Consider the following 255,642-nt stretch of genomic DNA (forward strand, 5'->3'; position numbering starts at 1 on the left):
GGTCTCTCAAGTCCCGTTGCACTTCCGATTTCTGAACTGGCTCACCAAGGTGCATAACCACACACTTCCTCACACTTTCTTTGCCCATTCTCTTAATCCGTCCAAGCCTTCTGCAGACCCCCTGCTTCCTCAACACAACCTGTCCCTCCACCTATCTTTGTATCATCCGCAGTCTTGGCCACACAGCCATCAATTCCATCATCAAGATAATTAACATATAACATTATATCTCATAGACAGGGACATGACTGTGCAGGGAATGGAGGGATTTGGACCATGTGCATGCAGAAGTGATTAATATAATCAAGCATCATTAGCTTAATTTGTTTGGCACAACATTGTGAGTCGAAAACCTGTTCCTGTGTTGTGTACTGTTCTGTGTTCTATGATGCATGTTCCATTCACCTTCACCCAAAATTCTTGGACAGTAATTCTGATGAAACTAGTCTTTCTCCAGTTGGATATCTTCCCTCCTATTTTTATCCTGCCCTGTTCCATGCTTATTTACTTAGGCAAAGGCTACGAGAGTAAACCCAGAGGGCAAACTGAGAGTGGAGCCCCCTAAGGAGGTTGGACGTCATTGAACATCCTTCTGGAAGCTCCTGTAGCCAAGCTGGTGCCAAACGTATTGTTTCATAAGCCTGGCTTTGGACTACACTGGTGAGGCTGAGAGGGGGACCTTGACGACTGGGTATCTCAGGATGTCCATACCTTTTGCCCAGGCTTGTGATGGTGATCGTCATCACCCATTGACCTTCGAGACCTACGGATGCCAACCACAATCATTCCTTATTGTAACTTATATTATTTTTTTTTGTATTGCACTGTCATGTTGTGGCAAAACAACAAATTTCCTGACATATGTCAATGATAACAAACCTGATTCTGAGGTTGGTAATTTAATTGGCCACTGTACATTGCCCTTCGAATCCGATCAGAATCAGGTTTAATATCACTGGCATATGTTGAGAAATTTGTTGTCTTTGCGGCAGCAGTACAATGCAATACATAGTAATAGAGGAAAAACTGTGAATTACAGTAAATATATTTTTATTAAATTGTTAAATTAAATAAGTGGCGCAAAAATAGAAATAAGAAGTAATGAAAGTGATGTAGTATTCCTGGGTTCAATATCAATTGGGAATCGGATAACAGAGGGGAAGAAGCTGTTCCTGAACCATTGAGTGTGTATCTTCAGGCTTCTGTACCTCCTTCCTGATGGTAGCAATGAGAAAGACGGGAGGAGAAGATGGTGGCGTGCCTGCGCCTGTGCAGCCCTCCGGTGAAAAATGATATCGTATCTGTTAAATAGGGGCCGTGGACAATTCTGATTTGATGGAGAATGGACGTGAAAGCACAGAGGAACATCTGGAGAAAGTTCTGAAACGCTCGTACGCTGCTGTCGTTACTGTGTGGTCGGGAATCTTTTGGAGGGTAGGCCTCAAAATCCCCGGCCTTGCCCGCTTTTGGCGACAGAGAAGGAGGTCAAATCGTTTGGACAGAGATGGCACTCAGTACTCAGTGTCAGAGAGCTGATCAGAGCTCGAAGTTTTCGGATGACTCAGAGTTGGATTGTGGTCGGCATGGCAGGGAGAGTTTTTCTTCCCTCTCCCGTCTGCGTGAGATGTGGGACATTTGAGAGACTTTGAACTTTATTGTGCTCATGGACTTCTTCATCAAGTTATGGTATTGTTACACTGTTTGTAACTATATGTTATAATTATGTGGTTTTGTCAGTTTTTTCAGTCTTGGTCTGTCCTGTGTTTTGTGATATCACACCAGAGGAAATAATGTATCATTTCTTAATGCATGCATTACTAAATGACAATAAAAGAGGGCTACGTGTCTTCATAATCTAAAAAAAAATGGCATGTCCTGAATGATGGGGGTCTGTAATGATGGATGCCACCTTAGTACGTGAATGGTAATATCCACCATGAAGAGGGAAGCTAGTGGGAATGTGGGGAACATGGGGTCACTATTGGATGCTTGATGGTTAGCACAGACTTAGCTGGCTGAAGTGCCTGTTCCTATGTTCCATGACTCATGGCAATCAATAAACCAATACAAGACTGCAGGTATCATACACTCTCCCTACTAATGTGTGCAAATTATTTTCCTAAATAAAAGTCGTGACGATGCTTCAAAATCACATAATTGTCTGTAAAGTGTTTTGGGATAACATGGAACTGTTAATGCTGTTACCTTCGCTCATTAATTTTATTTTGCACTGCCAAGTGCATAGGAAGCATGGAAATAAGTTTCAGGCAGATTCCTTACAGCCCAGGACTTTCAGTTAGCTGTGAAAATGCCTCTCCGTCAGGACTTCTGCCCAGTTTTTGTTGCCTGATCACTAAGCTGACATTGAATATGTTGTTAACAAGACCCAGTTGTTCCTTACCTCTGGTTAAGGTCAAGAAAGAGAAGGAGGGAGGAAGGGGATGTGGAGGAGGATAACCATATTAGTTGAACTACAGTTAGTAATTTGCGTTGGAAGCATGCAAATTCACTTTGAACATTTAATACCTGATACACTAATTTAAGCATCACATGCTGTGTTACAAAATTTTACAATGCTATCAGAACCATCTAGTGAGCCATTGCAGTCACGGTTTTGGAATCACAGAATGGTTCCAGTGCAGCAGGAGGCCGTTCGGCCCACTGATGCCACTCCCCCATCCTCTCCTTATATCGCTACAAGCATTTTACATTTAAAATACTTCTCTGATTGAACCTACCTGCAGTATCTTCCCTGGCAGGTGCATTCCAGACCCTTACCACACACAGCATTAAAAAAAATCTTTCACATTGTTTCTGGTTCCCATCCATTCTGTACCTAACTCTGTCTCACTGTCTCCCTCTCAGGTTGCAGGATAGTCACCGCTTGAAACTCTGCCTCACAGGTGGACTTCAGTTCGCTGGCAATGAAGCGACTTTCCCCTTTTCTGCCTCGATCTCTTTCCCCTTCGTCAAGAGCTATGTAAAATATTTGTACACTACCATGGTGTCAAGGTGGTTGTTGTAACACATCTCGTGTGGCAGTGTAGTGGGTGGTGCTTGTCACTCTCACTTTCAGCTTCCACCACTGACTAGCAGTCTTGTGAAAAGGAGAGCTGAATGTGTCAGTCTCTCCCTGCCAGTACACAGCCTCTCCAACAGCAAGCCTCATGTAGCTCCTCCTCGCTGGCGACACACGGAAATTGAAGTCCTTTCGGACTCAGGCTGAACTACAGGGGACGGGGAGGAGGTCTCGCCCCTGCACACGTAGCATGCAGGCCCACCGGTGTGTGGACACGCCCTGGTGCTCGTGACTCAGATCCCCAGCTATGGGTAAATAGCCCCACTGCCTGTGGGCAGCCTCTGGAGAGACGAAGGCTACGGGAGAAAACCCAGACAGCAAATCCAGAGTGGCGCCCCTAAGGCGGCTGGACGTCATTGAACATCCTTCCAGCAGCTCCTGCAGCCAAGCTGGTGCCAAACGTATTGCTTCATAAGCCTTGCTTCGGACTACACTGGTGAGGCCAAGAGGGGGAGCTTGACAAATGGGCATCTCAGGATCTCCGTACCTTCCACCCAGACTTATGCTGATCATCATCATGACCCATTGTCCTTTGGGACAGAGGGATGACAACCACCACGACCTTCATGAGAAGATTTCCCTTTTGGTCTATGATTTCCCTTTTGGGGCGGCATGGTAGTGTAGTGGTTAGCATGACGCCTTACAGTACGGGCAACCTGGCTTCATTTCCTGCCACTACCTGTAAGGAGCTTGTACGTTCTTCCTGTGACTGCGTGGGTTTCCTCCCGGGGCTCCAGTTTCCTCCGCAGTCCGAAGACGTACTGTTGGTAGGTTATTGTAAATTGTCTTGTGATTAGGCTGCAGTAAGCTGGGACACTGCTGGGCGGTGTGGCTTGGAAGCCTGGAAGGGCCTGTTCTGCACTGTATCTCAATAAGTAAATACATAAACAATCAGCCTTGTCACTCCTCATACCAATTAGTTACTGTTTATATGTCTTTCATATTTTCTACCAGTTTAATCATAACTTTCTCCTGGCCTCTTATTTTCTTTTCACTTCCCCTCTGAACGTTCTATGAAAACCCTCGGTCTCATGTATGTTACCAACATGACAAGTCATGTGCCCATTTATCAGCTATGTTTTATCCCATATCTACAGTATCATGTCATTCAGAGAGCCCTGACTTTAGTTGCTGCACCCTTTTCCCCTTTTGGGAATGTACCAAACTGTACCCAAACCATTGTGTTCTTAAAGGCCACACACTGTATGAATACAATATCTATCATTCATTGGACCCATTTACCCAACCAGTTCTGTTCTTGTCCCATTGAAGTTACTCGGTCTTCAGTTAACTATTTCTACATTAGAGTGGTCCATATGAGATTTTTTTTCATAGTGACTTCTAAACCTTATGATGCTTTGAATGTTGCTCCCTGAAAGTTCCACCACTAATAACTTATGGAAGTATAATTATTGTTTCCACATATTCTCATACTCCCATTGATACTAGCCCACCTCACCCCCCCAGAACCAAATTAGACTAGAACCATACTGATCATAATCTAATCTCTCCCTCTCACTTTGCCCAGTATTACAAGCAACATTTGGAGAAGTAAAGACTTCCATTATCACTACTCAATGGTGATTGGCCATTTTGGTAACTTCTCTGCAAATTCTCTTCCCTATACCTTCCCACTAATTGGCAGTCTGCAAAATACACCAGGTAATATAATGACACTGCTGTTCTAACATCTAACCAAACAGACTATGTCTAAGACGGTTCCAGTATATCGTTTATCTCTCTTAACTACCATATGAGGTCATTCTTACCCTTGGCCATCAGGCTCCATAATGAGTCAACCTATAGTCAGGGAAGTGATGGCCCCCTTCTGTTAGATTGTTTGAGGTAACTTATTTTTATTCTTTCTTACATCTCTTCTAATATTTGTGTATTTGTATATCTGTGCACTTGTAATGCTACTGTGACACGGTAATTTCCTTTGGGATCAATTAAGTATCTATGTTCTCCTTAACCAATACTGCCATCATACACTCACCACTGCCCAATCTCTGTATTTCCTAAGCACTTTGATCCATGAAGTGTGAATTCCTGCACTTTCTTTAGAACCATAGTCATAGGAAAGTACAACACAGAAACAGGCTCTTTGGCCCATCTAGTCCATGATGAACCATTTAAACTGTCTACACCCAATGCCCCGCACCAGGACCATAGCCCTCCATACCACTACCGTTTGCGCATCTATCCACATTTCCCTTGAACGTTGGAATCGAGCTCACAAGCACCACTTGTGTTAGCAGCTCATTCCACACTCCTATGACCCTCTGAGTGAAAAAGATCCCCTCATGTTCCCCTTAAAGTTTTCACCTTTCACACTTAGCCCATGACTTCTATTTGTAGTCTCGCTCAACCTCAGTGGAAAAAGCTTGCTTGCATTTACCTTTCCTATACTCCTCATAATTTTGTATACTCTATCAAATCTCCCCTCAATCTTCAACATTACAAGGAATAAAGCCCTAATCTATTCACTCTTTCCTCATAACTCAGGTCTTCCAGACGCAGATCAGGTTCCTTTATTGCCACAACATCAGAAACTTATAATTGTGCCTCTCCAGCTTAGTTTTAGTCTGCTGTTTATGTAAACCACACTTTTCCAATTCCATTAGCCTAGCAACACCTGAATCCGTACTGTTTCTTGCTCCCCCTGCTACACGTTGCTCACATTCCTTTGCGCACCACTGTTATTCAGGTCCTGGGACCTTCCTCCTGTCGACTTAGGTCAAACCCTTCCACCTCCGTAGCTCTGTGAACTTGCCATTACAGCTTCCTGTAAGTGCCAGATTCATTGTGGTGGAACCCATTCTTAGCTCCCCTTGGCTCCAATGCCCCAAGAGTTGAGGAACGTTCCGCCCTTCCCCACTGCCCACGCTCACCTCCCTCTTGCACCATCTCTCCAACCACACATTCACTCCATTCCTAGTTGTATACCAACCCCATGCAGTATTTGTTTCCCAGCTTTGAAATCTTGCTTCTTAGGCTCTTTACTAATTTCTTAAAAATTGCCTGCATTGGTGGTACCTCTTCCCTCCAGAATGCTGTGAGATACAGTAAGCTGAGTGATACCCTTATCTCTGGCATCATGAAGGTAACATACCAAGCTTAAATATCACCTGCCTTCTCCCTTACATATATATATTCCTTCATTATTATACCACTCTTGACCACCCTCTTCCCTTCTCAACAGCTTAGGTACCCCATGGTTATATTCTTAGCTCTGCTTTCATCCTCTAAGGAAGGTCTTTCCACTAGTTCTCTGAACAAATACCTGTTAGGAAGGTGTCCTGAAATTCCGATTGTTTTGTTACACGTCTCTCCGTCTCTCTGTCTCCCTCTCAGGTGGTAGGGTAGCTAGCACTTCAAACACTCCACCTCACAGGTGGACTTCAGTGATGCCAGCTGCCACTGAGCTCTGTTACATGAAGTGACTTCAATATCTGTGGTTGTCCAGGACCTGGGAATTGCCCCGAGCAGTTCTGTTCCACTTTGCTGTCCTGCCTTCTTCTGGTCTCATACCTTGATCTTTCTCAAACACTTGAAAAAGTCAAGAGATTATGTTGCAACTTTATAGAACTCTGGTTAGGCCACATCTAGGGTACTGCACACAAGGACGTTGAGGCTTTGAAGAAACTGCAGAAGAGGTTTATCAGGATGCTGCCTGGATTAGAGGGCAGGTGCTATCATTAGAGGCTGGATAAACTTGGATAGTTTTCTCTGGAGCAATGGAGGCTGAGTGGAGATCTGATAGAGGTTTATAAGATTATGAGAGGCAGGGAGTCAAACAGACGGGGAGAATCTGTTTCCCAGGGTTGAAATGTCTGGATAGGTAGATAGATTCTTCATTGATCCCAAAGGAAATTACAGTGTCACAGTGGCATTACAAGTGCACAGGTATACAAATATACAAATATTAGAAGAGAAGTAAGAAAGAATGAAAAATAAGTAACCTCAAACATTCTAACAGGAGGGGGTCATCACTTCCCCGTCGATAGGTTGACTTATTATAGAGCCTAATAGCCGATGGTAACAATAACCTCATATAATGTGCTTTGGAGCAGTGCAGTTGTCTTAGTCTATTACTAAAAGTGCTCCTCTGTTCAGCCAAGGTGGCATGCAGAGGGTGAGAAATATTGTCTAGAATTGCCAGGATTTTCCATAGGGTCCTTTGTTGTACCACAGCCTCCAGTGTGTCAAGTTTGACTCCTATAACAGAGCCAGCCTTTCTAACCAATTTATTGAGCCATTTGGCATCACTCGTGTTGATGCCATTGCCCCAGCACACCACCGCATGAAAGATTGTACTGACAACAACAGACTGGTAGAACATGTGAAGGAGAGGCCTGCATTCTCCAAATGACCTCTGTCTCTTCAGGAAGTAGAGGTGACTCTGGCCCTTGTACACAGCCTCTGTGTTGGTGCTTCATTCAAATCTGTCATCCAGGAACTTGTAGGTCCTCACCACATCCACATCCTCACCATCAATAGTAACAGGGAGAAGGCAGGCTGAAAGCACATCACGGCCTCCTTTGTCTTACTGATGTTGAGCTGCAAATGATACAGCTTACACCATTTGAGAAATGGGCCCTGTATTCATCCTCCTGTCCTCCATTTATACACCCAACTATTGCTGAATCATCAGAGAATTTCTGCAGATGACATTACTCAGTGTTGTATCTAAAGTCCAAGGCATACAGAAGGGAGCCAAGTACAGTCCCCTATGGAGGCCCAGTGCCACTTATAGCCATGTCTAACACACAGCTCTGAAGCCACACAAGCTGTGATCTGCCAGTCAGGTAGTCCATTGTCCAGAATGCAATGGAAGTGCCAGCCTGCAATGAATGGAGCTTTTCCCCCAGCAATGAGGGCTGTAAGGTATTGAAGGCACTTGAGAAATCAAAAAACAGCAATAAAAAAAATCATCAATCAAAAAAAACATGATCCTCACAGTGCTGCCCTGCTTATTCAAATGGGAGTAGGTTCTGTTCAGCAGGTAGTTGACAGCATTGTCGACTCCAATGTGCTCCTGGTAGACAAACTGCAGGAGATTGAGTGCTGATCTGTCCAGGGGTCAGAGGTGAGCTAGGACCAGCCCCTCTAAGGTCTTCATGATGTGCGAGGTCAGGGCCATTCGACAATAGTCATTCAAGACTTCTGGTTGGCCCTTCTTGGGTGCTGAGACCACACATGATGTTTTCCACACAGTCGGGCTGAGGCTCAGACTGAAAATGCACTGGAGAGCTCGACACAGCTGCTCTGCACACTCTGGTCTGCATTGATGGTGAGAGGGGGATGTGAGGAGTAAGTTTTTTACTCAGAGAGGGGTGGATGCCTGGAATGTGCTGGCTGGTATGTTGGTAGGGGAAAACACATTAGAGGCTTTTAAGAGACTTTTAGATAGGCACACGGATGTGAGGCAGATGTAGGGATATGGACATTGTGTAACTAGGAATGATTAGTTGTTGGGGTTTTTGATTTACTTTTTGGCTGGTTCGGCACAACACTGTGGGCTGGAGGGCCTCTTCCTGTGCTGTACTCTTCTATGGCCTATGTTCGATAAAACTTCTACCGCCATTGCTCTTGAACCTGAGTCTCAGTTTATCCTCTTCCTGTTGATAACATTTCCTCACAGACTGTCTCCTACCTCCAGTCCTTGGAACTGAAAAAAGAAGTTATTGAAGCCTCTCTATTTGATATTGTGAACATTTGGAATTTCTGCCTTCTGCACTGGCTTTGAACTTTTTGAGCCTCTCTATGGCAATGATTTTTAAACTAGGGGGAAAAAAATCAATTTCTGCTGACATATGTAAAAAGAAAAATTATCTTAATAATGTAATTGAAGCAACATGGGCCAGGGATAATTGCCTGCGCCACATCCACTGCTCAAAAAACATGATCCTTAAATTGAAGATACACATTTGTACAGTAAAGGAATTGCAGTAGTTTTAAGATGTTTCCTTTCCTTCTGTTAGCTCACCTTTGCTGAACTTTTTATTGAAATGGTATAACATGCCTTCCGGCAGATTGACCTGAGACAGACTGAGGACTGCAACCCACCACTCACACTTTAATTTCTCCATGTGTGTTGTCTGGAATTGTAAATGCTCCACAAAGACGGAGAGATTTTGCTGGATGCTGATCTTTAAAGATAACGCTTTGATATTAAGACTAATAGAAAGGGAGGAAGAGAGAAAGAGCGTGCCCATAAGAAATATTCACCCCCACCCCAGAAGCTTTCATGTTTTACTGTTTTACAACATTGAATCACAATGGGTTTAATTTTACTTTTTTGACACTGATCAGCAGAAAATGACTAAAAGTGAAAATAATGATCTAAATTAATTACAAATATAAAACACAAAGTAATTGATTGCATAAGTATTCACTCCCTTCAAGACCGTATTTAGTAGATGTACCTTTGGCAGCAATTACAGCCTTGAGTCCATGTGGATAGGTCTATATCAGCTTTGCCCATCTGGGCACTGCAATTTTTCCCCGTTCTTCTTTACAAAACTGCTCAAGCTCTGTCCGATTGCATGGAGATGATGAGTGAACAGCCCTTTTCAAGTCCAGCCTCACATTCTCAATTGGATTGAGGTCTGGACTCTGATTCGGCCACTCCAAGAAATTAACTTGGTTGTTTTTAAGTCATTCCTGCGTAGCTTTGGCTTTGTACTTGGGGTCATAGTCTTGCTGGAAAACAATCTTCTCCCAAGTCACAGTTCTCTTGCAGACTGCATCAGGTTTTCCTCCTGGATTTTGCTCCATTCATTTTACCTTCTACCTTCAGAAGCCTTCCAGAGCCTGCTGCAGTGAAGCATCCCCACAGCATGATGGAGCCGCCATCATGCTCTATAGTGTGTGTTTTTGATGATGTGCAATGTTTGGCTTACTCCAAAAATTGCATTTAGTCTGATGGCCAAAAAGCTCAATTTTGGTTTCATCAGACAATAAAAACTCCTTCCAGCTGACTTCAGAGTCTCCCACATGCCTTCTGGCAAACTCTAGCTGGGATTTCATGTGAGTTTTTTCAACAGTGGCTTTCTCTTTGCCACTCTCTCATAAAGCTGTGACTGGTGAAGCACCCGACCAGCTGTTGTACATTCAGTCTCTCCCATCTCAGCCACCGAAGCTTGTAACTCCTCCAGAGCCGACATGGGTTTCTTGGTGGCCTCCCTCACTAGTCCACTTCTTGCACAGTCACTCAGTTTTTGAGGATGGTCTGCTCCAAGTAGATTTACAGCTGGGCCATATTCTTTCCATTTCTTGATGATTGACATAACTGTACTCCAAGGGATATTCAGTGACTTGGTAATTTTCTTGTATCCATCTCCTGACTTGTGTTTTTCAATAACCTTTTCACGGAGTTGCTTGGAGTATTCTTTTGTCTTCGTGGTGTAGTTGTTGCCAGGATACTGACTCACCAGCAGTTGGACCTCCCCGATACAGGTGTATTTGTACTACAATCAATTGAAACACCTGGACTGCACACAGGTCTCCAAAAACAGATCTCCGTTTAACTAACTATGTGACTTCTAAAACCAACTGGCTGCATCAGTGATGATTTGGTGTGTCATATTAAAGGGGGTGAATACTTATGCAATCAATTATTTTGTGATTTATATTTCTAATTAATTTAGATCACTTTGTAGAGATCTGTTCTCACTTTAATATGAAAGAGTCTTTTTCTGTTAATCAGTGTCAAAAAAGCCAAATGGAATCCACTGTGATTCAATGGTGTAAAACAGTAAAATATGAAAACTTCCAAGGGGTGTGAATACTTTTTATAGGCACTGTAAACAGGGAGTAAGGATAGTAGTCAGGGGAGTGGATCTGACGATTCCCAGTAGCACATTTGACAGAAGCACTGTGCCTCGACCACAGTGTAATCCCATCCCCTTCTCGCAATTCCTCCGTCTCCGCCGCATCTGCTCTCAGGATGAGGCTTTTCATTCCAGGACGAAGGAGATGTCCTCCTTTTTTAAAGGGGCTTCCCTTCCTCCACCATCAACTCCACTCTCAAACACATCTCTCCCATTTCATGCTCATCTGCTCTCACTCCATCCTCCCACCACCCCACTAGGAATAGGGTTCGCTTGCCCTCACCTACCACCCCACCAGCCTCCAAGTCCAACATATAATTCTCCGTAACTTCTGCACCTCCAACGGGATCCCACCACTAAGCACATCTTTCCCTCCCCCGCCTCTGCTTTCCGCAGGGATCGCTCCCTACGCGACTCCCTTGTCCATTCGTCCCCCCCATCCCTTCCCACCGATCTCCCTCCCAGCACTTACCCTTGTAAAAAGAACAAGTGCTACACATGCCTTTACACTTCCTATCTCACCACCAATCAGGGCCCCAGACAGTCCTTCCAGGTGAGGCGACACTTCACCTGTGAGTCGGCTGGGGTGATATACTGCGTCCAGTGCTCCCAATGAGGCCTTCTATATATTGGCGAGACCCGACGCAGGCTGGGAGACCGTTTTGCTGAACACCTACGCTCTGTCCGCCAGAGAAAGCAGGATCTCCCAGTGGCCACACATTTTAATTCCACGTCCCATTCCCATTCAGATATGTCTACCCACGGCCTCCTCTACTGTCAAGATGAAGCCACAATCAGGTTGGGGAAACAACACCTTATATTCCGTCTGGGTAGCCTCCAACCTGATGGCATGAACATTGTCTTCTCTAACTTCCGCTAATGCCCCACCGCCCCCTCATACCCCATCCATTATTTATTTGTTATTATTATTACAATATATATTTTTTTCCCTCTTTTTCTCCCTCTGTCCCTCTCACTATACTCCTTGCCCATCCTTTGGGTTCCCTCCTCCTCATTTCTTTCCCCCTGGGCCTCCTGTCCCATGATCCTCTCATATTCCTTTTGCCAATCACCTGTCCAGCTCTTGGCTCCAACCCTCCCCCTCCTGTCTTCTCCTATCATTTCGGATCTCCCCCTCCCCCTTTCAAATCTCTTACTAGCTCTGCTTTCAGTTAGTCCTGACGAAGGGTCTCGGCCCAAAACGTTGACTGTACCTCTTCCTGGAGATCCTGCCTGGCCTGCTGCGTTCACCAGAAATTTTTATGTGTGTTATCTACTGGCTTCCTGGCTATTTATTTAAGCAGTCAACGATGACCATATTAACCTCCACCATCTAAAGGCACAGTGAAGCATGAAACCCAATGGAGAATGCACAACATGGGGGAAAGAGCAACACATACAAACTGCTGAAGGTATAAAAAGACAATTCAGCCCATTGAGTCTAATCCCAGCTCTCACATGTTCCCATTTAATTTCCCTGTAACCTATTCACAATCGCATTTCCATTACCTCCAGTCTGATTCTCCTGCACTCTGGATAACTTAGAGTAGCTGATTAATCCACCAGCCTCCTTGCCTTTGGGACGTGGGAGGAAGCCCATGTGGTCACAGGGAGAACAGCGTCAGAAGCCACGATCGAACCCAGGTTACTGGAGCTTCGTGGTAGCCAGTCTACCCGCTGCACCACTCTGCCAACCCAGTCTTTCTTTCTTACACAGCAGAACAATATTAGCAGTCATTTGGTCTCTCTAGCATCACCTATATTGACCAGGAGGGCTGGATAAATACAGTGATATCCTCTTCTTTTTAGATATCTTAATCTCAGCAGTTTAGGATACATATTAGTCTGGACCTGATAACTTACCAATTTTTAAAGACATTGGTCCTCTGAAATATGGCAAATATGATAAAATCTGCAGATGCTGGAAATCCAAAGTAACACACATACAAAATGCTGGAGGAACTCAGCAGGCCAGGCGGCATCTATGGAAAAGAGTAAACAGTTGAAGTTTTGGTCTGATACCCTTTGGGCTGAGATGAAGGGGTCTCGGGCCAAAATGTTGACTGTTTACTCTTTTCCACAGGTGCAGCCTTGCCTTGAGTTCCTCTAGCATTTTGTGTGTGTTGCTCTTAAATATGGCCTCTCTTTATCTCACTCACTCTACGTTAACTGTTTCCAATATGTCCCATTTCATCGTCACCGTTAATATTTCCATCATCATCCTTAGGTTACTGTTTTGGTATCTACTTCTTCCTTTGTTTTTACCCATTTCCCTTTTTGTGATTATAAAACTTACATTAATGCTAAGGATACTTGCTGCAAAGACCTTTGTTGGGTCAACATCTGGAACAATATTGATTTTCAGCCCCTTGACTAATGGAGAATCAACTTTATTGGTACGATTTCAACGGATTCTTATTGGCTTAATTCTTTTAATGAGTTACCTGTCCTTGGAGGGGAAGTTCAGTTGAATTTCTCATATTCCATGGCATTTTGAATGAGAGGCAATCTCTTTGAAATGTATCATAGTAATAGTGAGTTTGACAAGGTATAATTTATCCCTTGTGTGGATAGCCTAAAATGAGGGGATCATTACTTTGGAACAGAATGTTACTTACATCACTGAACTGACAAGAAGTGTGTCACGGTGCACGCTTGCAGTTCTGGACCCAACTGCAGAGGCTCTCTCCATCACAGCGATTGCCGGCACCGACTCGACCAGGAGCGGAGGAACGGGGAACGGCAGACTCCCCAAGAAGAGACGGAAACAAGAGGTTAGACACAGGAACGCCACCAGATCATTGGTGGGGGGGGGGGGGGCCGAGCAACATCCCAAGAGATATCACTCATCACAATCGCAGTAGGGCTCCACTTACAGAGCCCAACAAGCCTCCTCTTTGAATAATCATGGAACTCAGGAAACACATGCCAGTCACGATCAACCCAACAAGACCAAACTGAAAGCACCTGGGCTTAACGGCTCTAACAGTTAGTAAATACAGGTGCTTGAGAAACCCAGAAGCCCAGGCTCTATGGCAAACTGTAGTGGGTTCATGACAAGCTGAGTTGATGGCAGTGTGATTCAGTCGTGCACACTTGCCAATTAACTGCTGTTTGGGTTTTGTTGGAACCACTGAACTCAGGACATTCTTGTTATGGAGGGAGTGCAGCGTAGGTTCACTGGGTTAATTCCAGGGATGGCAGGTCTGTCATATATTGAAAGATTGGAGCGACTGGGCTTGTATACACTGGAATTTAGAAGGATGAGAGGGAATCCGATTGAAACATATAAGATTATTAAGGGATTGGACACGCAAGAGGCAGAAAACATGTTCCCGATATTGGGGGAGTCCAGAACCAGAGGCCACAGTTTAAGAATAAGGGGTAGACCATTTAGAATGGAGTTGAGGAAAAACTTTTTCACACAGAGGGTTGTGGATTTGTGGAATGCTCTGCCTCAGAAGGCAGTGAAGGCCAATTCTCCGGATTCTTTCAAGAAAGAGTTAGATAGAGCTCTTAAAGATAGCGGAGTCAAGGGATATGGGGAGAAGGCAGGAAGAGGGTACTGATTGTGAATGATCAGCCATGATCACAGTGAATGGCGGTGCTGGCTCAAAGGGCCGAATGGCCTACTCCTGCACCTATTGTCTATTATTACATTTTGGACTGAAGTGCTGTCTGTCCTGCTAAGGCCCTCCCTTAGTCTGGGTCGACCACATACATTGCGTTCTAGCTGCTTGTGTTTGATACACAAGCCAGTACACAAGCAAGTCAGGGCAGTATGATATGGAGAGGAACTTGTTGCCCCTGCTGCAGGTTCCCCCTCTCCAAACAGCTGGTCCAAAGGGCAAAGAACAAAACAGGGGGTGACAACCACCATTGAACTCAGTGTAGGTCTGCCACAGGGACTCCAGTTCCGGATTTTCCCTCAGGATTCATTCCCGAAGCCTTCCCCATGTGTGGATATAGCGGCGATGCACTGGAGGCTTGAGATCGGAGTTTTCCTTCTCCTAGGAGAGCTGCCAACCATGGCTAACAAGCCCCATCTGCCCTTGATATCAAGGGAAGATTTTGCTCCGTGTGAGATCAAAGAACTCTGGCAAAGCTGAAGTCAATGGATATCAAGTCAAAATAATTCAATAGAGCAATACTTCATACAAAGGCAGATAGTTGTAGTTGTTAGAGGTCAATCTGCTTTAGAGGACAACACCACGGGTAGAGTCCCTAAGCCCTGTCATCACCTGCCTCACCAGTGATCATCCTCCTATCATATGGTGAGAAATGGTGGTGTTTACTGACAATCACACAATGTTCAGTTCTATTTGAAACTCCCTGGAAAATAAAGCAATCCAAATCTCACAGAGAAAAACCTCGACAACATTCAGCAACGGGTTGATAATTAGCTAGTATCATTCATGCCTCACAAGTGTCAGTCAATGATTAATTGGTAAATGGTTTAGTATTGTCACATGTACCGAGATAGAGTGGAAAGCTTTGTTTTTAGACAGAACAGAAGTATATCGAGGTAGTACAAAAGGATGCAGAATAGAGTGCAACACTTAAAGAGTGCATTACAGGTAGACAATTAATTGGATGGACCATGATGAGGCAGAATGAGAGATTAAGAGTTCATCTTTATTGTAACTCACCCAGCATCCTCTTCGACTTTCTATCATCAGGCAGGAGACTCCGATACATAAAGCCAAGAATGGCCAGGATGGGAAACAGCTTCTTCCCTCAGGCCATTAGGCTTCTGATCTCGCTGCAGCATCGTATTCTAGGTGTCACCAGATAATTTATACTGTACCCTACATTTACATTATGAACTTTATTTTCTTCTTATCTATGCGTAGTTCATTTGTAGATTTAATTCTTACTTTACTAAGTTACTGTGTGTTGTATGTGTGTTGTGTGTACCACTGTGCTTTACACCCTAGTCTGGAGAAATGTTGTCTCTTTTGATGGTATACATGTATATAGTTAAATGACAATAAACTTGACTTGACTTCAGGTCCATTCAAGAGTCTTATAAAATCAGGAAAGAAACATTCCTTAAGCCTATTGGTATGTGTTCTCAAGTTTCTGTAACTTCTGTCCAATGGGATGGGGGAGAAGACAGAATGACTGGGATGGAATGGATCTTTGATTATGTTGGCTACTTTCTGAACGCAGTGGTAAGTGTAGACAATTTTAATGGAGGGGAGGTTGATCTTCTAGTAGACAGCTCATGTGTTCTCATCTCTGCAATCTCTTACCATCTTGGGAAGAGCAGTTGCATACCATTAAGGGTAAAGAAAGGGGCTTCCCTTCCTCCACCATCAACTCTGCCCTCAAACGCATCTCCCTCATTTCACGCACATCTACTCTCACCCCATCCTCCCGCCACCCCACTAGGAATAGGGTTCCCCCTGGTCCTCACCTACCACCCCACCAGCCTCCGGGTCCAACATATTATTCTCCGTAACTTCCGCCACCTCCAACGGGATCCCACCACTAAGCACATCTTTCCGTCCCCCTCTCTCTGCATTCCGCAGGGATCGCTCCCTACGCGACTCCCTTGTCCATTCGTCCCCCCCATCCCTCCCCACTGATCTCCCTCCTGGCACTTATCCTTGTAGGCGGAATAAGTGCTACACATGCCCTTACACTTTCTCCCTTACCACCATTCAGGGCCCCAGACAGTCCTTCCAGGTGAGGCGACACTTCACCTGTGAGTCGGCTGGGGTGATATACTGAGTCCGGTGCTCCCGATGTGGCCTTCTATATATTGGCGAGACCCGACCCAGATGAGAGATCGTTTTGCTGAACACCTACACACTGTCCGCCAGAGAAAGCAGGAATCTCCCAGTGGCCACATATTTTAATTCCACATCCCATTTCCATTCTGATATGTCTATCCACAGCCTCCTCTACTGTCAAGATGAAGCCACACTCAGGTTGGAGGAACAACACCTTATATTCCATCTGGGTAGCCTCCAACCTGATGGCATGAACATTGACTTCCCTAACTTCTGCTAATGCCCCACCTCCCCCTGATACCTCGTCCGTTATTTATTTATATACACACATTCTTTCTCTCTCTCTCCTTTTTCTTCCTCTGTCACTCTGAGTATACCCCTTGCCCATCCTCTGGGTTTCCCCCCCCTTTTCCTTCTCCCTGGGCCTCCTGTCCCATGATCCTCTCATATCCCTTTTGCCAATCACCTGTCCAGCTCTTGGCTCCATCCCTCCCCCTCCTGTCTTCTCCTATCATTTTGGATCTCCCCCTGCCCTTCCCACATTCAAATCTTACTAGCTCTTCCTTCAGTTAGTCCTGATGAAGGGTCTCGGCCCGAAACGTTGACTGTACCTCTTCCTAGAGATGCTGCCTGGCCTGTTGCGTTCACCAGAAACTTTGATGTGTGTTGCTTACCATAAAGGATGCTTTCTGTGGTGCTTCTGCAAAAATTGGTGAGGGTTTCTGCAGAGTGTGGTGCAGACAGCCCAGTGCATCTGTAGATGTGAACTTCTCACTATTCACGACATTTCTCCTTGGAGCGACGGAGGTCGAGAGGTGACCTAATAGAGGTGTATAAGATGATGAGAGGAATTGATCGTGTGGATAGTCAGAGGCTTTTTCCCAGGGCTGAAATGGCTGCCATAAGAGGGCACAGGTTTAAGGCGCTTGGGAGTAGGTACAGAGGCGATGTCAGGGGTAAATTTCTTACGCAGAGATTGATGAGTGCATGGAATGGGCTACCGGCAACGGTGGTGGAGGCGGATACGATAGGGTCTTTTAAGAGACTTTTGGATAGTTACATGGAGCTTAGAAAAATAGAGGGCTATGGGCAACCCTAGTAATTTCTAAGGTAGGGACATGTTCGGCACAACTTTGTGGGCCAAAGGGCCTGTATTGTGCTGTAGGTTTTTCTATGTTTCTTTTCTGTTTCTATTTACAAAGACTGGTGTGTAAAAAGGGCCCGAAGGATCATTGGAGACCTGAGTCACCCCAACCACAAACTGCTCCAGCCGCTACTATCCAGAAAACAGTACCGCAGCATAAAAGACAGGACCAACAGACTCCGGGACAGCTTCTTCCACCAGGCCATCAGACTGATTAATTCATGCTAACACAACTGTATTTCTATATTATATTGACTGTCCTGTTGTACATACTAATTATTAAAAATTACTGTAGATTGCACATTTAGATGGAGACGTAACATAAAGATTTTTACTCCTCATGTATATGAAGGCTGTAAGTAATTAAAATCAATTCAATTCAGTTCAATTCTTTGGGGCATGCTAATTTGCTTAGCCTTCCCCAGAAAGAGAGGAACTGCTGTGTTTTCTTGGCAGATCAGATCAAGTTATCATTGGTATTCACACCTAGGAATCTGAAGCTCTCAACTACCTCCACCTCAGCACTGTTGATAAATAAAAGAGGGTGTACTCCACCCCTCTTCCAGAAGTAAATGAACAGCCCTTTTGTTTTGCTGACATTGAGGGAATAGTTGTCGTCATGATGCCATTTTACTAGGTTCTCCTCTGTTCTTTCTTGACATCTGGCCCACTACGTTGATGTCATCAGCAAACATTCAGATCCAGCCAGAGCAGAGTCTGACCACACATTGGTGAGTGCATACGGAGCAGAGTAGGGAGCTGAGGTCGCATCATTGTGGGATGAGTTTGCTTGAAGTTATGATACTGAAGGTGGAGCTGTAGTTAATGAATACGAGTCCGGCATAGACATCTTTCTTATCCACCTGCTCCAGAGATGACCGTGGGTCCATGGAGATGGGATCTGATGTAAACCTGTTTCAGCAACAGGCAAATTATACTGGGTCAGGGTTGTCTGAGAGGTTGTCATTGATGCCTCTTAAAGCACGTCTTAATAGTGGATATCAGGGGTCAAGGCATGTTACCTTATTTTTATTTGGTATCAGGATGATAGTGGCATCATTAAAGCTGGTAGGAACCTCAGATTGGAGTAGGAAGAGGTTAAGTATGTTTGTGAATAATCCAGCCACTGATCTGTGCGGGACACAGTCAGGGATATGGTCCGGGCCTGATGCTTTCCATGGGTTTACACTCAGCAAGGTTGGTCTGACACCTGCAATACTGACAGTGGCTACAGGAGTCTGGTGTCACTGTATAGAAATGCATTGGCCTTGTTGAACTGAATTGATTTTATTTCTTACATCCTTCACATACATGAGGAGTAAAAATCTTTACGTTATGTCTGTAAATGTGCAATGTCCAATCATAGTAATTAATAATAATGTATAATAAATAGAACAGTGTAATATAGAGTACACTCAGTGTGAGTTCATCAGTCTGATGGCCTGGCGTTAGAAGCTGTCCCGGAGCCTGTTGGTCCTGGCTTTTACGCTGCGGTACTGTTTCTCAGATGGTAGCAGCTGGAATAGATTGTAGTTGGGGTGACTGGGGTCCCCAGTGATTGTTCGGGCCCTTTTTACACACCTGTCTTTGTAAGTGTCCTGAATCATGGGAAGTTCCCAACTACAGATGTGCTGGGCTGTGTGCACCACTCTCTGCAGAGTCCTGCGATTGAGGGAGGTACAGTTCCCATACCAGGCAGTGATGCAGCCAGTCAGGATGCTCTCAATTGTGCCAGCCAGTGATATCGCTCACCTTTCCTTTGCAAACCGCCCCCCCCATCACGTGCAAGGCTTACCACAGCTGAAGGCTGGTCTGTGACTCTGGTTTGGTCAGGTATATCTCAAACGTTTAACGTTTTTCCATCACAGAGTACCTCAGACATTCTTGGGGGGGGGGGTGTCGTCAATGACCAGAAACTGGAATACCGTGGCTATAAGGGCGGAATATGCCCTGTGCTGAGCAACTTGCCCCCTGACACACCAAACCTTGTCACCATCTATAATGCACAAACCATCAGCAATGTGATGGAACACTCTCCGCCGGCCTGGATGCATGCAAACCTCAACCCTATCCAGGACCGTGCAGGACAGTGCAGCTCAGTTGATTGTCACCACGTCAATGACTTCTCCTCCTGTGCACAGCGGCTGCAATCCGGACCATCGACAGAACACAGAGCAGTGACCCATCTGGGCGGCTCTGTCCAGTATATGCACCGCCACGAAGGGCAAGAGAACCAAGGACACCACCGTCTGCAGGTTCCCCTCCCAGATGTACACGGCTCAGGCTTTGAAAATGGTGTTGCGTTTCCTTTCACAGTTACAGCGGCCACATCCAAGGACTTCCTCCCTGCCACTCTGTGGGAGTTCCTTCACCAAAAGGATTTGCAGTGGTTGTTGACTGTGGCTCACCACCAACTTCTCAAGGGCAATTAGGGATAAGCAATAAATACTCGATTTACCAGGGACGCCCACATACCAGAAATGAATACATAAAGTCTTTGCTCAGCGGGAAGGGAATCTTTGGAATTTTTTACTGTAGAGGATGGGGGTGGCTGGGTTTTGTCCACCAGTTTGTTAAAAATTTAGATTAATAGATTTTTTCTCAGCGTTAAGAAATCAAGGAATGGATGGCTTAGATTAGAAACCGATATCATTGAAGGATCACTACTGTTCCTCTTGAGTAGTGGAACAGATCAGAGAGGCATGACTGAAACTACTATTTATGTTTTGAAGGAAGCATTCTTGTAACTGTGTACAATATAAACCTCTGGGATTAAATGAAAAATCTTCAAGCGCATTGTGACTGAGCTCAAGCAAGTGGCCCGACACAGCATTCAAAGAGTTAACAGAATGGCTACCAATTGAAGATGTGAGGTGAGTTCAATTTACTTGTCAGCTGTCCGCAGAACTGAGCCGCCGCCGCGCTGCAAAAGTTAACTCCTGGATTTGTTTTTTTTAAAGACGTATTATATATTGTTAGCAGAGGAGCGCGTTATCTGCCGACGATTCGGGACTTCCGCTGAATGTGCACATTATGCTTTGCAGAAGGTTTGCTCGCTTTCCTTACGGTCTCGACGGGATGGCGAACTGCGGACTCAGGGTAACAGTGCAGTCGGCCATTTGATGTGAGCGTATCTCTCTCTCTTTCCATGGGCCCCGTGGGAAGATCACATGGTCTCGCTCTCTCTCTCTGTAATCTACACCCAGAGAAGAGCACAGGAAAAACCCTGCAGCGCCTGTACATTTTGCAGATTAACCAACGTGGTTATTTGATGCATCCTTTTCATAAACGCAAATTAATATGGTTCTTTATTAGAATTTAAAAAAAAGTAAATGCCCCCAAAATCTAACACTCCCTATTTGAGGAGTAGTTTATCCCTGCGCACCCCCTCCCTGTATATTTCCGATTGTTTTTTTTCTTTGTGGGGTGGATGGGGCTGTTTTAATGGAAGAAAATGACGCGCGCGGTTTCACGCGCTCTTTCTTGTCAATTTCTCGTCTCCCCGCCCCCTTTTTCTCTCTTCTTGTCAATTTCAAGGTGCCGTAATTTGGCGAAAGAATGGGACATGTGTGTGCCTTAATCCGTATGTAAATTACAGCCAATGAAGGAGTGTGTAGGACTGGAGCTGGGATTAGCAGGGGCGAATGAGTTTCTGGTTTACTGGGATTAGAGAACAAAGGCTAGTCTGAGCAGAGCCAGCAAAAAAAATCTGCCAAACCGTGCCTACTCTGCAATCAGGACAAAAAGATACACCTTCAGGAAAAGACCTCGGATTGTAATTCTCAAAAAATCCAGAAAATCAAAAAAAAAAATCCGGATTGCTCTTAAGGAAAAAAAAACTAGGACGTTGGGAAGTTTTTTTAAAATTTTTTTTTAAACCCAAGGAACTCCTGTATGTTTGTATGTGTGTGTGTTTTTGGGAAAGAAGAGATCAGCGCTGTGGTGGGTCGTCTAAATTTAAAGGTGTAAGTAACAATAACAGAAACAAACCAGAACAAGTTGTCACAATGTTTCATATTTTAAAGATACATATTGTATCCTGCGGTGACACGTGACTTGCTTGGGGTGCAACATGCAGTCAGTCAGGATTTCAACCGAGTTCTAATCGGGGGGGGGATTTTATGGAAGTCGCTGGTTTATTTAATCTGACATTTTATGCGCGGCACCCCTTCCCCCACTGGCGACTCTTGGCACTTCCAACTCCGATCTGTGTTGTGCAGCAGTCTGCTATGTGTCTCAGAGAGGGGGGGGGGGGATGAGAGCACGCAGGCCGGGACACAGTACTGTACCCGGTCATTCACCAGAGTCCGTCAGTTTTCAAATTTAATCGCAGTCGGTTTCCGCAGTTGGTGAGCAATCCCGAGTGATAAACAAGACCATCGCTCCCACCCGCACCGCCTCCAAGAACTACGCGGTGTTTATTCCCGATTCTTAACATCTCTGCAGGAGCGCCCGATTACACGAATTTATTGATTCTTTAATTGCCTGAAATGTGCTTTTGCTTTCCTTTTTATACGTCACGCTTTTGATTTTACTGACCATGATTGAATTTGTTCTCTCTCCCTTTGACTGGCCTTAATCTCGTGTTATAGTTCAGCGTTGCCGTCCTTTCAAAAGCAACCAATTTAAGGGGTTCCTTAAGGTCACAAGCTCTTCCGTGTCTTGTATTTGCTGACTTGGATGTTATCTGTAAAACAGTGTCTAAGAAAGCAGCAGTTTCTGCGGTTTTCACTGGGATGACTGATGCTATCAGCATTTAGGAAGGGAGGTGGGAGTTATCCAGGTTTTGGGAGATTGTTGGGGGACTTTCTAGGTAGTGAGGCAATTTCCACATCGAAAAATTGTTTTAGGAAAATGTCACTATTTGCAGTGATCCTCGGGATGATACTGGTGTCAATTTTTCTCCAAAGAGAATAGTGGGGTCACTGGCCTGTTCGACCTCTCCTCTGGGTGGTCTCTTAGAAGTTTCCTGAGCCAGTGCAGAGAGCTATTCCATGGTCACCTCTGACATGAAAATTTGGCATGGAGCGAAACTTGCTCTGCACAGGATGTGGCCATCGATAGCAATACCGGCAAAATTTACCTATTTATAATTGCTCCTGAGAAGGTGATGGAGAGGTACCTTACTGAGCTGCTGCAGTCCGCGTGGTGAAGGCTTGCCACAGTGTTGTTTCCTCTGTCTACTGTCACATCCCCCCCCCCAACTACTTCACAGCGAGCAAGCACCCGTGAACTCCAGTAACTTCTGTGGGAAGTGCGAAAGTGGATTTGTGGAGAGAGTCCCCACCAGACAGTAATGTGATCAAACAGTCTGTATTTAATTGTGTTAGTTGAGTGATAAATATTTAGCAGGAAGCTCTGGAAGACTCCCTACTTGGATAATGCTGTCTCCTCGTTCAAAGGATGTTACCTTGGACAGGGCAAAGACCCTTTTGAAACTGTGAGGAATGAGCCAATGTTTTCATGTTCAGACCCTCCGAGCCATGGCCTTCCGAGGGATACAGGAAGAGAGACGGGAGGTGCTGCCACAGAGATGCAGTTGCTACCTGATATGTAAGATGATGCAGTGTTATTGTTACATCTTGTCAAAGCTTCCAACACAGTTGGCTGCACTTGTGCTTAGGAGTGGGTTGTAAGTTCACTTTCTCTCTCCTTGGGCAGATGGTACCAATGCAAGGTGACGGGAGTTAAGAATTTGAGCAGAGCTACAGTTTTCTCTCTCACATAGGTGTAAAAGAATTGCCTGGGACTATTTCTTAAAAAAAACACTTCTCTTGCTTTTGGCTAAACTGATACATCACTCGAGACCAGCAGCATTAAACGTTTTTGTATATTTATTCACAGGATGTGGCCATCAATAGCAATACCAGCAAAAATTGCCCATTTATAATTGCTCCTGAGAAGGTGATGGTGAGGTACCCTACTGAGCTGCTGCAGTCCACGTGGTGAAGGCTCTCCACAGTGTTGTTGGGTAAGGAGTTTTGGCTGTCTGCCCGTGATCATGTTGTGCACGATAAACCTGCATTATTTCCTATCTCATAAAAGTAGCTGTAATTCAAGCTTGCCCTTATTGGCCGTAAAGTACTTTCGGTCATCGAGGTTGTGAATGTACGCTTGTCGTCTTTTTATTTATTTGTAACGACTAGGAGAACCTCAAGGATCTTCTTGGTATCATGACCTTGCATTCTGTGGTGCTCTGCAGGATATGATTTAGATGTTATCTTTACAATGAATTTTTAAAAATTTATACTGACTATATTACTGTAGCACAAAGATTTCTTCGTTTCTCCCTCCAGTTTCTCATGAAGCCTATTGGAGGCGCTTTGTTTGTCACGTGTATGTCGAAACATGCCGTGAAATGCATCGTTTTGCATTAAATCAAAACTCAGCAAGGATTGTGCTAGGTAACCCACAAGTCTTGCCGTGCTTCCAGCACCAATGTAGCGTGCCCATAACTTACCATCCACTGTGGCGTGTAGCGTGCCCACCAACCGTGGGAGGAAACGGGAGCACCTGGAGGAAACCTACGCTGTCATGGGGAGAACGTACAAAGTCCTTCCAGACTGCGGCAGGAACTGAACCCGGGTCGTTCAGCTGTAAAGCGTTGCGCTAACTGTGGCTACGGGCTGCGCCGCAACAAAATTATGATTGCTAAACCAGCAACTTCTATTTCTACATCACCGTCAACAAGCTAAGTAGCCTGAGATGCTTCTCACGGCGGGGGCGGGGGGGGGGGAATGTTGCAAACTTGCAGGTTGTCGAAGAAACCTATTTTAAGACTGAATGAGAGGGAAAGGAGAGGCTTAGAGAAGGAGCTCCACAGCATAAGACCTGGACAATTGAAGGCAGATATACTTGCAGATGCTGCAGTTCAGAGAGCCATAGATATCTTAAAGGGTTAGAAGGCTAAATGAGGTATCTAAATTTGGGGGTGAAACCATAGAGGACACTTAAGTAAGGATGGTGAACGAACATAAGTTGGTTGAATAAAGGTAGCAGAGTTGAGACAGCTGCTTCCCTTCACCCATTCGATTCATGAACCAACCTGTACAACCCTAATTACGACCTCATTTTCCCAGCACCGTGACCACTTTACACCACAATGGAACGCGCATCAAAGTTGCTGGTGAACGCAGCAGGCCAGGCAGCATCTCTAGGAAGAGGTACAGTCGACGAAGGGTCTCGGCCCAAAACGTCGACTGTACCTCTTCCTAGAGATGCTGCCTGGCCTGCTGCGTTCACCGGCAACTTTTATGTGTGTTTGTTTGAAATTCCAGCATCTGCAGATTTCCTCGTGTTTACACCACAATGGACTTAGTTTCTTTTTGTTCTTATTGTGTTCATTTTCATATAATTTTGCATAATTTCTGTTTTTCTTGTGAATGTTGTACATCAGATGATATGTGCTGCCACAAAGAAATTTTTCGTTGCACCTGTATAGACATGCACTTGTGCACCTGACAATAATTTGACTTTGAGCTCAAGTTAATGGAGGTAGAACACGGGTGGCCAGTCAGGAGCATATTGGAATCATCTAGATTTAGATGTAGCAAAAATATGGGTAAGGGTTTCATCTGCACATGAGCTGTGCCAGAAGTGGACTTGGAGAAAGGCAGCCCCAGTATTGGTGGATATGTAGGCAGATGCTCATAATTGGGTCATCAAGGCAACAGGTAACTCCACTCTCATATAGTTGACAGGATGAGAAATGATGTGGTGAATGTGGAAAATAGTGAGAGGAGCTGATGACAAGTGACTGGTTTGCCTAATACAGTGGGGGCAGCGGGAATTTCTAAGGGAGTGATAAAGATAAAGGAGGTGGTGAGGGGTTCACAGTTTGGGAAGGGGAGCTGAGGGATTACAGACTTATAATGAGTAATTAATTTCTTAAATTAAGCATTTGATCCCCTGCCTCATAGTTGATCACAATGATCACATAATCATCTCATCTCTTGCTGAGCCACCATTCTCTTAGACTTTGGTAAAAGCATGTTACAGTTGTTGAAAAGCAATGTGACACTTGTGTAATTGGCATATCAAGGGAAATCTGGACTGAAGAAATTATGTTATTTCTCAGCCTGGCTCGCACATTATTGCCGCTCACTACTGTAGCACAGTGTTAGTACGATTCCCATACTCTGATCACGCAGTGACGCAATTCCTGTTAATTAGGATAGGGGCATTTAATGGGGCAAAGTTTAGAATCTTGATTGTGTTTCTGCAGTGCACAGCCCAACCGGGATATCACTGCCCCACTTTATGTACCTTCAGGCAGAGAGGCGGGTTTTGCCTGAGCTATGATCACAGTGCTTGAGGTTGGACTTAAACAACAGACGACTGACCGTGATAGTTAATCCATAACGAAAATGGCAGAAATGAAGAAGTGTAGATAGTGTAGTGTGGAGTATCTGAAATATGGATTTATACCAGCTCCAAGCAACCAACCACAGCCAATGAGTCTGTTGTGTAAAAAAGTTTTTATTCAATGAGGCAATGAAACTGGTCAGGCTTCTTGAAGAGAATACACTCTGATAAAGCAAACAAGACTTGGCTTGTGTTCAGTCACTTCGTGAAAACTTTCAGAAATGGAAAAGACTTCAAAACAGGTTTGCCATCACTTCTCAACAGAACAGTGATGGTTTGTGTGCTTCACACAGCATTTCAAGTTTATTGCCGTCTGATTATGTATGACTGAACGAAACAACATTCCTCCAGACCATGGTGCACCCACACAGCTCATGAAGCTGAAATATTGTACTATAAATAAGTTAATAAAATATTCAAAATGCCTGTAGTAAAGTGCAGCACAGATAAACAGTAAACAGTACAGTAAACAGCTCACTGTCTTAGTGACGAGGCCTCGGTGGTGTCAGGGTATTCATTAGTCTCACAGCCTGAGGGAAGAAGCTGTAACCCAGTCTGGCAGTCCGAGTCCTGATGCTCCTGTACCTCCTTCCTGATGATAGTGGTTCAAAGAGATTGTGCGATGGGTAGGGATCCTCAACAATGCTTTGTGTCCTCAATAGAAAACGCTTTTGGTAAGTGTCACAAACAGAGGTGAGGAAGGCATCGATGATCTGCTCAACAGTTTTTACTATCCTCTGTAGTGTCTTGTAGTCTGCTGCTTTGCGGCTTCTGTACCACAGGGTGATGCAGTCAGACAGGATACTCTCGATGGTGCTCCTGTAGAAAGTTGTTAAAGTGGGGGCGGGAGCCTTGCGCGCCTCAGTCCCTTCAGAAAGTATAGACACTGCTGTGCCTTCTTGATTAGTGAGGAGGTGTTGCGGGACCAGGTTAGACTGTCTGTTATGTGCATACCAAAGAATTTTGTTGCTCCTCACGCTCTCCGTGTGCAATGGGGAGTGGTCAGTCTGTCCACAATCATCTCTCTTTGTCTTGTCCACGTTGAAACTCGAGTTGTTTTCGCACCAACCGACAAGCCTGTCTACCTCCTCCCTGTATGCGAACGTCACTGTTACTGACGAGGCCAGCCACTGTACCATCGTCAGCGAACTCGGTGATGTGGTTTGAGCTGAATCTGTCTGTGCAGTTGTGAGTCAGGAGAGGCTTGAGCACACAACCCTGGGGAGTGGGGGGGCACCGGTGCTCAGCGAGGTTGAGTTTGAGATGTTGCTGCAAACTCAGGCTGGCTGGGGTCTTTCTGTCAAGAAGTCCAAGATCCAGTTACAGAGAGGGGTGTTGAGTCCCAAGGAGGAGAATTTACCCACCAGCCTCTGAGGGATGATCATGTCAAGTGCTGAGCTGAAATAAATAAACAACATCATGGCGTGTAAGGTATTATTTGCTTGCTGGGACAGGACGGAGTGGAGGGCTGAGGCTATGGTATCGTCAGTGGACTGGTCTGAGCAGTAGGCAAACTGAAAAGGACCCAATGTAGCTGTAAGGTGGGATTTTATACGATCCATTACCAGCTGCTCAGAGCACTTCATGATTGTTGAAGTCAGTGCCACTGGGCGGTAATCATTTAGGCCAGATACCATTGCTCTCTCGGACAATGATGGTGGCTGCCTTAAAGCCTTCAGGCACAGGGTGCTGTTTCAGAGAGATATTAAAGATATCTGTGAAGACCGCTGTTAGCTGGACCGCACAGTCCCTCAGAACCTGACCTGGTATGTTGTTTAACTCTGCAGATTTCCGTGGGTTTACACTGGCTAGGGTCCTCTCCACCTCAGCTGTGGACAGATAGGCTGCCTGTTCCTCAGGGAGAGAGGGGGCTTTCCCTGATGTCACGTTTGGTCAAATCGTGCATAGAGAGCATTCAGCCCATCTGGAAGGAAGACATCATTGTTGGTGAGGCTCAGGGTGGACCTGTAATTGGTTATGGTGTGTATACCTTTCTACATAACCCACGTGACCCTGGTGTCACAAAGATGTCTGTGGATTTTCTGTGCATACTCGGACTTTGCCGTCCTCATGGCGCGGGGGAGCAGGAATGTTGCAGAGCTTGGGTTTGTCCTGCCCCCCCGATCTGAAGGCAGCACGCTGATCCCTAACCTGTGCATGAGCTTGGGTTTGTCCTGCCCCCCGATCTGAAGGCAGCACGCTGATCCCTAACCTGTGCATGAGCTTGGGTTTGTCCTGCCCCCCCGATCTGAAGGCAGCACGCTGATCCCTAACCTGTGCATGAGCTTGGGTTTGTCCTGCCCCCCGATCTGAAGGCAGCACGCTGATCCCTAACCTGTGCATGAGCTTGGGTTTGTCCTGCCCCCCGATCTGAAGGCAGCACGCTGATCCCTAACCTGTGCATGAGCTTGGGTTTGTCCTGCCCCCCGATCTGAAGGCAGCACGCTGATCCCTAACCTGTGCATGAGCTTGGGTTTGTCCTGCCCCCCCCCCCCCCGATCTGAAGGCAGCACGCTGATCCCTAACCTGTGCATCAGCTTGGGTTTGTCCTGCCCCCCCCCCCCGATCTGAAGGCAGCACGCTGATCCCTAACCTGTGCATCAGCTTCTGATCATCCATGGTTCCTGGTTTGCCCTGGCAGTGTAGTGTTTAATCACGATAACGTCCTCAAATGCAGCCAGACACTGATCCCACATGTTGATGAATGTTGATGTGATGTTGGTAGATAGCCGTCTCCCTGAATGTGCTTTCAAAGCAGACCTGTGACACTGAGCTGGCATCTTCAGGCTAGGCCCTGATCTCCCTGTGAGCTGGTTTGACTTGTTTTACCAGTGGCCTCTATTCAGGGATTAGCAAATGGCTACATTAGATTAGATTATGAGGACATGCAGTCCTCTTTTATTGTCATTTAGTAATGCATGCATTAAGAGATGATGCAATGATACATGGTCTGAGTATCTGTGGTGGGGGTCGGGGGGAGGGGGTGGCCTTCTAGGCTCTACAAATATTGGCATAAACCAGATCTAATATATTCTCTCCTCTGGTTGCAAAGTTGACGTGCTGGTAGAAGTTTGGCAGGATTGTTTTTAAGTTGGCATAATTGAAGTCACCAACCACAGTGAAGACTCCATTGGGGTGAGTGGCTTCGAGGTTGCAGATTGTGCAATAGAGCTTCTGCAACACTTCCCCAGCACTCGCACCGGGGGCGGGGGGAAACGTAAACACCATTAATCACAATGGCAGCGAACTCCCTCTGTAATAGAAGGGACTGCACTTCACCATTTAAAAACTCTATCTGCAGTGAGGAGATACATCTGTGGAGATACTATATTGGAGAACATGGTGCAGATAGAGTACGGCAGGAGACATTACTTTTGCCATGCTCACTTGGGATATACTGTAATTTGTACCTGTAGCACACCTTTTGAAACTGGACCATGCGCTTAAAACAGGGCATGAAATTTAATTGGAGGAAATTGAAGATTTGGTGGGGGCACGTTGTCAAACAAGAGGAAAGTAGGGTTGGAGGCAAAGTGGCGGTTTGGGTATTGAGGTAGTACTGACTGATTCGAAGAAGGCAGAAGTAGTATTCGAGGGGCAATGTGTCAATGTTAGTCAAACTGGAAGACTGGTTAATGATTTACTGGAAGCATCTGGCAGTTGGGACCAGTTTAGAGAGGGTACAAGGGAAGGGACTAGAGGAAGATGTGATTTTAGTATTGGACCTGCAGAGAACTCCAGGGAAAGTTTGGTCTAGTTTTAGAGGCAGCTGGTCATAGTTGAAGTTGGCAAAATGGTGAGCCAGTTTGAAAAGACAACAAGCATAGAACTTGCACTAGGCAGTGTAATGGAACAGGGACTTTGGAATACATAGTGCACAGGCCCTTTTAAGGGGATGTCACGTACAGACAAGATGCCAGCAAGCTGCAACCTGAGTACAGGGACTGGGGCATTGTATTGCAGTTTGTGAGACTGCACTTGGAATATTGTATACAGTTTTGGTCACCCTGTTACAGGAAAAATGTGAGTAAACTGGAAAGGGTGCATAAGAATGTATGAGGTTGTTGTGAGTCTGGCCGGACTAGGTCTTTATTCCTTGGAATGTAGGAAAACCTTGTATATTTTTTAAAAATTTGTGAGAGGGATAGATAAAGTGGATGCTGTAGTGTTTTCCCCAAGGTAGGGGAGTCCAAAATGAGGGAGCATAGATTTAGATTGAGATAGGAAAGATTTACAAGGGACCTTGCGGGCAACTTTTTCACATGGAGGTTGGTGAGTACTTGGAGTAAGCTGCCAGAAGTGGTTGAGGCAAGTACAGTAGGAAACGTTTAAGAAGCACTTGGATTTGTACGAGGAGGGCAGGCCTTGGAGGAATATTGGCCAAGTGTAGGAAATTAGGACCAGTTGGGTGGTTGCTCCACGATGCAGTGTTTCTAAAACCTTGAGCCTCTTGGAGGTAAGGCTGCAGGGGAGTGAGTTTGGATGATGATAATTGCAAGAGGAAAGGGAAGGTGAATCAGGTTTAGTATCACCAGCGTATGTTGTGAAATTTGTTAACTTTACAGCAGCAGAAAAATGCAATACTTGATCATAAAGAAAAAAGCTGAATTGCTCTGTGTGTGTGTGTGTACACGTACAAAAATGTAAATATGTATATTAACTAAGTAGTACAAAAATAGAAATAAAAACATAGTGAGGTAGTGTTCATGGGTTCAATGTCCATTCGGAAATCAGATGGCAGAGGGGAAGAAGCTGTTCCTGAATCACTGGGTGTGTACCTTCAGGATTCTGTACCTCCTACCTGATGGTAACAGTGAGTAGAGGGCGATAGGGGTCCTTATTGATGGACACCGCCTTTTTGAGGCATGACTCCTTGAAGATGTCTTGGATACTACGGAGGTTAGCGCCCAAGATAGAGCTGACTAATCTTACAACTCTCTGTAGCTTACTTCGATCTGATGCAGTAGCCCACCATACCAGAATGTGATGCAGCCAGTGAGAATGCTCACCATGGTACATCCGTAGAAATTTGCAAGTGTTTTCGGTGACAAACCAAATCTCTTCAAGCTCCTAAAACTGCATTCCAAGACATAGTAAAGTGCTCTTCATTTCTCTTTCGATAACATTTAAGTGCAATGTATGACCTGTCACAGTACAGCTGGTTCCCTTCTGTGGACTTGGCACAAAACATCGCTCCCAATGCTTGCACTTGCTAAAATACACATTTCACAATTCTCAACTTTTTTTTGTCTCGTATCACTTTAATTCCCCTTCCCCACGCCCAGCAGTATTTTTTTCTCAGAATGCTGTCTACCAACTCCTCAATGCTCCTTGCACTAGCCAGTGCACCTCCTCCATGAAATTCTCTGTGAGTCTGTAGCAGCCTAGTTATCAAACCATTTCTCCTGGTTTGTTCGATCTGGTTACCCTGCACAGCATGGTTGCTGGGTCACACCGTCCTTCCTTCATGTGACTTTCACCAGGACTATACCAGATCCAGAAGAAGTAAACTGTCTCTGGAAGATTTTGGGAGGAACTTGTTTCATTTTGTTTAGTGCCACGTCACAGTGCTGGTGAACACTTGACAAGTCATTGGTGAGTGTGAAAGGATGGGAAGAGGCCTGCCTACCATCTTCAAAGGACCATGCTTAGCTGCTTAAACCTGTTCAAACTCACTTTAATGGATAAGCCCTCCCATTAGTATGCTGAGAGAGAATATACTGAAAATGTACTCCTTTCGGCACAGGAAGTAATTGATGAAGATAATATTTTTCCCTTTCCTGCTCCTTAGAGAAAATCTGGGTAAGGCTGAAGGGAAGGGAAGACTCGATCCTCATTTTTTTTTAAACATGTGACTTGCAGGAATTGGGCTCGCTTGGGAGGGATTCTTATTGTAATCCCAATGTCGTGAATCATCAGCCTTACAAAACCACCTGATTGTATCTGGTGGCAAAGTGAGGTTGGGGATTGGGAAAGGTGAGATTGTGGAGAAAATATACTAAGATGAATTTGGTCTTTCTTTTTGATTAACTCCTTGGGAATGTTACATTTTCCCAAAGTGGATTAGCAATCATTCTTGTTGCTTCCTCTGCCCTCTTGGTTATATCTTATCTCGGTGAATTCAGTGTAGAGCATGTGAACAATATGCTCTGTTCATTGGAGCTGATGGACTGTGAGTGAGCCCTGACGCTGGGTCTCTTGGCCTCAGGAGGATGCTGATCTTAACTATCCTTTCAGTGGATGTGGAAGATTTTGCTGCCTTGTGTTGGAGAGGTATCCTTCCAGTGTCTTTAAGGTCCCTCTTGTATCAAAAGTATACAGAAATGTTGGGGGTGGGGGAGGTGGTAAACCACGAGTATAGTCCTAGATTTTGATCTTCAAGCACAACCAAAGCCTGTGCTGGCGTTTTGACAGTAATGGTGAATCAAGGTCGACCTTCAATGAGGGTCGGCCCCTGTGATATGTAGGTGGTCCGCAATTTTCTGAGGTGGATCTTTACTGTTGGAAGGCGAAGTGCACAGTGGGGGCAGGTTGGTAGACAGCCTTTGTGGATGTCAGGTGTGAGCCTAACCTTGTCATTTAGTTGCTGACTTTACCATTATGTGCATGTGCAAGCATCGTCTGCATACTGCAGTTTGATGGCTGAAGTTGGAGTGATCTTCATTCCAGAGCGTGTGAGATGTAGGTTAAACAATCTCCTCTTAGAACTTGGAACAGAAAACAGTACAGCACAGGAACAGGCCGTTCGGCCCACAGTGTTGTTCTGGACCGGCTAAAGAGCAAATCAAAAACACCCTCCTACCTACACAATGTCAACATCCCTCCATCTTCTTTACATCCAAGCATTTCTTAAGAGCCTGTAATGCATTTGCCTCTTACCACCGTACTAGGCAGCACATTCTAGGCTTGGATAACTCTCTGAGTAAAAAAAAATTTACCCCTCACACCCCCCCCCGAGTCTACTTCCTCTCACCTTCAATGCATGTCCTCTGGTGTTAGACATTTCATCCCTGGGGAAACAGGTACTCCCTGTCTATCTATCTATGCCGCTCGTAATCTTGTAAACCTCTATCAGATCTCCCTCAGCCTCCACCGCTGCAGAAAAAACAACACAAGTTTATCCAGCCTCATGATTGTATGTGCCCTCTAAACCAGGCAGCATCCTGGTAAACCCCTTCTGCAGCCTCCAAAACCTCAACATCCTTCCTATAGTGGGACTTGATCCCTTGATTAGCTCCACTTCCTTACTTGGTCCCCTTGGCTCCCAGTGGAGCAGAAACTGTTGATGACCTCCCGTCTCCATTGTCCTCTGAAGTCGATGGTATGGTTGGAGTCCACCAACGCTTCTGCAATCCTTTGCATCCACTGTTCAGGGGATTGGTTTATACAGCTTCGCCAGAGCCCTGCTGGCTGGCCTTACCCGTTTCCACCTCTCACGACGGGGACCTAGGGCTGGACTTTGAGAGGCATCTCCACTCCCACAGGAAGTTTATTGGAAGTGAAATGCAATGTTGCAGGAAGAACACTTGAGAAATGCTTTGGCATTGATGATGCACCCAGTCAGTTCTGGGACTGGTTGAGGTTAAGCCTTGCATACTATAATATAGCAGGTGTATGGTACTGGACAGCCGCATTTGAATAAGGATGCTCCAAAGGCCTCTGGAATGATGGAATCAAAAGGTTTTCATGAAATGTCCCACGTACAGCGCCTGGGGATGTGACCAAGTGGTGATTTGAAATGAAACTTCCGGCCTCTCCTTCACAACTGTCTGAGACAGCAAGTCCTACCGGTAATGCAGTTGGCTCTGCTCCACATATTTTCTCCCTGACCTCTGATAAACCAACCTCACTTGCTCCCACACTGCTAGATAGCATTTAGTTGCCAAGGAGATGCAGGAAAGGTTGTTTAATACCCCGCAAGGACGGACCAGGCTAGTGGTGCAGCTGGTCTTTTCCAATCTGGTAGTTCTGTACCTTAGTATATAACGTAGGATATCCTGGTGGAGACACATCTCGACTATATTTACAGCTGGCGGGTCTCCCTTCTGTTCGCAGGCACTTCATTTATTTGTGTTTGTTTATGAATCAACAGCACGCTTGTGCTTTGCCGTTCTGGGACGTGTAATCATGGAATAAACTGTGCAGATAAAAAGATCAGACTCCGAGAGATTAAACACCACAGTTACATTGTTCAAATACCACAAGATTAGTTTCCTAGGAGATGGATCACAGTCACCATGGACACAAGGGTCCTGGAATTAGGATTGTGAATTTTCTACCCTGGTCACATAAATATAGAGGGACCTGAGGCATTGAGATAAAAGGACCCAGTATGAAGCCTACAGCTTGTCTCAGACCCACTGTGCTCCGCAACTACAAGAGCAGCACTCTGCAGGCTGTAGGTGCGGTGTCTTCTCCCTTCCACCCCCCTACCCCACCTTCATAATATCCTTCGCACATACTTCTTCAGCACAAAGAGCATGCACCGGAAACAACAGCAGCCTCTTGGTCCTACCCGTGCTATTGATTTCTTGAGTGAGGAATTTTGAAAGTTCAAAGTAAGTTTTATTATCAAAGTACTTATAGTACATGTAACTATATACAACCCTGAGATTCACTTTCTTGTAAGCATACTCAATTAATCCTCAGAATGGTAACTATAACAACATCAGTGAAAGGTCAACCAGGCTGCAGAAGGCAGCAAACTCTGCAAATGCAGACATTAATTGGGTGGCAGAGTAGTGCAGCGGTCAGCACGGCGCTCTACAGTACAGGCGACCCCGGTTCAATTCCCGCTGCTGCCTGTAAGGAGTTTGTACCTTCTCCCCGTGACCGGGTGGGGTTTCCTCCGGGTGCTCCAGTTTCCTCCCTCAGGGAGGTTAACTGGTCATTGTAAGTTATCCCCTGAATAGTCAAAGCGTTACATCGAGGATTGCTGGCCAATGGGGCTCAAAGGGCCTGTATCTCAGTAAAATAAATAAATAAGATAACGAACCCCTGAAATGAGTTCATTGATTGTGGGAACAAGTGAAGTTGAGTGTAGTTATCCCCTTTTGTTCAAGAGCTTGATGGCTGAGGGGGTAATAACTGTTCTTGAACCTGATGGTGTAAGTCCTGAGGCTCTGATGGCAGTAGCAAGAAAAGAGAAAGGCCTGGGTGGTGGGGATTTCTGATGATGGATGCTGCTTTCCAACAACATCATTGATGTAGATGTGCTCAATGGTTGGGAGGGCTTTACCGGTGATGTACTGGCCTGTATCCACTACTTTCCGTGGGATTTTCAGTTCAAAGGCATTGGTGCTTCCACCCCAGGCTGTAATGCAGCCAATATACTCTCCACCACACGTCTACAGAAGGGTTTTTGCTGCAAACGATGAATAGATCCTCTTTCATCCCAAGCTGGTTCTTTTAAAATGCTATCTTTTTTTTTAAGGCTTGTTCACTTTATGGGGTGAGGGTCAGGTCTGGTGCCACTGGCAAAGCCAGCTTTTGTTGCTCTTCCCTGAAAGACTTTGAGAAGATTTAGTGAGCTGTTGCCATCAGTTGCTGTGCTCCTTCGGGTGAAGGTACCCTCAGAGTACTGTTGAGAGAGTTCTGGGATAGAGACCCATTGACAATGGAAAATCTGGCAGTAAGACTGGTGTACAGCTTGGAGAGGAATCTACAGGCATTGCTGTTTTTTTTTGCTGCCTTGTCCTTGTCCTCTTCGTTGGTACAGATGTGATGTCAGAATAGCTGAGATAAGTATCTGAAATGCAAAGTTCAAAGTAAACTTGTTATCAAAGTGCATGTCACCATATACAAACTGAGATTCGTTTTCTTACAGCCATACCCAACACATCCAATAACCATAATAGAATCAATGAAAGACCGCACCCAGCGGGGTGGACAATCTGTGTGCAAAAGGCATCAAACTGTGCAAATACACAAGAAAAAAAGAGAAATAATTATAATAAATAAGCAATAAATATTGAGAATGTGAGATGATGTGCCCATAGGTTGTGGGGACAGTTCAGCGATGGGGTGAGTGAAGTTATCCCCTTTGGTTCTGGAACCTAATGGTTGAGGGGTAATAACTGTTCCTGAACCTGCTGGTGTGGGTCCTGAGGCTCCTGTACTACCTTCCTGATGGCAGCAGCGAGAAGAGAGCATGGCCTGGGTGGCAGGGGTCCCTGATCATGGATACTGGTTTCCTGTGTAGATGTGCTCAGTGGTGTGGAGGGCATTACTTGCAATGGACTAACCCATAACTACTACTTTTTGCAGAATTTTCCATTCAAGGATGTTGGTGTTTCTATACCAGGCTGTATTGATAAACTTGTATATGCCAACCAATCAGTAAGCTCTCCACCACCACACATCTATAGAAGTTTGCCAAAGTTTTAGATGACATGCAGAATCTTCACAAACTTCTTTTTTAAAAAATGTAGAGGCGGCGTGACACATTCTTTGCAATGGCACTGACAAAGCGGGAGTGAACACGTGCTGTTTAACTCCCATGTTGTTTCGTGCTGCAGTTTCGTTAGGCCAGCACCTTAATTTTGTGTGTCTGAAGCAGTTTTCCATGCCCTTCAGGATTTGTCCTTCAAGGTGGATAATCCGTGCTGGATAATGAAACTCGAGTGGGGCATATGCTAGGCCACGGAGTTCAGATTGGAGTAGTAGATGTCAATGCCTCACAGTTGTCAACTGCCAGATCAGTTCAAAGACCGTTCCATGTAGCGTACGATATAGTGGAGGGTATCCTCTCATATCATTTGATCTGCTGGTGTTTGTTTATTTATTTATAGTAAAACAGTCCCTTCCGGCCCTTGGAGCCCTGCAGCCCAGAAATCCCTCAATTAAATCCTAGCCTGATCACGGGACAATTTACGATAACCAATTAACCTACCAGCCGGTACGTCTTTGGACTGTGGGGGGAGACCGGAGTAAGCTCGCACGGTGCACGGGGAGAGGGTTCAAACTCCCTACAGGCAGAGGCAGGAATTGAACCTGGGTCGCTGGTACTGTAAAGTGCTGTGTTAACTATTACACTGTGTTGAGGTCTCCCTATCTGCTTCTCTGACATACTCCCACTGGTTTTGCTCATCTGTCCAGTTTTATTCTTTCTCTCCTTCACTCTAGCAGGAACGGTGCATCCGGTCATTTCAGGGGGCACTTAATAGTCGCTACAACACAGAACACACCCCCTTCGACCCACTGTTATCACTCTCCCATCTTTAATGATGCGACATTCATCCTATTTTTAATTTGCCTAACATTTTCGCCAACTACACTAGAGGCAATTTACAGCAGTTAATTAATCCACCAATCTGCATGTCTTCTTGACTTGAGATGAAACAACAGTCCTTGGTGGAAACTCCACACAGATGGGACCTGAGGTCAGCATTGAACCCACATCTCTGGAGATGTGAGGCAGTAGCTCTACCATGTGCACCACAGTCCCACATTGGTAGTTTCAATAGGCCAGACTTTCCTCTTTTGAGGGACATTAGGAAACCAGTTGTGTTTTCACAGATCCTAAAGGGATTGGACAGGCTAGATGCAGGAAGATTGTTCCCGATGTTGGGGAAGTCCAGAACGAGGGGCCACAGTTTGAGGATAGAGGGGAAGCCTTTTAGGACCGAGATTAGGAAAAACTTCTTCACACAGAGAGTGGTGAATCTGTGGAATTCTCTGCCACAGGAAACAGTTGAGGCCAGTTCATTGGCTATATTTAAGAGGGAGTTAGATATGGCCCTTGTGGCTACGGGGGTCAGGGGGTATGGAGGGAAGGCTTGGGCGGGGTTCTGAGTTGGATGATCAGCCATGATCATAATAAATGGCGGTGCAGGCTCGAAGGGCCGAATGGCCTACTCCTGCACCTATTTTCTATGTTTCTATGTTTCTAATAACTTGGTGGTTCTGTGGTCATTATTGTTGATGGCTAGTTATTTTAAAACACTGCATTATCAACTGGATTTAAATTTTGGGAGCTGGTGATGGGTGTTTTGAACTCTGGTATAACACAGCACAGAAATAGGCCCTTCAGCCCAATTCATCATGCATCCTCCCTGCTAGTCCCAATTGCCTGCACTCAGCTCATAGCCTTTCAATCCTCTCTGCTCTCTGTACCTATCTACGTGTCTCGTAAAAGTTGCATTTGTACTACCTCAACTACTTCCAAAGAAAACTTGCCAGGCATCTGGGAGAGAAAAACTTGCAGACTATAGAGATTTGGGACTGAAGTGATTCTTCTACAAGGGGCCATCATGGATTCAATGTGCTGTATAGCCTGTAGCAATTTGGATTCTACACGCTGCCCTTTAAAAGAACATTTCTGCTGTGTTTAGGGACTCAGACTACGCATTAAATTAGCTAAGATATCAAGGGATCATTTTCTGGATGAGTTGGTGTTAATGGTGTACACATTGGAAATACTCATCTGATCAGGTGACATCTGTGGAGAGAGAAGCAGAATGAATTTTTTGGGTTATTATAGTCCAACTGCAATGAAGGGTCATGAATATGAACCATAACTGCTATTCCTCTCTCCGCAGTTGAGGAGAATGTTTCTAATGTTAACAGAATCTTGTTTATTATCTCTGACAGTTGTCTGATTTGATAGTTAAGGCCTGCCAGATGATTGGTGTGCCTCATAAATTACTATTCCTTCGTCGTCCCCCACCCCACCCCACCTCACTGCTTTCTAAGCTTTCCAGTATCTACTCCCTGTGTTGATTTTACCATGAACTTCTGTCGGAGTGGATTACTCCACTAGGATCATTGGGAATAACGCAGCGAGTGAACAGAATAGTTCAGTCACGTTACTATTAAAGGGAATGAACTCAAAACTTTATCAGTCAGAAACATGAAGTCTGCAGGCACTGGCCATCCAAAGCAACACACACTAAATGCTGGAGGAATTCAGCAGGTCAGGCAGCATCTATGGAAATGAATAAACAGTCAACGTTTTGGGCTGAGACCCTTCTTCAAAAATAACAGTGACTTAAAAGTTTTAGATACAAGTCAGGTTCAACAGGTGCCTTTCATAACATTTTATTTATTGATTGATTTGATGTACAGTGTGGAATAGGCCCTTCTGGAAGTTTGAGCCTCACTGCCCAATTTAATCCTATTCTAATCACGGGGCAATTTACAATGACCAATTAACCTACCGATCGGTGCGTCTTTGGACTGTGGGAGGAAACCGGAGCACCCGGAGGAAGCGCATGCAGTCACGGGGAGAATGTACAGACTCCTTACAGGCAGTGGAGGGAATTGAACCTGGGTCGTTGGTACTGTAAGGTGTTGTAGGCTTTTAGACGGGCATGTGAAAAGGTGGGGAAATGGGGGAGGGGGACATATAGACAAGGTGCACCCAGATGGAATTAGTTTAAATTGATACCATGACCGTTCCTGTGCCGTTTTGTTCTGTTGTGATGAGTGCTGAGCCTGCAGGACACCAGGGGTACTCTTGCCAAGTATTAGCATTGCTAGTTAATGATATATCTTCATCTCTTGCTTTATGCCAGCTGATTTTTATACACAGTGACATAAAGGCAATAGACTTGTCCTTTCCTATTTCCTCATCACACCATTGCTGGCTGTGGCATCAGCTGATCTAAACTCAGTCCCCCTCGTTTTAGGAAGTTATTAGAATCTCTGTGACTTTCTGGCTAGCTGTCAATCTTTTCTGATTTTTATTTCTGTGTAGTAATGTTTGCGATTTCTTCATGTTAGAGCAGTTGTGTAAATGCAGGCTGTTTTTACCCTTTTGGTCTAGGAGTGAGAATCTATCCTGCTCCCTCGTATGTCCCATTTATCATGCTGGATAGGTGGGTTGGATTATAGGTGCTGGACACTGAGACAGCAGTTGATGGTAAAATCATCATGGGAGAAGGTGGGCGGGGGGCAGAGACAAAAGAATATCAACTCGGGTATTATGTGATTCTTTTCAAAGTCTCGTACTTGGACTTGTTCAAAGACTGGGCCTTTTGAGAAAGATAGTGAAGGATAATTAAGGTCAGTGGCCCCGGCGAACAGTTGATGCAAGGTGGTGAGCGTTCTGACTGGAAGCATCTCTGCCTGGTACGGAGGCGTCAATGCACAGGATTGAATGAGACAGCAGAGCATTGTAGGCTCAGCAAACTCCATCACGGGCACTACTTTCCTCGACATCAGGGACATCTTCAAAAGATGAAGCCTGCATCCATCATTAGTGCTCTCACCACCTTGGACATGCCCTCCTCTTGTTACTGTCGTTGGGGAGGAGGAATGGGAGCCTGAAGACCACTTTCAACATTCCAGGGCCAGCTTCGTCAGATCTTCAAACGGTCCATGAACATCACCTCTCTAGTTCCTCTATAGCACTATTTATTTTGTATTGTCACTTCCAATATTTTTTAAGCCTTCCACCGTACTGCAACAACACAACAAATTTCAGGGAATGTGTTGGTGGCAATAAATCTGATTCTGATTATTTCTAAGTGGCAATGTTGACCCCGGGAGAAAAGTGGAAGGAGAATAGAAAGTATTACTCCAATTAATGCCACGATCTAGGCTGATAACCTGATTTTCATCTCAAATCCTAATCATAATTCAACAGAAAAGATCTTTAGTTAGCTCTCATTTAATGCTGCTGATTAGAATGGGTTGTACAAGTTCAAAGGCACTCCTATGATTTACTTTGCAATATTTTTGTTATATAATTTATCAGGTGCTCCAGTTTTCCGGGCTGAGCTCGTTGATCTCACTCCTTAATTGCAGCTGGGATCCTTTCCATCCCTGTGCTCTGCATTCCTTCCTGCTGATCAGTTGATGTCCTGGGCAGAGATCAGCCTAAAACCATTTACTTTCTTTTTGTATATCAATGCGCAAATGTGATGTTGTACCCCCGTTCTCTGTGGCAGGGGTCCCCAACCTTTAGCACACCGTGGACCAGTTTAATATTGACGATATTCTTGCAGACTGGCCGACGGGGGGAGGGGGTGTTCAAGTTCAACAGTTCGTGACAGGGAATGAGGAAAGGTGCAGCTGACTCGTATCGTTTCCGCGTGGCCCGGTAGCACATGCTGGTTGGGGACCACTGCTCTATGGAAATAACTTTTAAAATCCAGAATGGAAAAATAGTGTTCCTTTTGTACGCAAAGCAGTTTGCAAGATGTTACCAATTATAAATGTAAGTGGGCATTCATAGTGAGAAGCTGTTATTTACAGCAACATCGCAGGTAGGAGGCTGTCCTCTGGGTGGAGGAGCAACACCTTGTATTCCATATCGGTACCCTCCAACCCAATGGTATGAATATTGATTTGTTCTGGTGAACAAAATTTCTGCCCCCCCCCACCTTCCTCTATTCCTCACTTCTTCTCACCTGCCTATTATTTTCCCCTGGGTCCCTTCCTCCTTCCCTTTCTCCTATTGTCCACTCTCCTCTCCTATCAGATTCTTTCTTCTCCAGCCCTTGATATTTCTCACGTACCTGGCTTCACCTATCACCTTCCAGCTAGCTTCTTTCCGCTCTTCCCCCCATATTTTTATTCTAGCATCTTCTCCCACCACAACCGCCCCCCCCCCCATTCCCCCTCAGTCCTGATGAAGGGTCTCGGCCCGAACTGTCGATTATTAACCCTTTGCTACAGATGCTGCCTGAACTGCTGAGTTCCTCCAGCATCTTGCATGTGTTGGGAAGGCCTTGTTAGGTGGTTGTATTTTCAAATGATAAACAAACTCAGCCAGGCAAACAGGAGTAACTCGTAAATCATATAACAAAAAAATTGCAGAGTAAATTGTAGGGTGCCTTTTAGAACTTGCACAACCCATTCTGAGCAGCAGCATTAAATTTCATGGGCTTCAAAACAAGAGTATGTTGTATGATGGACTCGAGTTAGGGTGATCATTTGTATTATCTGAACTACCTGGAGAGGAAAATGTTTTTCAACATTATCAATCTTTACCTGACCAAACAGGAGCTGTGGTAAGAAGCCTGTATTAATAATAGGTATATGGCAATGCATTTTGCGTTTAATTTAGAACAAGGCATAACAGGTTTTTTTTTACATAATTAAGAGGAATGTAGCTGGACTATATTGCCCTGTGGTAAACTATAAAAGTTTCTATCAATCATTCTTATAAAAGCGCAAATGATAGTTCCATTTTCAGAGTAGTGCCTAGCTGGTATTGATCACTGATCTGACTTAAATGCAGCCATCAGCAGTGTAATGGTAATGGGTGTTCGATGAACAAGTTAACCATGTGCCCATTTTGAACATCTGGTTCCATTTTAACTGGTGAAGGTGTGTGTGATAGCAAGCTCCCTACCGTTGAAGCATTGCGGCTGTGAGAACTCTAATCCGTTCCAGCGTATTTGTCTGGGTAACATTATATTTTTGATTGAATTAAGTTCTCTGGTATTTCTTGAAAAGAATTGCGGGGTTAAAACTGGTCTCTCAAGCAGTGCTGCAATCCATGCTTCCTCTGCTGTTAAAATTGATTCTTTCAATTGATCCAACACTCAGCCTGAGGGTACATTATTTGATGGAATATGTTTTGCCAATATTGAAAGTGATACAAGAAGACAAACGTAATAACCTCACTATTAACCAAAAAGGCTATTGTATTTCTTCCAAAGTAGTTCTATGAAGTGTTGTTGACCAATTGCAGACGTCTTGTATGTGCCAAATCTTTATATTCCATATTAACTTACCACACAGAAGGAGGTCGCCTGACACATTGAATTTGTGCTGCCTCACAGAGCAATTCCATTCATCCTGTAATCTGTTCTCCCCTCGCCCTCGTCCATTTTACCAACCAAGGACTCCAGGGGCAATCTACAGTGGACAATTGCCAGCCAGTTTGCACAGATTTGGAATGCGGAAGAACTTTGCGGAGACCCACGCAGTCACAGAGAGAAGTGCAAACCCTATGCAGACAACACAAGAGTTCAGGATTGAATCCAGATCACGAGAGCTGTCAGTCGGCACCTCCATCAGTTGTGCTGATGTGACTCCTGATAGATGTATTTATTTAGAAAATATGATCAGGTTTATACGTGTCTCTCTGAAGTAAACTGGTGGAGCATGCAAAATTGTATATGATCTGATAAACTGATTATTACAAGAAGCATCATTTTAGTCCTTGGATTGCATAATTCCAGAAGGAACAGCGGAATTTCTGGACTTGTAGGAGACACAATACACTAAGAAAACAATCTTCAAGCATGAGGACAAAAGAGTGGATTTCTAAATTGCTGGAAACTTTATTGATGTTTCGCTGCCCAAGATCATGTTTTGAAGTCGGTTTATGGCCTTTTTGATTTCTTGTTAGTCTTGGAGGCTGGGCCACATCGTGGGAGTTAGAGTTGAGAGTGATGTCACAGTTGAGTTCTTTGCCTCCATTCTTTTCTCCTGGGAAGCATCTTTCATTGTTTGGGCTACAAATGGCTTTAAGGGTACTGAGGAATTCAGTTATCTCATGGTTAACCGTGAATTGCTTCATTCCTTCAGTATCTCTACTTTAGGTTATGAGTATTTCGTTAGTCATTGGCCTTTGGGTCCCTGTCAAGTTGTTTCTTTTCCCTTGAGGGGTAGTGGTGTTTCCAACCCAAAAATTTGCATTTGTGGTTAATTACACTGGTTTCTTGTCTTCATGCTCGTCGTGCTGGTATATTCCTGTAGAGCAGCCTGGAATGTCTTCACACATGCAAATTGTGGTGGCTAGCAGGGTCCTCTGTAGACGTTGTGTGGCTTCTTTTGGATGAGGATCATCAGATTGTCTGTACAGCACTACTTGAGGAAGAACTTTCTTTTCAGAGGAAGAGAGACAGGCTAGCCCCTATTGACATCAATGGATCTGGGGTTGAGGGGGTGAACAGCTTGAAGTTCCTCGGTATACACATTACTGAGGATCTCACGTGGTCTTTACGCACCGGCTATGTGGTGAAGAACAGCACCTCTTTCACCTCAGACGGTTGAAGAAGTTTGGTATGGGCCCCCAAATCCTAAGAACTGTCTATAGGGGCACAATTGAGAGTATCCTGACTGGCTGCATCACTGCCTGGTGTGGGAACTGAATTGATCAGTCTGATGGCCTGGTGGAAGAAGCTGCCCCAGAGCCTGTTGGTCCTGGCTTTCATGGTATGGTACTATTTCCTGGATGGTAGCAGCTGGAACAGTTTGTGGTTGGGGTGACTGGGGTTCCCAATGATACCTCGGGCCCTTTTTACACACCTGTCTTTGTAAGTGTCCTGAATAGTAGGAAGTTCACATCTACAGATGCGTGGGACTGTCCGCACCACTCTCTGCAGAGTCCTGCAATTGGGGGAAGAACAGTTCCCATACCAGGCAGTGATGCACTCAATCATGCCCCTGTAGAAAGTTCCTAGAATCTGGGGGGCTATAGAAAACTTCTTCAACCGTCTGAGGATTGGGTGAATGGGATTTGATGCAAGATGGGAAATAGATGGCATAGGACTAGTTGAACTTGGAGTTGTGTAGGTGTCAGCTGAGAGTTATCCATTAGACTGTAATGTGGTTAGGACTAGAAATAACATGAGTATGGATGGACCTTGACTGCAGATGAACTGAAGTAAGGTTGAAGAATGACAATTAGGGATGAGAGAGGGTAATCAAAAGTAATTTGTGCTTGGAAGGCAACATTGAGAATATCGTGTATAGTTCTGGATCTAGTTTCTGTAAATGGGAATGAAATAATTGAGGTTTCAGAGACTAGAAGCAAAACTGACTGATCTATAAAAAGAAACTTGTAACAATGAATTTGCTCTAATTGAAAGGGAACATGATCTGGATTTTTAAATGCTGTAAAGAATACTAACGTAGTTAAAAGTAATTGCTTAACTCTGTACCAGAAGACTGCCTGAGTTGGCAAGCAAAAGGATAAAAACATTTTCAACAAGGATTCCCAGTAAAGGTATTCCTTTTAGGGAAGGAATTTTGTGAATAGTGGTTTGAATGGATAAAGGATTGCAGTGAGATGCAATGGAGCTATTATTGTGAACTCTCATAGTGTAAACTTGAGTACTGGCAAATTGTATACCTTTTCATTTTATTTGTTCCCAGCTTTGACTTGGAGCATTCTTGGGTAGATAGAAATGGTCCTTGCCTCAGCCTCTGTCTCACTCCGCCCCCCCCCACCCCCTGCACCAATATTCTGGCTACCTTTCCTCTTCATTCCTGGTCCAGAGGTGGGGAGTCAACCCAAATCATTGTTCGACCCTTTGTTTGTGCTAGACCCACTGAATTCCTCCAGCAATTTGTTGTTTCAGATCACAGGGATCTGCAGGAATGTATTTTGGTGGAAATAAATGAGGGTTTATTTTGGAGATCATGCACAAGGAATTAAAATAAACACCATTCGATGGGGGTTGTATAAAGGGGAGTGGAGAACTGTTGTTTGTAAAGCTGCCTTTTTAACTTCACACTGATTATTGTTTGCCATTTACATTATGAACTGAAGACTGGCTCCTGTTTACAACAAGAAGCTAAACAAAAAATATTGGTTGGAAGTTTTACTTAAAAACATCTCTTGGATCTCTGAAAGCTCACAGCTGCTATGTTAGAAAGCTGAGCTTGGCAAAAAAAAAAGGCCCCTTGGCCCTGGACGGTGAATATCCATTACACCACAGTATGGCCAACCTTTGTGTCATTTGCAAATGCATTGTGCCCCAGCCAGATTTGTTTTGAAGGAATACAAAGGCTTCCATCTTAGGTGGGTGTATAGTTTAAAAAGAAAATCACACAATGGTTGCTGACCTGTCACATGTCTGCAGCTTTCACTGTTGGTTTCCATAATTAACTTACAAAATAACAATTAGTTAATGAATTTGAACCTACAACATTGCTGCTAAATAAGGCCTCAAAAGGCAAAAAACTATATTTTTTCCCTACTTGTGAAGTGTCCTACCAGCCTTCTAAATAAATTGAAGGCTAGCTCAACTAATAAGTGAGGATGATTCAGAATCAGGTTTATTATGGCTGACGTAAGTTGTGAGATTTATTGTTCTGTGGCTGCAGTCTAGTACAAGATGTAACAATTACTATGTTGCAAAAATAAGTAATGTGAAAGAGGAATAGTGATGAACCATTCATGGGTTCGTGTTGTTTAGAAATCTGATCGTGACAAGGAAGAAGCTGTTCCTAACGCGTTGAGTGTATGTCTTCAGGTTCTGGTTCCCCCTTCCTAATGAGAAGAGAGCATGTCCCAGTTGGTGAGGGTCTGTAATGATGGATGCCACCTTGTGACTGTGACGGAGAATGTGACTCCTGCCGAAGGGTCTCGGCCTGAAGCGTCGACTGTACTCTTTTCCATAGATGCTGCCTGGCCTGCTGAGTTCCTTCAGCATTTTGTGTGTGTGTTGCCTGACTATATCAGTATATAGGAGGGAGACTGAATGGTGTCTCAACAACAACCTATTATCTTGTGTTTCTATCTCCCCTCCCCACACCTTTTAAATCTACTCCTCAGCATTTTTTCTCCAGTCCTGCTGAAGGGTCTCGGCCTGAATCGTCGACTGTACTCTTTTCCTAGATGCTGCCTGGCCTGCTGAGTTCCTCCAATATTTTGTGTGTATTGCTTTGGATTTCCAGCATCTGCAGATTTTCAAATGCAAACGGAATTCTGCAGATGCTGGGAATTCAAGCAACACACATCAAAGTTGCTGGTGAACGCAGCAGGCCAGGCAGTATCTGTAGGAAGAGGTACAGTCGACGTTTCAGGCCGAGACCCTTCATCAGGACTAACTGAAGGAAGAGTTAGTAAGAGATTTAGTAAGAGTTAACTGTACAGAGGTCGACTGTACCTCTTCCTAGAGATACTGCCTGGCCTGCTGCGTTCACCAGCAACTTTGATGTGTGTTGTCTGCAGATTTTCTCTTGTTTGCAATTGTGGCTCCACTGCTTTTAAGGAGCGTAATGTGTACTGTGCCAGTTAGTAACATAGTTTTTAACTACCTGAAAGGAGAAACGTCAGATATCGGAGAGAATTAATGAAGCTCAAGCATCATAGGAAGGTAGAGATGAAGTTATCTTTTTAGCTTTTCAGAAATGCGCTTTATGTTTGCATGTGGACATTTTGTTGTTTCCTCTCCAAAGGAGGCCTCTTTAGAAAATGAAAGTGCTCTTATTTAAATGGCTTTTCCAGTGGCGAAAGGACCGAATTCTGATCATGATCTTCTGGCTTTGCTAATCCTTGGGTTCATTTCTGTATCCTGTCAGATAGGAAAGTTTTGATGAAGCAGTCCTAAAGGTTCTGTGGCTGACGGAGGGCATTGCTTTGCACTGTGACCTAAGCAGACTCGGTGGGATTGCTACACCTCACTAGTTCAGGCTGGGAGTTGGTGCTAATCAGAGCAGCCTGCAGTTCAAGGAGAGGCTGCGTGTGTGGCCAGCAGTTATAGCTGTTCTGCAGCACTTGGCATTGCTAAAGGGGCTTTGTTAGTATTACAAAAACCACAGCAGATTGCGTTTGTATTTCACAACAACGTCATTCAATTTAATCTTACCTAGTTCACTCAGAGTTTTACGACCGGTGACAATTGTTTCCAGCTTGTCTTTGGATCACTGAGGATTTTGTTTGCTTTCCATTTGAGAGCAAGAATTCAGAAGGGGCAGGAGGAGAGAAAATGTTCCGGGGGAGATTAGTTTCTGATGAGAATGCAGCACCTCAGATAAAGGAGGATGGTGAAGGAAGTAGTTCTGGGGAAGACGGAGCTTCTCCCTGAAATTCAGGGGGAAGAGTGGGGAGGAGCAATGTGATGCACGAGTGGTCAATTGCTTCAGAAAGAGTTGATTTGGGTACCCTTACCACCAATGAAGCAACACTACCTTGCTTCATTATAGCTTCAAAAAGAAACTTGAGAACTCCGAAGAACATTATCAAAGTTGGGTGCAAAATTACATAAAGAGATATTAAGGCAGATGAGCAAAAGTTGTTGAGATATGTTTAAAAGGATGGGTTTATGAGTCAAAGAAGAAGTTAAAGAACTTGGAGCCTTTTCAACTAGAAGAGCCACCAAAGGACTGCTTTTCCTGATGGTGGAAGAAATTGCAGAGGGTTGTGAATGCAGCCAAGTCCATCACACAAACCAAATCTCCCCTTCTGTTAGCAACACACATCAAAGTTGCTGGTGAACGCAGCAGGCCAGGCAGCATCTCTAGGAAGAGGTACAGTCGACGTTTCGGGCTGAGACCCTTTGTCAGGACTGGATAGGATAGGAAGACAGCAGAATATAAAGGTGGAGGTGGGGGGAACAGGCTAACTGGAAAGTGATAGGTGAAGCCAGGTGGGAAGGAAAGTGTAACGTATGGACCTATTTCTTTTACACCATTGGCTCCCTCCCACCTTAGCACTCTCTTTTGATCTGTTATCTACCCATGCACTGTTGTCTATGCATGTGCATTGTGTTTTCTCTCTCACCCCCTCTCTCACCCCCCCTCTCTCACCCCCCCTCTCTCACCCCCCCTCTCTCACCCCCCCTCTCTCACCCCCCCTCTCTCACCCCCCCTCTCATCCCCCCTCTCACCCCCCCTCTCACCCCCCCTCTCACCCCCCCTCTCACCCCCCCTCTCACCCCCCCTCTCACCCCCCCTCTCACCCCCCCTCTCTCACCCCCCCTCTCTCACCCCCCCTCTCTCACACCCCCTCTCTCACACCCCCTCTCTCACACCCCCTCTCTCACACCCCCCTCTCTCACACCCCCCTCTCTCACACCCCCCTCTCTCACACCCCCCTCTCTCTCACCCCCCCTCTCTCACCCCCCCTCTCTCACCCCCCCTCTCTCACCCCCCCCTCTCACCCCCCCTCTCTCACCCCCCCCTCTCACCCCCCCCTCTCTCACCCCCCCCTCTCTCACACCCCCTCTCTCACACCCCCCTCTCTCACACCCCCCCTCTCTCACCCCCCCCCTCTCTCACCCCCCCCTCTCTCTCCCCCCTCCCCCCCTCTCTCCCCTCTCTCCCCCCCTCTCTCTCCCCCCCTCTCTCTCCCCCCCTCTCTCTCCCCCCCCTCTCTCTCCCCCCCTCGTGTGAATACACCTGTTAAAGTCATCTCCCGCGTGTGTGCTTTTATTTAATCGATATGTAGTTGTGCACAGACACAACAGAAAGGTTAAGGGCTGGAGAAGAAAGAATCTGATGGGTGAGGCGAAAAGGAAGGTGGAGGGAACCTGGGGGAAAGTAATAGTCAGGTGAGAAGAAGGAAAAGTTCAGAGTGGGCAATAGAAAGTGGGGGTGGGGGATTTGTTTATCAGAAGGAGAAGTTGAAGGGTACGCAGATGTGTTGCTCTTCCACTCTGATGGTGGCTGCATTTTGGTACAACAGGAGACCATGGATCAACATATCAGAACAGGAATGGGAATCGAAATTAAAATATTTGACCACAAGGAAGTCCTACTTGTGGCAGATGGTGCGGAGGTTCTCCATGAAGCAGTTCCCCAATTACGATGGGATGCCTGGGTGAGAAGCATATCTTATAAGGATAGGTTGAGTCAGCTATGGCTTTGGAGGAGAAGAGGTGTTTTGATAGAGGTGTACGAGATGAGAAGAGGCATGGATCGCATGTATACCTCCCCTTCTGTTAAGTCTGTCTACACTTCCCACTGCCTCAGGAAAGCAACAAACATAATCAAGGACCTGTCCCACCTTGCTTATTCTCTCTTTTCCCCTCTTCCATTGAGTAGAAGATGTGAAAGTGTGTAATATCACACTCGGACACGTTTTATCCCGCTGACATCAGACTCTTGGACAGACCTCTTCTACTCTAAAGGAGAGTCCTTGATCTCCCACTCAACCCTTTCATATCTCTTGTACTTTATTTGTCTATCTTCCCTGCACTTTCTCTGAAACTGGAACACCATCTTTCTTTGTTTTTTACTACTTTCATGTACTTAAGGCTGATTTATACTTGTGCGTCAAATCGACATCGTAGGTACGGCGTAGCCACGTACCCTACACCATACCATACGCCGTAGCCTGACGCGCACCTTCCCAAAAATGTAACTACGCGTCACAGCGACGCAGACCGCAACAACTGTGATTGGTCCGCTTGGTAGCATCACATTTCCTCCTATGCTGCAATAGCTTCCCACTGGGCGACTGAAGGGCAGGGAAGGAACTCTGGCTGCAATGCTTTCCATAAAGCTTTACAGACCTCCGAAATTATGGAGGACCCTGTGCTTAACGCCAGTTTGTAGCTAGCTGCTACAGCCTGTTGACTTCCACCTGAAGCTAAAACTCAAATGGTGATTGTCTCTGAGTATATTGTGCGTACACTGATGTGAAATAAATGGTTGGAGACGATGAACCAAATCGTCAAACCTACCCGCCGACATCCGAAAATATTTGAAATGCATTTCCTTTTCCATGTCTCTCAGTGACCGGACAAGCACAGAAAATTCACCCTCCTTCACTTTCAGTCGCCATTGTTTGAAGTTTGAATTTCTTTGTGTTGAGTTTCAACATAAAGAAACTCAACACAGTGGCATAGAAACCCCACCGCCAACTAGCGTTTTGGCAGTGAATTGCAGAGCGACGCAGGCACACCAATGCACAAGTATAAATGCTCACAATGGCGTAGGCCACTTGCATAGGCTACAGCGTAAGCTAGTACACACAAGTATAAATCAGCCTTTACTTGTGCGGTGATCATGCAAATGAAGTTTTTAGCCATGTTGTGGTGCAGGTGACAATAAACCAATACCAATTTAGCCATTGACTCAAAAACTTCTGGGAGTAAATGAGTGTAAGGGGGTGGGGGGGTGTGGAAACGGGTACTAAGGTGGAAATGCAAATTGAAGACTATGTCATTGAAAGTTGTTTTCCAGAGAGGATGATCAGGTTGTTGGGAAGGGTGATTGAGATTTAAGGAAATGACTAGACGCTGCAGTGGTTTGTGAGATAGGTACATGGAGCTTGGAAAAATAGAGGGCTATGTGGTAGGGAAGTTCTAGGCAGTTTTTAGAGTAGGTTATGTGGTCAGCTCAAGATTGTTGGCCGAATAGCCTGTAATATGCTATGTTCTGTGAGGCATCTTGAGATGGAGTAATTTGAGGCTGTGATGGGCATGGGACCGAGCAGACTTCAGCCCAATCAATTTTTAAAAAGATTTATTTAAATTTATTTATTAATCACATGTATGTTGAAACTTGCAATGAAATGTGTTCTTTTGCATTAACAACTAACACAATCTGTGGATGTGCCGGGTTCAACGCAGAAGTGTTACCCTACCTTCTGGCAACATCATGGCATGCCCACAATGTTTAGGAGAAAAATACGTCCCTCTGGCACTCTCACACTTCCTCAGAGCTCCGTCTTCCAGGATCACTGGCCGGCAACTTCAGAGTGCTCCTTCCCCTAACTCCCTCCCCATTTACTGCCCCCGTTCTCTCACTCACCTCCTCCCTGTCCCTACCTTTAATTTTTCCTTACACTCTGTCCCCAGAAAACAACGCTAAGAAGCTATGAAAGTAAGCCTGAGTCACAAGCCCGATGTTCATCACAGCTCTGCGCCATCTTGGAAATATAACACGCAACCTTTGATGTCACTGTGTGTTTGTAGGTGCCGTCTGGTAGGAGCAGCATGCTACTCATGTCGGAGACGCAAGAGACTGCAGATGCCAGAATCCGGAACCACAAGCAACCCGCTGGAGGAACTCAATGGGTCAGGAGGTGCCCATGGAAGGAAAGGAATTGTTGATGTTGCTGATGCAGGGTTTCAATGGAAACGTGACAGTTCTTTTCCTCCCACAGATGCAGCTCGGCCTACTGAGTTCCTCCGGCAGGTTGTCTGCAGCTATCTTAGTGTTGCTCAGATTGCCCAAATTATAGCTTGTAGTAGGTAACTTGGTGCTCAGTTCGTCCAGAGCAAATGCTTGTCGCAAATCGTTTTAGTTTACCCATCTACCTTGGCCAAGAAAGCATTTCTTCTTTGTTTTTGTTTTCTGTGCTGTAGCAGATAATCAGGCTTGTGTAACGGAGTGGTGTTGAGCCCTTTTTGCTTCACCGATCCTCTCTATGGCACACAAAGCTGTGGCCCACAAATGGTGCCTCGTACCTCTTGAAAATTCATCCACCCTGGCTCAGTTGGACTGGCAGAAAACTATAAACAGCAACATTACCCTCATCGTCTCCTGTGCCACGCTGGCAAGATCTTGCAAGGTCAAATATTAAACGTTACCTGATACTGAATCTGGAAATTACATATGCTCACAGTTTATGACATTTATAGTTTTCCTGGTACAAACGAAAGTAATCCTTTCTGCATTCCTGATTTTGACACAGCAATGCCTCTTCCTGATGAGGAAGACCTGGCTGATTCCCAGTCCAACAAGCTAAATCTATCCCAGCCAGAGACAGTCAGCTGAAGTTGGTTTATTTTTGGTACGGATTAACATGTTTCTGGACTCAGTCATATGGGACTTGAAGGGAATGGGGTTATGTCAATCAAATGATCTTACTTTCTCAGTAAGACCTTTGACCTCTTTCGAGCATGTGTCCAGAATTGGTCTGAATGCATCAATTGAAACACAATATATTTTAAGGTTTGGGATAACTTCCATATTATGCTTTATAAATCTAATAATTGGGGCAGGTGAGTTAAAGTTGAAAGGAACAGGAAGATTTCAGATGAGTATTCCAGAGGTTTGGATCAAGTTTGAAAAGGTAAAGAATTTAAATACATTGTAGTGTTGTTGCACATGTATGGATTTTATTGTGTTGCTAAATTGTCTCCAAGGTATTTTATCATCTCAAGAAGTTAGCTCAGTTCTCTGCAGAATTTGCAATTAATCAGCTTCCTGTTGCCCCCAAGCCTGTGGCCAGGAAGTGGTGAATATTGAGAGAAAGCTCCTTTCAAATTAAGGGCAAATGTGCTGTGTATCCCTGGGATAATGACCGGCTTCACACAGTTACTAAACGAGGAATTTAATGTACATCTTTGGTTTTGATTGAACCCCTGTTCACGGCAACTTGCTGCCCTCACACTCTGGTTGAGTTGGTCTTTAGCAAAAGAAAAAAATTGAATGTTTGTCAGAATGGCATAACATTTTGATGAGGAGGATTTGTTATCTGAAAAAGCCGTGTTTACTGAATGCTATAAGCTTAATGTGCCCTTTGTACATCCATTATGAGATGTTGAAGTGGACCGCTGCATAATCTGCTTCCCTGGGAAAATGCAATTCCTCTGTGTTTAACCATGGCAGCAAATATTTCAATTATCCATGAAAAATGCAAAAGCATTTACTGATATTAATCTAGGGAAGTTTAGCAAAATAGTGCTCTAACTGACAGCATTGGACAACGCTACTAAAGGGCCAAGCAGTATTAGTAACCACACATTGACAAGTTAAGACTAGATTGCCTATTTAAAATACAACTAGATATTCTGTGTCCTCTTCTGCCACAATGAGGCTACCCTCAGGGTGGAGGAGCAACACCTATTATTCCGCCTAGGTAGCTTCCAAATTGCTGGCACGAGCATCAGTTTCTCTTTCCAGTAATTATTTCTCTCTTTTTATTTGCTTTTCCCCTCCCCCTTCCCTCTTTTTTTATATTCCCTGCTCTGGCTGCTTACTTCTTCTCACCTGCCTATCACCTCCCCCTGGTGATCCTCCTCCTTCTCTTTCTTCCATCGTCCACTCTTCTCTTCTATCTGGTTCCTTCTTCTCCAGCCCTTTAACTTTCCCACCTACCTGGCTTCACCTATCACCTTCAAGCTTGTCCTTCTTCCCCTGTCCCCACCTTTTTATCCTCAGGAAAGGTCTGGGTCTGAGACGTCAATTGTTTATTAATTTCCATAAATGCTGCCTGGCCTGCTGAGTTCCTCTAGCATTTTGTGTGTGTTGCTCTGGAATTCCAGCATCTGCAGAATCTCTTGTGTTTATTGTGTAAGACTATTGGTTAATCTGGAGTTCACTAAAACTAGAGTGCTGTGTGTATTCAATGCACGTGAAGAATTCATTGGGAAATGTTGTCAGCACAAGCAGAATAGTTATGCATATTGCAATTGTTCTATTGCCATTGTACATTGTTCCATGGATAAAGGCATTAAGTGAGATAAGAATGGAGGCAGCAGACCTTATTGTCTGACTGTGACAAAGGAGAAATTAAACTAAATTGGTAGACCCATGATTTGCAGAGATGGTGCTGGAGGAAGAAGAAAGATAATCTGGTTATGTACTTTAATGGGTACAGATCGAAGGATCCTTCTGGAAATGCAACCCAAAAAATTTGTGTCCCATCCAGAAATGGGCAGAACTTGTACCTTGAGAAGGACTGGTTTATCTTGCACTGGGCACACCATGTTTTGCCATTTATTTCATCAGAGTATTTCTCTGTTTCCTATTTCTGCCGTTGTCACCTACCAACCAAGTACTTTAACCCAAGTCTGAGGAGCATCTTTTATCCTGTCTCCATCTATGTTATTATTAGCTTAAACCCATCAAGGCTATAGTGACTTGGGGGAAATGAGATTATCTAATCTGTATTTGTCTTGGGAAATCACTGTTTCAAATTCAAACTTGTACAGTACCATAATTCTTCTAGTTTTTCTACATCAAGACTTTTCAAAGGGGTGATTAAACTTCTGGAGTTTTGCTGTGTTTTGTATCAATCCAAAGTTTTGTGCGGACACCACTTGACTGTGGGACTAAGCTTTTTAAACTCACTGTTCTACGCGATCAGGCCATCTGCAAGCACTTTCTATCTTGGGGAAAAATATTTATTGTTATTTAGCAGATTGGAGTGAATTTGTAGTCCACCCTGGCTCAAATCCCATTGGACCAGCTGGTTTTCTTCCTCTCCTAGCGTGCAAACTGTGATGGAAAGTATTTCCAGTAGGTGTTGTCTTCCTTGGGTCTGCAGAGATTCAAATATATCCCAGATTAGCTTTCATCAAGCTTTCACTGGATCAGAGTCCCAGACCAGCTGCCAGTTGTGGCAAAGCTTGGATGCTATAAGAGGCTACAAAATGAAGCTGGTCAGTATCACTGACCACAGTGCATCTCTTCCCGATGAGCTAAATGCATCAGATCAGCCATTTCTGAGAGTGAACCCCATGGAAAGCAGACGACCTGGATGGGATCCCCAGCCCTGTCTTTAGATCCTGTGTGGATCAGCTGGCAGGAGTATTCACAGATGTTGTTAACCACTCCCTACTCCAATCTGAGGTTCCTACCTGCTTCAGGAAGATTGCTATCATCCCTGTTCAGAGAAAAACAAGGTAACATGCCTTAATGACTGTCTCCCAATGGCAGTGATATCCATTATCGTGAAGTGCTTTGGGAGGCTGATCATGGCACACATCAGCTCTCAGCATACCAGACAACTCTGACCCATTGCAATTTGCCTGTTGCTGAAACAGGTCCATGGTAGATCCCATTTTCTTGGCCCTACACTCATCTCTGGAACACCTGGATACAAAAGGCACCCATGTTGGGCTCCTATTTATTGACAATAGCTTTGCCTTTAATACTATAATTTTAAACAAAAACCGTGTCCAAACTTGTCGGTCTAGGACTCAACATATCCCTCTGCAACTAGACCCTTGGCTTCCTAACCAACTGGCTGATGAGTAAGGATAGGCCACAACACCTCAAATGTGATTATTCTCAATAGTGCCTTGCAAGTCTGCTTCCTTAGTTTCTTATTTTACTCCCTATTCAATCATGACCATGTGGTCAAATAATGTTCTAACTCTATGTACAAGTTTGTAGTTGACACTATTGCAGTGGGCTGGATCTGAAATAATGATGAGTCGGAGTACAGAAAGGAGATAGTCTAATGGCAAAATGCTATCTTTCCTTCAATGTCAGCTTCACAAAGCAGGATGGAGTACACCCCCTATATATTATCGGCCCCTGAATGTGGATATGGTTGAGAGCTTCAAGTTCCTAGGTGTAAATATCACCAATGGCTTGTCCAGGACCAACTACATGGCTGCTATGGCCAAGAAAGCTCAGCAGGGCATCTACTTCCTCAGAAGGATGAGAAAAGATGAGAATTATTCTAAGTCTATAATTTAAAAGCAAGGATGTAATGTTCAGGCTTTATAAGGCACTGGTGAGGCCTGTCTTGAAGTACTATGAGCAGTTTTGGTACCCTTATCTAAGAAAGGATGTGCTGACTTGGAGAAGGTTCAAAGGAGCTTCACAAAAATGATTCTGAGATTGAAAGGCTTATCATATGAGGAACATTTGATGGTTCTGGGCCTGTACTCACTGGAATTCAGAAGAATGAAGGGTGACCTCATTGAAATTTATCAAGTGTTGAAAGGCCGTGAAACAGTGGATATGAAGAGGATGTTTCTTGTGGTGCGAGAGTCTAAGACCAGAGGACACAGCCTCAAAATAGAAGGACGTCCATTTAGAACGGAGATGAAGAGGAATTTCTTTAGCCAGAGAATGAATCTGTGGAATTCGTTGCCACAGGCAGCTGTGGAGGTCAAGTCATTGGGTATATTTAAGGCAAATTTTGATAGATTCCTGATTACTCAGTGCATGAAGGGATATGGGGAGAAGGCTGAGAGAGAAATGGATCAGCCATGATGAAATGATGTTGCAGACTTGATGGGCCAAATGGCCGAGTTCTGCTCCTATATCTTATGGTCTTATGGTCTAAAATTGACGTTTCCTCATTGACTCTTACCTATTTTTATAAATGCAACTTAGAAAGCATCCTGTTAGACGTGTCATGGGTTAGATGTGTATGGCAGTTGGTCTGCCCAAGACGGCAAGAAGTTGGAGAGAGCTGCGGACACAACATTGACTCTGTCTACACTTTCTGCAGCCTTGGGAAAGCAGCCAACATAATCAAAGACCCCTTCACCGCACTCCCAAATCAAAGGTTGAGAACACTTTCCTCCAGATTCAAGGACAATTTCCTGCTGTTATAAGACTCTTGAATGGACCTCGTGCAATAAAGATGGTGTCATAGAATCATAGAGTTGTACAGCACAGAAGCAGGCCCTTCAGCCCAACTGATCCCTGCCAACCAAAGTGTCCCACCAAAGCTAGTTCCATCTGCCAGCATCTGGCCCATAGCCTTCTAAGCCTTTTCAATCCATCAGCTGTCCAGTTATCCTTTAAAAGTTGCTACTGGAGCTGCCTCAACCAATTCCTTTGGCAGTACATTCTACATAGATACCCCCATGTTGTGTAAATAAAACAAGTTGCTTCGCAAGTTCCTTTTCTGTAAAAGTCCTGCTTGGATTTCACTTTCCAAAACTTGCTGCTACTCATTATTATTTGTTTCATTTTTGTATTTGCAAAATTTGTCGTCTTTTGCACAATTTGTCGTCTTTTGCTCATTGACTGTCAGTCTTTGAATCAGGTTTAATATCACTGGCATATGTTGTGAAATCTGTTAGCTCTGTGACAGCAGTAGAATGCAACACATAATAATAGAGAAAAAACCTAAGTAGTGCAGAAAAAAAAATAAAATAATGAGGTCATGTTCATGGGTTCAATGTCTATTCAGAAATGGGATGGCAGAGGGGAAGAAACTGTTCTGAATCATTGAGTGTGTGTCTTCAGGCTTCTGTACCTCCACCCTGATGGTGGCAATGAGGCGAGGGCACGCCCTGGGTGATGGGGTCCTTAATGAAGGGCACCACCTGAGGTTTTCCATTGATTCTGTTGTATTTCATTGTCTTACTGTGAATGCCTGCAAGAAAAAGAATCTCGAGGTTGGAAATGGTGACACGTATATCTACTTTGATAATAAATTCACATTGAACTTTGAAAATGCAACAGCTCACACTTAACCAAATTAAGCTCCATTTGCCAATCCTCAGCCCACTTACTCAGCTGATCAAGATCCTCCTATAATTCTTTGTGGTCCTCTCCACCACCTATTGTGGTGAACTCTAGGTCTCTCATTCTTCCTCGTCGTGGCCTTTCTCGGCCGCTGTAATATTATATTCTGCATTCTGTTAGTGTGTTTCCCATTTTACCACCCCAATATACTTATGTTCGCAATGATCTGTATGGGTGGCATGCAAATACTCAGTGCATGTGATAACAATAAACCATCTAACAATCTTCCTCTTACTCAATGCTGTAGAATCTGTCCGAGGCAGTTAACCTAGGCAAATAACCAGAGGGAATTAGCATTTTCTCCTTGACAGTTGCACTAAATCCCTGGAATACTGGATTATTTTAAAACTGGCTGAGTCCTGCCCATTTCCAAGAGGAATTTATCTGAAAGTAGCTCCGTCCTTTAACAGCATTATGTTACCTACTAAAACCTGCTGAAATGCACCTGGAAGAAGATGGGGCCAGTAAACGATGTGACCAAGTTTGACAGCCTCCAGATGGTTCACAAAGCTATGTCTTTCACTTCTTTTACGTCTTTTTCTTTCAAATGTGTTCTGCTCCTGTTGGAACTTGTGAGCTACATTTTGGCGGTGTGATTTCGGACCGATTGAGTGAGCCAGCGCTTTGCTGTCTCTGAGGGTGTTCGATGAGGTTTCAACTGAAGTATGTGGCCTCGAAGTCAAGCAGCCTGAACAACATAATAGACTCCATTTCTCGCCAATCTCGCCCATTAAAGCGTCGAAGATTGAAATAATTGACGCATGAGCAGGTGTTAAGTGCCAACTTCCAGCCTCTTGCTGCTCCTGGAGGGAGGTCCCTGCGTTCGAATAGTCTCTCTCCCTCTTGCTCAATGCTACTGGAGGATTGTGCTGGAGTCCTGGGTCTCGGGCAAAGTTTAATCGACGTAGTTTGTGAATTAGACTCTGCGGTACACGTTGTGATGTATTTCTGATTTCTTGTTGTGCCTTTATTTTTGCTATTTTGGGCAATTTTGATCTGGGCAGCCTGCTGATAACGGATGACAAAGCGCTAGATTGAACTGAATTGAATATGTCTGGACTCCCTCGATTTTGTATTTTATATTTTGTTTCTTGTTTGTTTTTCTTTTTGCCGTTTGTGTGATTTTTTTACACACATGGGTTGAGGGTTTGATGTCTTTCTTTGAACGGGTTCCAGTGTTTTCTTTGTTTTGTAGCTGTCTGTAGGAAGATGAATCTTTTGGTTGTATACGGCACACATACTTTGATACTGTACTTTGAATCTTCAAACTGGACAATTTTCATCAGTTTAATAATTGCAATCGCAATGAAAAACATTGCAGGGTCCGTTTGTCAATGACTCAATTTATCACAATCCAAATCAATCCTGAAAGACTCAATTTAGAAACCTCAGACCTTCAGCATATCTTGATGTTTAAATCACAGTGAGACTGATTAGTCACAGCTATATTATCAATTAATCAGACTTTGTTAGTATGTGTTGAACTGACTTTAAAATCGAATGTTTAAATTTATGTGTTGTACTTTTCTGGTATCCTACTGGCAGGAGGATAAGTGGTAGCACCTCGGGGGAGAGAATGCTGTTCAGTATGGCAAGCACATGTTAAACTTTCCAACTGTGGTAAGACTGCTGAACAGATACTGACCCGGATCTGGGCCGTACCCTCCAAATAGCTGGACCTGCCTCTCGGTTTTTTTGCACTACCTTACTTTCCATTTTTCTACTTTCTATTTATGATTTATAATTTAAATTTTTAATATTTACCAATTTTTACTATTTTTAATATTTGTAATCCAGGGAGTGGGAAGCGCAGAATCAAATATCGCTGTGATTGTACGTTCTAGTATCAATTGTTTGGCGACAATAAAGTGTAAAGTATAAACTGTGATCCTGAGATTCAGAGGAGTGTATGTTTAGAGACCATCTTGTACAAAGATCAGCAATTGGCTGTTTTTAACTTTTAATCTTTATAGAAATTCATGTCTGGCGAACATAAATGCAAGTTGATGGCTATTTGGATTGTTTGGCATTTTTAGGAGACATTTTCACTGTCAAGACTGCATTATTTATTGCTAAGTTGTCAATAAGTTTTATTTTATCTGTTTTACATGGTTGGAGCAGATTTCCATTGAATCCATCGAAATCAGCAGGCACGAGAGATTGCTCATTCATCTTTTAATCTTAGTTAAAATGAGGGGAGAGAAACTTTCCACAATGAGGGGAGCTCCCCTATTAAATTAATCTTTTTTTTTACTTACTTTACTGCTGTTATGCCACTGGCATTTTGGGCTGTAATGAAGGCCCTCCATCTTTGGCAGTGTTCAGGTCTTCCTTCATCGTATCTGTCGGTAGCTTCAAATGCATCTTTACTATTGCGATTTTGAAGCACATGACATGACCTATAAGTCATGAAATGCTTGTCATTAACTTCTCCAGAGATAAAATGGATGGTGTAAAATTCAGACTCCAATGTGTTCAATTCCTCAATGACCGTCTAGATCTTGGCTGGCAGTAGAAAAGTACATCATCAAACATCAGATTGAATAGAGTTCTTGATAGTTACAGATACATCCTTCATCTGATAGATTATTCCTACCTTCTCCACTTCCCCCTACTGAAAGGGTTGATTCATAATGGGGCGTGGTTTATGGGTCCTTAATCCAACTGTGTTTGGGCTTCCATTGCATTTTGTCGATCACAAGCAAATGTGGTATTAAGATCCACCCTTCAATAGAAGGTTGACTGATTCACAGTGTTCAGCATTATAACTTGGTTGTGAAAGCTCAGATTGTCCAGCATCTGCAACAGTTATGAGGTTGCTGATAAAGTGAAGCTCCTATTGAGAAGGAAATACTGTACAGGGAAGAAGAATGGCTGTATTTGTTGGTACTGCAGAAAGAGGTACATTTTTGGAAGCTGATTGGATCAGTGTATGGAAGAAAAAGAAAATGTTATCTTGCCTGTGCTCTGGTACAGTACAAGTCAGGAATAAGCTTTGGTTTATCTGCAGTGAATTTAACCATACTTTGCTGCACAATTTTGCAATCCTTCCTTGTAATGAACCTGAACACAACTTCACTGTCGATTTAGGAGATTATCACAGAACACACAAAGAGAGCAGAAAGCATTTTGGCAATTGTTGTTCATGCACTTTCAAATCTGCAGAGGTGTACCTGTGTTGTAGCAGGGTACTCCTTGTACTACGTGGTGTTTGCTGTTTAAATGGTCATTGAAAGTGACCGATGCTTTGGGTCAATGCATTGGTCATCTGAGTACTGAAACCTCATTCTGATATGTCTCATTTCTAGCTGCTTGCAAAAGGTAGCTCACAAAATGTGGCCTTGTATGCAGACTGGCGGCTAGACTGCTTGTCTGAGGGTGGGAGAAATTGTGTCAGTAGTAATTCTATCCCTAAAGGAACCAACATTAAAGAGAGGAGGTTTAATCTAAGTGCCTCCCTGCCCCAGCCTCATCAATATTTGTTAGTAATTCATGGTTTTGATTAGCATACACATGCACTAGCACAGTGCTATAAGATACAGTGCCTTTCTTGTGAGCTGTGTCACAGAATGATGTGCTGCTCGTGTTGCTACCATTCCAAGTAGTACTTTTCTGGTCTTTTCTTGCATGTCCCATCTCCTGCTACAACTCTCCGTGTAGATATGATGCCGAAACTTTGCAAACTTTTAGGGAGTATAGGTGCTGCTGTGCTTTCTTCGTAATCGCCCTCGGAACTCTGGGTCCAGGACAGTCCTCTGAAATGATAACACCGAGGAATTTAAAGTTGCTGACCCATTTTGCATAATTTTCATTTTAATAATTGAAGCATAATAGATTTTGCATAACTTAAGCATATTAGCTTGGAAATTCCTGCACAGAATGTTACCAAGTGAATGTGGAATGCTTTCTTTTTTTTAAAAAAAAAGTCTTTTCTTTACTAAACTACTTAAGTAAATAAGTTAAAAAGAGAATTAATTTGTCGGTTATTCAATAACAGTAATTTCCAGACTTGTATACTCTAAATCAAAATAATTTATAAACAAACTATTTATAGTCCAAGTCAATTCCTTCATAGGTATATTTTCTTATAGCATTTTTAAAAAAAATTTCCTAGGCTATAGTTGTTTCTATCTTTGTGTAGAATGGCGAGAAAAAAATTTACTATTGGTGATGCACCATCAATAACTCCAAAAGACTGGAAGTAGAATAAATACTGAAAGGCTTTTATTAGCAGTAAAATGTGACCTCCACCATTCTGAGTGCCTGCCCCTGGACTGAGAGGAGGAGCCATGGCCCAATCGCCTTTATTCAGGGGTCTGTGGGAGGAGCCACAGGGGCAGTCAGCAGAGGGGCGTGTCCAGACAGGTAACCCAGTTACAACATATATATGGTTTACCACAATTGGCCATGGAAGATATGTGCATTATAGCTTTTCTGGAGATAAAATCAACACCCACTGTTGCCTGTAAGAAGTTTGTACGTTCTTCACGTGAACCTGTGGGTTTCCTCCGGGTGCTCCGGTTTCCGCCCACAGTCCAAAGACATACTGTTGGCAGGTTAACTGGTCGTTGTAAATTGTCTCGTGATTAGTCTAGGATTAAATCTGGGGATTGCTGGGTCGCGTGGCTAGAAGGACCAGAAGGGCCTATTCTGTGTTGTATCCCAATAAATAAATATCTTACAGCCCTCCTTAGTCCACTATTCACCTCGGACTCCTTTCTCACCACTCCCCTTCTCTGCCTGACACCGGCCATCTCACCTTTCACCTCTCAGTGCTGAAGCGGTTTCGACCCAAAACACCGACAATTTCTCTCTTCTCCCCCCACCCCCCCCCACGGATCCTGCTCAAGCAGTGAGTTCCTCCAGCAAATCGTTTGTTGCTCCAGATTCCAGTATCTTCAGACCCTCGTGTTTCCATAGATACTGCCAATTCATAGCATCAAAGTGAGGTGGCATATCAAGTAGCCACGCATAGGAAATGCATCACCACAATGTTAATCAGAATTTACATTAGTATAATGGTCTATGGTGTATGATGTGTAATGATAAAATATCCATCTGAATCTGTGGTTCTTATAGTTTACATAGGCCATTTCAACTGTTTATATAGATGTGAAGATTTATGACAGAAAAGCTGACAGGAAATACAAAGAGATACTTTTTACTGCCGCCTTCCACCAAAATGTCAAATTATTTTTTTAATAAACAAAGCTGCCATTTTTCTGCACCTGAAGATTTCTCTTCAATGGTACTGGGCCCGAGGCCAACCTGCAAATGCATTTGGCTTCTAATTAACTTCAGGATATGGACATCTATAGCAATATGACCTTTAAAGGGGTGAACAGGTTATGTCCATAATGATGTCATGTTCCTGCCTTTGTAAAACTGTGTGCTGACCAACGTGCTATGAATGAGAAGAGGGAGCTAGTCACTTGTTTTTTTTAAAAAAAAGGACTGAAAACAACTATCAATTTCCCTGCCACTGCTACTACAAAATATGATTTTTATTTAGAAGAGCTTAAGAAATTGTCTTGACACACTTGGACCCTACCATTAACTTGGACATCTTTATTTCTGGCTCTGTAGCTCATAGAAAAAAAATAAGGCTAGAGAGAAATGTTTTCAACTTAAGCTATTTTTATTCACTTCAGTGTAGGTAGTTTAAAATTAGTGGTGATGTTCCCACATTGCTGCTTTGTTTAAAACGCTATTTGTGTTTTCAATAGTTGGCATTTGAAGCAAAGAAGCTCCAGTCTCGCACCAGATGTGCACCCTATTGAACCTGTTACATTACTGGGTGTGCTTGTGGTTATATGGGGTGGGAGTGGGATGTGGTAATGGTAGAAAATTAAATTCGGCTTTGTGTTTGGCTAGCAAATTTAAGTTGCCTCTCTTTGAGGTGGGGAGTGTCGCATGTCTATGCCTGAAAAATTAACCATTCTCCTTCAGCATTGGTTAAAGTTCCCTTACTTCAGGTTAAAGTTATCTTACTAAATCCAAACCCTTGTCGCAAACAGGTTTGGCTTGAGCTATGATACCTCAATAAAATCCACTGCTCTTAGCTACTCCAGCCGCCATAGCGGCACTTTGGCACCTTGCCACCCTGCAGCCTGTACCGCCAAGGTCAAGGGTAGCAAGTGCTTGGCCGCTCTGCCAGTTGCAGGTTCCCCACTAAATCACGTACCATCCTGACCTGGACATATGTCCAGCAACTCGGTGGAAGTGCCTTCACTCCAAGGAATGTAACTCCGCTTCACTGCTTTCTGAGGAGAATTAAGTATGCTGACCCTGCATGGTCGTGGTACCAAAAATGAGAAAAGAACAAATAACTTGCCAATTTACTTGGAGAGATACTGCAATAAAGAGCAGCAACTCGGGAGTGCTCTTTGGGGCAGAAAAAAATGACCTTGCATTAAAAAAACAGCCTTCTATTGATATGTCTCCTCTTTTGTAATGAACAAATACTCCTTATCAGCCTGAGCTGGCTGTCCAAAGACAGAAGGCTAGAATCCTAGGAATGGATAGGATATTGCAAACATCCAAAGAAGGTTGTCTATTTTGAAGTCTGGGCATCTTTGCTTTGTAATGGGCCTTTCTGCTTCGCACTCCAGCTGGGGAGAGAGCTGGGGCCTTGATAATTAAGTAAGGAGAAATAGATGCTTTTACTGTATTAAACTATGCATCGTTTTATCTGCTTTATATAAATAAACCATTTATTGGTTCAAGACTTCTGTTGTCTTTGTTGCTTATTCTGTATGTCTTCTGAAAAGGGAGGAGAATTCCCATTGGGATCTTCCTGAAACATAAACTGTTTATTCCTCCCCATAGATGCTGCCTGACCTACTGAGTTCCTTCAGCTGTGTGTGTGTGTGTGTGTTCGTTCCCATGGGGATGTTACATTCCAGTAAAAAGTGTGCAAAGTAATGGTTTATGTTATGTTTTGTAACTTTGACACATTAAAACTAATTGAAAGCAAGGCAAGGCGCCGGGAGTTAAGTATATGTACTTTGTCGTTACCTTAAGCAAGATGCATACGGATGACATGGTTGCGTGATGACGTATGCCATTTACGTACTTTTACAGATAACCGACAATACCTTATGTAAGTGACAAAGAATGCTTAGTCAAACAATGTGTTTACAATATTACTCATATTACTGAAATATTAAATACACAACGCCTTCCCATTATGATTTTATGATGAGATCCTCAGGTATTCTAGACAAGCAAAGTTGCACTTGGTGTTGTTAGGATGTAATGTCCTCTGACAAAATTGGCTCATTGCTAAATTTAAAGAAAATGTAGATCATGACTTGTGGCACATTACCAGCATTCATGGTTAGTTTCATGAAACTGTGTACTACATCAGCATAACATTAGCCCTATTGTCTTTGTATTGGCTCTTTGGTAGATTAACGAATTAATGTTTCCCTTCTGTTTACTCTTTTATCCTCTGTAATTCTTTTTCTTCAAGTATCTTGTTTGTTTTTCAACATTATTAATGAATCTACTTCCACCTTCTTTTCAGGCATTGCGTTTCAAACTCCTGATAGTATACGCAGTTTGAAGGCGTTCGTTCTCCTTAGTTTCTGGGATTATAGTAACCCAGTCTTGAAATATTGGGTGCATTACTTTGATCTTTCTTATTCTCCAGCCACTGTCCTCCAATACTTAAAAATCTGAACTCCAGGCTTCGCACGGTATTTCCCCTTCAATTTCTTTCCTGTGAATCTGATGCTGGCAGGAATCTGGGTCATGTGTCTTTCTCAGGGTTGTGTGTGTGTGTGTGTGTGTGTGTGTGTGTATATACACACACACACACATACAGCAATGAATGGACTTTTTCACCCTTGTTATGAGAATCAGGTTTAATATCACTGGCATACAACATGAAATTTGTCCGTTCAGAAACCTAATGGTTGAGGGGAAGAAGCTGTTCCTAAAACATTTGGTGTTTGTCTTCAGGCTCCTGTACCACCACCTTGATGGTAGCAATGAGAAGAGGGCATGTTCTGTGGGATGGGGGTCCTGAATGATGGATACTGCCTTTTTTGAGGGCATCACCTTTTGAGGATGTCCTCAGTGCTGAGGAGGCTAGTGCTCACGATGGAGCTGGCTGAGTTTATAACGTTCACCAGCAACTTTTATGTGTGTTGCCTGAATTTCCAGCATATGCAGAATTCCTGTTGTTTGCGTTTAAATTCACTACTGCGAAGCCTCTTCTGGTGATGCCTACACCGAAGAAGTTTAGATCCTCTCTTCGACGGGAGTTCAGTGAAACCATCTCTCACTGCTCCCCATCCTTCAGTTAGTCCTGACGAAGGGTCTCGGCCTGAAACGTCAACTGCACCTCTTCCTAGAGATGCTGCCTGGCCTGCTGCGTTCACCAGCAACTTTTATGTGTGTTGCTTGAATTTCCAGCATCTGCAGAATTCCTGTTGTTTGCGTTTATAACTTTCTGCAGCTTCTTTCGATCCTGTGCAGTTGCCCCTTCATACCAGATGGCAATGTAATCATCAGGGTGCTCTCAACGGTACATTGTAGAAATTTGCTAGAGTCCTTCCTTGGTGGCGTAGCAAATCTCATCAAACTCCTAATGAAATATAGATGCTGTTGTGCCGTCTATGTAATTGCATCAATATGTTGGGCCCAGGATAGATCTTCAGAGCTATTGACACACTGGAGCTTAATTGCTCAACCTTTCCACCTCTGATCCCTCAATGAGGACAGGTGTGTATTCCCTTGACTTCCCCTTCCTGAAATCCACTATCAATTCCTTGGTCTTACTGGTGTTGAGTACAAGGTTGTTGTTGCAACACCACTCAACCAGATCTGTCTCACTCCTGTACACCGCCTCATCGCCAGTGAGCCACACTTGATGGAATGTTGCGTAAAAATATTGTGGCAAAATTGTCACCCTTACAAGTCTGACTTCCAATGGGAGTCGGTGTTTTAGAGTCACCGAATGATGCGTGACAGAGAAAGGTTCTTTGTTCCAGCCTCCTATTCACACTAATCCGATGTTATTCCAACATTTTCACCAACTCTCCTCAGATCCTACCACTCATTTGCATGCAGGAGGTGTTTACAGTGGATAATTAACCTACCCAAACCATACGTCGTTGAGATGAAACCAGAGCACTCACAGAGAGAGAGTGCAGGATGGAACCTGGGTTGCTGGCACTGTGAGGCAGTAGTTCTACTATATGACCCACAGTACAGGTTAGGTCAGGATGATGCCATCAGATCCAGCAGGCCATGAACTTAAACCTCCAATCACTGTTTGTACAATGCCCTCCTTAACCTTGCAGCCTCTAAAATCTCTCTTCTTTTGCAGTCTGAACAAAAGAATCATGCCTTCAGCTGCCCAGCTAATTGGAATCCCTTCACTAAACCTTCTTGCTTGCTCTGTGCTCCTTTAAGATCTTCTTCCGTACTTTTGCCCAGTGTTGGAGCATGTTACTATGTTAAATATATACTGACTTAATTTATATTTTAGTGTAATGTTCATAGCTGCTATTATTTGGTTAAGAGAACTTTGTCACATTCATTGTGGACAGGAGGATGAATTACTAGATGGAATGTATGTAGTACAATAGATGTGATTTCATTTTGAGGAGTGATCTGTACAAGAGGGACAGGTTGCACCTGAACTGGAAGGAAACCAATATCCTGGCCGCGGGGTTTGCTGATACTACTCGAGAGTTTAAGCTAGTTATTTACTATTGATTTGTGGTGGGGAGGGAAACAAAAGCTGTCCCTCCTGAAAGAGGTGGGGAAGATGATGGATCGGGGAGAGCACTATGTACAATGAAGCAACACACATCAAAGTTGCTGGTGAACGCAACAGGCCAGGCAGCATCTCTAGGAAGAGGTATAGTCAACATTTTGGGCCGAGACCCTTCGTCAGGACTAACTGAAGGAAGAGCTGTACTTTTCAGCAATTTTCCTTTTGTAGTGCGGCTCTCAGTGGGATGATGATGCTGAAGGGGGTGATGCTAGTCCCGTGTATTTGGATAAATTTGGCCAACACACGTCTGTGGAAGGGTGGGAAATCCTGCTCACCATTCCGGAACTCCGTTGGGGAAATATGAATGAATGGAGGCAGAAGGAAGGCGGGATCGCGTTGAGCTGTGATTTCTGTCAGGGTCACTGATGAATTTTGGGCGTTCGGAAAAATTCACAAGAGGCTGTTGGAATAGTACCAAGCGACAAGGCTTTTCCTTAAAAAAAAGGGAGGTATGAATTAGCAAGAATTAAATGACTGCATTTAAATAAGTATTTGTATGACTTGCCTTTAGACAGCTTCACAGCCAGCAATGTCATTAACATGTCTGGATTTCAACAATGGGGAGTCGTCAGTTCAGTCCTCATGTTTGCAGTTCAAATTTAAGAATAGATGGCCACTTGTTTTTTTAGATGTCAACATGTTTGTCACTATGGTCCACATCGATTCAAAGATTCCAAGTACATTTATTAACAAAGTATGCATGCAGTATACAACCCTGAGATTCATTTTCTCTTCATATAGGTACAAAAGGAAGAAAAGTAACCATGGAACCAACCTGTGCAAAGGAAAACAACTCCCCCATGTGCAAAACAAGAACAAATTGCGCAAATGGCAGCAATAAATAATAAGCAAAAACACAGAATATATAACACAAAATCGAAAGAGTCCAGGCATATTTCAGTTCAGCTTAGTGCTTGTTATCTGTCGGCCAGCCGGATTCAAAATAGCAACAAAAAAAAAAGGAGCGACCAGAAATACATCATATCGTGAACTAAACAGTTCAATCTACAAAATGCATTGATTAAACCTTGCTTCGGTACCATCCTCCGACTGTGTGTGTGTATATGTGTGTATGTGTGTGTGTATATGTATGTATGTGTATATATATATATATATATATATATATATATATATATATACACACACACACACATGTATATGTATGTGTATGTATGTATATATGTGTGTGTGTATATATATTAAAAATTTGAACGCAAGCACCTTCCTCCGGCAGATGCAAGTGAGAGGCTGTAGACAGCCCTGCGTGGGACAGTGCAATGATAAATGGGGAAGGCACCTGGTTTCAGTAAGAGATGACATTTGTTGCTTTTTGCCTTCACAGGTAAGCATGGCACAAAGAGGAAATCTGGAAGAAGGAGCCAGGAGTAATAACTGTCATGAACAGCTACTGACGCGTGGAGTTCAGAGCCTCTCGGACAAGAAGGACATTATCACCTGCTTGGTCTCTGCCTTGGACTCAATGGTCAGTGGCGTCTGTTCTGTCACAGTAGTCACTCATGATCAGCATAACCTCTCAGTTCATGTTTCATCCTTGTGAATAGCTAAACACCTCTTTCCAGTCCCTTGATTCCTTGATGATAATGTGAGCAAAACTTTCACACTACTCCAGGAGAAGTTTAGTCAAAGTTCAATAGGTTTAGCATGTTTCTGCTTTCAATTCTTGGTTACATTTTGTTATAAGAACATAAGCCTGTGCCACAATTTTAGCAATGAATACACTCAGACCCCAACGGTGTGCAACAATAACTGCTTCAATAATGCATAAATGACTACTTGTGCCACTAAATGATTTAATTTGCCTGTTAACTTGGGTAACACGGAAGGTAGTGGTTAGCACAATGTTTCATGGTACCAACCAGCCAGGTTCAGTTCCTGCCGCGACTTGTCAGGAGTTTGTGCATTCCCCCTGTAACCGTGTGGATTTCCTCCCAGCATCCAAAGATGTACCGGTTGGTAGGTTAATTGGTTTTTAGATTAGATTATGAGGACACGCAGCACCTGGTCCATCCTCTGTCTCTCTCTCCCACCTTCTCCCCCAAAACACTGCACATACAATATCTTACAGATATAACAACTATCCCAATTGGTTCATAACATCTTCTTATCAGTAACGTGATTCACACAAACTGCTAGCGGGAAGGACTTTCTCAGCAGTTAACATAACAAAGAAGCCCTTTCAATTATAACATAACAAAGAAGCCACTTTAATTAGACTACGCAGTGACAAAAAAAAAAGAAACCCCTTACATTTACTTGTAGACATTCAGAGTAGAACGGAGAAATACAACAGAATCAATGAAAGACTGCACACGAAGACTGACAAACATAAGACGACAAGCTGGACTTGTATAAATAAATAAATAAATAAATTAAATAGATAAATAAAAAATGAGAACATAAGTTCTGGAGTCAGGTGCTAAGGTCCAGGATGTCTCAAAGTGGCTGCAAAAGAGAGGGTGAGCAGCCAGAGGTGGGCATCAGTGGCATAGGTAGAAACGGGGAAGAGGTCCTGTGCAGTGAGTATAGGGAGTTAAGGAAGTGGCTGAAAAAGCAGGAACCTTTCTAGGATACTCCCAGTACCACGTGCTAGTCAGAGCAAAAATAGGATGATAGTATACCGTAGATGAATGAGTGGCCTGAAGAAGTAGTGTGGGGGTAGGGATTCAAAGTTCAGGGTCATTGGGATTTCTTCTGGAGAAGGTATGACCTTTACAAAAAGGATGGGTTGCATCTGAACCTGAGGTGTCCAATATCCTTGCGTGCAGCTTTGCTCGAGCTGTTGGGGAGCGTTTAGACTAATTTGGCAGGGGGACGAGAACCAGCGTGATGGAGCAGTTGAAAGAAAGTTTGTGTGTTGTATAGTGAGACTGTGAGGAAAGACAGGCAGATGATAGGGCAAAATTACAGTCAGTGGGATGAGCTGAACTGTAGCTTGTGGGCTAAATTGAGAAGGGTGATGAATACAGGGCTGAAGGTGTTATATTTGAACGCACACGGTACATGGAATAAGGTAGATAATATTGTAGTACAGTTAGAGATTGGCAGGTATGACGTTATGTGCATCACTGAGTCATGGCTGATAAAAGACCATAGTTAGGAGCTTAACATCCAAGGACAGGCATGTAGGCAGAGAGGTAGTTCTGTTGGTAAATTTGAAGTAATTCAGTAAGCCAAAACAATTGATCGTAGGAAAGCAGCAGAAGTAGAGGTCAGTGTAGAAGAATTTGCAAATGACAGCTGATATGAGCAAGTACACTGTACCCACTGTGGAAATCAGACATCAAGGTGTAAATGCTCACTGTGATAGTACTATGCGACTACTTACAGATCAAAGTAAATTTATTATGAAGGTACATGAGGATTAAAAAGAGGATTTTCATAGCAGTCATAGAGTCCATTCTCACGTACGGATGCGAGACGTGGACACTCACCAAGACGATGCGAAAGTCTTTAAGTGGTTCCTATACACGAATGCTCCAGATGGCTCTTGATGTGAGTTGGCTACAGCACATGACGAGCGTCGAGCTCTAAACAACCTACCGATGCTCACCACTAAAATCGAGGCGAGAAGACTGCAACTAGCGGGGTACTGTCTACACCACCCCGAGCTACCTGCCAGCCTAGTCATCATATGGGAGCCCAAGCACGGGAGGATGAACCCTGGGCGCCCTCCCAAGACTTATGGTCAACACGCTCCTAGAAGACAGGGGCATGGCTAATGTAGATGAACTGAACACACTGATGAGGGAGAGGGAGAAGTGGAGAGTCCGTCATCGTGCCCGACGCCGGCCCCCTAGGCCTGAGTTGACGTAGCAGTAGAAGGTACATGCATGCCATCATGTACAACCCGTGAGATTTGTTTTCGTGCAGGCATACACAGTAACTCCATGAAACACAACAGAATCAATGAAAAACTGCACCCAACAGGATGAGAAAAGGACCAATATGCAAAAGACAACAAACTGTGCAAATGTGGAAAAAATATATAAATGAATAAGCAATAAATATCAAGAACCTGAGATGAAAAGTCCTTGAAAGTGAGTCCATTGGTTGTGGTAACAGTTCAGTGATGGGACAACTGAGGTTATCTCCTCTGGTTCAAGAGCCTGATGGTTGAGGGGTAATAACTGTTCCTGAACCTGGTGGTATGAGGCTCTTGTACCACCTTCCTGATGGTGACAATGAGAGAGCGTGGCCAGGGCTGGGGGTCTTCATTGATGGATGCTGGTTTTCTGTGATAGCGCTCCATATAAATGTGTTCAATGGTGGGAACACAACAGGAGTAGACTGATTCATTCTTTCATTCTATTCTGTTATTCATTAAATTATGGAGCATCTTAATTTCATCGTCTGGCACTAGTTCTGTAACCATTAACACTCCTTTGTGACAAAGAACTTATCCATTACAATTTGAAATGTGAACCCCACACTCAGTAATAATTCTTGGAGAGAGTTCCAGTGGTCAGAGAGTGGGAGTTCCCCCTTGCATTAATTACCTTGAGCTTTGGACGACAGAAGTGAATTTCCTTTCATTTGTTTAAATAGCTAATGTTCTGGTTCTGCCCAGAGATATTACCTCTGTGATCTTTTGTTGTCTGCAGTGCACGGCGCTCTCGAAGCTAAATGCTGAAGTTGCCTGCATTGCCGTTCATGACGAAAGCACGTTTGTCCTGGGAACGGAGAAAGGAAAAGTGTTTCTGAATGCCCGGAGAGAGCTACAAAAAGAATTTGTCAAGTACTGTGGTAAGTTTTCACAACACTGTGCTGCTTAGCTGGGCCAAATCAAGATGGTGTTTGAGCTTCCAGCATTGTGCTGTAGGCTGAAAGATGCCTTTCTTTCCATAACGTCTCACCTTGGGTAAGGATATGTCGTTGTGGCTGAGCTGTCAGTGTAGAGATAAAACAATGCTGCATTGTTGAAAATACACAGTTTTGTGGCAAGGACCCCAATGCCCCTCCCTCCTCTGCAAAGATGGAAATAATGATGGTTGTCCAGACATCATCTCTGGTTGAAGGACTTTGCTGTACTATATAATCACATCAGCATATTGTGCTCTACCATTTGACTTCATAGCAACTGCAATTAGTTTAGCAGACTCGATGGGCCAAATGGCCTAATTCTGTTCATGTATTTTATGGTCTTTCGTGACACTGGCGTGGGATGAATTTCAAGGCGAGTGAGGAGCAGAGGTGGTCTCAAGGTATTCTAAGACATGTCTGTCTCTTTTCGAATGTCATCAACAATAGATGAGCTGGTGTTCATCTCCTTTCTGCTTGTGGGATCTTGACGTGCATAAATTCACAGCCTTTGATGTCTATGTAACAAAAATGACTGCACTTCAAAAGCACCTAACCAGTGGTGATGTGCTTTAGAATATCCTGAAGTGCTCCTTGTGTGCAGTCTTTTAAAGGAAAACATACAAGCTTTTACATTAACTATGAGTCTGTCAAAGACTGACGAAGATAAGTTGGTGCTTCATCTAATCAATATGAAGGATTTTGATTAAACTTTCGCTTTGTAAAATGACCTCAGGCATATATTGTTTAGTGGAGCCTGACTCTTCGTGACCTCAAGAACCACAGGGTCCGTAGGGTTTTCATGGCAAGATACGGAAGCAGATTACCAGCCCTTTCTTCCCCACAGATACTGCTGCTGCCCAGGTTGGGACCCAGCTGGGTTTGAACTCAGGACCATCTCCCTTGAAGTCCAGTGCTGACGGCACTACACCACCAGCCAGGCATACATGCAATCTCTAAATCGTTGCAGAGCTTTTGATCAAAAGCTTGGACAGGATCCAAGTTCTGATCCAAAAAAAATACAGGCAAGGCCATCAAAACACAAGCAAGTTTGCAGATACTAGAACTCCAAAGCCATCTACGGAAATAAAAGAACAGTTGACGTTTTGGGCTGAGACTCTTCTTCAAAGCTGATAAGGAATTGGGAGGACATCAGAATAAAAAGGTAGGGGAAGGGGAAGGAGGCTAGCTTGGAAGGTGATGGGTGAAGCCAGTTCGTGGGAAGGGTCAAGGTCTGGAGAAGGAGGAATCTGACAGAAGAGAGTGGACCATAGAAGAAAAAGAAAGAGGAGGGGACCCAGGGGGAGGTGGAAAGAAATAAAAGCTCGGAGTGAGGAAGAGTGGAGGCCATCAGAAGCCCAGAAGACACCCGGCTCGACTGCTGGTCTCTAAGAGTAAAAGTGAAAGTTAGTCTCCAGGTGGCCAACTTACTAATTTGAAATAGGCTGGGTCTGAATTGGCTGTGGCCCTTTCTAGTGAACTGGAGGAAGTCAAATGCATATTATTGTGTGGAATGAGAGAGAATAAGGAACCAAGTAAGCATGCTGTTAGTTACAGTGTTTTGGACCTTATTTTAATAATGCCATTGAGGGGAAATTGCTGCAGCATTTTTTTTAGTGGAAGATGATTACCTGCCGTTCGTCACAGGCCTTTGAATGGGAGCAGTGGAAGCAGAAGCCTGGATAGAGATCATCTTCCTCTGACAGTGGGAAGGGAGCCAGCATGAGCATTCCTTCCTCTGGTGAAACATCACACAAGGGAATGCATCACTCAGCCAAGTGGTTGTGTTTGCTCTGACTTAGGAATCATTTTCAACACACTTTGGATGAGGCGACTCCATCACTGCCGCCGACCCTGAAATATTATTGTAAAAGTCTCGCCTCGACTTGTCAAATGCTGCAGTGAGTTTGCTCTGGTAAATCAAACTTGTGCTTACACTTCCAGCGCTGGTTCACCAGGCTGAGAGAGATGTAGGGACTTCCTCCTTTCAGAAGGGCTTTGACGAGGTGCTGTACATAAGGCTGCTTAGCAAGATAAGAGCCCATGGAATTACTGGGAAGTTACTAGGATGGGTGGAGCATTGGCTGAATGGCAGAAAACAGAGAGTGGGAATAAAGGGATCCTATTCTGGCTGGCTGCCGGTTACCAGTGGGGTTCAGCAGGGGTCGGTGTTGGGACCGCTGCTTTTTACAATGTATGTCAATGATTTGGACTCAATCATTTTGTGCAGTTTTGTGGCTAAATTTGCTGATGATACAAAGATAGGTGGAGGAGTGGGTAGTGTTGAGGAAACAGAGAGCCTTAGATAGTTTAGGGGAATGGGCAAAGAAGTGGCAAGTGAAATACAATATTGGAAAGTGCATGGTCCTGCACTTTGGTGGAAGAAATAAACAGGCAGACTATTATTTCAATGGGGAGAAAATTCAAAATGCAGAGATGCAAAGAGACTTGGGAGTCCTTGTGCAGGATATCCTAAAGGTTAACCTCCAGGTTGAATCGATTGTGAAGAAGGCAAATGCAATGTTGGCATTCATTTCTAGAGGTATAGAACATAAGAGCAGGGATGTGATGTTGAGGCTCTATAAGGCACTTGTGAGACCACACTTGGAGTATTGGGTGCAGTTTTGGGCTCCTTATTTTAGAAGTGATATACTGACATTGGAGAGGGTTCAGAGAAGATTCACGAGAATGATTCCAGGAATGAAAGGGTTACCATATGAGGAATGTCTGGCAGCTCTGGGCTGTATTCCCTGGAGTTCAGGAGAATGAGGGGGGGATCTCAAAGAAACATTCCAAATGTTAAAAGGTCTGAACAGATTAGATATGACAAAGTTATTTCCTATTGTAGGGGAGTCTAGGACAAGAGGGCACGACTTCAGGATTGAAGGACGTCCATTTAGAACAGAGATGCGGAGAAATTACTTTAGTCAGAGGGTGGTAAATCTATGGAATTTGTTGCCATGAGCAGCTGTGGAAGCCAAGTCATTGGGTGCATTTAAGGCAGAGATAAATAGGTTCTTGATTAGCCAGGGCATCAAAGGGAATGGGGTCAAGGCAGGGGGGTGGGGATGACTGAAAAAATTGGATGAGCCCATGATGAGCAGACTTGATGATCCGAATGGCTGATTTCTCCTACATCTTATGGTCTTGTGGTAATGTGTCACTCTAGGAGAAACATGTAATTGCACTGATTTAGCGGTATGGAAACTAAGGCAAGGCTGCATTGTTTAAAAAACTTAATTTAAAGGACATCCTAATGAGTGCATGTTTATTAATGATATCCTTTATGTTAATGAGAGAAGCAGGGTGAAATATTGTGGCTTCAGGGTTGTCATAACCCTATGTATATATGAACTAACTCTCTGTCTTTATCCTGCAGCAAGCTGGAACGCACAATTACGCGGCATGGAGATGTTGAAAATGGTGGCAGAGAACGGCCGGAACATGCAGAGGGACTCGCTGGATCCCATGAGTGATGTTTACGTGCTGCGGAAAATGGTGGAGGAAGTATTTGCTGTGCTTTACAGTGAGTGTCTGCTGTACTCTGGGTTGATGGGGTGCTCTGTTTTTGATGGAGGATTGGTGCGCCCGACACCGACAGCTTTGAAGTTACCATTCAACTGGTCCAGCTGGGAGAGTGATACCAGAGCTGCTGGTTCAGCGGGCAGGCAGCAACACAAGACTTTTCTGGGCTACAGTGGCAGAAGTTTTGTCAGTTTACAGAGGGGGGAGATCCAGCTGCACGTGTGCTGCTCGTTCTGCTGGACTTCAGAGGCCTTCTGTTCTACTGGGAATACCAGACATCCCACCTCTCCCAGAAGTTCTGGGAGTCTCCGGCATATTAATAGTGGCTCCCTGATGCCTGCAAATTATATACAATATCACAGAAATCAATTTTTTCGAGAGCGAGCGAGAGAAAGCAAGAGAGAGCATGAGAGTGACCACGAGAGAGAGAGAGAGAGAGAGAGCGCGAGAGAGAAAGTGAGAGCACGAGAGAGCGCGAGAGTGACCACGAGAGAGAGAGAGAGAGAGCAAGCGAGAGCGCGCCATGGCAGAGTGTTCCAAAAAAAAATATAAAACGTACGTCACCCCAGACTACACTAAAGTGTACCCCTGCCTAATAGGGGTCAAAAATAATGACAGTGTTGCTCGCTGCACTGTTTGCAACAGTGACTTTTCTATTGCCCATGGTGGGTTAAGACTGTAAAAGACATGTTGAGGTGAGTTTACCGGCTGTTATATTTGTTCATTAGCATAGCTAACGTAATTTAAACTAGCTGGCTCGCTGCTAAGGAGCTACTCTATTGCAAACATCCCACCTCTCCCGGAAGTTCCGGAAGTCTCCCGCAAATTGATGGCGCTACCTCCCTGAAATGAGGTTTTTGCTGGGTGGGATGTCTGGAATACCACTGTTAAGGTACTGGAATATTCTGCTGGAGCATTGGCTGTACAAGTCCTTTCCTATTCTGCTGGCTGATGTGCCAGCTGTTACAGGAGTTAAATGCACAGTTGCTCCCTGTTCTGCGGTGGTACAGCAGCATGGTTGCTGCCTGTTTCCCTGAGGGTACAGAGCTCAGGTGCTGGCCCCACTCAGACGGGACCCACCCACAGGCTGATCTTGTTAAGATCCAACTGCACATAACCCTCCCTTTTGTTCTGCTGGGTAAACGATTCCACAAGTGACATTGCGTTCCAGTAGGGATTGATTCCATCTGTCTGTGATGGAGAAGCGATTTCTTTCATAGTCACAGCATGAAGTTCTGGAATATAGGCTGCCAACATTGACTGATGAAGGGAATTTACAGATGGAAAATACTTGTGGATAATTTATATGTCATCCTCTTGTTTATAAAACTGAATTATTTGTTTAATAATATCACTGCAAGATTGGAGTTTTAAAGTAATGGGAAAATGCTTTTGAAAATTACGAAGTTATTGTATGGAGTTTTAATATTAACGAGTGATAAATTCCCACAGGTGAAGCCCTGGAAAAGTCCACCATTGTTCCTGTGCCTTACGAGAAGATCCTGAAGGACCCGCCTTCTATAATTGTACACGGGTTGCCCGATGGCATCTGCTTCAAGCGACCTTCAGAGTACGAAGCTCACACGCTGAAAAGGATTTTGGAGCGAAGTAACAGGATTCGGTTTACTGTGAAAAGGTATTCACTCACAAAAGATTGCAGTAGAAAAGGCAGGAGGACTGACAAACATTTGGAGGACTGAATTATGAAACGGCTTGACGTCCTGCCCAGCATCTGGACAGGCATAACAAAGTATTTTATTTATGAAATGAAGGAAAGGGAAACTTTTGCAGGACTGGAGCCAGGATGTTCCGAAAGACTTCCCAGCCACTGATGTACCTTTGAAGGCTGGTTGCTGTCGTAGTGGGCAAAATGCAGCATCAGTCCGTGGACAATAAGCTCCCATGGTCAGCAATGTGATTGTGACCAGATTATGTCTGCTTTGAATATCAGTTAATAGATGAATATTGGACAATGTTAATTGAGTAGCATTGTGCTATTTATCTGGTTTCTTGGTTTAAAGTTTCAGTGAAATACGATACCTCCAATTGTTCAACACTTCCTCCTGTGTCAGCCTGGATTGCTGTGTCTTTAAAAGAAATGAGACTGAGATTGTTGTTGAATTCAGTCAACTGTCTGGATCATTTCCCTCAAGCAGAGATGCTGCACCCATTAATTCCCAGTCAGTCTCCCAGCTAAGTGCTGACCAGGCCCAGGTCTAGGTCTGCTTAGCTTAAGAGCATGATGAGAAGGCTGATAACAAAACTTCCCAGTTGTGTTCAAATTCCAGGAGTCAGGCTTGAAGCAACAACTCTGATTTGGAGGGGAAAGCCTTACTACTGCAGAGAGGCTGATCTCAAGTCATGCTATCTTAATTGTTTGTGTTTTTTTTAATGAAGTCCCACCTGCCCCCACCGCATCCTCACCACATTCTACAGAGGTTGTATTGAGAGCATCCTGAGCAGCTGCATCACTGCCTGGTTCGGGAATTGCACCATCTCAGATTGCAAGACCCTGCAGCGGATAGTGAGGTCACCTGAGAAGATCAGCGGGGTCTCTCTTCCCGCCATTACAGACATTTACACCACACGCTGCACCCGCAAAGCCAACAGCATTGTGAAGGACCCCACACACCCCCCATACAAACTCTTCTCCCTCCTGCCATCTGGCAAAAGGTACCGAAGCATCCGGGCTCTCATGACCAGACTGTGTAACAGTTTCTTCCCCCAAGCCATCAGACTCCTCAATACTCAGAGTCTAGACTGACATCTACATCATTTATTATTATATTGTAATTTGTCCTCTACTGTGCCTATTGTCTTGTTTATTAATTATTGTACTGCCCTGCACTGTTTTATGCACTTGATGTAGTCCTGTGCAGGTCTGTAGTCTAGTGTAGTTTTTATGTTGTTTTACATAGTCTAGTGTAGCCTTGTGCTGTCTCACACAGTCTAGTGTAGTTTTGTGTTTCATGTAGTACCAGGGTCCTGGAGGAACATTGTTTCATCTTTACTGTGTGCTGTACCAGCAGTTTATGGTAGAAATGACAATGACTTGACTTGAGAGCTGGAAAGTTGCGGTATGTGATAATTATGAGATTACCATGGGCTTCATTGCTTATCCATGAAACCCACTTATCTCAGTGTGAATGCTTCTAAACTATAATTTATAATGCAAAGCAGATCAAAAGTGGACTGATGGTCAGTAATATTCCCATTTATTTTTCTGCCCCTCTACCTCTCATCATATGCTTCCAGATCTTTGGACGAGGACATCCAAGAGCTGAGGAATTGTGTGGAGCTGAATCGGGAAATCCAGCCTGGAAAAAGCGTCTCTGATTTTAATCGGGAGAGTCCCATGGCTAAGCTTTCCAATCATGACACGAGCAATGTACGGACGCCACCACAATTTCTTTATGAACTCCCAGGATCCAGGATCCCACTGGATTTAAACCAGGAACTTCTCACTGCGAGACCCACTACGAACTTTAACCATGAGCTTTCACCCACTGGAGCCTCAGTCGTGATGGATTCGAAGAAGTTGCCTCCTGCGCGTGACTGTGCTGATGATACTGGTAATGGGCTTTTCTGTTTGGGGGGGGGAGGGTGACGGGGACGCCAATAAGCAAAGTTTAGCTGAAAGCAAAGACAGCAAACATTCTGATGGTTTCCAACTGACAGATCAGGTTTAGAAAGTGAGAGAGAGTATAGAGTACTTCAGAGTGAGCCTTCTTCCTCAATCCACCTCACCCTCCATCTCTACCAGTGCCGTCCTTGCACCAGTGTACCAGTTCCCCAGGTGGCCTCTCTGAGCTGGAATCAAGGGCTGAATTCACTGAATATGGAAAATCCTGGCCTACTAGCTGGAAGGATAATTTGATTCCAGCTGAAGGCTCTTGACTCCAAGTATCGACTGTCCATTTCCCACCATCCTCCATTCCTACCAGGCCCACTGACCTCCTCAGGTACCTGATGTGTTTGACCAGCTTTCTTTCCTGCAGGCATCCCAGGTCACTACACCTTTGTGTCAAAACCAAGGAAGTTTGTGCTTCAGGGACTAGCTTAAAACTGGCTAAATTCCAGTGTCTGAACTGTATTTGAAGAAGTGAAAGGTTAACAGCTGCTCCATTGCACCTCTCTGCCCCATTTCTGCAGACATTTCCCCCACCCTGCTCCCCCTGAATTCCCAACATGGCTTGCTCACTGTGGCCCAGTTAGTAGGCCTGTTGTATTTTGTCAGGCTCGTAGAACGCAACTGGGGCGGCGCAGAGGGTAAAATGTGCAGTAATTATTTGAATTCTGCTTTACTGATGCTGAATCCCTTCTTGTCTCAACTAATGTTTAAAAAAAACAGAGTTTATTTCACACAAAATGCTGGTGGAACACAGCAGGCCAGGCAGTATCTATAGGAAGAAGTACAGTCAACGTTTTGGGCCGAGGCCCTTCATCAGGACTAACTGAAAGAAGAGATAGTAAGAGATTTGAAAGTGGGAGGGGGAGGGGGAGATCTGAAATGATAGGAGAGGAGGCTGTGGATAGACATATCAGAATGGGAATGGGACATGGAATTAAAATTTGTGGCCACTGGGAGATCCTGCTTTCTCTGGCGGACAGAGCGTAGGTGTTCAGCGAAACGGTCTCCCAGCCTGTGTCAGGTCTCGCCAATATATAGGAGGCCGCACCAGGAGCACCGGGCGCAGTATATCACCCCAGCCGACTCACAGGTGAAGTATTGCCTCACCTGGAAGGACTGTCCGGGGCCGTGAATGATGGTGAATGAGGAAGTGTAAGGGCATTCTGATATGTCTATCCATGGCCTCCTCTACTGTCAAGATGAAACCACACTCAGGTTGGAGGAACAACACCTTATATTCCCTCTGGGTAGCCTCCAACCTGATGGCATGAACAATGATTCCTCTAACTTCTGTTAATGCCCCTCCTCCCCTTCTTACCCCATCTCTTATTTATTTTTATTCCCCCCCTTTTTTTTTCCTTCTCTCTCACTATCATTCCTTGCCTGCTCTGCATCTTCCTCTGGGCTCCCCTCCCCCTTTCTTTCTCCTTCGGCCTCCCGTCCCATGATCCTCTCCCTTCTCCAGCCTTGTATCCCTTTTGCCAATCAACTTTCCAGCTCTTATCTCCATCCCTCCCCCTCCTGTCTTCTATCATTTCAGATCTCCCCCTCCCCTTCCCACTTTCAAATCTCTAACTATCTCTTCTTTCAGTTAGTCCCGACAAAGGGTCTCGACCCAAAACGTCGACTGTACTTCTTCTTATAGATGCTGCCTGGCCTGCTGTGTTCCACCAGCATTTTGTGTGTGTGTGTGTGGCTTGAATTTCCAGCATCTGCAGATTTCCTTGTGTTAGAGTTTATTTCATGTGCAATGCGCTTGATATCTCGAGCTTGAAAATGGCCACTCAGAAACCACGGTGGTCCAGTCTGAGTCAACGGTTGGAAACACAGCATTCATCCTGTCCAAGTGGTACGCTGGTTAATCCTTCGAACGAAACAGCAAGAAAAGAGATGTGAAGGTTACAAAATAGGCAATAATAGTGAGGTTAATATCATAAGTAATCTGTGAATGTCTAAGTTGGAAAACAGTCCCTGGTGAATGGCCAATCTTGCAATTTATTTGTCTTGATTGTTTTACCAGTAACATAGTCCAGGGCTGGACCCCTGCCCTGTTCAGTCCAATCCTCCTCTAGCAACTTGCACCAGGGGTGATTGATAAGTTTGTGGTCTAAGCTAGAAGGAGATGAGTTAATAACTTCAAACTTTCCACATAATCACTTAAGAGTTGAACTGCACGTGCATGTAACGAGAGATGTACAACTCATCCTCTACCTTAGGCCACGAACTTATCAATCACCACTTGTGTTTGCTAAGCCTACAAAGGCATGGTCCTCTTTTCGATATCAATTGCCTACAATAGCGATGAATGACTGCCTGTCAGTCCAGGGACCGGGCTGAATATCAGATTAAATGGGTGGCCTGTGCAGAGTACCCCTGTCGCCGTCCCTCGCAATAATGAGTATACCGCTTTGGATTCTGTAATTGAGGGGGTGGGTGACCTACTGGGGGTGGGGGGGGGAAGAAGAGGACTGAAGGAGTGATGAGGGATTCATTCCGTAGTTGGAGGAGTAGACACGAGACTCTGTGGACACAATAGAGAGACCCGGATGGTTTGCTCCCTGCCAGGAGCCAGGGTCAGGTCAGGTACAAGACATTCTAAAGGATCATCAGCCAGACATCTTGGTACATATTGGCACCAATGACACAGGTAGGAAAAGCGAGGAGGTCCTGAATAGAGAATTTAGGGAGCCAGGTTGAAAACTAAAATGCAGGACCTCCAGGGTAGTAATCTCTAGGTTGCTGCCTATGCCTTGCACCAGTGAGGGTAAGAATAGGATTATTTGGCAGATGAATGCGTGGCTGAGGAATTGGTGTGGTGGGGCAACATTTCCGATTTCTGGATCATGGGGATCACTTCTGGGGAAGGTATGACCTGTACAAAAGGGACGGGTTACGCCTGAATCAGAGAGGGGACCAATATCCTTGTGGGCAGGTTTGCTAGAGCTGTTGGGGAGGGTTTTAACCAATATAGCAGGGGGATGGGAAACTGATGGGGCAGTTGGCACATAAGCTGAGGCAGTGTGTGCGTGAAACTGTCAGGAAAGACAGGCAGATGATAGGACAAAATATCAGTCAGTGGGTTGAGTTGCAGTGTTAAAATTGAAAAGGGTGATGAATACAGAATTGAAAGTGTTGTATTTGAATGCACGCAGTATTCTGAATAAAGTAGATTATCTTGTAGCACAGTTAGAGATTGGCAGGTATGATGTGGACCTGACTAATTTGTGGCTGAAAGAAGATCCTAGTTGGGAGGTTAACCTCCAAGGAAACACATTGTATTGAAAGGACAGGCAGATAGGGAGAGGGGGTGGGGTGACTCTGCTGGTTTAAAAAAAATTGAAATAAAATCCTTAGGAAGAGGTGACATGGGATAGGAAGATGTAGAATTCTTGAGAAGAGTTAAGGAACTGAAACGATAAAAAGACCCTCGTAGGAGTTATATACAGGCCTCCAAACAGTAGGTAGGATGGGGGCTACAAATTACAATGGGAACTAGAAAATGCATGTAATAAGGGCAATGTTACAATAGTCACGATTATTTCATGGGAAAATCAGATTGGTGTACATTTTGGATACCAAGAAAGAGAATTTGTAGAATGCCTATGAGATGGATTTTTAGAGCAGCTTGTGGTCGAACCCTCTAGGAGTCAACTATTCTGCAATGGGTCTTGTGTAATGAGCCAGATTTCATTAGGGAGTTTAAGATAAATGAACTCTTGGAAGACAGTGATCATAATATGATAGAATTTACCCTGCAATTTGAGAAAGAGAGAAGCAAAAGTCAAAAGTATCAGTGCTACAGCAGAGTAAAGTGAATTACAGAGGCATGGGAGAGGAGCTGGCCAAAATTGTTTGGAAGGAGACGCTGGTGTGGATGTCAGCTAGGAACAATTCGGAAGGTACAGGATAGATACATCCCAAAGAAAAAAAATATCCTAAAGGCAGAATGACACAACTGTGGCTGACAAGATAAGTCAAAGTCAACATAAAAGCAAAAGAGAGGGCATACAATAGAGCAAAAATTAGAGGAAAAGCAAAGGATTGGGAAGCTTTTAAAACAAACAGAAGGCAACTAAAAAGCCATAAAGAGGAAAAAGATTAAATAAGAAGGTAAGCTGGCCAATAATACCAAAGAGGATACCAAATGTTTTTCAGGTAAGAGGATACCAAATGTTTTTCAGGTATATAAAGAGTTAAAGACAGGTGAGAGCAGGTATTGGACCACTGGAAAATGACACTGGAGAGTTAGAAATAAGGGACAAGGAAATGGCACAGTTTGCACCAGTCTTCACTGTGCAAGACTCCAGCAATATGCCAAAAGTTCAAGAATGGCAGGGGGCAGAAATGAGTGCAGTTGCTATTTCTAGGGAGAAGGTGCTTGGGAAGCTGAAAGGTCTGGTTAAATAAGTCCCTTGGGCCGGATGGACAATACCCCAGGGTTCTGAAAGAGGTAGCTGAAGAGGTTGTGGAGGCATTAGAACTGATCATTTCAGAATCACTATATTCTGGCTTGTTTCTGGAAGATCGGAAAATTGCATGTCTTTCCACTCTCTAAGAAGGGAGGGAGGCAGAAGAAAAATTTTAAGCCAAATTAGACTTCAGTGAAGATGTTGGAATCAATTGTTAAGGATGAGGTTTCAGGGTACTTGGAGGCCCATGATAAAATAGGCCAAAGTCATCATGGGCATGGTTTCCTTAAGGGAAAATCTTGCCTGGCAAATCTGTTGGAATTCCTGAGTAAGTAACAAACAGGATAGACAAAGGAGAATTGGTTGCTGTTGTGTACTTTGATTTTCTGGTTGCCTTTGCCAAGGTGCTGCACATCAGGCTGCTTAGCAAGATAAGAAACTGGAAAGATACTAGCATGGATAGAGCATTGGTTTTCTGGCTGGCTGCCGGTGACTACTGGTGTTCTGCTGGGTCGATGTTGGGTCTGCTTTCTTTTACATTATATGTCAATGACTTGGAAGACAGAGTAGATGGCTTTGTGGCTAAGTTTGCGGACAATATGAAGATAGGTGGAAGGGCAGGAAGTGTTGAGGAAGCAAAGAGGTTGCAGAAGGATTTAGATAGATTGGAAGAATGGGTAAAGTGCCAGATGGAGTATAGTATAGGGAAGAGCATGGTCATACATTTTAGTAGAAGGAATAAAAGTGTATACTATTTTCTAAATGGGGAGGAAAATCAAAAATCTGAAGTGCAAAGAGACTTGGGAGTCTTCTTTCAGGGTTCCTTGAAGGTTAACTTGCAGTTTGAGTCAGTGGTAAGGAAAGCAAATGCAATGTTAGCATTATTTCTAAGATTAGAATATATAAAAAAAGTATGTAATGCTAAGGCTTTGTAAGGCGCTGGAAAGACCTCACTTGGAGTATTATGAGCAGTTTTGGGCCCCTTATCTCAGAAAAGATGTGCTGACATTGGAGACGGTTCAAAGGAAGCCCATGAAGATAATTCTTGGAATGAAAGGCTTATGATATGAGGAGCATTTGATGGCTCTGGGCCTGTACTTGCTGGAATTTAGAAGGATGAGGGGGGATCTCATTGAACTCTTATCAAATTCTGAAAAGCCTAGATAGAGTGGATGTGGAGAGGATATAGTGGAGGAGTCTAGGACCAGAGGGCACAATGTCCATTTAGATAAGGAGGAATTTCTTTAGCTAGAAGGAGGTGAATCTGTAGAGTTCTTTTCTACAGTTGGCTATGGAGGCCAGGTCATTGGGTGTATTTAAGGTAGAGGTTGATAGATTCTTACTGTCAGGGCATGAAAGGTTACGGGGAGATGGCAGGAGAATGGAGTTGAGAGGGAAATGGATCAGCCATAATCAAATGGCGGAGCAGACTCGATGGGCTGAATGGCCTAATTCAGCTCCTGTGCCACATGATCTTATGAACAGTTTGTCAAATATCATTGAGTCATGATACAATTTGAAGTGCAATACCTAAAATTATGCAGGTCATAGATAGGATAGTTAGTCTTTTTTCGAGGCCAGGGAGATCCAGTTCTCGAGCCACAGGTTTAAGGTGAGTGGGGAGATATTTAAACAAGATCTGAGGGGTAGGTTTTTACAGAAAGTAGTTGGTGGTTATCTGGAACAGGATGTCAGGAGGCAGTGAGGGCAGATGGAATTACAGAGTTCGAAAGGCACAGGGGGGATATGGGCTTAAGGTAGACAAATATAGTTAGTGTGGTCGGCGTGGTGGCTGACCCGGATGAGTTCAGTTAAAAAGGCCCATTTCTGTGTTACCTGATTCTATGATGTGTTCCCCTATTTGTCGCAATAATATTTTGCAAGCTGTTATTTGAGTTGGCTTTGCTGCCTTGCATTCAATAGCTAGTGGGAATGGTGCTAAGGTTTTGGATCTAGAAAGCTGCAGGCTCAGTTGCCACTGTGTCACGTATCGAGATGATCTGAGGTTATAAATAAGACACTGGAGGTCCAGGATGATCTTGAGAAGAGGTTAATATGGCCTTCATCTGTTGCAAGGTACATGGCACTCTGCACATTGTATAAAATCCTCCTCCCCCCGCCGGCCACCCCAGCAGTGAAGAAGGACTGAGTCCTATTTATTGAATTTAAGGGGAAGAAGGGCCCCTAAGTCAGGAAAGAATGACTTTAACTGAAATTACTTCCTTGTTCCTCAGAATATTGCAAAGCATTTCACAATAAGTAGCTTATGCTCTTTAGAGTTCAGTGGGCTGTCTTTATGTAGATGATCATGGCTCTGTTCAATGGTTGCACAAAGATTTATAGAGGTACACTTTAATATATTTTGATACAACTACTTGGTAGAAGAATGCTGGACAGGATATTCCATCATGTTCTTTTCTGGAAACTACTGTGGGATCTTTAATATCCTTGTGACTCAGCAGACCATTTGTCTAGACAATGCGACATTACCACAGCAGAGCAATGAAATTTTAACCCAGATTAGGACTAGAAACTCCTCCAGGCTCTGCCGCTGCAATTTAGTTTTTGGGTGTTCAGTAGTTACTATTTTAGCATTTGGATGAGATCTCCACTCATCTGCTGAAGTCTGGTAGGAGGGCAGGAGAAGCCTATGGAAAATTCCCAGGTCCGTCACTGATCCAGTAGAGTTAGCAGCTGAGTCAAACTGGCTGAAACGTTGGTCAGGCCACTTGTTACATTGTTTGTTGTAAAACATCTGTGTGATATTGCTGCTGGAAACCAAGTGAAGGGGCAGGATCGCCTCGGTGTCCATTTATAGAAAAACAATATGTACTCATCAGTTTGGATGGTTCTTCAACTCTTTTTTTTTCCCTAAATATAATGTGTATTTTGGTTAGTGGGGTGGAGGTGCGTCTCTACCAGAGGAGGTGTAAGCCATTCCTTCCCTGTTCTAGCCTGCAGGCCACCCTTGGGCAAGGTGTAGCACCTACTTAGACTCTGATCAGGGTCACGTGAATTCACGGGAGCAGGTGCTGGATGGTTGTGTGAGCAGCCGGTGCATATCACAGGCCTTGGTTGTGTGAGCAATAACGCCAGGCAGACAGTCTCTGAAAAGTATTGATAATGGCTGGGGTCACCCATCTTGTAAAGGCACTGCCCAGAAGATGGCAAAGACAAGACACTCCTGTAGAAAATTTTGCCAAGAGCAATCATGGTCATGTGACCATGACTGCCCACATCATATGACATGGCACATGACGCCGATGTGTATTTAACATTCTTTATTGTGTAGTATGCGAAATGTTATCCTAGGATTGATAATAGTGTACTTGCTGTGGACACTAAGCAACAGTTAAGTTTTAGTTTTAATGCATTAGTCCAAGGGCAAAGTGAATTATCTGGGGAAATGCTTGTTGTCTTTGAAGTAATCCTCAGATATTTTACTAACTAACCACAAAATTTGTAGGACATTCCTTGCAATTTGAATAAAACAGTTGAAAATCCTGTTGGACTGATTTTAAGTTCAGTCCTCAGGGTTTTCAAGGGAGAGGCTGCTTGGGTGCATCCAGCGATAATCTTAACTTGAAAAGTTTCTGACCTCCAATAACAAGTCAGGAAGTCATTTTTATGAACAGCTCGCTTCAGATTTAATATTTTGGTAAATGAATGCAGTTAGTCCTAGCGCTAAAGATTCTTGTGCAAGGAAGGACTGACTGACAACTGTTGCTTTAATCAGGGGCTGTTTTGCCCACGCGCGCACAAGGTTTTCTTTGACTCTTGGTGACGATGGGTGGCAGTCGGTGGAGAGAAAGGGAGGGGGAGAGTTGTAGCTGAATTTACGAAATTTGGTGAAATGAGTGGATTTTTGTTCTGATTGGATTTCTGTTTGAATTTCGTTCAGCTGGGGAGATAAAACAGTTGGGCCTTGAGATATCAGATTTAGATTCAGTGAAATGTGCCATTTTCATTAACAGTGGACACAACCAAAGGACGTGCTGGGGGGTAGCCCTCAAGTGTCTCCACACATTCCAGCGCCAACAGAGCATGCCCACGATGCTCAGGAGAGCAAGACAGGGTACAGCAAAACAGAACACAACAAGCACCAAAGCAACAACAACCAAAACAGAGCGGAGGCCAGACCTCAAATTCTCCCACGTCCCTGTCCCTAACTTCTAACCTGACCCCACTCAGTTTTCAAAACCTTCCCTACAAATTAATGAAAAAGTCTGAGCCATGAACTTGACAGACACCATAGCTCAGCAACGTCACTGAACTATGTGTCTCAAAGCTCCTAAAGATAAAACATGCATCTGAAAATTAGATGAACTAGACTAAAGCAATACTGTGCTTATTTGCATTTGCCTTAATACCCATTGGGAAACTCAATTCCTTGCCAACCAGCGAGAATTCTGTTGGTCCTAACGCTTGTATTCCAGCTTTAAAAAGCCTCTCAATGGAAAATCAATAGTAGTGCAACATGCAGCATTCACAGGGGTGAGTCTTTTTCCAACCAAACTGGTTTGAAAATGGTTGTTATTAACTCACAGAGCAGCCAGCTTTTATGAATCCAATTTCCCTGATTATGTACAGGGCCAATTATCATGCTGGATGTTTTTCCTTTTTCCTTTTCAAATCTTTTTATTGTTATATACAGGAAAAATAACATGAGTACATCGAAGTAACAACACTTACAATGCCTCAAAAAAAAATTATCTTAAAGATTGAAAAAAAAATTATGTGATAACAAAAAAAACCTACTAAGCAGAAAAGTGAGGGAAAAAAAGAACCCATTAGGTGTACAACCCCGGAGCCATGCGTCATACAAAAAGCTTCTAAAAATAAACATCAAACTGCCAGCAAGAAAAGAAAATATACTAAAAAAATTTACAATTAGATCATGGAAAAATTATATCAATTAATTCAAATGATAATAACGAGCAAATGAGCCCCATCTTTTCTCAAAATCAAAGGATGTTTTGTCTTCACTGAGATCTGTGATCACTTGGTTCTAGATGTACTTGAAGGTCAGGGTCAGGGTCACTCTCAGCATCCTAGTCTGTGAGACAACCAACTTTTCCTTAAAGAGCGGGCGCAGAGTTTCACCTGCACTGTGGGCCTTCCCTTCAGGTAGGCATTTGTGTGCATGACTTCTCACAGAATCTCCTCCTGACACCACCTTCCTCAGGCCAGAAGACTGTAGCTCAAGAGGGTCACAGCGAGCCCTGGCACGAGGATCCCGCTGTGTGCCAGTACAAGCCTGACAGGCTGTGCCTAATCTCCTGTGAGCCTTCTACAGCTTCTTTCTCCCACATCGCCTTCCCCATTGCAGGATCCGTTCATTAATTAGCAATGCTGTCTGTTGCCTGGAAGTGTGCACCTTGTACTGTGGTGGCTGCCAAAGTCGCAGCTGCAGGCCCAAAGCTGGTAGCTCCAAGAACTTGCAACAGATCAGTAGAGACGGGCACCGCGAAGTTACACATGGAAGCCCAGTGAGACTGTTCTGCGAGCCTGAGAATTGAAGATTGTGAATTTTGAGGCTCTAGGGTGATTCACAACACTTGTAACGTCCAGAAACAATTTTTACGCCTGCACCTATCAGCTGTGATTAAAAGTAGAAAGTGTTGGAAGCACTGACAGATCAGTCAGTAACTGTAAGGAAAGAATATTCCGACGAAAGGAGATTGTCATGAACCGTTAGCTGTTGTTTCTCTATGCAGATGCTGCCTGACCCACTGAGTATCTCAGCATCTGTAGTATTTTCCTTTTCCATTGTTTTCCTGTTGTCACTGCGTTTTGATGATGTGGGATAGACCAGAAATGTCTCAATTTTCAAATTCTCAGCTGTGTTTTAAGTTAGGAGTCATAGAAATGTACAGCAGAGAAACAGGCCCTTTGGCCCTTCTAGTCCAGGCCAATCCTTTTAAACTGCCTACTTCCATCGACCATAGACCTCCGTATCCCTACCATCCATGTGCCTATCCAATCTTCTCTTAAACCTTGAAATTGAGCTTGTATGCATCACTTGTGCTGGCAGCTCGTTCCCCACTCTCACAACCCTCTGAGTGAAGAAGTTTCCCCTCATGTTCCCCTTAAACTTTTCACCTTTCACGCTTAACCCATGACCTCTGGTTGTCATCCCATCCATCTTATTTCTTCTGTTGTTTCTCCCCCCACCCTCCCGTATTATTGCATGTACTGAGATACAGTGAAAAGCTTGTCTTGCATACTGTTCGTACAGATCAGATCATTACACAGTGCATTCTTCTAACTACACAGTTACCTTCTAATTCCCTTCTTCCTCTTCTTCAGCACATCTGTACAACTGGCCTCAACCACTTAAACGAAAGTTAAGTTTATTGTCAAATGCACAGGTACTTGCGCAAGTGGCAATGAAAATCTTGCAGCAACATAACAGGCTTGCAGCATCATAGCGAATGCAATGTTGGCATTCATTTCTAGAGGAATAGAGTATAGGAGCAAGGATGTGATGTTGAGGCTCTATAATGTGCTGGTGAGACCTCACTTGGAGTACTGTGGGCAGTTTTGGTCTCCTTATTTAAGAAAGGATGTGCTGACATTGGAGAGGGTACAGAGAAGATTCACTAGAATGATTCCGGGAGTGAGAGGGTTAACATATGAGGAACGTTTGTCCGCTCTTGGACTGTATTCCTTGGAGTTTAGAAGAATGAGGGGAGACCTCATCGAAACATTTCGAATATTGAAAGGCATGGACAGAGTGGATGTGGCAAAGTTGTTTCCCATGATGGGAGAGTCTGGTACAAGAAGGCATGACTTAAGGATTGAAGGGCGCCCATTCAGAACAGAAATGCGAAGGAATTTTTTTAGTCAGAGGGTGGTGAATCTATGGAATTTGTTGCCACGAGCAGCAGTGGAAGCCAAGTCATTGGGTGTATTTAAGTCAGAGATTGATAGGTATCTGAGTAGCCAGGGCATCAAAGGTTATGGTGAGAAGGTGGGGGAGTGGTACTAAATGGGAGAATGGATCAGCTCATGATAAAATGGCAGAGCAGACTCGATGGGCCGAATGGCCGACTTCTGCTCCTTTGTCTTACGGTCTTATATAAACAGCACTCACATGAAAAACAAAATTACCTATAAATTATACACAATTTTTACAAGAAAACACAATTGGAAACCAAAAAAAACATAAGTGCAAGGTGGTCAAATTGGCTATAATGCAGTGATTAGGGTTTCAGTGTTTGGTTCAGGAACTAAATGATTGAAGGGAAGTAGCTCTTCCTGAACCTAATGCATGGGAATAGAGGCTTTTGTAGCTTCCGCCATATGGTATCTGCGAGAAGATGGTGGGGACCTTTGACGCATGTTGCCTTCATGAAGCTGCAGTTCCTGTAGATACTACGAATGGTGGGGAAGGATGTATTGGGCTGAGTTCTCTACTCTCTGCAGCTTCTTATGTTCCTGGTCGTTCAGTTTGTTGTACCAGTGCATCTATAGAGGTTCGTTAGAACGTTTGACAATAAGCTGAACCTCCTTAATCAACTGAGGCAACGTCCACACTAGACCGGATAATTTTGAAAACATCGGTTTCGAGTAAAAACAACAGGCATCCACACTAGGCGTTTTTCAAAATATCTCTGTCCACACCAAAATGGATATTTGGGCAAACCTCCTCCTACTGGGCATGTGCAGACACATCTACAGAAAACAAGCGAAGAGGTAACAGTATAATATTTACGTTTCTGCGGCGACGTTGTGCTATTTCCATAGGTCAAAAACTAGAGTACCAACAACAGCAAAAGAAAGTTTTCAACAATGTCTTTGATGAATACAAAGAAAACCTCTGCTGGGAAAATCAGACCGGACTTCTTCGTTTAGGCAAACAATGAAGTCGAGCTGTTTCTGCGAGTTACAAATGACTACAAAGTCAGCAAAGCAGTGGAGATGTTTAACTCCAAGCAAGCTATTAACGTAGACAATAAAGTAAACAACACATGCATGAAGCTGTCCTCTACCCAAGATCAACAAGATTAACAATTACAAAATGTTAAGTGGTCAACTCAACATAGACTACCAATCCCACATCAAACCCGAACCGATTAGGAGCAGAAGAGGGCACTCAACTCAATTTGAAATACTAACTACCAAGTCAGATGTGTACAGCAATTCATTTTTCCCCCGCACAATTAAAGCATGGAATAATCTTAATCCTAACACAGTCATACAACCACACCCAATTAAATTTAAGGCAGCTTTTCTTCTTCAAAAATCTCCTTCTTAAGCCCACCCTCCGCCACCTCCAGTTTAAATTCCATGCGGAATATTTTGGAGGATCAAGAACCAAGAGTGGAATATTCTGCCGCCAGACCTGCGCAGTATTTCTGATATTAATATTTTGTTAAATATAGACTCAATCAAATCAATTTAGGGGATCTAGTCAAAAAAGCTCACTTTACATTTTAGCTCTCACGCCGTTCACACTGACTGCGTGTTATAACAGCTACAGTGCCAGCTTGGGGACCCCGGGGTACAGGTGATCGAGGGTATGACCACTGCAGACTGGGAGACCAGAGGGTACGGGCAGAAGAACAGAGGATGCAAACAGAGAAACTGAGAGGACCAGCTTGAAAGCCACCTCCAGTTTAAATTCCATGTGGAATACTTTGGAGGATCAAGAACCAAGAACAGCCGTCCGGCAGTGCTTGCGCAGTACCAAGCAGAAACAGAAAAAGCATTGTTGTGGTGTTGTCATGGCAACATTTTTAAATCTCTCTGTTTACCCCGTCCGCACTACAACGCGAAACAATCGTTTTCAAGTTTACACACTCTGGAGAGTGTTTTCGAAAATCTCCGTTTTCGGGGGGTGAAAACGCCGTTTCAGTGTGGACGGAAGGACAAAACGAAGAGAAAAGGCTTCGTTTTCAAAATTATCTGGCGTAGTGTGGACATAGCCTTAGAAAGTAAAGAGATTGTCGTGCTTTCTTTGTGATTGCATCTATGTACTGTGCCCAGGACAGGTCATTGTAATGTTAATGCCCAGGAATGTAAAGCTGCTGACTCTCTCCACTGCCCCCAATGTAGACTTGCACATTTTAAATTTATTTATTGAGAATAGGCCCCTCCGGGCCACACCACCCAGCAATCCCCTGATTTAATCCTAGCCTGATTATGTGGCAATTTACAATGCCTAATTAACCTACCAATCAGTACGATTTTGGACTGCGGGAGGAAATGAGTACCCGGAGGAAGCCCATGCAGTCACGAGGAGAATGTGCAAACTGCCTACAGACCGCGGCAGGCTGTTCGCCCTCCTTCCTTTTGCTGAAGCCAACAATCAGCTCTTGGGTTTTGCTGACATTGCCACTTAGCGAGGTGACCTGTTTAGCTCCAGTAAGTTAACTTATTGTCAGCTGTGATTTCTCCAACAACAGTGGTGTTGTCAGCAGATTAGGAGGTGGCTGTGAAGCTGTGCTTAACCACACAATCATTTGTATATAGGGAGTAGAGCATGCAGCTTTGAGGTGCACCTGTGTTGATGGTAGCAGGTCCCTCATTTTATGACCTTAACAATGTGTGGGACAATCTTTAGTACTTTGTGTATACTAAATAACTTCTCGCTCTTCTTACCTAATGTAAAATCTTGCACATATCTCTGTCGAATTTCAATCTCAATTTTTTTTTTGCATTTATTATTATCCCTGCATAATTTGTTATGGTCTTCCTTAATAGTAATAACAGTTTAAACTTGGCACAGTTTGAACTGTTCTGAAAGATTTGTTTTTAATTGAGAAACACCAAGACTGACTAGTATCCTGCCACTGTAACCTGAGGAAAAAAATGAATAAGTTTTTGTAATAACTTAAATTTGTGTTTTTCAAGTGATTTAAGATAATTATTTTTGTGACATTTACTGTCTGCTACATTTGCAATGGAATTATTGTTGGCTGTGGAGAAAGCTCCTGGCAAGGGGTTTTTAGTAAATTATTGAAAATAAAGCAGAATCCCTTAGTCTGTAGTGAAATTCTTTTACTTGGGATAGAGATTACAGATGTTTATCAGTTGGCAGTGACAGTGGGCATACTCTGCCCTTTCTCTCTATCTGTTTATGGGAAGAAACCTTGTGACCATCCCTGGAATCAATCTGCCAATCTGATGAAGCACCTGCTTCTGCTGTTTGGATAGTCCACTTTTCTTAACTTTAAGGTAAAACCAAGCTTGCCATAAACAGTATTTGCAGCTTTCCCTTGTAAAAGTCTCTCCCTTTCCCTCCAAATCCCTTCCTCCCAAATCCTTCCGATTCCACCTTAAAGGAAGTTAACTGACTCAGCAATTTTTGGCAATTGACACTTCTCAAGTTTCTAGGACAGAGCTCAACACTTGGAACCTTTATATTATGGTAAAGCTTGTGATTATCATTATTTTATGGAATGAAGAAGCCGCAGTTTGTCAGATATATAAGAACTGGGAGTATATCTAAGCCATCTGTCTCTTCAAACTGCACAATCGTACATCAAACTCGTGGCTTGATGAATGATCATGGCAAGTCCCAGATGGGAGTCTGGTCAAGAAGGCTGAGTCTCTTGGTGTTCAGGATGAGATTGTAAATTGGATTCAACATTGGCTTCACAGGGAGAAGCCAGAGAGTGGTAGTAGATGGTTGCCTCTTCATCTGTAGGCCTGTAACTAGTGTGCCATGGGGGTCAGTGTAAGGTTCATTGTTGTTTGTCATCTATATCAATGATCTGGATCATAAAGTTGGTAAACTGGATCAGCAGATATGCAGATGACACCAAGATTGGGAGCATAGTGGACAGCAAGGAAGACTCTCAAGGCTTGCAGTGTGATCTGGACTAGCTGAAAAATATCAGATGGAATTTAATGCAGACATGTATGAGATGTTGGGAGGATAAACCAGGGTAGAACTCGCGCTGTGAACAGTAGGGCACTGAAGAATACAGTAGAACAGGAGGATCTGGGAGTACAGATCCCTAATTCCTTGAAAGTGTTATCACAGGTGGATAAGGTTGAAAGAAATGCATTTGTCACATTGGCCGACATAAATCAAATATTGACTACAGGAACTGAGATGTTATGTTGAAGTTGTATAAGATGTTGGTGAGACCAAATTTGGAGTATTTTGTACAGTTCTGGTCATTTACTGATATGAAAGATAGCACTAAGATTGAAGGAGTATTGAGAAAGTTTACCGAGATGTTGCCAGGACTTGAGCATCTGAGTTGTAGACAAAGGTTGATTAGGTTAGGACTTTCTTTCCTGGAGCTTAGGAGAATGAGAGGAGATTTGGTAGAGATATTCAAAATGCTGGGGTTGTAGATAAAGTTAATGCAGGCAGGCTTTTTCCGCTGAGGTTGGGTGAAACTGGAAGTGGAGGTCATAGGTTTAGGGTGAAAGGTGTGAGTGTGGGATGATTTGCCAGAGGAAGTGATGGATACAGGTTTGATTTCAAAATTTTAAAAGTTTGGGTAAATACGTGAATGGGGAGGGGTATCCACTCTGCCACTTTTTCCTTAATATCCAGAAATCTATCTATTTCCAGTGGCTGTAGAGGTTTAGTCATTAAGCTCCGAAGTTTCACCACACGTCTTTATTCTGAGACCAAGACTTACAGCTCACGACTCTTCAGCCAACGGAAATATTTCTCTGCATTCGCCTGTCAAACTTTATACAAATTTTGGTATGCTACAATATGATCACCTTCTTTCTTCCAAATGCAAGAGAGTACAGATCCTACCTACTCAATCTCTTCGCCTCTCAACTGGTGAATCCCACCACTGCAAGAATAAAATATTGTGTGAGGAAACCAGAATGGTACGCATTAATTCTGATACAATATGACCAAGATTTTTTATAACTACAGAAAATCCTACTTGTAATAAAAAAAAATTAAGGAACAGTTTTCAAAGAGAGATTAGTGTTTTAAACATAATACAATGCATTGATTTATGCAGATATTGTGTTTGGTAATGCGCAGTCAAGTTATTTAAACAATTGCAGTTGCAAAACTGAAAAATATACTCTTCAAATTGTTGCAGTTTAAGGTGAAGTTTGTATCAGAGTTGCTAACTGTGCTCTAAGTTAAAAATCCAGTCCCTTGATGTGTTGAGTTGCCTGTGGATTTGAGTTCAGTGGACTGGGATTTGAATCATATATATACAACTTTGATGGTTTTTTTCATATGTTGTGTAAGTATGAAGGTTCTCTGCAAGTTTCACGTCTTGAAATGTTTATGAGGATGTAAGTAACATCACATGTGTAACATTTAGGGCATTGCATGTGTATGAAGTGATGTCATTCATCATGCAGTATTCGCCTGGAGTATTTTTGGGCACTAACTGAGACCCTCAAATTCAGTGCTGTATTTTTATAGGCACCGGCAGTTGCCCATGCTGCAAGTCTCCCCTCTCCACGCCACCGATATTGTCCAAGGGAAGGGCACTAGGGCCGATACAGCTTGGCACTGGTGTCATTGCAGAGTAATGTGTGGTTAAGTGCCTTGCTCAAGGACACAACACGCTGCCTCAGCCAAGGCTCGAACTAGCGACCTTCAAATCACTAGACGAACGCCTTAACACTTGGCCACGCGCCAACACTCATTGCTGTATAGAGTCAGAGAAAAGCACAGTGCAGAAACAGGCCCTTCAGCCCAACTAGTCTTTGCCAAACCATTTAAGCTGCCTACTCGCATCGCCATATTTGAAAGACTACCCTGACACATCTTTCTCACTGAACCCTAGAGATACCAGGGCACTTGCTGCATAGGCACCTGTCTTTGTGATGCCTGGTCAGGTGGAGGCCATTTCTCTGGTCATTACCTCTTTGCCATGAGTACTGAACTACTGTAGCGCTGTAACTGGGCGCACTGCACGAGCTGGGCAGCCATCAGAGGAAGGAAAGATATTCATAGGAAACCCTAGAGGAGAGGTGGAAGAAAAGGTCTTGGGTCTGTGGTTCTGAGAAGAGACTGCAAGACAAAGTGGACTAAGCTCTCATTCTTCTAAAACACAATGAGTTCAGCCCAGTACCATCAAACGCTCCTCATACATTAACCCTTTCGTTCCCGGAACCATTCTTGTGAACCTCTTCTGGATCCTCTCTAATGCTGGCACATCTGTTTCTTAGAGAAGGGGGCCCAAAACTTGCTTACAATACTCCAAATGCGGTCTGACCAATGCTTTATAAGCCTCGGCATTACATCCTTGCTTTTATATTCTAGTCCTCTCAAACTTAATGCTAACATTGCATTTGCTTTTCTTATCACTAATTTAACCTGTAAATTAACCTTTAGGATGCATGACGATTCCCAAGCCCCTTTGCACTGCTGATTTTTGAATTTTCTCCTGTTTAGAAAAGCCTACTCCTTTATTCCTTCTACCAAAGTGCATGACCTTACACCTCCCTGGCCTACATTTCATCTGTCACTTCTTTGGCCATTCTCCTAATCTCTCTAAATCCTTCTGCAGACTCCCTGCTTCCTATCTTCATATTATCCGCAAACTTGGCCACAAAGCTGTCAATTCTGTCATCCAAATCATTGACAAGTAGCGAAAAGAAGCAGTCCTAGCACCGATCCCTGCGGAACGCAACTAGTCACAGCAGCCAACCAGAAAGGGCGACCTTTACTCTCACTTGTTGCCTTCTACCAGTCAGCCAATCTTCTATCTATGTTACTATCTTTTCTGTACTAGGTCACAAAGCAAGAGAGGGGAATTTCATTGTTTTCTAACCAAAATAATGCAAGTTGTTTTGTGGCACACAATGAGCGATCCCAAACTGATCCTTTTAACCCCATAATGTTAATGTAAAAAGTTGTAAATTTGTTTATAGAGCATTACTTCAAACTTGGTGTGCAAGCTGACTGGGACAATTAAAGACCCAAAGAGTATCTTTTTTTTTATTTATTGAGATACAGCGCGGAACAGGCCCTTACAGTCCTTTGAACCTCACTGCCCAATAATCCCCCCATTTAACCCCAGTTTAATCACAGGGAAATTTACAATGACCAGTTACATTTTTGGGCTCTGGGAGGAAACCAGAGCACCCGGAGGAAATCCTTGCGGTCACGGGAAGAACGTACAAACTCCTTTGAACCCCTGCTGTAAAGCGTTGTACTAATCATGACGATACCAAGCCATCCTTATTCTTTCATGAATAATGAAATATTGCAATTTACCAGACACTGGCATTTCACAATATTATTTATAATATTAGCACAATATTATTTTTGTAAGGAGGTAGCTCATCTATGCACTGAGATGCTGCCAGACTAAGACAGTGTCACTCCTCTCCACTGTCTGATACCTATTAGTCCTGTCCAGAACGTAGTGGCTAGGCTGGTGAACAAAGTTTAGGACACTCACAGCTGTTGTCTTTAAATGCACAACAATAAACGGCTCCCAGAGATTACTGACACCCCGGCTGTCTTTTCTTGTCTATTATTCCTCTATCCCTTGAAATAGTGTACTTTTAAGTAAGGGCAATCCAGCTCGCGGATACCTCAAAGCCAGGCTGCCTTGATTATACCAACATTTTATGCAATTCACAAACCCCTTTCTTTCCAGTCTCAATGAAGGGTCTTCACCCGAAACATCGACTCTTTATTCCTTTTTGTAGATGCTGCCTAGCCTGCCAAGTTCCTCTAGGATTTTGTGTGTTACTCTGTTTGATGCAATTCATAGTGTTCTGGATGCAGTATTCCAGAAATCTGTGGGTCGTGACTCGTACCTATCCCCTGTCAGTGCTGGAGATGTTGCCCAAGTCTTGCTCAGTCAGTAATGTCCTTTCAGTTCATCCTGTATCTCACCATTTACATCCTCTGCACTTTACACGTTGGAATGGCTGGTTACCAAGTCCATAATCATCACTGTGTTTCACAGCATAGAAACGGGCTCTTCAGCACATCAAGTCCATGCTAAGCAATCATTTACACTAATACTTCACTAGTCCTCCCATTCCCCTGAACTGCATACACCTACACACCGGGGACAGTTTACAATATCCAATTAACCTACCATCCCGTGTGACTGAGGGAGGTGGGAGGAAACCTGGAGGAAACTCGTGCAGTCACAGGTAGAGTGTGATAACTCTACACAGGAGGTACTGGAGGTCAGAATTTATCCCGGAGTTGTGAGGCAGCAGTTCTACTAGCTGTGGCTCCCATGTATTTAGCAATATCACTTGCATACGATACAAGTCTAAATCTGATTAATAATTGGATTAATAAAGAGTCCTTAAAACAGAACTGTGAATGGCACCTTTATTTCAAAAAAACCCGTACAGTTAATATGAACTTCTGTACTTTCCCCAGATGGGCGCACTTCATGACAGGTGTAAATCCCTCATTGTGGCTGCGATTGAATCTTCTGAGCCGCTGACCCAGAGAGACTGGGTTAGTGAAGGAAGGGAATTGCCAGTCAATAGAGGGAATCAAACCCTTCAGGGGTCAGTTGTGTGTCGCATCTTGCCGGTGAACTGGAAATGGGACGATCAGTGTGCTGATCACCTCACTAGTCTCTGGACAGTGTTCTCTGGCTGTCTCCATCTCCATGCTAATTGTGTTCTCCTCATTTCCAGGTAAAAATACAACAGGGTTTATTGGTGAACTCAGCAACATCTCTCAACATTCACACGTTTCAAAGCGGCTTCTTTTTTCTATAGTACACGATAAAGCAGGTAACACGTTTTGCATGTTCTCTCGGGAGCATAGATGGGAGGTGGTCATGGCACAGAACTTAGAATGGCGAGGGTCTTATTGGCCCCTTTGCTGTTCCTTCCTGTGAAGGATAATACCAGATGGTCCAGCCATCCTTTACTGGAATGGATAACTGTCTGGTTGGCAGGCTTCCTGAATGGTAGTATGTCAGATAGTTTGGTGTTTCTGCTTTCTTAAAAATTCCTGAATCAGTGCAGGCAACGTGTGTTATCACTGCAATTAATCACAGCCACCTTCAGATAGCTGATACATTTTGTCCTCTTCATGTATCCCATCCAAGCGAGAGGGAATTTCCTCACAATCACTCACTTTGGAACATCCCGAAGGATTCCTTTACTTCTGCTCTTTCATTTTACTGTAAAGGAATAGCTTTTTTTTCTTCGTAAAACTTCAGCCTTCCACACTGGAAGCTGTTGCACCAGTCTTTTTAGAATTTGCAAGGAAGTCTGGTGTGCACACAGCATCAGTGAGTTCATCAGCGACAACAGCGCGTATTTATTTAATGTTTCATAGTGCTGCAAGTTTTATCAAACAAACATTGACATTGATCCTCAAAAGGAGATAGAAAACACATAACCAAGCTTGACCGAAGTTGTATAAAATCTAAGGAAACCTAAATGATGGAAAGAAAAATGGAGAGGTGGTGTGGTGTCAGTATGTGAGTTTGACACTTACTTAAGGTTATGACACCAGTGGTAGAGGAGTTAAATAAGGGGGTGATAAGATGCCGGAATTTTAAAAGCCCTGCTAACATTTTTAGAATTGGGGGATTTGTTAATTTGGGATGTGTGTAAATCAGTGAGATGACGGATGAATGGATGTCAATGCTGAAGCAGCACCGGCCTTGAACTCACTAGTGATTACCGCATTTATCTTGTATTCCTGAGATTCCTTTGGACCTACTGAAACACTTGCCTTGTGTGAAGCTAATGGTATCTGCTACAAACCTTGTGTGGTTTCTTGTGATTTATTCATACAATTACAATACCCACTGGCTGCTCCAAGTCAGGGAAGTTGGTGAGCTCAGTCCAGACACTGTCCAAAAGATTTTTCATCTTAGTGAATTATGTAACTGTAGCAAGAGTTCTGCAAATATTTAGTGAGTATAGTGACTAACTTAAACCACTGTTGTTTATTGAGAGTAGCTATGTGAGTATAATCCTTGGAATGACTAAAGATGTCTGCTCTGCCTGAGTGGTTTCTTGTCACTTATTCATGCGATTATAGTGCTTACTGGTTATTCCAAGTCAGGACCTTGTTAAAACCACTTATTGATTTTTGCATTTGTTAATGATGAGGCTGGTTAGTTACAAATCTTCTGCATATTTCATTGGTAGCTGGTAAATAATCTATAATGATTATATTCAATGTTATGCATACGGTTCCGCAAAGTCATGAAGTTATGGGTCTACAGTGTAGAGTCAGGTCCTGCATCTTATTACGTCCATGCTACCCATCTTTCCTATCTACTAATCCCACATGCGCTGATTCCACATCTCTTCATGCCCTGCTTATTCAAATACCAGTCCAGATACATCTTCAATGTTATTACTGCTTCTACCTCCGCCACCTTTTCTGACAGCTCGTTACAGATACCACCCACTCATTGTGCTCTTCAGAATCAGAATCGGGGTTTAATATCACCGGCCAAGGTTGTGAAAGTTATCTTTGCGGCAGCAGTGCAATGTGGTACAGGCTTCAGTAGCTCCTTCCTGATGGTAGCAATGAGAAGAGGGCATGACCAAGGTGATGGGGGTCCTAAATGATGGATGCCGCCTTTTTGAGGCATTGCTTCTTGGAGGTGTCCTGGATGCTACGTAGGCTAGTGCCCATGACGGAGCTGATTGGGTTTACAACTCTCTGCAGCTTATTTCGATCCTGTGCAGTAGCGCCCCAGCCATACCATACCAGACGGTGATGCAGTCAGTTAGAATGCTCTCTGCGGTGCATCTGCAGAAATTTGGAAGTGTCTTTGGTGACATACCAAATCTCTAAATGAAATATAACTGCTGTCGTGCCTTCTCTGCAGCTGCATTGATATGGTGGGTCGAAAATAGATCCTCAAAGATGTTAACACCAAGGATCTTGTAATTGCTCACTTGTTCCACATCTGATCCCTGTGTGAGGACTGGTGCATGTTCCCTCGCCTTGCCCTTTCTGAATTCCATAATCGGTTCTTTGGCCTTACTGAAGTTGAGAGGCCCCCTTTAAACCTCCTTCCACCATGCTTTATAATTTACAAGATCTCTACTATGGGAAACACACTGGCTACCTCACATGATTTTATAACCTCTGTCATATCTCTTCTCGGCCTCTTTTACTCCAGGGAAAATAAGACCAGCCTATTCAGTCTCCCCTGATAACTCAAGCACTCCAACCCAGGGAACATCCTTGAATTTTTTCTGCATTTTGACGCGAACCTCAATATCCCTTGTTAACTAAAGTTCCCTAATTTACTGACCTTACTCTTCACTCTAAGAGAAATGTACAGGCCCCAAACTTTTCCCAACTAAATTTTGAAAGCCTCTCATTTGCCTAATGTTCCTTTACCTGCAAGCAGCCTCTCCAAGTCAACTTTTATCAGTTCCTGTTTGATCCACCAAAATTAGCCCTCCACCCCCAAATTTACAATTTAAACTTATCCATAACTATCATGAAAAAAGTAAAATTTTGGTGACTACTCCCAATAAGCATCCCTCCCCCCAGACAGATAAAGCACCTCCTCAGCCTCATTTCCCAGGAGGAAAGTGAGTGCTGCCCTTTCTCTAGTACAGCCATCCACATACTGCTTCAGAAAGCTTTCCTGGACACATGTAACAAATTCTGCCACATCTAATCTTTAGCCTAAGCAGTTGCAGTCAATATTAGGAAAGTTAAAATCACATATTATTACAGATCTATTCCTAACTTATCTGTGATTTTTTTTTCTACATATTTGTTTCTCCAATTCCTGCTGACTATTGGTGGCTTATATTATAATCCAGTTAAAGTGAACATCTCATTCTTATTCCCCATATTATTCACTGGATGTTTCACCCCAGGATATCCTCTTTAAGTTGTTCCTTTTTGCGCCTTGTGGCAAATCGGGCAGCCGTTTCTGCAGCATTTTGACTTTTTTAAAAATGAGGCCGAGTTGCTAGCTTGATGCTCAACCCAGCATGGACAGAAAGCGTGCAAGGAGCTGGCCAGATTTGAACTCGGGACTATTCTCCTCAATGCCACTACACCCCCGGCTGACTATTCTCTTTAAGTACTGCTGTGATTTTCTTTTTTTCCCCCCTAAATCAATGTACAACTCCACCTCCTCGCTTTCCTTCTCCTCTGCCACACGGGATGCATCGGTACACTGAAACATTGAGCTTCCAATCCTGCCCATCTCGCAATCATGTTTCTGGTATAATATTACGATGCCATCTGCCGATCCATGCTATGAGTTCATCTCCATTACTTGTGAGGCCCCTTGCATTAAAGTTTAGCCTCTCAGACCTCCCATGCTCCTTGCCCTGCCCTTTACTTGTCCTGCCTACTGGAGGAGAGTTAGAATTATCTTCGAGTAGGTTAAAAGGGTGGCATAACGTTGTGAGCTGAAGGGCTTGTAATATGTTCTATGTTCTTAAATTGTTTCTCCTGAGGTGAAAGCCTGCCTTTGTTATTGTTTGTTGAGCCAAGGTTTTGACCCAGCAGTCACACATTAGTAATATATTTGCAGTTAAATGTTTTATGTACCTTTAGAGTTGCACAGGACAGGGAAAGGCTGTTTGGCCCACATTTGTCCATGCCAACCAGCAAGGAACTTGGAGGAGAGCGTTCAGCTGGGGAGAGTTCTCGTGTGCCTGTTGCCCTTGACTTTATTGCTGGTGGCTCGGGGGATTCAGTGGAGTTATCCTAACAATGGTGTAACCATAATGACATTACCCTGATCTGATGATCAGTTGTGTAGGATCACACTGTTTTTCAAAAAGTGTGCGTATGTGTGCACACGTTATCACCAGCATGTGTCGTGAAATTTGTTAACTTAGCAGCAGCAGTTCAATGCAATACACAATATAGTGTCTTAGAAAGGTACTTCACAGAAACAGACCTTTTGGCCCACCCCAGTCTGTGCCAAACTGTTTAAGCAAAGGAATAATAATAAAAAAGTAAATCAATTACAGTATATGTATATTGAATAGATTAAAAACTGTGTAAAAAAAAAACCAGAAATAATACATATTTTAAAAGTGTTCACAGGTCCAATGTCCATTTAGGATGGCAGAGGGAAGAAGCTGTTTCTGAATCGCTGAGTGTGTGCCTTCAGGCTTCTGTATCTCCTACCTGATGGTAACAGTGAGAAAAGGGCATGCCCTGGGTGCTGAAGGTCCTTAGTAATGGACGCCGCCTTTCCGAGACACTGCTCCTTGAAGATATCCTGGGTACTTTGTAGGCTAGTACCCAAAATGGAGCTGACTAAATTTACAACCCTCTGCAGCTTCTTTTGGTCCTGTGCAGTAGCCCCTCCATACCAGACAGTGAATGCTCTCCACAGTACATATATAGAAGGTTTTGAGTTTAACACATTAAACACTGAGTCAATCAAAGGACAGGTGACATTGCGCAAAGCTGATATCAAGGGCCCCCTCCATTCAGGCCATGCTCTCTTTTCACTGCTGACGTCAGGAGGAAAGTACAGGAGCCTCAGGACCCACACCACCAGGTACAGCAACAGTTATTACTCCTCAGCCATCAGGAAGGAGGTACAGGAGACTCAGGGCCCGCACCACCAGGTTCAGCAACAGTTATTACCCCTCAACCATCAGGAAGGAGGTACAGGAGCCTCAGGACCCACACCACGAGGTTCAGGAACGGTTATTACTCTTCATCCTTCAGCTCTTGAACCTGAAGGGATAACTTCACTCATCCCATCACTGAACTGTTCACACAACCTATAGACTCACTTTCAAGGCTTCTTCATCTTATATTCTCAATACTTATTGCTCATTTATTGATTACTATCTTTGTTTTTTTTTGTATTTGCACAGTTTGTTGTCTTTTGCACATTGGTTGTTTGTCCGTCCTGTTGGGTGCGGTTTTTCATTGATTTTATTGTGTTCTTGGATTTATTGAGTACTCCCACATAAAAATGAACCTCGGGCGGTGTATATGGTGACACATATGTAGTTTGGTAATAAATTTACTTTAAACTTTGAACTATGAAGCCAGTTACTGGTTGTCAGGGGTGGAAGTGGATTCGAGGTGGCAGCTCCTTGGACCAGATTGTGGTATTGAAATGGTCGCAGAGAGGAAAGATTGGGTACTTTAAATTGGATAATGCAAATGAAATGTTGTGTGTGGAAGTGAGCACAAGACCACGAGCCAAGGAAAGCTTCAAGTGTAGCAGATCATCAGAATGGGATAAATAACAAAGTGGCAGACTCTGCGAAGATGTGCTAAAAAGACTGTGAGGTAAATTCTGAAGACTGATTAAATCACCCCAACCTAAATAAACAGACATAATGGAAACTAGCTGGTGCAAAAGAACCGTATGTCTAACTATCAGAAATTCTAACTAGTGCTAATGACAGCAGGATTAATGAAGGTGGTATTTATAATCCACATGCAAACAGCAGATGACTCAGTGGCATGCTGAAAGGCGTCTTTTGATTGTTACCCTTGTGGGCACATTTGTGGAAATTGCACCTTTTCAAATGGCATGATCACTGAATAAAAACTACTTATTGTGTACAGAGCTATTCACCGCACTGTGTCATCTTCTAACCCAGGAAACAAAAATTAAAAATAAACTTGCTATTAAATCAAAGTTTAATCTCTGCTGAAGGAGAAGTTGAGATTTGTAGTTCAGCAGCAATGGTGGCGACTGCATTTCATTTTACAGCATTGAATGTGGTTGAGATGGTTTGTTGCTAAATCGGCCCATTTTTGGCACGGGACTCTTAGCATGGATGAGAGAGTTTAGACTTGGAGGAACTTTCAGCAATGTCAGAATCAGTATCAACTTTCATATCACCAGCATATGTCGTGAAATTGGTGAACCTTGCAGCCGCAGTACATTGTAATACGTGATAATATAGGTTTCCCCCTGCCATCCGAAGGTAGAGCGTTCCTGTGAAACGGTTCGTAAGCCGGAATGTCGTAAAGCGAAGAAGCAATTACCATTTATTTATATGGGAAAAATTTGTGAGCGTTCGCAGACCCAAAAAATAACATACCAAATCATGCCAAATAACACATAAAACCTAAAATAACACTAACATATAGTAAAAGCAGGAATGATATGATAAATACACAGCCTAAGTAAAGTAGAAATACTTATCTACAATCATTGCAGCACTGTTCTCCGTAGCGAAAATCTCGCGCAAGCACTCTCGGCAAAAACACTCTCTCCAGTAACCTTTAAGCTATGAAGCTGCCAAATCATACCAAGTAACACATTAAAAATACACAGCCTATATAAAGTAGAAATAATATATGTACAGTGTAGTATCACTTACCAGAATCGGGAAGACAGTGCTGAGCACACTGATGATGGTGTGTTAGGCTGAGTCGTCGAAGGTTGGGGTGGTGCAGTGGTCCCCAACCTCCGGGCCGCTGACTGATACCGATCTGTGAAGCATGCAGTGGTACAGCGGTCGGCAATCGCTTCTGATCTGGGCTGACATTTACATGCCGGGCTGCACCTAATTAATTAGCTTGTTTATTTCGGCTTTTTTCTTAAAGATGTGTTGGGAGCATCCTGGGTACCGCTGCATTCTCTGCGACAATGTATCGGTCTGCGGCCCAGGGGTTGGGGTGGTGGGACACTGGGGTGTCATCTCATCGTTGACTGTTTCCATCAGGGCAGGCAAATCATTTTCTTCTATGTCTGCCTGCCTCGATGTCGAAAATCGAGGTTCGTCATCTGCTGTGCCTGATGTGGAAGGCTTGAAAAACGACAGTATGCTTGACTGCTTAGCCTCGCACATTTTTCTATCATACAGTTCTTTGTAAGCACTCAAACCATCCTGCAAATATGCCCTAAAGCTACGTACCCTTTCAAAATTAAAATCGTACTTTTCTGCAATCATTGTAGGGAAAATCTCACGCAGTTGCTTCACATTCAGTTCCAGGACAACTTCACTTTTGGTCCGTTCACTACGCATTCGGTTTCGATTATTATCCTTTCCTCTTCCAATTGCATCAGCTCTTCATCTATCAGTTCTTGGTTGTGGGATGTCAAAACCTCTTCAACATCATCTTCGTCAACTTCCACAAGCCAAACTCACTTTGTCCTTACTTCGTTCACTACGATCGAAACGCTTAATTATGTTTAGTTTTACGCTAAGTGTAACACCCTTACGAGCTCTTTTAGGCTTTTCTGATACCTTAGAGCTCATCTTGCTAACGGCTGCTCACAGGCACGTGTTTAAGCAATGCCGGCTAGAATGCAGCTCCAGGGGAGGAGCTTGGCTGCTTGGGGCGCGCGCTGCCTTTTTTCGTAACAGTGAAAACGCCTTCTGTTAGCGAAAACAGGTAACTAATGTAAGTCTTTCGTAACAGCGAGGTTTCATAAAGCGAGCATTCAAAAAACAGGCGACACCTGAATAGGAAAAACTGAATTACAGTAAATATATGTATATATTTAAATTAAATAAGTAGCGCAAAAATAAAAAAAAACAAGTAGTGAGGTAGTGTTCATGGGTTCAATGTCCATTCAGAAATCAGCTGGCAGAGGGGAAGAAGCTGTTCCTGAATCATTCAGTGTGTGTCTTCAGGCTCCCTCCTGTACGTCCTTGGTAGCAATGAGAAGAGGGCATGTCCTGGGTGCTGGACGCTGCCTTTCTGAGGCACTGCTGCTCGAAGATGACCCTGGATTCTAAGGAGGCTAGTGCCCATGATGGAGCTGGCTAATTTTACAACCCCCTGCAGCTTATTTCGATCCTGTGTGGTAGTACATCATCACCCCGCCACTCTCCAGCTGTAGCAGACAGTGATGCAGCCAGTTAGAATCCTCTCCACGGTACCTCTGCAGACAGTGATGCAGCCAGTTAGAATCCTCTCCACGGTACCTCTGCAGAAATATGCAAGTGTTTTAGGTGACTTGACAGCTTTTGTGCTCTCGTCCTTCAAATCTGTATACTTCAGGAGCTCTTCATAACAATATCCCATCATTTGATGTTCTTGTCATGTGCTTTTACCGGCTTGACTGGTGTCCTCATGAGCAGGGTACATCCAGTTCACATCCTGCAGCATTTCTGAACTGGCATTTTGCCTTGCTTCCTCAGTTCCATTAGTCTTGTGTGACAGCTGGATACAAATGGTTTTCTCCTTTCTTTTCCACTTTGTTGCTACATGTTCTCCATGGCTTACATACAATGAGTAGGTATTAGCTCTGTAGATGTTTGTGTTCACTTTTTAATTTAATACTTCCATCACAGAATCATTCGCTGGCTTGCCCTAAGCCTGTACTCATGTTACCAGTCCTATTTGCGATTGTCAGTGCCAACTTTTAACAGAGAAATGGCAAATATCCAAACTGTATTTAGTTTTTAAATGCAACATGATTTAGTCTGAAGTGCTCAACTAACTCTACTTGACTTGTGGGAATTGTTCTGGGATAGGATTAGCCCATTACGGTTTAAGATTTATTTCCAGTTTTCTTTCTACTTTTTAGAATGACATCAATTTGTCCTCAAGAAATGGCTATTTTAGTTGTTCATATGTGCTTGTTTATGCCTGGCTCTTCAGCTTTCTAAATCCAGACGTATTTTATTCTTCAGCATTTATAAAGCTTTGAAGGGAGTAATCTCTTTGTTATTAAGGAAGGGATCTATAACAAACCTCGCAAACACTCTTGCTATTTTTTTGCTTTTTACAGCAGTGGCGGGCATACGGAATTTTCCTGTTGAATCTGAAGTGGTGATGGTGCAGGAGCTTGAGATCTATATCATGAAACAATGTGTGGGTCTGAGTTCCCCCTCTCCACTGTTGGAGCAAGAACACTGGCTCGTTTAAAATGGGTTTAATGTTTGCTAAGTAGCTAATGGAGCAATTTAGTGTGGATGTGGGAGTAAATCTAGTCCAGGATGATACAAAGAGTTCTGTTTTACTTGAGCGATTATGTAATATTGAACATTAAATAAGCCTCAGTGGCTCGCTGGCTTGGGTATCGAACTGCTCAGAGTGGTTGTTCTCATTCAGCACTCTCACATGGCAGATGCTCTGGGAGGATGTTAAATGGTAGCCATGTAGAGACTCAGCAGGATGTGCTTCATACTGGTTGTTAATCTTGTTTAAGGAGATCTTGTCTCTGCTCCCCAAATACACCTCTCAGCTCTGCGAAGGTTGTGAAACTGGTCTCACTGATCAAAATAACAGCATATGTCCTCGCATGATGCTGAGATGCATCTTGGGATGCACTGGGACACATCATCTGGGGTCATCGGGTGTTCCGGGTCTTCCAACATCGGACATTCTTGCCCAGACAGTTCAGCCAGGGTTGATCAGGACCTGGCTTGTGTCCCAGCAGCATTGGTCCACAGGTCACACCTCCTGTTCCACAGCTATCTGCAGGCTCGTTCCGCAGCCTCTGTAATGGTCCTGATGGCTCTTTTTGAAGCCCTCATAGTGCCAAGGAGAGAGTAGGTTCTGCACAGCGACCAGACCAGCAAAGCCTCTACACGTCACCTCTGTAGGCTGGCATCGTGCCCTCCGCCCCGTCTCTGTCACTGCTCTACCAGCTCCTGGTATCTGGCTTCCTTACATTCAAACGCATCCTCAATCTGGTCTTCCTGAGGAACTGCCAGTTCTATCATGACCGCCTGCTTCAAGGTTTCTAACAAAATCACCACGTCAGGTCTCGGGGGGGGTGGGGGGGTGGGGGGGTGTGATAATGCGATGAAGTCAGTTGCTCGCCAAAATTGTCTGTCAGTTAGCAGTCGGGCGTCACGGCGAGCATGCCTGCTGGTGATCTGAGCTGAGGCTGTGGTTGGTCTCCTGCCTTGACAAAGGCTATGGGCCTGCCGGGCTGACGGACGTGCCATAGCTGATTTTTACACCAAGTTCCAAATATCCTGCGCGATTGCCACAAAACGTGCAATAAAAACAGAGCAATTTTGAATGAAACCTTGTACTTTCGTATCACTTTTATAGTATAAACAGAATGAGTAATGAGGCAGTGCTAATGAAATGGGCCCCGCACGCTATTAAACCTCACTCAGGGACTCTGTACTTCTAGCTGCGACTCCACAGTGGGGGTGCTGTACTGTTTGGTGGTAATTAATCTCCTGCTCCCTCTCAGCCTAAGCAAAAAAATCCACACTGCTCTTCTGAAGAGCAGGTGTATTCTCCTGATGTACCGGGCAATGCAATATTTCACCCACAGTGGCCATCCTTGGAGCAGATTATGTGGTTATCACATCATTATGCGTGGAACCTGCTGTTTACAAATTGGCTGCCACATTCCCTAGATTAAATAACCACACAACAAAGTAACCTAATTAGTTTTGAAGCACTGTGCCCTGGGGACAAGAAGCATGTTATAGGGAAGTAAATTCATATCATGTAGGGCGTTGCCGTTGGCATAAATACTGTATCCAGTAACCTATGCAAGCACGGTAAATGTTTCTTTTAATCTCGCTTCATTAGAGGAAGATTTATAGAGTAGGCAGAAGGGATTTACTGGGATGCCCCTGGACCAGAGAGCATGTCTAGTTACGGAGAGGTTGAGTGCTTTAGGGCTTTTCTCTTTGGAGAGGAGGAGGTTGAGAGGTGACTTTGTAGATGTGTACGAGATGGTAGAAGGTATAATTCTAGTGGACAGCCGAAGATCTTTCTCCCCAAGCTGGAAATAGCTAGTACCAGGAGGCGTCATTTAAAAGTGTTTGGAGGAAGGGGGGTTGGGGGGAGATGTCAGAGATAAGTTTTTTTTTGCACAGAGGGTGGTGGGTGTGAGGACGCCCTGCCAGGGGTGGTGTAGAGGCAGAGATATTAGGAGCATTTAAGAAACTTTTAAATAGGCATATGGATAATTAGAAAAATGTAGAGCTATGTAGAAGGCAAGGGTTAGACTGGTCTTGGAGTAGGTTAAAAAGTAGGCACAACATTATGGGCTGAATGGCCTGTACTGTGCTATTGTTTTCTATGTTCCAATATACTTTATTTATTGAGATACAGTGCAAAATAGGCCCTTCACCCACCCAGCAATCCCCTGATTGAATCCTAGCCTAATTACGGGATAATGTACAATGACCGATTAATCTACTAACCGGTGTGTCTTTGGACTGTGGGAGGAAACTGGAGCACCCAGAGGAAACCCACATCATCACAGGGAGATTGTGCAAACAGCTCCTTCCACAGCGATGGGAAATGAACCTGGGTCGCTGGTACTGTAAAGCGTTACGCTAACCACCATGCCGTCATGCTGCCCTATCTTTGTCTTGCTGTAAGCCGTGGCAGTTCACTGCCCTTGTTGTCCAGGGTCACAATAATAATTAAAAAACAAAGAATAAAAGTTAGCTTTGAGCGGTGCTGCAACGTGCAGTGGGATTGTGCCTACTGTAATGTGTAGGTTTTTAATTCCTCACTGCCATCCTGTGAGCAGGAGTAATAGATCTGTGGACAACTGGCTAAGTCAACTGGAGTGTAAGGGACAGCAAACATTCAGGGGCAGCCATTCCAGTAAAGCATTAGTTCCTCCCTATTTAATAAGAGCCCTTTGACCTGGAGTGGAGCTCTGCTGTAAAACATCCTTCATTTTGAAGCAGAACCATCTGTGCCAGGTGCAAGTGCTCTCAAATATCCTGAGACACGGGTGGGCAACATGTGAATTAGGGGGACATGGGACAAAGTGAACTCTGTGAACCATGAGATGGTAAATGGGTTGAGATCGAGAAAGAAGCCTACTTTCCGTCACAAATCTGTAAAGGGAAGATGGTGGAGGCGTGACTCATTATTGAGAGAAAGGGAAGGCCTGACATACTTAAACCATTTCTCAAAGGTCTTCCCAAGCGGGACAATCTGTTAGAATATTTGTCAGAGGGAATGTTGGAGGTGGGTACGATTACAATGTTTAAAAGACAAGTTCAAGGATAGGAAAGGAGGGATGTGGGCCAAGTACAGGCAAATGAGACTACCTGAGGAAGACACCTTGATCATCACAGATGACAGATGAATTGGAGCTGAAGAACCTGTTTTTGTGCTGCAGAGTTCTATGTCTATCTCTAATTCTGTTTTGCAGAAAAATGGAACTTGTACATAAAAGAGACAGAAGACATCAATATCCTGAGGGAGTGTGTGCAGATCCTCTTCAACAGCAGATACGGTGAGTCATTGCATCCAGCTTCTGTCATACTTGCTCTAACTCGACGTGCACGAGTACTTTTAACTTAATGCAAACTGAAAGCAATGTCAATGGAATACACACACTGCACTCAAAATGCTGGAGAGCACGTCAGGCAGCACCTATGGCAAGGGTACCCTTGCTTAATGGTGTTGGTCCATGGCCATAAAAAAGGTTAGGAACCCCTGATCTATGGAGAGAAATGAACAGTCGACATCTGACCCTTCATCAATTCCCCAATATTTTGTGTGTGTCTGTGTGTTGCTTGAGGTTACCAGCATCTACAGATCTTGTGTCTCTGCAATGCCAATGGAATTGGTGACGTTGTCAGTGAAAGTTGATTTGGGCATCTTTTTTATATTTTGTAACTTCAAAACATGAAATTATTTCAAATGAAACTCATGGGAGTCCAAAAATATGGGCGTAGTTTGAGTTTACTTTAAGTGAGGTATCACGTGGCTGCATGATAATTTATGCAATTAATTTATTTCAACATATAGCCCATAATGAATTATTTAAACAAATAGGAAAGCTTAATCAATATATTATATAACTAACACACACACACACACACACACACACACACACACACACACACACAAGGTTACTCAAATATTATTGAAATGTCAAGTATAAAACACTGTTGACAAATCATAAACATGAGAAAGTCTGCAGATGCTGGAAATCCAAAGCAACACCCTCCAGCATTTTGTCCGTGTTCCTTCAGGCAAATGCTGCCCTAAAGAGCACAGACCCCAGCAATTCTGGGTCCTTCTCTCTTTTACTTTTTAAAATTTCACATTGTTTTCCCATATCAGCTCCAAGAATGTTTGTCCTGCAGCTGACTGATTATAAGTTGGAATTTCTTTCTGACAAGCCAGCTGCTGCATGTTCAAAGCTGCCTATAGTTTTGTCAGGCCATTGCTACTAAACAGAATAGAAATTGTGCTTAAAGTGAATAATACGCTCTGGAAATGGACGATGGAAAATGAGTTGCACTGCATTTTCTACCTGGTAAACATTTAACAAAAGGCTCTAAGTGGCTAGAATTCACTCTATGAAATATGGTAACAATCCCTGTGTGTAAATATGCAAAATTAGTGACATAAAAGAATATGACTTTTTATAAAAGATATTTGTCCCATTGACGTAAGGAAGGACCATGTTAATCACTGTATAATGATGGAGCAGGTGGATGCATTAGCGAAATATGCTGGATAAGTCATAGGTTTATTATTGACTGTTTCCCCTAAGCTACACAGAACCATGGCCGCACAGTAACTGAAATGCTCCCACGCACTTAGCCTTTGTTGCCCTGCAGCTGAAACTTTCTTTTATTTAATGTTAAGGTGCCACTCTGTTTTCAAGCCATGTAAAAATTTGGTCCGTACAGCTGTAACAAAGATTAGAGGGAACGTTGGTACCGAGATACAGTGAAAAAACTTTGTTTTGCCTGCCATCCATAGAGATAATTTCACATCAGTACATCAAGGTAGTAAAAGTGAAAAACAATAACAATGCAGAATATACCTGTACTTAGAGAAAGTGCAGTGCATGCAGACAGTAAGGTTCAAGGCAATGACAAGGAAATCTAAGAGGTCTAGAATCCATCTCGTCATACACGAGCTCCAATCGAGAGTGTTATAGTAGCAGGATAGAAGCTGTCTTTGATCCTGTGGTATGTGCTTTCAGGCATTTGTATTTTCTGCCCACTGTGAGGGGGGAGGAGAGAGAATGTCTGGGGTGAGTAGGGTCATTGATTATGCTCGCTGCGTTACTGAGGTGGCGTGAAGTGTAGACAGAGTCCATGGAGGGGAGACTGGTTTTCATGATGTGCTGAGCTGTGTCCACAACTCTCTGCAGTTTCTTGCAAACACGGGAAGAACAGGAAGTTGCCATATCACGTTACATCCAGCTAGGATTATATCTCAGGTATATCAGTAAGAATTGTTGAGAGTCTACAGAATCAGGCAGTATCCATGGAGGAAGTGAACAGGAGTCAATACGCTGGGTCTTTTTCCCACAGGGTGCGAGATGTCACAGGGCCAGATTGACCTTGCGCTTTGGAACTGAGTAGCATTCTGGGAGGAAACAGTGCAGTTTATTCTAATTCACTGACCTCTTTCAAATGAATGTGATTGTTCAACTTGGGCCAACCAGTGGTGGTTGTGTACAGAGTGTATCCTGGCCCACAGAAGGTCAATTTGAGTTTATTGTCATGTGCATAAGCACCTTGAGGTACAACACAGAACTTGCAGCGGCAGTATCAGCATCACAGGTGCATACAGTGCCTTGAAAAAGTATTCATCCCCCACAACTAGTTCCACGTTTTACTGCCTTGTTTTCTAAATTCAACATATATTGAAGTAGAATTTTTTGGAGCCATCTGCACAACATTGTGCATCATGTCAAGTCAAAAGAGAAACACCAAATCCTGTGAACAATTTACTAAAAATTAAAAAAAAACACAAAATTGTAGAGTTGAAAAAGTATTTATCCCTAACTTTCCTCAGGTTCAATATAATACCTTACCAACTCACCCAATTTTTTGATGTAGAAAATTGGAGGATCACCTGTTTTCAATGAATTCATGAGAATGAATACGCCCTCTCTCTGTAAGGTCCAACAATATGGTAGATTTTCAACAGACCAAACCAAAATGAAGACAAAAGAACATTCAAGACAAGTCAGGGAAATGATTTGAGAGAAACACAAATCTGGTGATGGGTACAAGACCATCTCAAAGGCACTGAATGTACCTTAGAACTTAATACAGTCCATCATGGGAAAAAAAATGAAACCATAGCCACCCTGCCTACGTCAGGCTGCCCCTCTAATGTAGTCACTAGAGAAGAATGACTCTTGTAAGAAAGACCATAAGACATAGGATCAGAATTAGGCCATTCAGCCCATCAATTCTGCTCCGCCATTCCATCATGGCTGATTCCAGATCCCACTCAACCCCATACACCTCCCTTCTCGCCATATCCTTTAATGTCCTGACGATCAACTTCTACCTAAAATATACACAAGAAATTTCACCCTCCTTCTGCCTCAATCCGTTCAATGATCGTACACACCATCTCCTCCAATGTCTTCTCTCTTTTCTGCAGTAATTTCAATAAAAGTAACTCTTGTTCAACATTTATTAGCTCCAACTCCAACATGATGCGCTCAGTTTCAGTCGCCATTGTTTGAAGTACACAAGAAACTCAACACAGTGGCATAGAAACCCCACCACCAACTAGCATTTTGGCAGTGAATTGCAGAGCGACGCAGACACACCAACGCACAAGTATAAATGCCCACAATGGCATGGCCCACTTGCGTAGGCTACGGCGTAGAGCCTACGCAGAAGTATAAATCAGCCTTAATACTGCACATCAGCCAGCTAACACTTTCCCTACTGTAAAGTATGGTGGAGGTAGCATCATGATATGGGGATGCTTTTCAACAGCAGGGACTGGAAATCTGGTCAGGTATGATGGGAAGATGAACGCTGCTACATATAGAGATTCTGGATGAAAACCTCTGCTAGGACACTTAAACTGGGGAAGAAGTTCATCTTTCAACAGGACAATGACCTAAAGCATATTGCCAGAGCATCCATGAAGTGGCTTCGAATGAAGAAAATCAATGTCCTTGAGTCCTGATCTTAACCTAATCAAACGGCAAGACCTCAACATTGCTGTCCACCTTCGTTCCCCAACTAATCTGGCACAGCTTGAGCAATTTTGCCAGGAGGAATGGGCAAATCTTGGTCCATCGCATTGTGCAAAGCTAATAGAGACTTATTCAAAAAGAGTACTGGCTGTAATAGCTGTGAAAGGTGTTTCACCTAAATGCTGAGCAAAGGCGGGGAGGAATACTTTTGAACTGCTGACATCTCAATTTTTGAATTTTTAGTTTTTCATGCTTTATAATTTTACCTGCTTTTTCGGGTTCTACTGTGAAAAAGGGAACATGTGATTCTCAAATAAAAATTCTCAGTTAAGTTGATCAAAATCCCTGGTTGATACTCATTTATGTGAACAAAGGGTTGGGGGATGAATGCTTTTACAAGGTACTATAGATGCAAATACACAGAATAGAAATTCTATATCAACCGTACATACTCTCCCACAGTTTTCTGTCCATTAACCAAGCTTCAAACTATGCCAGCATATTGCCTCCAATCCTAAGTGCTTGAACGGTGATTGTGTGAAGGGCTATTAAAGGCTTTTATAAACTCTGTGCGTCATATCCGCTGGTTCACCCTCATTTAATCTACTAATTACAACTCAAATAAATGCTTAACAGCTTTGTCAGACATTTCTATTTCATAAATCTATGTTAACTCCACCTAGTTTTTTTAATTACCCAAGTATATTGCTACCAATTCTGTGGCATTTTCTGCAGCATTTTCCCTACTCGTGACGTCAGGTTAGCTGATCTACCATTCCATATAGCTTCTTTCTGTTATCTTTGGATCATCCAAATGATGGGGCTCATTCTACAATCCACCAAATTATAGAAAATAGCAACCAATTACCTCCACGTGCACTTCCTCCAAAGCCTTAGGTTGGTAGACCTGTTGTTCTCCACCATTTTAGGAGATGTTTCTGTGTCCGCTTTCATGAAGACAGGTGCAAAGTATTTGTGTAACTTACATATTTCCTGATACAACTTCTCCTGTCTGCCTGTAAAGACTCAAATTTACATTTCTGATCATTTTCTTATCATCATTTCCACATTTCTGAAGAATAAATTGCAGTCTATTTTGTTTCATAAGTAATTACTCCCATAGTTCTACCTTTCCTTATTGTCGTTATTTTGTTTATATTTAAAATTGTGTTTGCTTAATTTTGAACTGGTTGCAAAGTTCTAAATATTTTCTTTTATCTAGTTCTACTCGTGCTTTATATGGTATATATGTTAGCCATATATGGTAGAGTCTTCTAGTTTGATTTTCACGTACTTGGGCATCATCCCTGAAGAAGATAGCAGAGCTTGTCATTGAAATGTCAGTTATAATCGATACCTGTACCTGTCTGAAAGCCCGAAAAGAGTGTATTTATAATACATAACTTTCAAAAACTATATACTAATTCTTTTAATGTTGATCTCTATCTACAATAGTCAACTCATAGTTCGTATCTTTGTTGTTTTGTTTCATATTTAGTACCTTGACTTCAGAGTTAACTGAGTCACATTCAGTCATACAATAAACTTGTATCATATGTTATGGTTAATCCACTGTGAAAGCTCTCAGATTCTAGATTATTAATCATTTGTCATTGCACAAAGCTAGGTGTGAAATAATTTCCATATTTGATACTGATATAGAAAATATTCTTGTATTGACTTCTTGAATTCATCCTCTGCACTATTTCTACTAATTTGGCTCGCCCAGTCTAAATTAAATGAAGTTTAAACCCACTCATAATTATTGTTTTTTTTTCCTCACATACACTCCAAATTTCTGAATGTACCACAGATGTTTGGGAACATTTGGTCAATTTCCAATGTTTACTGTTTCTTGTAGTTTCTTAACTCCACACAAAATAATTCCACTTACTGATTTCTGCAGCTTAGTTTGCTTCTTTTTCCATCTTTTTAAAAATTCTTTGTTGTCCTTTGGAAGGTCTTGGCTGTCCTTTCTCCTTTTTCATTTTGCCCATCTTTTAATATTTAATTATCCCATTTACTATCAAATTAATATTGAATTATATATTTAATTCTCAAACTTGCTAAACGTTGTGGTACTACACTAGGTGTTAGATTATGTCCATTTAATTCAAAGGACATTTATTGTCAATGTATATGCAATGTATGGATCTACTTCTTTTACAGCAATGACACCCCCCCCCAAGCACTACATGATAATCTGTTGTCTGCGCATGCATTGTTCTCTCTTGCTCTCATTGCAATGTGAATACCCCAGTTAAAGCCATCTCCTGCGTGTGCTTTTATTATAGTACATGTGTAGTTGTGCACAGACACAACAAATTGGCGACAAGTACGAACCTGAATGTCACCAACTGCTGATAGTTATGGGATGAAACGGCGAGAGTTAAACAGTATGAGAAGGCCGTCACAGACACCAACAAAGGAATGCATGATTAACAGTGAAAGATGCACTGAATTTAAAATTAAAATAACGTAGCAAGTCGGGGAGGGTGACAAATTTGATAGCGCTAATGAAGGCTGGGAGTTGTATATCAAGAGGGTTGATCTGTATTGTAACAGGAACAGCATGGAGGAACAAAAGAAAGCCCCTACACTTCTTAGCTTAATGGGCCCATGAACGTTCAGTCCCTTACGCAACTTAATAGTTCCTGCAAAGACAGTCAACAATTTTACAAAAATCACTTGAGCCCTGAACCACTGGTAATAGCTGAGAGATTTAGATTTTGTAAAAGGAACCAGTCAAAAGATGAAAAGCTTTCTGATTACTTTGCTGAACTATGCAAACTATCCCAGTACTGTGATTTTAGAGATGGACTTTCTGAAGCATTGAGGGACGGGCTTGTATGTGACATGCATGGTCAAAGCACTCAAAAGAGGCTATTATCTGAAAGATACCTAATCTTAGAATGGACATTGACCATTGCAATATTGTTAGAGACTGCAGCAAAGGTTGCAGCAGAACAAAAGAAAAGGAGGTTAGAATGTGATGTGTACAAAAGTCCCTGAATGGTGCAAAAAGCCAAAGATGGTATTGATGTGGCAAATGCTCCCATGATGCAACTGTCTATTTTCAAAGAAAAAGACTGCAGAAAGTGTCACAGACAAGGTTACATAGAGAGAGTGCGCAAGGCAGACAAAAAAGCACAACCGAGTGAAAAGCCTCAAGCACAAAACTAAGCAAATGCATAAAGTTACCGAATGTAAAACAGAATTAGACAACATAGAGTCTGAAAAGGTTGAACTGTCATACCTAGAACTGCATAATACAACTGAAGCAGATCACAAAATCTTCTGGATCACAATATATATGTCTGGTGTAAAACTGAAAATGGAGCTGGATACAGGGCCAGCTTTGTCCATAATTTCAGAGGCTGACTACAATAGACTGTTTTCTAAGATACCATTAGAGAAGACCTCAGTGATGCTAAAGACACACAGGCGAGATAAGTGTCTTCCAAAGGCAAACTGAAAGTAAATGTGACGTACGGAGGCCAAACATAACAGTTGGAGCTTTAAGTATAGAAAAGTGGGGCCCAGCAGTTTTCGGATGTGAATGGTTGAGAAAAATCCAACTAGACTGGCAATCAATCAAAGCTCTCAGTGTGACATTAACAGGCAACTGCAGTCCAAGTGGTAGCACTAACCAGAGGCTGTCACAGCTCCTTAATGCTAATCAGAAGATGTTTGAGAAGGGAATAGATAAACAGATCGAAGACTTGGCCAAAAGCTGTTCAGGATGCCAAAAGGTTCAAAATGCACCCTCAAAGGCACCATCACTCCCATGGGAGTGGCCGTCTTCACCATGGCAAAGCGTACATATAAACTTTGCTGATCCATTTACGTGTTCCATGTTTCTAATTGCTGTGGACGCTCATTCGAAGTGGCCGGAGGTTATACTAATGAACTCAACCACCACAACAAATACGGTCTCCGCCCAGAGGACTACCTTCGCTGAAAGCGCTTGCCCAAACCTTCAGGAAGTCAACAAGTTGGAAAACTTCCTTTTCGTGTATCGGAACTCTGTTCATGTGATGACATATCAATCACCTCAATGCTGTTCATGAACAGGAATCTGAGATCTCACATAGACCTCCTGAAACTAGATCTACAAAGGAAGTACAGCATAAACTGTTCAGCCAGTTGCCATGCAAAGCAGCAAGGAGCTTCAGGATTGGACAGGAAGTCCAAGCTTGTGATTACCAAGAAGACAAGTGGACACTCGGTGGGATAGCTACAAGAAGTGGACCAGATACTGGATGCTCAATTGAAGAATACGTCTGAGTTGACTGCATCCAACAAAACAGACACATTACTGTCACTGGACTGACCTTTCAGTGATGATGTCACTGACAGTAACGTGACCCCAGAAACCGAGAATGTTGTCTTAGACAAGACACTCACCAAATCTGATGCCACAGGTCCAGAGGCGTGATGAGAACGTTATTGTTGACAAGGCACCCACCAAACCTGATGCCACTCCACAGGTCCAGAGGCGCTGTCCTGAAAGAAACGGAGCGATGCACAAGACTGAGCCTTTAGAACTGTGAAGTTAGTTATGGACTTATTATGAAAGCATGTTTATTTGGAATATGGCATTATGAAAGGAAGAATGAATGTTTTGTACATATACAGTTTTATTTTGCATTAATCTAAAGGGAGGAATTGTAATGTATGGATCTATTTCTTTTCGACCACCCCCCACCTCTTAGCACTACATATTGATCTGTTGTCTGCGCATGCACATTGTTCTCGCTCTCACTACAATGTGAATACACCAGTTAAAGCCATCTCCTGTGTGTGGGCTTTTATTTAATATGTATATCGTTGTGCACAGACACAACAGTATGTATGCAGTAAAGAGCCCTGAGATTTGTCTTCCCAGAGACAGCCACAAAACAAAGAAACCGTGGAACCTGTTCAAAGAAAAAAAACACCGAACACCCAATGTGCAAAAAAAAGAACAAATCGTGCAAACAGCAAAACAAAAAGAGTGGAAAAACACAGAATGTAAAACATCAAACCAGTAAGATCATCAAAGCAGTCTAGGACTGTACAGTTCAATTCAATCTAGTGTCGTTCATTGACTGTAGGCCACGGAGCTAGTCCACCCTGATCAAAATTGCACAAAATAGTAACGAGAAAGGAGGAACCAGAAATACATCATAACATGAACTACAGAGTCCAGTCCATAAACTGCATCCACTAAACCTTGCCCAAGACCCAGTAGTCTGGCACTACCCTTGTAATTTAATGATCATCTAGAATGGTGTCTCTATCCCGATGAAGAGTCTTCAGTTTTTTTATTTAGAGTTGCAGACTTTTCAGCCCCAACAAGCCCACACCACCCATTGACACCAATGTGACCAATTAACCTACTAGCCCGGGCATGTTTGGACTGTGGGGGTGTATAAGCTCCTTACAGACTGTGGCAGAATTGAACCTGGGTTGCTGGCTCTGCAAGAACATTGTACTAACGGCTAAGCTTGTCTTAAACTATTGTGCCAACTGACACTCATTGCAGGCTCCCTCCCTTCCCGAAAGAGTCTGGCTATCATTACTAATTTTACTTATGTACGGATGAACTTATTTATTTCGAACATACAGTGGGGAACAGGCCTTTCTGACCCAAAGAGCCACGCCGCTCACCAATCCATCTATTTAACCCTAGCCTAAATCACAGGATATTTTTCAATGACCAAGTAACCTACTAATCTGTACATCTTTGGACTGTGGGAGGAAACCAGAGTACCCAGAGGAAACCCACACATTCACGGGGAGGACACAAGAACTCCTATCAGAAAGCATTGGAAATTAAGCTCTGACGTGCCAAGCTGTAATAGTGTTGCGCTAACTTCCACACTACCATGATGCCCTATTTTCTGCCTTGCATGGTCACCTTATAATCCTTATAATTTCTAAATTTCACCGTCCCTTATCCTTGGTTTATCTTTCCCCCACCTCACCTCCACCAACTACTTAGTTTAAAGCCTTACGAGTCCGTGAGACTTGGAAAAATAGAGGGCTATGCACTAGGGAAATTCTAGGCAGTTTCTAGAGTCGGTTACAAGGTCGGCACCGCATTGTGGGCTGAAGGGCCTGTAACTTGCTGTGAATTTCTATGTTCTAAGATGTGAGAGCAGAGTTAGTCATTTGGCCCATTGAGTCTGCTCTGCCATTCTATCATGGTGATTTATTTTCCCTCAAACCCTATTTTCCTACAATCTCCCCATAACTTCTGATGCCTTACTAATTAAGTACCTCTCGACCTTGGTTTCAAATGCACCAAATGAATTGGCTCCCACAGCCATCTGTGGCAATGAATTCCACAGATTCACCACCCTCTGGCTAAAGAAACTCCTCCTCTTCTCTGTTCTAATTAGATGTCCTTCTCTTCAGAGGCTGTGCCCTCTGAACCTGGACTCTCACACTGTCTAGGACTTTCAAAATTTGGTATGTTTCACTGAGATCTCCCCATCATTCTACTAAGCTCCAGTGAGTACAGGCCCAGCTCCATCAAACGCTCCTCCTACATTAACCATTTCATTCCCAGGATCATTCTTGTGAAATTCATCCCTTTTGAATGGCAGCACATTATTTTTTAGATGTAGAGCCGAAAACTGCTCTCAATACTCCAAGTACAGTCTGATCAGTGCCTGATAAAGCTTCAGCATTACGTCCTTTCTGTTGTATTCTAGTCCTCTTGAAATGAATGCTAACATTGTATTGGCCTTCCTTACTGTGGACTCGACCTGGAGAATAACCATTGAAGAATCCTGCACTAGGACTCCCAAGTCTTTATTGTTTTTACCAGAGTTCATGACCATACACTTCCCTATACTGTATTCCATTTGCCACTTCTTTGCCCATTCTCCAAACCTATCCAAGTCCTTCCACAGACTCCCTGCTTCCTCACTAATACCTGTCCCTTGCCCTATCTCTGTATCGTCTGCAAACTTGGTCACAAAGCCACCAATTCCGTCCTCCTAATCATATAATGTGAAAAGTAGCAGACCCTATCTTAATCTCCCTAATCTTATCCGGTGCTTTACACAACACACAACCCAGAATTGTCTTGTTCCTAGTGGGCTCGACCACAAGCTACTCTAAAAAGCCATCTCGTAGGCATTCTTCAAATTCCTTCTCTTGGGATCCAGCACCAACCTGATTTTCACAAGCTACTTGCAGATTGAAATTCCCCATGACCATCTCTTTTTATATGCCTTTTCTATTTTCCATTATAAATTGCATCCCACATCCTGGCTACTGATTGGGGGCCTATATATAACTCCCATCACTTTTTTTTTACCCTTGCAATTTCTTAACTCTTCCCATAAGGATTCTACATCTTCTGATCCTATGTTACTTCTTTAAAGAGGATAATTTTTTGTTTATTTTTACCAACAAAGCTTCTCCATCCCTCTGCCCGTCTGCCTGCCCTTTCGATGTGACGTGTATCCTTTGACGTTAAGCTCCAAACTGTGATTCTCTTTCAGCCACGACTCATTGATGCCCACAACATCATATCTGCCAATTTCCAACTGCTCTACAAGATTATCTACCTTATTGTGTGTGCTTATATATAACAGTTTCAGTCCTGCAGTGACCACTTTTTTTTTTAAAGTTTTGTCTCCATGTTGCCTGAAGTTGAATTCTTATCCCTTTTTAAAAGTTTTTTTTCCCCTTTCTGGAGACCCCAGTAACCTCTGCTGCATTCTCCTTCTACTTTACTTTATGCATGTTTTTCAAAGCCGTTGAAGCCACACCCTACTATTTAGCTAAAAGCCATTTCAACAGCCCTACTTCGCCAGGACCCTGCATGGTTCAGGTGGAGCTCGACTCATCAGATCAGCTCCCTCCTTCCCCGATACTTGTGCCAACGCCCCACAAATTCAAACCCACTTCTCCCACATCAATCTTTTGCCACACATTTTACTCTCTGGTCTTATCAACCTTGTGCCAAATTGAACGTGGCTAGGATAACAATCTACAATTGAAACCCACTCCTCCAACATCAGTCTTTGCATCATGCCTTCTTATTGATCTTATTCACTCTTTGCCAGTTTGCATGTGGCTCAGGTGATAATCCAGTAGCTCTGTGGTTCTGCATGTTCACTTGGACGCCAGCTGTTTGTACTACTTTGGCAAAGCGTCCTTTGTACTTGCTGGGCAACAGGGTACCATAGCGGTTAGCGTGACGCTATTACAGTCGGGGCATTCTGGTGTTCGGAGTTCAATTCTGTAAGGAATCTCTGTACTTCTTCCCTGTGGAATGTGTGGGTTTCATCCCACTGTCCAAAGACATACTGGGTAGGTTAATTGATCAATGTAAATTGTCCTGTGATAGGGTTAATCGGGTTTGAGGGAGGTTGCTGGGGCTGTGTAACTCAAAGGGACGGAAGGACCTACACTGCCATGTATCACTAAATGAATAAAGAAATGTCATTGTTTCCCTCATGGACCTTGCCAAATGGATCTTGTCCTTCCAACACCAAATACTTCTCTGGTTGCAAGGGAAATGTTCTCAACTGTGGTACTTCAACACATACTTTGGGACTTGTACTTGTGGCTGCAGAGGCTACTATCTATGTTCCAAAATATACTGTCCCATGTTACCAGTACATTGTTTTTCTACTCACCCAACTGGAACACTCTGGTGTTATCATCATTTGACTCCCCCTCCCTACAAGAGCTGAGGCTCCTCCAGTGCTACCATCTGAATCCTTGGGCCTGTCATTAAACTCAGCTGTCCTTTTCGACTAGTTAGTTCTGTGAGGGTGTGACTGCTTCTTGGAGCTGAGTATCCAAGTAACTTTCCTGCTCTTTGAGGGAATTCCAGACTCTAGCTCATCAGCTTTGAGCTACAGTTCCTCAAAATGCAAACCGTTATCGGGGACATTAGGAACTAGAGGGTGCAGGTTTAAACTGAGAGGGAGAGAGTTGGTAGAAATCCGAGGGGTAACTTTTTCACCCAGGGAGTGGTCCGCCTGTGGAATGGAATACCAGAGGGAGTGGTTGAGACAGGTACGATAACAATTTGGACAGGTTCATGGCAGGAAAGGTTGAGAGAGAGATATGGGCCAAAAGTGGGCAAATGGGACCTGATCAGATCAGCATTCTTGATCAACATGGACCAAACTGGCCAAAGGGTCTTTTCTGTTCTGGAATACTTGATCAGATGAAAATACCAAGAATCTGGTCTTCCCATCAGCTTCAATGTGCTGCAGCATACCACCTGTCCTTGTGTGGCTCTAGTCATAGTCATAGTCATACTTTATTGATCCTGGGGGAAATTGGTTTTCGTTACAGTTGCACCATAAATAATTAAATAGTAATAAAACCATAAATAGTTAAATAGTAATATGTAAATTATGCCAGTAAATTATGAAATAAGTCCAGGACCAGCCTATTGGCTCAGGGTGTCTGACCCTCCAAGGGAGGAGTTGTAAAGTTTGATGGCCACAGGCAGGAATGACTTCCTATGACGCTCTGTGCTGCATCTTGGAGGAATGAGTCTCTGGCTGAATATACTCCTGTGCCCAACCAGTACATTATGTAGTGGATGGGAGACATTGTCCAAGATGGCATGCAACTTGGACAGCATCCTCTTTTCAGACACCACCATGAGAGAGTCCAGTTCCATCCCCACAACATCACTGGCCTTACGAATGAGTTTGTTGATTCTGTTGGTGTCTGCTACCCTCAGCCTGCTGCCCCAGCACACAACAGCAAACATGATCGCACTGGCACCACAGACTTGTAGAACATCCTCAGCATCATCCGTCAGATGTTAAAGGACCTCAGTCTCCTCAGGAAATAGAGACATAACATAATTATTTATTTTTATTATTGAATTACAGCTCGGAATAGACCCTTCCTGCCCTTCGAGCAACGTGGCCCAGCAATCCACCTATTTAATCCTAGCCTAATCACAGGACAATTTACAATGACCCATTAACCTGCCAACTAGTATGCCTTTGGAATGTGGGAGGAAACCAGAGTGCCCAGAGGAAACCCACAGGGTCATGGAGAGAGCATACAAACTCCTTATTGGCAACATCAAGAATTGAACCCAGGTCCCCTGGACCATAAAGCGTTGTGCTAACCACTATGCTACTATGCCGCCCTAATCAGCTGGCTCTGCCATAGTTGGATGCATGAGCAAGGGAGATGAGGCTGAGTACAGTGCTACGGTAGGAAACTTTGTCACATGGTGTGAGCAGAATTATCTGCAGCTTAATGTGAAAAAGACTAAGGAGCTGGTGGTAGACCTGAGGAGTGCTAAGGTACCGGTGACCCCTGTTTCCATCCAGGGGGTCAGTGTGGACATGGTGGAGGATTACACATACCTGGGGATACAAATTGACAATGAACTGGACTGGTCTAAGAACACTGAGGCTGTCTACAAGAAGGGTCAGAGCCGTCTCTATTTCCTGAGGAGTCTGAGGTCCTTTAACATCTGCCAGACGATGCTGAGGATGTTCTACGAGTTTGTGGTGGCCAGTGCTATCATGTTTGCTGTTGTGTGCTGGGGCAGCAGGCTGAGGGTAGCAGACACCAACAGAATCAACAAACTCATTCGTAAGGCCAGTGATGTTGTGGGGATGGAACTGGACTCTCTCACGGTGGTGTCTGAAAAGAGGATGCTGTCTAAGTTGCATGCCATCTTGGTCAATGTCTCCCATCCACTACATAATGTACTGGGTGGGCACAGGAGTACATTCAGCCAGAGACTCATTCCTCCAAGATGCAGCACAGAGCGTCATAGGAAGTCATTCCTGCCTGTGGCCATCAAACTTTACAACTCCTCCCTTGGAGGGTCAGACACCCTGAGCCGATAGGCTGGTCCTGGATTTATTTCATAATTTACTGGCATAATTTACATATTACTATTTAACTATTTATGGTTTTATTACTATTTATTATTTATGGTGCAACTGTAACGAAAACCAATTTCCCCCGGGATCAATAAAGTATGACTATGACTATGCTACTTGTATGTATAATAACTTTGTCTAGCCCCTGATTGTTTGAAGACACTGGGGATTTTAATTCAATATATGCAGTCAGTTGTATAATTGAAAGTAAACAATTTCACCAGATACACCATCAGATTAACTCGCTGATCCAAAAATAAACACAGTATTTTTAATCCACTAATGTTTACTTTAATACAGAGCTTCACCTTTGCCCTGGCCTCAAATGTCTGCATTCCTTTGGATTGGCACCTGAATGGCACTGTACATCGTGGTACTGTGCAGGACCGATAGATTCATACTCCACAGCACTACAAGTTCCAAGCTCAGCTGGCAATAACTTCAGTTAACCAGTTCTAATTATGCACAAATAACCAGAGCTGTAAGGTTTTACTACTTGCCCGCTACTGCATTTGAAAGCCACAATATTAAGAAATGAAACAATAAATGAGTGTAAAAAAGAATTGAAGAACCATGTCTCCCTCCTTGCTATCTCTGTATCACAGTGACACTCCAATAACACCATAAATTGACTGCCAGTCAGTGTTTGATGTCTCCAGTTTAAAGATCATGCAATGAGCAACAAAATACTCTTTGCTAAATTGAAGAAAATCCAAGGAAATAGTTAATTTGCCTGGATTAGTGTTAATTCTCTGCCTGTTTAGCAAAACCCTAGCCTGGTGCCTAAGCTTTATTTCAGAAGTTCATTACAGGCTACATCCGGTTTTGAGGTTGCTGTTTGTTGGAATGGGAGAAAATAACAGTTTTTTTTACATAATCTTCAAACTAATTAAATCATTTCTTTCTGATAGGTCATTAGATTCATTCATATGTTAACAGTTTCATTGGTTTGATTATGCAAAAAAAAACATTCTTTTGTCTTTTCCACTTTTCCATGATATTTTGAAACAGCTGTATCAGGTGAGCTCATTGTGCAGAAATAGCCAGAAAGTTTATTAAAATAACAGCCCAAGATGTAAAAGGCTGCCAATATGGCATTAGCAAAGTTATTTTCAGAGATGACTCTTGTATAACTTTTGGATATTTTAGTAACTCCGGCCAAGAATGGAATAATGTTTCTTAGCATTTAAAGGATTGTGTCTGGAGAGTACAATCATTTGAGTATATTTAACAGAAATTATGTTTGATCAGCCTGCCACTCCTCAGGCATTTATTTCATTTCCTTCAGTAAATTATTTTCAATAAAATAACGAGTCATCTCCTAGGGGAATATTATGGTGGTGTCGTGGTTAGCACAACACTTTACAGAACTAGCGGCCCAGGTTCAATTCCCGCCTGTGCCTGTAAGGAGTTTGTACGTTCTTCCTGTGACCGTGTGGGTTTCCTCCAGGTGCTCTGGTTTCCTCCCATAGTCCAAAGACGTACCAGTTGGTAGGTTAATTGGTCGTTGTAAATTGTCCCCTGATTAGGCTGGGGTTAGATAGGTGGGTTGCTGGGCGGCATGGTATGAAGAGCTGGAAGGGACTATTGCGCGTTCTATCTCAGTAAATAAATTAATGAGTTAAAATAAGATCGATTAGAGGCCGTCCTAATCTGCATTCTGAGTCAATTAGAATCCTATATTGTTCTGCTTTTAGCAAGACTGAAAGGATCGAATACTTAGGGAACACACATAAAAGTTGCTGGTGAACGCAGCAGGCCAGGCAGCATCTCTAGGAAGAGGTACAGTCGACATTTTGGGCCGAGACCCTTCGTCAGGACTAACTGAAAGAAGAGCTAGTAAGAGGTTTGAAAGTGGGAGGGGGAGGAGGAGATCCAAAATGATAGGAGAAGACAGGAGGGGGAGGGATGGAGCCAAGAGCTGGACAGTTGATTGGCAAAAGGGATATGAGAGGATCATGGGACAGGAGGCCCAGGGGGAAAGAAAGGGGGAGGGGGGAAGCCCAAAGGATGGGCAATAACGGATGGGGTACGAGGGGGAGTGGGGCATTAACAGAAGTTAGAGAAATACTTAGGGATGGCTCTTTACGAGATGCAGAAATGATTTGCGCTACTGACACAAATACGTGAAACTGCCTAAATTAGGATCTGGTCTCCGAGCAGAAACAATGGCAGGGCAGATCCAGCTAAAGCTGATTAAACATTCTCTTGTGCATAACCTTCATCCTTTTTAATTGCTATTACACCAACAGTTCTCTGCACCTCCCACATTCGTTAAAAGCTTCAAAGTACCTTTATTATCAAAGTATGACTTTAAACTGTATGGGTGAAGAGGAGGGGTCTGTTGAGGGGAGTGGGGTTGCTGCTTAAAGGTATATTTACTTTTACTCATATTTACAGAAGTTGTTAGCCCATTCAGCACTGAAGCACAGTTTCGACACTATGTGGTCTCTGTTGGTTTCTTTGGTGTTGCTATAAGATGAAACGAACAATGGAATATATTGATTGAAGGCAAACATTGACACAGTAACATTGAGAATCCGGTAAAGCAACGTAGCAAGTTGGCACCACACCACTCTCTCACATTTGTACCACTGTCAGGGAAAGACGAAAGTCGGCCGCTGCATCAGATGAGGTGATCAGATAATGCAGACTAATTGACTAGGCCACACAGTTTGCTTTAATGGTATCCTTCAACATAAATAATCAAAAAAGATTCTTGATCACAGCAGAGAGAATTGGAATCAGAATCAGGTTTGATATCACCAGCATATGTCATGAAATTTGTTAACTTTGTGGCAGCAACACAATGCAATACATAATAATAAATATCATGTATGCAATACATGGCTATATATAAATGGTTTTTTTATTTTTTTATTTTTTAAAAAAATTTTTGCTCAGCATAACAAAACTTTCAATTTACAGATAGATTTACATTTCTTCCCCTCACAGATATCAGTTATCAGAACACTTCCATCAAAATATAGACATCACCCCAACATCCTATACAAACGCCCTTGTTAGTATAGCGGACAGGTTTACATCTACATACTGCGGAAAAGGTTGCCATGTTTTATGAAAACTGTTTGTTTTAGAGTGTACCATACATGTCAAAAAGTCCGAAGGAATGCATTCCATGATTAATTTACGCCAACCAAAAAGTCCAGTGGCCTTATCGGATATCCAACAAAGTAAAATGTTCTTCCTCTCACAGAAAGTCAGGATGTTAAGAAGTTTTTACTGCTGTGCATTAATAATACAACTGCTGGGTAAGCCTAAGAGAAAAGGCACTGGGTCCAGTTCAAGCTCCATCTTCAGAATCTTTTCCATTTCACCCAGAATATCACTCCAGTATGCCTGAAGTTTGGGATGAGTCCAAAAACAGTGGGTGAAAGTTACAGTATTTACTTTACATTTAGAACACGTCAGAGAAACCCCCGTCTTAAATTTCAAGAGACGATCTGGAGTCAGATGGGCTCTATGCAGAATTTTGAGTTGCAGTGCTTTAGTTCTATTACAAACTGAAATTTTCGTTTCTTTCGGATAAGGGATTATATACAGAAAAAAACATCACTGCTAACTGATTTCTATAAATGGTTAAATTAAATAAGTAGTGCAAAGATAAAAATTAAAAAAGTAGTAAGGTTGTGTTCACAGGTTCAATGTCCATTTAGAAGCAGAGGGGAAGCTGTTCCTGAATCATTGTGTGGGTGCCTTTAGGCTCCTGTATCTCCTTCCTGATAGTAGCAATGAGAAGAGGGCATGTCCTGGGTGGAGGGGTACTTAATGATGGATGCCACCTTAGAATAAAAGGACATTCCAGTTCAGAGGAAGGGAAAAGCTAGATGATTAATACAAGAAGCAGTAATCTATCTTCTGGAGGAACTCACTGGATTGAACAGCAACTGTGAGAGGAAAGAAATCGGTGTCAAACCCTGATGCAAGTTTTTGAGCCAAGATGTTGACAATTCCTTTCCTTCTACAGATGTTACCTGAATTCCTCCAGCAGATCGTTTGTTACGCCAGATTTCAGTGTCTGCAGCCTCTTATCCCTCCTGATGAATACAAAGTGGTCGCCAAGCAATTAGATAGGGAATTCAGAAGGAATTTCTTTATCCAGTGAGTGGTGAGAATGTGGAACATTCCTCCACATGAAGTGGATTTGGCAAATTGTACGGATACATGGAAGGGATTAATCACAAATGGGAGAAGGGAATGGAGGGTTATTCTGAGAGTTAAATGAGGAAGGATGGGAGATCTTCAAAGGAGAAGATCTATGTTTCTATGCTGTAGTTCAAAGTAAAGATGCCTGTGGGCTGCTGAAAACAAAACTACGAATGCTAATGTATCTTAAAGTGGTGTCATCTGTGTTCTTTCATAGCGGAGGCCTTGGGCTTGGATCATATGGTTCCTGTCCCCTACAGGAAGATTGCATGTGACCCTGATGCAGTGGAAATAATAGGGATTCCAGAAGGAATTCCCTTCAAGCGACCTTGTACCTATGGAGTTCCCAAGTTGAAACGGATCTTGGAAGCTAGACATAAAGTTCGCTTTGTTATTAAGAGGTAAGCTGACTCCCTAATGTGTTGTAGGCCTAAGAACCTCTCTGGAATTTGGACTGAAAGGTATTTCACTAGTGGGTGGGTCTTCATAACCCCTTGCCCCTCTTTTTTTTTAATACTGGCTATTTCCCCTCAAGCTGGTCTTGAGCCTGGTGGTACATCTTGACCCGAAACAGTGACTGTCCACTTCCCTTCATAGAAGCTGCCTGACCCACTAAGTTCCTCCAGTACCTTTGTGTGTTGCTCTGTTCCCAGTCCATTCACAGTTTTTCCTGCAAATCTGGGTTAAATAATAGATCCATTTGGAATTGTGTTTGTTTAGCGCCCAATGGAGAGTATTTTGCTCTGATATCAATCCGTTGACACCAACATCATGATGATGGTCATCTTTCATGGATTAACTCAAATGGAAAGTGTTGGTTAGCAGACTGTTCAGTTGCAGGTGTTATTGCATCCAAGTTTAATCCACTGTCATATATTGTTCTGAAGATCTCACTACCTGTTCTGTGCTGTGTACCCTTGAAAACCCTCAAAAGAAGGAAGTGGTTTGCCACCAAGTTTCAATATCCTCACTGGAGAAGCAGCAAAGACCCGCATTTTATACTCACATCGGCACAGCTCAGGATGTGAATTTAATCAAGTGAAATTCGAGAGTTTTTTTAATCCTACGTTTATGCTGGTTGCAGAGGAATCTGTGCTCACAGAGTTCCCTCCAAATGTCCGAACTTAAATTATTGGATTATATTGAAAGAGAAAGTTCTGCAACTGATTTGGTTTAGTTCCTTGTGTATATATGCAATAGAAGATTTAATAGACGGAATAGAAATCAGACATTTGGAGTACTGTACACAGTTTTTAAGGTGTTTCTTTTGCACTCTTTCCAACTCTGCTGTGCTAATTAACCCAATCTAATCACTATTTTCAGTGATAGACTTCGGAATTGAGCTGGCTTATTATTGCCACGTGTACCAAAATAAAGTTGTCTTGCATACTGTTCATACAGATCGCATCATTACTTTGAGGTAGATGAAAGTAAAGCTATAATTGCGGAATGAAGTGTAACAGCTACAGAGGAAGTGCAGTGCAAGTAAAAAATAAGGTGCAAGATAACAATGAGGTAGATTGTCAGAATCAGAATCAGGTTTATTATCACCAGCATGTGTCATGAAATGTTAACTTACCAGCAGCAGTTCAATGCAATATATAATATAGAAGAAGAAAATAATAATAATTAATAAATAAATTTTAGTGTAATTATTGAATAGATTAAAAATCGTGCAAAAACAGAAATAATACATATTTTAAAAGTGTGCACAGGTTCAATGCCCATTTAGGAATCGAATGGCAGAGGGGAAGAGGCTGTTCCTGAATTGCTGAGTGTGTGCCTTCAAGCTTCTGTACCTCCTACCTGATGCTAACAGTGAGAAAAGGGCACTGTTCTTAATCATGGACGCTGCCTTTCTGAGACACCACTCCCTAAAGATGTCCTGGGTACTACTAAGTTACAACCCTCTGCAGCTTCTTTTGGTCCTGTGCAGTAGCCCCCCACCCTCATACCAGACAGTGATGCAGCCTGTCAGAATGCTCTCCACGGTACATCTATAGAAGTTTTTGAGTGTATTTGTTGACATACCAAATCTCTTCAAACTCCTAATGAAGTATAGTCGCTGTCTTGCCTTTATAGCTGTATCGATATATTGGGACCAGGTTAGGTCCTCTGTGAGGTCAAGAGTCCAAATTATCACACTAGGAAACTATTTAATAGTCTAAACAGGGTAGAAGCTGACCTTGAGCCTGGTGATACATACACTCAGGCTTTTGTATCTTCTGCCCTTTCACCTCACAGGAATAATTTACATTAATTCAATACATTTGGCAAAGCTCAGGTCAGAACTTTCATTTAATCTGCTGTATACATTTACACAATTTAAAGAGATAAATACCAAATAAAATTAGATCAGAGAGCAGAAGCATTCAAGAGTTCTTGGAATATTTGACTGTGAAAGGAAAGGTCAATGACCGATACCAAAGACTGCAGCACGTTAGCAAGTTCTCCCTCGCCACCTGCTTTTCACTTTCTTACCGTGCGACTGATTGCTCAGCACCAAACTTCGAAAAGTTTTAGTCACTAAATCTGCAGATATGTGTAATTGAAGTTCTTACGTTTATTATAAAAGCTCATACTGTTTTATTTTTTTCCCCATTTCCTCTAGGATGTTTGATGAACGAGTTTTGACGGGTAAGCTGGAGCAACATTATCACCCGGTAGTAAATTCAGGCAGAACCTGGTGGGTGTTGAGTTCTCTGTTAAGATCCTAAAACATGTTGTTAAAATACATCTGATCAGTGGGAAAATATAGAGATTATTCTCTTCACAGTGACCTTAGCTTGCTGAATTTGGTGGGGCTCTTATATCAGTTAAGGTCACCAGTTAAGTTCCCTCTAAATGTATTGCGGGTGTGAATGCATGTGCTATTCTTGGATGTCTCTCGCAGTTAAGAAGTCATGACCTTTGGTTGGGCAAAATGGTTGTAAATTTCTTTTGAAGCTCGGATTTTTGTAAAACATAGATACAATCTTCTCTTGTGGTGTGAAGCAGAACCGACCAAATTGTACACCCATGAGGCAGAACTGTCAAGATGCTCTGATGCTTGGGTCGATGGCTGATGCACTTGGATTTCAACATCAGTTAGTGTATAGGATTGTTTGGAAGGAAGAATGCAGCCACATACTCCTTAGATAATTGCAGTTTTAGTACATACAAATGCATAATTCTTTAGAATGGTAATAAAGGTTAACAAGGCTCTGAATTAAGCCTTGGCACTGGAATGTGCAGAGTTCTGTTTAACCACGTTCGAACAAGGAAACTGGAGCACTCAGATAGCTTCACAAGGATGGACACAGAATCGAGAGACATAAGACGTAGGAGCAGAATTAGGCCATTTGGCCCATCAAGTTTGCTTCACCATTTCATCACGGCTGATCTATTTTGCTCTCAATCCCATTCTCCTGTCTTCACCCCATAACCTTTCCAGCCCTGACTAATCAAGAACCTATCAACCTCCACCATAAATACACCCTATGACTTGGCCTCCACAGCCCTCTGTGGCAATAAATTCCACAGATTCGCCACTCTCTGGCTAAAGAAATACCTCCTCATTCCATTCTAAATGGACATCTCTCTTTTCTGAACTTATGTTCTCTGATCCTAGACTCCCCCACTATAGGAACCATCATCTCCACATCCACTGTAGCTAGGCCTTCCAACATTCGATAGATTTCAATGAGATTACCCATCATTCTTATAAATTCTAGTGAGTACAGACCCAGAGCCTTCAAACTCTCCTCATATGACAAGGCTTTTCCTGCAATCATTTCCGTGAACCGACTTGGAACCCTCTCCAAAGTCAGCACATCCTTTCTTAGATAGGGAGGGAGGGAACGTCGACTCAGACCATGAGAGGCCTGCGTCGGGCATTTTTATGCCTTACAAGGCGCAGATTGGAAGTCTGTGTGGGGCGCCACTCCTTGCACAGACTAGAGCAATGTGTGGTTAAGTGCCTTGCTCAAGGACACAAACATGCTGCCACAGCTGAGGCTTGAACTAGCAACCTTCAGATCACTAGACGAACGCCTTAACCACTTGGCCACGTGCCCAACACAATTTCTTAGATAAGGGGTCCAAAACTGATTACAATACTCTAGGTCTGGCCTCCCCAGTGCCTTATAATCATCGGGAAGGCTGCTCCACTGCTCTTTACTTTGGGAAATCAGAAGCTGATGGGCATGCTGCTGGAGAGCTTTACAAATTATGGTGGTGTTTTCTAAAGTAGAAGCAGAGAAGTTGTTTGCATTTGTGGAAGGAACCAAAACCATCTGGAATTAGTTAGTTTTAATTAACTAATTATGTTAATTAGGAAGTAACAGAACAAAAAACTTGAATTCCTGAGAAATAGCTTTGCTCAGCAAGCAGCAAGATGTGAAACAGGGATAAAGTTGAAGCCGATCTTAAGGAGGAAGATTAAGTGCAGTGGAAGCATAAAATGTGTGGGGAAATGGCCAATGTCTGTGCATGTGTAGATCAGACAGAAGCCCTTCATATTCATCTCATGGTATTTAAAATGATTCTAGCTAGCGGATCAGACCGGCCCTGTATATGCAATTGTTTATAATTTAAATGAAGTCAGCAACGCCCATTTCGCCGCGAGGTCTTTCCAAACAGCCGTCCGGTGCAGTTGTCACAGGTAGGCACTGAGGATGAAACAGCAGTGTACCACGATTGCTTGCAAAGTAACTCCTCAGCATTTCATTGTTCTTGGGTAGTGCTGCACCCTGAGTGGGGAAGATACAGCAATGTAAAACTGCAGCTCTCCTGTACACTGAGGGGAGGTGGCATTATGTGTGTGTGTGTTACACATCCTTTTTTTTTGTTTTCTTCCAGTTTTCACCCTCCACCCCATTCACATCCCTTAATTCTTTTGTTCAATTATAAGCCAACAAATCAAGCTCTTCCTGAGGAAGAAGGTTAAGGTAAATAACCCTTCTCTTCGTTGTAGGGACAAAATACATACGGGAAGGTTCCAAGCAAGAAGGTCACTCCCCTTTGGACGAGGAGTCCCACAGAGTGATGGCAATAGACATGAACCCCACCAACCATGTCTGCCGGTAGGAAATACCTTCATCTGCCATTAATGTATTCAGCAATTAAAAGCAAAAGGCCTGGCTTTTATATTGTGTGCTATTCACAGCCTCAGAATATCACAAGGCTTTTCATCGCCTTTGTGTAATGTGGGAAATGTGGTAAACAGTTTCAACATGGCACGTCCCCGTAGACAGAAATGTAATTGTGTCTCTTCAGAGAGGATAGGAAAATAGTAGGAAATCTGTTTACATATTATGACTCAGAATCTGGCCATTCAGTCCTTTATGCCAATTCTAGTTCCTAGCAGAGCAGTTGCCACTGTCCCATTCTCCCTGTGACCCAGCAATTTACTGCACATGTCTATCATCTCTTTTTGATTCCTTAAGGGGTATTTAAAATTTTCGTTACTCCAGTGCACTGTGCACAGGACAATAAACTTGACTCTGACTCGTAGTGGCCGATTCATCTGGCAGTATGTCTTTGGGATTCAGGAGCGAATTGGAGCACCCAAGGTGATGAAGATAACAGTGCATAAACTCCATTAACTGAGGTCAGAATCGAACTCAGATTGCTGGAAGCAACAATTGAGACCCCTGACTTTAAATAGTGTTGTGGAATTTACCCTGGGTGTGGAGAACTTTTACACATAAGTTACAATCATTTGGTTGCAATTTTAACAACCACGTCCAGTCACAAATCAAATCCATGACAATACTTGCCCCTGAAGGGTCTCGGCCCGAACATCGACTGTACCCTTGTCCAAAGATGCTGCCTGACCTGCTGAGTTCTTCCAGCACTTTGTGTGTGTGTGTGTGTTGCGTGGGTTTCCAGCATCTGCAGGTTTTCTCTTGTTTGTGAATAGTTTTTAGAACCGTATTCAAAGGACTGGCATGGAAGCTTTGCACTTGCTGAATAGGGTTTGAACTGGTCGGTTGCCATGGCAGCATAGTGGTTAGAGTGACACTCTTACAGCTCGGGGGCATTGGAATTTGGAGCTCAATTCCCACGTCATTGCCAAGGAGTCTGTATGTACTCCCTGTAGAAGGTTTTCTCCGGGTGCTCCAGAATCCAAAGATGTACCAGTTAGTAAGTTAATTGATCATCGTAAATTGTCCCATGATTATGCTAGGGTTAAATCAGGAGTTTCTGGGCGGCAGGGCTCGAAGGGTGCTGTATCTCCAAATTTAAAAAATAAATAAAAGTGGAAAAGAATGTTAATTATACCAATAATTTTAAGGAAATAGTGGAGGCTTGTCAGAGAGGAAATCCAATAATCTTAGATAATCTTCATATACACTGGGCAAATTGGCTTTCAAGTATGATCTTAATAACAAGTTTATGAAATGCATTTCAGACTATTTCCCTGGAGCAATATATTGCAAAACAAACCAGGAAGCAGTACTTTATAAGGAGTGTAATTAATAAGTGACTTCATAGTAAAGAACCTTCTAGGAAAAGTGAACATAACATGACTGAATTTACATTCAGCTTGAAGGTGACAAGTGTAAGTTTGAAATTAGTCTTAAATTTAAATAAAATCTGTTACATAAGAACGTAGGAGGCAACTTTTGATGAAAGTAGTTTGGCAGATAGGGTTTGAAATGGGATTGTAGAGGGGCACTGGACAAGATTTAAATAAATATTTAATTCTCAATGAAAATCCATACCATCGAGAAAGAAAGTGATCCATCCGTGGCTAACTACTTATGATAAGGATATATTTATCTGAAGGGGAAGCCTGCATATTGGGATGGTGTTAGAAATGAGCAGACTTTTAATAAAAATGTAATAGAGGAAGAAAATGAAATCTGAAGATAAACTATCAAGAAACAGTGAAACAAATTGCATAAGTTTTTACATGAGGTTAAATAGGGGACAACAGCAAAGGTAAACAAGTCACTTAGGACTGCAGAAAGGGAGACTAATAAGGAATAAAATGGAAGTGTAATATCTGTCTCCACAATGGAAAGCAATGTAGTATGTGATCAGGGGGCAAAAGTGGGTGAGGAACTTAAACCAATTGATTTCAGTGGAACAAAATTCTCTATGAATTACGGTGACTCAAGGTTGACAAATCCCCTCGACCAATGGCCTGCATCCTAGGGTTCCGAGAGATGGAATTGTAGGGAGTAGTGATTGTATTGGTTATAATCCTTCAGAATTATCTAGGTTCTAGAAAGTTCCCAACAAAGGATGGGACATAGTGAATGCAACACTACTATTGAAGGGAAGAAAGAGGAAAAAGTAGGGAACTGCAGGGCAGTTGTTTAACATCTGCCAACAAGAAATAATGGGATCTATTAAAACAGGCAATTTATTTTCATGAAAGCCATGACACTTAATAAATTTGTTTGAGGATACAGCTGGATGAATGGATAATAGTAGTACTAGAGAATGTAATATCTGAATTTCCAAAAGATAAAGATTACTGTATAAGATACAGTAAGAACTCTTGGCACTATGAGTGACATGTCAGCAAAGGAGTTGATTAATGAACTGACAGAAAGCAACGAAGATGAAGGGGTTCTTTTTGGGTTGGAAACATTGGAGATCGATGCTGGGAGTGCAGGAATTTGCAATCTATGTTAATTAATAAAGAGTTTCAAGTTCAAGTTTAATTATCATTCAACCATACATGAATACACCCAAATCCTGCATAATGCCTCCCCACATAGCACTGATTTGTTACAATGTAGCTATTCAACTCTCTATTGAAATTTATAAGAATGACAAAAATTCATTCTAAGGGACACTTAAAACTTCTCTAGAGCAGCTGCCATTACAGTAAGCGTTCAATCAGCCAATGAGAGCACTTTATATACTCTCTGAGCCACTCGCAGCCAATCACGTATTAGTTCACCCTCTGCCTTCCCCCATGTATGTAAGCATTCTTGCTTCCTCATCAATTTATTCCATTTTTTTTCACCCATAATGTCTGGAAAACAGCCTGCAACTTCCAGTGAAGGTGGTACATCTAAGGTGTCTGGGAAAAGCATTAGCATGGATGTGAAACTGCAAGTGATGCGGCGTTTGGAAGCTGGTGAGCGTTAGGTTTGAAATTGGCTACATTGACGATCAGAACAATTATTTTAAAAAATGCAGACAAGATAAAAGCTTCTGCAACAACAACCTCAAAGTTATCATCAATGAAGGTGACTTGTTCAAGGAGCCATTTGCTTCAAAAACTGGAAAATCGACTAAGTATACGGGTAGATGACCAAACACAATGAAACATGTCCCTAAGCCAGCTGAGCATAATGGAAAAGGCAAGCATCCACAATCATATTCAAGAAGAAGAAATGTCGGTAACATTCACAGCCAGCAGAGTTTGATTTGATAGGTTTAAACAACACAATAACCTCCATAGCACATGTACCTCTGGTAAAGCAGCTAGTGTGGATAGCGAGAGCCTTAATAATGAAGAGCTTTGAGAATTGGCAGAGCAGTGCCTCCTGGTCAATCTGAGGACACAGATGGAGAAGAGCAAGAAACCTCACCACAAAATTCCTCACACTGGCATCACCACGATCACACAAATCATGGACCAGCTCATCGATAATGACCCTGACTGGGAGCAAAGCAAAAGGCAAAGAGAGGCGTCCTCAGCATGATTTCCTGCTACCGAGAACTCCTTCATGAGAGGAATCTTAAGAAAAGAGAGTCAAATCTCGACGCCTACTTGAAGAAGAAGCCAAAGTTAGAGGTGGACACATAATCTGGTCTCTCCTCTCAGATGTAACTAGCGCCCGCTTCCCTCAGCTGGTGCTGCGATGTGTTGTTACTCCACTGACGTACAGGTTAGGCCTATTCGCATGTTTGTTACTCCACAAATTACTGTGTATACATAAAATAATACATCATATATCTCGGTTTTGATTTTCTTTTAATCAGGCACACATGTCTACTTATGTAGTTATAATGACCCTGCATAGCGCTGATTGACATAGCACTCCACCTCCAAGGAATGCATTCTCAACGTTAAGCGAGGTCTGAGTGTATAGCCAATTAAAACAGCACTCACAACACGCTGGAGGAACTCAGCAGGTCGGGCAGCATCCGTGGAAAAGATCGGTCGACGTTTCGGGCCGGAACCCTTCGTCAGGACTGTAGAGGAAAGGGGCAGAAGCCCTATAAAGAAGGTGGGGGGAGGGTGGGAAGGAGAAGGCTGGTAGGTTCCAGGTGAAAAAACCAGTAAGGGGAAAGATAAAGGGGTGGGGGAGGGGAGGCCGGGAGGTGATAGGCAGGAAAGGTGAAGAAAGAATAGGGGAAAACACAATGGGTAGTAGAAGGAGGCGGAACCAAGAGGGAGGAGGTAGGCAGCTGGGGGAGGGGGCAGAGTGACATAGAGATAGGGGAAGGGAGGGGGAGGGAATTACCGGAAGTTGGAGAATTCTATATTCATACCAAGGGGCTGGAGACTACCTAGGCGGTATTTGCTCCGTCCACCAAAACAGACAGGACCTCCCAGTAGCCACCCACTTCAACTCTGCTTCCCACTCCCATTCAGATATGTCCATACATGGCCTCCTCTACTGCCATGATGAGGCTAAACTCAGGTTGGAGGAGCTGCACCTCATATACCGTCTAGGTAGTCTCCAGCCCCTTGGTATGAGCATAGAATTCTCCAACTTCCGGTAATTCCCTCCCCCTCCCTTCCCCTATCCCTGTGTCACTCTGCCCCCTCCCCCAGCTGCCTACCTCCTCCATCTTGGTTCCGCCTCCTTCTACTACCCATTGTGTTTTCCCCTATTCTTTCTTCGCCTTTCCTGCCTATCACCTCCCTGCCTCCCCTTTATCTTTCCCCTTACTGGTTTTTTCACCTGAACCTACCAGCCTTCTCCTTCCCACCCTCCCCCCACCTTCTTTATAGGGCCTCTGCCCCTTCCCCCTACAGTCCTAACGAAGGGTTCCGGCCCGAAATGTCGATCGATCTTTTCCACTGATGCTGCCCGACCTGCTGAGTTCCTCCAGCATGTTGTGAGTGTTGCCTTGACCACAGCATCTGCAGATTATTTTGTGTTTACAATTAAAACAGCGTTGCTCTGGGGCCAAGGTGCGAAGCACATTACCTGCAGCACACAGCACATGGCACGTACAGCACGAATAGTTGCAATAGCAGAAAAACACATAGTCACAAACACATATAACCCATGCCCTCGAGTGGCATGGCCTGCAGAGAGTGCATGGGATGTTGTGTTGGTTCAGCTTGTTCTTCCACCAAGTGAACAGTGGAGGGCAGCACTGAGCGAACACTGGAGGGCAGCACCCAAGGGAGGGGCCAGCCCCCACCCAGTTCAGATTCCAGTGCACCCACAGAAGCCTCTGCTCTCCCACACCGCCTCTGCTGCCTCCTCCCCTGGGCAGCTGCAACAGGCAACCCTGTGGCATGACCTCCACTGCTGAGGCAACTTCACTGTCAGTCTCACCAATGAACCAGTGGACTGGACTCGCAGTGTTCTACATTATCGACGTCCAGCAGGATGAACCAAAAGGGTTACGCTCACAGATCTCGATTTTGCAGATGACATAGTCCTGCTCTCTGACCAGATGGAGGAAGCACAGCAGGTACTGGCAAAAGTGAAAATTGAGTGCAATAAAGTTGGACTTCACCTAAACGCTAAAAAGACAGTGTACATGCCGTTTAACTGCGACGAAGGTACTCTCAAGACGGTAAAGAATGATACCATTCAGAAAGTCCTTGACTTCAAGTACCTCGGATCAAGAATGATGGGTTCGGAGAAGGACATAAAGGTACGGAAGGCGCTGGTGTGGAGGGCTATGAATGACATGAAGGAAATCTGGAAGTCGAACCTGACCAGAGGGCTTTAAAAGAGGATCTTCGTAGCAGTCATAGGGTCCATTCTCACATACGGATGCGAGACGTGGACACTCACCAAGACTATGCGAAAGTCTCTAGATGGTTGCTATACACGAATGCTCCGGATGGCTCTTGACGTGTGTTGGCAACAGCACATGATGAACGTTGAGCTCTATGACGACCTACCGATGCTCACCACTAAGATCGAGGCGAGAAGACTGCAACTAGCGGGGTACTGTCTACGCCACCCCGAGCTACCTGCCAGCCTAGTCATCATATGAGAGCCCAAGCACGGGAGAATGAGCCCTGGGCGCCCTCCCAAGACTATGGTCAACACGCTCCTAGAAGACAGGGGAATGGCTAATGTAAATGAACTGAACACACTGATGAGGGAGAGGGAGAAGTGGAAAGTCCGTCATCGTGCCCGACACTGGCCCCCTAGGCCTGAGTCGACGTAGTAGTAGTAGACATCCAGCGGGGTCTTGTGATCACAAGAAAAACATTCAAGACTATGGCCACTTTGGACCGTCAGACACGTCTGTAAAACACAGGGGTTAATAAAATGTAAAGACGGGTGAGTCCATTCAATGCTCGGAAAACGTACCTCTTGCTCTCGTCAGCCTGCTCCCCTCTGTGCAATACAGCACTCACCAACTATCAATGGCCTCACCTATCTGAACATCAAAAACTGAGAATAGACTCAACCAAATCAACACAGTCCTACTGCGCACTGCTGTCCTGTGCTGAGAGACCTCGAACGAGGTTGCTAACGGGGCTGCTCGGTCACTGCCCACCACTGCGAGCACTGGCATCACATGTCACACGTTCGACAAAACTACGTTTATTTTTTTTCTATTGACGATCTCTCGCGGAACACCAAGCAACCTCTCATGGAACCCTAGTTGAGAAACCCTGGTTTAAACTGTCTAAGACTTCAAATGGTGGTGTTCCAAGAATACTAGGTATTCTCGTTGGTACAGCAGGTCATTAGAAAGAGAAGTGGAACGTTGATCTCCATTGCAAAGGGGAGAGAACACAAACAGAATGAAGTCAAGCTGCAGTTTGTGCAGGATAGTGGTTCGACCACTTCTGGAGTACTGTGCGTATTTTTGATTAGGGAAGGCTGTATTTTCCTTGAATGAGGTATGGTCGTATGAGCAGCTAGTGCATATGCAGGTCCTGGTTATGCGACCTCTTGATGCCAGGCAGACAGTCTCTGAAGAATATTGATAATGGCTGGGGTCACGTGTCCTGTAAAGACACTGCCCAGAAGACAGCATTGGCAAACCGTTTCTAAAAATTTGCAAAGAACAATCAAATTGGAAAAGTATACATTTCTTGTCAAGACCATGATCGCCCATATCATACGACATCGAAACATAGAGAACCTACAGCACAGTACAGGCCCTTCGGCCCACAAAGCTGTGCCGAACATGTCCCTACCTTAGAAATTGCCTAGGGCAGCGGTCCCCAACCACTGGGCCGCGGTCCGGTACCGGGCAGCAAAGCATTTGCTACCGGGCCGCGAGGAAATGATATGATTTGGTGATATGAGTCAGCTGCACCTTTCCTCATTCCCTGTCACGCCCACTGTTGAGCTTGAACGCACACGAGGTCATTACGCATGCGTCATCCATGTCAGTGCGGGAAGGAGATCAACTCCTCGAGCTTGTAAATGATGGCGGGCTGAAAAGTATGTTTGACACAACATCTCTGCCGGCATTCTGGATCAAAGTCAAGGCTAAATATCCTGAGATAGCCACGGAAGCACTGAAAACGTTGCTTCCATTTCCAACATATCTCTGCAATGAATGCAACGAAAACTAAATCGTGGAATAGACTGGACATAAGGAATCCACTCGAGTATCGCTGTCTCCCATCACCCCTCGATAGGACCGTCTTGTTGCAGAGAAACAAGTATTCAGCCCAGGGCTCCCACTGATTTAGCGATATTGGTGCGTTGCAATGATTTTATATGTTCATACGAGGAAAATATGCGCTGTGTTTAATATCCAAACATTACTTAAAGTGTTATGATGCTATTGACTTATAAGTGACTTATATAACCATATAACAATTACAGCACGGAAACAGGCCATCTCTGCCCTTCTAGTCTGTGCCGAACGCTACTCTCACCTAGTCCCACCAACCTGCACTCAGCCCATAACCCTCCATCCCTTTCCTGTCCATATACCTATCCAATTTAACTTTAAATGATAATATCGAACCTGCCTCTACCACTTCTACTGGAAGTTCGTTCAACACTTACTTCAAGCTCCCCTGTCCTCCCCGATAATTGACTTATCACTATATTCATGTGAGGAAAATATGAGCTGTGTGTTTAATATTAAATTAGTTAGATAAACCCTTTTAGAAATGAAATTGAGTGTATTAGCCACTTATTACCTATATTCCGGTCGTGATTAACACACCCCCCCAACAGAATCGCCAAAAACGATTTGCAGAAAGAAATCGGCACGTGCACGCATGCGCACTGGTGCCCGCGCAAGGCTTCATGGTCATTGTAGTGTTTCTCGGGGTACACACAATGTATTTGACTGCTATTCTTGTCTGTTGGCAACCATCCTCCTCCCCCCCCCCCGTCGGCCGGTCCGCAAGAATATCGTCAATATGAAACCGGTCCGCAGTGCAGAAAAGGTTGGGGACCCCTGGCCTAGGGTTGTCCATAGCCCTCTATTTTTCTGAGCTCCATATACCTGTCCAGGAGTCTCTTAAAGGACCCTATCGTATCCACCTCCACCACCATCGCCAGCAGCCCATTCCACGCACTCACCACTCTCTGCATAAAAAAAACTTATCCCTGACATCTCTGTACCTACTTCCAAGCACCTTAAAACTGTGCCCTCTCGTGCTAGCCATTTCAGCCTTGGGGAAAAGCCTCGGACTATCCACACAATGAATTCCTCTCATCATCTTATAAACCTCTATCAGGTCACTTCTCATTCTCTGTCGCTCCAAGGGAAAAAGGTCCAGTTCACTCAACCTATTCTCATAAGGCATGCTCCCCAATTTGGGCAACATCCTTGTAAATCTCCTCTGCACCCTTTCGAAGGTTTCCACATTCTTCCTGTAGTGAGGTGACCAGAACTGAGCACAGTACTCTACGTGGGGTCTGACCAGGATCGTAGATATCTGCAACATTACCTCTTGGCACCTAAACTTAATCCCACGATTGATGAAGGCCAATGCACCATATGCCTTCTTAACCACAGAGTCAACCTGCGCAGCAGCTTTGAGTGTCCTATGGACTTGGACCCCAAGATCCCTCTGATCCTCCACACTGCCGAGGGTCTTACCTTTAATTGTATATTCTGCCATCATATTTGACCTACCAAAATGAACCACTTCACATTTATCTGGGTTAAACTCCATGTGCCACTTTTCAGCCAAGTTTTACATCCTATCAATGTCCCACTGTAACCTCTGATAGCCATCCACACTATCCACAACACCCCCAACCTTTGTGTCATCAGCAAATTTACTAACCCATCCCTTCACTTCCTCATGCGGGTCATTTATAAAAATCATGAAGAGTAGGGGTCCCGGAACAGATCCCTGAGGCACACCACTGGTCACCGACCTCCATGCAGAATATGACCCGTCTACAATCACTCTTTGCCTTCTGTGGGCAAGCCAGTTCTAGATCCACAAAGCAATGGTCCCTTGGCTCCCATGCCTCCTTACTTTCTCAATAAGCCTTGCATGGGGTACCTTATCAAATACCTTGCTGAAATCTATATACACTACATCTGCTGCTCTACTTTCATCAATGTGTTTAGTCACATCCTCAAAAAATTCTATCAGGCTTGTAAGGCATGACAAAGCCATACTGACTATTCCTAATCATATTATGCCTCTCCAAATGTTCATAAATCCTGCTTCTCAGGATCTTCTCCATCAACTTACCAACCAATAAAGTAAGACTCACAGGTCTATAATTTCCTGGGCTATCTCTACTCCCTTTCTTGAATAAGGGAACAATATCCGCAACCCTGCAATTCTCCGGAACCTGTCCCGTCCCCATTGATGATCATTGCCAGAGGCTCAGCAATCTCCTCCCTTGCCTCCCACAGTAGCCTGGGGTACATCTCATAAGGTCCCCGTGACTTATCCAACTTGATGCTTTCCAAAAGCTCCAGTACATCCTCTTTCTTAATATCTACATGCTCAAGCTTTTCTGTCCGCTGTAAGTCATCCCTACAATCACCAAGATCCTTTTCCGTAGTGAATACTGAAGCAAAGTATTCATTAAGTACCTCTGCTATCTCCCCTGGTTTCACACATACTTAATTGGTCCTATTCTCTCATGGTTTATCCTCTTGCTGTTCACATACTTGTAGAATGCCTTGGGGTTTTCCTTAATCCTGTCTGCCAAGGCCTACTCGTGGTCCCTTCTGGCTCTCCTAATTTCTTTCTTAAACTCCTTCCTGCTAGCCTTATAATCTTCTAGATCTCTATCATTACCTAGTTTTTTGGAAACTTTTGTAAGCTTTTCTTCTTGACTAGATTTACAACAGCCTTTGTACACCATGGTTCCTATACCCTACCATCCTTTCCCTGTCTCATTGGAATGTACCTATGCAGAACGCCACACAAATATCCCCTGAAGTTTTGCCACATTTTTTCCATACTTTTCCCTGAGAACATCCTCTTCTGGAACTAGTTCCATTGCAAAAGAAAAGATGGAAGTTTCCAGTTGATGTGTACCATCTAATTGCACTTAACAAACTATTAGATCTCACTTTGCAGTGTAAAGAGTAATTATCAAAGCAGGAGTATTTATTTCTAAGGTTTCAAAATTTAAATATTTCCATTGTTTCATAAATTTATGTATGGTTCTTGTCAGTCCATTCTCAGGGTATTGAGCACTGATCTAGTTTGCATGTTGTCAATGACTTAGAGGCACATGAAAAAATGTAAAAATTAATACAAGAATCATTTAAAAACTAAGAAATTAACTTTAAAGTCAAAGTCAATGTAAGTTTATTATCAAATTAAGTATATAGACCATAAGATATAGAAGCAGTATTAAGCTATTTGGCCCCTCATGTCTGCTCAGCCATTTCATCATGGTTGATTGATTTCTCTCTCAGCCCCAATCTCCTGCTTTCTCCCCGTGTCCTTTTATGCCCTGACTAATCAAAAATCTATCAACCTCTGTCTTAAGTATACCCAATGACTTGGCCTCCACAGCCACCAGTGGCAAAGAATTCCACAGATTCACCACCCTCTGGCTAAAGAAATTTCTCCTCATTTCAGTCCTAAATGTTGCCTGGGTTTCATCTCCTAAGTTACAGAGAAAGGTTGAACAAGTTAGGTCTTTATTCTTTGGAGCATAGGAGGTTGAGAGGGGACTTGATAGAGGTATTTAAAATTATGAGGGGGATAGATAGAGTTGACGTGGATAGGCTTTTTCCATTGAGAGTGGGGGAGATTCCAACAAGAGGACATTAGTTGAGAGTTAAGGGGCAAAAGTTTAGGGGTAACATGAGGGGGAACTTCTTTACTCAGAGAGTGGTAGCTGTGTGGAAGGAGCTTCCAGCAGAAGTGGTTGAGGCAGGTTCGATGTTGTCATTTAAAGTTAAATTGGATAGATATATGGACAGGAAAGGAATGGAGGGTTATGGACAGAGTGCAGATCGGTGGGACTAGGTGAGAGTAGGAGCTCGGCATGGACTAGAAGGGCCGAGATGGCCTGTTTCCATGCTGTAATTGTTATATGGTTATATGGTTAAATGGACATCCCTCTATTCTGAGGCTGTGTTCTCGGGTATTAGACTCCCCAATCATAGGAATCATCCTCTCCAAATCTATTCTGTCAAGGTCTTTCAACATTCGATAGATTTCAATGAGATTTCCCCCCGCCCCCCCATGCTTCTGAATTCCAGTGAGTACAGGCCCAGAACCATCAAATGCTTCTCATATGATAAGCTTTTAGTATATGTCGCCATATACAATAGGTTTCAATAGGTGCATTTAATGTCAGAGAAATTCTTTTTCTTTGCAGACATCCACGAAAACAGGAGTGCCCCAAAGAATGAATGACAGTTAAACATTAGAACCCCAAAGCCCCCCCAACTCCCCCCCACGCATAAGCAGCAGCAAGGCAACGAACCCACCCCCCACCAGCAAAAAGCATCAGCGCACTGCACCAAACACTCAAGCATGCAGCAAAGCATCAGTAAATATGTAGACTCGCAGTACCCCAAAAACCACTCGTTCACCCAATAATTCGACATAACAGGCTCTCTCTCTCTCCCCCCCCCAATAAGGGAAAAAGAGGTGTCCCCGTTTCACTGCGAAAGGGGAGACATAACAAACAACTCGTTTATGATGTTAAAAGTCTGTTGCGTTGCTTTTCCATGCTCTGCACCGGGACAGTCGGCAACAAGAAGACACAGCTCACTGAGCACACAACCCCCAGCGGCTTACCCGCTGCTCCTGATGTTCGGTGTTCTCCTGCAATGCTTCAATCAGGAGCACCGGCCTAGAATCAGCCCGTCCCCAGAGCCACAAAATCCCAGAACCCTGAAGGTGCACAAGTCTTCCAGGCCCCACCCTTGGGATATCAAAAGGCAGCGGGTCGGGAGGCCCTGAGATCGGGTCCCATTCCCACAAAGGACTGAAGTCAGAGTGTAACTCCAGGTCAGGGCCTTCAAAAGAACCCCCCACACCCTGAAAAGGGGAGAAAAAAGAGAAATCAAAGATAGAAATAAAGCTGTTTCTGAAGATGCAAGCAAAGAAGTCGCTCTTTAGCACCATCTTAACTACCCCGAGATTCATTTTCTTGCAGCCAGGAAAATAAAGAAATATAATAGAATGTGTGAAAGACTACACATAAGTAAAGCCTAACCCTGTGAAGAGGAAGAATAATAAGACTTAAGGGAGGTCTAGTAGAGAAATTTCAAATCATTGTGACTTGAAGCAAGCAGACACAAAGATAATGTTTCACTTGGGAAGATCAAAACCCAGTGGTAAATATAAGGGAAACAAGGGAAGCCAATGTGAAAATCAGGAGAAATTTATCAGCAACGGATAGATATAGAATTTGCTATCATAGGAAGTAATTGAGAAAATTATTTTCAGAAGGAAACAAAATGAGTATCAGAGAGCAAAAATACACTGTCAGACAAAGAGGTGGCAGATGGAATGGAAAGAAAGCCATCAACAGCCGTCGGTTAAGTTGTCGTCATCTTCTTCTAAGGCCCAAACCCCTTGCTGGGGTATAAACCGCAGTCAGCAGTTAGCCAGAGTCTTCTGTCCAGGGCCAGTCTTTCAGTTTTTCAAGGAGTAGCCCATTGAAGATCCTTCCTGTCCAAGAGTCGAGGACTTTGGAGCTTCTGTTGACATCTCTGTAGCTCTTGGCTTTTAAGGGATGGGGTTGCTATCACCATACCCAACCATCCTCCTTGCACAGTCGAGCTTGGGACCATCCATGGCGGGGTGGTTGGTTGAGCCAATACTCTGGAAGTGACATAACAAATTAATATTATGTAACAAAATTACCTGATTTACGCAGCTGTAAATCGTCCTTTGCCATCATTATTGAATACTTTGAGCAGGTGTCTATCAACACTAAATACAAATACAAAGGCTTCCCACTGTTCGTTTAGTCTTTCAAATCTTTATTCTACCCTGCACTATCAAGTACTAAATTTTGAAATGTTTCCTTCTCCTATCAGGTCTATGAAGATAAAAGAAAGTGAAACAGGTGAGGCAGTGTTTGATTTCTGAACTACAGCTACATTGAAAGTTGCAGGTCCAATCCACCTGTTTATTTGAACAGCTTCCTCACCTCTAATTTACTGTATTTCAGATTGTTTTATTCTTTTGATTGTGTATTGAGGATTCTGGGGTTCAGAAAGTACATGGAGGCTTTAATGCTGGGTTTATATCAAACAAAGTCCCACTCAGTTTCTCCACAGATGGGTACACTAGCTGTACATTCGTGGTTTGGTTTGTGGAATTGGAAAGGATCTTCATTATTTTATAAGGCTTATTCTCATATTCAATGTATATAGTTAGATGACAAAATTGTGCACTCTGCTGTATTTTAAGTTGTTTTCTTAATAATTAATACTTTTAGTGATTTTAGCCAGTAAGTTACTGTTGTTGATGTTCTATGAATGGCCAACTCTTAACTTCACTTTCAGGTGCATTAATAATGAACAGGGAATTGAATATAGTAACATCACTCTTCATCAGTCCTGATGAAGGGTCTTGGCCTGAAACATTGACTGTTTACTCTTTTCCATAGATGCTGCCTGGCCTGCTGAGTTCCTCCAGCACTTTGTGTGTTTTGCTTTGGATTTCCGACATCTGCAGATTTTCTTGTGTTTATGACAATAACATCACCGGTAATTTTCATGCTGGATTAGCTGAGCCAAGAGTCTGTTTCAGTGCTGTATATGACTGAGAGAAATGATGTTCCAAGTTTTATTTACAGCTTTCTCTCCTAATACACTGTGTCCGTAGGCAACTCGTCAACGTGTAAGAAGCAAACTATTCATTTCTTGAATTCTTTTTTCTCCCCCTCTTGGGCTCCCTGGCTTTACTGCATCCTCCCAGATGGGGTCAAGCAGTGAGATGAAACTGAGATCAGGAAGACACCTCATGATGCAGGATAGGATCCTGCGCACCATCCATCTCTTCAAGGCCAATCTCTTTAGCGTGAGCCCTGTTCCCAATTTGTGGGTCCAAGTTGTAGAGACCTAGTAGATCACTGATTCTTCCCTGAATGAGAACTGCTTCATCATTCTCTCTATTTGCAGGCACTTCCCTTGATCTGTCAACTTTGAAAAAAGTAAAAACAGAGCCAGAAGATGCGGAAATAATTCAAATCACTGTTCAAGGTAAAAAGAATGTAATTCTGGGCTCATTGGATGTAAATTATTGGGTACACTGTAGATGGTGAAATATCAAAAAATAGTTGTTTTGACTTTACACTGGAATAATCTTGTAAAAGTGAGGGAGGGACTCTGTGACATTAACAGATTCCTGCACCTTTAACAGTTGTATCACCCACATTTCTGGCTTTGTTCTTGTCCTCTCCCCTCTTATGTTCCTTCCTGTTTTCAAAACTATTGATTCAAAAAGTATTGATGAAAAGATGAAAGGTGCTTGGACAAGCCAGCCGTCTCATGCACATATCACCAAATGCTGGAGAAGTAGAATGTTAAATGATTGCAATTAGAATAGAGTGTCCAGATCTTGAAAAAGAAGTCAAGGTAGTATAAAATATACCAAGACTTTGAACCTATGTAAGCTAAGGGAGATATTAAATTTATCAAAGGCTTGGATGATTAAATACAGCGAAGGTTGCCTAGGTTTTTGTGTCATCTGAACACCAAAATGTAGGCAACCTTTTTTGTTTTTAACCATCAAAGTGTTTGATAAATTTAAAGATCTTCCCTAGCTACACTATGGAAGCTGGGTTCAAATTCCAGCTCAGGTGATTGACACTAACAGCCATTGCTGTTACCTGAGGGTTATGTACAAAGATGGAAAATTTTCTATCGAAACATCTTTGCTTGTGAAAGAAGCATAAGGTAAATCAGCTGTGACTACTGCCACCAAGGTACCAAATCAGTACCAACAAGGCTTATTCTTTTTTTGAGAAAGATTTCGTTTCATGGAGTTTTACCTTATGGAATAACCAACCAGAATCAATTATGGAGAAGAGTTTTAACCAGCTATAAGCAAAAAAAAAGGCAAAAGAAAATATCTGGGTGGGTAGTTGAGTTGGGAATGAGCATGGGCCAAGGTTTTATTTGCAAGATGTAGGTGGCCCTGGTCATTATTAGCAAAATTAGTATTTGCTGGGTGCTGTAGAAAAGCAGTTAAGAGTTAACCGCATTTGAGTTACATATACTGAAGCTGGATTGGTAAAAATGGAAGATCTACTTCCCTAGGGAACCAGTTTAACTTTACAAGAGCTTCTAACTTTGCGTGGGCATTATTATCATAGGACTTTTCTTATTTATTTTAAGTGGCTTGTTTATCCCAACTATGATAGGATTTGAACATATCGCTGGACATCAGTCCGGCGTTCTGGATTGAACATCTATAACTTTCTATTTTGCTCTCAAAGCCACTGTGCCAATCATATTCCATAAATACCTAACTGAATGTGAATCCCTCTCTGTGCTGTACCAGAGCCCTGCCCACAGGCTCTCTGTTCTTTGCACGATCATGGCAGAGCAGCAGCTAAGGGCCGCTACTATTAAAGAGAAATCCCATGTTTATTCCTGCCACACAGGAGTTTGTAACTCTGTAACCGTCTGTGAGAAAGTACCAGTATCAGATTGGGCCCAGCTTTACTCAACTGGGGAACATCTTTGTCTGATCCCCAAGGAGTGTTGGAAAGTGGCGAAATTAATAGCTTTGTGGCCACGTGCGCGGATGATACAAAGATAGTTGGAGGAGCAGGTAGTATTGAGGAAGCAAGAGGACTTGGACAGATTGGGAGAATGGGTAAAGAAGTGGCGGATGGGATGCAGCAGAGGAAAGTGTACGGTCATGTACGTTGATAGAAAGAATAGGCTATTTTCTAAACAATAAACGAATTCAGAAGTAGTAGGTACATAGGGACTTGGGAGTTCAAGGGCAGGATTTCCTGGAGGTTAACTTGCAGAGTTGCTAGTAAGGAAAGCAAATGCAATGTTGGAATTGATTTCGAGAGGATTAGAATCTAAAGGCAAGAATGTAATGCTGAGGCTTTATGAGGTGTTGATCATATCACGTTTGGGGTATTATAAGCAGCTTTGGGCCCTATATTTTAAGGAAGGATGTGCTGACGTTTTAGAAGGTCCAGAAGGAGATTTATGAGAATGATCCTGGCCTATGAATATAAAAGGGTTAACACGCAAGAAGAATTTGATGGCTTTGGGCCTGTACTCACTGAAGTTTAGAAGAATGAGGGGGGATCTCATTGAAACTTACTAAAAATTAAAAGGCCTGGATAGAGTGGAGGTGGAGCGAATGTTTCCAATAGTGGAAAGTCTAGGACCAAATGGCACAGCCTTAGAATAGAAGAATGTCTCTTTAGAACAGAGATGAGGAGGAATTCAATTAGCCAGAAGGTGGAGAATCTGTGGAATTCATTAGTACAGATGGCTGTGGTGACCAAGTCATTGGGTATATTTTTAGATTATAAAGACACGTAGTCCTCCTTTATTGCCATTTAGTAATGCATGCATTAAGAAATGATACATTATTTCCTCCGGTGTGATATCACAAAACACAGGACAGACCAAGACTGAAAAAACTGACAAAACCACATAATTATAACATATAGTTACAACAGTGCACAATACCATAACTTGATGAAGAAGTCCATGAGCACAGTAAACCCTGCCATGCCGACCACAATCCGACTCTGAGTCATCCGAAAACTTCGAGCTCTGATCAGCTCTCCAACACCGAGTACTGAGCGCCATCTCTGTCTGAACGATTCAACCTCCTTCTCGGTCGCCAAAAGCAGGCAAGGCCGGGGATTTTAAGGCCTACCCTCCGAAAGATTCCCAACCACACAGTAACGACAGCAGCGAACGGGCGTTTCAGAAATTCCTCCAGATGTTCCTCTGTGCTTTCACGCCATTCTCCATCAAATCAGAATTGTCCACGGCCCCTATTTAACAGATACAATATCATTTTTCACCGGAGGGCTGCACACACGCAGGCGCGCCGCCATCTTGTCCTCCCGCCTATTTAAAGCGGATGTTGATAGGTTCTTGATTAATAGGGCATCAAAGGTTATGGGGAGAAGGCAGGAGAATGGGGTTGAGAGGGAAAAATCAGCCACGATTGGACAGACTCGTTGGGCTGAATGGCCTAATGCTGCTCTTATATCTTACGGTGGCACAATGCTCTCCAGTTTCTGTTGGATCTGGACAACTGACACAGTTTCTGGGCAAGTGTGAAGCTTTATTTTGTGCCCTAGACCTGATATCATACAAAATGAAACCGGAAGTGAACAGTGCTGGGGAGGAGGAGTTTCGACATTCCTGTGTATCTGTGTGACCAAAGATGCAAGATCACCATTTGGAAAGGGCCTTTTCCCTCTCACTAATTCACTAACTCTCTTCGCCTAACAGATGCAAATACATCATTGGATGATCTCAGCGAAAATCTCTCTGATAAGTCAAGCAGTGATGAGCCTGACATCCTGGTGGCATCTCCTTCTGGTACGTGTTCTTCATAACTTGGTCACGCTGTAGAGAAATTGATGATATGTAACCCCTATCCACCTCTGGCCCTTCTTGATGACTGATGACCGCAGTTGCGGAGGTTCCAGATGGTGAGAACTGTGCAGAAAAACCATGTGAGGGAACGTACCAGCTTCCACTGCATCCATCAGGACACGATGTGAGTGCCAGCGGGGTCCAGTCAGTATGTGAATATGCGCAGCAAGCGCTGCTTGACCCCAGCAGTGGCCCACACTGTCTGTGCTGTCCAGGCCATAGATCGCAGCGCTAAGCTGTCCCACTGCTCCCCCCAACCCAGCCTGTACTAGCCCCTCTACACTGACCGATGGGATGATTCAGTGCTGTGGGAGGGGGGTTTGCTAAGAGGTGGTGAGTACTAGTGTACGCATCGGGTTCCCGGCACAGCCAGGGTGATTGTCAGTTTAAGAGTAGAGACGGGTAAGTGCCTGCATGTTCACGCAGGAGGGCAAAGTGCACGGTAATAAATTGTCACCCTGTGAAGTGGTGTCAGTGTACAGGACCACTTCACCAGTGGGTTGTCCTGTTGGTGGACGTGTTAGTTGTGCTTTATCGGAGAAATCTGAAGCCAAAGAGGAAGTCTGAATGAGTGGAGAGGAGCTCCCTGCACACACTGCCCCAGTGCTACCACTTGTTTTGTGTGAGCATCCTGTGCATCTTTACATGAGTACGCTTACTGCATAGACCGCGCTCTGCTCAAACTGGTCATTGTCAATGTTTACTCTTGACTTGAATGTGAACTGGAAATGGTCTGCTAAATGTTACCAACTAAGTAAAATGGTGTGCTGCCTTTCTCCCTCCCGTCCTTAGATTCTGTACAGGATGACGTTTCTAACCACAAGGACCAACATGTGGTGATGGAAGGTCAGTGGTTTGCTGTCAAATGTACAAAAAAAAGCGGCAGGTAGTACAAAGCCCTCTAAGTGACCTTTATGATTCTATATGGGGATATCAACACAATAACATTAGGGAATTCAATTGACTGGTAGCTGAGAATGAAGTGAATGTGCCATGGACCAGCTTTACTGGGGGGGGGACCTAGTTGACCCAAATTGTGGGAGGGGATCTACCCATGGATATTAAAGAGTCATAGAAAAGTACAGCTCAGAAACAGGCCATTCAGCCCATCTAGCCCATGCTGCCAACTTCCATCGACCTGCTTCGGGACCATAGCCCTCCATACTCCTACCATTCATGTACCTATCCAAACTTCTCTCAATCGTTGAAATCAAACTTGTGTACACCACTTGTGGTGGCAGCTCGTTTCACATTTTCATGACCCTCCATGTGAAGAAATTTCCTCTTGTGTTTCCCCCAAGTTTTTAAAACTATCAACCTTACCTCTGACCTCTAGTTGTAGACCCACTCAACTTCAGTGGAAAAAGTCTGCTTGCATTTATCCTATCTATAACCCTCATAATTTTGTATACCTCTATCAAATCGCCTCTCAATCTTCTACATTCCAAGGAATAAAGTGCTAACCTATTCAATCTTTCCTTATAAGGAACGTCCCTCAGTCCGGGCAACATCCTTGTAAATTTTCTCTGAATTCCTTCAACCTTATTTAAATCGTTCCTGTAGGTAGGTGGCCAAAACTGCACACAATACAAATTGGGCCTCACCAAAGTCTTGTACAATTTCAATGAAGAATCATTGTTTGGATTGGGGGAAGGAATCTATCAAAGTCATAAATGAAAGATATCTGGAAGAGGATCTAATGAGGAAAGGATCTATCAATGAGTACTAGGCAATAGAAAGAAAAAGTATTGATTTTTGTATTTCTTCATTTGTGACCTTGAAATGAATGTGGCCCACATACAGCAATGAGACAGTGGCCAAAGGTCTTATTGATGTTGCTTGAGGGAGAAATATTTGTCACATTAATAGGAAGCTATTTTCATTTTCAGAATAATTCTGAAAATTCTGAGGGCTGAAGGGATCAGTTTCATCTACAACAATGGAAGTGCTTAGAGGATTGTATTCCATCAGCATTGCACTGGGCTCTCCACTTCAGCTTTGTGTTCCCATAGAGGGCTGAGTCCTTGGCATGTATCTATTGATAACTATTGGAAGAAGTAAGTGGAATAAAAGTGAAAGAGTAGTGGGCATTTAGTGAAAGGTAAGGAGGGGTATTTGATAGTTAACTTTTCCATGACATTTTTGACTAGCACTAAAGTCCCTGGGTAAAAGTCTTTATAATAGTGAGCGGGTTCATTGTATATTGTCTGCATGATTCTACTTCTGATGCGATTTTCTTTCAGAAGAGTGGAAGATTGTACAACTGAGGAAACAAGTGGAGAATCTTTTCAACAGAAAGTATGGTAAGTTAATAATGAATTAGAATATTTATCTCTCTCTCACACACACACTCACATTCTCTCTCTCTCACACACACACACACACACACACTCTCTCTCTCTCTCTGTCTCTCTCTCACTCACTCTCATACTCAGACTCAGACTCGCACATAAAATCTCCATCTGCCCCTCTCCCCGTCTCGTTCTCCCCTTCCCCCTCCCCCACTCTCCCTTCCCCCAGTCTCCCCCCACCACTCTCCCCCCTCCCCACTGTCTTCTCCCCCTCCCTCCAACCATCACACAACTATCTCTCATCAACCTGACACATCCTCTGGAATGTGGAGTCAAGGTGACGGCCAATACAAATATGTGATGTCATTGGAAGTAAAGAAGGTGACATCACTGTGATGTTCTAAAATGTTTCTGAGCAGAATTATGCTGACGTTGTAATGAAAGATTTTTGATCTCACTGGTCTAGAAGATGCCAAGTCTTAAAGAAACATTATGATTGTTATTAGAATGGAATGTGATTGCATCACTGAACACTCACAATGCGCTGGAGGAACTCAGCAGGTCAGTCAGCATCAGTTGAAAAGATTAGTCAACGTTTCGGGCCAAAACCCTTCGCCAGGACTGAAGGAAGAACTTTGGGGAGGGTTTGAAGAATGCTGGTAGTTGAAAAAAACAGTAATTTGAAAGACAAAGGGGTGGGGAGGGGAAGCAGGGAGGTGATTGGCAGGAGAACAATAGTAGAAGGAGGCGGAACTATGAGGGAGGTGATGTGAAATAGGGATAGAGGAAGGGAGGGGGAGGGAATTACCGGAAGTTGGAGAATTCTATGTTCATACCAAGGGGCTGGAGACTACCTAGACGGTATATGAGGTGTTGCTCCTCCAACCTGAGTTTAGCCTCATCATGGCAGTAGAGGAGGCCATGTATGGACATATCTGAATGGGAATGGGAAGCAGAGTTGAAGTGGGTGGCTACCGGGAGATCCTGTCTGTTGTGGCAGACGGAGTGGAGGTGCTCGACGAAGCGGTCCCCAAATCTGCATCGGGTTTCACCGATGTAGAGGAGGCCGCACCGGGAGCACCGGATGCAATAGATGACCCCAACATATTTGCAAGTAAGGTGTTGCCTCACCTGGAAGGACTGTTTGGGGCCCTGAATGGTGGCAAGAGAGGAGGTGTAGGGACAGGTGTAGCACTTACGCTTACAGGGAGAAGTGCCGGGTGGGAGATCCGTGGGGATGGACGTGCGGATAAGTGAGTCGTGGAGGGATCGATCCCTGCGGAAAGTGGAGAGGGAAAGATGTGCTTTGTGGTGGGGTCCCGTTGAAGGTGGCGGAAGTTGCGGAGGATAATGTGCTGGATCCGGAGGCTGGTGGGGTGGTAGGTGAAATCCTAGGTACCCCCAGTTGCATCACTGTGATGTCTTTGGAACAGATGATGACATCACTGCACTGTCATTGGAATGGAAATTGTTGATAAGACTGTCTGTCAGCTCACCAAAGCATTTGTAACCTCTGTAAATTTCCAGCAATTCTGGAGAAGATCTAGGAAATTGTCCAATGAGAGCCATATGACAGACCATTAGGACACTTCTGAGCACACTTGAAGTAAAAAGCCCCGTAAAGTTTGACTGAGAGACAGTGCTGGATTTGAGTTATCATGGAATTCCGGTCAGGTGGAGGTAATCAGAGAGAAATGTTTGAATTCACCAAGTGCAAATTACCACATCATCTTAATTTCCCTTATTTATCCAAAAGTGTTTTAACGTGTTGTCACGTCCCACATCTATTTTACACTCAACTCTGTCTGAATGTTTGTAATCTGGTTTCTAACCTTGGTGTATGGGGCGTCCAGGGAGGGGTAGCACCTCTGGTGAGGGGGCTTGCCGTGCCCTTTTTCAGTGCAGCTCGTCCACCTTTGGTCCCCACCTGGCACTTAGCTCTCAGTTGTGGCTCCAAGTAGCTGTAGCACGCGTAGCGGCCACACCCCGGTAAACCGTCTCGGCAGACAGGCCAAACCAGGTGAGGGTAGCCGACGGGTCTTCGACCCTCGGTGAGGTAGGGGATCTGCCTGTCCCAGCGTGTGAAGTCTGGCCCTGGCGGATTGAGCGGAAGAGACCGATTAATAGTCCAGCAGTCAAGAAGGCAGGCCAGCAGGCATGGTGGAGCGCTAAGAGCACGACAAGGCACTTAGACGTCCTGGTTATCCACTGCAAGAGGTGGTGATCTCTTTAAACTTACCCGGCAGAAGGCAAAGGCAAACCACTGCTGTAACTTGGCACGAACATGATTTCCCAATATGTCAGAGCGGCGTGGAGGGAAATCGTCCGCCAACTGGAAATTCCAGATGCGACCTAACGATGAACCTTGCCACAATCCTAAAGGTATCACAATCAAACACAATCAAACTCACAAATGACTATGTCCTATACTGTGGTTTTTTATCACTCCCTTCAACTGTTGACAGCCTTTGAACTGATAACCATGTCTTCGATTTCCGCCAGAGAAAGCAGGATCTCCCAGTGGCCACACATTTTAATTCCACATCCCATTCCCATCCTGATATGTCTATCCACGGCCTCCTCTACTGTAAAGATGAAGCCACACTCAGGTTGGAGGAACAACACCTTATATTCCGTCTGGGTAGCCTCCAACCTGATGGCATGAACATCGACTTCTCTAACTTCCGCTAATGCCCCACCTCCCCCTCGTACCCCATCCGTTATTTATTTTTATACACACATTCTTTCTTTCACTCTCCTTTTTCTCCCTCTGTCCCTCTGACTATACCCCTTGCCCATCCTCTGGGTTCCCTCCCCCCCGTCTTTCTCCCCAGACATCCTGTCCCATGATCCTCTCATATCCCCTTTGCCAATCACCTGTCCAGCTCTTGGCTCCATCCCTCCCCCTCCTGTCTTCTCCTATCATTTCGGATCTCCCCCTCCCCCTCCCACTTTCAAATCTCTTACTAGCTCTTCCTTCAGTTAGTCCTGACGAAGGGTCTCAGCCTGAAACGTCGACTGTACCTCTTCCTAGAGATGCTGCCTGGCCTGCTGCGTTCACCAGCAACTTTGATGTGTGTTTCTTCTATTTCCACATTGTTTCTGTTCTTGTTTATCAAATGAGGATTGATTGAAGCATATTGAATACACCAGAAGATTCTTATCCATATGTCACTTTATGTGTTTTGTTGATCACCTTAACCAGCAGAAGCCCATCCATAGGCTTGATTTTATTGCTAGTTCAAGCTGAAAATTTAGGTCGGAAAGGCTTCTTCAGTCTTCCTTTTCGTCATTGGGGAATTTCAGCTCCATCCCACGCTAGATGTTAGTATAAAGAGCAAGTCAAACAATAGGACAGTGGTCAGAGGGCCTTCAGTGTGTCTGCAGATTGTGATGCTCCGAGCCCCATCTGGCTGCAGTGAACCGGTTCAAATGCGGTCGAGGTTACTAATTCATTACGGGTACAATGGGGAAACTTGCAACCCAGAAACTTTGGTGTAGACAACACACAGAATATGAAATGTGCATAAAATTATACAGCAGAATGGGGGGGAAAAGGGATTTTGCAAAAATGAAATCTCAGTGCAAAACAAATATCAAAGACGCAATGCAAGGCCAATCCATGGTGGCACAGGCGGTGGTCTGTAGTGTTTCATCGTTGGCTTCATTTCATTTCAGTCTTCGGGCTGTGCAGGTCAGTTCAAGAATCTGATGGTTATAGTAAAGTAGCTGTTCCTGATCCTTGTGATGTGGGACTTCAGGTCTCTGTACCTCTACCTGATGATAGTAACGAGAAGAGGGCATGACCCAGATGGTGGGGAATCTTGATGATAGTTCACCTTCCTGAGGCAGCAGCTTCTGTAGATGTTGTCGAAGGTACCAACCCACACAGGTGTGGTGAACCTTTCTGAGAGGGTGTGCCCAAACTGGTGATAATCTTCTAAAAATATTCTCATGCATGCCAGGGTGATTCTGAGCAGACAGTATCATTGATTAATGAATTAGTAACAGTGGGTGAGTCAAATTGCTTATTTATCTGTATTAGACAACAAATTTTTTTGAAGTCGTTGCTTCCTTTTTATGGTTATGATAGACCACTTGAAGTTGAACACAAATATAATTTCAAACTACTTGTATCAGGTAGGAATTTGGAGAAACAAGAAGCTAACTTTTATTGAATATAATACACTTAATTGCATAACGGTGCTGATGCTCTGCAATAGTTCAACTAGGCTAAAAATATTTTTCTTGATGACTTTTGTTTATACTCGGTGTCTGAGGCTTCTCAAAGCATTCAAAATACATTTATTATCAAAGAATGTATAAATTATACAACCTTGAGACTTACTTGCTTACAGGCAGGTGCAAAGCAAGGAACCTGAAATAATCCAATTAGAAAAAAAATTAAGATCAACCCCCGATGTACACAAAGAAAGAAAAAAAAATCATGTGAACCAAAGAAGTGAGCAACAACAACAGCATTTCAAACTAAATTGAGCCCTTTGATCCAAATCCCCAGAGTAGGCCCAAAGCCTCTGTACTGAGTTCATTATATTAGTGGGACAAATTACCGCAGAGTTCACAGACACGAAGCACAGTAGCCAGGACAGTCTCACAGTCTTAGCATTGCAGAGAGAGGAGCCCCCAGTCTATCTGGGCTGGCGTGTAAATTGTCCAAACAGCGGATTGCACCTCTCACTGGGGCCCCGCACAGTGTATCACTCTGGGCTTAGATCTCACTGCCAAAGAAGCCGTTCTTGACCTCTCCAAATCGGTTTGCCGCCCCGAGCGATCCAACCTTGCTCAGCTCTGGAAACCCTGACCTTCCAGTCTATGTGGGCCAGCGTTTAGGTTGTCCAAGCAGTGGATTGTACCTCGCTTTAGGACCTGGTCCTCGCTGTGGCGAACCGCTCTTGGCCCTGAACACTCCAGCCAGCGATTCTTTTTGGACCTGGATTTTGCTGCTGAAGAAGCTATCCTCGGCCTCTCCAAATCGGCTCGGCACTTAGAGCAATCCACCCTCGCAGCTGGACAGGCATCGGAACTCCCCTGTCCTGTCTTCTTCCCTCCAAATCAGCCACTCCAGCAAACATGGCTCCAACTCCAAGTGCATCGATTTTGCGGCGCATCAGCAGAGCACCTGTCACAAACTTTCTTTGCCTTCATTCACCTCTTCATTGTTTGCAGTAGTAGTTCACAATTCACCTCAAAATAAAGTGTTATTAGTAATGTTTTTAATTGAATTCCTTTGCTTTCGAACTACCAGTAAGCTGTCACACGTCTTTGGTAATGCCATCTTAAATCTTCTCACTTAAGTGTACAACAATAATCAGCCAGCATTGATGAGTTCCAGATGCCCTGATACTGTTTCGTAATGACCCAATGTCCTAGTGAAATCTTTCACCACGTTCGTCATTGACAGCACCAAGATTTACGGGGAAGAAGTCTAAATGGATGTGCAGGAAATGTCACATGTTGCACTTCATGGTTTTGTATGCTTGAAGCATGTTGTCAACCAGCTGCATGTAGTTTGGTGTTCCGTAGTTGCCAAGAAAATTTTCAACTACATCCTTGAATGCGTTCTCTGATCCCACTGAAAGTTCTTTGAATTACCTGTCGTTGATGACCTGTTTGATTTGTGGACCAACAAAAATACCTTAACCTTGGCATCAGTTATTCTGCCTTGAATTATAAATTGAAATAACAAATAGAGCAGATTTTTAAAAATATGATGCATGATAGGGAAATTGCATGGTGATTTTCATGAGCAGTAGTCCAAAATCTTTGTTGTCCAGTATTATTTATAAAATAGAAATAAAATTATTAACAGAGACAGATTGTAATAATGAAGCACTTTTGAAAACCCGTTCAAAAATTTTTAATAATCTTCTCAAAAGAGAATTGAAAAATAACATCATTCCTAAATAGCATTGTTATTGATAACAGAAATGTGAATATGAAATTATAAGCTTTGGTGTATATTCATAAAAAGATCAAGGAAAGAAAAATAATCACACTTTAACCCTAGTGAGACTTTTCGTGCTGTACTAACAATGACAATTATTTAATATTCGGTTTGTACTTGGTTGGTTTGAGACCTCTGCACATAGCACTAGTCTCAGCATCAAGTCTGCTCCTGTGATTAGACTTGATAAACAATAACTCACATGAATATTCATGGTGTTTCTAAATTACCATACATGCAGTATTTACTTTTATTGTTGCTGGGTATCCAGTGCACACTCGCAAATAACAGAAGCAAAAAATATCAGCAGAGTGAAGCCAATGCCAACTGGCCCGATCATTTGCAGTCCAAATGCTGATGTGTATGCCAGTTTTGCGAGGACTTCAAAACGTATCATATAACATCACATGTTCTTCCAACTGTCCAGCTACCACCAAGTCAGCAGGAGACTTTTCCTGCGAAAGCATTTCACTACTCTCGGGCTATAAAATATAATTTGCTGCTTCATTTGATGGTAGAGATAATCATTAAGTATCTTTTTAATTTGGATAGGGTTAAATAATCAAGTGGCAGCACTGCATGCTGCATACCAATAAAATTTTTTGCACTTGCCATAGGTTGCCACCCCTGAGTCCACACACAGACATTCCTGAGGAGATTTGTACAATTCACCCTATTGATAATCTTCAATCTGTTGTTTGTTTCAGCTGAAGCAATGGGATTCTCCGATCCAGTGAAAGTCCCGTATATGAAATTCCAGTCCCATCCTGAAGATTTGTTTGTCGATGGATTGCCAGATGGTATTTCATTCAGGGCACCCAGTTGCTTTGGAATTTCCAAACTTCAGAAGATTTTGGAAGTGAGTGAGAACATTCGGTTTATCATCAAAAGGTAAGACATATTGGAAATAACTCATGCTAATGAACCTCAAACAGGTCATGAGGGAACAAGAATTCCTATTAATACTGCCTGACTGATTCACTCATCCAGGGAGTACCTGAGCGATACACAAAAAGGCTATAAAACTGGAAATAATGAATTAAAATGCTAGAAGCAGTTATTGAAATGTTTATGGGAGAGACTTGAAGAGAAGCAATTAATGTTACAAGCAATTTCCCTCCGATAGAAAGAAATAATGAATTGCATGAAAACATTGGGAGGAGCAGAATGAGGAAAAGAAGAAGGGGGAGCCACAAAGAAACCCTAATGCTAATTGTGGTTTGATTGGCTGGAAGAGGTTAACTAACAGAAGTGATTACATAAAAGAAGAGAGAGGCAGAATGAAAAGAACTGGATAAACCCAACATATGAAATGCAGGGAGGGTGTGAACAGTTGAAACAGGAGATGGGGAGCAGGTAACTTTGGCAAAACAACCTCCATCGGGCCGCAAGTCAGGTAGAAGAGCAGAAGATAGTGCATTCCTTTGCATCGAAGGTAGTGAACTGACAGAAGATTCCCAGTGCAGCACCAGCAAACACCCTCTCCTTCCCTGGCAGGACCTTTGCACACATGACTGCACTCCAGCTGTAAAGAGTTCAAAGTACATTTATTATCAAATATGTATACTTTATACAACCTTGAGATTCGTCTCCTTACAGGCAGCCATAAAATAAAACAAAGAAACCCAGTAGAACCATTAAAACAAAAGAAGCCCGTCGAACACCCAATATGCAGAGGAAAAAGGAAATAGTGCGAACAATAAAAGCAAGCCAGTAGCATTCTGAACTGAAGTTCATGAAAGTGAGCTAGTTGCAGGCCACAGCCTCAGTTCAGTGCAGAGATGAGTAAATCTCACAGAGCAATGAACTGAACACCAGCCCATCCCTTGCCTCCAGCCCCGACACATTGACCTTTTCAATCTGGCCTGGTGCTTAAATGGGTCGTTCCTCACTCTTGGGCCTGAGTCCTGCTGCCTAGAGCGACTGATCAAAGGTCTGGAGGAACAACACCTTATATTCCGTCTGGGTAGCCTCCAACCTGATGGCATGAACATTGACTTCTCTAACTTCCGCTAATGCCCCACCTCCCCCTCGTACCCCATCCGTTATTTATATACACACATTCTTTTTCTCTCTCCTTTTTCTCCTTCTGTCCCTCTGACTATACCCCTTGCCCATCCTCTGGGCTTCCCCCCCTCCCCCTTTTCTTTCTCCTCGGGCCTCCTGTCCCATGATCCTCTCATATCCCTTTTGCCTATCACCTGTCCAGCTCTTGGCTCCATCTCTCCCCCTCCTGTCTTCTCCTATAGAATAGTACAGCACAGTACAGGCCCTTCAGCCCACAATGTTGTGCCGACCCTCGAACCCTGCCTCCCATATAAGCCCCCACCTTAGATTCCTCCATATACCTGTCTATCATTTTGGATCTCCCCCTCCCACTTTCAAATCTCTTACTAGCTCTTCTTTCAGTTAGTCCTGACGAAGGGTCTCGGCCCGAAACGTCGGCTGCGCCTTTTCCTAGAGATGTTGCCTGGCCTGCTGCGTTCACCAGCAACTTTGATGCGTGTTGCTTGAATTTCCAGCATTTGCAGAATTCCTCGTGTAAAGGTCTGAAACTGTTAAATTCAGCATTGGACTGCTACAGTGCATTAATTAGAAAAACATGAGCATTAGCTCATGAATTCAGGCCTATCAATCTAACTACCAATGTCCTTCCTTAATAAAAAGAATCAAACCAGCAAATAGGAGAACGTCTGTGATGGGGTGCAGACCAAAGTAGTTAAGGGAAAAACAGAAACAAATTAAAACATAAATGTTCAGTCTTATTCATGGCTTGTGAAAAGGAAAACAAAGTGTGCTATTTGAGAATTGTTAAATTTAATACCAAGCCCAGTGGCTGCAAAACCCAGGCAGAAGATGTGATGCTATTCCTTAAGGTTCCATCGCTGAAGCAGTGTAGGAGGTTGAAATCAGACAGGTAAGAGTGGGAGCTGGATGGGGAATTGAGGACTGGGAGCTCAAGGTTGCTCTTGCAGACCAAGCAGAGGTGTTCTTGAAAGCAGTCACTGATCCACTTTTGGTTTCTCCTTTGTGGAGGAGACCAAATCATGAATGCTGTATAATAAACTGGAAGAAATGCTTCACTTGGAAGGACCATCTGTGCTGGTAGATGGTGGGAAGAGGTTTAAAAAAAAGCCTCTCCTGCGGTTTTATGGGGCAGTGCCATGAGAAAGGGAATCATTGATAGTTGTGGAATTCTCTGCCCAATGAAGCAGTGGAGGCTCCCTCAGTAGATATATTTAAGGCAAAGTTGGATAGATTTTTGCATAGTAGGGGTATTGAGGGTTATGGGGAAAAGGCAGGTAGGTGGAGATGAGTCTATGGTCATGATCTTATTGAATGGCAGAGCAGGCTCGACAGGCCAGATGGCCTACTCCTGCTCCTATTTCTTGTGTTCTTGTGTTCTAAGAGAGGGCCAGAAAGGCTTAGAGTAAAACTTCTCTTCAGAATGATGAAGGTTAAAGGGAAGGGTAACTGTGTCTATGCGGGATACCTTCTGGAGGTGATGAAAATTATCTGTTAGATTTTGCACTTATAATTATTTCAATAATATGCAAAATGAAAATTATCTGTTAGATTTTGCACTTATAATTATTTCAATAATATGCAAAATGAAAATTATCTGTTAGATTTTGCACTTATAATTATTTCAATAATATGCAAAAGAACCTTAGAGACTGTGATTCAATTATTACCTCATAGAGTAAGGTCATGTGGCCCAACAGCTCCATGCCAGCACCCAACAGAACAGTGCCATCGTCCCAATCTTACCATTTCATTGTAGCTTGTTCTTCCTTGCATGCCTGTCAACTCCCTATCTCGATCCTTTTTCCTTCCAACACTAAGGGTAATTTAAAATTCAAAACCCACCGACCCATACATCTCTGCGATGCAGAGGGAACTGGAGCACCTGGCAGAAAATGCAGTCACCATGGGGATCATATCCAAACTCCACATGGATAACACTCAAGGTCAGGAGTGAACTTGGGTCGCTGGATGGCATCCTCGTGTCGAAGTCACAGCCATGTCTGTTCCAAGGGAACAAACTCTTCCACCAAGCCATCAGACTGATTAGCTCACACTGATTTGAGTGTTCTATTCCTTCCTTCTTAGTGTGTCGCACCAGACAGTCAGCCAGCCATTCTTGTCTGGTGCGTAGTGTCAGGATTGGTCTCCTTTCGGATTAACCAGGTCACAATGTGAACATTCCTGACTCGACCCTTTTTTTTTACAAGACCAGGTGGCTAGCTTGACGCTCAACCTGGCACGGATGGAAAGCGTGCTCAGGGGGGTGGCCCAACTTGGATTCGAACTCGGGAACCTCCGCTCCAAAGTCCGGCACTGATGCCACTGCGCCACCAGCTGACCAGTGTTCTATTGACAGTGACTGTTCTATTTATTATAAATTACTATGATTGCACATTGTACTTTTAGACGGCGGCGTAACGTAAAGATTTTTACTCCTCATGTATGTGAAGGATGTAAGAAATAAAGTCAATTCAGTTCAACAAGAGTTGCAGGAAAGAGCTGTTAGATTGGTCCCTGGTTCAGCAGTAAGTTCCATCTCTGTATCAGCAAATGAGTCCCTCGTGTTCTGGGAGAACTGCCTATAGGTCACAGTCTCTCTCGTGTTGCTGGGACTTTCTTTTCAAAAATATTCTTTAATCATAACAGATACACACATAACTATACTTCTTTCACTGTACCTTCGATCCAGTACCTTCTCCATCGATGTCAATGTCACACGTTTCCTCCTTGAGCAGGACACATGCACATGTGAAGAGTTTGAGAAACCCAGCCCCTTTGGGTGCAGTGGCAGCAGGACCGTTGACTGTGGTCCTTCCCTATTGAATCTTTGTGGTGGTTGCACAAAGCTTCAGTGCACCCATCAGCATATAGTGTACGCATTGGAATGTGCCAGTTAGTAGCATTTGCTTTTGGGCATCTCCGGGCAGTGGAAGGCCAAAATGTTTCGGGCAGACCAAGGTGCACATTTCACTAAGTAGATGGTTTTCCTGCAGAAATCAATATTTGCCTCGTTGCATCCTTGTAAATGTCCAATGGAGCACAAGGTGCTGTGTTTTACAGCAGCTTTTGACAAACCTCAGCAAGGACCACTGCATCTTTTTCCAGCTCTTCTTCGCAAATGCACAGTCCACGAGGAGGTGGACAAGGAATTCTTCTGCACCGTAGCCATTATCAAGGGCAGCGTGCAGCAGAATTGAGACTTGAACTATCTAGGAGGAACTTGCTGGGAAGTGCTGCTCCCCACCCCAGTCTCGGTGCTCGTTCTTGAGCTCTGGCGATAAGACATCCTTCCAGATTGCTTTGGAAGTCCACTTGGGACCTATCCCACAGGATTCATTGTCTTGTTCTTCTGCAGGACGGTCCATGCAGACCACTGTCCGATGGGCTTGTGGTTAAAGGTGATTATCTGCAGAAGCATTTTCTACAGGTGGGTAAAGTGGCAAGGTCCAGCTGAATCCCCTGCTGCTTTTGAGGCCAACAGGTAGATGGTGTACTGCTTTTAACACCTCTCAAAACACACAATTCATGCTAATGAATTGGAGGAGGGAGGAGAAGATGGCGGCACGATGCAGCGCGCGCAGCCGTTCCGAGTGATATTGTATGTGTTAACTAGGGGGCCGTGCACAATCCGGATTTGAGGGAGACAGCCGTGAGAAGCACGGAGGAACATCTGGAGAAACTTCTGAAATGCCCGCTTCGCTGCCGCTGCTACTGTGCGATCGAGAGTCTCTGGAGGGGAAGGCCCCAAATCCTCGGCTTTGCCTATTGCTTGTTGCCGGGGCCGGGGTCAAAGTACTCGGCAGAGATGGTACTCGGTACTCGGTGCTCGGTGTCGAATAGGTGGTCGGAGGCTCGGAGTTGGACTGTGGTCGGATGCTTCCGGGATGCTGCATCGGCAAGTTGGCGGCGCTGGAGGTTCACCGTCTGCGTGAGATGATGGGACTTTCGAGAGACTTTGAGACTTTTACCGTGCCATGATTTGTTCTTATCAAATTATGGTATTGCTTTGCACTGTTGTAACTATATGTTATAATTATGTGGTTTTTGTCAGTTTTTAAGTCGGTTTGTCATGTGTTTCTGTGATATCATTCTGGAAAAACATTGTATCATTTCTTAATGCATGCATTACTAAATGACAGTAAAAGAGGACTGCGTCTCCTCATAATCTAATCTAATATTCCTTAATGTAAAGGTGTCCGAATTTCACAATGTATTTGATAATTGCAGATCTGGTGCTGCTTCTAATTTTCTATTTTCCCTTCCTTGCATTTTATGAAAGGCATTGGTTTTATTAGATGCAAGTTAAGTTCCGAATTAACACATTAATATTACACTCACAGGCCGCAACTGCTGCTGAGCGAGGTGCAAGACATGTGCAAGGAAAGAACCAGTTCAGGAGGTAAGGAAAATGTAATGTGATGTCGATCATGATGTGAGACATCAGGTTCTAACTCACACCCCATCCCCCAAACTCAAGGAGATAAAAGTTTGGTTAACCAAAGTGACAGTCCACTTCCTTGCTTATTTCCTTCCTCCACATGTCCCCAGCTTCAGATCCACTCCCACACTGTTCCGGTGCTGACTGCCTGCGCCTACAATAAAACTATTTGTATTTATATAGCACCTCTTAAAGTTGTCCCAGTCTCCAGGCATTTACAAATGATATCTGGCCTTCACTTCAGCCAAGGTGAGATCTCTACTGCCTCTCTGCTCTTTGAAGTGATCTCAGCCTTCGAGGGGAGGGGAGGGGAGGGGAACGTCGACTCAGACCGTGAGAGGCCTGTGTCAGGCATTTTCATGCCTTACAAGGCGCAGATTGGAAGTCTGTGTGGGGCACCACACCTTGCACAGACACTAAAACAATGTGTGATTGAAGTGCCTTGCTCAAGGGCACAAACACACTGCCACAGCTGAGGCTTGAACTAGCGACCTTGAAATAACTAGACGAACACCTTAACCAATTGGCCATGTGCCCAACACCTTCAGGGGTTGGCTTCAAAAAGTTGTAATGAGTTTGAGAAGGAGCAAAAAGGGGACTGTGTGGATGAAGCTGACACAGCAGCCTGTGCCACGTACAGCCAGCTATAATGCAGTGTGATCATCTGCAGATCCTTCTGCCTTGTAATAATCATAGGGCACAGAAAAAGGGCCTTTTAGCTTCAACTCCGTTCCATATAAAGATTATGTCCTATTCATATGTCTGAAAATAAACGTGATCTCAGGGCACCCCATACACTAAAAGCTCTTAAAGTGTAATGTAACTGTTGAAGGAAATACAGCAGGCAGCTTCTGTCCAGCAAGCTGCCATGAAAAGCAATGGGATGAAGCCCTAGTAACCAGGCTTCTAGGAAGATCACTATACTGTAAGAGAAACTGTTAATGGCTCAGGTGCAAGATCTTTCATAGAACTGAAAGAGAGAAAGAAACACTAGTTTTAGGTAGCACAGAAGGTAGAGCACCACACAAAATGCCTGAGGAACTCAGCAGGCCAGGCACCATCTATGGAAAAAAGTACAGTCAACCTTTCGGGCCAAAACCCTTTGGCAGGACTGGAGGAAAAAAAGGCTGAGGAATAGATTTAAAAAGTGGGGGTGGGGGGCGCGGGGAGAGAGAACCACCAGGTGGTAGGTGAAACCCGGGAGGGGGAGGGATGAAGTAACGAGCTGGGAAGTTGATTGGTGAGATGTGGTGAGAGAGGGAAAGGGGTATGGGAAATGGAGAAGGAGGGGTTGGGTTGGGGGGCATTACTGGAGGTTTGAGAAATCGATATTCATGCCATCAGTTTGGAGGCTACCCAAACGGAATATAAGGTATTGTTCCTCCAACCTAAGTGTGGCCTCATCATTACAGTGGAGGAGGCCATGGATGTACATATTGAAATGAGAATGGGAAGTGGAATTAAAATGGGTGGCCACTGGGAGATCCCACTTGTTCGGGCAGGTGGAGCATGAAGCAGTCTCCCAATCTACGTCGGGTCTCACCGATGTACAGGAGGCCACACTCAGAGCACCAAACACAATCAATGACCCTAACAGACTCACAAGTGAAGTGTTGCTTCACCTGGAAGGACTGTTTAAGCTCCTGGATGGAAGTGAGAAGGTAGAGGAGAGAATGGGTAGAACAAGGGTATATCTCTGATAGGGTGAGACCAGATGACTTTGTGTGACAATTAAATAAGAGCTAAGATACATTTAAGATTCTTTGGGTGCTGCTCAATGAACACCACTTTGCGCAGAGATGTTGTTGGTTGACAGTGAATTATAAGAAGTGTACAGGAATAGGTGTAGAGTCATTGGTTCAAGCTCTTCAGCCCACTAACTCCACACTGACCATTGAGCACACAATTTCTATCCAAACCCTTCTTTATTCTCCCTATATTCCCATCAACTTCATCTCCCCTCTCCTTCTCCCCCCGCCCCCATTTCTCCCACTCACCTACACACTGGAAGCAATTTTCAATGGTTAATTAATCTACCAATCTACACCTTTTTTGACAGGTAGGAGGAAACTGGAGCACCCGGAGGAAATCCACTCAGTCACGGGGAGAACGTGCAAACTCCACACAGACAGCACTGAAGGTCAGAATTGAACCTTGGCATCTGGAACTGCAAGACAGCAGCTCTTATTGGCTAAGCTATGGTATAACTAACAACTGTATCGGCAGTGTATGAGGTTTATGGGGTTTCCATCTGAGATGCTTATTAAAATAGGAAATAAAGCAAATGGAGTAATGGAGTAAATGGGGTAAATGGAGTAAAATGAATAAATCTCAAAATTCAGCCCTGTAGCTTTGCGCCAGTGAATGGCAGGTTACACAGCAAAGGTACTTCCTGAGAGAACTCCATCTGCTTTACTTGTTCACACATAGGAAATCAATCAGTCACTCTCTCTCAGTAGATGTGACACTTGTGCTTCCAACTAAGTAGAACAAATAGTCTCTTAGGAAATGAGTTGAAATGATTTAATAGCTGCAAACAAGACTACAAGATAAATGCAGTGATACTTTTGTAGATACATTAATGTAGAACAGTGGTCCCCATGTGCTACCGGGCCGCGAGGAAACAATATGATTTGGCGATATGAAATGATACGAGTCAGCTGCACCTTTCCGCATTCCTTGTCACGCACTGTTGAACTTGAACACCACCCCCTCCCCCTTGTTGGCCGGTCCGCAAGAATATCGTCAATATTAAACCGGTCCGCGGTACACAAAAGGTTGGGGACCCCTGATTTAGAATATTGCAGAACAGAGTACAGAAGCGGGTAGATTGGTTCTCTTCTTTCCTAGATCACGTTTTCCCATGTTGTGTAAAATCAGTGCTGATCTGTGGTTCTGCAATTAAAAATTCATTCTTCAAATGTAAAGTTTGAGGGCACATGATTGGGAAAAGAGGGAGTAGATAACTCAAGAGAACGGCTTTATTATTGTGACATACTTATTTCAGAGTTTGGCTTGTCAAAGACACTGCAGTGTTCAGTTTGCATGCTCTGGCATCAGAATCAGGTTTAATGTCACTGCCATATGTCGTGAAATATGTTGTTCCGTGGCAGCAGTACCTCGCAATACTTAATAAATTTTAAAAACTGTGAATTACAATAAGAACAATATTAAAAATTTAAATTAGATAAGTAGAGCAAAAAGAGAGGAAAAAAAGAAAAAAGTCAATGAATTAGTATACATGGGTTCGTTGTCCATTCAGAAATCTGATTACATTTTGTACTACTACAAAATGCCATCAGATTTCTGAATGGACAATGTACCCATGTACACTAAGTCATTATATTTTTGGGTCTCATTTTCCACTTCTTATTTAATTCAAATTTTACATATTTTTATTTACACTTCTTTTTGTGTAATGGATGGATGTGCTGATGAGGAAACTGAGCCATCTGAACCTGGAGAGGTCAGCAAGAAGGTTCCTTACCTTGTGCCAGCAACATCTCCATCATTTTTATCCAAAGGTTCATCCAGCTCAACTCCACACCATTTGCCCTTTGCAAAATCCGTTTCTCCCACATACTTCACCAATCCAGTTGTGGTTCTTCCCAACAGGAGTTGATCTTGGGGTAGAAATCTGCAGTGGTGATTTAGGACAGAGTACCGGACTGAGTGAAAGGTATTTATTAGTAATACTGTTAAATGGAATGTATCCCAAAGTATAGAGATGGTTGGGGCCCTGTCACAGATTCTTCATTGGCCACTGGTGAGGTGAAGAGGATAGGAGAGCAGCAAATGTGGTTACTTTATTCAAGCGAGGTAGCAGAGATAAACCAGGTAATTACTGAAAAATGTATCTTGTGTCAGTGATCAGAAGGTTACTGGAAAAAAAACTGAGGGACAGGATGTGAGATAGAAATATGGGATTGATTAGGGTTAGTCAAGATGGCTTTGTGGTTGGGATGTCCTATTTGTCTAATTTGATTGAGTTTTTCCAAGATATATTGTTGAAGGCAGATGAGGTTTACGTAGACATTAGTAAGACATTTAGACCGTAAGACTGTGAGATATAGCAGTAGAAGTGGGCTATTTGGCCCATCAAGTCTGCTCCGCCATTCAATCATGGGCTGATCCAATTTTTCCAGTCATCCCCACTCCCCTGCCTTCACCCCATACCCTTTGATGCCCTGGCTAATCAAGAATCTGTCTATCTCTGCCTTAAATGCACCCAATGACTTGGCCTCCACAGCTGCTCGTGGCAACAGATTCCACAGATTTACCACCCTCTAACTAAAGTAATTTCTCTGCATCTCTGTTCTAAATGGACGTCCTTCAATCCTGAAGTCATGCCCTCTTGTCCTAGACTCCCCTACCATGGGAAATGGCACAGGCAGCAATCCTGAGATTACACCCTAGAGGTCCTGCTTTTCAGCTTTCCACCTAATTTCCTGAATTCTCTCTTCAAGACCTCTTCCCTTTTTCTACCTATGTCATTGGTACCAATGTGTACCAAGGCTTCTGGCTGTTCACCCTCTCCCTTAAGAATACTCTTCACCCGATCCGAAACATCCTGTACCCTGACACCTGGGAGGCAACACACCAGGTGGGTAAATCTATCAGGCTGACAGAACCCCCTGTCTGTTCCCCTCACTATGGAATCCCCTATGACTACCGCATTCCTCATTTTCCTCTTTCCCTTCTGCACCACGGAACCAGGCTCAGTGCCAGAGACCCAGTCGCCATGGTTGTCCTCTGTCAGGTCACCCCCCCTCAACAGCATCCAAAACGAGATAGTGATTACTGAGGGGGATGGCCATAGGGGAGCTCTCTACTAACTGAGCTCTCCCCTTCACTTCCCTGACTGTCACCCACTTAACTAACTCCTGCAGCCTCGGGGTGACTAACTCCCTGTAGCTCCTCTCTATCTCCTGTTCACAGTTAGCAGGATCCCACAAGGAGTCCATGGGATCCGTGGCAAATTGACACACTGGATCAAAAAATAAGTTTAATAATAGACAGAGTGTAGTAATGGAGAGTTGCTTTTGTATTTGGAAGCCTGTTGCGGGGATCGGTACCAGGGCCCTTATTGTTTGTTATATATGTCAGCAACTTAATGTTAATGTAGAGTATATGATAAGTAATTTACAGATGACATAAAATCAATGCAGATAGTGGGGAAGATATTCTCAGGCTAGAGAGAAATTGATCATTCGGAATTAATCTTGATAAGAGCCAGGTGATGCATTTTGGAATGTCAAATAGAGGTGGAAAATGCACAATAAATGGTGGCGCACTAGGGAGTGCTGAGGAGCCCGTGAAACTTGGTATGGAAGTCCCAGAGTCCCTGAAGACGGTATGGGTAGAGTGGGTGTTCAAGAAGGCAAATTGTTTGCTGTTGTGAGCTGGGGCAGCAGGTTGAGGGTAGCAGACACCAACAGAATCAACAAACTCATTCGTAAGGCCAGTGATGTTGTGGGGATGGAACTGGACTCTCTGACGGTGGTGTCTGAAAAGAGGATGCTGTCCAAGTTGCACGCCATCTTGGACAATGTCTCCCATCCACTACATAATGTACTGGGTGGGCACAGGAGTACATCCAGCCAGACTCATTCCACCGAGATGCAACACAGAGCGTCATAGGAAGTCATTCCTGCCTGTGGCCATCAAACTTTACAACTCCTCCCTTGGAGGGTCAGACACCCTGAGCCAATAGGCTGGTCCTGGACTTATTTCATAATTTACTGGCATAATTTACATATTACTATTTAACTATTTATGGTTCTATTACTATTTATTATTTATGGTGCAACTGTAACGAAAACCAATTTCCCCCGGGATCAATAAAGTATGACTATAAGTTGGACGCAAACCTTCATTGAGCAGAGGGCATAATTTAAAGGGTAGGGCTATTATCGTTCAGCTTTATGAAACACTGAGGAGGCCACATAGAGCATGTAAACAGGCCATTTGGCACGGTTTTGATTGCCGCATTCTGGAAAGCAATTGTTCTGGAGGGGGTGCAGAGGAGTTACTGCAGGATATTGGGAGAGAATAGTTCAGTTATAAGGGGAGACCAGTTCGGTTGGATTTGTTGTCCTTGATGCTGAGGAATGGGGTAAGGGGGTGACCGGAGATTGGTAGGGTGGGGGAATTTGATAGAGGTGTATTAAATTATGAGGTGTAGACAGTGGGAAACAACAGTCTGCAGATACTGGAAACCCAAAGCAACACATGCAAAATGCTGGAGGAACTCCAGCAGGTTAGGCAGCATCTATGAAAATGAATCAACCATGCCGAGACCCTTCATCGGGACTGAAATGTAAGGGGGAAAACGCCAGAGTAAAATGAAGGGGTGAGGGGAAGGAGGCTACCTAGAAGGGGTGCGAGAAATTTTTTCCCATAGCAGAAATGTCTGCAGCCCGAGTGCATAGGTTTAAGATGAGAGTCAGAAGCTAAGAGGGGATATAAAGAAGAAAATTTTAACCTAGAAGCTAGATGAAGTTTACAATCCGTTGCCTGAAGATGTGGTGGAGGCAGAGAGTCTCAGAGCATTTTTAAAGATATCGAAGGGAATGCCTCAGTTGTCAAGATTTGTAAGCCTACAGATCAGCATCATGTGCTGGTAAGAGGATTAGTATAGACAGTTACTTTATGGTCAACATGGACAGGTGGGTCAGAGAGCCTGTCTGTGTGCTGCATTGGTATTGTTCTATTAGTTATCAGAGCAGAGATTCATTGAATACCTGCTTGCAGCCCCAACATGTAGAACCCTGGTGTATGAAGCTATTGCTGTTCTTGTATCCGCCACTTAGTGGCGCTGTGGCCTTTAAAATTAAACCGAAGGACGGAGCTGGAGGCCACATAACCCGAGGATAGGTAATTATGAGCTTTAGCAGCCAACATAAAGACAAAATGGCAAGCAGTTTGGTAGGAACATGGTGGCGGGGACAGGATATGGAACTGAGAATTGGATGCGTAATTGAATAAGGCTAGAACTTTATAAAGAGGAAGGAAGCCGCACAGGCAGCTGAAACAGTGGCCCACCGGGCTTATGAGCTTTCTGCTGAAATTGAAGATGCAAACAGACAGTTGAGGGATTTAAGAAGAGAATTGGGGAAGAAAAGCAAGGGCTTAACTTTCATGTTACGATGCTGGAGTAAAAGGAAGCTTGCCTGAGGACCTCACTATACTGTCTGGCCGAGTCTAGTCATAGTGATACTTTATTGATCCCGAGGGAAATTGGTTTTCGTTACAGTTGCACCAATCAAGAATAGAGTATAAATATAGCAATATAAAACCATTAAAAAAATTAAATAATAGTATGTAAATTATGCCAGGAAATAAGTCCAGGACCAACCTATTGCCTCAGGGTGCCTGACCCTCCAAGGGAGGAGTTGTAAAGTTTGATGGCCACAGGCAGGAATGACTTCCTATGACACTCAGTGTTGCATCTCGGTGGAATGAGTCTCTGGCTGAATGTACTCCTCTGCCCAACCGGTACATTATGTAGTGGATGGGAGACATTGTCCAAGATGGCATGCAACTTGGACAGCATCCTCTCTTCAGACACCACCGTCTGAATAGTAATGAATAGCAAGTCACTATGCATTGTAGACTCCTACACCTGCATTTCATGGACAAAGGGAGCAAACAGACATGAGGGCTTCACCAGGGTGAAGCGAAGGAGTGCTATAAATAGAATGGACATTCAGGGAGCTCAAGGAGTTAGGATGGAGTTGAACCCAAAGCTAAGTTGAGCAGGGAGAAGAGCAAGGAAGATCTTGAGTTTTAGGACCACGGGTGAAAGGTAGGTGCCTAAGGAAATAGGCAATTCACAAACAAAAATTAAGTTAATGAATACTGTGAAAATTTTGGAGTGGGTTAAAGCCAGTCACCTTACTTCTGGTAAGATGTCAGCATGCTCAGATGCAGTGGCTTCTTCGGGGTCAACCAAAGGTGTTGTTGTCTTTCTTAAGTGTATTTCTTACTATCACAAGACCCTGCAGGACATATTGAAGTTAGAGATGGAGGAGAATGGAAAGGGAGAGAATACTTCAAGACAGAGCCTGTTTAACATCAGTGCACTTAATGTCCTGTACATCCTATGCAGGAGGATCTAGTAAGTAAAATAGAACAGATGACAAGCTTTCATTGCGGTCCTGAACACAATAGCATGTCAGATGTAACGTTTCTGCAATCTGTGTGGCATCCTTTAATCCCAGTCAGACAGGGTAGTGAAGTGCAGTCCACCAAGAAATGATCAATCAGCTTGAGAGCTACTCAGAGATCAAGGCAGAGGGCTCTCTTTCTTCCTGCCTCGTAGATTTGAGGTGAACACTCTTGTTTACTAAGCATTGCTGTCATGCAGAATGAAAAGGTAAGGTGACTGAAGCCAATAAAAGTTAGGAGAATAATTCTGATCCATTTTGTCATCTTTGTGCTTATTCCAGTTTCACCCCAGGAACCCCGTGACTCAGTGAAAGATGAAGCAATGCAGCTGAAGAGACAAATCCAAACAGGTCAGTCCAGTACATAATAACTGGACAAAAGGAAGTTAATCCTCTTCGCAGAGGTCCATTTATCTTTGTTTTCTTCTCCTCAGGCAGCCCCTTGGGATCACGGATGGTTTGCTTCCACTCCAGTTCTGAAGTGCCTGATGAAGCCAATGCGGGCCTTGTAGACTCCGCCACAGGTAGGCAGGGCAGGAAGTCCCTGATAGGGCAGGCGTGGGTATTTTTGGACATGGTGTGTTCCTTCTGCTGATTATACCAGGCTTCTGTGCAGTCCTAGAGAAAGAACTCAAAAGTTCTCAATGCCATCCCTAACACTGCTCCCTAACATTTTGACAGGTCATTGATTAAAAGTTCCCACAAGTTGGTGAATGTGCTACACTTATACAAGGGAGCTTGGAGAACTTCAGTGAAAATTTTTCTCCATCTACCTGGAAATTTCTCGCCATGGCAAAACTCAGAACAGAGTCTCTGTGTCAGGGTCCTACCCACACGATCTTCATTTACACTCCATGGCCACTTTGCTACGTACCTCCTGTCACTGAGTGTATGTTCGTGGTCTTCGGTGCTGTAGCCCAACCATTTCAAGGCTCAACGTGTTGTGCATTCAGAGATGGTTTTTTTTACACACAACTGTTGGTAAGACGTGGTTATTTGTGTTACTGTCGTCTTCCTGTCAGCTTGAACCAGACTGGCCATAATCCACTGACCTCTCTCGTTAACAAGGCGTTTTCATCCACTGAACTGCCACTCTTTGAAAGTTTTTGTTCTTCCCATTATTCTCTGTAAACCCTAGATACTGTTGTCTATGAAATTTCCAGGAGATCAGCAGTTTCTGAGATACTCAAACCACCCGTCTGGTACCAATCGTTACTCCACAGTCGAAGTCACTTGGATCACATTTCTTCCTCATTCTGATGTTTGGTCTGAACAGCGACTGAACCTTTTGACCCTGTCTACAAGCTTTTATGGATTGAGTTGCTGCCTCGTGATAGCTGATTAGATATTTGTATTAGCGAGCAGTGTACATGTGTGCTGAATAAAGTGGCCGCTGAATGTATAGTACATAAACTGTCTGAGCCTTTTGACTGGAGCCCAGCCAAGAATTCACTCCTATGCATTTGTTATTCCACACACAAACCTTCAACCAAGTTACACTCAGATTATATTTAAACCTAGATTAGATTTCAGCCTGTAATCTCTCCGAATGTAGCTAGATTTTGCATGATAATGCAGCTGGTGATGAGTGCTGAATAACCACTACTTTTAGCAAATGAAATTGTTGAAAAATTTTCTGTATTGAAATAAACCAGTTTTCTGTATTTGAAATCCCTCGCTGCTCTTTTCTAAGCTGATATCGTGAACAAAGTACCCCCTTTGCTGCAAGAAATCCCCTGAACGCAGCTGTGGAGAGGAGCAAGATTTCACTAACAATGGCTGCCTGCTCGGTCTCAGCTCCCTCGTACATTCTGTTTTCAAAGCCACTTCCTGAGCAGCAAATGGACCAAAGCACTCCGTGGCAGGGTGCACTGACGACATAAACCCAACGCAGTGTTTCCCTAAGCTGAATGCTACAGAAAAAGCTTTCTAATTAATTCATATGGTGGTAAGGTGCAGGTCCATGTTCCAGAACACTGAGAACCTTTAAGAGGGGGCTAACATCTGTTCAGCGAGTCACCCTGGCAACAGGCTGTTATGGCCTGAATGTCATGAACTTCACTGAGAGCAATTGTGTAGGTTACGCTTGTCATTCTTAGCTCTGGAGAATCAGCGTTTGTGGCCTGGCTCCCAGCAGTTACACTGCTAATTCTTCTGGAGACTTGGCAGGCCGGTGACGATGGCCTAATCAGACGCATTATGGCATAGAATATACATTGCAGGAGCGGGTAATTCAACCCACTGATCAATGCTCCTGTAGCACATCTCCTCTTCTACTCCTCTGTGTTCCTACTTGTGTCTCCCCTGCATTGATATATTTAACTTCTCCTTAAAAGCACCATCAAAGTCAGCATAACTTGTGGAGTAAAGAAACGTGGTCACAGGGGAATAAAGTGAGTAAATTGCGTAGGGTCGTGGAAACAAGCCCTTTGACCCGACTTACCCATGCCTATCTAAACTAATCCCTTTCTTCTGCACTTGGCCCATATCTGACTAAACTTTTCCTATCCACACACATGTCCAAATGTCTTTTCAACTTTGTAACTTCCAACTCTCCCACTTTGGCAGCCTGTTCCATATATGCAGTACTCTGGAAAATCTTGCTCCTCAACCCTTTCTCTCGCTCCTTAAACCCACACTTGAGCTTTCAGAATCAGAATCAGGTTTATTATTAATGACATATGTCATTAAATTTGTTGTTTTGCAGCAGCAGTACAGAGCAATACATAAAAGTTACTATAAATTACAATAAGGATTTTTTTTAAGGCATCCGTTAGTCTCATGAGACCATGGATTTGTGCCTTGGAAGGTTTCCACGGCACAGGCCTGGGCAAGGTTGTATGGAAGATCAGTAGTTGCCCATGCTGCAAGTCTCCCCTCTCCACGCCACTGATGTTGTCCAAGGGAAGGGCATTAGGACCCATACAGCTTGGCATCGGTGTTGTTGCAGGGCAATGTGTGGTTAAGTGCCTTGCTCAAGGACACACACGCTGCCTCAGCTGAGGCTCGAACTAGCGACCTTCAGATCACTAGATGAACGCCTTAACCACTTGGCCACGCGCCAATAAGAATATATGAAAAATAAATAGTGTAAAAACAGATGTAGTATACATGGGTTTATGAGCTGTTCAGAAATCTGATGGTGGAGGGAAAGAAGCTATTCCCAAGACATTGACTGTGAGCCTTCAGATTCCTGTACCATCTGATTGACGGTAGTAATGAGAAGAGGCCATGTCCTGGATGGTGAGGGTCCTTTATGATAAATGCCACCTCCTTGAGACATTACATTTTGAAGATGTCCTCAATGGTGGGGATGCTAATGCCCATAATAGAGCTGGCTTAGTTTACAACTCTCGGCAGCTTTTTTTGATCGTGTGCACTGCCGCCTCCATCCCAGATGCAGACGCAACCAATTAGAATGCTTTCTACATATGTCTGTAGATATTTGCTAGAGTATTTGGTGACAAACCAAACCTCCTCCAAACTTCTTTTTGTAATTGTGTCAATATGTTGAGCCCAGGAACCTGAAGCCGTTCGCCCTTTCCACTGCTGAACCCCTCAATGAGAACTGATGTGTGTGCTCCTGATTTCCCCTTCCTAAAGTCCGCAATCAGTTCCTTGGCCTTGCTGGCATTGAGTGCAAGATCGATTTTGCAACACCACTCAACCAGCTGATCTATCTCAGTCCTGTACGTCTCCTTGTCACTACCCTGCTATGCGCAAAAAGACTCTGACCACCCACCTCAGCTGTGCAGGTTAGTCCTGACGGGGGGAAGGTTTGCTGAGTCACACCTCTGTTCTAATGCTTGTTTCTTTATTGTGTTAGAAATACCAGATAAAGCAACAGTGAAGCACCTGACAACCTCCGATGGAAATAAATCAAACAATTCTCTTAATATTATTGAAGTGACAATCCCAGGTAAGGAAAACTTACTCTGTACCTTGGTAACCTGCTAGATGCTGATTTCTAAATTTTTGCCATATATCATGATTGTGACGAATTAATTTAGCTTAAGTACTGCTCCAGAGAAAATAAAATGCCATCCATTATCAAGGGACATACTTGTTAAGTGAAAGCAGTATAATTTCCAACACATTGGTGAATTGCCTTCATTCCAACATTTATTCTTGGAGCAGAAGGCAGTTGCAGCAAACTGTGACCTAGAAATGCCTTTGTACAGCTACAGCAGGAAGGTGCTGTGCTGTTAAATCTGAGCTTAATCCACAGAAAAGCAACTTTGACAAACGTCTGGGCTTCCAATAGGGTTTTTTTTCTTTCCCTCTGTGAAATCACCCCCAAACAATAACAATTCTGATGCAGTGCCCACAATTTACCTACTTGCTCAGCATTCCTGTGACCCCCCCTGCGTGCTGCTTCATATTCTGATCATGGTTGACATTGTCAGGTCCTCATGTTGAGTTTAATATCATGTGGTGAGGTACAGGTACAATGAAAACCTTGCTTGAGCAGCATCTCGGGCATGTTGGTATGGATAACAAAACAATAAATGTTGTATCTAAAAATTATACAATAGGATGGAAAAAAGACTGCATATAAGCAAGACCTTAGTACTTCATAAAAGCGAAGATGCAGTCAAAGCAAACCTGTGGCAGTGTCGAAGATGGTCGATAGTGTCTTGTTGCTGAGGTAGGGTTGTGATAGTATAGGTTGGTTCAAAAGTCTGATGGTGGTAGGAAAGTGGTTATTCCTGAGCCTTGGTGGTGTGTAACTTCAGGCTTCTGAACCTCCTGCCCCCCCCCCCAACCTTTTAAATCTACTCCACAGCTTTTTCTCCCCAGTCCTGCTGAAGGATCTCGGCTCAAAACGTCAACTGTACTCTTTTCCATAGATGCTGCCTGGCCTGCTGAGTTCCTCCAGAATTGTGTGTGTGTGTGTGTGTGTGTGTGTGTTGCTTGGATTTCCAGCACCTGCAGATTTTCATGTTTTTGAGAAGAGAGCATGACCTGGACGGTGGGGATTTTGATGGTGGGATGCCACCTTCCAGAAGCAGCATCTCCTGTCCATGGCAACTCTTCAGACTCGTGCATTCCTGTGCATTGGAACTGCCATAACAGGCCGTGATGCAACCGGTCAGGGTACTTACAACAGTGTAAAAGTTAGTCGAAGTACTTGGTGACATGCTGAATCTCATAGGTTTCTAAGAAAGTAGAGGCACTGGCATGAGTTCACAGCCACGATCTTTGCCAATCAATCCTGACAACATGAATCCAAAGGCTCCTGAACTTTCCTCTGACAGCCCCTAGCAAGAAGGAGAGTAAGACTGCTCAAACACAGGCAGATGGTGCCAAACATCCACCTGCCCGTCCACCGCTCTACTCTTTATTGACTTCAATCGTTACTCGATGCCTCAGTCAGAGAGAAGCAGTGGAATCGATCACGGGCTCACGGCCCGCTTCCCGGCTTCCAGGCTGCACTCAACCTCTCCGAGTTCCCTCTGAGATAGCAAGCGCTAGATCACTCAATCGGCCCAAAAACACACAATCAAAATGTAAATCACAGGTTGCTTTTGCACGCAGTGTAGTAGCAGAATCATATTTGAAAGAAGAGGTAAAAGAAGTAGCTTCATGAACTGTATGTAGGAAGTCACCATTGATCACGTTGTTTGCTGGCACCACCTTGAAGTCCTGTAATAACAGCAGGAAATGCTCAGCATCTGTGGAAAGAGGAAAAGAGTTAACATCTTAGTTCAAAGATGGTTAATCAGAACTGAGAAAGAGTGAAAAATCTGTAAGTTACAGAAAGAGTAGGAGTGAGAGATTAACTAATTTTATTGTACGACTTCATGGATCCGTGTTCTGAAGCTGATGCAATACAGAATTACACAGGAAATCCCAACAACACTGCTCTGTAGACGAGTTGTTTGAAGATCTTGATCTTTTTGGGACTCACAGTGTTAGGGTGTCACAGGCAGTTATTTTAATTCCACTGAAAATTAGTAAAGCTATTTCTAGGCTTTTGTCTGAAGTAGTTTGCCTACTAAATCAATAAGTGATCAAGACCCTGCAGAGTCAGACTCCATCACTCTGGGTCTACAGCCAGACAAAGTACAAGTACATAAACCAGCAAGTACACAGTGTTCCCAGTCAAGATCTTGGGATCTTGTAAAATGATATCTGTAAAGCCAGAAAGCTGGTTGCCATTTACTGTGCCCCAGAATAGTGTGTCTCTGCACTCTGGAGTCCAGCTCTATTGATATATATTCTTATGTTATTTGCAGAAAACTATGATGCAAAGCTGACCAGAGTGGATATTGCCAATAACCTACGTGAACAAGTGCAGGACCTGTTTAATCGTAAATATGGTAATTTCAGACTTTCTGCTGTGCCACACTTGGAATGTAATCTTGTGAGTTGCTTAGAGAAACCAGTGCTATGGTAAAGTGTTTGATACCAATGTGAGTAATAGAACTGTCACCATGCTTCATGGTGAACTTGCCTTTCTGATCACACACCGGGTCCTTCCATTCCCTCGGTTTGAACATTATTAGGAGGAACTGGAACCCCAGTCCAGTCCTGTGAGATATGGTAGTGTCAGATCAGGCCCATATGGGGAAGGCCCCAGAACTTTTTCTAATCTCTTTTTAAAATTCCTTTAATCTCCTTAAATCTCCTTTATTTTGCATTGGCGTAGGCGGCTGAGTGAAGGAGTTAGCTTATTTTTATGTTAAGTGAGAAGATGTTGGCAGATGCCCTGCAAACATTCCAGTCCATGCAGGACATTTCACTAGCATCTTTATACCTCTATCGATCAGAATGTCTCTCCCACCTTCAGATAATAAACCAAGGGAAGAGGTAACTCGAATGCCAGGGAAACTCAGAGCACTGCAACTGGGCCTGATTTCTTACCTCAGCCACTTTTGTGTACAGCAAAGAGCTACACCTAACCTCAGAATTACCAACCTGCTGGTTTACAAGGAGGCTCAGTCTGTGTGGCCAGAGGTCTTGTATCCCAGTTCTGTGGGTTATTTCATTTATTAATTGCTTTATATGTTTGGGATTTGTAGGATGTGGGGTTGCGTATGGGTTTAGATCATCACTATCACTTCATTGATAGATAATTCTTGAACAAGAAACAATAAATCCACTGTTTTCCATCGAACCTTGGGACCACAGTTCCAGAACTTGAACCCTTTGCCTGTCTGTTGAGTAACAAAACCGGGCAGGGGTGTGGGTGATGGCTCTAGGATCATGAGAGTTTTAGAGGATATATTCCTTGGAGAAAAGGCAATTTCACTAGTGAATCAACAGAGGGGATGGCAAGCCAAGTAACTAGTTAATCATCAATCTCAGTATTTATCCCTTAATCAAAATTTCTAACCTGGTCAGTTGGCTGTGTGTAAGCTGGCTGTTGGGTTTCCTGTGTTATAAGAATGTCTACACTCCAAAAGTTAGAGAACTGACGAGTTCTAAAGGGTGCATTGTGAACATACCTTGTTAACTGGAAGATGGCATGGCTGACAGAACAGCATCCCTTCAGTTCTGCAGAGCTGTGCCGGGCTGAATTATGTGCTTCACTTCGTTGTATGTTTGTTCTTGGATTTCTTTAAGTTCCTATTTTGAGTGAGTTTAAGGGTGTTGAATGGACAGCTAGCAGCTGTTTCCTATTCTCCTCTCAGCGAAAGACTGAGGAAGCAGGAAACCAGACAAGCACAGTTCATGATCACCATCACTAAACACTCGCCTGATTTCTATAATTGTACTTTAATCTGAATCAGGAGGTGAACAGTTCATGTTCACTAAGTGAACTGAGCACAGAATTTTGGCTGTGGTAATGTATTATAATTGCACTTTGAAACTTTACCTTTTAAATAACAGGATTTCATACCACTGACCAATAAGTCAATTTCTAATCCTTCTGTTGCGTTAGGGTTAGCTGATCTCCAATAATACCCAAAGACATTATTTGTTTTGCACTCAATGAGTCAACATTAGTTAGTTGCCTTTATTGCAGACATTTCCTGTTTCACTCAACGCCAAGCAGTTTCTGCCAGGCATGCCAAATCCCTGTTCTCCACATAGCCTAGTATCTGTTTATGCAGGCACCAAAGAAATCTATAAAATGGCTATATTTTTCAGGTGTACTTTGGCCAAGGTATATCACTTCCCAAAAAATAAAATGGCCTTTGGAGAACCCATTTGATCCTTGAACGTTGATACAGTGAGGTCCAAAATATTGGTCCTACATAAGACATAGGACATAGGAGCAGAATTAGGCCATTCGGTCTATCAAGTCTTTTCTGTATCTTGGTCACAGTCAGGGATAAATGACCACTGTGGCATGTTAAATGTTGACGCCCCAGTAATCATTTCTTAGCCTAACACTATTTCCAGCATTACTTAAACCTCTTGTGTCTTTGTATTTACATTAAGTTTCTTTGATTTAAACAGTTATCTTGTCAACCAATTCTAAGTTGATCTTAAAGTTGATGTGTTTCTGTACAGGTTATTTTCAGGATGAATCAGTCACAAAAGTTGTAGAGAACTATATCATAAAAATAGGTTCTTTGGTCCACTAAGTCTGCACTGAGCACCAACTGCCCATTCATATTAGTCCTTTATTAATTCCAGTTTCATTCTTCCCAAACTTTCAGTGACACCACCAATTCACGTACATCTCATCTGCACAAAGGGGTAGAATATACTGTCCAGTTAACTGACATTCCACATCTCTGGGACATGGGAAGAAACCAGAGCCCCCAGAAGAAGTCCATGAGACTACAGCAGAACATTGCAAACTCCACACATGACAGGACCCGAGGTCTGGACTGAACCCAGGTCTCTTGTGCCATGGGATAGCAGCTTTACCAGCTGCACCACCATATCTTGTATTAAATGAGAGTGATCTGTGGAAAAATACTTAACTCTATTCACTGCCCACATTGGGAAAATACTCTCCCAGTAATCTCTACCACTCCAGGTTACATTGATTCATGAATTATCCAAAAATAAATACAATGTGGCGTGGTGTTGGAGATAGGGTCTCATTTTTCATTATTTACAGGTGAAGCTTTGGGTATTAAGTACCCTGTTCAAGTTCCCTACAAGCGAATAAAAAGCAACCCAGGCTCAGTTATAATTGAAGGGCTCCCACCCGGCATTCCGTTCCGAAAACCTTGTACGTTTGGATCCCAGAATCTGGAGAGAATCTTGGCTGTGGCTGACAAAATCAAGTTCACTATAACCAGGTAATACCATTTGGGAATTGTAGGTAACCCAGATAATGCCAGGAAGTTGTGATTAGTTAGTTCACAGCCATGTGAATCTCTAAGTCACCAGGCAATAGCAAATAGAAATTGTAGGTAGATATGTTGGAAACATAGAAGGATATTAAATAACCTGTTAAGCAAACTGGGAGTTGTAATTGGGTAGTGATGTCATGGGACTATAGCTGGTTAGCATAAGGTAACCAGGTAAAAAGAACAAAGAAGTTAAATGCAATGAGGTGCTGGCAGAGAGAAGCTCCGGACAGCTAACAATTGTCAGTTAGAGTGTTACATGTAAGCGGGCAGAAAATAAACATTAAATAATCCTTTGCTGATTCAGGAGCTTTAATTAACCAGATAATAGCAACTAATTGTTGCAAGTAACAGGATTGGTTAATTAACAGGATTGGTGTCTGTGAGTCCTCAGGTGTCTAGAACGTACCATGAAGATCAGATCAGTTTAGAATGTACGTGTATAAACTCGGTATTCAGCAAGAAGGTTTGGATGACTGCAAGCACTCTGGTTGGGTTGGGGGTGGAGGGTGTGGATAATATAGTGGTGAGAATTAAAGCACAGCTTGAGCAAAGGCGGGACTGGGTGCTGAGTTCTTGGTGAAGTACTACAGGGAGCAGATCCTTGAGAGAGCAGTGGCAACCAGAGGTTTATGTCATGGGCAACAGGAAGAAACATTGCCATCCATCACTGCATCATTTTAGCACATCCCAATGAGTGCGTAGAATTTTCAAGCATTAAAATGAAAAAATAGGGCTGACAAAGAGAATGTAAGGGTAGATAACATTAGAGCAAACGTAAATGTCTTCTGTAGACACGTAAGCATGTAGTGGGGGAGAGATGGGGACAAATTAAGGAATGGATCTATGCAGAGAGATGGGACATGACGGGAATACTAAATTTGTATTGGTCTTTATAATGGAAGAGGATGCTGCCCGAATCTGGGTAAGAGGTGGTGGAGATAGTGGATGGGGTAAAAGTTGTCAAGGAGATACCATGACAGCTATCAGAGCTTAAAATCACACTGGGAACATGATGTATTCATGGATGCTCTAGGAAGTGTTTGAGTTGGTGGGTGGGACTGGAAAATGGAGCATACTATTCAAGTAAGAGTTAGTGGATTTGTCAGGCAACTATAGACCATTTATTTTAATCTCAGTGGAGTGTAGACCTCAGAAACAATAAGGAGAAATAAATAGAGACACTTGTGTTAATAATGGAGAGGGGGGCACAGATTTTTAAAAGGCAATTCACATCTGACCAATCTAATTGAAATTTTTGATGAGGCAACAGTCAAAGATGATGAAGGGGAGGTAGTAGATATTCTTTTATCTACATTTTCAGAAGACTAGCTAGAAAGGGTGAGATGCAAGGGTTAGTAACAACATGAATGGAAGAAGTGTATTAAAGACAGAAGCAAGTTGTGGGAAATAGTTGCCTTTTCAGACTAGAGCAGGGCTGCCATGTTGACCCCACTGGCTTTGAGATATTTTGGTGACATGGATGTGGGTGTGCAGGGTAGAATTTTGAACTTTGCACATTTCAGAAAACTTGGTATGATGAACAATTAAGAAGATAATAATAGAGTTCAAGAGAAGATGCGTAGGGAGATTAGGCAGATGAGTGGCAGATGAAATTGAATAGGAGTGCAGAAAGTGTGGAGGTACAATATGGATAAATGGCACCATCCAAAAATTTGTGCAAGTATAGAAGGTGCTGAGTCAATTCAATAAATGTTTAATTGCAGAGCATATTGAGAGAACAGTTAGTAACGTATGTAGGATGAAGGAGTCATAAAGATAAGCATAGAGAGCGAAGCAAGGAGATTCTGTTGAACTTGACTACATGTTGGTTAGTTCACAACTGGGGTATTGTGTTTAGATCTTTTGCCCATACCGCAGGAAGACTGAGGAAGAATGCAGAATATATCTAGTGAAAGGGATGGAGGGAGGAGGAAGTTCAGCGACAATGTTAGGTTGTGCTGTTTGTGGGGGAAGAAAAGGAGGTTTGGTGGAGTACAAGATCAAGTCAAGGTTCAACAAAAAGGGAAGCTGTTTCTGTAACGAACATGTTCATGTTTCAGTGGGTATAACCAGAGTGTAGTCAATCTGTGCAATTCATTGCCTCAGGCAGTTGTGGAGGCCAAGTCATTGGGTATATTTAAGGCAGAGATTGATAGATTCTTGCTTAGTCAGGGCACGAATGTATACAGGGAGAAAGCAGGAAATTGGGGCTGAGGAGAAAGTGGATCAGCCATGATGAAATGGTGGAGCAGACTCGATGGGCCAAATGGCCTAATTCTGCTCCTGTAACTTCTGGTCTTATGGTGAAGGACAAAAGTTGCAGGAAGAAAATGAAGGAAATATTTTACCAGATGGGTATTGATCTGAAACTTACTGTCTAGAACAACATCAGCACAGTCAATCAGGGCTTTCATGATGACCTGGAGGTGTACTTGAGTGAAAATAACTTACAGGATATAAGATAAAATTATGAGAACTATTAAAATTGGTTCACAAAGGGCAGAGGTAGACTTGATGTCCTGTGCTGTGAAGGGTCTATGATTCATCCTGTTGCTGGTGCCTGGGTTCAATCCAGGTTAAAGGATAATGTCTTCTCTACTGTGCTGCATTCCCCGTAAACACAGGAATTGCAAAAGCAAGTGCACAAAGATTTTACATGTGCAATGTTCATTATCTGGTTTGACTGTTTTCTGATTTTAAATACCGTTGAATGGCATTTCATTCTGAGAATATTTTTGTAGGTTTTGATGCGTACATTTTTTTGTCATTTTGCAGGCCTTTCCAGGGATTGATCCCCAAACCTGGTAAGGATATCTTCAGTGCTCCAAAATCATTTGCACATTATTCACCTTGCATTTGAAAGCAAGCTGGTATTGGTAAATTAACCCTGACACCACCCCCACCCTACCCCATTCCATTTTCTTAGGCCCTGTGATGGGAAGAATCCCCTGGTGTTCAGAGATAGAACCATACAGAGATCAGAGATGCTGCCTACTCTTTTTCTATTTCTATGACTCACTTTGCAGCAACAAAGATTGTCCTAGAAATACCAGGAGTGGGGGTTAGGGAAGCTACAGTTTAAGAATTCCTAAGGTGTATTCCTGGCACTGGAAGTTTCCTAATTGCAGCATCACGTGGTAACATTTACCATGTCTTTCTCAAATAGAAAGGAAGAGAATGCAGGCAGCATGTGTGCTCTTCTCAGTATCTCACAACATAACAGACACGTGGACTGCCTATGAACTCCTTTTCTGAGTGAGAAAAATCTTCAACTGTGCATGAAGGACATGCACAAGAGAAAACCAACAGGATTTGGTGGTAATTTGGGCTTTGCTCCTCTGCAGAACAGGAGACCATCCCTCAACAGCGCCCTCTCTTACCTCTGGTCACTGTTAGTATTACTGGGCAATGCCTCACTGAGTGGAAAGGTTTCTGGTCACTGATGCATATACCAGCCAGACTTACCAGTGGTATTATGGGCCTGGCTCCTCTATGTAGCTGGAGACCTCTGATCCATGGTGTGTCTATAGGGCTGGGCGCCACTTGATCACAACAGCCTGAGCTGTTTTTATAATCCCATGAACCTTACCAAATAAAGCTCTTCATTCAGAGATCAATCATTTGTTTATTTGTGCAGAGCTCAGTCATTCGTTTCCCTCCCACATGCAAGGAGATCTAATTGTTTCAAGGGTCATAAAACTAACATTGTGGAGGAACACACAAAGGAGCTGGAGGAACTCAGCAGGTCAGGCATCAACAATAGGGGGAAATGGACTGCGAGTATTTTAGGTCAAGACACTTCGCCAGGACTGAGCCTTGTGGAGCATCCTTGTTTCTTCTGCTGCCAGTGGCCAGCCCAGTGCAAGCATGTCTTGCTTCTTCTGCCACCTACACATTTTAAAAATGTCCAGCATTAATCATTTACTGGGAGGAGGATCATTGAGTTTCAGCGGGAAACTTGCAAGACAAGTGCAGGAAGTTGAGACATCTCATTACCATGTCTTACAAAATGAGTCGTTATATGCAGGAATGGAACCTTCACACCAACCTACTTTATATATTCTTTATCGGGCCAATGTAGTGACAGGAAACTTCCTACTCTTCACCAATACTCGGTCCCTGAGTTAAGTTTCTTGGTTTATACTTAAGTCCATAAAACATAAGAGCAGAATTGGGCTATTCAACCCATCTGCTCCGCCATTCCATCATGGCTGCTTTATTATCCCATTCAACCCCATTCTCCTGCCTTCTCCCTATAACCTTTGACGCCCTGGTTAATCAAGAACCTATCAACCTCTGCCTTAAATATACCCAATGACTTGGCCCAGACAGCCATCTGTGGCAATGAATTCCACAGGTTCACCACCCTCTGGCTAAAAATAAATTTCCTCATTGCTGTTCTAAATGGACATCCTTCAATTCTGAGGCTGCCTCCTTTGGTCCTAGACGCCTCCACTGTAGGAAACATTCTCTCCACACTCACTTTATCCAGGCCTGATATTCAATAGGTTGCAATGAGATCAGTGAGTACAGGCCCAGAGCTATTAAATGCTCCTCCTATGTTAACCCTTTCATTCCTGGGATCATTCTTGTGAACCTCCTCTGGAACCTTTCCAATGCCAGCACACCTCTTCTTTTGGCAGTAGTACTTTGCTGTCCTCCAGTCTCATGATAAATTATTTATCATTTTGGAAAACTAGCTTGTACAGGACTTGCAGAGGAAATATCACCCTGTCATTTGCAGATCTGTTCCCACACAAACAGTTAGTTATGGAGCTTTGGGGAGAGTTCCCAGCAACTGTAGAATGGCAGGGTGAAGGAGACACCTCAGTAAGATGTCTCACCAAAAATAGATTGCTGTCTTTCTTTAAGATATGTATGAAAGACTCAGAGAGATTTACTGACTCAATGACTGAGGTGTCTCTTGTGACTGGTACTGTTTTGGCACACAGTGATACTGAGCCATTTCTGCCCTTAGACGTAGTGAGACACTTCAAATCCATTTCCATTGGGGAAATTTACAAAGCAGAAAAAAGATGATATGCCGGATATATCCCCCTGGAAGACACTAATACATTGTGTGTGTGTTTGTGTATATACCTGTATGTGTTTAGTATTATTTTAAAACATGGGGTGTTTACTAAAAGCAGCTGCTGAGTTTGGGTGGAGCAATTTAACACCGTAGGCAATGGCACTCCCATTTACGTGACAGGCAATGTGGAGCAAGCAACAATTTTGGTTCGGGTTATAAAGCAACCATTGAAGTAGCTTTTCCACTTGCCAAACTGTTGCTGATTAGGTAGAAGTACACCTGTCTATTCAACAGAGGTATATCACAGAATTACATTGTATTAGGAAATGGAAGACTTAAGTAGTCCATGCAGATATAGCAAATGTAGACTGGACATCTGTGAAATCAGAGTATAAATGTTATCTTGATGGTTACTGATATCTGTGAAGAGGGTGAAGTGATTTGTTGGTGTAGCTGCTCCCAGTTCTTTGGCAGTATACTTGACAATTTTACATCAGCACATTTAAGTGTCATACACCATGTTCACAAACAAGATATGTAGGCAAGTATAAATGAAATTACACCAAAAGTATTTCCACTGGCAGAAGTGTCAGTGACCAGAGAAAATCATTGGAAAGAAAGTAGGAGGAGCGATGAGAACTTCCCATGCAACAGCATGGTGTAGTCTAGAATACACTGCATGAAAAGATTATGGAAGAAGATTCAGCGCCAGCTGTAGAGGACAAAATGGATTGATCATTTCTCAGAGAAAAGAATGGGGAAAAGTGGGATTATGAGGTAACTTATTCAAAGAATATGCACAGTTGTGGCAAATTGATTGATTTTTTTTATAACTTTATGATCTAAGAAGTGGATGTTGACGTTTCTATCCATGGAAATACTGTGAAGTGTAATGCAAGGCCATACACTGCCCCAGCAACAGAGAGATGATGCTTTTAATCTTGTGCAATACACAAAAATGTTAGAAGAACTCAGCCTGTCAAACAGCAAGTATGGTGGGAAATAAACAGTTGCTGTTTTGGGCTGAGACTCGTCATCGGCACAAAGGAGCAGCCAAAGGAAAGGAAGACAGTCCTGATAAAGGGTCTCAGCCCAAATTGACTTTTATTCCCCTCCATAAATGCTGTTTGACCTGCTGAGTTCCTCCAGAATTTTTGTGTGCATTGTCCCAGCATCATTCAAGTTCTGCCATGTTGTGTCTTCTTACTGTTTTCCCACAGGACCTGTGTCAACACGTCACTGTAATGATTCACAAATCAATCCACACTTAATATCCTGTATTAGACTCAATTAGTTGAATTAATGTTTCAAGCATTACCACACCTATCACTCTACCAGTCATTTCCTGTGGGAGTTAAAATTGCTGTCCCACGCATATGTAACTTCCACAGGAAATTTATGAATCCAATCACATGCTTATATGATCGTGATCTACCTTATATTCCCATTACCCAACTTCACTTAATCTGACCTTTGCTGTTTTTTTTACCCCAAGAACTGTTAAATGGTACTTATCTTCTAAAACCATCCCCTTCTCTGTGAGAACATAAGAGCAAAAGAACATAAGAAATAGGAGCAGGAGTAGGCCATCTGGCCCGTCGAGCCTGCTCCGTCATTCAATAAGATCATGGCTGGTCTGGCTATGGACTCATCTCCACCTATCTGCCTTTCCCCTGTAACCCTTAATTCCCCTACTATCCAAAAATATATCTAACCTCATCTTAAATATATTTCCTGAGGTAGCCTCCACTGCATTATTGGGCAGAGAATTCCACAGATTCACCACTCTCTGGGAAAAGCAGTTCCTCCTCATCCTAAATCTACTCCCCTGTATCTTGAGGCTATGTCCCCTAGTTCTAGTCTCACCCACCAGTGGAAACAACTTTCCTGCCTCAATCTTATCTATCCCTTTCATAATTTTATATGTTTCTATAAGATCTCCTCTCATTCTTCTGAATTTCAGTGAGTATAGTCCCAGGCGACTCAATCTCTCCTCATAGTCTAACCCCCCCCCATTTCTGGAAACAACCTGGTGAACCTCCTCTGCACTGCCTCCAAAGCCAGTATATCGTTCTTCAAGTAAGGAGACCAGAACTGCAGGCAGTACTCCAGGTGCGGCCTCACCAGTACCCTGTACAGTTGCAGTGTACCCTCCCTGCTCTTAAATTCAATCCCTCTAACAGTGAAGGCCAACATCCCATTTGCCTTCTTGTACCTGCAAACCAACCTTTTGCAATTCATGCACAAGTGCTCCCAAGTCCCTCTGCACAGCAGCCTGCTACAATTTTTACCATTTAAATAGTAATCTGCTCTTTCAATTTTCCTTCCAAAGATGACCTCGCATTTACCAACATTGTACGCCCATCTGCTAGACCCTTGCCCACTTACTTAACCTATCTATATCTCTTTGCAGACTCTCCATACCTTTTGCACAATCTTTTTTCCACTCAATTTAGTATCATCAGCAAACTTAGATACACTACACTTGGTCCCCTCTTTCAGATCGTTAATGCATATTGTGAACAGTTGTGGGCCCAGCACTGATCTCTGCAGTACACCGCTCACCACTGATTGCCAACCAGAGTGACACCCATCTATCCCAACTCTCTGCTTTCTATTAGTTAACCAATCCTCTGTCCATGCTAAATCCAAGTAAATTACATCCATCTCTTCTTCTCTATCCACTGTGCTTGTTATATCCTCAAAGAACTCCAGTAAGTTTGTCAAATAGGACCTGCATTTGTTGAATCCATGCTGCGTCTGCTTGATGGATCTACTTCTTTCCAGGTGCCTCGCTATTTCTTCTTTAATGATAGCTTCAAGCACTTTCCCAATTACAGATGTTAAACTAACTGGCCTATAGTTACCTGCCTTTTGCCTACATCCTTCTTGAACAGTGGCGTGACATTCGCCATCTTCCAATCTGCTGGGACCTGCCCAGAGTCCAGAGAATTTTGGTAAATTATCACCAAAGTCTCTACTATAACTTCTGCCATTTCTTTCAGTACCCTGGGATGCATTCCATCAGGACCAGGGGACTTGTCTATCTTCGGGTCCACAAGTTTGCTCAACACTACCTCCTTAATGATAGCCATCGTATCAAGGTCCTCACCTCCCATTGCATCCATAACATCTCTCTTTGGCATATTAGAAGACTGCTATTATTAGATTCCTGCCCCTTCAAAAACTTCCTTCTTGTGGTAAGACGCATATCACTTCTTTTAACTACAGGAAATAGATTTCCACTGCCTATATCCTTAATTAATCTCAGGACATGACACTTCGGGCACTCAGAGGTGGAGAGCCACGCCTTGAACTTCTGTCTAAAACAACCAACACTGGAAGAATCCACAGGTCAGGCAGCATCTGTGGAGGGAAATAAACAGTTAATGTTTCAGGCTGAGACCCTTGGTCTAGACCTTTCTTCCTCTCCTATGGCTACTTATGCCCAGTATTCCAATTTTACCTTTGCCCAGACTTTGCCATTCCTGAAATCCTTGTCCAGGTCTTCAATGGGCTTAGCTGGTTGTCTCCCAGCTACCCACCTAACTCATATAAGCTATTATATTGTGTCCTCCCTGCAATATAGGTAGATCAACTCTTCTCCTAAATTTAATCAACACGACTCTGTTAGCTAAAGTCTTTGCTGATCAGTGTGTTGATAAGCATGCATATAATGGAATTCAATTGTTTGTGTCGCTGATGTAACCAAATCCCACAAGTCTTTTCCAGGTTCTGAAACTTCTGAAATAAGTTCTCAGCTGCAAATATTCTTGTATTACGTTTCAGATTAGTCTCTAGGTTAGTTTGTTCCCTTGGTGTTATTTCCAGTTTGAACTGTGTTTTACCTCATTCCATTTCTTTGGCTCCTCCCTGGTGTACCGACTACATTCTGAGGTAACTTACATCAAGGATCAGTGTTGTTTTTAGATCAGCCAGAGTAGAATATTTCTCACATCCTTGAAAGTTCCTATCTTAAGTTTTTTCAAGTTGTTTGACCTGATTTGGAGAGTAGAGCTCTTACAGGGAGTGTTGCCATACACAATTATGTGATGCCTCAGGGAAGATGAACTTCAAACTTCAGTTTAGATTTATCAAGTGATAAAGATTGGGGTTAACCAGTGGACCATCTAATTAGATACACTTTGAAGATGACTAATTATCATCTGGAAGGGTAATATTCAGTTGAAGAAGATGCTCTTAAGTTATATTGACATGAAAGTTTAATAAATGAATAGATTCCCTTTAGTCTGGAGATAAATAAGGATCGTTGTTTTTTTCTTCATACTAATAGGATTCTGTGTTTAACTTTCTCTCTGTTCTCTCCACATTCTAGCGCCCAGGCGAATAACATCACTAGAAAAAGCATATGCTGCTTTACAGGGTAAGCCTTCTCCTCCCCTTACTGTACCCTGACCAAATGCAAGTGCAGCTCACAACATACAGCACATAAAAGCATTTTGCTAGTTGCGACAATTGATAGTCTGAGTGTCTCTCCATATGAAATGAGGGAATCCACTTTCTGGTATAGATGTAAACGAGGTGACATTTCCAGCTGAGGAAACGCTGCAAGTCTGTCAGGGTCATCTACTGTATTTGGTGCAGCCTCCTCTACTTCAGCGAGACACGATGTAGATTGGGGGACCAATTTGTCGAGCACCTTCCCTCTTGTCTGCAGAAATTTGCCGGTGGCCAACTATTTTAATTCCTCATTCAGACATGTTGGTTCATGGCAGTAGAGGAGGCCACAATGAGACCACTCTGGGGTTGGAGGAGCAACAACTCATATTCCGTTCGGGTAGCCTTCAACCTGACGGCATGAAGATCGATCACTCCAGCTTCCATTAATATCTTCTCCCCCTCCCTCCCTTTCCATTCTTCATTCTGGCTGCCCTCATACCCTTTCTCTTTTCCTCACCAGCCTATCACCCCCTTCTGAGACCCCTCCTCCTTCCATTTCTCCAATTGTCAACTCTCCTCTCCTATCAGATAGCTTTCTTTATCCCTTTGCCTTTTGTACATCTTATTTTTCCATCTTTCTCACTTCTTCCTCCCTCCTACACCAGCCTAATTTCCCCCTCACCTGGTTTCACCTATCACCTTCCAGCTTCTACTCCTTCCCCCCTCCCCCACCTTCTTCTGGCTTCTACCCCCATCCTTTCCAGTCCTGATGAAGGGTCTTGGTCTGAAACATCGACTCTTTATTCCTTTCCTTAGATGCTGCCTGATCTGTTGAGTTCCTGCATCATTTTGTGTGTGTTACTCCAGATATAAATGAGTATGACCTAACCGTGTTTCTTACGGAAACCCTGACACAATTTTCCAGCCAGACTAGGTACTATATTTACGTAATTTGGGATTCTGAATCAGAAGCAATAGAAGTAAAATCTACTTCCCTTCAGTCGATTTCATTTGGCTTGGAGTTTGGTGTTCAAGAAATCAGATATGTTGGACATTTCCAAATGGAAATATTCCTTCACTGGGAGCTCTATGTTGCCTTGAAATTAAACAACACAGTTAGTTTTCTTCACCTGGAGTAGAAAAATTCTTGACTTTTTCACAGTCATCAGGAAATTTGACCTGTCATTGGATGCCCTTGTGACCCCAGCGTGACTTCTATATCAGAGGGTGCAAGTGATGACATCATTCCCTACAAAATGCTCCTTTCAGAGCTTTGTAAGGGAACTTAGACTGAGCTGTTCTAACTACGTGTGTAAATATACTGTGGACAAGGGCGTTGTGTTTTGTAACAATATAATACTCAGTCCATAGCAGGAGCTCATGCCCAATATACATATAGATTAAACATATTGGCTTAATAATAATGCACTTTTTTTGTATGTGTATATACTCTGTCTTGGTGCTTTGGAGAAGACAGTACAAACTGGCAATAGAAATGGAGAGTTAGCGATTATTTTCTTTAGGATTTTTTGGTGCATATTGAAGATCCTTGCTTGGCAAGTGGAGGATCAATTTATAGCACAAAAATTGATTTTTTGTGAAGTATTTTCCTGCAACCACTTGCATGTACCAGCAGGCATTGCACTGCAGAGTAAACAAATATATATATATAATGTTATTGTTACATGTACTGCAATACAGTAAAAAGTTTTTGTTTGACTGCCATCCAGATTATTGTGCGAGACTCACAAGTATATCAAGATAGAAAAGGAAAACAGGATGCAGAATAAGGTGTTAGTTACACAGCAAGTACAGTGCAGATAGACAATGTAAATTAGGAAATCTTTAGGAAGAGTTCATCTTTTTACAGAGAGGACTGCTCAAGAGCATGATAACAGTGTGCAAGTTAAATAAGATGATGTGCCAGTAGTTGCAGGAAGATACCTGTTCCTGTTTTATGCACCTTGGTTTGAAAGTTGATGCAACGATCTGAAGTAGATGAAGAAAAAAAAGCCAGCAGTGCACCAAAAGCTGAAAGTTCATCACGAGACTGCACGCACATTAAGATCAGAGAGTCGTGGTGAGCCTGCTTTGTAACAATGCGGTGGCAGCAGCTTGAAACCTTAATGTGTACTGTTAAGGTGTCTGTCTTCCAAATAAGCCATGATTTATTGTGCTGTATACAAAATGTGCAATAATATTGACATTACAGATCAAGTTGTTTTGAGAGTGAATGTTATTGGGCACTCCTTCCTGGGACGTGGCGTTAATCATGCTGCATCAAACTGAGAGGCCTTCTGCCCCATCACTAAAAGCTCCCCATCCCGCAGCTTCCAGTGACCGTCCTGTCTGAACCTGTACTCCGTGACCCCACCCAGCCATGCTCAACACACACTTTTACCCCTCTCTATGATCTCACTCTCGCCATCCTTGCCCCATCCTCACCCAATCCAGCCCACTCCCCCTTCCACCAAGACAAGAAAATTCCAAATGCTGCAGAGGCCGGTAAATACCTGACCCAGGACCCCCCATTCCTAACCCTCCCCTACCCCAGACTCCCACACACAGCCACAGGAGGGAATTGGGAGTGTTGAGGGGTGCAGTTATTCTTGAGTTCAGGAATGACCAACTCCAAGTACAGTTTGCTACCTTAACCAAGCCACTCTTACATAACCATTGGTACATTGGAATTTGTTGGCAGGTGTGTGTGTGTGTGTGTGTGTGTTTGTTTGTGTTTTATGAACCGGATAGATAAATCAGCTTGTTGCATCTGAAATCACTCCTCAGTCCGTGACTGCTGCTGACCTTTGGCTCAGATCACACTGGGATTTCAGACAAGGTGTGCTGATGACGTCAGGGCCCTTATGGATCACTGCTGCATCAAAACCTGCTGCTGATTGACGCAGAATGCTGCAAAATTCACCAGAGATATGTTCAAGATAGAAACGGGTGAGAGTCACAGAGGGGAACAGCACAGAAATGTGTCCTATTGAAACCTTTAATACATTATGTCCATACAAACCTTTCTGCCCTTCTACACTAACTCTGCTTTCCCACGCCATGTCAGTACTCTTCTATGCATAAGTGCCTGTCTAAAAGCCTCTCAAACAGTGATTGTTCTACAATGCGAAGAAGATTCTCACTATTTATCCTATCTATGCCTCTTATCCTTTTGTTTATCTAATTGATGGCTCTGGGCCTGGACTCTCAGGAATTCAGAAAAATGATGGAGTATTTCATTGTAATCTATCGAACGTGAAAGGCCTCAATAGAGTGCGAGTGGAGAGAATGTTTTTGATGGTGAGGAATTCCAGAACCAGAGGGCACAGCTTCAGAATAGAGCAGGAGTTCCCAGTCTTTTCTATGCCATGGACTAATACCATTAAGCAAGAGAGCCCATAGACCCTAGGTTGGAATGGATGGACATCCATTTAGAATGGAGATGAGGAAGAATTTCTTTAGCTAAAGAGGGATGAATCTGTGGAATTCATTGTCATAGCTGGCTGTGGAGACCATCATTGGGTATATTTAAGGCAGAGGTTGACAGATTCTTGATAAGTCAGTGTGTAAAAGGTTATAGGGAGAAGGCAGGAGACTGGAGTTAAGGGGGAAATCAATCAGCCGTGATGAAATGGTGGGGCAGACTCGATAGGCCAAATGGCCTTATTCTCCTCCTATATCTTATGCTCGTAAGTGCTAATCAACTGGCTGGAGTGTTCAGTGAGATTTTTAACCTCTCACTTCTGCAGTATGAGGTGTCCACCTGCTACAAGCGGGCTTCAATTATACCAGTACCCAAGAAGAATGTGCTGACCTGCTTCAGTGCTGATTGTCCAATAGCATTTACATCTACAGTGATGAAGTGTTTTGAGAGCTTGGTGATGGAACATATCAACTCCTGCCTGAGAAGCGAGGTAGATCAGCTCCAATTTGCCTACCTGAGCAACAGGTCAACAGCAGATGCGTCTCACTGGCTCTTCACTCAACCCTGGAACATCTGGAGTGCAAAGATGTATACATCAGGATGTTCTTTATCAACTATAGCTCAGCATTCAATACCTCAAAACTAATCAATAAGCTCCCAATACCTCCTTGTACAATTGGATCCTTGATTTCTTCACTGGCAGACTCCGCGATCTCCATCTGAACAGGTGTAACACAAGACTGTGTGATTAGCCCCCTCCTCTGCTTTGCATTTATGACTGTATGGCTAAGCACAGCTCTAAAGCCATATTCAAGTTTGTTGACAACACCCTGTTGTAGGCCAAACCAAACCCGATGATACATCAACATATAGGAGGGAGATTGAAAATATGGCTAAGTGGTGCCTTAACAACAACCTGTTACTCAATTTCAACCAGACCAAGGAGCTGATTTTGACTTCATGAGAAGAAACCAGAGGTCCATGAGCCAGTCCTCATCAGAGGATCAGAGGTAGAGAGGCTCAGTTACATTAAATTCCTAGATGTTATTACTTCAGAGATCTGTCTTGTGTCATCACATAAATGTAGTTGCAAAGAAAGCACGGTAGTGCCTCTACTTCCCCAAGAGTTTGCGAAGATTCAGCTGACATCTAAAGCTTTGACAAACTCTTATAGATGTGTAGTGGCGTGTATATTGACTGGCTGGGCTGCATCACAGCCTGTTATGGAAACACCAATTGAACAGAAAATCCTACAAAATATGGTGGATACAGCCCAGTTCATGGGTAAAGCCCTCTCCTCCATTGAGCACATCTACATGAAATGCTGTAGCAGGAAAGCAGCATCCATCGTCAAGGGCCCCCACCACCTGAATTATGCTCTCTTCTCATTGCTGCCATCAGGAAGAAGATAGAAAAGCCTCAGGACTCATACCACTGGGTTCAGGAACAGTTAATTCAAAGTGGATAACTACACTCAACATTGCTTGCCCCATCATTGAAATGTTCCCACAACCAATGGACTCACTTTCAAAGACTCTTCACCTCAATATTTATTGCTTATTTATTTAATTCCTCTTTGTATTTGTGTAGTTTGTTGTCTTTTTCACACTGGTTGGTCTGGTCTATCATCGATTCTGTTATCGTTATTATTTTATGGATTTATTGATTATGCCCGCAAGAAAATTAATCCCAGGGTTGTATATGGTGACATATATGTACTTTGATAATAAGCAACATGCACAAAATGCTGGAGGAACTCAGTAGGCCAGGCAGCATCTATTGAAAAACGTTTTGGGCCGAGACCGTTCAACAGGCAGTTTGCCTGACATCAGAAGGGTCTCAGTCTGAAATGTCGACTGCACGCTTTAACATAGTTGCTACCTGGCCTGCTGATTTCCTCCAGCATTTTGTGTGTGTTGCTTGGATTTCCAGCACCTGCAGATTTTCTCTTGTTTGTACTTTGATAACAAATTTACTTTGATCTTTGAAATCAGCTAGTCCAGGGTCTTCCTCTGCACTTTCTGCAGCTCAAGTTCATCTTTCCTATAGTGTGGCAATCAGAACTGCATACAATAGTCGAAGGTCAGCCTAACCAGTGTTGCAAAGATGCAACACAACATCTTAACTTTTTCTTTAATGCCTGTAAAGAGTAATGTGCCATATGTCTTTGTCATCAGCCTATCTGACTCTGTTGCCATTTCCAGGGAACTGTCAACTTGACCCCCAAGGTTGCTTTGCTCAAAATCAGAGGTTTTCAAATTGTTCCTTTGAGCCAAATGTTCACAGTTTGCCTGACATCATGTTCAATTAAACATTACTCAGTGTTACAACACATTCCTTGGGAACTGAACCACACAACTTTTGTGATAGGTTTACATATATAAATCAGACCTGGGCTCAGTTGTGACAGTGCAAACATTAAAAGTTGAAGATCTGGGTGTTCAATTTTCTTTTTTTTTAACTGGAGTATTATGTTTTACCCATTGGCCATGCCCTATCACCATGTACTCGAGGATTTATAACTGCAAACCCTGTGATAGGCTTAAATGGAAATATGTAGTGTCACCACCGAGTAGCTGTTGATGTATGATACCATATGTTGTTGGCAGTGTGTAAATACCATGAAGAGTTAACTGTAATGCAAAGCACAACATGTGATGATTGGTGAGGAACACTGGGGTTGTTAAAGGTTAGAACTACTGCCATTTCATAGGCTACACCATTTAATTCTGTTGATTCTGCCATTGTACTTAATTATTGTAATATTTTTGTCAACTTTTATAAATTAGAGGATGAAGAGGCAAACCGACTTGGAGAAAAAGTAATCCTCAGGGAACAAGTAAAGGAATTATTCAATGAAAAATATGGTATGTTTATCTTCAAACTTTGCTCAATCTTGCTTTCAGGTTTATACTCAGTGGCTACTTTATTAGGTACCTCCTGGTACCTAATGACTATGAGTGTATGTTTGTGATCTTTTGCTGCTGTAGCCCATCCACTTCAAGATTCGACGTATTGTTCATTCAGAGACGCTCTTCTGCACACAACTGTTGTAACACCTGGTTATTTGAGTTACTGTTACCTTCCTGTCAACTTGACCCAGTCTGGCCATTCTCCTCTCACATCCCTCATTAACAAAGAGTTTCACTCACAGAGCTGCCATTCACTGGATGTTTTTTGTTCTGTTTTCCACACCATTCTCTGTAAAGTTTAGAGACTGTTGTGTGTGAAAATCCCAGGAGAACAGCAGTTTCTGAGGTACTCAAACTACCCCATGTGGCACCAATAATCATTCCATGATCAAAGTCACTTAGATCACATTTCTTCTCCAATCTGCTATTTGGTCTGAATGACAACTGAACCTCTTGACCATGTCTGTGTGCTTTTATACATTGAGTTGTTAACATATGATTGGCTGATTGAATGTAAACGTTCAGATGTACGTGTACCTAATAAGTGGCCATTGTGTCCATTCCAATATCTATAATTTCATAATGTTCAAAAGTAATAACTTTTCTTTTAAATTATGCTTTCTTGTAATTTGCGCCAAATCAGTAAACGGTCATAATAATTTCCCTTTTCATTCTGTGATTCAGAAACGTAGCAATGTTACCACTGGAGGCACACATTTGGCTTGGAGCTGAACTCTGATTACCAGTATTCTGACTTAAGAATGCACTAAAAGACACAACACCTGTTTCTCCCCCCACCCCCACCCCCACAAAAAAACATGTGAACGTTAGGTGGTCAAATGGAACTTTCAAGATTAATGAGGGTATCAGAATTCTATTAGTACCTGCCTCCTGATCTTATCAACCAGACAGGCCTCTGGACAGCTAGGAATAACAGGAATGGGAAGCTTTACCGAGCGATCAAGCAGTTTGAACCATGCAAGCTTTAAATATAATATAAAATATAAAACAGTTCAGCACAGTAACAATCCCTTCAGCCATAATGATGCCAAATTAAATCAATTCCATTTGCCAGTGCCTGATCCATATCCCTACATTCCCTGCATGTTCTTGTGTCTATCTAAATGCCTCTTGACCATCACTATCATATCTGGTTCCATCACTGTGTAATCAAAAAAAACTTGCCTTACAAATCCTTAGACTTTGCCCTTCTCACCTTAAAGCTATGCCCTCTTGTATTTGACAGATCTGCACTGGAAAAAAGAAACTATCTTCCCTATCTATGACTCTTGTAAACTTATATACTTCATCAAGACACCCCTCAGCCTCTGATGCTGCAGAAAAAACAATCTCAAGTCTGACCAAATAGAGTCTCTAAAGCACTTTGTGATTTCTATCCATGGTATTTTACCTTACAGGAGAAGCTCTTGGACTGAATCGACCGGTTTTGGTGCCGTACAAGTTGATCCGAGATAATCCAGAGGCCATTGAAGTAACAGGACTACCAGATGATGTCGCCTTCAGGAACCCAACTACCTACGATCTTAACAGGCTAGAGAAAATCCTGAAAGTCAGAGATCGAATTAGGATGATTATTAAAAGTCAATTACAGTAAGTGTGAACCATCTACTCCTATCAGTCCATTTCTTCAACCCATGTGGAAGTAGATTTGAACTGAGTCACTGATGTGGAATTTGGCTGTTCATTAGTAGATTTTGACTGTGGAAACAAAGGCTCAATGACTGCTAACGTAAATTGTAGGTTTTGCTCTGAGCTGTATAAAATAATACAGTGGATTCTAATTAATTAGACTATCATTTAATTGGGACAGCTGCTCATTTGGTACAACTCTTAAAAAACAAAAACTAATTGAGAAAATTGCCAGGATTCATTTATTTGGAACACTCTGCCATTTAATTGGGTCAGGAGACTGTTGCCAAACATATTCTAACTAGTGTCAATCATGTGCACTTGTGTGGCTATTAGACACTACACCACATTTAGAGTGAGAAGTTTTTAAATAGTGTCAGTTGTGTGTGTTTGTGTTCAAAAAGCAGTAACTTTAGTCACTGATTGTTGGCAAGAAATAAGTGGTAAGGTTTCAAGCATCCAGGCTTGGGAATGCCAGAGATGGCTGGGAGTGAAATGAAATGATTTTACTACTTCAACAAGTTTGGAACTATGAAGAATTTGAGGGTACCAACAATCATCTTGAAGGTTACAATGAAAATGAAGATTTGGAGGAGGCAATTGTCAGTAGCACTGTATGAAGGCAATCCATTATCTGCCCTAGGTTTCTGCGCTGATTTTGTTCATTGAGTACACTGGATGAATTCCTCTGTCGATAACTACTAGGAACTAATACACAATTTTATAGTACTTTTTGTAGTACAATCGGTAGCGTTCTAATTTGTTCTGTATTATATTTTGTTACCCAGTTAGTCTTTTTATATTTTAACTATGTCCATGAAACTTCAACTTATTGGGGTAGCTACTTAATGGACCAAAATGTACTGATCCCTATGTGTCCCAATTTACTAGAATCCACTGTAGTTAATTCATTGTGATTTGACTAGAAATGTGAAGATCCTCAGGAAATGAATATCTAATGTTTCTTTTAGATTATATTGTCTTGTTGAGATTCAGTCCCACATATAGTTGCCCTTAATAATCTGAATTATATAATAATTACAGTGTCTGATTCAAATAGCTGCTTTCTTAAGAGCAAGAAATGGAAAAGTTTGAATGGATTAAAGTCTAACTTTGAACACAAGCTTGCGGTAATCATTTTAATGTGGTTCATTGTCAATAACGCAAAGACTTTTCTTACTCCACTAATAGGGAGAAGATGTTAAATGATGCAATTTACAATATTTAGGAAAATAAAGGCAAAGATGGGACTTTTCCCAGTTAGGTAACTTTGATTTGTCAAGCACCATCTCAAAAGCTAGTGATAGCAGTTGTAAAGGTAATCGTGTATAGTTTTGAAAGGGAATAAATTACAGAACTGTAGATGTGAGGCAAAAAAGTGAGACTATGGAAAGAGCTCTTTCAAAAAGCCAGTGGAGTCATGATGATGCTAATAGTACCCTCCATCAGTGTTTGATTTGCGCAGCACTTTGTCATTAAACAGCAATACAATTTTTTTTTCCACACATGTTTCTTATAAGGGCATTTGGCCTACTCTGAGTGTTTCTGGTTACACTAGACAGCAGTTTTTTTCCAAACGTGTTGTTCCCTCAGAATTTTTTTTTTGTTTATGATAGACAGCTTGTGCCAGTGACTTAACGATCAAGGTAATAAGTAAAATAAATAAGTCTTTAAAACAGGAGGGTAGATAGTGTTAAAATGACATAATGTAGGATCATAAGAAATTAGAAATAGGAATTGATTGTGGACCTCAGAAAAGGAAAGTTGAGCAAACACACACCAGTCCTCAAGGTGGGATCAGCAGTGGAAAGGGTGAGCAGTTTCAAGTTCCTGTGCATCAATATCTCTGAAGGCCTATCCTGGGTCCAACGTATTGATGCAATTACGAAGAAGGCACAACAGCGTCTATATTTCATTAGGAGTTTGAGGAGATTTGCTATGTCACCAAAGGCTCACAAATTTCTACAGATGTACTGAGAACATTCTAATTGGTTGCATCACTGGCCGGTTTGGAGGGGGCACTGCACAGGATTGGAAAATGCTGCAGAAGTTGCGAGCTCAGCCAGCTCCATCATGGGCACCAGCCTTGTCAGCATCCAGGACTCTTCAAAAGGCGATGCCTCGAGAGGGCAGCATCCATTACTAAGGGACCCAACACCCACGATGTACTCTCTTCTCATTGCTACCATCAAGGAGGAGGTGCAAGAGAATGAAGACATACACTCAACATTTTAGGAACAGCTTCTTCACCTCCACCACCAGATTTCTAAATGGGCAAGGAACCTTTCACACGACCTCACTATTTTTCCCTCTGTTTTTGCACTATTAATTTAATTTAAATATATATATACATATAGTAATTGTAATTTATGGTGTTTTTATTATGTATTGTAATGTACTGCTACTGCAAAACAACAAATTTCACGACATATGCTAGTGATATTGAATCTGATTCCAAAGTAGTGCACAGCATAGAAAGAACCTTGCAATTAGTAGAGCAATAAATTTGTCCAACCTAGTTTAGTAATAATACAATTTATTTTTATTTGATACATTGCAACCACGTTGTGTGATCAACTATAAACTTTTCAGGTGTTATAGTGGATGAAGGTATTAAACTGCAATTTCAGATTCTTTTTAAAGAGGTTACTTGTACTGTCCTTTGAGTCAGCTACTTGTAGAGAGGACACACTGTAGTGCAGAAATGAGGATCCAGAGCATTGCTCAGGGCTTTGTGCCTCACTTAAATGACTGGATGTAAAAAATCCTAAAGCAAATTTTGAATCGCTTTGCAAAATTCTGGGCAACATTTATCCCAACAGCCAAGGCTTCACAAAAATAGATATAGAGCACCAAGGCTGTTTTTGACATCTCCAAGCATGAATACTTGAAATAGTGGTGAGCGAAACTGCTCAGAATTGTCTTATCGCTTATTACTGGCTAACTATCAGTAACAAAAACCACTGCTTTTTGAACACAAATACACGCAAGTGACACTATTTAAAAACTGTTTGGTCCAAGCACGGTGTATTGTATAATGGCTACATGACATGCATGCAACAACGCTAGTTAGAAACTGTTTGGAAAGTCCCCTGTCCCAATTAAACATCATAGTGTCCAAAATAAACAAAGGGAATCCAGGCTATTTTCTCTATTTATTTCTGTTCTTTAAGAGTTGTGCCAAATAAGCGGCTGTCCCAATTACCTGATAGCCCAATTAACTGGAGTGCACTGTATTTGATTATGATGGGGAAATTAGCACCTATGTTTGATATCATAAACTGACCTCCAGCAGCTATAGGCAGTCTTCCTGGATTGGTGCATGTTGAAGCAAACTCTATCCCCTTTATGCAGAGTGCCCATTTCATCTTTTTTTTTTAAATGCCAACACAGAATTTTGAAGCTACTACTGAAAATTATGAAGATATCTAGACAATAATTTACATGGTGCAACACAAAACATTGGAAGAACTCAGTGGGCCAGGTAGCATTTGAAGAGGGAGATGCGAGGAAACATTTTGGATTGTGACTCTTCAACTGGACATGATGAAGGGCCTTGAACTAGAACCATTAAACTGCCCTTTTCATTCCGTCTATGCTGCCCGACCCCTTGAGTTCCTCTAGTGGTTTGTGTGTTGCTCCGGATTCCAGCACCTGCAGTTTCATGTGATTCCTCTAATTCACACGGTGCCTGAGGAGAGATGCAATGCAACACTGGGCTGAGTCACAGTGACTATCCAAAGGGATTCCCACTCATGTGGATCCTGGACTTGCAGAGCTACTATGAGGCCAGGGGTAAGCAACAGATGCCACTGCAACTGTCACTCCACTCCACTGATGTACTCTACAGGATGTGGCAATGGAACCAAATCTAGTTGGAGTACTTCAGCATCACACTGGGAAATCCACCCTCCCAATCCTATATAGATCAGTCTTGGGGTAAGGTTGAAGACCACATAGATTTCATTGTGATTTCCTCTGTCTAGAAGGAGATGAACCTTTTTTTTTCAAATTTTATTTCGGTTTAATATATTTTTTGTAAATTTTAATTTTATCTTTATAGCTTGAAAGACATAAAAATGAAATACATAATTTTAAGAATTTGCGCTGAGACCTTGTTACATTTTCCCAGCTCCCAGGTGCAGATGGTCAGGGAAATGAACCCTCCCCACCCAGTCCAGGTAAGCCGGCAGGAACTGTGGACAGTCAGCCTGGCTCAGGAAGATTCACCCTAGTAATTAAGAGGAGGACACTGTTCAAAGTTTGGTTGGATTTGGCTGACAAGTAGTGACTTGCTTTATACAGTGGTAACTGATGTGTTTTTATTTCTGTTCTTCCACAGGCCTTTTGCAGAAATTTGCAATGAAGCATCTAAATCAGGTGAGATATTATATTTTTCTTGTTATTCCACTAAAGGGTTGTGTGGGAGCATCGACGATGATGTACCCATTGGTAGATGCCCTTCCAATGTGATAGAGCCAAACATGTCGCCAACTTCAGTCTTGTTGAGGGTGGCAGATTAACTGATGGATTGCTCTCCTGATCCTGATCCTGATCATTGTATAATGATTCCTGCAGAAAGACTGAGTCTACATTGGTGAGCAAGTAGAACCAGTGATGGCCTTATTGGTTCAGTAAGCTCATTCGAAACCAAATCAAGTGGTCAGGATTACAGATCTCCATTTAAGTCAAGATGCAACAGGCAAGATCATGTGAAGAATTTGTTTCTGCATGAGCAGTCTCTCAGTATAAAGGAGGACTGCTTTCCCCTTCAGTTCTCAAGGAGCAGATGAGTCCAGTGTGGGGCCTGCAGACTCAGGCAGGGGAGAGGCAGGAAGTGTGTGGATGGTTCGGGAGCTGATGCGTTCCTTATGCCATTTACACTGGGCTTCTGTTTCCCCCCCAGTCAAAGTCAAATGTTAGACCTCCATTTTGGGCCAGGGATTCCCAGAATTTGGCAGAAATGTTGCACTTTTTAGACTCAGCTTTGAGAATGTCCTTGTATTGTTTTCTCCTATCAGCTGGTAATGTTTTGTAGTGGTGGGGCTTAAAGCACGGTGCTTCTTTCAGAAGTTGGGTACCGGGTATGTGAACAACATGACCTGTCCATTGAAGAAGGTTGAGTACAGATGGAGCCTGAAAGACAGGGCAGATTGCATTGCTTATCCTGCCAGTAGACTGAGGATGTTGTGAAGACATCATTAGTGCTATCACTCCAGCACTTTATGGTCCCTACTGTAGGCACAGCGGGGTGGGGGGGTGGTGGGTGGGGGGCAAGGATCACCACTGTCTCCTCCTGGAGGATATGAATTTTAGATAGTTTTCCTTAGGTGCCCTGGCACAGTGAAGGTAATAGGGAAATTCATTAGTGTCCTCATTTGCTGGGACTTGGCTTTCATTATGGACCTTTGTTATCAAAGGGTATTATTGTCCAGTAGAGAAATGAGCTTGGTGGGTAGTTAAGAATCATTCAGTATGAGACCACAGGCTGCATATATTCTGAACAAAATTCTCAGGTTTCCTTTCCCATTCCAGTTGGGTTTTGCCTGATGCCAGGTTTCCATTTCTAGATGTCTTTAACTGAATGCAAACTCATCTGGCATGGTATTAAATAACAAACCAGGCAGTAATAATTACTGCAGTAACAACCATTGCTTTTGGTTGCACATAAGACAGTCTCATCTAAGGTACAACACACTAACTGGCTTCTCTGGACTCTGTTCCCTTGGGAGAGAAGAGGATACAAATCCTCGGGGAATAACGTGCACAGAGTCAGCAAGTCCCATGGGAAAGATATGATGTTAGCTACTGTATAGTTGAACAGTAAACCTAACTAGCATACCTTCCAGAGGTAACATCATGTGCTTTATCATTTCAAGCATCCAAACCAGAAGCAGTGCACAAACGAAAGAGAAGAAGAGTGTCAGAGGGGAACATCATACCATCATCTTCTAACATGGAAGCAGGTGTATCGTCAAATCCCGTCTCCCTTGTGGTAATGATTTTTTTTAATTACAAGTGGTATGATTCAATTATTTTTGATTCCTCTGCTAGTAAGTGGGTTATGACGTAGGAGAACCACAGTTACGCATCCTCAAACATCACATGTCACACACAGATGATGAATCTGAACACAGGCTGTGCCCCACCCTTGCCAGTTCTGCTCCGTAAAGCCAATGAATGACATATGGGGACGGGTCCCACGCTCACACCTCTTTCCTCCCACCCTCTGGGAATCTAAATGTGGAACTGTCCCAGTACTTGTCACTAAGCTAATAGATATAGGTGCCGGAATGAATACCCAACCACCACAGATCTTCTTGGTGAGTGCCAGGGTGCTGCTTAGATGATAACACCTTTTAATCAGATGAGAAAGAGGATTCCTTACGGTTAGTCATCCCAGTTTCCCTCCTCGCTGGAGTTGGAGGGGAATGCAATGGAGATTAGCTTTAAAATTTAAAGAAAAAAGAAAAGGAAGATTTGCGATGACACAACGACTGTTGGCAGAGTTTCAGATAGCGACAAAGAGGCATACAGGAGTGAGATCGATCATCTGGTTGAGTGGTGCCATAACAACAACCTTACACTCGATGTCAGTGAGACCAAAGAACCTGACTGTGGACTTCAGGAAGGGGAAGTCAGGAGAACTAGTGCTCCTTTGTGCACTAGTAGCAAAAGATGTGTGCACGTGCACGTCTTGGAGATAATATTGGTACCATGGTTAGCATTGTAACTGCTTGCATCTCTGTATGGAGGGGTGACTGCACAGAATTGGAAAAAGCTGCAGAAAGTTGCAAAGAGGAGGTTCAGGAGCCTGAAGACACACTCTGAATGCTTTAGGAACAGCTTTGTCCCCTCCACCATCAGATTTCTGAATGGACAGCGAACCCATTCAATTTTATCTTTTCTTGGCTCTCGTTTTGCTCTACTAATTTATTTTTTAAAATATATTTCTTATTGTAATTTATATTTTTATCATGTATTGCAGTGTACTACTGCTGCAAAATGACAATCTAGCGACATGCCAGTGATATTAAAACTGATTCTGACTCTAAGCATTTTGTCACATATACATTGAAACATAACAGTGAAATGCATCATTTATGTCAAGGACCAACACAGTCCAAAGATGTGCTGAGATATCTTGCAAGTATTGCCATGCTTCTGGCACCAACTTAGCGTGCCCACAACTTACGGTACTAACCCATATGTCTTTGGAATGTGGAAAGAAACCAAGCACTGGAGGAAACTCACGTAGTTGTGGATGAACATATAAACTCCTTACAAACAGTGGCATGAACAATTAACCCATGTTCGCTAGCACTATAAAGTGTTGTGCTAGCTGCCATGCCACTGTGCTGCCCTCCTGCACTACTTTGCTGCCCTAGCCGCAGTTTTAAGCCAGAGGTAATTTGGATTAAAGTATTCATCAATTAACAAGCGCAGATCAGCAGAAGCAGAGATAAAATACACTCATTGCGTATTTTGGCAGAAAGTGTTAACCAGCAGAAATTCTGGAGAAAAGTTCTGAGTAAACACTATGAAATTGTGACAAACAAAAAGATGATAAATCTTCTGAGGTGTATATATTTCAATGCTAGGAGTATTGCGGGGAAGGCGGATGAGTTGAGGGCGTGGATTGACACGTGGAATTATGACGTTATAGCAATTAGTGAAACTTGGCTACAGGAGGGGCAGGACTGGTAGCTTAATATTCCAGGGTTCCGATGTTTCAGATGTGATCGAGGCAGAGGAATGAAAGGTGGGGGAGTAGCATTGCTTATTAGAGAAAATATTACAGCTGTGCTCAGGCAGGACAGATTAGAGGGCTTGTCTACTGAGTCCTTATGGGTGGAGCTGAGAAACAGGAAAGGTATGGCCACATTAGTGGGATTGTATTACAGACCACCTAATAGTCAACGAGACTTGGAAGAGCAAAACTGCAGAGAGATAGCAGGCAACTGCAGGAAACATAAAGTTGTGGTGATAGGGGATTTTAATTTTCCATATATTGATTGGGACTCCCATACTGTTAGGGGTCTAGATGGTTTAGAGTTTGTAAAATGTGTTCAGGAAAGTTTTCTAAATCAATATATAGAGGGACCAACTAGAGGGGATGCAATATTGGATCTCCTGTTAGGAAACGAGTTAGGACAAGTGACAGAAGTCTGTGTAGGGGAGCACTTTGGTTCCAGTGATCATAGCACCATTAGTTTCAACTTGATCATGGACAAGGATAGATCTGGTCCCAGGGTTAAGGTTCTGAACTGGAAGAAGGCCAAATTTGAAGAAATGAGAAAGGATCTAAAAAGCGTGGATTGGGACAGGTTGTTCTCTGGCAAAGATGTGCTTGGTAGGTGGGAAGCTTTCAAAGGAGAAATTCTGAGAGTGCAGAGTTTGTATTTTCCTGTCAGGATTAAAGGCAAAGTGAATAGGAATAAGGAACCTTGGTTCTCAGGGATATTGCAACTCTGATAAAGAAGAAGAGGGAGTTGTATGAAATGTATAGGAAACAGGGAGTAAATCAGGTGCTTGAGGAGTATAAGAAGTGCAAGAAAATACGTAAGAAAGCAATCAGGAGGGCTAAAAGAAGACATGAGTTTGCCTTGGCAGTCAAAGTGAAGGATAATCTAAAGAGCTTTTACAGGTATATTAAGAGCAAAAGGATTGTAAGGGATAAAATTGGTCCCCTTGAAGACCAGAGTGGTCAGCTATGTGCAGAACCAAAGAAAATGGGGGAGATCTTAAATAGGTTTTTTGTGTCTGTATTTACCAAGGAAACTGGCATGAAGTCTATGGAATTAAGGGAATCAAGTAGTGAGATCATGGAAACTGTACAGATTGAAAAGGAGGAGGTGCTTGCTGTCTTGAGGAAAATTAAAGTGGATAAATCCCTGGGATCTGACGGGGTGTTCCCTCGGACCTTGAGGGAGACTAGTGTTGAAATTGCGGGGGCCCTGGCAGAAATATTTAAAATGTCGCTGTCTTCGGGTGAGGTGCCGGAGGATTGGAGAGTGGCTCATGTTGTTCCGTTGTTTAAAAAAGGATCGAAAAGTAAAATGGGAAATTATAGGCCGGTAAGTTTAACGTCGGTAGTAGGTAAGTTATTGGAGGGAGTACTAAGAGACAGAATCTACAAGCATTTGGATAGACAGGGACTTATTAGGGAGAGTCAACATGGCTTTGTGCGTGCTAGGTCATGTTTGACCAATCTATTGGAGTTTTTCGAGGAGGTTACCAGGAAAGTGGATGAAGGGAAGGCAGTGGATGTTGTCTACATGGACTTCAGTAAGGCCTTTGACAAGGTCCCGCATGGGAGGTTAGTTAGGAAGATTCAGTCGCTAGGTATACATGGAGAGGTGGTAAATTGGATTAGACATTGGCTCAATGGAAGAAGCCAAAGAGTGGTAGTAGAGAATTGCTTCTCTGAGTGGAGGTCTGTGACTAGTGGTGTGCCACAGAGATCAGTGCTGGGTCCATTGTTGTTTGTCATCTATATCAATGATCTGGATGATAATGTGGTAAATTGGATCAGCAAATTTGCTGATGATACAAAGATTGGAGGTGTAGTAGACAGTGAGGAAGGTTTTCAGAGCCTGCAGAGGGACTTGGACCAGCTGGAAAAATGGGCTGGAAAATGGCAGATGGAGTTTAATACAGACAAGTGTGAGGTATTGCATATTGGAAGGACAAACCAAGGTAGAACATACAGGGTTAATGGTAAGGCACTGAGGAGTGCAGTAGAACAGAGGGATCTGGGAATACAGATACAAAATTCCCTAAAAGTGGCGTCACAGGTAGATAGGGTTGTAAGGAGAGCTTTTGGTACATTGGCCTTTATTAATCAAAGTATTGAGTATAAGAGCTGGAATGTTATGATGAGGTTGTATAAGGCATTGGTGAGGCCGAATCTGGAGTATTGTGTTCAGTTTTAGTCACCAGATTACAGGAAGGATATAAATAAGGTTGAAAGAGTGCAGAGAAGGTTTACAAGGTTGTTGCCAGGACTTGAGAAACTCAGTTACAGAGAAAGGTTGAATAGGTTAGGACTTTATTCCCTGGAGCGTAGAAGAATGAGGGGAGATTTGATAGAGGTATATAAAATTATGATGGGTATAGATAGAGTGAATGCAAGCAGGCTTTTTCCACTGAGGCTAGGGGAGAAAAAAACCAAAGGACATGGGTTAAGGGTGAGGGGGGAAAAGTTTAAAGGGAACATTAGTGGGGGCTTCTTCACACAGAGAGTGGTGGGAGTATGGAATGAGCTGCCAGATGAGGTGGTAAATGTGGGTTCTTTTTTAACATTTAAGAATAAATTGGACAGATACATGGATGGGAGGTGTATGGAGGGATATGGTCCGTGTGCAGGTCAGTGGAACTAGGCAGAAAATGGTTCGGCACAGCCAAAAAGGGCCAAAGGGCCTGTTTCTGTGCTGTAGTTTTTCTATGGTTCTATGGTTCACTGGCCACCTATTCTCCATCCACTGTTGGTCTGGCAAATGCTGAATCAGTGGTGCAGACAAACCTCTCCTGCTCCAAGCTCTTATTTTTAGAAAGAATATTAAAAAAGACCGTACAGCAGCACAGCTAGTATTACTGCTGACATCATTAAGGACTGCCATTCCATGTTTAAGAACCTCATCACCTAGGTCAAGCCTTGTTCTCATTGCTACCATCAGGAAGGAGGTACAGAAGCCTGAAGGCACACACTCAATGATTCTGAAATAGCTTCTTCCCCTCTGCCATCTGACTCCAAATGGACATTGAACCCACAAACATAACCTCACTGCTTATTTAACTATTTTCAATATGAGAGAGAGAGAAAGACTATAAAAAGCAACAAATTTCCCAATGTATGTTGATGATATTAAACCTGATTCTGACTCTCAGCATCTGAGAGCCAGGTTCAATTCTGACCTCGGGTGCTGTCTGTGTCAAGGTTGCACCATTCTCCTTGTGAATAAGTGAGTTTCCTCCTGCATCCTAAAGATGTATCCGCTGATAGGTTTCTTGGTTACTTTAAATTGCCACTAATGTGTAGGTGACTGTTAGAATCTGGGGGAGCTGATCAATGTGTGCTGAGAACAAATAGTAGGATTAGTGTAAATGGGTTGTTGATGTTCAGTGCGGTCTTAGTTATGCTGTCTGTCTGAAAACGGTTAACATCACAGCTGGATGACCGTCAATCAGAAGTGACGCTAATTAGAAAGGCTGGTTATCCAAAATTGTTGCATTCAACCTCCTGAGGCCTGTAACGTGCCTAGTCAGTATGTTCCTTATATGTAAGTTAGGCTTTGTTGCAGTGGCTTGAGACCCAAGGTGAAACAGATAGTAATGTGGGCACACAAGGGAGGTCAAATGAGAGTCTCACTCCAACTGGCACTCTGATAATCACTCACAGATGATTGAGAGTCATGTCCATGATGGAACAAGCCTGAGGGGGCAGGTACCAATCTGTGCCATCTCACTCTTCCATGCATCACTGTGAGTCGTTGAATCTCTGGCCCTCAGCCCAGCTGCCTCTATTTTCACCATCTCCCAAATATTCATCCATTTGCACTCACCTCTTCCCTACTGTCCTCAGTCAGACCGTACATTTCACATATTCATTTCATACATAACAGTCATTCCCTTACCATGTGCCTGGCTGTTGAGTTTTAATGTTCCTGGAGGTGCATTCCTGTTGCCCAAGCTGGTGACCTCTCCTAGCTTGTATCCTTTGCACTTGGCCAAGTGTCCCAGGCAGATACGAAGCTCAACATTTCCCTACTAATATCCTACCAGAGCTAATTATGTGGTTTGTTTCAGGTGGCACTTATGTCAACTGTGTGTGCAAACTACTTTACCAGCAGTGTATTTAAACAATTGTCAGCTTACTTGATTACAATCTTATACTTCTGATAACCATTGCCAGTGTTAATATGGTTTTGCATACAATAAGCTAGATTGCTTCATATTAGAGTTGGGTTTGGTATACTCCTATTGGCATTGTTCTCACACACTCCCTCAGCAGAATTAAAGAGATGTGGCTCATTGGGTTGGAAGGGCTTGTTCCACACTGTATCTCTAAATAAATAAACAAGGTCAAGGTCATGCCTGCAGATTGAACTGTGTTTTGGGTGTGGAAACAATAAGCAAATTATGTAATAAATCGAAAGGATGCAAAGACAAACCTAAGCTTCCTGATACTGATCACTAAATCTTCTATTCGACTAAATTTCTCCTAGCTCACTTAAAATTCCAGCAGAGTATGACTTGAATATTGTGTATTGACCCTTATTTCCACAACTGATTTTGCCTTTCCAGAGAGTAATTATCACTTACTCAGTTAATTAGTTACAACTGTTAACTGCCACTGTGTTAAGTTACAAGCAACATACATCAAAGTTGCTGGTGAACACAGCAGGCTAAGCAGCATCTGTAGGAAGAGGCGCAGTCGACGTTTCAGGCCGAGACCCGGGCCTGAAACGTCGACTGCGCCTCTTCCTACAGATGCTGCTTGGCCTGCTGCGTTCACCAGCAACTTTGATGTATGTTGCTTGAATTTCCAGCATCTGCAGAATTCCTGTTGACTGTGTTAAGTTGTTTACTTTTCATTACAACATATGAGTAACTTGTCAAACTGGACATAAACTAGACATTTAAAAAACAAAAAAAAACTTCACATGAAATTCTGCAGTTGCTGAAAATTTAGAGCAACATGCAAAATGCTGGAGGAACACAGCAGGTCAGACAGCATCCATGGAAATAAAGAAATAGTTGGCTTTTCAAACTGAGACTTTTCATCAGAACTGGAAAGGAAGGGAAAAGATGCCAGACTGAAAAAGACAATGAGATATAGGAGCAGAATTAGGCCATTTGGCCCATTGAGTCTGTTCCAACATTTCATCATGGCTGATCCAATTTTCCTCAGGCCCAGTCTCCTGCCTTCTCCCGTATCCCTTCAAGCCCTGACCAATCAAGAATCTATTAAACTGCCTTAAGTATACATAAAGACTTGGTCTTCACAGCTGCCTGTGGCAAAGGATTCCACAGATTCACCGCTCTCTGGCTAAAGAAATTCCTCCTCATCTCAGTTCTATTCTGAGGCTGTATCTCTGGTCTTAGACTCTCCCACCATAGGAAACATCTTCTCCACATCCACCTATCAAGGTCTTTCACCATTCGATAGGTTTCAATGAGGTCACCCCTCATTCTCCTGAATTCTAATGAATACAGGCCCAGAGCCATCAAACATTCACAAGCCATTCAATCCTGAAATCATTTTTGTGAACCTCCTTTGAACCTTCTCCAGTTTCAGCACATCCTTTCTAAGATAAGGGCCCAAACCTGCTCACAATACTCCAGGTGAGGCCTCACCAGTGCTTTATAAAATTTCAGCATTAGATCCTTACGTTTATATTCTAGTCCTCTTGAAATGAATACTAACATTGTATTTGCCTTCCTCACCACCGACTCAACCTGCAAATTAACCTTTAGAGAATCCTGTACAAGGACTCTCAAGTCCCTTTGGATTTTTTGTATTTCCTCTCCATTCAGAAAATAGTCAACCCTTTTATTTCTTCTACCAAAGTGTATGACTGTACACTTCCCAACACTGGATTCCACTTGGCTTTTCATTTCCCATTCTCCTAATCTGTCCAAGTCCTTCTGTAGACTCTCTACTTCCTCAAAACTACCTGCGTCTCCAGCTATCTTCATATCATCTGCAAACTTAGCAACAAAGCCATCAATTGCATCGTCCAAATCATTGACATCTAACATAAAAAGAATCGGTCCCAACACAGACCCCTGTGGAACACCATTAGTCACTGGCAACCAGTCAGAAAAGGCTCCCTTTATTCCCACTCCTTGCCTCCTGCCAATCAGCTACTGCTTTATCCATGCTAGATTCTTTCTTGTAATACCACGGGCTCATAGCTTGTTAAGCAGCCTCATGTGTGGCACCTTGTCAAAGGCCTTCTGAAAGTCCAAGTACACAACATCAACTGATTCTCCCTTTCTATCCTGCCTGTTACTACTTCAAAGAATTCCAACAGATTTGTCAGGCAAGATTTTCCCTTGAGGAAATCATGCTGACTGCTGCCTATTTTATCATGTGCCTCCAAGTACCTAGAAACCTCATCCGTAATAATCGACTCCAACATCATCCCAACCACTGAGGTCAGACTAACTGGCCTATAGTTTCCATTCTTCTGCCTCTCTCCCTTCTTGAAGAGTGGAGTGACATTTGCAATTTTCCAGTCTTCTGGAACTACTCCAGAATCTAGTGATTTTTAAAAGATCTTTGCTAATGCCTCCACGATCTCTTCAGCCACCTCTTTCAGAACTCTGGGGTATACACCATTTGGTCCAGGTGTCTTATCTACCTTCAGATCTTTCAGTTTCCCAAGAATCTTCCCTCTAGTTATAGTAACTTCACACACTTCATGCCCCCTGACACCTGGTACTTCCATCATACTGCTAGTGCCTTCCACAGTGAAAACTGGTGCAAAATACTTATTCCATCTTTCTGCCATTTTATTGCCCCATTACTACTTCTCCAGCATCGTTTTCCAGTGGTCCAATAACCACTCTCACCTCTCTTTTACACTTTTGATATCTAAAGAAACTTTCGGTATCCTCTTTAATATTTTTGGCTAGTTTACTTTCGTGTTCCATCTTGAGCTTCTTAATGACTTTTTTTTTATTTCCCTTCTGTTGGTTTTTAAAAGCTTGCCAATCCTCTAACTTCCTACTATTTTTTTCTTTATTATGTGTCCTCTCTTTGGCTTTTATGGTAGCTTTGACTTCTCTTGTTAGCCACGGTCATCTTTCCCTTAGAATACTTCTTCCTCTTTGGGATGAAAATATCTTATGCTTTCCGAAGTACTTCCAGGATTTCCAGTCGTCGCTGCTCTACTATCATCCCTGCCAGTGTTCTTTTACAATCAATTCTGGCCAACTCCTCTCTCAAGCCTCTGTAATTCCCTTTACTTCTCTATAGTACTGATACATCTGACTTTAGCTTCTCCTTCTCAAATCTCTGGGTGAATTAAATCATAGAACTTAGAACATAGAAATTTACAACACATTACAGGCCCTTCGGCGCATAATCATATTATGATCACTTTCCCCTAAGGATTCTTAGAGCTTAAGCTCTCTGATCAATTCTAGTTCATTGCACAACACCCAATCCAGAATAGCTGATTCACAATCCAGTGGGCTGAACCACAAGCTGCTCTGAAAAGCCATCTCACAGGTACTCTAGAAAATCCCCCCCCCCTCAACCCCAGTAATCCAGCACCAACCTGATTTTCTCAATCTACCTGCATGTAGAAGTGGCCATGACTATAACATTGCCCTTTTGGCATGCATTTTCTTTCTCCCATTGTTATTTTGTAGGCTACTTCTGTACTACTGTTTGGGGGTCTGTATACAAATCCCACCAGAGTCTTTTTACCCTTGCAGTTCCTTAGCTCTGTCCACAATGATTCAACACCTTCTGACCTCATGTCACCTTTTTCTAATAATCTAATTTCATTTTTACCAACAGAGCAACACCTCCCCCTCTGCCTTCCTGCCTATCCTTTCAATACAATGTGAAACCTTGGACATTAAGCTCCCAGCTTTAATCTTTCTGCCATGATTCACTGATATGCCTACAACATCATACCTGCCAATCTGCAACCATGCTGCAAGTTCATCTACCTTATTACATGTACTGCACGCATTCAGATACAATATCTTCAGTTCTGTATGCACCCTTTTTGAATTTGTCCACCTTTTACGCAGTAACTCGTCCTGTTGACCGCAATTTTGCCCTATACTTGCTACATATTGCCTCTGTTTGTAAACCAGCTCCCTCATCTTCGTCTCGGCCCAAAACGTCGACTGTACCTCTTCCTATAGATGCTGCCTGGCCTGCTGCGTTCACCAGCATTTTTTGTGTGTGTTCCCTCATTTTCAGCACTGTTATCCGCCTTTCCTACGATACTACTTGCATTGAAATATATGCAACATGCTCAACCTTTTGATTCCTGACTTTGTCTGAAGTCTTACCAACACCTGCCTCCAAACTTCTCCACCAACTGTTCTGGCATTCTGGTTCCCATCCCCCTGAAACTCTAGTTTTAACACCCCCGTGCAGTACCAGCAAACCTTCCCGCTAGGATATTAGTTCCCCTCCAGTTCAGGTACAAACCATCCCTTCTGTACAGGTCTCACCATGCTTGAAGAGAGCCCAATGATACAAAAACCTTATGCTCTCCCTCCTACACCAACTCCTTACCTTAAACTATATAATCTTCCTAGCTCTGGCCTCACTAGCATGTGGCACGGTCAGTAATCCTGACATCACAACCCTGGAGATCCTGCCCTTTAACTTAGCACCTACCTCCCTGAACTCCCTCTGCAGAAAGATGGAGGAGGGGATGTGGGACAAGTTAGAAGGTGAAGCCGGATGTGTGGGAAAAGTAAAGGGCTGGAAAAGAAGGAATCTGATGGGAGAGGAAAGTGGACCATAGGAGAAAGGGAAGGAGGAGGGGAATGAAGGGTTGCTGGGGTGGGTGAGGAGAAGAGATAAGAGGCCAGAGTGGGGATGAGAAGAAGAGGAAGGGGGAGCTGAAACAAATTGCTGGAAGGGGAAATCAATGTTCATGTCATCGGGTTGGAGGCTACCTAGATGGAATATGAGGTTCTGCTCCTTCACTCTGAGAGTGGCCACATTGTGGCAGAAGAGGAGGCCATGGATTGATATATCGGAATGGGAATGGCAGTAGGAATTAAAGTGGTTGGCCACCAGAAAATTCCACTTTTTCTGGATAGTGCGGAGGTGCTTGACAAAGCCGTCCCCCAATTAATCTCAAGTCTCAGATTTTAACTGCGGTAGCACTCTACTCCTTTGGTTATAACTACCTCTGTTGTACAGGAGGTTCAGATTTAAACTCAGACTTGAACTGTATGCTACAACTCTCAGTACTGAATCCACTTTACATGTTGTTCAACTGAAAATTTATGAATTTCAGAACCATTTTAAATAAACTTTAAGTGAAGCACTGGTAGCACTTTGTGTACCTGATTATCCCCTTCCAGCAACCCTTTCTTTACACTCCACTCCCCCACCTGGCTCCATCTGTTCTTTATTCCTTTATTTGTTTATCTGCCACCATCCATCATTCACCTGCCCGCCTCCCAACTCCATCCTCACTCACCTCCCCTACCTGGCACCATGTCCCTGTCACCTCACCCCCCCCCCCAGTCCACCAATCACCTTGGAATCCTTTTTCACCATCTCACCTCTCCCCTCTCAGTACTGATGTGGGGTTTCAATATGCTGAGTTCTTCCAGCAGGTGGTTTGTTGCTCCAGATTCCAGCATCTGCGGTCTCTTGTGTCAAATGAATTCATATCTACAGCTTACTCTGAGATCAGTGATCTACCCATAATGTATAATAATGTTTTTATTTCTTCCTCTCCCCTCAGCAATGGCCGATGTACCTGGTGGACTACGGTGCAGTCAACATGCAGATCCAAGGGCCTGTAAATTTTTAAGCAGCACCTTTCTCCAAACCAAGCATGACTGAAAATAAGAATATGTAATTATGTACCATAATTGTATAGTATAAACTGTAATATTTCCTTCTAGAATGCATCCTGATTTTTACACTGTCTCCATGTGATCAAGGGCTTTAAATAAATGTGTTGCCTTGCATTCAAGCAAAGTGGCTGTTGTGTTTGTGACAAGAGTTCACATAGGCCTATCTAATAGTGAAACTTGAGGCATTCCACCAAATCAAATATCCTGAACTATCTCAGTCGGCTAGAGAGCTGCTGCTTCTCGGGCCCAGTGATCCAGGATCCCAACCTAATGTCAACTACTTGAACGAGAAAGAACGACAAGATGGAGTCTTAACGAAAGTCAGAGACATTTTGAACAATCTCACTCCAGAGAAGTTTGACAAGCTATGCCTTGAGCGACACAATGTGAATGCAGACTCAAAATTGGTTTTAAAAGGGATCATTTTACTGTTAGTGGACCGAGTTTTTGTGTTCTCACTGTGCCCGTCTTGGGTTTCCTCTCATATCCCAAAGATGTGGGTTGCTAAATTGACCATTGTGAATTGTCTCTGCTGTGAAAGTAAGTGGTAGAATCTAAGGGGGGATGATGGGAATGTGGGGCAAATACGTTACAGGAAAAAATAGTGGGAGTGAGATTGTTCTATGGGCTGGTACTGACTCAATTAATCACATATCAGAAGGCAGTGGAGCCCAATTCTCTGGATGCTTTCAAGAAAGAGTTAGATGGAGCTATTAAAGATGGTGGAGTCAAGGAACATGGGGAGAAGGCAGGAACGGGGTACTGATTGTGGATGATCAGCCATGATCACAGTGAATGGCGGTGCTGGCTTGAAGGGCCGAATGGCCTATTCCTGCACCTATTGTCTCTTGTCTATATCCTCCTTTGTTTCATTGAAATATGAAACAGGATTGTGGGCAGAGTTTTTATTGCAGACTTTTTTTTCCCACCCAAACTGGACCCCCTACAATTTGCCTACCGACACAACCGATCGACAGACAATGCAATAGCCACTGCTCTATATGCCATCCTTACACATCTGGAGAAGAAGGATGCTTATGTGAGAATGCTGTTCTTAGACTACAGTTCGGCATTCAACATCATAATTCCACCCAGGCTCGACAGGAAACTAAGAGACCTTGGCCTTGACTCTGCCTTGTGCAGCTGGATCCTGGACTTCCTGTCAGATCACCAGCAGGTGGTAAGAGTGGGCTCCCTCACCTCCACCCATCTGACTCTCAATCAGGAGCCCCTCAGGGCTGTGTACTAAGTCCCCTCCTTTATCCCTGTATACCCATGACTGTGTTGCTACCCAGAGCTCTAATCTGCTAATTAAATTTGCCAACAACACTACATTGATTGGCCTAATCTCAAGCAATAATGAGGTGACCTACAGGGAAGAAGTCATCTCTCTGACACAGTGGTGTCTAGAAAACAACCCCTCCCTCAATGTCGCAAAAACAAAGGAGCTGGTTGTGGACTACAGGAGGAATGGAGATGAGCTAACCCCTATTGACATCTATGGATCTGGGGTTGAGAGGGTAAATAGCTTTAAGCTCCTCGGCATCCACATCACATCACGTGGTCTGTACACACCAGCTGTGTGGTGAAAAAGGCACAACAGCACCTCTTTCATCTCAGACAGTTGAAGAAGTTTGGTATGGGCCCGCAAATCCTAAGAACTTTCTACAGGGGCACAATTGAGAGCATCCTGACTGGCTGCATCACTACCTGGTATGGGAACTGTATCTCTCTCAATTACAGGATTCTGCAGAGAGTGGTGCGACAGCCCAGTGCATCTGTAGATGTGAACTTCCCATGATTCAGGACATTTACAAAGAAAGGTGTGCAAAAAGAGCCCCGAAGGATCGTTAGGGACCCGAGTCACCCCAACAACAAATGGTTCCAGCTGCTACCATCCGGGAAATGGTACTGCAGCATAAAAGCCAGAACCAACAGACTCCAGGACAGCTTCTTCCACCAGGTCATCAGACTAATTAACTCACGCTGATTTGAGTATATTTCTATGTTACATTGACTGTTCTATTTATTATAAATTACTATGATTGCACATTGCACATTTAGACAGTGACGTAACGTAAAGGTTTTTACTCCATGCATATGAAGGATGTAAGAAATAAAGTCAATCCAATTCAATTCAAGTCATTAGAAAATTCATTTTAGTCTTCTATCCAAAAAAGGAAATGCTGCATGGTGTTTCCACCTTTGATAAGGGCTATCCATGAGCCAGTAATGAAGTCAAAACAGAATCATCAAAAGAAAAACTTCTGTCTGAGGGTGTTTCAATTTGCAGGGATCAGTACGGAATTCTCCAGCCTTAGATAATTTGATCCTGCTTTCCGTTTTCGCCTATCATCATTTCTTTGAATATTCTAGCTTGCTGGCCATGTCCCCATAGGCCAGACCATAAAATATTAGCATAAAGCAGCTTATTCTAATGTTAACTCCTTTTTATCTAACCTATCAGAGAAAGTTATTTGATTCACCTAGTTGGCCTGCCCCCAAGTCTGTATCATCCAGACTGGTTTACTTCTCTCTCAGTTCTATTGAAGGATCGCAGACCAATGCATTGTTTCCTTTCCTCAGATGCTATCTGACCTTCTGAGTGTTTCTATCATTTTCAGCCTTTCTTTACAAAAGCCTTGCTTTTAAGGTCACAACACCACCCACTTCACAATTGGGTTTTGCTCTGAGCATTATTATCTCAGTATAACAGAAAGTCAAAACACTTCTCGGTAAGGTTTCAGATCAAAACATAAATAGCTCTATCTATTTGCTTATACTGGAAAGAATAAGCATATGGATTTACCCATGAGAAAAGGGAATTTTGCAAAACTATTTTACATGGAGTTAGTGTCATAATGGTTTATAGACAGTACACAGATATTGCCTGCTGGCTTTGCAGGCATTTTAGCTCCAAAATTTCAGCTGTACAACAGTTAAAGCAAAATTGAAATGTGATTCTTTCACACAAAGTGGATTCCTTAACCATTTCCTGATCTTAGTCTCTTCAGCGTGACAATAATGAGCCATTTTAAAACCCAAGAACACAGACCCATGAAGCCTGGCTGTAGTGCCCTACTACTAGTCAGGTCAGCATCAGCTAACTCTGCATAAATTGGTGTTTAAAGACCACACATTTTCTTGCAAAACCATGCTGAGGAAATGAATGTGAAGCCAATAGTCAAAACATCTTGCAGACTTTGCAGAAGCTCTCAACTCAAAATGGTCACTGTACATTTCCCTCCGTAAATAATGCCTGATCCACTGAGTTCCCTCAGTGCCATTGTGTGTTGCTCCAGACCTTACAAGTTCCAGTCACAATCAGATCCTCCACACAAGCCCCAGTGGATGCCCACAGAAAAGTAAATCAATCCAGAGGCAGCTGCAGGATCACACATAAGCTGCTTTGTTAATCCATAGCATCATGATGTAAAACACAGAATAGTACGCGAATGCCTTCTTAAACACCCTATCAACTTGCATGGAAACATTGAGGATCTATGGACTTGGACCCCAAGATCTCTCTATTCCTTCATACTGCTAAGATTCCTGCCTTTAACTTTATGCAGTGCCTTCAAGTTCAACCTTCCAAAGTATAATCACATCACATTTTTTTCTGGGTTGAACTCCATCTGCCACTTCTTAGCCCAGCTCTGCATCCTGTCAATGTCCCGATGTAACCTATGACAACTTCCCATTCTCCACAACACCATCAACCTTTGTGTCACCCGAAACTTACTAACCCAGCGTTCCACTTCCTCATCCAAGCTAAGAGCAGGTGTCCCAGATCACTTCCGAATACCAATAGTCACCAACCTCCAGGCAGAATATGATCCTTCTACTACTACCCTCTGCCTTTTGTGGGCAAGCTAATTTTGAGTCCACAGACTCAAGTTCCCCGAATCCCATGCCTCCTGACTTTCTGAATAAGCCTACCATAGGAAACCTTGTCAGGTGGTATTCCGTAGGGATCTGTGCGGGGATTTCTGCAGTTGTGATGTATATACAGTAAATGACCTTGATGAAAATGCAGATGGGTGGATTAGTACATTGGTGGATGATACCAAGATTGATGGAGTTGAGGATAGTGTGGAAGACTGGCAAAAAGTACAGCACAATGTAAATTATTTACAGATATGGACAGCGAATTGGCAGATGGAGTTTAACCTAGACAATTGTGACGGCAAATGCAAGAAGACAGTACACTGTTATGGGCAAGATCCTTACCGGTGTTGATAAGCAGAGAGATCTTGGGATCCAAGTTCATTGCTCCTTGGAAGTGGCTAAGGCTCCTTGATAGGGCAATAACGTGGTTAAGAAAACCATGGAATGTTTGTTTTTATTAGTCAAGGCATTGAGAACAAAAGTCAAGAGGTTATGTTGCAAATTTATAAAACTCTAGTTGGGCCACATCTGGAGTATTGCACACAGTTCTGGTTGCCCTACTATAGGAGGATATTGAGGCTTTGGAGAGAGTGCAGAAGAGATTTACCAGGATGCTGCCTGGTTTAGAGGGCATGTGCTATCACAAGAGGCTGGATAAACTGGAATTGTTTTCTCTGGAGCGCTGGAGGCCGAGGGGAGATCTGATAGATGTTTAGAAAATTATGAAAGGCATAAATAGAGTGGACAGAGAGAGTGTCTGTTTCCCACAGTTGAAATTTCTTACACCGAGGGCGTGAATTGAAAGTGAGAGGGGTTTGGTTCAAAGGGGATGTGAGAGGTAAGTTTGTTACTCGGAGTCGTGGATGCCTAGATTGGGCTGCCTGGTATGGTGGTAGAAGAAAATACATTGGAGACTTTTAAGAGGTGATTGGATAGGCACATGGATATAAGAAAGATGGAAGGATATGGACATGGTGTAGGTAGGAGGGATTAGTGTTTGGGTGTTTTTGATTTTCTTTTTAGCTGGTTCAGAACAACATTGTGGGCCGAATGGCCTGTTCCTGTGCTGTACTCTTCTGTGTTCTATGAAAGCCTAAAATCCCTATATACCACATCCACCATCTACTGTCAGCAGTTTGTTTTGGCACTTCCTCAAAAAAAGTCAAATAAGCTCATGAAGCACAACCTGCCCCTCACAAAGCCATGTTGACTATCCCAAATCAAATGCTCATAAGTCCTGGCTGAAAGGATCCTCTCCAATAGTTTGCCCACCACTGGTGTAAGACTCAATGGTCAATATTTCCCAGGATTATCCCTATTATCTTTCTTGAACAAACGAATAACATTTCCCATCCTCCAGTCTTCTGGTACTACCCAATTGGCCAGTGAAGACACACCAATGGCACAGTAATCTCTCCCTTCACTTCCTGTAGTAACCTGTGGTTTACCCCATCTTGCCCCGGGACTTACCTATCCTAATGTTTTTCAAAAGTTCCAACACTGCTTCTTATTTAACCTTGACATATTCCAGCACACTAATCTGTTCTATGCTGACCTCACATTCGTCAAAGTCCCTCACTCTGGTGAATACTGAAATAAAGTATTCATTAAGGACCTCTCCTACCTCCTCCATCTCCACCCAGGCACGTTTCCTCTTTTATTTGTGATTATTCCTATCCTTACTCTAGTCATCCCCCATACTTCACACATGTGTACAATGCTTTGGAGTTTTCCCTAATCCTTCTGATGTCCCCTTCAAACTCTCCTAAATCACTTCTTAAATTCCTTTCTGGCAACTTTATAACTCTCAAGAGCACTGTCTGATCTTTTGTTTCCTAAAACTTAGGTATGCTTCCTTCTTCCTCTTGACTAAATGATCTGCCTCTCTTGTCAACCATGGTTCTTTCACCCTACCATCTTTTCCCTGGCTCAAAGGACCTATCACAATCCCACGCAAGTGCTCCCTGAAAAACCTCCACATTTCTGTTGTGATTTTCCTTGACTACATGGTTCTAATTTTACGCTCCCAAGTTCATACCTAAGAGCATCATAATTACCCCTCCCCCAGTTAAATACTCCTATATATCCCTGTTTAAGGCTATGCTAAAAGTCAGGGAGTTGTGGTTACTGTCTCAGAATTGAATTGACTTTATTCTTACATCCTTCACATATGTGAGGAGTGAAAATCTTTACATTACGCCTCCATCTGAATGTGCAATGTGCAAATCATAGTAATTTGAAATAAGTGGTATGTACAGTAAGATATACAACAGAACAGTCAATATAGTTTAGAAATACAATTGTGTCAGCGTGAATTAATCAGTCTGATGGCCCGATGGAAGAAGCTGTCCGGGAACCTTTTGGTCCTGACTTTAATGCTGCGATACCGTTTCCCAGATGGTAGCAGCTGTAACAATTTGTGGTTGGGGTGGCTTGGGCCCCCAGTGATCCTTCGGGCCTTTTTTACGCACCTGTCACTGTAAATGTCCTGAACAGTGGGAAGTTCACATCCACAGATGCACTGGGCTGTTCACACCACTCTCTGTAGAGCCCTGCGATTGAGGGAAGTACCATTCCCATACCAGGCAGTGATACAGCCAGTCAGGATGCTCTCAGTGTGCCCCTGTAGGAAGTCCTAAGGATTTGGGGACTCATGCTGAACTTCTTCAGTCATCTGAGGTGAAAGCGGCACTGTTGTAATGTTTTCATCCCACAGCCGGTATGTACAGACCAGGTGAGATACTCCCCGACTGAGAGATTTGTCACCTGACCAGGTTCCTTGCTTAGAACTAGATTCAGTATGGCTTCTTTAGTCTACCTTTTGACATCACAGACATGAGGAAATCTGCAGATGCTGGAAATTCAAGCAACACACACAAAAAAATGCTGGTGAACGCAGCAGGCCTGGCAGCATCTGTAGGAAGAGGTACAGTCGACGTCTCAGGCCGGGACCCTTCGTCAGGACTATTTTGACATATTGTATTTGGAATCCTTGCTGGACAATTCTAATGAATTCCATTCCATCTAAATCTTTTGCACTAAGGAGGTGCCAATTAATAGCAGGGAAGTTGAAACCACCCATGACAACAACACTGTTATTTCTGCACCTTTCCAAATTATACCTCTGATCTGTTCCTCAGTGTCCCTGTTGCTATTGGGGGTGGGGGTTATAGAATACTCTCGATAGCATGATTGTTCCCTTCCTGCTTCTTTCTTCCACTCATATTCAGTAGGCGAACCCTCCATTACGTTCTCCCTTTCCGCAGCTGTGATATAATCCTGATTAGCAATGGTAATCTCCCAACTCTTTTCCACTGTCTACTTCTGTTGTGTCCTGTTTTGTTATTATTGATCCAGAGTCTAACTTCACTGTGAAATAAGAGATAGATCCATATTGTGCATTGTAGAAGTGCAGTGGAGAAATACTCAACCTTCACAGATACTTGGGAGACTTTGTGCAGGATTTCCTAAAGGTTAATTTATTAGGTTGAGTTGGAGGTGAGAAAGGCAAATACAATACTAGCATTCATTTCAAGAGGACTAGAATATAAAAGCAAAGATATAATGGTGAGGCTGTATAAGGCACTGGTGAGGCCTCATTTGGAGCATTGTGAACAGTTTTGGACCCCTTATCTAAGAAAGGATGTGATGACATTGGAGAAGGTTCAAGAAAATTATTCCGGAATTGAAAGGCCTGTCAGGTGAAGAGTGTTTGATGGCTCTGGGCCTGTACTCACTGGAATTCGAAAGAATGAGGAGTGACCTCATTGAAACCTATTGAATGTTGAAAGGCGTCAACAGAGCAAATGTAGAAAGGATGTTTCCTATGATGGGGGAATCTAAACCAGAGGGGACAGCCTCAGAAGAGAGGAATATCCTTTTAGAATGGAAATGAGGAGGAATTTCTTTAGCCAGAGAGTGGTGAAACTGTTGAATTCATCGCCACAGGCAGTTGTGGAGGCCAAGTCATTGGATATGTTTAAGGCAGAGATTGATAGATTGTTGGTTAGTCAGAGCAGGAAGAGTCATGGGGAGAAGGCTGGATATTGGGGCTGAGAGGGAAAATGGATCAGTCATGATGAGACGGCAGAGCAGGCTTGATGGGCCAAATGACCTAATTCTGCTCCTATATCTTCTGGTCTTGTAGCATACAGTATGAATATACTGGATCATTATTGGAACAACAAACGTGATATGACCATGGGGATAGATATCAGGGGTGAACTATAAGTCTGGGTCTTTTTCTTTGGAATTGAAGCAACACACACAAAACTCTGGAGGAACTCAGCAGCATATTCAGATTTTCTCTTGTTTTCATTTTGGGATTGAAGATGACTTGCTTTCACTCCAATGTAATGATATCTGGGGAGGCCAAAAAAGTTGATGTGGGAATGGCAGACCCTTCAACAAATTGAGTAGGGTCTTGCTGAAGAGGCAGACAGTCAAGATAATTTCTGAATAAGTGCACACCTCCCAGTACTTATGGGAAGCTTCTGCATGCTCCCAATGCATGGCCTCAATGTTCTCAATATCATCCTGAAATTTCCCTTTCCACTTCAGAATCATAATGAAAGACAGAATCAGAATTAATATCATTAGCATACATATATGATGTGAAATTTGGAATTGGAATTGGATTATAATCACAGGTACTGAAACACAGTGACAAACTTGTCTTGCATACTGTTCATCTGAGATGTTGAGAGTCCATCTTATCATACTAGGGAACCATTCAATAGTCTTATAACAGTGAAGTGGAAGGTGTCCTTGAGCTTGGTATTTTGTAACTTCTGCCCAATGGAAGAGGAAAGAAAAGAGAATGGCCAGGATAGTTGTATTCTCTGATATGCTGCCTGCTTTACTAAGGCAGTGAGAAGAGTACACAGAGCCCATAGAAGGGAGGCTTGGTTCTGTGATGTGCTGAGCTGTGTCAACAACTTTCTGCAGTTTCTTCAATAAGGGTACATTTAATGTCAGAGAAATGTATACAATATACCTCCTGAAATTCTTTTTCATTGCAAACATCCACAAAAACAGAGGAGTGCCCCAAAGAATGAATGACAGTTAAATGTTAGAACGCCAAAAACCCCCAGCTCCCCCTTCCCATGCATAAGCAGCAAAAAAGCGAAAACCCTCCTCTCCCCCACCAGCAAAAAAGCATCAGCACCCCCCTCCCCTCCCCACCAAGCACTCAAGCGTGCTGCAAAAGACACAGACTTACAGTACCCCAAAGACTACTCGTTCACCCAGTAATTCAACATACCACAGGCTCTCTCTCTCTCCCTAGAGAATCATGGTCTGATCAGGGACAGTCAGCATGGCTTTAGAGAATCATGGTCTGATCAGGGACAGTCAGCATGGCTTTGTGAAGGGCAGATCGTGTCTAACAAGCCTGATAGAGTTCTTTGAGGAGGTGACCAGGCATATAGATGAGGGTAGTGCAGTGGATGTGATCTATATGGATTTTAGTAAGGCACTTGACAAGGTTCTACACGGTAGGCTTATTCAGAAAGTCAGAAGGCGTGGAATCCAGGGAAGTTTGGCCAGGTGGATTCAGAATTGACTTACCTGCAGAAGGCAGAGGGTCATGGTGGAGGGAGTACATTCAGGTTGGAGGATTGTGACTAGTGGTGTCCCAAAATAATCTGTTCTGGGACCTCTACTTTTTGTGATTTTTATTAACAACCTGGATGTGGGGGTAGAAGGGTGGGTTGGCAAGTTTGCAGATGACACAAAGGTTGGTGGTGTTGTAGGTAGTGTAGAGGATTGTCAAAGATTGCAGAGAGACATTGACAGGATGCAGAAGTGGGCTGAGAAGTGGCAGATGGAGCTCAACCCTGAGAAGTGTGAGGTGGTACACTTTGGAAGACAAACTCCAAGGCAGAGTACAAAGTAAATGGCAGGATACTTGGTAGTGTGGAGGAGCAGAGGGATCTGGGGGTACATGTCCACAGATCCCTGAAAGTTGCCTCATAGGGTAGTTAAGAAAGCTTATGGGGCGTTAGCTTTCATAAGTTGAGGGATAGAGTTTAAGAGTCGCGATGTAATGATGCAGCTCTATAAAACTCTGGTTAGGCCACACTTGGAGTACTGTGTCCAGTTCTGGACACCTCATTATAGGAAGGATGTGGAAGCATTGGAAAGGGTACAGAGGAGATTTACCAGGATGCTGCCTGGTTTAGAGAGTATGCATTATGATCAGAGATTAAGGGAGCTAGGGCTTTACTCTTTGGAGAGAAGGAGGATGAGAGGAGACATGATAGAGGTGTACAAGATAATAAGAGGAATAGATAGAGTGGATAGCCAGCACCTCTTCCCCTGGGCACCACTGCTCAATACAAGAGGACATGGCTTTAAGGTAAGGGGTGGGAAGTTCAAGGGGGATATTAGAGGAAGGTTTTTTACTCAGAGAGTGGTTGGTGCATGGAATGCACTGCCTGAGTCAGTGGTGGAAGCAGATACACTAGTGAAGTTTAAGAGACCAGTGGACAGGCATATGGAGGAATTTAAGGTGAGGGCTTATATGGGAGGCAGGGTTTGAGAGTCGGCACAACATTGTGGGCCGAAGGGCTTGTACTGTGCTGTACTTTTCTATGTTCTATGTTCTATTTTCTAATAAGGGAAAAGAGGTATTCCCATTTCACAGTGAGAGGGGAGACATAACAAAATAACTCGCTGATTTTATCATGTTAAACGTCTGTTACGTCACTTTTTCTAAGCTCTGTGACCAAAGAACTCAGGTCCCTGGGCACACAGCTGGCAGCCAGCTCACTGCTTTCGATCTTCCGTGTACTCCCATGACACATCAGGTGACAGCACTGGCCTCGCATCAGCCCATTTCCAGCGCCACGAAAATCCGGCAGCCTGAAGCTGCGCTCGTCTTCCAGGGCCACTCTTGTAGTCATGCACAGAGTAATTGCCATACCAAACCATGATGCATCCAGATAAGATACTTTCTATGGTGCATTAACAAAAATTGGCAAGGGCTCACGAGGACATGTCAAATTTCTTTATCCTCCTTTGACACCACTAGTCAGGGATTGGTCAGCTTTCTTCATTGTGGCATCTATGTGGTTGCATCAGGTAGGCTTTTGATGGTGGTCACTCCTAGGAACTTGAAACTCTCAACTCCCTCAACCTCAACACTGTTGTCGATAGGGGTATGTGCACTGCCCCCTTCCTGAAGTCGATGACCAGCTCATTATTTTGCTGATGTTAAGAAAAAAGTTGTTGTCTTGCTGTGAGGCCATAAAAAGGAAGATTGTACAGTTTAACATGTGGCTAGGGAGTGATGTGGGAGGCAGAACTTAAGATTTGTGGATCATTGGGCTCTCTTCCAGGAAAGGTCGGACCTGTACAAGAGACACTGTTTGCACCTGAACAGGAAGGGAACTAATACCCTAGTGGGTAGGATTGCTGATACTGCACGGGGGTGTTAAAACTAGTTGCAGGGGATGAGAACCAGTAGCAGAACAGATAGTGGAAAGGTTGTGGAGACATGTTGTTAAGACCTCAGATAAAGTCAGGAATCAAAAGGTTGAGCATGCTGCAACTAATGTCCTGAGCTGCATATATTTCAATGCAAGAAGAATCGTAGGAAAGGTAGGTGAGTTCAGGGCATGGATCAATACCTGGAATTATGATATTGTAGCCATTCGTGAGACTTGGTTGCAGGAGGGGCAGGGCTGGAAGCTCAATATTCCAGGGTTCCATTATTTTAGACTCAACAGAGCAGAGGGGATCAAAGGAAGAGAAATGGCATTACTAGTCAAGGAAAATGTCACGGCACTGCTCAGTCAGAACAGAGTGAGGCGCTATGGGTATAAGAAAGCTATGATGAGTATGAACCCTTTGATGAAGGGTTCCATTGGAAGAATTTATAATTTACTATTACAATGGGATAAGCGTCCTTTATTTAAGATTAATCAAGATTGGGAAAAGGAACTTAATTTGACTTTTATGACAGAGGACTGGACGCGGATTCTGAAGTTGGTTAACTCTTCTTCGACCTGTACTAGTCATTCACTGATTCAATTTAAAATTGTACATCATTACTATTTGACAAAGGAGAGATTGTCTAAAATGTTTTCTAATGTTGATAGTTATTGCGATAGATGTAAAACTGAGACAGCTACACTGACACACATGTTTTGGTCCTGTTCTATACTGGAACAGTTCTGGAAGTCAGTTTTTCCTACAATTTCTAAAGCACTTAAAATTAATTTACAACCTGACAAATTAGCTGTGCTTTTTGGAATAATTCCTCAAAATATCGGCGGTATCTCTTTGTCTGACCAATATGTTTATTGCATTTGTTACATTAATAGCTAGGAGGGCCATTTTGTTGAAGTGGAAGGATACATCGGCTCCCATTTTGTCACAATGGTTCTCTCAAGTGATGCTATGTCTTAGTTTGGAGAAAATTAGAAGTCAAACCTTTGAACCTATGTTTGATTTTGAGAAAAGATGGGGTTCATTTGCTCGTTACTATCATTTGAGTTAATTGATAAATTTCCTCCATGATCAAATTGTAAATTTTTGGTACTTTTTTTTCTTGCTGGCGGTTTGATGTTTATCTTTAGAAGCTTTTTGTATGACACATGGCTCCGGGGTTGAACACCTAATGGGTTTTTTCCCTCACTTTTCTTTGTTTTAGTAGGGGTTTTTTCCTCTTTTTTTGTCACCAAAATTTTTTCAATCTTTAATGTTGCAATGTTTTTTTTTCTTGAGACATTGTAAGTGTTGCCTACTTCGATGGACTCTTGTTAATTTTGGATAATAATAATAAAAAGATTTGAAAAGAAAGAAAGTAAGTTATGACCTCATTAATGGGGCTATATTACAGACCACCCAACAGTACGAGGGATTTAGTGGAACAAATTAGCAGAGAGCTCGCAAACTCTTGAAAGAAACATAAGGTTGTTATAGTAGGTGATTTTAACTTTTCCACATATTGATTGGGACTCCCACACTGTAAAAGGACTCAATGAGATTGAGTTAAGTGTGTTCAGGAAAGTTATCTGAATCATTAAATAGAAGTCACAGCGACAGAGTGAGCGATACTTGATCTGCTATTAGGGAATGAGACAGTAGGTGACAGAAATTTGCATCTAGTGATCACATCACCATTAGTTCCAAAGTAAATATCCCAAAAGATAGGTCTGGTCTGCAGGTTGAGATTCTAAATTGGAGAAAAGCCAATTTTGATGGTTTCAGAAAGAATCTACCAAGTTTCAACTGGGACAGGCTGCTTTCTGACAAAGGTGTATTTTGTAAGTGAAATGTTTTCAAAAGTGAAATTTTGAGAGTACAAAACTTGTATGTGCCTTTCAGAATGAAACGTAAGGATAACAGGTGTAGGGAACTTTGGTTTAACAGTGAAATTGAGCTCTGGTTAAAAAAACAAAAGGAGATGGATTGAAGGTATAGACAGGTAGGAACAAATGAGGTGCTTACGGAATATAAGAAATGCAAGAGAACACTTAAGGAAGAAGTCAGGAGGGTTAGAAGAAGGTATGAGGTTGCCTTAGCAGAAAGGGTGAAGGAGAATCCTATGTATGAAATTATGGATATGTTAAGACCAGAAAGATTGCAAGGGACGGATTTGGTCCTCTGGAAGATCTGGATGGTAATCCATGTGTGGAGCTAAAAGAGATGCGGGTGATCTTAACAGCATTTTTCAGATCTGTATTTACTCAGGAGATGGACGCAGAGTCTATATAAGTGAGGCCAAATGGCATCAATTTCATAGACCCTATATAGATCACAGAGGAGGAGGTGCTTGCTGTGGGGTAGATAAACCCCAGGCCTAACAAGGTGTTCTCTTGGACCCTGCTGGAGACAAGTGCAGAAACTGCCAGGGCCCTAGCAGAGATATCTAAATCATGCTTAGCAACAAGTGAGGTATCAGAGGATAGCTAATGTTGTTATGCTGTTTAAGAAGGCTCTAAAAATAAACCAGGAAATTATCAGGGAGTGAGGCTGACATCAGCAGTGGGAAAGTTATTGGAAGTTATTTTAAGGGACCGGACATATGAGTATTTGGATAGACTTAGACTGATTAAGGATAGTCATCATGGTTTTGCAGGTCTTATCTAACCAAATTTATAGAGTTTTCTGAGGATGTTACCAGGAAAAATGATGAAGGCAAGACAGTGGATGTTGCCTGCATGGACTTTAGAAAGGCATTTGACGAAGTCCTGCATGGGAGGTTGGTCAAGACGGTTCGGTCAGTGGGTATTCAAGATGGGGTGGTAATTGGGATTAGACATTGGCTTTATAGGGGAAGCCAGAGAGGGGTTGTAGATAGTTGCCTCTCTGACCGAAGGCTTGTGACTTGTGCAGTGCCGCAGAGATCAGTGATGGGTCCATAGTTGTTTGTCATCTATGTCAACAAACTGGATGATAATGTAGTTAACTGGATATGCAAATTTAGGGGTGTAGTAGACAGCGAGGAAGACCATCATGGTTTGCAATTGGATCTGGACCAGATGGAAAAGTGGGCTGAAAAATGGCAGATGGAATTTAATGCAGACAAGTGTGAGGTGTTACACTTTGGTAGGACCAACCACGGTAGTTCTTAAACACTGAGGAGTGCGGTAGAACAAAATTATCTGGGTATACAGGTCCATAATTCATTGAAACTGGCATCACAGTTTGTTAGGGTTGTAATGAAAGCTTTTAGCACATTGGCCTTCGTAAATCAAAGTATTGAATACAAGAGATGGAATGCTATGTTGAATTTGTATAAGACCTCTAGTGAGGCCTAGATTGGAGTATTGTGTACAATTTTGGCCACTTACCTGGAGGAAAGACGTAAATAAGGTTGAAATAGGATAATCCCAATTACCACCCCATCTTGAATGCCCACTGACTGAACCTTCTTGACCAACCTCCCATGCAGGACTTTGTCAAATGCCTTTCTAAAGTCCATGCAGGCAACATCCACTGCCTTGCCATCATCACTTTTCCTGGTAACATCCTCAGAAAACTCTATAAGTTTGGTTAGACAAGACCTACAAAACCATGATGACTATCCTTAATCACTCTATGTCTATCCAAATACTTGTATGTCCGGTCCCTTAAAAATTTACAAGGACATTGCCAGGTCTGGAGGACCTGAGTTATAAGGAAAGATTGAATATGTTAGGACTTTATTCCTTGGAACACAGAAGATTGAGAGGAGATTTGATAGAGGCTACAAAATTATGAGAGGTATAGATAGGGTAAATGCAAGCAAGCTTTTTTCCACTGAAGTTGGATGGGATTACAATTAGAGGTCATGGGTTCAACCATACATGCATATACAGCTAAACAAAAGAGCATTCCTCTGGGGCCAGGGTGCAAAACACAGTACATACAGTCACACACAGCACTTAGTGCGTAACACTAAGGGGCAGAAGACGCTGGTGGGAGTTGTGTACAGGCCACCTAACAGTAGTAGTGAGGTCGGAGATGGTATTAAACAGGAAATTAGAAATGTGTGCAATAAAGGAACAGCAGTTATAATGGGTGACTTCAATCTACATGTAGACTGGGTGAACCAAATTGGTAAAGGTGCTGAGGAAGAGGATTTCTTGGAATGTATGCGGGATGGTTTTTTTTGAACCAACATGTCGAGGAACCGACTAGAGAGCAGGCTATTCTGGACTGGGTTTTGAGCAATGAGGAAGGGTTAATTAGCGATCTTGTCGTGAGAGGCCCCTTGGGTAAGAGTGACCATAATATGGTGGAATTCTTCATTAACATGGAGAGTGACGTAGTTAATTCAGAAACAAAGGTTCTGAACTTAAAGAGGGGTAACTTTGAAGGTATGAGACGTGAATTAGCTAAGATAGACTGGCAAATGACACTTCAAGGATTGACGGTGGATATGCAATGGCAGGCATTTAAAGGTTGCATGGATGAACTACAACAATTGTTCATCCCAGTTTGGCAAAAGAATAAATCAAGGAAGGTAGTGCACCCGTGGCTGACAAGAGAAATTAGGGATAGTATCAATTCCAAAGAAGTAGCATACAAATTAGCCAGAGAAAGTGGCTCACCTGAGGACTGGGAGAAATTCAGAGTTCAGCAGAGGAGGACAAAGGGCTTAATTAGGAAGGGGAAAAAAGATTATGAGAGAAAACTGGCAGAGAACATAAAAACGGACTGTAAAAGCTTTTATAGATATGTAAAAAGGAAAAGACTGATAAAGACAAATGTAGGTCCCCTGCAAACAGAAACAGGTGAATTGATTATGGGGAGCAAGGACATGGCAGACCAATTGAATAATTACTTTGGTTCTGTCTTCACTAAGGAGGACATAAATAATCTTCCAGAAATAGTAAGGGACAGAGGGGCCAGTGAGATGGAGGAACTGAGCGAAATACATGTTAGTAGGGAAGTGGTGTTAGGTAAATTGAAGGGATTGAAGGCAGATAAATCCCCAGGGCCAGATGGTCTGCATCCCAGAGTGCTTAAGGAAGTGGCCCAAGAAATAGTGGATGCATTAGTGATAATTTTTCAAAACTCGTTAGATTCTGGACTAGTTCCTGAGGATTGGAGGGTGGCTAATGTAACCCCACTTTTTAAAAAAGGAGGGAGAGAGAAACCGGGGAATTATAGGCCGGTTAGCCTAACGTCGGTGGTGGGGAAACTGCTGGAGTCAGTTATCAAGGATGTGATAACAGCACATTTGGAAAGCGGTGAAATGATCGGACAAAGTCAGCATGGATTTGTGAAAGGAAAATCATGTCTGACTAATCTCATAGAATTTTTTGAGGATGTAACTAGTAGAGTGGATAGGGGAGAACCAGTGGATGTGGTATATTTGGATTTTCAAAAGGCTTTTGACAAGGTCCCACACAGGAGATTAGTGTGCAAACTTAAAGCACACGGTATTGGGGGTAAGGTATTGGTGTGGGTGGAGAATTGGTTAGCAGACAGGAAGCAAAGAGTGGGAATAAACGGGACCTTTTCAGAATGCCAGGCGGTGACTAGTGGGGTACCGCAAGGCTCAGTGCTGGGACCCCAGTTGTTTACAATAATATTAATGACTTGGATGAGGGAATTAAATGCAGCATCTCCAAGTTTGCGGATGACACGAAGCTGGGTGGCAGTGTTAGCAGTGAGGAGGATGCTAAGAGGATGCAGGGTGACTTGGATAGGTTGGGTGAGTGGGCAAACTCATGGCAGATGCAATTTAATGTGGATAAATGTGAAGTTATCCACTTTGGTGGCAAAAATAGGAAAACAGATTATTATCTGAATGGTGGCCGATTAGGAAAAGGGGAGGTGCAACGAGACCTGGGTGTCATTATACACCAGTCCTTGAAAGTGGGCATGCAGGTACAGCAGGCGGTGAAAAAGGCGAACGGTATGCTGGCATTTATAGCGAGAGGATTCGAGTACAGGAGCAGGGAGGTACTACTGCAGTTGTACAAGGCCTTGGTGAGACCACACCTGGAGTATTGTGTGCAGTTTTGGTCCCCTAATCTGAGGAAAGACATCTTTGCCATAGAGGGAGTACAAAGAAGGTTCACCAGATTGATTCCTGGGATGGCAGGTCTTTCATATGAAGAAAGACTGGATGAACTGGGCTTGTACTCGTTGGAATTTAGAAGATTGAGGGGGGATCTGATTGAAACGTATAAGATCCTAAAGGGATTGGACAGGCTAGATGCGGGAAGATTGTTCCCGATGTTGGGGAGGTCTGGAACGAGGGGTCACAGTTTGAGGATAGAGGGGAAGCCTTTTAGGACCGAGGTTAGGAAAAACTTCTTCACACAGAGAGTGGTGAATCTGTGGAATTCTCTGCCACAGCAAACTGTTGAGGCCAGTTCATTAGCTATGTTTAAAAGGAAGTTAGATATGGCCCTTGTGGCTACAGGGGTCAGGGGGTATGGAGGGAAGGCTGGGTTCTGAGTTGGATGATCAGCCATGATCATAATAAATGGCGGTGCAGGCTCGAAGGGCCGAATGGCCTACTCCTGCACCTATTTTCTATGTTTCTATGTTTCTATATAGTTATGATAGTACATACAGTCACAAAATAGTATCAGCACAAGTCCCAGAGTGGCATCACGTGAAGATTGATGGTGCATAGAATGTTGTCCTGAAGCCATGTTTCTGCAAGAACAAGTATGCAGCAGTTCCTCATCTCGCGTTGTGTCAGCCACAGATGACAGCAAATCAGCTTGTCTCACCCTGGGTTAGCCACAGATGAAGGCAATCCAGCAGCCTTCCAGGGAGTGAACACTAGTGAGGAACACCAATGGGAGAGCCTGCTTGCAGGGGTCAGCCTCCAATTTAGCATGCATTCCAACACACCCGCTGCACCTCTATTCCCTCCCACACTGCCTCCGGCATCTCCTTCCCTGGGTGGCTGTAACAGTTGACAACTCAGCAAGTGGGCCTGGTCTATGCAACAACTGAGGCCATGCAGTTCCCTCACTGTCAGTCCAACCAATGAACCAGCCTTGCAGTATTTTCCATTCCCAATGTGCAACAGAGTCTTATGATAACAAGAAAAATGTTTAACTTAAGCAGTTGCACCATTTGCTGGACCTGAAGAAGCCACTGCCACCTTTCCGAAGTTTAATAAAAAGAGGGCATGTTATAGATGGTGAGCATTCTTAATGATGGATGTCACCATCATGGGCAAAAGCCTCCTCACCATTCAGTGCATCTTCAAAAAGCAGTGCGTGGAGAATGCGGCATCCATTTTTAAGGACCCTCACAATCCAGCAAACGCTCTATTCTCATTACTGCCATCAAGGAGAAGGTGCAGGAGCCTGAAGATGAACACTTAAAATTTTAGGAACAGCTTCTTCCCCTTTACCATCATTTTTCTGAATGGTCCATGTACCCATGAACACTATTTCACTATTCCTCTATTGCACTATTTATTTTACTTTCTATTTTAACTTGGAGTAATTTTTTATGTCTTGCACTGTAATGCTGCCACAAAAACAATAAACTTCATGACATATGTCAGCGATAGTAAGACCATAAGACATAGGAGCAGAATTAGGCCATCTGGCCCATCGAGTCTGCTGCACCATTCAGTCATGGCTGATCCTTTTTTCAATCTCCTCCTCAACCCCAGCTCCCGGCCTTCTCTCCGTAACCTTTGATGCCACGTTCAATTAAGAACCCATCAATCATTGCCTTAAATACACCCAACAACCTAGCCTCCACAGCTGCATGTGGCAACAAATTCCACAAATTCACCACCCTTTGGTTAAAGAAATTTCTCCGCATCTCTGTTTTGAAAGGGAGCCCCTCATCCTGAGGCTGTGCCCTCTTGTCCTAGATCTCCCACCATGGGAAACATCTTTTCCACATCTGCTCTGTCTAGGACTTTCAACATTCAAAAGGTTTCAATGAGATTCTCCCCCCGCCCCCCCATCCTTCTGAATTCTAGCGAGTACAGACCCAGAGTCATCAAACGTTCCTCGTATGATAACCCTTTCATTCATGGCATCATCCTTGTGAACCTCCTCTGGACTCTCTCCAATGCGAGCACATCTTTTCTAAGATGAGGAGCCCAAAACTGTTCACAATACTCAAGGTGAGGCCTCGCCAGTGACTTTTAAAGCCTCAGCATCACATCCTTGCTCTTGTATTCTAGACCTCTTGAAATGAATGCTAACATTTGCCTTCCTCACCACTGACTCAGCTTGCAAGTTAACCTTCAGGGTGTTCTGCACAAGGACTCCCAAGTCCCTTTGCATCTCATATTTTTGGATTTTCTCTATTTAGAAAATAGTCTGCACATTTATTTCTACTGTCGAAATACATGACCATGCCTTTTCCAACATTGTATTTCATTTACCACTCTCTTGCTCATTCTCTTGATCTGTCTAAGTCCTTCTGCATCCTACCTGTTTCCTCAACACTATCTGCCCCTCCACCAATCTTCATATCATTTGCAAACTTGGCAACAAAGCCATCTATTCCATCATTGAAATCATTTATATACAGCATAAAAAGAAGTGGTCCCAACACTAACCCCTATGAAACACCACTAGTTTCAGGCAGCCAACCAGAAAAGGTTCCTTTTATTCCCATTCGCTGCCTCCTACCAATCAGCCAATGCTCTAACCATGTTAGTAACTTTCCTGTAATACCATGGGCTCTTAACTTCATAAGCAGCTTATGTGTGGCACCTTGTCGTAGGCCTTCTGAAAGTCCAAATGTACAACATCCACTGCATCCCCTTTATCTGTCCTACTTGTAATCTCCTCAATGAATTCTAACAGGTTCGTCTGGCAAGATTTTCCCTTAGGGAAACCATGCTGACTTTACTATATTGTCACGTGTCACCAAGTATTCCATCACCTCATCCTTAACAATTCCCTCTAACATCTTCCCAATCACTGAGGTCAGGTTAACAGGTCTATGATTTCCTTTCTGCTGCCTTCCTTCTTTCTTAAGGAGTGGAGTGACATTTGCAATTTTCCAGTCCTCTGGCACCATGCCACAGTCCAATGATTTTTGAAAGATCATTTCTAATCCCACCACAATCTCTAACGCTACCTCTTTCAGAACCCTAGGGTGCAGTTCCTCTGGTCTGGGTGACTTATGAACCTTTAGGTCTTTCAGCTTTTTGAGCACTTTCTCTCTTGTAATAGTAACTGCATCCACTTCTCTTCCTTCACACACTACAACATCAGGCATACTGCTAGTGTCTTCCACAGTGAAGACTAATGCAAAATACTCACTTAGTTCATCAGCCATCTCCTTGTCCCCCCTTATTATTTCTCCTGCCTTATTTTCTAGTGGTCCTATATCCACTCTCATTTCTCTTTTATTTTAACATACTTGAAAAAAACTTTTACTATCCACTTTGATATTAATTGCTAGCTTGCTTCCGTATTTCATCTTCTCCCTTCTAATGATTTTTTAATTGCTCTCCATAGGTTTTTAAAAACTTCCCAATCCTCTATCTTCCTACTAATTTTTGTTTTGTTCTATGCTCTTTCTCTTGCTTTTACAATGGCAAAAGAAGGCATGTCCCAGATCATGAAAGTCCTCAGCCACAGATACCACTTTCTTGAGGCTTGTGGGGCTCCGCATCCAGCACATAATTCTCTGTTACTTCCGCCATCTCCAACAGGATTCCACCAACAAGCTCATCCTTCCCTCCCCCCACTTTCTGCTTTTTGCAGGATCGCTCCCTACACAACTTCCTCGTCCATTCGTCCCTCCTCACTGATATCTCTCCTGGCACATTTCCTTGCAAGTAGAATGAGTCCTACTCCTCCTCCATCAGCACCATTCAGGTCCTCAAACAGTTCTGCCAAGTAAGGTGACACTTCACCTATGAGTCTTTTTGGATCATCTACAGTATGTGGAGCTTCCAGTGTGGCTTCCTGTATATTGGTGAGACCCAACATAGATTGGGAGACCATTTTGCTGAACACCTTTGCTCCGTCCTTCGGAAAAAGTGGTATCTCCCAGTGGCCACCCATTTTAATTCAACTTGTCATTCCCATTCCAACACGTCAGTTCATGGCCTCCTCTACTGCCACGATGAGGCCACACTCAGGTTGGAGGAGCATACCTTGTATTCCATCTGGGTAACCTCCAACCTGATGGCATGAACATCAATTTCCCGAACTTCCGATAATGGCCCCCCAACTTTCCATCACCAGTCCCCATTCCCATTTTCCTCTCTCACCTTATCTCCTTACCTGCCCATCACCTCCCTCTGGTGCTCCTCTCCCTTTCCTTTCTTCCATGGCCTTCTGTTCTTTCCCATTAGATTCCCCCTTCTCCAGCCCTTTATCTCTTTCAACAATTGACTTCCCAGCTCTTTACATTACCCCTCCCCCCTCCCAGTTTGACCTATTACTGACTACCTTGTATTTCTTCCTCCCCTCCACCCACCTTCTTACACTGACTTCTCACCATTTTTCTTCAGTCCTGATGAAGGGTCTCGACCCCAAACGTCGATTGTTTACTATTTTCCATAGATGCTGCCTGGCCTGCTGAGTTCCTCCAGCATTTTGTGTGTGTTGCTTTTTCTCTCTCCACCAGTTAATCTCCTCTCATAACAGAGAATACATTTTGAAAATTTGATGTTGGGTAGGAGGACAGGAGCGGTCATTAACACTTAAAGGATACATCAAACTTTGAGTCAAGGACACTGATAAGAGACTGCTATACAATGTCGTCTCTGTGGGATTTATGAGATGAACAGATATTATGAGAGAAAACTGGCGGGGAACATAAAAATGGACTGTAAAAGCTTTTATAGATATGAAAAAAGGAAAAGACTGATAAAGACAAATGTAGGTCCCCTGCAGACAGAAACAGGTGAATTGATTATGGGGAGCAAGGACATGGTAGACCAATTGAATAATTACTTTGGTTCTGTCTTCACTAAGGAGGACATAAATAATCTTCCAGAAATAGTCAGGGACAGAGGGTCCAGTGAGATGGAGGAACTGAGTGAAATACATGTTAGTAGGGAAGTGGTGTTAGGTAAATTGAAGGGATTGAAGGCAGATAAATCCTCAGGGCCAGATGGTCTGCATCCTAGAGTGCTTAAGGAAGTAGCCCAAGAAATAGTGGATGCATTAGTGATAATTTTTCAAAACTCGTTAGATTCTGGACTAGTTCCTGAGGATTGGAGGGTGGCTAATGTAACCCCACTTTTTAAAAAAGGAGGGAGAGAGAAACCGGGGAATTATAGACCGGTTAGCCTAACGTCGGTGGTGGGGAAACTGCTGGAGTCAGTTATCAAGGATGTGATAACAGCACATTTGGAAAGCAGTGAAATGATCGGACAAAGTCAGCATGGATTTGTGAAAGGAAAATCATGTCTGACTAATCTCATAGAATTTTTTGAGGATGTAACTAGTAGAGTGGATAGGGGAGAACCAGTGGATGTGGTATATTTGGATTTTCAAAAGGCTTTTGACAAGGTCCCACACAGGAGATTAGTGTGGAAACTTAAAGCACACGGTATTGGGGGTAAGGTATTGGTGTGGGTGGAGAATTGGTTAGCAGACAGGAAGCAAAGAGTGGGAATAAACGGGACCTTTTCAGAATGCCAGGCGGTGACTAGTGGGGTACCGCAAGGCTCAGTGCTGGAACCCCAGTTGTTTACAATATATATTAATGACTTGGATGAGGGAATTAAATGCAGCATCTCCAAGTTTGCGGATGACACGAAGCTGGGTGGCAGTGTTAGCAGTGAGGAGGATGCTAAGAGGATGCAGGGTGACTTGGATAGGTTGGGTGAGTGGGCAAACTCATGGCAGATGCAATTTAATGTGGATAAATGTGAAGTTATCCACTTTGGTGGCAAAAATAGGAAAACAGATTATTATCTGAATGGTGGCCGATTAGGAAAAGGGGAGGTGCAATGAGACCTGGGTGTCATTATACACCAGTCATTGAAAGTGGGCATGCAGGTACAGCAGGCGGTGAAAAAGGCGAATGGTATGCTGGCATTTATAGTGAGAGGATTCGAGTACAGTACAGAACGAGGGGTCACAGTTTGAGGATAGAGGGGAAGCCTTTTAGGACCGAGATTAGGAAAAACTTCTTCACACAGAGAGTGGTGAATCTGTGGAATTCTCTGCCACAGGAAACTGTTGAGGCCAGTTCATTGGCTATGTTTAAGAGGGAGTTAGATATGGCCCTTGTGGCTACAGGGGTCAGGGGGTATGGAGGGAAGGCTGGGGCGGGGTTCTGAGTTGGATGATCAGCCATGATCATAATAAATGGCGGTGCAGGCTCGAAGGGCTGAATGGCCTACTCCTGCACCTATTTTCTATGTTTCTATGTTTCTATATCAATCGTTGACACACATTAATGACTAGCCATCCAGTGCACAGTATAAGTGAGAATGGAGTTGCCTAGGATGTGATGACATTGGAAGCTCTATCTCTCAATTTATGCATGAAATAATGAGATGCCTCAGAAGGTTAACTTCACATCAGTTTTCCAAACTGTGATCATGCTGATATATGCATGGCTGTAAAGCAGTTGTCAATAATGGCCATGCCTTCTACTTTCCTGGGAGAGCCTAACTGATCAGCTTTGCAATTGATTATTTTGGTACCAAATAAAGCATATTGAACCTACAACTTCAGTCTTGTGTAAGGTTGATCTGCAACATTGACAAGTGGCATCCATCAGGGATGTCTTCTTATTCATCATTTCCTTTTACACATTCTGACATTTAGAACATTTCCAATGCATTGACGCTCCAAGTTTTCTCTGGCACTGGCTACTGCCTTCACTTTGCAAGCTAGTGCTACAAATAATATGATTGACAATTTTCTAAGATTTAGTATGTACAAACGTTGTATGTATAAGAGCATTTCACATTGCTCAGTAATGGAAGCCTTGAAAGACCTGAGGCAACAATATTTAGGCAAGATATAGTATCTCTGAAGGTTCCTTTGGAATAGGCTGTAAGCAATGCCTCCAGCCCTGAGGTTCCTGATCCAAGATGAGAATCAGCCATAACCTTTACTGTGCCTCTAGTAACATAGTCTGTGGATTCTCTTCTTAGTAAAGTACAAATATTCCAACATCTAAAGGCTGCTTATTTCAGCATACACTGTGAAGTTTGAGAAGCATTTGAACAACCAGCAGTTAACTCTGAACCTCCTTGGTCACTTCTCCTGCAATTGTTTATATAGTGGCAAAAGCAACAGATTAATGAGCTTCTAGGCGAACTAATATTGCCTCATATTGCACAAAGATAATACAGTGCAGCTTTGAACTTCAATTTATATCCGGAGGACTGGAAACTACTGATCAACAAATGGTGACACCGTTAGATATGTGTCTGATGCCAGAAAAACATCAGGGTGGATCATATATGTCTGCGCCTAATCTAACTTAGGAATGCCACAAATCACATGGAAATTATTGCTAATACAAAATACTCTGGTTAAAAATATTTTTGCAGAAATGGTGCATAAAAATGACTGTCATTTCATGAAATTTCAATTTTTATTGAAAACTATCACATTGTGGCACAAATGTTACATAGGACTTAGCCTGTGTCTGAATAAAGTCCAGGCTTGCTGCAGGACTTCAACAGCTTCTTTTGCCGAGAAGTTGAGAATGGAATTGAATATTTTATACAGATTCCGAGTTCTGGCCTTAGAATGGAAGAAAGATCAATGGTGAAGCAGCTGAAGACTGCTCAGCCTAGAATACTTCCATAAGGAATTCCTACAGTGATGCTTGGGGCTTGATCTAAGAAACAACCATTATCATCGTCCTTTGTTTGAAGTATGATTCCAATAATGTTTTCTATTTGATTCCCATTAATTTCAGTTTTAATGGAGTTCAGTATCAAAAAGATGACAACAACATTCATTTGCACATCAAAGGGTTAATTGTTAACATTTTTTTGAAAAACAGAGTCCTCCAATTTCAGGTAAACTGCTCCCCTATCCCTTTTCTCTCTCCTTCTGATCTATGCCATTTCTCCTACACCCACCCAGAACCCATCATCCAATTTCTTTCCCTTCCTTCACGCACTCCATCTGTCCATCACCTACACACTCCTCCCACTGGGTTCCCTCTCCTATTCTTTTCATACCTCTTACCTCCCTTATTTGATTCCATGCTCCATCTTCACCTCCTGTCAGATTCCATCATCTGCAGTCCTTTGTTCAAAGTTCAAAGTAAATGTATTAATAAAGTACATATATGTCACCATATACAATAATGAGATTCATTTTCTTCTGGGCATACTCAATAAATCCATAACAGAATAATGACTATAATAGAATCAATGTAGGACCGCACCGACGTGGATGTTCAACCAGTGCACTAAAGATAACAAACTGTGCAAATACAAAAGAAAATAAATAATTAAGAAATAAGTAATAAATATCGAGAACATAAGATGAAGAGTCCTTGAAATTGAGTCCATAGGTTGTGGGAACATTTCAATAATGGTAGAAGTGAAATTGAGTGAAGTTAGTCCCTTTGGTTCAATTGCCTAATGGTTGAAAAGTAATAACTGCTCCTGAACCTGGTGGTGTGAGTCCTGAAGCTCCTGTACCTTCTTCCTGACGGCACCAACAAGAAGAGAGCATGACCTGAGTTGTGGGAGTGAGGGATGCTGCTTTCCTGTGACAATGCTGTGTGTAGATGTGCTCAATAGTGGGGAGGGCTTTACCCATGATGGACTGGGCCATATCCACCATGTTTTGAAGGATTTTCCATTCAAGGGCATTGGTGTTTCCATTTCAGGCTATGATGCAGTCAGTCAATGTGCTCTCCACAACACTTCTATAGATGTTTGTCAAAGTTTTAGATGCCATGCTGAAGGAAGTAGAGGTGCTGCCGTGCTTTCTTCATAATTACAGTTGTGTGCTGGGCCCAGGACAGCTCCTCTGAACTAATAACACCGAGGAATTTAAAGCTGCTGACTCTCTCCACCTTCGATTCTCTGATGAGAATTGGCTCATGAACCTCTGGTTTCCTCCTCCTGAAGTCAATATCAGCTTCTTCGTCATGTTGACATTGAGTAAGAAGTTGGTATTGTGACACCACTCAGACAGATTTTCAATCTCCCTCCTATAGGTTGACTCATCACCACCTTTGATTTGGCCTACGACAGTTGGTGTCATCAGCAAACTTGAGTCTGGCATTGGAGCTGTGCTTAGCCATACTGTCATGAGTGTAAAGTGGGTAGAGCAGGGTCTAAGCACAGAGCCTTGTGGTGCACCCATGCTGATGGAGATTGTAGAGGAGATGTTGTTACCAATCTGAACTGATTGGGGTCTACAAGTAAGGAAATCGAGGATCCAACTTCATGGGGAGGCCAAGGTCTTGAAGCTTAGTGATTAGTTTTGAGGGGATGATGGTATTAAATGCTGAGCTGTAGTCGATAAAGAGCATCCTAATGTATGCATCTTTGCTGTTCAGATGTTCCCGGGTTGAGTGACGAGCCGATGAGATGGTGTCTACTGTGGACCTGTTGCTCCGGTAAGCAAATAGGAGTGGATCCAATTCGCTTCTTTGGCAGGAGTTAATGTTTCATCACCGGCCTATCAAAACACTTTGTAACAGTGGATGTAAGTGCTTCTTGACGATAGTCATTGAGGGAGGTTAGCACGTTCTGGTTAGGCACCAGTATAAGTGAAGTCTGCGTGAAGCAGGTGGGTACTTCAAACTGCTGAAGCAAGTGTTTAAAGATCTCACTGAACACCCCAGGCAGCTGATCAGCACAGGTCTTTAGTACTTGGCCAGGTACTCCGTCTGGGCTTACTAGCTCTTCCTTCAGTTAGTCCTGACGAAGGGTCTCGGCCCGAAACGTCGACTGCACCTCTTCCTAGAGATGCTGCCTGGCCTGCTGCGTTCACCAGCAATTTTAATGTGTGTTGTTTTAACAGTCAAAGCCAGCAGAGAAGGCATTGAGCTCATCTGGAAGCAAAGCCCTGTTGTCTCCTATGTTGCTTGACTTTACTTTGTAAGAGTTGATAGCATTTAAACTCAGCCACAACTGTCACGCATCCTTATTCGATGTTTCAGGTTTAGTCTGGAATTGCCACTTTGCCAGTGAGATGGCTTTCCGGAGAACGTACCAGGACCTTTCGTAAGTTTGTTGGTCACCAGACTTGAATGCCTCTGAACTGGCCCTCAGCAGATTGTGGATCTCTTGGTTCATCCAGAGATACTAGTTGGAGAAAATTCTGATTGATTTTGTGGGGACACACTCATCTATGACTGTTTTAATAAAGTCTATGACAACCACGGTGTATTCATTCAGATCCACAGCTGAGTCCTGTAACATGGCCCAGTCCACCAAATTGAAGTAATCCCATAGCCGCTCCTTTGCCTCAGGTGACCTCTCTTTGTTATCCTAATCTCTGGAGTTTTGCTCTTTAACCTCTGCAGGTAGGAGGACAGCCAAGTGAACAGATTTATTGAAATACAGTCTGGGTATGAAACAGTAAACATTCCTTACCCATGATCTAGTGTGCTGGGACCTCCGGTGCCAATGGTTATAAGCGTTGTTGGTAATTAGGCATGGTTTTCTTCAAACAAGCCTGGTTAAAGTCCCCAACTATGACTTGAAATGAGTTGGGATAGACTGTTTCTTGGTTTGAGACAACATCATGCAGTACCTCAAGCGCCTTATTTTAGTCAGTTGCTGCTGATAGGTAAACCGTGGTCAGGATTATGGAGGAGAACTTCCTAGGTAAACAGAATGGATGGCATTTGAAAATTAGGTGTAGGGGAAAACACGTTCAATATAACCGCCATATCAGAGCACCACTGAGGATCTATCATGAAACACACACCTCCACCTTTTGCCTTTTCTGAATCAGTTCAGTCTATCCTGTGAATTGAGAAGCCTTCGGGTCTGATCACCGCAGCCGGCATGCTGGGAGCACGCCATGTCTTGGTGAAACGTAGAAGGCATTAGCATCAGACCTATCGACTTGAAGAGAAAGAGAGCTTCGCACATGTCATGGAGAAGAGTTTTAAAAAGGAGCATTTCATGGGGATCAATGCATTAGCGGCGGATCAATCAATTCGCAATACATTAGAAGGAGCAAATAAAAGTAAAGCAGAGCAGCCATTGTGTGAGGGGACCAGTTTAGGAGTGGGAACTTGAGGCTTTGGTGAAGAGGCATAGTTAAGTAGCAAGTAAGGCTTTGGAGTGGTTGAATAAGAAGTCACTAAATTACAGCTAATTAAAGAAATGATGCAGGATCAGGTGATGTGCTGTAGCTGCTTGACGTAGGAGCTGGTGGACCCCATTGTGGTACCTGGTGACCACATCTGCAGCAAGTGTTGGCTGCTCGAGGAACTTGGGTTCAAAGTTGATGACCTGGAATCTGAGCTTCAAACACTGCAGCACATCAGGGAGGGGGAGAGTTAACTGGATTCTCTGTTTCAGGAGGAAGTCACACCCATTAGATTAGCTGCCTTAAATACAGTCTGTGGTCAGGAACAAGAGGGTGTGACTGCGAGTGAGGCGGGAAGTGGGATCCAAGAGACAGTGCCAGAGGAGCCTCAGCCCTTGAGCTTGTCCAACAGGTCTGGTCCAACAAGTCTGAGATGTTTGCTCCCTGTGTGGATGACAGTGGGGGCTGTAGGAAAGATGAGCAACCTAACTGTGGCACCGTAGTTCAGGGAGCCATTCAAGAGGGGGGAAGGAAGAGAAATGTAGTGGTAATTGGGGATAGTATGTAAGGGGAGTAGACAGAGTTCTCTGTCGCGAGGATACAGCGTTCCAAAGACTGTGTTGCCTGCTTGGTGCCCAGGTTTGAGATATCTGACCTGCAGAGGAATTTGCAGTGGGAGGGGAAAGATCCAGTTGCCGTGGTCCATTTGGGTACCAATGACATAGGTAGAATGAGGAAAGAGGTTCTGCAGAGGGAATTTGAGCAGCTAAGGACTAAATTAAAAAGCAGAAACAAAAAGGTAGTCACCTCTGGATTACTATCTGAGCCATCTGCAAATTGGCATGGGGCTAAGAAGGTTAGAGAGTTAAATGTGTGGCTCAAGGATTGCTGTGGGAGAAGTGGGTTTGAGTTCATGGGAAATTGGCATCAGTATTGGGGAAGAGGGAGCTGTACCAATGGGACGGGCATCACCTGAACCGTGATGGGACCTGGATCCTAGCGAATCGCATAACTAGGGCTGTGGATAGGGCTTTAAACTAAATAGTAGGGGGTGGGTTCAACAGATTTGAGAAGTATAGATAAAATAAAAAAGAAGTGTGGATAAAAATAAAGGAAAAACGTAAGATGAAAAAATTGAAAAGTAAGAGTGGAGTGAAGAAAAGTCAAGTGCAAAAGAGTAAAAAGTTACAAGATTTTAAAAGCGCAATGAGTGTAAGGGCACTTTATTTGAATGCCCATAGTATTTGAATAAGGTCAGTGAACTTGTGGCTCAAATCAGTACAAAGAGGCATGATTTAGTGGCCATTACAGAGATGTGGTTGCAGGTTGGAGAGGACTGGGAATTAAACATCCAAGGATATCAGGTAATATGTAAGGACAGGCAGTGTTTGTGCATGAACCACAGAAGGTTGGTTTGCAGGTGCAGCAGGCTATCAAGAAGGCAAATGGAATGTTGGCCATCATTGCTAGAGGGATTGAATTTAAGAGCAGGGAGGTTATGCTGTAACTGTACAGGTATTGGTGAGGCCACACCTAGAGTACTGCCTGCAGGTCTAGTCTCCTTACTTGAAGAAGGATATACTGGCTTTGGAGGCAGTGCAGAGGAAGTTCACCAGGTTGATTCCAGAGATGAGAGGGTTTAGACTATGAGGAGAGATTGAGTCGCCTGGGACTATACTCGCTGGAATTCAGAAGAATGAGAGGAGATCTTACAGAAACATATAAAATTATGAAAGGGATAGATAAGATAGAGGCAGGAAAGTTGTTTCCACTGGCAGGTGAGACTAGAACTAGGGGACATAACCTTAAGATTTGGGGAAGTAGATTTAGGACGGAGATGAGGAGGACTTGCTTTTCCCAGAGAGTGGTGAATCTGTGGAATTCTCTGTCCAATGAGGCAGTGGCAGCTACCTCAGTAAATATATTTAAGACAAGGTTGGATAGATTTTTGCATAGTAAGGGAATTAAGGGTTATGGGTAAAAGGCAGGTAGGTGGAGATGAGTCCATGGCCAGATCAGCTATGATCTTATTGAATGGCACAGCAGGCTCAATGGGCCAGATGGCCTACTCCTGCTCCTATTTCTTATGTTCTCATAGAAAACAACACTCTTACATTTCCCTCCAACACAGCAATCTTGCCCTCAGGTCCTCAATTTTGTTCTCCAGTGACTGTACACTTGCTAACATGATGCTGGATAGATAGGGCCTCATCTTTCTGTGTTTCTGCCTTGCTTCTGGCTATGGCGATGAACCTTTGTCTGCTTAAAGGTGCCATAACTGCTTACTTGAAAATTAAGTTCGCTAAGCCCTTCATAAGATTGTGTAATCTGTAAGTCATTAAGTCAATTAAAAGTACATTGCTTAAAGGGAAATCACATGCAGATTGCTGTGAGAATAATTCAAAAGAGGTATATTTCGAAGTATTATATGCACCCTGTAAAACATCACCACATTTCACTGGCGCCATCTTGCTTAGCTTAGCTTGATTGCCTCCATCTATCAGCTCCCACCTACTACACTTTCCTCCTCCATCTGCCTATCTCCCTTTTCAACTGGATCCACTTGCTAGCTCTTGCTTTACCTCTTCCACTTTCCTCTACGTTTCAGTCCCGATGAAGGGTCTTGACCCAAACTGTCCACTTCCTTCCACAGATGCTGTCTGACTTGCTGAATCCGCCAACATCTTGTTGCTCCACATTCCACCACTTGTAGTCTCTTGTATACCTATCATTTTTGAATGTCTATCTAATAGCTCCAGTTACTCATGTAGGGTGGGTACTGCAAAATCCTAGCTCCTCGTTGTCTAAATGAATTTCCAAACTATGAGGTTTTTTGTTCTGTTGTTATTTCTAATTGCCACTGAAATTGCTTTTGTTGTTTCTCTTAACCTTGGATTTGTAGACTGCAGAAACATTGCCTTTCTTTTGGAAATTAAAACACTTGGCTGCTCAAAATAAACAAGTCTATAGTGAAACTTAAGCATTGTAGTGATAGCTCATGAACAATCTCACATGTTAGCTTCAGACCTGGATCTAGCTTTGGACTTTTCTGCAGCTCTCTGACTGAACCAAGCCTAACCTAATAACCTGTGATGGGTAAAAGTCTTCAGTGTTCTTCGATACAATTTGATCCATATGGCAATCTTACATACAAATTGAATGCGAAGTTTTGCGTATTGAACAACTTTGACTGAATTTTATTAACCTATGAGTCAAAATCTATCCCAGAAGGTCGGATTTGAAATTACAGCTATAAAGTTATTTAATAAAGTAATATTCTCACTAATTGCTTCCCCCTGCTTCCGGTTCTTTCTCCCAAATGTATAGCTTTCATGTATCTTTAACAGCTTTGGATTAAAATAATCTTACATTTTCTTAACAATATCTTTAAATGAGATCACTTTTGCCTTGGTCAGTGAGTCTTGCTTCTGGTCTAATCTTGATTAGTATTGAGATTTTCATTGTTCCAATCCTATTCAACAGTGGCACAGCTAAATTTGATTGTATCCGGTAGTCCATTTAGACATTTTAGATAAATGAGACTCAATGTGAGTGTCATAGAGATACTCTACAAACAAAACTTAAAACCTGACTTTGGCCTCATCACGGTAGAGGAGACCATGGACAGACAAGTCAGAACGGGAATGAGAAGTTGAATTGAAATGGGTAGCTACCAGGAGATCCAACTTCTCTGAGTTGGGTCTCACTGATGTGTACTGGAGGCTACACCAGAAAAAATAAAACTTTAAAAAAATCAAAATAAACTTGTTCATTATAAAAATTACTTACAAGAATAAACCATGCGATGCCTTTTCATTCTTACATTTACAGACAATGCATCAAGTACTGTTCTATTACTGTCCAGGAATTTGTGCATCGTGACCCATCTGACTTGCTCTTTCTTGGATCCACAGATGAACTAGAACATAGCCCAGGTGATTTTCCAGCTAGAGAAGTGAGGTGAGGTGGGTCACACCTCCATGAAAGTAGAGCAGTCCTAATTTCTATTTTACCTGCCCAATCTCCATTCTTTTTGCATGCTATGGCCCCTCTGTACCAGAACCCCAGCACCTTCAGGTAGGGTCACACCCAAAGATGAAGGGGACACCAGATTGGTCAGACCAGTTGCCGAAGAGCATGGTCTTGCTCTTCAATGCGGATCAATCAGCAAACCATCCTCAGATCCAAGCAGAAGACAGTGATGCTGCACATGTATAGAGAGATTTCACCTGGGTCCCTCCACTGCCTGGCCATTTTACCCCTCTTATACTCTCGTCCTTCCAGATGGATTTGTCAAAGGCTTCTATATACAGCACATGAACTAAAGTTGGGAGATTGTGCAACCCTGTCTTGCTCCAGACTTGAAAGGGAAGCTGTTTCTTACCCATTTATTTGGATTGCACTACAATTGGATCAAATTCCCGATTCCCTTGTCAAATCCCATTTTGGAGTGCACATCCATTAGATTATGTGCGTGATATCCTATCGAAGGCTTTCTCCTGATCCAAGATGACCAAGCAGACATCCAAACCCCTGTCCTGTAATAAGGCTCTGGTATTCCTGAGCAGCACAAGACTTCCAAAAATCTTTCTACCCGACAGACTCTCAGGGTAAGTATCACCTCACTTGGAAAGATTGTTTGGGGCCAGGGAAACTCGCAGGTTACTCTTAGATGCTGCCTGACTTGCTGAGCTCCTCCAACATTCTTTATACTAATATACTTAAATAACACTATAACTCTAGTAATAATACAATTACTCTACAATTTGTAACAAGAGCTGCCATTTTTACGCCTAAGCACCATGAGAGCATTCTGACAGGCTGCATCACTGTCTGGTATGGCGGGGCTACTGCACAGGACCGAAAGAAGCTGCAGAGGGTTGTAAATCTAGTCAGCTCCATCTTGGGTACTAGCCTACAAAGCCGACATCCCACCTCTCCTGGAAGATCCGGGAGTCTCCCGCATATCGATAGTGGCTCCCCGACGCCCGGTAATTATATACAATATCCCAGAAATAGATTTTTTTGAGAGGGGGAGGGACAGGGAGAGGGAGAGCGAACATCCTGATTGGTCTCTCTTCGTGCTAAGAGTGGTCCCCAACCACCGGGCCGCGCGGAAACAATATGATTTGGCGATATGAAATGATATGAGTCAGCTGCACCTTTCCTCATTCCCTGTCACGCACTGTTGAACTTGAACACATGCGAGGTCATTACCCACGCGTCATCCATGTCAGCGCGGGAAGAAGATCAACTCCTCGATCTTGTAAATGACGACAGGCCGAAAAGTATGCTTGACATAACATCTCTGCCGGCATTCTGGATCAAAGTCAAGGCTAAATATCCTGAGATAGCTACAAAAGCACTGAAAACGTTGCTTCCATTTCCAACATCATATTGCTGCGAAGCGGAGTTTTCTGCAATGAATGCAACGAAAACTAAATTGCAGAATAGACTGGAACCCCCTTCGAGTATCGCTGTCTCCAATCACCCCTTGATGGGACCATCTTGTTGCAGGAAAACAAGCCCAGGGCTCGCACTGATTCAGCGATATTGGTGTGTTACAATGATTTTATATGTTCATATGGGGAAAATATGTGCTGTGTGTTTAATATCCAAACGTTACTTAAAATGTTATGATGCTATTGACTTATCACCTATATTCCGGACGTAATTAACACCCCCCACTCCCGGTTCGGACGGTCCGCAAGAATATTGTCCATATTAAACCGGTCTGTGGTGCAAAAACTGTTGGGGACCCCTGCTAAGTAGACCTATCAGTTTACATCAAAGTTGCTGGTGAACGCAGCAGGCCAAGCAGCATCTATAGGAAGAGGCGCAGTCGACGTTTCAGGCCGAGACCCTTCGTCCTGACGAATGGTCTCGGCCTGAAACGTCGACTGCACCTCTTCCTATAGATGCTGCTTGGCCTGCTGCGTTCACCAGCAACTTTGATGTATGTTGCTTGAATTTCCAGCATCTGCAGAATTCCTGTTGTTAGACCTATCAGTTTT

At 43.3% G+C, this 255,642-nt stretch overlaps 1 protein-coding gene across 8 annotated transcripts; it reads left to right on the forward strand.

Moving 5' to 3' along the window:
- Nucleotides 1-20,288: 20,288 nt before the first annotated feature.
- Nucleotides 20,289-221,241, forward strand: gtf2ird1 (GTF2I repeat domain containing 1). Of its 8 annotated transcripts, none has more exons than XM_063031349.1 (32): nt 20,289-20,669; nt 23,641-23,767; nt 69,096-69,236; nt 72,376-72,517; nt 75,951-76,097; nt 77,549-77,732; nt 79,352-79,668; nt 99,707-99,805; nt 112,057-112,140; nt 131,086-131,269; nt 133,480-133,505; nt 135,823-135,931; nt 149,430-149,458; nt 150,519-150,599; nt 153,843-153,932; nt 154,782-154,835; nt 156,233-156,292; nt 162,953-163,136; nt 168,614-168,672; nt 170,771-170,851; nt 177,162-177,230; nt 177,314-177,403; nt 180,706-180,798; nt 183,119-183,202; nt 185,902-186,085; nt 188,915-188,943; nt 195,508-195,555; nt 201,786-201,863; nt 203,327-203,519; nt 207,901-207,938; nt 209,438-209,553; nt 221,021-221,241. In XM_063031349.1, exons 3-32 carry the CDS (start codon nt 69,102-69,104, stop codon nt 221,087-221,089), a joined length of 3,156 nt encoding a protein of 1,051 aa, XP_062887419.1. In that variant the 5' UTR covers nt 20,289-20,669; nt 23,641-23,767; nt 69,096-69,101; the 3' UTR covers nt 221,090-221,241. The 8 variants fall into 8 exon arrangements, with proteins under 8 accessions (XP_062887419.1, XP_062887418.1, XP_062887421.1 ...); XM_063031348.1 differs by lacking the exon at nt 20,289-20,669 and adding an exon at nt 20,704-20,843; XM_063031351.1 differs by lacking the exon at nt 20,289-20,669 and adding an exon at nt 20,847-20,920.
- The last annotated feature ends 34,401 nt before the right edge of the window (nt 221,242-255,642 follow it).

Source organism: Mobula hypostoma, chromosome 23 (genome assembly GCF_963921235.1).
Source record: "Mobula hypostoma chromosome 23, sMobHyp1.1, whole genome shotgun sequence".
In the NCBI taxonomy this organism is placed as follows: Eukaryota; Metazoa; Chordata; class Chondrichthyes; order Myliobatiformes; family Myliobatidae; genus Mobula; species Mobula hypostoma.

Bases quoted from the DNA above. Each gene is read 5' to 3' on its own strand.
- gtf2ird1 (XM_063031349.1), top strand. From the start codon at position 69,102: ATGGCACAAAGAGGAAATCTGGAAGAAGGAGCCAGGAGTAATAACTGT. The intron at 77,733-79,351 runs GTATTCACTCAC...ATATGCTTCCAG, and splicing joins ATTCGGTTTACTGTGAAAAG to ATCTTTGGACGAGGACATCC. The intron at 203,520-207,900 runs GTAAGTGTGAAC...GTTCTTCCACAG, and splicing joins ATTATTAAAAGTCAATTACA to GCCTTTTGCAGAAATTTGCA.